At 37.9% G+C, this 217,179-nt stretch overlaps 1 protein-coding gene and 1 long non-coding RNA gene across 2 annotated transcripts; one reads left to right on the top strand and one right to left on the bottom strand.

Moving 5' to 3' along the window:
• Nucleotides 1–2,944: 2,944 nt before the first annotated feature.
• On the bottom strand, nucleotides 2,945–136,816 carry BANK1 (B cell scaffold protein with ankyrin repeats 1). The gene is made up of 16 exons (XM_023924649.2): nucleotides 136,213–136,816; nucleotides 117,138–117,536; nucleotides 109,559–109,624; nucleotides 98,190–98,338; nucleotides 96,854–96,992; nucleotides 94,159–94,301; nucleotides 87,627–87,750; nucleotides 79,578–79,774; nucleotides 27,676–27,772; nucleotides 25,891–26,187; nucleotides 22,796–23,083; nucleotides 13,087–13,155; nucleotides 11,778–11,962; nucleotides 10,113–10,176; nucleotides 5,609–5,658; nucleotides 2,945–4,825 (listed from the first exon to the last, which is right to left on the bottom strand). Exons 1-15 carry the CDS (start codon nucleotides 136,814–136,816, stop codon nucleotides 5,648–5,650), a joined length of 2,832 nt encoding a protein of 943 aa, XP_023780417.2. The 3' UTR covers nucleotides 2,945–4,825; nucleotides 5,609–5,647.
• LOC111927735 (uncharacterized) lies at nucleotides 136,086–179,141 on the top strand. The gene is made up of 12 exons (XR_015286693.1): nucleotides 136,086–137,514; nucleotides 138,739–138,847; nucleotides 147,888–148,038; nucleotides 148,232–148,276; nucleotides 158,897–159,028; nucleotides 165,373–165,430; nucleotides 165,850–165,922; nucleotides 175,161–175,315; nucleotides 175,632–175,692; nucleotides 177,491–177,661; nucleotides 177,922–177,976; nucleotides 178,292–179,141. It is a non-coding gene; the product is annotated as an uncharacterized LOC111927735 (long non-coding RNA).
• The last annotated feature ends 38,038 nt before the right edge of the window (nucleotides 179,142–217,179 follow it).

The following is a 217,179-nucleotide window of genomic DNA, read 5'->3' on the forward strand; positions in this document are numbered from 1 at the left end:
CCCTCCACCTTGCTTGTTGATGGCTTGTCTTGGGGCCTATTTCTGGAATGACTCACTTCAGCGTTACTGAATTATGACTCCCAAGTTTGTCAGGAAGAAAGTTGGTTGCCATAAATGAAGGGGATGAGCAGTCAGTCTACGTGGTTCTGCCTCCTCTTTGTGATTCACACCCCCTCAAGCACTGTCAGGACAACTCTTGTCATTTTGCTCCTGCTCTTATCACAGTAAATGCTTCCTAAGAAGACTGAAATCCATCTTCAGCACCATTTACATTCCTGCACGGATTATAGCTTCTTTAATAAAATTAAGGTAGGACTTTTATTCTCAGTCTGCTGTGTATTACACTGGTGTTGAAATGCCATGAGTATTTTTTCATAGGGTGAACATCCAGCAAGGCCATGACACCCCCTCATGGCTGACAGGTGAGTTACCTCAGCAAAAAGTGGACAATCTTTGAGTGCTGCTGACTCACTGAAACCTCTCCTGTAATGAGGCTCCTGGCAGATCAAACTTGCTGATAATGGCAGTCACCATAAATCTCTCAGCATTGTTTTTCTTTCTCTTGGATGTCACGGTGTTAAAAGTATTTATTTTTCAATGAGTTATTGGTCCAACTTTCATAGGACACGTATTGCCAGCTGGAAGTGTGGAGTGGTGTTATTGCTACTGAATCCCCTAGCTTAGAATGAAACTAATATTTTAGCTAATATTTTAGAGTGCCTACAACCAGGACCTTGCTTCATTTAGGCTCTCAGGCTCCTGTGATTTACTTAATCATTTGTGCACTGCCTAAGAGGCACTTGCTGATGTTCCCTGTTAGCTAGCATGTTAGTTAGCAAAACTTCAGGACTTCATGTTGGAATGCTTTTTTAGGAACATGTCTGAAGTTCAGTGGCACACCTTGAGGAAATGTATGGAAATCCTGCAGCAGAAAACAGACTGTGAATACTGAACATGAGAGGGGTGGGGAACAGATGCTATTTTTTTTTTTTTTTCTGCAGAAGTATGATGATTTTACTTGTAGCTTGAGCATAATTAACTACACTGGGATGAAAAAATTCCCTTTGGAGAAGGAAAAAAAAAAAAGGCATCCATCCCTTCATTTCTCCTCTGGGGCCTTGGCTGGCTGCCTCAAAGTATGGGTGGGTGGGAATTCTGTGTGTGTAAACAAAACCCAAATGAACAAAAGCCCCATTTTCAACTTGTTGCTTAGCCATTGTGGAATTTAATACCATAAAAGTTGCACTGTTATGGATTACACACAGTTTTCCAGGAAGATTTTGTAGATTGGCAAAAATTGATCTGATTTTGTGGGGTGTATTTTGTTTGGTTTTGGATTTTGATGTTCTACATTGTAATATCAAGAGTAAGAGGAGACTAGAGTGATGGACAAAGCAAATCTGTGGTGTAGCAGAAGTAGTTCTTCATTAAAGTGACACTGCATCTCTTCCCTAGTGCTATCTTGCATCCTTTTGAGACTGTTCTGCACTCTGTAATAGAGCTAAAAATACTTTTGCTCTTTGTAAAACAGGGCTGTCCAAACCTGTAACGCTGGTGCTGCTGTACTTGGAATGTCTAGAGCAGCAGAATGATGGAGGATGAAGCAGCAGAAGCAGAGAACAGGAGATGCTTTGTTATGGGTAATCCTAAACTCTCCTGGCTGGAGACTGTGGAGTGTCACATTAGAGATTCAAATACATGCATGCACACAGAGCACACTTCTGTTTCCTGAGGGGAGCTACCCTCAGGCTTCTGCTTTGTGCGCTTTGTGGCAGTGTTGCTGTGTTGTTACACTCTATTTTTCCCTAGGAAAAACCATACTGTTTCCTTGATGTAACTGTCTGTGCTTTATTGTTGCAATTTTCCAGTTTTGTAGTTTGTTACCATTGACCACAACTCTGCATTGCTCTGGAGCTCAGGAGCCACTGGGGCACAGCCTCTCGCTTGGCAGCACCGAGAGCATCCAGATCTCACCTGGAGGTTTGGGAGGACTGACCCCCTCCCAGGAAAGGTCCTTTCAACTCCTCTGCTACAGAAACAAGCAACAAATGGCAGAAAAGACAGCAGGTACCAACATGAAAAACTTTTTAATTTTTTTGTATTCTCTTTCCATCCATATGTCAGCTCCTCAGGAATGCTTGCCAGAGGATACACTGACTAGCTAGGTTTGTAAGAATATAAATATTATTGAGGGGAGAACAAAGGCCCTCTTAAGGGGGAAATAACAGCTTATATTCATTTAGATTTCCATATAATTCTCCCCACTCCCATTTCCATGTAGCCAGGTAAGTTTTAAAACACCCCAGCTTCTCTCCTATAAAACCTGACAGTCTTGTGGCCCTCAGCTCACTGACTGTACTTGCAGCTCTGGAATACATTACACATTTCAGGGCTTTTGCTGTGGTTCAAATAGCTTTATATGGTACACTAAGCTACATTGCCACACTAATACAGCAGCCACTGAATATTTATGACTTAATAGCAATACATCTGCAGTGTTTGTTGAGAGATTCTAACAAAAACGCAGGTTTTCCCCAAAGAACAAATAATTTACTGAAAATATTTAATCAACCCATTTAAAATAGAAAATAGATTTTTAATTAGTCTAAATCTATATGCTTTCAAGATTCTGTCATTTTTATTAAATCCCAACAGTGGCCTTTTGGCTTATTTTTTTATTTCTAATAGTTCACTTGGCAAAAAAATTTATTGCGATTGGAAAAATAATGAACCTTGAGGGCTTGAACTTTAAATCCACTCCCCTCTTCCAAATTTGGGTGTCACTTTAACACTTGGTCAAGGAGAAAGACATATTTACATTAAGGAGATTTTTTTTCCCCCTTGTTTTTGTGTATGAAATAGGGCAAGTCATCTTGCATTCTCTTGTATCATCAAATGCTCACTTAAATTTTGTAGAACAGTACTATAGGAATGCAGACCATTATACCCATTAACCATATTTATTACTTTACTGTGCTGTGTTAATACAGTAGAAAGTAATTTGGTTTAGTTCTGGTTATAATTTACCTTAGTCAACTTACTAAACAAAACACAATTTCCTTGTAAACCAAATTCTCAGAATCACTTTAATGCATTAGTAGATAATTAGTACTGGTTTACACAGTTTGGCTTAAAAAATCAGCTTTAATGTGACTACAATTACTTAAACTGGTGATGAAATACAATTATTCCTCAGACCACTTTTATACAGACGATTTTTTATACAGAGTGAATATAAAAATGTTTCAACAAAAAAGTAAGGGCTAAATTTTATTTACTTTCACTTAATAACCTTCATAATCTTTTACAGTCTTCTTCTTTTGTGCATAAAATCTACTTTTAAACAACTTATCAAGCACAATGGAAAAACTGAAATTACTTCAAAAATTATTAACCAAAGCAGGCAATACATCTTCATATAAATTGTCAGCTGTCATCTTGGAAAAAGGAAAAGTAAAGAAAAAGTGTAAAATTCGGTAATGACTTTACAGGAAACATTATTAATTTACTTTAGTGATACTGGTCTTCTTCCAGAGCTGGTCCTGGTGAGAGAATCCAAGGCACTGGAAGTGCAGCAATAATCCCATGGCAGTGTCACAGCAGGATGGGCTGGAGCCTTAGGCTGCCAAGGCACAGCTGGAACATGTGTGGGATGCCAAGCAGAGGAAACTGATGTGCAGCTGGCTGGAGAGCCACCTTGCAGGTAATGCTGAGAAATGCTACCTGTTATGCAATGGATGGGCCAGGTTTGTTTAGAATAAGATCAAACTGTATTTATTGAAATGAGTATGAGAGAATCAAAATCATTCTGTTTGTTCAGATCCCCCAGCTGAATATCAATTCCCTTATCCTCCTCCCACCTTCTGTAAGCAAAATGGGATTCTGAGCTGAGTTAGCCAAGAACTTTGCACTGGAGTGGAAAACAACTTTTGTGAGAATCAAAACATGAGCAATAGGAAGGCAGGTCTTGAATGTTTATCTGCAATTTGTTGAAACGCTCAAAAATCTCCCTGAAATTAGTCTTTAAAAAAGAAGTGGTTTCTTTGAACCAGTCTGAAGACAGAAAACAGCAGGAAAACTATGGAGAGGCCATACTTTGCAGAGGAGGAGAACCTTGCAGTTTGATGTGGATAATTCACAAACAGAATTTATTGAATATTCTTGATAAATTATGTTTGCAAGTTCTCCCACATCTAATTCATCTCTCTCCCACATCATTACTTTCTTAAAGTGACAGAAATCACCTGTTCTGATCCCAGGGGTAATTCCCCCTCTCCCCTTGCATGATTCATCTCACTTTAGCAATCTGGAATTTATAAGCATCTCTGATATTACCCAGTTTTTTGTAATAGTTTTCTCCAGCCTCAGAGCTTTTAAAATTCAAAGCTTTTTTACTCATTTAGTGTAGGTGACTTCATCTCCACTCAAGGAGACAGTTCTGTTAGGAATGCCCATGTAGGAGGTTAAGCTGCCTCTTGAAGAAGGAGCAATAGCTTTTCATTTTCAGCTCAGGTCATAAGACTATGTTTTTTCTTTTGTTGTTGTTGTTGTTGTTATGAGAACTTTTGAAGAGGGGAGATGTGAACAAGTGATTCAGAGGATAAGCAGCAGCAGAGGAGGTACCTATTATTTTGTGGTGTGGACACTGCACTCCAGTGAGCAGTGGCTCCAGAAATGAGACATGGACACACATTTCTTGCAAGGAGCAACTTCTCTCTCCTTTACATGAGAGTAGGTGGTAGAAGAAACCCTGCTGAAGTTAATCCATTTTCTGGTCCAAAGAAACAACAACAGTACCACACTGCATTCCCCTCACTTGGAAAAGCTGAAGAGGCAAATTGAATCACAGTAACTTAGCTAACAAAGCCTTTAAAATTACAGTTGTCTTCAGGAATAAATTGCATCAATTTGCTACTGTGAACAATACTACTTCATAATATTAATAATATTACATAATAATAACATTAATGCTATAACAATATCTTAATATAATAGTAATATAATGAGATATCAATGGAAACACACAGGTAGCAGATAGTAATAATTAAGCTCCCCAGCTATTACAGAGGTCCTTAGATGCCCCAAACCCAAAAAAACCTCATTAGCACAACCATTGGAAAATCCTGCTGTATATGGAGACAGTATCATCACCACTAAGCTTCCCAGCACTTAAAAGACCATTGGTTTTGTGTTTAATCTGGACTCATCACTTTATCTATGGCTTTGAACTTTATTCAATAAGTTTGATACTGCTTGTGAAATCAGGATGTAGGACTGGACTCTGATACAGCTTTTAGGTGCATACCCTGCCTTAGTGGCAATAACTGGCAGGAACTCTGTTCAGCTGCACCCACAAGTGAGCTCAGTGCCTCATTGCTCACTAATTTGCCCTGCACTACACAAGAATAGGTTGATAGCTGACAAAAAGCTTTAGTACAAACCAGACTGTGTGATGATAATGGTCTATGTTCTGAAATCGAGCCTCTGTCTGAGATGCACCTCCATCCTTCTGTTACACAAATGCACTCTGATGGAAAGTACCTCCACAAGTGTCTGTTTCCATGACAAACGTTTGTGTGTGCGTGTGCATCCATATACCTGGTCTTACCTTGGGTAATTAGGCATCTGTTCCTTGTCTCTTGGGCTCCTAGCTGTAGACTAAAAAGAAAAAGATGCAATCAATAATAATTTAAATCAGTAGGTAAGGCTTGTCCAAAATATCTTTTGAAGTTGAATAATTCAGAGAACACATTCCTACAGTGAGTCACTTTTTTATGTTCTTTACTTCAAATACGAAGACAACACATGTCCCTGGGAGCAGGGGAGCAAGAGACACAGAAATAAGCAGTTGTTGTGTGGGAGAATGACATGAGGTGGATTTTATACAATTCTTACTCCCAACAGCAAGACTGGTCTCTCTTGCTGGCAATTAGGGGAGGTGAGAGATACATGGATATTCATTGTCTTAGTGAACTCCTGTCAGCAGTGGGACTGTGAGCTTGCCTCATGATGACATGACTTGGTGACAAATAGGCAGGAAAGTGATTTTTGTTATTTTCTAGATTTAAACTTTGAGCATCATGAAGCTCAAGAAATCTGAAATAAGTCAAGCTAAAAATGTTCCTTTATAACTCTAGTGCATTACCAACAAGTGAGTATTTTCAAGACTAGAAGTCCTGACTGAAACACTTTTGAAGCCACGAAGGAAAAAAGCAGCTTCTCTATGACTTCCTCACTGTCCAAACATACAAAAGCTTGTATGTACTTCAGGATCCCATGTTATTTCAACTTTGCTAAGTTTACTAAAGAAGCTTCAGTGCCTGTGAATCCAAATGCCAAAATTAGGGTCTGTCTTTGTTCATCTCCCTGTTGACCTACAAGAGACAACAGAAACTGGTGGTTGTGCTCAAAATAAGGGGGTGCTTTTTCAGTTTTCAGGGAACTCTACTTAGACACAACCTGCAAGCTGGAGAGGCATCAACTGATGAATAAGCAATCTGTTAGCAACTTGGACGAAAAAAAAGGCACTGATGAGGGCTGGGGAATGAAGCCAGACATTTTGGATAGCAAATGTAATCAATAACCTGCCAGTTTGTGGAATGTGCATAGTGCTCTTCTGAGTGTTTTTTGGATCAAGATGGGAAAGAGATTTGGTCTTTGGCAGCAAGCTGGGCATGTACAAATTTGGAAATCAAAATGTGGAAGAAGAAATTCTATGGAGGATGCCTTTACTGCAGTGGATTAGCAGACTACTTACAGGAGCAGGTCAGTATTAAAATGTCTACAACAACAGCTAGTAAAGTTGCCCTTCTTCATAGGAAGGCCATTTCCAGTGTCAGTACCTACTGATTTAACAGCTAAGGAAGAAATGCATGTGGTTGAGTAGCCTGTGGAAAAAGCTTTGACCTTTCCACAGCAGGCCACTTGCCAGTCTTGCCAGGGAGGCCAAGACAGAACAGATGTAAAGACTGAATTGTTCATTTCCCATGGGTTTATTTGTCACTGGAGGACTACTAAAACATGTAATATTTTTTTCCCAAGACCTACCTTCAACCATTATAGAAGTTGCTGGCATTGAAATAATAACAGTTGTAGTAACACCACCACCAATAATAATAAATCAAGCTAAACACTTGCTTAATGCAGTATTTGTCTCCTGAAGTCCAGCTGAGTTATAGATTGTCCTCTGGGGCCTCTGTCTTGCTCATTACCTAGCAGTTTCTGCTGGTATGTCAAGCCTGGAGAACAGAGCATCAGTCATTCCCAGTTTTGATGAGGAACCTGGCACTTCCCTCCCTGGCAGGTTGAAGGTCCCACAGATATTGGCTATGGGGGGACAGCTAACTAAAAGCAACTCAAACCATCTTATGTAGTTTCTGCAAGCTTGTGCATATTTTTAGGGGCTGGATGACTAAATCTGTGGGATGTGACACACAAGGTGCCGTAATGTAACTGCAATAGTAGGCAGATTTTGAAATTCCATGTTCAGAAACAGCCAAATAAGTTTCTTATAATTCGAATGCCCAGTGATGTAGGTAGGCATCCCAGAGTTTCTTAAATATTCCCATGTGCTAGGAAGTAAGGACGTGGGATGCACGTGAAAGCTATGTCGTTTTTTAAGACTTTAAAGGAAGCTTGACTAGTAATCCTTGCAAATATTGTTTCAGCTGCTGCCATTTGTTCTATCAGTGGACATGCACAAACCCAAGACTCTCCAGCCTTACCTAAGCTAAAGAGCATTGCTCAAAGATAAAGTTTCCCATGGGCAATAGGCTACTTTAGTTCAGTTGTTTGGTGGTGCATCCTGAAAAATCTGGGCTACTCAGATGTAAGAGTGGAACTTTTGTCCACAAATCTTCTATATAATTCCCTGAAATTTTATTTAAGGTATTTGTTTTTGTTGATTTTGTTCTGTTGGCTAAGAGCTTGAAAAAAAGAAAAGGTTACTATCAATGTCCACATGTCAGACCAGTATTGAGTTAAAGCATTGTCCCTGCCTGTACGTTCTACAAATGAATGCTCTACAGGCATTATTTAGTTGTTCTTAAAACGGGGTTTTGTAGGTATTTAACTCCAAGAGTGGCAGAACCTTTTGCTTTGCAATTGATTTTTTTTAGGGCATTATTCAGTCCTATACTAAACTGTTACAAAATGAGATATGAACTTTGAGATAGCATCAAATGTTATAACGGAAGACTGAAGTGAGTGCCAATCTCATTAATAACATCATTACAGTGGAAGCAAGATCAAACTTATCAAGAAACTAAAAATTATGTTCCATACTAATTTCTAGGAGATATTTTCCTTTCTCATTAAAATAAAATCAAATTCCTTTTCTAACAGACTTCAGATGTGATCTCTTTAAATCCTCAATCAAGACTTCAAAAACTCTACAAAAAAGACTATCCAAATCCTGATTTCAAGCATGGAGTCTAGAGAGGGAGTCCCCATGTTTTTAAAGGTATAGCAGGAAGAGTCTGTACATACATGTAAGAAGTAGATTTATTCTTTGAATAAATCTGAGGACTGCTGAAATTCACACATACCACATTGCTAAATAGAATGTGAAACAAAACGTCTCTCAAATGAATGCTCTCTGGTCTGCTCTCCATAGGAACTTCATAGGAGAAGAGAAAGTAATTGTCATTTTTGTTTCAGGCAATTTATGTTTGGACCTAGAGATCCTCCTTCTGCAATCCTTGCTTACTCTTGCCATTGATATGCCTTCAGTTCTAGAGGAAGTCCTGTTTTTTCAAGCATTGAAGGATTTGATTTCTGTTCTTTGACACAGACCATAATGATTCTTCCCACTGTATTTCTGCAGTGCAAAGCTGCTGATTTATATTCATCGCAGGATATATGACAGTGTACCAGAGGGCAGTGAGGTTAGGATCAGAAGGGAATGTAGCAATCATTATCTGAGTCACTGGATAATCTCACAAAATTAACAATTCTGGTGTTGATACTCAATTTCTGCTGGTATGATTTGATAGTGAACTCTGGAAAAGGAGGACAGCTACAGTAGCAGGACTGCTGCTGCGGCCTTAAAATGAAACCCTACAGACAAATACTTTCCAAGAGTCACTCTCCTGTTCTCATGAGTTGCAGGGATCCCAAGCCCTCAGGCTCTGAGCACCTTGTGAAGGCTTTTGCTCAGGACACTGCCCCCCTACCAGCCACAGAGAATATTAAAGCTGAAAGATCTGGACTGCAACACTGCTACCGGTCCAGCAGGAATTTCCCTTAATTAATTACAGTACCTCACAAGTTCACATGAATACAATGCTGTCAAAGAGAATAATGAAAGCAGTAGTGTGCATTTGCTCTCTTGCAGTAAGGAAATGACACATTTAGGTGGTAATTTTGAATAGAGATATACAAATGGTACAAAATCCAATGTGAAAAAACCCATCAATTTTCCTTTCAGCATTTGTACTGAAGTTCACAGAAATCAAAGGCCTAAAACCAATACCATCTAATAGATTATTTTGTAACAAGAAGAGAAAATCATTTGCAGAAAAAGCAGATGCTTTATATTATTGTAGATGACATTCAATCAGAATGAATCATAGAACATTCTGAGTTGGAAGGCACCTGCAATCATCATAGAGTCCAGCTCCTGGCCCTGCATGGGAAAACCGCAAAACTCCGTTTTTTACCCCCAAAAGGGAAAAAAGCATCTTAAATCACCAATGGTTCAGTTTTAAATAATGACCACAATACTCATAAAAACTGCTGTAGCAGTATAAAGTTCATCAAGAATTTGAAAACTGATGGCTGATTTACAAATAAAATATTGAAGTCATCAAGCAAATTATTCTAAAGAAACCATCTACCCAAATTCTGATGATGCAGTAGGAAACAGGCTACAGAAAAGCTGAGCCACAGAAACTGAGTAAATTTTCTGCCCCATTAACTCGCAGTGAGATCATCTTTGGGATGAAATCTTGACACTGCTGAAGGCTTGATTATGCTAAAATAAATGTGGTCAGATACAAAAAATGTTCATTACAAATTCAGTGCCCACTCCAAAAGGGTTTGGATCAGACCTCTGCACTATACTTACAGTTCAAGGCTTCAGAGTCCTTAAAGGCAGAAAAAGTTCAACTTACCATTCAGGTTTTCATTTTCTTGTCTGTTTCTGACAGTGGTGTCTCTAAGGTGATGTACTTTTTCCTTTAAGTAAAAAAACAATCATAAAACCTGCAGCAGCACTCAGTAATGGATGTTTGCTGTAGAAATAGTAGGACACTATAAAAAGCTGAATTCTTTAGCATTCTGAATACCAAGCATCACTTACCTGGAAAATAATTTTAAAAGACTGAAAAATGTTTATGATGCTAATTCTAGCATTTTTACCTAAGACTTGTGGTGTTATCCCTGCCAGCAGTAACTTAAAATTATTCTGGCATTAGAGTACAGCGGCTTTTGTGTTCTTTTCTGTTTGTTTGGGGTTTTTTATTTTTATTTTTTAAATTTTCTTTTGAAAAGCGATTTCTCCTCAAAAATCCAAGTGAAGGACAAAAAACTGCAGTGACAACATGAAGTCAGTTCATCATATTTATAGAGGAGTAAGAAGAAAAGACTTTTCCATGGAACAAAACCAAAGAAAAGTCACACATGCAATCCAGGGCAAAAACCACCAACTCCAATGTAGCTTTTTTCCTGAAGCATGGAAAACAGGCCAAGTAAATCTCCCTTGAAATAAGGGCATCTTAGAGTTCACAAAAAAATTATAAAATTAGCTATAGCTTGGTGCTGCTATCATGGCATGGATTAGCTATGCTCTCCCTCCACAAGAAATGCCTCTGACTGAGAGCAATACCAGCAATTCATCCACATGCTTGGCTGCAGATGGATTTGGAAGGTCGCATTCTAGTGCTGTGCTGCTGGTGCCCAGCTTGGGAAATGGCCCCCCTAAACTGTTCCAGGCCCTTGCACTTTTGCTTCTAAGTGTTCCACTGTAATGACAAAGCTCAGACTTTCAAGCAGATGCAAATACAAAGACCACTCTCCTTGCTGGCAGCAAGCTCTTCCACTCTTCCAAAGCAGAAGACTAGCTTTGCTTTTCCTCTTTCTACTAATGACCTAAAGGACAACAAGAAATTATTTTTGTTTATGCATGACCTCATATAACATGAGGGCATAACCTCTTCCTCCATGTGTCATCTTAGAAAATTAATAAACCTTAGCACTTAACAAACCTGCTCTCCATGACTTGCAGTTTTAATGCAGTTCTTTCAGCAACTTAGTGTGTGGGCTTCTGTAAATCTTGTTTTTGTGCACCTCAATTTACTCCATACTTTGAATATAAAGGAGCTGTAGAGCATTGCCAATAATTGTGGATTTACTAAGTATATTCGACCCGTTCAGACAGGCATAAAGCCTGATGTAAGTTAATATATTTTAATAGATAGAATACACATATATTTGATATAGAAATGTTTCTCTTAGCTGACACTGCTCAACAGCATAGTTGGTTTGGCAACATAAGGTTTGTGGTTACATGAAAGATGCACAACAGTTTAAAACACAAGACTTAGATGACCGGCATATTTAACTCTGGATTTTAACCAAACTCAGAAAACCTCTCAAACAGCAGTGGAAATGGGTATCTAGAAGATTCAGAACCATAGCCAGCAAGCTCCTTGGGAGCTGATTTGCATACAAATCACAATTATTATTTGTGACCTCATATGCAGGTGCCAAAACACAAGAACTTGCTTTTAGAACATCTGATCAAGATTCGTATCAAGGAACAAATTACAAACTCATACCTGTTGAGTGGATGGTAGTCTCTGCTTTTTGTTCTGCCACTCTTTGAATCTGTCAAGGGCTTCATCCACTGAAATTTCCCCTTTTTTCACCCGTTCCTGCAAGTGGATGAGTTCTTCCTGTTCAGGAGGGATCTTGTGTACAGAAGTGCTGTAAGTTACTGTCTCAGTGTGGTTTCTGTGTGCTTCTACAACAAAATGTACAAAGTGAGAAATGCAGCAAATCAGTGAGGATTCTACCATTACTCTTCGGCAGCAGAGCAGCATCCCAAATATTTTCTTCATTAACTACTTCCCTGGTCCACGGATTTTCCATTAGTGTTGGTTCATAAAAGAATTTTCTTCTAGCACTACAGTTACAGCACCGACATTTTAAAGAAAATGGTTGCTATTCAAAATATCCACAGTGCTTCTTTGTCCCTTTCTTCTTCAATCTCATACGTATCTCAAAAGTTGTGGATGAAATTTGGTCATGAAGCATCTTGAAATTTCACAAGATTGCCTTTCTCCAAGAAAGGAAATACATTATTAAATGCATTGCAGCAACAAGAAAACACTGCAGCCCAGTGTTCCTGGAGATTATGATACAGTGCACAGCTGAAGGGAGATGTTCATTGTCAGATTCACAGCTTGGTCCAGGGAGGAGGTGTAGCTTCTCCCCAGGATACTGGTGCTGGAATGGCTGATCAGAACACATGAGCAGTCATAGAAGAAGGGTTGTGAGCCCTCTATGAGGCTGTTGCACCTGTTTCACTGCAGGGGGAGTGTGGCCAGGATAAAAGTTCAGACTATCAATATGATTTGGGTCAGTTTTTCTGTTACCATGCACCACTATCTTCATTTCAAGCAAGGAAGGATTGTTCAAAGGTGTGACATTGATGGAATTTACAGTAGCAACATTGTTAGGTGCTACAACTCAAATAACAACTAGACTGCCACAGGTAATTAATTTTACATGCATCTTGGGGTGCCCAGGAGAGAACTGTTGCTCCCCCCCGACTTCTGTCTTTCCATTACTGCTGGATTACTGCACAGCTGAGCCCTCCTGTCCTTCCTTTTCTTGCCTTTAGGCACAATCATGAAGGGAAACAAAAGAGTGTGAAATACCTCTGACTCTACAAATCTTTCCTACAAGGCTATAACTTTTAGTCTTCTTTCTTTAATCTGATCTCTCAATGCTGCAATACCATTAAGGATATAAATCATAGGTGGCAAAACAGATGCTAAATCCCAAAATCAAGTCACAGCAAAACTTTACTAGTCCTACTGAAAAAATATCAAGGCAGTTAAAGAGCTAAATTAAACTCTGTACCAGGATTCTTGGCCTCGCAGTATGTCCTGCTGGTGTCACTGGTCACTCGACAGGCCTTTTGCTGAAACACTGCAACAAAATTAAGAATATAAGGAAGTTATAAAATGGCAATAAAAACCATCACATATTCTCAAAGAAGGAAGGAGACTCATAAAAGCAGGCTGGAATACATTTTTTGTTCTAGTCTAGGAGTATTTTTCAACCCACTTGTCAGTCTAATGTTAATTACTTGAAATTACATTCTGTTGCACAGAATGGCAGGATTTCCGATGTTCAAGAAACCATTACAAGAAACTTTGAAGAAAATTAAAAGGATTTATCACACAAGTATATAACTTGTCTAGAAGAAACAGCAGGATCTCAGAGGTTTTCACATGGCACAGACACTGTAACCTGTTCCTTATTTTATGGGGAAAGCTAAGGCAGAAAACCCCCCAATATTACTAGGTGGGAATAGTGACAGTGCTGAAGAAAGTGTGTGTGTATATTTGTGTCTACTTTATTCAAGCAGTAGAAACAGCAAAGCACAACCCCTCTGTTAGAGTAGCCCATCATTCCCACTCCTGTGAAGTGCACAGACTACAGCCAGCCTGGATACATCCTGAAATGCTGCACTCAAACTTTTGCTGGCAGCATATGTAACACCCAGAAGGTGGGAATTGCTCAGTTTCTGACTTAGTCTGTGTGGCAGTAGCTTTCTCTCAAGTCTCAGTTCTGATTTTCGCTAAACAAACTGACAATCTAAAGCCTAGAATAATTCCTGCCAATTAAGTAATTCTCTGTCATCACTGCAATGCAGCAACTGTGCCAGTTCAATAGAGCAAATATTTTCCTGGGGACCAAGGCCCAGGCCAAGGCAGTTCTGCTCGAGCAGCAGAGCAGGCACGCTCTCTGTTAACTCTGCTAATTTTAACTTTTTAAATACTTTTCTCTCTAATTATCAAGGAACCCTACTAAGTATGGTTGCAGTGTTTTCTTCTTTTAAAGTATTCTCCTTTCAAAGATGAAATTAAAGTAATGAGAGCACAGAGGTAATGCAGGCAGCTTGAATTTTACTGCATAAGGAGAAGGGACATATTCAACAATGTGCCTGATTGGAAAGCACTTTAATTGATAGGCTTTGAAATTTCTGCTGAGTTTTGCAGTGTTGGAGTAATCAGAAATGGAATTACTCCTCCAGTGAAAAGTAAAATTGTTAAAACCACTTTATGTGCCGCATCTTGCTGAAATGATTTTAGTTGGCAGCAAGCATTCAGTGTGGGTGAGGTCAGTGAAAACAAACGCCTGTTTCTGGAATGCCTGGAAAGGCAGGAACACTATTCTGTAAAACCACCATAGGTTTAGGGAGAACTCTGGCAATTCACCCTTTCATTCCCACAATACAATTACCTATCAACTACTTGAACACAGCAGTGAAATAAAAGAAACAGGTAATCTTGCACAGGGATATATTCCATTTTTTTTTTTTTTTTTTTTATGGAAGATAAAGTAAATATTCCTTCAGTAAAGCAATATTAATATAGCAAATTTTTAAAGTGTCATAATGTTACAATCCTTCAAGTAAAGATACACATTTTTTAATGTAGGTTTTCATTTAATTACATCTTTTCTGGGCCTCTCTGGCACAGATAATCTGATTGAACTGTTCCAGTACTTCTGTCATACTTACTGTGCACCCTTCAATAACATCTGTGTGATCAGAAAGAAAATCCTTTTGGATTTTAAATCATGTTGTGACTGGCTAAAATATCCATAGGTATTCATAGGTCAAAATCTACATATTAAATGTCTTGACCCTATATATGCCATTTAATTTTTGTCTACAACAAACTTCTTTTGCAGTTTCTCAGAATTCAAGAAGGATGAGAGAACTAATAAGTAATTGCACTTCATTCCCTCTCCTCTCTTCAGCTGCTACAGGATACAGATGAAGTTCTTCACAAGCCCTAAATACATTTTTATGTCTCAGGCACTAAGAACTCTCTGTAGGAATGTAATGTAATCTCAATATTCTTCCAGCAAAACGAACTCTGAGAGAATGAAACTGCTGCAATATTTTCCAATAGGACATGAAACAAGAAAACGACATTTAAAAAGTGGGACAAAACACAAATTTTGTAGCAAATATGCAGAACTCTGGGAAAATCCCTAACATAAGTCTTGGAAAGTGAGTGGGATCCAAGGAACTCTGAATTGGCTGTTTTATCTCAGACTAACTAAAGATGTTGTTTTAGGCTGTCTGCACATGCAGGTAAATAATTCTATGAGGCTTGAAATTTGGTTAATATTTTCATGGTTAGTGTCACAAAAGGGTTAGAAACATTTGAAATCTAAGTCTTTTGTGTACAATTCTGAACTAAGAAGACAATTTTAGAGTAACAAACTGCAAGAAACTGTGGTGAGTATAAAGGGCTTAGAAAAAGAGAACAAAAGTTTTTACAATAGCTGCAGGTTGACAAAAAGAACAGGAATTTGATTTTCAGAATTAAATTCTAACACAAAGCTATAATGTTAAGGAGTCACAGATGCACTATGACATTTCAAAAATTGCTTAGTGACACAATTAAGAAACACAGGAAATCAAAACATGGGAAGAGTTCTTCATGGGAGAGAAGAGCTCATAACAGCTAAGAGGCTATGGTCAACCAAGATATGGTTTCTAATTTATATTTGATTTTACTCATCTAAACTATGAGGACTGTTGCCTGATTTGTTGAATTGGCAACATTACCTCTAAAAATTAAACAACTGTGCACTAGTGATTTGAACAAAGCTAGACTGATGAACCTACCCTCTGAAAGAATATATGAGCTAATCATACCTAATACATACTTGCTTGACACTTTCAGTAGCACAAACACAAAGGAGAAAAGACACAGTGATTTAAAAAAACATCAATAAATACCACAATTTTGAATTCAGCTTGCTTAGGAAACTCAAGATGCATTTATTCATCAGCTTCATTGAGCTGATGTTCCAAACAAAATTATCTATGTCTGTTTTCCTTAGGAAACATTCAAAATTAAAATACAGGAAAACAAAATCTTTATATGAACACATGGCTAAGTGATAATTCAAATTAATTAGTACACTAGGGTTGCACTTAGCAACACAACTCAGTTGCAAATTACAGTGGGTTTGCAAGCTGCCTCCTTGTTCTTAGTAGGTTTTTGCTTCATTCATTTTAGAATCGTCATGTAATTAATTTGTGATTAATGGAAGAATGGAGGAGGAGGGGTGAATTGCTGGTTAGGATATGTTGCAGAAAGACTCCTGCCTTTGCCCATTCAATTTTTTCCACATTATTTAATCATTTCAACATTTAAACTGTGCATTCATAGTACCTAGGCAAATAAAACCTCCAAGTTCTTTCTTCTGGTAGGGATTGGATTGTAAATTAGATGTAGCGCAGCAAGAGATGACAAATACACAGAGAATACTAAAGAAGGAATATAGTAGAATGATGCTTATTATTCAGGAGAGGAGAACTCTGCAGATGTTTGTTCACATCTTTTTAGAGCTCATTTTCCTTTTGTCTGCTTTGTTTGCTAACACACTGAACATCCCTCAGCATGAGGACTGGAGAGAGGTCATCAATGCAATGGTAACCAGTAAGTTTTGTAAGAGATTATTAATGACCACTCCCGAAATTCATACAAAATATTTCACACATTCAAAATGAAAACAAAAAAAACCAGTGACTGATAACATGAAATCAACTAAGGAAATGGGACCTCGTGAACAGACATTTTTCTTTTCATAGGGCAAGGCAGCTGGGCATGGATTAAAAGCATATTGTCATGGCTCATTAATCTGATCTAGGTAGGTCCAGGCATTGTGGAGAAGGGATGGCTGTGTGGTGCAAGGTAACAAAGGCTCAAGTCCCAGAAGCTGTCATGTGAGGGTAGCATTGGTGTCTGGGTATACCTACACCATGACAAGGGAAAGGGAAAAAGACTGAGCAGTTATAAGTACATCAGTGCAGGAAAATGAGTGACCACATCTACACTGGCACAGGAATTCTGATCGGGCTTAAATGGGCAGCCTGACACTCAAGGTGTTTTTGAGAACACACAACAGTCATTTCATCAGAATAAAGACTAGGTGATGCCAAATGCACCTGCAGAAATACCAACCTGCCACGTTGCTCCCTTATGTTGCCAGGGCTTTTCAGTGACAGCATCACAGCCACTCATCCCAACTTACACGGGCTATTGCCAGCCTCTACCTTCCACAGCTATTTAGTTGACTGAGAACGAACCACTCAGTCTTCTCAGACCAAAAGCAAAATTATTTTAAAAGGAATTGTGGAGTAATGACGTGAAAATATTAACCCAAAAATAAACATATGCTCACCAGCAATTCCCTTCACAATTTGCAGCGAGATTCTGAGTCTGACAAATAAAAGCTCAAATCTGCTAGAATCCCAGCAACTTTGGTCACAGAGGGACTTCAGGAGAATCTACAGAGATGGCTCCCCTACACTGAAGCAGGATAATAAAAATAATACCAGAACCCCCTTCTTACAGAAGGGCTAAAGAGTGAGTGAGGAGGGGTGGTACTGGTGGTTAGTTGAAGGTGCTGCTCAGAGGGTGGTGTCAATCTACTGTGTACCACAGTACCACAGACAATGAAAACAACTCTCACACCTCTGCTCTTGTCAGAGTTTTAACTCAGTGGATTGTGAGAGCTGGAAGGACTAGTGACATACTCAAGAATATTTGCTCCAGCATGTAAAACCTGAATATACTTCTTTAGTCCCATTTTTCTTGAGTAGAGAAAAGCAAAAAGAGAAGGACATGTTTTCACTTCAAATATACTATGTGGAACAATTTGGTTTGCAACCAGGCAGCATCCCATAAATATTTTCTCTCTGTGCACCTTATTCAATACTTGCTTCAATCTACCAGAATTCAGATAGCAAAAAATTTGATTGAATGAAGACAGTGGGTGAAGCTGGTATACCACTCCCAACCAGGTCTGTAAAAATGGTCTATCTGCCAGCCAAACAGTGCTTCCTAGTATTTCATTCATGGAAAAACATCCTTAAGTTAGAAATACATAATGAAATTCATCTGCAGTGCAGTACTTTATACTCACTGTAGGAGAGTACTACAAAATCTCTCTGTGGGACATTAATGTTTTGCAATTTGCATGGCCTCTGAGGCTTCACTTTGGAAACCTCTGCTTTAGAGCATTTAAACAATCGGCATAATAAGAATTACTGACTCAGGATGTGATCACTGTATTTCCCAGTAATCAGCCTGATAAGTTTCCAAGACACTAACAGCTCTGTTCTGGAGTTTATTTATTCACTTCAGTGGGTTTATGCTATCTATTCTGTTTGTGAGATATTCTGCTTCCCTAAAAATATCCACTGGATGCTACTTCTTCTGCATACCCTGTGATTTTGATGAGCAATGAGAATGTTATTCTCCACTGGAACAGTAACTGGAAAATATATTTTTCCACTTCTAATTTTTAACCCTAGGATGAGGTCCCACAGACAGCTATCTTTAAATAGCAAAATGTTTTTAATGCACAGAAGGGAAATACATTCCTTCAGGGATTTGTGAGAGGTTTGCAAAGGAATAAAAGCAATAGCATAGGAAATTTATGCTGTTGTGGGGCAGGTATCCTTGCTGCAGAGAAACCCTTTCATACTAGTGGTCTGTGATGAGAGGTAAATGATTAAACCAGGACAGTAATATAATACTTAACCCTGAGGGAGTCCAAGTAGGTCAGGCTTCAGAAATGGCAGGGGCACTGCAGAAACTCATGCATCTGTCCCACAGCTACACTGAGGATTTTGGTTTCCAGTTCAATCAAACTTGCTATCAATAGGGAACATTAAAATAGCACTCTAAACTGAAAACACACCACCTTCAGATGTTTATTTAACAGTTGTTTTGGCAGCAGACAATTTAACAAAACACTGAAATAACCTTCAGAGGAATACTAAGCACCTAAGGAATGGTAAGGGAGCACAGTAAGAGTGCACACCATCTGGACAACGAGTTACTTGGCACCAGTTTGCAGCTCCATTAGTTGATGAGTCTTTCACACACAAGATAAAATTATTGCAGTGGTCTAAATTAAAGAACAAATGTACTCTTTGTCAATAATGCAGTCTGTTTACCAGTGTTCAATACAGCAGTTTGAATGTTCATTAAAATTTGAAAGTATAATAAATGAAACCGAGCAAAAGCGATTAGAACACTTATGTTTTAAATCTTTCAACTCCCCCATGTTTCCCAGAATTTATGTGTCAGCAAATTCAAGGCAGATGCTCAAACTGTAAATTGTGGTAGTTTCAGTTATGACAACTTGCATCACTGAGTGTTTACTGCCTAGGTTTTGAAGTGTAGATCTTGCTCTGAAAGTGACTCTTGTCAAGTCATGTTTGCTTTCCATAGATCAACAGTTTCCCTATCCTGTTCTGCAGAACACCAAGTGGGGTAATCTACAGGGAGCAGGCTTTCTGCCCAGTGTAAACTTCATATTCCATGTATTTGAAAACTGTTTATTACAAAGAAAACTATTTGCTTGCCTTCTTCTTTGTTGCTATTCTCATGGAAGCACCATCACTTTTCTTTAAAGGAGAAGATACTCTTTTGTAATGTCATGGCCTTCATTCACAGTCATGAGTGGTGAAAGCACCCATGGAAATTCAGCCATTTGATTTCTCCAGATGGATATAAAGTCACCTGCATGCAATCCAGGAGGCAAAAGGCATTTCTGTTCTGCAATGGTTACTTCCACCCCTAAATAAATGAGCCCCTCTCTAGGTACATAAAGTGCAAGAAAAAAATCCTCCTCTTGCATCTCTGCATGGCACTATCACACCAGTCTCTGCAATCCTTGGGGCATGAAGCTTCCCATGAACTCCCAAAGTACATGGGGATCCATTTGTGAGCAAATGTGTAGCCTTAAAACATCCCCCCTCTGTGCATCATACTCCATTCTGTTTTTCCACAGGACTTGTGTCTTACTGAATGCCAGAAGGGAGCAGTTCTGAAGATCAACCAGAACTGTGCAGTGAAGACAAACTGTTTCTTACAGGGATATTAAATAATTTGTCTTATAAATTAGAAGGTTTAGCAAATAGAAAGTGAATACAGAGGAGGGAAGGATGGCTCAGTTAAGTAACTAAAAGTTGCTCTGCAGAACAGGATTTATCTTTCCAGCAAAGCCCAGGCCAAAGGTCAAACAAGTCATTTAAGGCAGCAATCCAACTTGCAATGCCTGACATCAGAGTACTGACTAGATACAGTAAGGATTTAATTTGAAGTTCTGAGAGCTCATAGTGGCCACTGAAATCAGTGGTGTCTCTGCTTTGTATGAGCAGTGTTATATAATGCTGCTCACCTCAAGAATCTTAGTTACTACATACTGGGCATCCCAAAACTCAGTGGATGCAGAATCAAAGGGTTTATAGCAGGAGGGTCTGAAACAACACATGGAGTCTAGGAGCAGGCATGAATTATATGTTAAACAAAATGAGAATTAAAAATACTGAAGTATTTTTATGCTCACCCACTTTAAACACTAGATGACATGAAAGAAAATATCTGAGAAAAATAGCTGCATATGGCTACCTACTTAATACTGCATTGTAATGTTCCTGGCAGGGAGAAAGGGTAAAACTACCTCAATTCTAACTTTTTGATTATTTGACTTTGCAATATCTGCAACACTCTTTTTAATATAATAGATGAAAGCAAACCCCCAAACCATCATCTATTTATTTTCTGGATGAAAAATGTGTATATGCATAACTAGAGTTATTTTACTACTATAGAGTTACATTATTTTACACTGCTTAAATTATAAAGGAAGGGCTGCAGGCACATGCAGATTTTAATGATGGATTGGAATGAGGTTTCCTGGTTCATACAGATGAAACAATCTTTTTTTTTATTTTTTTATTTTTATCAAATATAAGGAGTTCTAAAATAATAAATAGGAAATCGGGATGTTGCTGAACTGGAGAGGGAAGTTTTTTAACCAGTGTGGAGGAAACAAATTGTCAATCCAAGTAGCAAGAAAAAAATCTTTCAGATGAAGATATATCCCTTCTGTCTAAAATTTCACTAGTTATCTCAGGAATCCCTGGACAAAAATGAGATATTCTAGGTCTGGAACCAGCAGGATAGGCAGCAAAACAGAGACCTGAGTGGTCAGCTGAAGATTTCTTGAAGTGATTCCATTTTTCCTCATGTATTGTGTAAGCAAAGGAACACAAGCCAAAGGCTGATTTCACAGAACCACTGGAAAATGATTTGTCTACCACAAAATGCTTATGAAAGCAAAGGTAAAAAACTTGTGTGTGTACAAATGGATATGTACACATATGGATATACGAACCACATATGTGGTTCACATGGTGAACCACAGCCCCTTCAGTGCAGTTCCTCTGATAGCATCTGCCTCAGCCAATAAACAAAGCAGAAACACTCCAGTGCAATATAAGACAGTAAAAGCAATCTCCCAAATAAAGCATCTCCACTAAGGGTTTCCAAGTCAATGGCCTGTCTATGATGATGGTGGACCAAGATTTGAGACACTGCTCTAGCAACCTCAGTAAAAGCAGCTGTTTCATGCCTCCTGTAGCTGTAACAGGCCCCCTGTACTCATCCATTCTTGGATTACACTATAATGATTCATACTTACACCTCCTGAATATGTTAAAAAAAGAGCAACTAAATGATGAATGCATTAGGCCATGCATTCTGGCCCTAACCTGGAGTTACACAGCCCAGAGGAAGAGACCTAGCTAGGAAGAATAAAAGAAACCACTGACTGAGACAGACATGAATGAGGAGGTGCTACTCTGTATTTGTTAGGATGTTTTGGGTAGTATTAATTCTGTTTTAGTATAAAACATGCACAGCATGAAGTAAGCAATCCAATGGTGTCCTTTGACAACATATTTTTTACCACCTATTCTTATGAATTGGCATGCTTCTGTAGGAGAAGCTGGAGATGCAGGCAGGATGGATTTTGGGACTTAAAAAGAGATCTCTGCAGTATATTCACTGAATTACTTTTGTTACTTTCAAATTTCGTTTCAGTCTGAATGGGATTACAAAGATACCTGAAATCCCTTCTGGTCTTGTATTTCCATGAAATTGCTCAAAAAGGTTTCCCAGTTTTCATGGAAGTGGTAAAAGGACATAATTTTTCCTTCAAGAAATATAATGATCCTACCTAGAAATGCCCATTCCTAGCATCTCAAATTGGAGAAAAGATATTTGAAAGAGTAATCCTCACATAGGCATTTCTCCCATAAAAGAGAATTATTCTCATCAGAAAAAAAAATAAAATATGAGAGACAGATTTCAGTGTTAAGTAAAACCATTTTGATAAAGAAACTGGAAAGAAAGGCAATGCAAACAGCACATTCTACATTGCATGCTGTAACATATGCACTCACAGTTAGCCCAATGATTCTTCATTTTCTATCATATTGTCATAATTTTTTAAAAGCTAAATAAAAACTGTGATACTATCTCTGATGCAAACTGAAAATTATTCAGAGATGTTCTCAGCTCATTTGAAGGGTGAGAATAGGTTGATTGAAACAAACAACGTGTTGGTTTGAAGGCAGCTGAACAGGGAGTTTAGAAAATGTTACTGCTCAAAGAGAAGAGACCAAGAGAAGAGTCTACAGGCTCCCAGAAAATATTTACATGGCAGCAGCACCAACCTTGAACTATGTAGGGAGTGTTGTCCTCTCTGAGCAGTGAACACACGGGCCGAGGCGCAGGGGCTGGAGGCCTGTTCATGATAAAGGACCTGCAGTGCTTCCTTTTCTCCTCCTCCTGCTCCTCCTGCCCCAGGATGAGGTCGTACACACATTCATCCAGTGCCACACAAGTGTAGGGGTGCTCCTCCTCGCTGTCCTCCTCGCAGGTACCTTGGTCTTCTCTGCAGCATGCAGTTGTGAGTCCATCACCCTGTTCTCTCTTACTCCTGTCCATCACAAAATTCCTCTCTGAAAAAGGAAGGAATTGTGCTGCATGTACAGGGTAAAGAAAGGAGATTATGACTTATCTTATAGCTTTAGAGTTTCCTAAAGTAGCTCAGAGAGCTCATTTCACTTCTAAATTAAAGCACTCTGATTTTCAGAGGCTTCTGATCATCTAACTCAGTAGAGAGGGTGTCCCAAAGGAATAATTCCAACTGCAAGGCCCCCTCATGATTTCACATCAGATCATCAAATGCAGATACTTAGCTATTGGCCACAAAATAAATGGATTTATTTGCAGAAATACTGAGTGACCCAGCTGCTCTTGTGAGAGGTATACCACCATGTAAGTCATGGTAACTAACATGTAACTCATGGTTAAGTAAGTGGTACCTACAGCCCTTGGCATTCTGCAAAGTCAAGATGTTTGTTACCTGTTGCAAAAATGACTTTAGAACTGAAACATAGCTTAGGAAATGTTGGATTTTGTGTTTCCTACCTCTTCAATATCCCATGGGGTTTTGAGGTCTTTACAGATCTACTGCTGGCCAAGGTGAAAAAGAAATTGAAGAACTCCTTTGCAATGCAGGTAAAATATAGGAGCTCCTACAATCTATGCTAAAACTATTTAACCTTCCCCCCTCCAAAACCTTCCACATCTCTCTGTGCTCCCTATACTTCATATATTTCACAGTACAGCTACTCAGAACTTGCTTTTCCATAGTTTTTGCCTTTTATAGCATTAAAAGGCATTGATGTTTTTTCTAATACCCGGGTTTGTTTTGATTTGCCTTAAAACATCCACAAACTGCCAAGATTGAGAAGCTGTCACTGAGGCTGGTCTTCCCATAAATGTTCATAACTTCCTTGGCATGATTACCCATCTTTCCTGCAAAAACAGTATACCTGCCTGGAATTCTTGTACTGACTCACATTCCCCTTGTGCTGTAATTTACTGCCTGTACATATGTGTATCTGCTAAACTTGGCTGTGGTCACTAGTGGTGTTTTCAATGCTTTGGCTGCTATTTAAAGAATTACCTGTTTATGTGTTCAGAGGAGCTAAACAACCTTTGTAAGTGGGATACATTTGTTAATGGGATGTATTAATAATAGTATGTACTATTAACATCCATTCTGGCTAAGATACATGTTTTAAAACCACAAGTGGTGTTAATACACCTGCCATATATAATATGAATAATATTTTGTTTCTAGGTCACTATATACTTTCTCTGTAGGACATTCTTTCTTTCAACTTCCACAGGGGCACTCTCAGGCCACTGCCAAACATGAAGAAGAGGGGACTTGACTTCGAGGTACTCCTCAACAACTCTTAAAGCAAGCAGCTGGCTAAAAATATGTAGCAGTAAGTCATTACAGTTCCTCTTTGAAAGGAGGAATCATCTTCATCTAGAGAAATTCTGATACCTCATTCCTCAGTGATGAAACCACAGCTCAAAACAGAATAATTCAGTTCACATTTTAAATGAACTATCATCACGGGAGCATTTTTAGCTGAACTCTGCTATACCCACACAGGAGTTGGCACAGGACACCAGGAAACTTTCTCTGCTGGTACACACATGCAGACAGAGAGCATTTGGCAGAGAAGGTGACATTATTGTGGTGATGTAGCCATATAAGAACTATTCCAAGACGGGCATTTATAACAAACCTACTCCAACAAATCCTGTGTGCCAAAACTGATCCCTCATTTATAGATACATATAGATGCAGCTGAGTGGTTTGTGGGAAGCAAAACATACCCTTAATGTAAATTTTATTCTGCCCCTTTTTCTCTTAGACTTCACTTATGACTTTCTACCTATAGCCATTGCTTTCCTGCAAAACAGAATACAGGATAAAATCCTACCTACAGCAAGGCATTTCTGCCTAATTATGTGAACGTCAGAGTGCTTGGTGATGGTAATTTAAGATTTTAATAGGTTACACCATGTTTGAAAACAGAGTTAACAGTAATAAGCTGTAGAGATACTGAGAAGCAATTTGTGTGCACAATTATCAGCAGTGTCTATAAGATATAAGAAAGGCTTATTTTCCCCCTATGCAACTATTTAAAACTGGTATTTAAGCTTGAATTATTTTGCATACTTGTTTTTCCCAATAAATAAAATTGGTGATCATCCCTCCTGAAACAGATGCAATAGTACTTTGAGTTTCTTATCACTTTAATGAAACTACAACACAAAATTTATTTTTTTACTCTGGGGAGGATGTATTAAAAAAAGGAAAAAAAGGCAAAGCATTTGTCAGAATTTCTGCCTCTCTTTTCAATCTGGAATATAACTTTTCACTTCTAAGTACCTACAAAATTGACTAAAATGGAGAAAGATACTGTTACTTCTCTCTGCATGGTCAGTTTCTAAAAATTCTATTAATTTTAATGTGAAACTTCAAGCTGTATATTAAATCACCATAGCATTTAATATTTTGAAATGGTAAATAATAATGAAGTCAACTTGACAAAAAATACAGGCTTCATCTTTGTTTCAAGCCTCTCTTGCTAATCCAGTGCACCATGCACTATTTGGCAGCTCTTTGAGATAGATGGAGTGAGAAAAAGCTGAACCCAGCAGCCCATACCACCAGTATTTACCTGATAAACCTGGTCATGAGTATTTTGATGCAGCAAAGGCCACATGCAGATGCTTGTTTTGCAGAGTTAGGGCCTCATATGCACAAGCTTGCTTTGTAGCATCAGGGCTGTCCTGCCCAGCTACTGCCAGAAGTGATCAAACCAATCTCTACAGCAGCACATTGTCTGTCTTGCACATGTTTGTATCTGGGTTTTTTTTCCTCCCAAGATCTTACCTTGTAATGAATTATGCAGATTGTCCTGTCTTTGGATGCCAGGCAGATTTCGAGGGGGAGGAGGGGGTGGCCTCTTGCATAAAAAGCAATCTCTCCTGCTCTCTTTGAGCTCATCCCCTACATTGGCATACAAACTGCCAGGACTGTTGTGAATTCTGTAGGAATCCTCCTCTTCTTCATTTTCATATTCTGTCTCCTCTCTGCTGTCTTTTAGGTCATCCTTCTTTTCCTCATCCACCTCGACTTCTTGTTGGCATTTCGATCCAACTGCATATTGATCTCTTGAGTTCTGCTTGGCTTTTAATATTAAAGAAAGCATTATTTCATTTAAAAATTGTCATCTGGAAGCATTTCTTGTTTCAAGGATTCCTACAGAAGCAACACAATGGCTAATAAAACTTTTATGAATTGATACAGCAGGAAAGCTGTCAAATTCTTACCATCAGTGAAGAGCATTTTAAATATTTACTAAATCAACAGTGGAAGTTTTCACTGTGTCTTGCTACTCTGATACACACCATTTTCGTGTGTGCAATGTTAAACTTTTCTAGAGCAGCTGTCAGAATGAAATCACACACGTTTTCCTTGCCTCCAGAATTTCTATTACGTGACTTTCAAAGCAGCACAGTGCAACACTTGGCAAAATAAAGCCATAGCTCACTCATCTGTGTTACTGCTTTTTGTACAAGGGGATTTAGGTGCTAATTTGAATCTCTCTGAAATGAAATAAACACTGTCCATGGGAGACATGACTATAGACTTGTGGAAACAGAGCTCTTCTGTCTCTAGTGACCCACAGACCTAGAACAAAGTGGAGGGATATGAAAGTGTACATTTTAATCACTACGTACTGCATCAACATTTTAGTAGTCAACCTCAGTGATGTAACAGAGTAAACTACACAATCTGCCAGCAGACTTAACTGAGGCCTTGAAGTAGGTTTCCATTCTGAGTTATAATTTGGGGATGCCTGCCTTTCACCACTGATTCAAATAGGAAGTTAGGGCATTTACCTGGCTAACATGGTACAATTCATACTCTTTTCCCAGGTGTTCACCCTGAGTTGTTCCCATATACAATGTGACAGAGACAGTGAAAATTTTAGCAGAGCAAACCTGTTGTTTCACAGTGTCTATAATCTACCTCTATGTGCTAAAGCAACCAGTTTGAACTTAGCAAGAAATGTCCTTTTCATATGTATGAGAGAAAAATATAAAATTTTCAACAAGATAAAAAGAGGATTAAACTTAGTCTCATAGATCCATGATACTGTAAGGTATATGCCATTGGTAAATGCAAACAAGCAACTTTGCAGTTTTCAAGGAGAATGCATACAACCACACAGATCATCAGCAGGCTTGTCACCAATTTATGCTTGAAAGTAGGAACATCAAGCTGCAAAATGTCAACTATCTATGCCTCCATACAGGACTTGACTGTACCTGTAGGCAGTGCCTCCCCTTTTATGAAGGTTCTTCTCTGAGAGCTTGGGGAATTCAGCAGTTTTCTAGATTCAGAATGGAGATCACAAATTTCCAGAGTTTAAAAGGAGGGGTGATTGCATTGAGGTATCTCATACTGAGCAAGAACTTTATTATCTCAACTGAATCCCTCAATTGCCTTCTCCTTTTAGGACATCTACCCTCCCTGGAAGTTGCAGTACCACATGGAAATGGAGAGTATTAGAGTAACTTACCCTTTCTGCCCATGAACTCATTCATTTGATACAGCACATGGTACATTCATTTGACCCTACCAACAAAGCTGTCTAACAGCATGACTTACCCAGGGCTGGTGGAGTTTCTGAGCCTAACATAAGATCACAAGTGTTGCTGTGTTCCACTTCCTCCTTGCAATTAGTGAAATCACTTGCTGCACAATTCTAGAAAGAAAAACAATGGAGAATACTTGTTTTAGTAGGATTATCTCCTATCTTCACGTTTTGCTATTGATATAATATACAACATTCTGCTAGGAGGAAAGTGAAGACAGGAACATCATGCATTTGCAACTATGTAGTGGTAAACACACTGCAGGCAAAAGGACCGTGCATCTCTGGATACAGTGAAAGGACACAATGTTCTGACACAAAACACCAAGTTTGCACAGGAAGGATTTAAGCTCATTGACCTTTCTCTTTCCCCTAGCACTTTGCTGGGCTGTCTAGACAGTTCCCAGCTCTGCTCCCAACTGTGAAGCACTCAAAGATTAAGAGAAAGTTGAGTAACAGCAAAACATCAAGTCCATAGGGCATGACTGAGGAGCTCAAAGGTGCAAGAAATCTCTGGGGAGTCCATTGCAAACAGTGGCTTGTACCAAAAGTCACGTGTGTGCTGAGAAACCAGTAATGGGCATGAAAAGCATGTTTGGCGTTCTACCTCAGTGACCAAATGTGGCAGAGTGGTGTTTTATTCCTCTAGAATGCTGTTATGTTCACACAGTGCTATGCAAAATTAGCCCAAGGAGGTTCAGAACAATCAGTTCTCTAAAACATTATCAGTGTATTTCCTCAAGCTGAAGAGGTACAAACTTCTGCTCACCAGTGAAAAGCAAGCCTGTAACACAGCTAAATGACAGTTCTGCTGTCTAGAATATAGAACACACATTTATTAATTTCTGATTTTCAGAAACAACTGTAATTTCAAAAAAGTGACAGTTTTTTTAGAGAATCCCATCAGGACTGTGATTCTCATGTAAGAGCAATACAAAACTACCCTCTATAGACAAAATGGAGCCCTCAATAATTAATCAGTACTTTTGAATCACAAAATGTTAACTCCAGGGGCTTGGATATGCCAGCCCCAAAGCAGGTAGGGAAACACCATGGTCCATATATCATCCAGACTGCAAGATTAATTACAAGTAGAATAGTGGACAGAAGTCAAGAGGAAGAACTGATAGGCAATTACACCCTTCTGCATGGTACAGAAAATGATTCTCATCATGCTGGAGCTCATGCTGGACTCTCAAGGAGTTTGTTCCAGGTATCCTTCTGTCTTGGGGCACCCACAGCCACTGCCCAGGGATAGAGTGCTCCCTGCATGAAAGAGGAAAATATTTTGAGAAATAGCAGGAAGAATACCTTCTTCCTTGCTGCTGTTTTACGGAGCCATCTCCTGAACACCAATCTGAAGACACTGCAGCCACCAGACTGTGCAACAGGTGCCTCCCTGGCTCGCTTTGCTGCTTTACAAACACACCTGGATCTCTACACATCTCCAACATCAGAGGATTCATCTCCACCTTCTGTGCCCATATAATGTGCGCATCAGAGAGAGAATCTTGTTTTTCTTGAGCTCCCCTATTATCTATATAGTTCCTTTATGCTTCACAGGAACAGGATACCTCTCTCAAAAGCCCCAAAGTTAGGGCTTTTCAGAATATTTATTTTCAAAAGATTTAGGCCTGCATGTGCTAAATGTAAGTGTACATTGTGTGAGTAAAAAAGTACTTTGATATGTTTCCTGTGAAGAGAAGATGTATGTAGAAGAAACCAAGCAAGGAGAGATCTAGATATAAGTTCTCCTGTTATGACACTGGAGTACACCCAGGAAATTCTTTCAAGGTGAAATCTGAATGTTTCAGAAGACTGAAGGTCAGCTGTCCTGCTAGTTTATAGCTGCTCCACTGATAATGCTGAGTCATAGGGAATTCAGGATGCAATTCAGAAGTTTAGCCCCTGACTACACATTTTAAGTCTCCTGGACCTGTGAGACACAGAAAGGCTGACAGGTGTAAACAGTCTTTAACTAAATATATTTACACTAGAAAAAAATTCTGTATAATGAATAAATTATTGTCAGAAGTCTCCTCTGACTCTGGCCATGTTGACACCGTGCAGCTAAAAATCATGCAATGTCTCCAAAGGCAGTGGAAAGTGTCCCTATTTAAGAATGCAAAGCAAAGTAACTAAACTGGAATAATGCCATGACTCAGCTTGCAAACCTTGCCATGGTGCCCTGAACGAATGACCATTGCTTTTTAAGTGTCTTTTACATGGTTTGGTCATGTAACTTGAGTGTAGTAGCACAGCTGAACTTCCAAGCTGTTTGAGCCTGTTTGGCTGAAAATGGGTCTTTGGCTTATTCTAGAGATCTATTATGGATGTCAAGCCACCTTCCAAAGGAAGAACTAGCTTAACTGGAAACCAGCACCACAAAAAAAAAAAAAAAAAATTATTGCTCTCAGCACGAAACTGCACACAACAGACTATGGGAGAGGGTTTTGAATGTTTGAAACTTGTTTATGAGTTACCAAAATAATTTTCTTACCTCAGGATGCAACAGGAATGCATTGAAAGTTCTCTGAGAGACTGAAATTGTTTCAAGTCCTAAGATTAAATGCCACCTCTCAACATCAAAATGTAGATACCTAATTTTCTTTCATTTATCTATTTTAACTGTCTTGATTAACTGACTTTCAAAAAGGTAAAGTTTTTTAATAGCTTCAAAGCTGTTCCTCTGATACAAAGCCTGAGGTGATTTATCTCAGCACTTTACTCAGGAATTCATTAGGAAAAGTATTATAACCTGTCACATTGTTCATGGAGGTCTCTGGGCCTTCAAGGAGACAAGTGTAGTTGTTGGTTGCTATAAAGATGTTTCTGTATGACTGTATCAGTCTTGAAGGCAAAAAAGTTTAGAGAATTAAAGTCTTTGCTAAAAGCTTTTGGTATAAAGTACTGAATTTATTAATTATTTAATGATATCAGATTCCAACAATAACCATCTCGTCAGCATTTTTTACAATGCTTTTCTGAAGAGCCATTTTTGTAAGGCACATTTTTGAAAGATACTCTCCTTGTTAAACTGAGACAGAGTCATCCACCCTGGCAAGGGCTGACAGCATTGAAATTAGGTAAATTTACCTTATTGTACAGTGGGGAATGAAACATTAAAGAATGCAGAGGAATCTAACCCAACAGTAATGTTGTATCAAGTTACGGCAAGAGCGAGAAGCATCTGGACATCACCACTTCATTTATAAACAGTTATATGTAAATATATCAATCACAGCTCACATTAGCTTTATGTATGAGATATAAATGGATATATCTAAAATATATCCATACCTTGTATTTATAGAAACAAAGTAAGAACTCCTGATTTGTGTAGGGCGATTTGATCTTCTTCTGGATTCTAGGGCATTTCCAGCTGCCTGTTGGACAGAATTCAGGTTTGCAAGTAGACATCCCAAAAATACCCTCCAGTCACACTCAGGCCTGTTCTTCCCAGGCTCAGACAAATCTGGTTGCCTGATTTGTTTATAACATGTCACCACAACATTCCTTCTTATCCCACTCCCAACATTCAAAGTTTGCAGTTCTGCCAAGAGATGCGTTGCTCATTTGTCTGTCTCCCACTACTCTGTAGTTCAGCATTTCAGAGCAGAGGACAACTATGGCATGGCTGTCTTACAGGCACAGTTTTAGGCATCCTCTTCTGACTATCAAGCAACAAAATAACATTGCCTATTGCTGCCAGTCACCCGGAGTTGAACCTGTGTTGATCACCAGGAAACACCAATTTCTACCACGTGACTTCCTTGAGACACACCAATCTGAAAGATTCCAGCAGCTGCCCTCTCCCTCTGCTGACCTGGAGTCCTGATCCTCCTGGGATTTTAAGAAACAAGTGGACAAATGCTGCTTAAGGCTACCACAGTCTATATGGGCTTGCTAGAAAGGCTGCAAGAGCAAAGCAGAGCCCAGATCCAAGTACAGCAGTGCTTTTAAAAGTATCTGATACCAACTAAGCGGGTATGTGGATGTCTATGTCTTTGGAGTCAGGGCATCCTAAAGAAAATAAGTATTTTCTCTAAATGTCATTAGAGAAGAAAACCAAGAGGAGATGGTCTCATTTGCACTTTTTCTTTCAGCACCTTTTGTTTCTTTTTTTCTCTCCAGTGCACATCTCAGGCAGTCCTTTCTGAAAAGTAAAATCAACAGCTTTGAAAACGTAGAAGCTGATGTGAACTGCAAACACTTCAAAATTTCATGTAACTGTATTAAGAGTGTGCCCACTCATAAATCATTACACTGGCTCATGGACTTGGAAGGAATTTGAAAAATTTTTCTATTATTTAAATTGCTAATAAGGTACTGAATAGTACAAAAACCAGGATAACACTAATTAATAAGCCTTTCCATTTTCACAATGAATAGTTGAAAAAGACCCTTATAAAAACATTTCTAATTATCTTATTATCTTGTTAGCTCCATTTCATTTTGTGCCTTGATCCTTCTTGCAGTATTCTTAAGTGTCTATGCTACAATTCTATCTTGACATTAGTAACTTGATACTGCTTCTACTTAGTGTGGACTTCATTCTCCTACTTGGGGTTGTTCTCTTGCTACTCTTTCAACCTTTCCTTCCTACTGAGGTAAGTGTGCACTTGGATATGCTTTTTTTTTTAAAAAAAATGCTGCTATTATGCTGTTATTTTTCATTCCTGTCATAGAAACTAGATACAATAACAGATCACTCTTACCAAGGTTACCCTGTCTGGACAACTTCAATGATTTCCTCTTTGTTTACACAGAAAAGAGCCCTCTAGCAGTTTCCTTCACTTAAAATGTCAAAATCTTATAAATGCATTTAAAAACTTGTTGGATAATGTCTCCTGCTGTATTCCTTTCCAGGCAGATGCTGGTGACCTGGACCTCAGCAAAAGCCTACGTGCTGGTACACAAACACACTGAAAATGTCCTCCCACCAGGAGTGAATTTAAGCACAGAAGAAAACAGGATGTAAATAGGGTAAGTAATTTCTGGACCTCAAGACAGAAGAAATTGTTTTCCTTGGCTGGATGTTTCCTCCATTTCTTTGTCATAGGCATACCAGATTTTCTTTCTAATGTTCTTGCTTTCAGAGAAACTGGACTGAAACACAGCAGTTGGATTTTTTTTTCCCCAGCCCCAGGTGGTTTCTTGTAGCACTCTGACCTGCCAGCGCTGTCTGCTTAGACTCTTGGTGCAGCAACTGAAGCAAAAGGGATATATTTACATTTGGCATTCATCTTCACAGTTTTTGCTCCTTTTCTCTCACCCTCACTGTGGTGTAGCCTACACTGTGCCCATTATCACTGACCTGCCAGAGCTTTCCAGAATGCAAAGGTGAGAACTAGTGTACTGTAGGAAATATTTTCCATTTGCACTCTCAGTTCTTCATGAAATGCAAGCAGGCAATTCATTCAGTTCCAACTGCATCCCTGAGCCTAGTGACCAGCTATTCAGGTTATAAAATTTTTTCTAACTCTCAAGTCTGCATTAATTACTAATATTCACATATTCTACAATGTAAAATATTCATCAAAGTACTGTAAGTGTTTAAGTATTTATGACTCATTTTTCCCAGGGTCCTGTATGAGCACCTGGAGAAATGACTGAAAAAGTGAGCTTCATAAAATTGATGGCATGCATGAGGACAGCTCCAACATTGTTGTTCATTAGCTTTATTAATGTCAATCACCTTTACTACCCTATTAGCTTGCTTGATAACTCAGGCTTGCAAAAACCATGAGAGAACCCTACAGCATAAGGGCAATGAAACATTCAATACAGTGTTATAATCCAAGAAAAAATCCAACCTGGTTGTAAAGGCAGGCAAGTGGGAAGAACAGTGGTGGAAGGAAGCTTTCCTGCACATGTTCTGCAATACAATACTGAAATACACAGTGGTTTAAAGCAGTGTGGGCTGCACAGCCCAGGGGCTGAATCCAGCCCTTGAAACACTTGAACTCGCCCTCCTGGCCTAAGCAAGACTTGTCCTAGAAAAAGCCGAGAACAGCATATATTAGCCTTCCAGCCAAAACTGCTGCTGCTGTCTGCTTGCTGCCCGTGTGTCAGAGCAAGCTGATGTGCAAGGCAGTCTGCTCTCTCAGGAAGCACAGCTGAGCCAGCCCTGTGATTCCACCCCGCTGTCCTGCTGGGCCCTCAGCTTTGCTGTGTTTCACCACAGGTGAGAGAACAGAGCCTCAGCCCCACACCACACCTCGCACTCGTGCACATCTCAGGCTGTGCCCAGGAGCTGCACATGCGGCAGAACTGCTGAGCCAGAGAGACCAGTGCATCCACCTCCCAGAAATGAATTAGAAGACCCTTCCCTGCTCTACTTGTTTACAGGAAAAGTGCAAGGGCATTAGAAGTCCCTGTGACTTTTCTCACTGATGATTTTCAATGTTATGTTTCCCACAATTTCCCTTCAATTTGCTGTGTCTGATTGAGGTCTTGTGTTATCGGTACCAGATGTCAGAACTCACGGTGTCACTAACATCCATTAGCCAGCTGGGCAAGAGGCAACTGACTTAAAACTGTGTGTGCCACACAAGTTAGACCACAAAAAGAACAGGTATTTAACATCAGTAACTGTTTTTGAATAAAGCTGCTCATTCTAGGAACAAAAGGCACTGACTTATCTCTTACTCAGAATGACTTCTCAGAGTAGAAAGAAATCATAATTTATTGCAAAGCCCTCATGCCTTCCTCACACAGCTGCTTACACCATGTGGCTTTTTGTTAGATGTCTGGACATAATAAACACAGCAGTGTTGTTGAGTCTTAAATATATATATGACCCCTATCCCCTTTTGCCTTTGACATACATCCACTAGGTCTTTAACTCTCAACAGTTTTAATTGTTCAAGGTCAGGATGGAGAGGGCTTTAAGCAACATAATCTAGTGGAAAATGTTCCTGCCCATGGCAGATGGGGTGGACTAGATGATTTTTAAAATTCTCTTCTGATTCTACCTGAGCAGGACACAAGATTTTTGAATCCTTCAAAGGCACTTCCCTGCTGTGTAAAACTGCAGCATTATGATTCCCAGATTTATTTTTTGGGGCCATAGGTATATGCATAACTGCTTCAATTATCTGTATGAGTTTCAGTTTAATCCAACACTTTCTACTTTTTTTAATGTTAATTCAAATCAGGAGTATCATATGATCTGGTGGACAAGCATACTTATGTGCTGATTACACTAATCCTAACAAATTAGAACATAAAAACCACAAATAAGGTACAAAACTAAGCAAGAACACAGAATGACAGTAAAAATAATACTATGATATTCACAGTAATTTGTAAGATTATCTCTGCATAAAATTTGTCAGAAGTCTCAACTGCTGCCATGTTTCCTGCAATGCTGAAAGATAACAAAATGCTAGAGTTCCCATTCCAATATGCTAAAGGTACATAAAATGTACATTAACTACCAAAGATAGATTACATAAAAAAATTAGAAATAAAATGCTCCATTGCCAAAATCTAATGATGTTGCCATCAGTCTGGAGCAAATGTATGACTGAAATAAATGATTTGTACTATATTAAGAAATGAAACAAATTAAAACATCAATGAAAACCAACTTTAGGCTGAGAGATTTTAATAACAGCAAAAAGGAATTGTTTAACTTGAAATCATCTATTGTAGTCTTAAATAATTTCCTTCTGGGCTCCCTTATTAAACTATTTTATTTGCATGTCTGCTTTAACTTCATTACAAGCAGATCTACTGCACTGGCATATCAGCCAGCATCCCTAAACTGATCCCCACTTGCAACATTATTTTGTGCAATTTCACACTTACTTTGTATGCTTGTCTATCAAATCATAGCACACTTTCTGCAACTTTTTTGACTCCTGCTTTTCACTGAGTTTCTGGAGAAAAAAAAAAAAAGCCAAAAAGAAAAGCCCTCTCTTTGTAGGAAGACACCCATGGGGAAACAAATATACAAAAAAGACCCAGAATAAGTAAAGGCTTCGTGTGTTGATAACTGTTCACTTACACAGCCTTCATGACTATGGCTGTGAGAGAGAAACATTTACTGCAAGAGAAGCAAAAGGAGACTTCTAATCACAAAACTAAATTTACTAGTATATACAAAAAAAAGTGCTTTTTAAAAATTTTTCAAATTTTTCAAATTCCTGCAGTCTCCATTTGAAGAATTTCCTCTTCTGAGCATTTATGCTGTTCTCTAATCTAGCTACTAAGTATCAAGGGATTTTTCTTCTGAACATTCCAAAATAAAATTTCTCCTCAGACTCATTTTAGCTCATTTCTCCTTTAATGACAATTCTTGTTACTTCACTTTTCACACACCCACACAATTTTTTGAAAGACTTTCAAAGAGTACTGACTCCTCTGAACAAAATATCCACTGCTGTTTGACAGGCAGTGTAATCATTGCAAACTCCACAAAAGCACCCCATCTCTCACACAGGTTAATTTTTCAGTCTAGCAGGGTAAGAATTTTTTCTTGCATTTTTGATTTTTTTTTCCCTGACAAAGAAATAAGCATTCCCTAGAGAGCTTCTCTTTCACTTGATGACTGTGATTACACTGTTTGAACTCCCAGTGTAGTTACTAAATTACCACTCCCTTTGCAGATCCAGGGGTAGCAGAGAGAGAATCACAGAATCATTTAGGTTGGAAAAGACCTCCAAGATCATCAAATCTAACCACAAAGCTAACCCTGGTAAGTCCCACTAGGCCCTGTCCCTAAGAGCTGTGGCAGCTTGTACGACCAAAACCTGAACCAGCTCCACTCCTTTGCCAAGCCAGCACCTGCTGACCTTCTGTCTGTAGAACTTCAGTTATTAATTTTCCCTCCACTTAATTTCTTTAATATTTGGGAGGTTTTGCTTTACATTTGCTGAAATCAGTTCATTAAACCAATAATTTCAAGCAGTAATTTTCTGCTGGTGAGCACTGCCTGTGGAACCAGCAGTAGTACTGATACACTCTCAGCTGCAGGAACGTTCAGAAATGCTCAGGTCCCTGCAATTGGAAGAGAAGGTTGAAGATTAATTAAGTGACTGACTTACAGGTAATACAACAAATTTTTACATCTCATACCTGTTTACTTCTGCTTTTGTGTCTCTTGGATGGCACATACGAAAGCTCTTTTTTTTAAAATCCAAAACAAGAAAAAGTCATTGGCTCTGAAAACCTCTTTGAAACTCTTAGCAAATCATATAAGCAGGTAGGAATTTTGCCTTTGAAAAGCGTAATTATGTTTTAGATGACTTCAGTATCATCCAGGAGTGTGAAATGTTTCAAATACTGCAGAGTAAGGACAGCTAGACAGAAACACACCTGAAAGTGTAATGAGCAAGAAGAAGAGCAACACTTGTGGAAAGCTCAAGATTAGCACAACAGAACAGCTAATGCTTAAGTAAGAAGAGTAAAAAAATGGCATTAGCAAGGTTTTGGGCTCCTGAAAGAATCAGTGACTATCCAGAAGAAAAGGAAGAGGATGCAGAAGGCATTGAGTAAATGCATTGAATGTGGTCACAGCCCAAGCAACTTTCAGCTCCTTTTTATGTAATGATAAAAAACATGATCTGGGTGAGGAAAAGAACATTCAGTACTGTTTGTTTCAAAGCTCTGCGCTCCAGATTACTGACAAGGATGTTATGGGCCAGACATTAAGATAGTTGCATGGATGCTCCTGGCAGAACATTTATGATTTATCACTGGTCTCAGGGTCTCCAGCATCAAGACATCATTCATCATCTTCTACCCTGTGTTCTATGTATACACTGCAGAGTGTATACATAAAAACATAAAAACATAAAAACAGCTACTGTATTTTGCATGAGAACTACATTTTAGATGCTGAGAGTCACAGTATTGTTATTTGAACTCAAGTAACAGAATTTTCTAAGTTCTCTGGCGACTTTGGAGATTCTGCTCTTCTGTCCTGAATCTTGGTTAACACTCAGAATTTTTTCTTCTTTTATAGACACTAGCAGGAGTTTTTCTCTATCTAGGCAACTTTAAAGAACTTATTGAATTAAAGGGGGATAGGATAAAGTGTCTAAATCTGTGAAATACCATGTTATTTCTAGAATATGTTCCACATACATGTGCTAACAATAGTAAGAGTTTTCAGATATGGGTTTTTATATTCAGGTTCTTAAAATCCTTGCATTCCTAAACAATAGCTAAGCTAAAGAATGACAAAATCAGATGAAATAGCAGTTATTACCTGTACTGCATTCAACTGTGTCTATTAAAAACATAGATCATAGAAAAAACCAACAAAAATTATCTAGTGAAGCACTTCTCTGGGAAAACACTGCTACAGCATGTGGTAATATCAGGTATTTTATAATAAACAAAAGCAGGAAAAATGTAAGAGGCAAATGTAAGAAGCATAAAAAAAAGTAAACCTTTTCCCCTCTGAAACAGGTATCATGTAAATTACACCCCTAGTCAATCAGATAAATAAATAGCCTCTGCAGAGTTTAGTCTTCAAATCCAAGTAAGATCCTTCTCTTATTTTTGCTTGACTCTAAATGGATCTAAACACAGTGCATGTATTTGCTTTCAGATTCAACTATTATAAATTTGCCATTAGTACTCTGGCCATTCTGCATTAATAAAACTGCATTAATAAAACTGCATTATTCTTTCAGTTCAGGTACATCTTGCAATTTATGAACTGAAAGACAGTGACACTGTAGTAAAAGAAAGCAAATGAGATGACAGGTTCTGTCTGAGAGTCTATCTCCTTTTTTCTAAAATAGAGATGATAATTTTTTCATTCTGTAAGCAAGTTCCAGGACTTTGCAACAGCTGGCAAACTACTTTGAGAACTCTGGACATCAATTTAAGTGAAAGTTCCTCTCTCTCCCCCAAAAAGAATCTATGTATTTGGTCAGTGACCTCTACACTACTGTGTTCAGACATGAACGATTTGCTGATTTCACATATTTCAGTGACAGCTGCTTTTTTATTAGCTGTATATTTACTACTTTCAAATTTTATCTGTTGTCTCAGAAATACACCCTGCATTTATAGAAAACAGCTAAAAGAGACAGAAATCAAATCTAATTTGGCTCCATTTTGCATACAGCATACAAGCAACATAAGGTTCATCTTCCTGGGTTCCTACAAGCCCTCTGACAATCCAGACCCTGAGTAGAAAAAAATAATGCCAAGTTTCTTTTAAAAAGTCTAACAGAAGTACTTGCAACTGAGCAAAATAAAATTATTTTCAATTATCTTATATAATATAAAGTCATCTTGTGCTTCACCTGAATATTTCCACTGTAGAATCACAGAATAGATGGGGTTGAAAGAGACCTTAAATATCATCCCTCCTTGCTGTGGGCAGGGACTCCTACTAGACCAGGTTACTCAGAGCCCCATCCAACCTGCCCTGAACACTTCGATGGGTAGCACATCCACAGCTTCTCTGGGCAGCCTCTTCCAGTACCTCACCACCCTCACAGTAAAGCGTTTGCTCCTAACATCTGATCTCATCCTATCCTATTTCAGTTTGAAGCATTCCCTCTTGTCCTGTCCCTATATGCTCTTGTGAAAAGGCTCTCTATCTTTCTTGTAGGCTCCCTTCAGGCACTGGAGGGTCACTCCAAGGCCTTCTCTTTTCCAGTCTGAACAATTCCAGTTCCCAAGTTTTTCCTCATAGGAGAGGTGCTCCATTTCTCTAACCATCTTGTTGGCTATGAAGAGAAACTCCTGAAGTTTGAGCGAAAGATTATACAACATGAAACGTGAGTTAACAGAAGATGCTACTGAAATAAATAAAGGTTTATTTGTTTTAATTTTATATGGTATTTCTCTCTGAAATGCTCCCATATCTTAAGGAAAACACCTAGGTATTTTAGCTTTGTTTGCTTACTGAACAGTAACAAACTACAAGTGAGCAGTCACATGTTCTTTCTGAGGGCAGATCTATGGGATTTGTACCTGGGATCACACACACTTGTGAAACCTGCTGTGGTATGGGGTCTCTGCCCCTAGACAAGAACATTCTACTTGACCTATGGGGTTACCTTCCCTCCATCTTCACCACATCCTGATTTCAGCTGCAACTGCTTTCCATGTAATCTCCCAAAGCAGATAGATTAATATATTCAGCATTGTATCCTCTCAGAATTTTACATGAGCAAATATGGGTTGAACAACACAATGCACTGAGTATGTGCTATATATCAAAAAAATCTGTCTCACCTGAAGAAAGGCTAAACAAATTTTGTTTAAAAATTTGTTTTGCATAAATCTGAAAGAAATATATTCCCTGACTGATGACTCAAATACAATTAGTGACTGCTTGAAGAAGGTAAATGAGTACCTGCTAAAAGCTATAAAAATCACTTTTGATGGTATGACATGCATTGAGACCTACTTCTGCTTCAAGAGAGACAAAGACAAATAACTATGTAATTTCTGATCTATGTAATTTCTGTTCAAAAAAGTGAGTAACAGCTTTTCTTCTCAGTTTAGGGTGGGGGGAACCAATCAAACTGGAGTAATCAGCCTGCTTCTATGCTAATAACATCAGTATTGGGAAATGCTTAGCAAGCACAGCTCACTAAAACTGTATTTGACAGTCATTTTAATGGCAGCTGCTACAAGATTATAATGTATACACAAATGCAGATCTCAGATATTAGCTTTTCAGTGAGCACCTCCAGTTCTCAAGACCAGAAAGAAGGAGCAAATGACAAAAAGAGCCAAGGTGGAAAAAGACTAAAGCATGAGAGAAAAAGCACAAAGCAACCTGCATCTGACACTCATTGTGGGGTTTCCTGCTGCAATTACCTACTCAGTCCACTACAAGTTTCTAATCCACAGACAGGATACAGAAGCATAGTTACTGAGGTTTATCATTTACAGCAGTGGGCCAAGCTTTGCTTTATGCAGACACACCTGCTGAATTAGAGTAAAATGAAATGCTGATGAACCTGAGATGTAATACATGAGTGGACTGGGGTTTTTTTCCTGCTCCCATTTCTCTTTCAGACACCCTGGAGCCATACTATCAATAATACCCCATGACATAACAGAGAAGCAATTTAAGCAATCTGAGGTATTAGAGTTACTATTAAGCAATTGGATTCTACCTTTTCACTTTCATTTTTAAAGAAAATTTCTGTATTTTTCCTAATAGGACATAGAGCAAATTTTAACTAACTCATTCCCCTTCCTCTTCTCTGCCCCCAGCACCACACAGAAAGTAGCTATCGAGTGTAAAGACTGGGTAACTTTACAAGAACTCAGGAGCTGAAAGGACCTAAGCACAAGATAGAAGAAGAGTAGCAGCCAGTTACAGAAGGAGTCTCATTTTATTCTTTCCCTGAGGCCTCTGCCAGTCATGCTGTGCACACTTTGCTGCATGTGCATGCTGGGCAACACTTTTGGGGCAGATCCTCATATGTATTAAGTGTGTGTCATCCTCAAAGCAATTGTGACCTTTTACATGAAGCTCTACCACCGATTCTTTTTTTCTAAATATGTGTAACAGTGCAGGAAGAATATCTAAATCTAAATATCTATACAATTCACCTGTAAATATGAGTCTGTGGAGGGAAAAAAGCTACAAATGGACTACTGCTATCAACTATCACTTGAAGGTCACTTGTCACAAATGAGCACCTCTTAAATGTGGTTACACTGGCAAGCGGGAATAAAAAAAATAAAAAATATAGAGATGGCACTGTATTTATTACCTGTTGCCCATAGCAATCTGGTATTGTTTTTCAATGTCTTGCCTTATCTTTTTGTTTCTCTGTTAGAGTGTAAATTCCCTTTTGTGGAAATTTAATAAGGCATCTAAACTCTGTTATGCAATTCCTGTGATGGGTAAATATTGGATATTCACGTTTCACTGAACAGACTCACAGTATGTGTAACTTTGTGCAGCAGCGTGTGATGCTGAGGATGTTTAAAAAATGGATTTATTGTGGATTTATTTTAAAATAATCTCTAATGCTGAAGAGATGTTATTGCCACAGCAGGCAATTGTGGAACATTGAGAGGACTTTGCTGATTAAGGAGGAAGGAGTGAACAGTGTGAATAGGAAACCTTAAAATTCAATATGTTTTGAAATTCATAAGCTTTAGTGAAACTATAAAGAAGAGACAATACTACTGCAGGGGAATTACTGTTTAAAGAATATGAAAACCAGCAAGATCCAAGTGTATTTCATATTGGGATTTCTATTCCTGCTTAAAATGCTTGAAAGATTTGTATTCTGAGTGCTGGTTGAATTGTTGCATTGATGAGCGCTGAGGAACCCAAGAATAAAAAAAAAAAGTAATTTTGTTTGCTTTGTTTTGAGACCCAAGAGGCAAGAGAGATACAAAAGACCAATTGTCTTGTTTTAAGAAACTGGTTAAAAATACCCAAACATTTCTGAAAAAAAAAAGGAAGTCACATCAGAGATTAATATGAAACTTGCAATTTCCAGGCCGACTCTACTTCAGCAGCAAGGCAGACCAGACAGACTGACAGAACAGAGGGGTACAGACTGAGAGATAAACAAGGACCTTGGGGCCTGAGCCATGAATTCATTGACTTGCTGCACTGTGGAGCACGAGGTCCTGGCTAACTCGTGCTGAACTAGTGAGCAGCAAACCCCACCCAGGAAGAGAGATTATCAGTGCAGAAGGTTTGGGGCTTTGACCCGTGGTCATGCCTGCAGTTCAGTTCCATGTGCAGTTTGTTGACACTTCTTACGCTGGGGTTGTTGAGACTGTTGCGCTTGTGTTTCTTGTACTTTAGGAGAGTTTAGGTTAATAAAGGAAAACAAGCTCACAAGATCTGAGCACTCCCCAGCTGATTTAATAATTTCTTCACTATCAATTCAAATGGGATGCCTTCCCTTCAGCACAGCAGGTTCTGCAGTCATACAAGTGCTTTGTTTGACTGATGCAATGGAAATACCAAAAGAATAAGTTAAATTTTGACACTTCACTAAAAGCCATTTCACAAATGATGACAGTGATTTGGCACACCTGGAAGAAAGGAGAAAAGCACTGACATACAAGCACATTCTCTTGCTTGGGAAGTTCTTCCTGAGATCCATACATGACTCATAACCTGCCAGCATGCTGCAAAAAGCAAATCATAGAAAGGGACTCTACAGCCCAAGGGACGCACAATTCACATCATTTTCTCTTCCCATTAGGGAAGGCAAAGTTGGAAAAAATAATAAAATAATACCTCTCTCTCCTGCACAGTTTTGGAAACAATGGAGTCCTCTGTGACCCAGGTTTGTCTGTGATGTGAGTGAACAGAAGAGGCAATAAAATGTTTAAGAGAAGGATGAGGGAACAGATGAACACACGCTACCAAATTCTGTCTACCAACGAATGATTCAACATAAGAGACTGAACCGAGGCTTTTATACTTCAGGAGTCTTCCATTATAGAAACTCAGGATGGTTGTTTACTGACTCAAAATCCTAATAGATGAATGACAGCCTTGTTTCTGTGACAAAGCATTGATGTTTCTAGGGAGAGGAAGTTTTACTACTTAATACTGCTTTTACATAGTAGTATACCAAGGAAAATGCCAAAGTTAACACAAAAGTCTCATCTGAGATGGAAAAGCAAGTTACCTGAAGAGATTATTTAAGGAATATGATGGTGTTCTTCATCACAACCCATGTCTTCACATTGAAATAGCAACTATGACTCTTAAGCCTGATTCAGTGAAATACATGATCAATATAGAACATCCTTTACCAGCCCAGCAGATTTTAAGGCAATGTCCTATCTAGCCAGAACAGAGAAAGTGGCCAGAGAAATTCTTCATGTAAATCTTTTGTTTCAGAAAGCATCTAGCAAGGATGCCAGTCTCTCAAAGACATTATGTTTTTCATTGTAGTTTTCTGTCAAATAAATCTGTGTGACTATAGATATCACAATCTGAAATACTGTGCATACTCCAAAATAACATACAGAACATAGTAATACACTGTAATTACAGAAGTTCATCTGCATCATCACATCTTGTGGAATGCCTGAATCACAAAAAAGTCTTTGTGGGGTGTATATGAACAAGCTTTCACTGAATTAAAAGGTTAAAATATTTCAATAAACCTAATTCTGTTCTATATTCAGTAGTAAAGCTGTCACTGCTATCACCTGTGGCAATGTTTTAAGCACAAGAGTCAATATGCAACAGGCATTTTCAAAAAAGGAAGAAAAAGGAAAGAAGAAAAGGAAAAACCAGAAAATGTAAAAATAGGAAAAAAGAAAATGAAGAAAAAAAAAGAAAATAAATAAAAAATCCCAAACCAGTGGAATATGTACCAGAAAAATAGCCACCAAAACCAGAGAAAATGAAACAGAGTGACAAAAAGGAGAGCCACTAAAAAGAGAAAGCAATTTATAAAGCACGAAAAAGTAACATTCAAACCAAGCTATGTTGCTTTTCAACATAATAGTCAGAATATTATGCCTCCTCTTCAGGCAGTCTTAAGAGAAGATAACCCTCAAACCTGGCAAGTTAGATTGTTCATGTTCTTCATATGAAAAGAGAGCTTTTTTTGTACACATATGGGATATTTATGACACCACTTGTGGCATCTGTGGCTGAAGGTAAATGGTTCCTGTGTTACAAGCAGCACTTTGAAAATACAGTAATTCCTTAAACATCAGTGGAACAGCACAGCCATCTCCAGTCCTTTGCACGTAGCAGACCAAGCTGAAGACAAGCTTTTTATTTCTTTTGTGGGGCTTAAAAAGAAAAAAGACATCAAGAGTATCTGGAGATAGCTGCTGTGACCCTTGGGAAAGAATTGGAAACACCAGAAATGAGAAAATCCTGTGGGAGCTCTAGTGAGTAGTAGAGGAGCCACCCTGATGGACTGAGTTTGATGCAGAAGAACAATCATGTGCACACAAAATAAAAGGTAGCAGCATCCTCAACCAGCAAAAAGAGCAGTGATATAAACACAGGGAAGCAACTTCCTACAAATAAAGAAAAGTACACAAGCCATTCCTCAACACCCACTGAAGAAAACAAGTTTTGCACAGAGAACTGATGCCATTTTTATCTCCTGTTAACCACAAACATCACCACACTTAAACTTCCTCTTCCTTAACCAAGAATTAGCACTGGAAAATTGCTTCAGTGCTGAAGAAAAGCATGCTATCACCTACTCAGACTCACAATATAGACACCATCTCCCTGCATTGTTATTATTGCAGATATATAAAAACCAATTCTGGTAAATACATAGAAAACTTTTAGATTTTTGGATTTTTTATCCTATCATATTTTAAGATGATTTAAAAAACGGCTGAAGCTGAAAGGTGTGGTATTGAAAAGCTCCACAGCTTAATAACCAAAAGAAGAATCAATTCTCTTCCTTTTCTAAAAACTGGAGTTCTTCTTAGCTGTCTATACAAGGTGCTATATGGTCTCAGTTATATCCTATGCCAGATACCTCTTTGCTTTGGTGTTCCCCAATGTTTAGGCTGCGAGGGCTGTAGGAGCAAGACAGGCTCCTGAGACCCTGTAATTCCTTAGGCATTAATTTGTCATGAGCTCCAACCTTGTGCATAATGGACAATTTAAAGTTCATACAATCTCTAATTTTTTTGAGGTGTCTAAGCTCTTTACCTAATGAAGTAACATAAAAAAAAATACAAATATCTGTGAAACAACAGATGCTCGCATGCCCTACTGCACTCCAAATTCTTTGCCATATTTCAGCATTCCTTGGGGCTAGGTCAGAGGTTCAACACACAGCTTTTCTAGACAAAAGGGCACCAGTTTTCCCCTTTTTAAGGCAATCTGTTCCCTTCTCTTCTCCAACCCTCGCTACTTCAACCACTTATGTTTTATAACCCCCTCCTCCTCACCTGGGGACTCTTCCATCAGCCTCCTTAGGTCAGCCATGTCCCACCAGCTGATCTGTTGCTAAGTTACTACTCCTCTGTGTTTCAGACTCAAAAAATGATCTGTCTGGGGCAACAGCCAACTTTTTGTAAAATATCACTCTAAATACGTGTTTGCTGCAGTTAAAATGACCTGTTATTTTTGCTCTTTGGCATTGCAGATACTTTCCCTCTTCTCCACAGTAGATTTTATAACAATACAGGAACAAAAGACCACCAAGAAAGAAACCAAGCTCCATGTATACAGACCTGCTGTAGACTCTGCTCCCAGCACTGAAGAGAAGTCCCATGCTGCACAACAAATGAACCCAGAGCCCATCCTCTCCCTCCTATTTGTCTCCAGACAAACCTGGAGAACATGCTCAGAGGAGGTGCTTTTGCTCTACAAGAAGCTAATCGTGCCAGTCGTATTTTGCTTTAGCAAATGGATGGACTTGTGTGTATGGACTTGTTCTGCTGTTTCCATCAGAATTCAAATCCATTACAATTTGACCTTCTTACACAGCATCTTCCAAAGTTCCAAGATCTTATTATTTTTTTTCCCCCAAAATCTGAAGCTACCGCCTGATTCTTATTTCCCAGTGATTAGTTGTAAGCCCCACTAATTCCTCTATCTCCCCATAATTATTCTTGAGTCCCTGAGCATCCACAAGTGGAGAATCAAGAAATTAACAGAAAATGAGACAATATTTTTCTCTTCCTTGATTCCTTCAGGCAAAACCTGTCTACAACAGATTTGATGAGCACTAGACTCCTGTCTCAGTCTTTGTTAGAGAGGCTGTTAGTGTTTCCAGACTGTGACAAAACGTTTCTCAAACTCTTCCCTATGTCCAGCCGTAAATTTTACAACTGCAATAACAAATGCTGTGCTGCTTTTGTTTTGGATTCCTCCCTTTTTTTCTTGCTTTGGATGGCAAGAAGACTGGCTACCAGTTTACCTTGCAGATACACACCCAACACGCATTCCTCACAAACCTGTTGCATTCTTTTCTCTAACTAACCACATGGAAATTTCTACCCTTTTTTTTCCAACTAAGCACATGGAATATCTTACAAAACAAAGACAGAAGGCTGATAGTTAAAGATCTGTAGAAAAATCTTACTTCTGCCCTGTCTAACAAATAATTTAATAGGGGTTTTTCAAATGTCTTCAGCAGGAACTTGATGTTATTCCACAACATCAGGAGATGAATTTAGTAGACACTTTAGGAGAAAATATTATCAGGCCCTTTAAAAAAAAATGACAATTTAAAAGGAATAGAAAATTAATTTAGCAGTAAGCTGAATGATACTAAGTGCAAGGTTCAAAAATGAGTATCTTTACTGTAGAAACTATTTCCAACAGCCTCAATTGCAACAGACAGTATTATATTCTTGTATTTTACAATGCAAGTATTTGCAAGATAAAAGACTACTGACAATGAACAAAGGTCTCAGCAGGGTTAAAAGTGTTAACAGTGTTAAAAATAATCTAGCTGATAGAGATACACAAAAGCAATCTAAAATAGCTAAAATTGATGGAAGGCCACAGAATGAACTTGCATGTGAAATTGTTTCAAGATTGCTGTTGCAGAGGCCATTTTTTTTCTGGAAAGCAGTTTTTGTCATCTGTCTAAACCAACTTCCAGTGACCAGAGAGGGGACTGACCAGCAAGCATGATTGCTCCCTTCCCACATGTACATCTGCATTTCCCACCAAGAGGATTTACAGAGAGCCTGCCTGGGAATCCAGACTGAGACACACCCTGCAGGGTATCTGCCCTGTAATGTAAATTCAGCCTTTATGTATTTTTCAGATGCTGTCTCACAAGGAACTCTTATTCTGGAAGCCATGCATTTGTCACTAATGTCTCCACAGTCACAGAAGGGAATGAGGTCTGCAGGTTGATTGGAAAACCATTTATTACCCAGAGGCAGAGGTCCATGAGGCTTGGATGCACTATGTGCATCCAAGCTCACCACCACTGCCATCAGCAGGAGCTGTGTGCCAGGTGGGAATTTAGGTCAAGGCCAGGATATTTTCCTTATTATTGGTGTTAGGATTCTTCAAGATTACCAACAAGGTGATGACATTAAAAAGGATAGTAGAGTGCAGCAAAGTGTGTGTGATTTATGAGCTTATACCGAGTGCAAAGTTTGCTCTCCTTCTGAAAACAAATTCCTTTTTGTATTTATATTGCAGCATTCAATACATTGCATTGTCTCTGTTCTCCCTGTGCTTCCACCTCTCAAAATTCTACCTCAGTTTGCACTGAGAAACAATAATGAAATTGCAATAAAGCATTAAAAAAAAAGAGAAAGAATAATAATTTTAAAAAAGCTATCAGGGTTTTCACTGAGAAGAGATAAAAATTCCACAAGGAACCTTATTATTGTTATCAATTCTTATGCTGAAAGCTGGAAGTTAACACTGTAAGGAGTGATACTATACAAACCTAAAATAGAAAGCTCTCTCTAAGCAACAATTATAGCTTAAATGTTGAATGTTTGTGACTGTGCACACAACCCTTGACTGTGTTATATTCTGTGGGGCAGATCCTTGGAGTCCTGAAATCAATTTATGTCATCAGAGGAGCTGCCTTATGAGAGTCTGACACTTTTTATTAAACTGAGAATACCAGTGCACTTAGTTCTGTACCTCTTGACTAAAAGTCCAATTATTATTCAGGGGATTTAATGGACTATATTCATAGCTACTAGTATTGTTCAGAGTGTTATTATAACTGTTTTGAGACTGAGATACATAATACAACTTTTACAAGTGGTTGCATGACCCACTGTCCCAATGCATCCCTATTTTCTTGTCTGATTATATTAACTGCTTAATGCACACACACACACATTGCTAATTCTGACCCCAGTGGAATGATATTCACATTGCCAGTAAGATTTTTTTGGTTCCCTGTGAAAAATGCATTTTTATCTCAAATTACTCTATATTAGGGGAAAACACATAAGGAGAAACAAATGCAATGACTCTATGAAAGATTGGTGTGTGCATCTTCTTGGGGCAGCTAGTCTCAAAGCTGCAGTCAAACACATGCCTTGTGTTTAGTTTCATAGGTTTTGATCAATTGAAGTTGCTTCAAAGCTCTGTTCACATTCTCTTCTGATATCAGATTATCTTTGCATTCAGCCTTCATTTTGAGCTATCACACACTCAGAGTCCCCTTGTACCAAAATATCAATTCAGTGTACTGGGAAGAAAAGTTCAAGCAAGAGAATAGCAAGTCTCTCTTTTTCTCAATATCCAAAGAAACTGCAAATATTTTCTGATGTAAAGCTGTCTCTACCAAGCTCTTGCTTTGTCTGCAATCAAGACCATTTAAAACTTCAAAATCAATGCGAAGTAGCCACAGACATGCATGAAGTGTCACTCCTGCACAGAAACATCTAAACCAGCTCACTGAAAGCTCATACAGCACCGTCAAAACCACAGTCAACATGCTCTCCTGTCCAGCAGGTGACTGGATATGGGAGATTAACACAGCATTCCCAAAGCCTGCAAACAGAGCATGAGGTTTACCTCAATTGCTCAAAATGAAACTTCCTCATTTTCCTAAAAACACTAAAGAGCAGTGAACCTTCTCTCCCCCCAACTCCAGCCTGAAGAGTAGTAAGATCCAGGCAAGGGTAGATAGACATGAGACATTGAATCCTACAGGGAACAGTTTGGGAACTGTTAGAGGAAGAAGTGGGAATTAAAAGCCACTCTCCCATTTTGAGGTTGAGATGAAACTGTAGCTCCCAGGGTGACTTTCTGTAGAATAACCTGGCTACCTCTGTGCCTACTTTAATGTGCAAGGGAACCCATATTTTCCACTTCTCTCATGGACTGGAGCATTTTCTATTCAGCACAGCTCAATCCAATTCAGCTTTGCCAAAGCAAACAGCTGAAGAAAAATGTAAAGCTTAAGAGGTGCATGTATGTGTGAAGCACACATATAACTTCACATCCTATTTTGCAGCAAGAAAGTGTAGACCTGTCCTGCACTATTTCACCACCAGCTCTTTACAGCAAAACACTCAGGCTCTGAACAAAGCCCCTTTGTTAAATAACAATCCAACAGGTAGAGGACCCTCATTTCATGCTTTCTCCATTAAAATGCAAATCTCTGCCTTGACACAATGACACTCAAAATGGGGTCCTGTACAAGTAATGCTGCACTGCAGAGCTTGTGTCGTCTACTGATAATGACTACTTTTGCAACCCTTTAATTGCTTTCATTGTTTACAACTTTGTGGACACATTTTCTTCAGGAGTGAATAATTTTTAATATAGTCTTAACAAGAAAGACATACTATAAGATGTGATTAAGTTTTCTGATCTAAAACAATAAATTCCATGATAAATTAACAGAAACAATAAAACAAGTAGCAAAAAAATATTAATAGGATTCTATCCAATAGGCTCTTCTAATCTGGGGATCTGATAATTCCATAAAAATAGCAGACAAGGAGAAATAATAGCAAAGTTAAAACCACAACATTGGTAATATCTAATAAACCATGTATTTCAGAAGAGTGTGTTGCAAGTGAAACTTTACACCAAAATTTATTGACTAAAAAAATGACTCTATAAAGTTATCTTTCACTTCTTCTTTTACATATGGAAATCAGAGAAGCCTCAGATCTTAAAGCACACAGCAAACTGGCCCAGCTAGAGAATTCACACAGTCATCTGAATAAAAAGAAACTTTAACTACAGGAGACCAGTGGTTAAAGATACAGTACTTAATGAAAATCCACAGCTAGCACTCATTTCTGGATGCCTATCAAAGAATATTGCTGCAACTACTGAACTGATAACTCACAAGAAGCATAATTCTGCTCTGCTCTTTGGAATTTTAGTGCTTTAAGTGTATGCTTCCTTTTATGAAGGTAAAAACATACAGGAAAATTCTGCTGTTAGAGCAGCAGAAACAAAGAATGTTAATGAGTCTGAACCCACTTTCCTTTTCTATCCAGCAAGTCAGTGAAGGGTCGGTATCAGAAGAGGTTTGATATAAGCTCCAGTTGCAAGTCCTTTTTGTGACAGCCTGTTGTGCTGCCTTGTTAGACCCCTGTATACTAACCACCTTTACACTATTACTACTCACCAAATCATCTGGCAAACAAGGGCAAACAAACTGTATTAGAACATTTAATTCCATTAGAAAACCAAAATGAACAGACTGGTTCAAACCAGTTCCAACAGGACATTAGCACCTCTGATACCCTCTGTATCAACTATTTTTTAGCTCAAGAGATCTCCTTTTTCCCTCTACTTATTAACCCACCATGACTTTCTCTTCCAAGTACTAACCCAACTTCCCACTGACCTAAGGGACACACTTTTGAACTCTGAGCATTCACAACACCCTGTGGGAATAATTTTCAGAAGTACAAAACCTGCTCTGTGCAAAAAAATGTTTCTAACTCCGCTCTTGCTGGTTTCACCCAGTGCTCCCTAGCTCCTCCAGCAGGGAGATGCTGATGGAGGGATGTCTACCTGCCCACTCCCTGCCCCTCAACACACCTCTATCCCACTCCTACAGATGCATTGCTGAAAACCACTACTTATGTAAAGCAAATTCTTCCAAAAGGATGCATTCTGACAAAATTGCACCAGCATTGCCCCAAGACTGATAAAGAAATCCTAGTTTTACCTACACTCATTGTTTTTACTGTGATTAAAAATTAATTAAAATACCTGGCTCAGTCCTCATGTAATAATATCTCCTTTTCCAAAATAAACTATACACTCTTGAGCTGACACAAATATCCTGCCCTGAGAGATGTGACTTTCCTAAGTAAATTGCACCAATCAGTAAAAAGATCCATAGCAATACCACTATATGCTAAAACCTCTTCTCGACAGTATTGTCAAGCTCTTGACAGAACTGTATTTTATTCATGTGAACTTCAAAAATAGCAATAAAAATCCTTCTGGCTGTTTCTGAATTATAAAATATAAAAATGCAAACAACATTCTTCAGTTCTAGTCACATTAAAAATTCCTGCTCAAGAGATGTAATAAATTATTTTCCTGAGACCTGGATTATAAAGCAACTTTTTCTAAGTCATAAAATCATGGAATAACTTTTATCAACATGACAGTCTTTCATCAATAAAATTCACCTAACTGAAAACTTTCTCATCATACAGTGCAGCAAATCTACCACCATGTTATGCTACACACTCCTTAGAAAACTCTACTTTTTATTTCAATAGGGTAATGCAGGGCAATATAAACAAAGCACAAAATTATCTTGGTTGTTTTTCCCCCTTAAGTCATACTTGGAATCTATATCTTAGTATTTCCATTGTAGTAGTGAATAGGGCAAATAATAATTTCAGTGTTTCTCTACAAATAGTGTGTTAGTCTGCCCTCACTTTTATTGTCAAGAAAAACTTGTGTCTTGAACTCGCCTACGTTGTTTCAGCCTAACTCTCAGCTGATTCACAGAGCAGCAATTTCACTGCAGACCAAAGAGTTGTAATGAAGTCAAAACCAGTCCTTAATGATTCACATCACTGAGCTGTCATTCAGGATCAGTTTCTGCTTCTTCACCCTCGAACACCCAGAAAATGCAGCAAACTCTCTAAATGCAATTTTCCCCACAAATTTGAATAAAATAAGCCAGGAATATTGTCACCACAATTTCCATCATTGTGTGTAAGGGTCAATGGACTTCTATAAATTCCACTCTGAAAAGTCAGGAGTTCCTTTTAAGGTAAAACATCTAATTGATTCTGATTTCACTTTTATTGGCAGCCTAACAGTTAAAAAGAATACAAAGGTTACAGTTCAGCTATAGGGATGAAATTGGGGTAAGTTTTTAAAAATCACTCTCATTCAAAGAACTAAAATATTCAAGTCCCATCAAAAACACTTATAATTTTTAGAGTCATAGATGCTTTTGCAAGTCCACACCACGCAGCTAGACAGGAGCCTATGAATTTTGCATGCTTTGCTTTCAATTTCAGCAATGAACTGCAATGAATCTGGGACAGAGACTTTTGCTGAATCAGGTCTCCTCATTTTGCAGGAACAAATACTTCTGGAGCTGCCATTAAGCAAGGTATCATAACTTCATTTAAAGGGACACAATTTCTTTTGTTCCAGATACCATAGAAAGCTATGAAACATTAGCATGCCCAACTGCTTCCTGCATCAAATCCAGGTTTTGAGAGTGAGACATCAAAACATGACTGCCAGTCAAAAGGTTGCAAATGAACCCAGTGGAAGCTGGCAATCCTGTTTTCATTTTCTCACAGCACTGTCCAGACTTAGTGATATCAGCCCCAGCAAATACCTGCCACAGTGAGACCTGCTGTTACCCTGAGACAATGCCAGTGAGCTCCATTATTAAAAAACACTGTGAGCAATGCAGCTGTGTTTTGGTGTATGTCCCCAGCTCATTTTTCTGCTGAAGTACACTAAACACTATTAAATATCATTCCACTAGAATAGAGCACTGCATTAGTTTAGCATTTTGTTGGGAAATCACACCCAGTGAGAATACATTTACTGCAGTTTGGTCCTGGAGGGCAGAAAAATCAGCAAATGGATTTTACAGCTAGGAGCTCCCTGAATCAAGAAAATCAAAATCCCAGGTCTTTGTCATGCTTCAATGAAGTGAAGCACTGGGATATACAGTGAACTCAGAAATCATCATAAGAGAGGCAAGAATGAGCACTGTGAGGAGAGAAATGAATAAACTGGCTTTCAGAGCCAGTCCCCATTCAGAGCAGACATGTTGCTGTTAATCTGACAACTACTTTTGTCCTTGCAACTGAAAAAATGAATGTATGGCTTTCCATTAATTAGGTTGGAGTGTTTTTTCAGGAAAAGGGTGTAACAAAAAAAATCTTTTAATTGCATGGCTCGAAAGTGGTGATGATCTGAATGTTAATTCCAAATTATTACACATTATAGTCTCTTAGCCTTTCCCACTGTATTATTTCCCAATACAGCAAATCTATAAAGTAACTGTGTAAGAATTTGGAGCAAATTATTCTAAACTTTCCAGTTGTTTCACAATTTTCTCATAGGCTTAGCAATCTAAGGAAAGAAATACCATTTCAGGCTGACAACATACACAGCCACTGTGATCACAACACCTGACAGATCTGACCATCTGAATTAATCTTTGGCCTGGAAATGTCAATATTTGACTCTTCTCTAGTTTTTCTTTTGGTCACATGGGTCACATGGGAGATCACTTCAGAAGCATTACAATTGCAAAGCTGTTCTGACATCAACTTAGCCTTTAATCACGGTAACTTAAGACTTAGATTTTGAAGCTGCACCTATTTTGAGCCACTTTGCTGGAAGCATAGGACCCCAGTGGTACAATCTTCTGTGAAAATAATTGGGCAAAATAAGTATTGTTGTAAATATGGACAGGAACTGAATGGAAAATGGGTGTGAGATAAGCAGTCTTGAGCTGATGTAACGTTCAGAGGGCAAGGAAGTAGAAGAGGAAATGAGCTGCACCTGTGCATTTTTTTTGCCCTTATTTTGTGTATGTGTTTTCTGTGTTTATGAATACTTCGTTTTCATCACCCATTTACAGGCAACACTGCTTACTTCAGAGCTTGAAGAAGCAGAAGGGCTTGATCCCCACCTAAGATACTTATTTTACAGACACCCTAAGTGCAAAATCAGTTCTAGTCACACCATCCTTCTACTGCATTTTGTTTTGACCACTCAGATCAAATAAACAGCTCAAAATACTATTTTGAATCACTACTGAAGAGGCTCAACATTTGAGCCTAAATTTTGCTTCACTGAAAACTTTCAAGGTTCATACTGCTGGAGTTATCCTAGGGAGACACTGTATAGACCTATTTCCCATTTTATGAGATATCTGAACATCAAACTCCCTTTGAAAGAAACTTAGATAAGGAACACATAGAAGTAAGTGTCTTATTACTTAGTAAATAACAGTAGCAATGAGCATGAACTAGAATGTACTTTTCCCCATGGGTCACAAAAGAGAAAAAAAAGATACCTTAGAAAAAGGTGATATTTCAGTATAGATCCTTTAAAGGTATTCTATATTCTATTTTGTCTGCTACATTGTACATTAACTACATTTGATTTGAGCTTTCCTTAATGCGATTATATTGACTAGGGGGTGAGGGAAGCAGTAAGAATTGCCCTGTTTTGTGTGTGTGCATCTTGGCCCCAGGAAAGGCATGTGACCTGTTTATTGTACATGACTACATGATTCATACTAAATTGAAATAGATTTAGTTGTGGTGTCTGCTCCTAAAGGTAAGATTAATTACTCCAGTACTAAGTCTGTAACATAACTTCCCCCAGAACTGGCCTCAAATAACAGGAAACAGAGACAGCTGGAATGAGGCGTGAACTTTCTGCTGTCTGGTATAGTCAAACTCCAAGCAAAGCTTTTTCCTCATTCACATGGAGCAACTTGTGTGCTCAGTAAAAGGGCATGAGCTCACATGGGCAGTCATCCCTGGAGCACAATCCCAAAGGTCTCTGCTCCACACTTAGCATTTCTTCCTACAAAGCCTGCAGGAACCAAACACCTTTGCAAGGCAATGGTAGTTAAATTCCTTTCCACCAAATGCTAAACCTTTCATCATAGTCAGTTGCAAATGGACTGCTAAACCTAAGACCAGGTTTTTACTTTTATAGCATTGGTGAAACTTGCATGAAAAAGATTATGCTCATGCATTTTTTCTGGATTACCAAACCATCTACGTAAACTATTGCAAATGATCAGAAAAAACCCTTTGTACTGACATCCTGAAGACATTTTGGAAATATACATAATACAACAATAAAAGTGGCTACCATTTGTTATGTATTTCCAGCTGAAAACAATAAAATTCCAGAAATACATATTCAGTGGTAGTACATTACAATAACATGACTAAAACAAATTTCTTACACTATATTCTTGCTATGCTACCTTTGCATATACCTGAGCTATTGTATAGCTCAGCTGTTCAAATTTCTTTTTCTAAACTCATGTCTTAAATGTGGTGGCATTAAGCAATAAGAATGTGAGACGCAAGTCATCTCTGCATGTAAAAGTGCTAATAGTGGTAGGTGTTTTTCCCTGTTTCTTCATCTCTGCATTTTATAAAATGAGAAAACACTTCTCACACCATCAAGGCAAGCAAGGCATGCCACATGAACTTTCCTGTCACAGCTGCTTAGAAGTGCTGCAGCACTCCTCCAAGCAGCCAAGCACAAAGAGGCTTGTCAAAACAGCGACGACATCTTCAGACCTGGCTTCTAGGATTTACTTTGATGTAGAAAACTATCACTCTGCATGCCTTGAACAAATTAATTCACAACACTGACACTTCATGTGTATTAAAAAGGTAGGTGCAATTATAATTTTTGGATAGGTCAGCATTGTTCCGCTAATTTATACCTTCTTTGCACAAGATCTAAAGATGATTTTTATTTTTTAATCTGTTTTTCTGGTGTCAATCCAAAATGGACTTGCTTTTCTTCTAAATATTGTACAGTAGAATTGCTTGTCAAGTATGTGTAAAGCATGTAAGCTGTATTTTTTAAAAAAGTATTCTCTTTTTTTTCAGATTGTAACACCACAAAGCATTTACCATTCTACACAATAATAACAAGAAACAATTCTGAGAAAATCCACTATACAATCTTTGGAACATGTCATTAAGACATTTGTTTGAACTTCTCAAGGCTTTATTCTTCTGTCTTTCAGATTCCAAGTAAGCCACAAAGCTGCAGTTTGCAAGCATCTGACAGGGGAAATCAGCTCCACTGAAAACTAAGCAAGTATTTGGTGCTTATGTGGAAGGAGGATGTTGAATACCTCAGTCTTGAATATTTAAATCTTAAGTATCACCTAAAATATTTTGGTAGCCTAAGGGCTTGTAACAATTCAAATAAACCAACACCAGAAAAGATACTACTAGCTCACACTGAGCAGAACAAATGCAGGGTTGTGCTCATAACACACTCAGGGGTATCAAAACAGGTTGGTTGTTTTCCACACAGCCTTCAATAAGATTCTACAAACTTTCAGCTTAGAAGATATGTCACTCCTCAATAACATGCAAAGGTAAAAACCTAAATAAAGAAGCTCCCTCAAATTGATCACTACTTGTCCTATCTATCAGAGAGCTGTAGAACAGTCAGTGTTTATCAAGTATGTTCACATCAACACTGAGAGCTTTCAAAAGACTACAAAGACAAGTAACAGCCACAATATTCAAAATATATAACTATCAAGAAGCATTGCATTCACAGATCACTCACTGCTACCTAATGTATACAGGCCAAATCTATAAACATTAGGAAATCTAGCCAAATGGATGTGTGGTATCTGCAATGTTCTTGAATCAGTCCTTGACATAGACTATGGGAAAAGACCCAAAGTGTTCTGTGAATGATTAAATTCTAAAGTTATGGTCAATCTGTTGAATTATGCCTAGAAGCTCTCCATTTTGTATTTTTGAAGAGAGCTCACAGAAGAAATATACAAAAGAACAATGCAGACAAATGCCAAGCGGTGAACTTATATTATGCATATTCATACTTTTTTTCTATATTTTTACAACATATACCTTGTTCTTAGCTAGTATATTAGTAATTGTCATCCAAGACAAGAAACAGAATATAGGGCAGCAAAGGTCCAAGCTTAAAAGCTAAATCTCTACTCTTCTGATATGAATGTATTCTTCTACAAACCAGTGATCTACTCTTTCAACTTTTTCTTCTTTTCATATCTTACCTTTAAGAAAACAGTAAAGTTCCAGTATTTGGGGTCCACTGGGCTTGCCAAAGTTGTTAACAGTCAACTTCATATTTTTACTGTTAGCAGTTTGCCAGTTCAGCTGATGTAAAAAAGAAAAAAGGGGACTAAAGACAGAATGGGAAACTTAAAAAATTAAATTAACGTAACCAAGCCCTAATTTGTATATAGAACTATGACATATTGAGATTTCAGTGGTCAGTGAACATGAACTGGAGGCATTATCATTTTCTGGCAGCCAGCTTATTGTTCCATGTTTCTGCATAAAAATCAGTGTCCAAAAACCTTCCAAACATATGGAAGAGAAAATTAAACTCAAGCCTGATATTTAATTCCCAATGGTATCTAAGTGAAATGTATCACCCTGAAATCTAACTCATGCCCTTCTGATTTGGAGAATATTACTTTCAGTATGTTAAAGCACACTAGTGTAACTGATATAAGGTTTGCCAGATGCAATAAAATTCTGCAATCATCATATCATCATTTTGTGAAGCAGAAAGTAGTTTTGGGTTATTCTGAAAGACAAAAGATAACACTAGCAAGCTGCATTCACTCCCTTGGACAAATGCAAAAGTTTTTAAACATGCTTAAAATGTTCTCTTACCCAATTTATCAACTGATGCTTTAAATTCTCTTAAATCTACTACTCTTTGATAGATGACAGTTCAGTGCTGTTTTTTCTTTATGTTCTAGCTTGAGGTAATGTGAGACTGTTTATTCAATTGCTTTATAACACCAAGTTAACTTTGAACAGCAACTACATCGGTGTCTTAATCTAATCACATCCATCCAGACATGAATGGGAACAGACAAGCACACAAGTGCCTTTCAGGTGAAGAGTTTCACTTGGAGTTCTTCAGTGAAGAACCCTTGTAATGAAATTTAACCAAGTCATTATTGGAATAATTAATGAGCATCATCTGTCCAAACAACTCTCTAGCTAAGTCATCTGAGTATGGTCTCAGAGGAGAAGCACGTTCCTCTGAGCATGCTAGTCCATCCACATTTTGACACCATTGATTTTTTTCTTTTATATCATTGTATAATTAGCAATAATGCTGTACTTGGATGAATCACACTCTTCTGGTATGTGTATAAGACACTGCATGTATCAAAACTGCTTCCCAGTTACTTCTCCCCATCCATAAACTGCATTAAACCTTTCACTTTCTCTTTTTGTTTAGTAAACAAAACCATAGAGGCTAAGTTCCATGTATTTGTATTTATCCCTACTTCTTTAATAATCCTCCCCAATCACTTTTAGGCAGAAGCGAGTGTGCAATTGAGGACCATCTCTAAGTAAATAAAGACTCCAAAGCCTCTTCGAGTACAGAAATTTAAGAAAGGTACAGAGATTCACTGTCAAGCAAATCGAAACAGGAGAAAAGTCCTTTTCAGGCTGAACAGTAAGAATCTCAATGAAATGAGTAGAAAATAAACCATAATGTTAACATATATTACTGCAAATCCCTCATCATGGACAAGAACTCTAGAGCCTTACATGCCGTCACACACTAGGAACATTTTTCTGCTCTTGAATCCATGAGTCCATACAGGGTGATTTCTTCAGTTCAGTGCTGCCTCCTGTCTTTCCCTACAATTCTTCTATATGACTGCATTTTCCCTCTCAGTCAAGTTATTAGGCAAACAATGTTCTGAAAAGCTGCTCTACATATACAGTCTTATATTAATAAAAATTAATGACAGCACCCCAATATAGTATTTCTTCTAATCTCTTTAAGTGTTTTCATGGTTCCGTGATGAAAGAGTTGCAGACTTTTTTTTTAACATTTTAAAAACATCCAGTGCATGTCTCATAGAGACAGTAAATGATCAGTTGAGGCTGTTTTGTTTGTTTAGCTGTGAGAAACTGTATGGATTTTTCTCTCTATTCTGCCTGTAAACTGGAGATCAGAAGTCTATCACCAAAAAGATCATGCTTTGGCCCTTCCATTGAGATGTTCAACAAAGACATCAAGTAACTGAACTGGTGACAGCATTCTGTAGAAGTAATACAAAGAACAAAAGCTAAATTAAATTCTAGCTGCCACCTTTCTGCTGACCTGAATAGCTAATCTAGACATATGGCACTGCAGGTAGAAACCATTTAGCTTCATACCACAAACACAAATTTCTACATAAATCTACTTAACATGAAGTAAATCACTGAGGAATTTATTCTTTGTACAAAAGCACTCCTTTTCCTTCTAGTTTAATTAGGCAGGGAAATTAAATACTGTGCAAAGCAGGCAATTACTCCCCTACAGTAGTGTAAAAGGATGTCATGAACACAGAACAGCTTAAGCCCTTGGGTAATGGACAGCCAACCTCTATTAAAAGTAAGGAATTGGTTAGCATCTCAAAAAGCAGAAATAGCTCCCACATTTGCTGGACTACATCCTCCTGGTGATATACATGTTATTCTAGTATCATTTGTCCACCCCCATCTCTGCTGCTGTCAGCACCCATGATGAGTGCCCAGCACTGTGCTGTACTGCTTAGCTAGAACAGAGATTTGAGCTGCTGCTGTCCATCATCTTTTCCCTCTCCACCTACAAACTCAAAAGGAAAGAAACTCCCTGCCAGCATCCATTTTCAGACTTCAGAGGAATGAAATCTGAAAATAGCCAAAGCAGCTATGGTGATTCTTTCTGCCCTGCCTTTTGTCTTCTGTATCTTCCAACTTCAGAGGATTTTCTTTCTGCCACAGCTGGGAGTTACTCAGTCCTCTATGGGACTCAGAAGGTGAGAAAGGGAATAAATACACTATGTCATAAAACCCCATGTGACAGATGCACTTGAAACCTTAACCAAGCCGGCAACATTTTGGTAAAGGCCTGAGCTGTAGCCAGGCCAAGAACTCCTCTAGTTTCAATCTCTTCTCTGAGAACACATAAAAGAGTGACACTGTGACCATCAATACACAGGAGCTTGGAACACTGACCATGCATGTAACACAAGAATAGGAGGTGACTTTTCCAAGAACCATTCATCAAGGAGCACAGGAAGCTGTGTGTTACAAGGAGTCTCATGCACACCTTTCCCATTGCATGCAATCCTGACTGCAAGGCAATGAGTTTATCCCAAATGAGCTGTCCTTGAGCTCTCCCTGCTAGGCAGCCATGGCTTCATGGTGATGATGTCCTCTTGAACTGGGACACCTCTCTAATTTGTTCCTATGGACAGAGACCTTTTACCTGTAGCAGATTAGTGCTAAGTGACCAATATCATACATAACCTTGTAGTACAGTAACTTTTGTTGCCTTGGTAGTTTTGAATCACTGTTCAAATGATTGTGCTGTGCAGTAAAAGTCAACCTTGCCATTGAGCTTCACTCCTACGACATTATATTAAAACCACTTTTGCTAATAACTCTGACTGTGATGCTTTCAGCAATTTAAATCACCTCTATGCAACACCTCAATCCTCTCATTCTACCTGCAGGCCTTATGGAAAGTACTGTTCTAGCACATGTATTCCTGTAAGACACAATTGAAACTAGAGGAAGTAGATTGCCTTAATCCTGGGGGCCATATGAGTTCCAGAGCTGAAAGGTCAGCACATCAGCATTAGTACAAGATGAATAAACAATGGAGGGTACTTATATCATGAACTCTGTCTATTCTGAACTTCAAATATCTACTCAGGTTTTACAGTCCTACCAAAAAAATGCCTCCACAGCATAACCATTAAGTTACTGCCTTATGTGAACGTTGTCTGTGATTTATATCCACTGGCTGAGGTCTTCTCCTCCACATTGGGGTACATTGCATTTATTTCCCAGAAAATCGCATCGTCTGTAAACTGGAAGATTGCCTGCACACTCCTCAAGATCCTCAATGCATTGTCCAAACTGAGTAGCCCACAAACCCATGGCCAGAGGACTCACGTGAAATCCTCTGCCTTAATGTTTCCTCCAAAGTTCAGGAGAACCATGCTGTAGCCTAAAGGTTGTGTGGCTTTGAATGACATTGTATCTGATTCCAAACACTGGAGAATATCTAACTTCTCATCCCTACACTCCTGAGTCTAATGCCATTAAAGCAGGCTTTTTGCAGGAAACAGATTCTCTCGTCTTATCTTTTGGTATTCTTGTAGCAAAGGGGAGTAAAGTGGGGTGCAACTCATCTCCCTCCAGCTCCATGCATGGCTACTTACACTACTGTAACCATTAGAGAGCAAACATGACACAAGCTGCTCCACTCAGCCATGTATACAGAGTATTTGTGATAAAACCCTAGATATATCTGTATGAGCAGGTCCAGTTTAATGAGATGAGACATGAATAAAGAGGATAAGATTCTGGCTGCACCCCAATACTCTGTTATATAAGCATTAGAATTATGAAAGTTTTCTTTTCATACTGTGACTTCTGCAGAGGTTAGAGGAAGCTGTGTCACTATTCAGATAACTTCTGACTCAGGTCAGGAAATTCCCCATCTCCAAATGAGAAATAACTCCAGCTAGTGTTGAAAGATTCTGCAAAATCCTTTTTCTTCTAAAAACTGGAGAAATATGATAATTCCTCTTCTTTACTAAAACAAGAAAAAGAAGAATTCAGAAAATGGCAACCTTTTAGCCTGTCAGATGGAATGAAAAGCACTGTATTACTGGCATTGGTTCTACAATTAGGATCAAATTAATCAATACTTGAGTCACAAAAAGCAGACAATTATTTTCAGTAAGTGATAACAAAATAAAAATTAAAATAATTACAAGTGGCTTGAACAAAGTTCTGTGAAATCATCACTAAGGCAAAAAGGTAAAATAACAATACCTTCTGCTCTGAAAAGTTTTAATATTCATTTTCCCCTATTTTCCTATTATTTAAAAAATATAGGGGTAGGGGAAGGCAAATCCTTGTCGGTAAAAAACAACAGATGTCTTCTGCCACCTATCAAATCAAATTAAATCCATGCTCTAAAGTGTAATTCAGCCATGAGTACTGAGTTTCTGTCATACACATCTCTCAAACAAGCATGCTTTAGACTTTCTGACAAAACCATTTCTCACATACATAAGCCATCTGAACATGTTTGGATCAGTTCAGACGGTGCTGCTAGAACTGAAATCACCAGTATTGTAAAATCTGGAAACACCTGCTTAGAAAGCACCATCAAATCCTGTGAAATCAGATTCTTCCTCAGCAGTATTTTAACAGTCAGCATCAGATATTTTTTAGCTGAAGCTATCTTCAAAATCACAGCTAATACAGCAATTTAAGAATGTATAAGCACATGGAGAATCTTAAATAAGGAAATCAGGCCCTAATCAGTAAAAGTATTTTTAAAAAAATGTCAAATAACTTAAAAATTAGAACACCCTCATGTTCTCTGAGAGCTCTCTTATTCCTTACAAGTTCACCATCATCTTTGCATTTGCTTTGCTGAAGCCCTGCATTATTTTGCTCACAGTTTATGACAAATAAATAAATCAGGAAAAAGCCCCAATGAATAAATATGCAACACCTGGGAGTGAAGTTGCTCAACTAGCAATTATTAAAGCATCTAGAGAACAATGTTTTGTTAAATATTGTTACACAGCAGAGAGAAGCAATAGGGCTTTATAGAGAAGACACTCCTTACCAGCTTGTTTGGCTTGGATGTAATCTCTTATATGGGTGTAAATGACAGTCACCACTAAAATCTCCCACGAAAGTGCCATAACAATTAATTCTAGTGACTCCGTAATGGGATATTTCACTCTCTGAAAGCCTTAATCTGCTTGCATCAAGTCCTAGCTATTTCTGGTGTTCCAGCATTTTCTGAAAATTTTCTCAGGAAAGAAAAAAGGAAAAAACACACAACACTTCATGAACAGTAAAATTTTTTATACCTAAATACTGATTTTCTATTTTCAGAAATATAGCTGTAGCAGGTTTGTATGTCTAACATTTCAGCTCCCTTAAAAAGTACTTTATGAAGAGGAAGTTCGCTACTAGTACGTAGGCCCTTCTGGAAAAGCTAAAGCTAATTCTTCATAACTGAGAAATCAGTAAAATTTTCTAATGGTAGGCAGATCTCCTGCATACAATAAGCTAAAGACAGACTAACTCCAGGAGTAAGGGAAATGAAATTAAAAGAAATATCCAAGGGATTAATTTGATGAATAATAAAGCATAAGGATAATACATTATCACCATCACTAATGTTGGAGCATATTACCAATGATTTGGCATAATATGGTGCTATATTAATTAAAATTATTGTGGGTTCAGAACTAAAACCCAGTAATTCTGACTGTTCGGCTAAAACCCAATAATTTGAATTTAAATTCACATCTGCCACGCTTCTTTTTCTCTCAGCCTCCTCAATTCTGAACCATTAAGTGATGTAGCTATTTCCCCAAGCAATTGAATCAGCGACAGCTAGTATGTATTCTTCTTATCATCAGATTCTGCAGAACCTCCTGTGTGATTTAGTTCCATTTCTAGTGCCAAGAGTCTTAATAATCTCACACGAAAAGTATGACTCATCTCTGTTCATGAAATGAGTAACCCAGAACAGACTGAGGAATCCCAACCCCCAAATATGGATTAGCAAGCATCAGATTAGCAAATTCAGACAGGCACTGGTCTCTAGTCTGGATTAAAAATACACATATTAGCATGCAAAAATGGAGCCAGAAGGAATCTTCTGCATGAGCCCCAGCAGTTATGATACTAACAAATTCCATGATATTACTCTGAAATCTTCAGTAAATGTGTAGTAGTCTAAATTTCTAAACTGCTGCAGTATAAAAAAATCACAAATTCAGTTCTACAGTTTATCAGCATCAAAAGAGGGTGGTGAAAGTTCTGCTGGCCTACCCACAGGCAGTCTTAAATTTCTCTCAATTTTTGAATGCTGGCCCTTTCCTGTGATCCCAGACAAGAAAGGTCTTCTGAGTGTACAATACAACATAATGGAACCTGGTCTGGACAGCTGGGCCCAGATCTATAGCAAACCGTTCCTCCCTCACACTGAAGCAGGAAAAGAACAGGGAGACTCCTCTCTCGATTGCTCCATTGGTAGGAGACATGGCAGGTCCACTATATCAGAAATTAAAACCATAATGCTCCTTGAAGTCAAAACCCCTTTCTCATCCTGCAGTTTCACTAGAGAGGGGCTCCTGCATCAGTTACAAATCTTGAGCTCCTACTGCAAGAATCCTTGCCAAACTTAATTTGTCTGTTTAGTATGAAATGTATAAATGATACAGCAACAGTTACTGAAACAGCTGTGACTGAATCATCAGCTACAGTAAACACCATTTAGAAAGCCCCTGTCAAAACATCTTGATAATACTGCAAGATTTGGGAACTGCAAACACAGAAATAGACTTGCACAATCTGCTGCTCTCTGGATCCTTCAAAACCATCCTGAGAAAGAGGAGAGGTGGGGCAAAGGAGAAAAAGTGGCAGGGAAAGCAATTCCTTTCCTTTGCCTTACTTTTCCCTGCATAGACAACTAGTTGTAGAATGGAGATTGGAGAGTGATAACCTCTTCTCAAATTCCTCATATGCAATCTGACCTCTCAAAAACCCCTGCCTTCTCACTGCTTACTTGACAACACACCAGCCACTTCTTCTCCAGTTTTGAGAAAAATAGCCTACAGTTTCTTATGAAAACAAGTGGCGAGGTAACATGTGCAAATCAATTCTGGACATGACTCAGAAGCCAAAAAAAGTGCAAACCTTTCTCTACTGACTATGTTTTATTGGTCATGGCGGTACAAAAACAAAGGAGGAGCCCTGTCATACTGTTTCCACCAGATGCAAAATATAGCTTCCAGGACTAATTTTGTTCAGCAGTGCTTCCTTCTGATATTTTCATATAGATTGCCACTGTTTTTCATCACTTAGATCTAGCTATTCTTTGCTTTTAGATAAATACATAGCAAATTACAGAATATATAATGCATCATCTAATTGTAAGCAGATAACACAGCTCAGTTGTCACTGAAGTTGCTCAGTTCACATAATAAAGTTGTGAATTTTGTGACTGTACACTTAACATAATTAATCTAAAAAAATGTTTTCAAACTATCACTGTAATACACAGTGAAATTCACAGAATGAGAATTCTGTAGGTCCTTAAACCACTTACACGTCCACAGACTTTGTGGCAGGGAATAGCACAAAGAGAAACTGCGCCAGGCAAAACACACCAAAACAAACACAAAGTCTATCTAGACTTCTTAAGCTTCAAAATAAATTTTACTTCTGCAAAAACAGCTTTTACTTCCTCAGTCCTTCACACTTAGAAGTTTGAAACATTTCATTTATCTGAGCCCACCTGCATTGGTATCCTTTGTTAATATATTTGATCTGCAAACAGAGACTTACATAAGTAATTTTAGCTATATTCATTTTTAGCTGTCCATCTCCAGTCTACTACTAGATTTACAGCAGGACTAAGATTTGGAAACACCTAAGAAATACTGGTTGTTAAACAATGTCTTCCTGTCTGCCCACCTTTAATACTGCATATTTGCCTAAAGTGCATAGAATTAATTTTATATGTTGTCATGTAAGTGCTCAGGTTTTTTTAAAGGACATGTACAGGATATACACATACAGACAAAGGAACACTTTGCACTGCCAGCTACAACATGCCAGAGATAATTTCTTGAGGATATTATGTTTATTTAGCTAAGTGAGGATATGAAGATACAGAAGTTTAATCACAAGATCTGTATGTAGAACAGCTGCTGTTTGCTGTTTAGAGAATAAGGTATTTTACTCAGAACATCAGTGTGATCAAAAAAGTGCATCTACAACAGGAAACAAAAATTTCTAGTAAAAAGGCTACTTTTCCCATGAACTCACAAGAAAGACACACTTGAATTTTAATTCTGAATTTAGCAGTCATGTCTCCTTTGCTATGAAGCTGATTAATCTTTCCAGTAATTTTCTTGAAAAATACATTGATTCGCTCGGAGAATGTGTTCAGTTGCAAAATTTTTGACAACATCCACACTAGCATACAAAAACCAGAACAAAATGCTCTTATCCCTCTTTGTCCATCACTATTAACTGCAGAACCCCTCCTTTTTTTTCTCTCTCTCCCCTTTTCTAGGCTAGTTTCATTGTTTTCCCAGAGCATTGTCTGCTTTTCTTTCCATAGACAGACAGACACATTATGTGTCATACAAACAGATTCCTTCTCTTCAGAAATCATGCCCTAACTTGCATTGCCCTCCAATTAGGTAATTGCCTAGGTCAAATACCCTGTGTTCAAAAAACTATCAGGGTCTCTGTGACATGAACATCAAATCCCTGGCTGCCTAGAAACTCCTCAAAGTGTGGCAAACAGGCAGAAATATATTTCTTGGAGCAGATCACAGAAAATGTCAGGTGAAGCTATGCTCCAACCTATGCTCAAGCCATTTCTTCTTTTCCTCTTTTTGTGTGCTAATAAACAATATATGCAGTATCAGACAGGGTAACTCATCATTTCAAAAGAGCAGATTTCCTGCCTTTTTTCCAGACCTAGAAGCTATTTCAGGGGTACTTTCTAAGGTTATTGTCATTTAGATGTACTGTGAACCCCACTGAGGGCATTAAGTGGAGTTACAAAGGGGAAGAGAGAGAGAAGCTGGGACCCGTATCTCAAGCTAAAAGAGACTCTTCTGCTGTAAAGGTGTAAAACATTTCTCTGTGTGGAATAAGAACATATAAGGTTGAACAACAGCTCTGTCGTGTTCCAATTCCACCAGTCAGCACTACTAAGTCAGAGAAAATTAACAGTAGAATAAAATAGCTTTACATGTTAACATATCTACAGGTCATGCATAATCAATACAGCAGCATCTTATACAAACACCATCATTTTATTAGGACACATAACTTAGTTAGCAATAATCAAAAAGACTCATATGCACAGAAGATCTATGCATACATACAACAAAAGTTCCAGACTTCTACTCCCTTTATTTTTCTCAAATCCTAGCAAACACCATCCCATTACTTCTGTGTAGAAAGTAAAATCTAACAGCCCCAAAGGTGCTCATCCTTTTCTTAATAATACTTTTAATAATAATTTAATAAATTTTAATAAAACTTTTAATAAAAATAATAATTTCTTAATAATACTTTTAATTCTTAACCCTAATACCCCAATCAAGAGAAAAATGAACATAATTGTGACTGAGGCAAGAAGTGACAAAGAAGAAATGACAGTGAAAGCACCACAGATTTATTGAGGGCTTGGAACTATGGAACAAAGTCATAGTAAAATGCAGCAGTTGCAAATAAATTGATAAACTGAATAGATATTTCAAATAATTTTTAAAAATTTACAATGAAAATAGCGACTAGGTCTAACAAAAAAATTACTCAGTTACTTTGATAACTTTGTATTCAGCTGGGGGTTTGATTCTTTATCTACTAAGTCTCCTTGGACAGAATCAGCTACTTGCTCAGCCCAAAGAACATAAGCTCACAGGCAAACTGTAGCACTGTCACTTGCCAAAATGATAAAGGAATTGAGTTGATGCTCACAAATCCATCACTATCCCATTAACAGATAAAGTATCAGCAATCTTAGTGGGAAAGATAAAACAAACAAAATGATCTATTACTAACCTAAATTTTATATACAAAACTTCTGTGAAATAGAATCGGTTGATTGTATAGAAATCAGTGATTATTGGATTTCTGCAATGATTCCTCCTCCCGTGGGTCCTGGCACAGCCCATGGATTAGTGTCACATCTACATTTTGCCTTATGCTCAGCACTGTACTATATACTTTGCAAATAATCTTAGGACTCTGAACTAATCATTCCCTCCCTTTGTTTGTTTGTTTTTACTTACTCCAGCCCTTGTCATATAAAAGGGTTAGAGAAAGAAGTTTTTTCTGAAGATGGCTAGAAGAACTTTCCTGAAGATTTTCTCCATTTCAAAGTTTTAGTGGCATACATTGAACCTGTGATAGTTCAGAGGTCTAATACTCCATTTGCTGAGTAGTCTCACAGACTGAATAGGTCTCCCACACTGCAAAGCACAGTGCAAAACTAAGCTGAAACAGAGGCTGATTTAAAGATGCCTGACACATTAACAATTTTTTTTTACCAACTTCCAATGCACGAGGTTCAAGTAATTGTAAAAAGACAGAAGGGGACTGATAAAAACCAAAATGTTCTTCAAGAGTCACTCTAAGGAAAAATTTTCACATAATTGGGCTCTCAACAAAATATCACGTTACCCAGAATTATATCTATTAAAGACTTCTCCCAGAACATAAAGACTTTTCCTAGACAATATTTAGGTCCCTTCCATTTCAAATTAACCAACCTCACTCAGCCATAATGTCCAGTCATCGTGTACAGACTGAAAAATGGTAAGAGGATCCACCAACACAAAAGAGACACAGAATTTTGTGTTCCTGAAAATGCTATTCAAAAGCTCCATATCACTATTATTATTTTGAGTATTGTTGGTATTGGGTTTTTTTCTGTAGAATAAGGTTCTTATGGATGATGTATGGATAAAATAAATACTATCCTTGTGTTAGTGGGAAAAACCTACAATGAAACTGCATCTCACTCCTAATCCACAGTGTATCAAAAAAGGTGATTATAATGAGAAACAGATATAGAGAATATGACTTTTTATTGAGGCAGGTATGTTACATCCTCATGGCTCTGCTCTGTTTCAGAGACTGGCTGAGATGGTAGTAACAGAAAGCCAGATCCAGACTCAGAGACTTAAAAATACACAGGAAGACACTTCTCTGACATTCGCTCCTCTCAGTAGATATAGACAGCAAATTGTGGAATAACACATGTTAAATTTATGATTCAAATAATTTGTCTGTATCTTTCTTCTGTGCCCAGACATAATATACGATTTTAATGGGTCAGGGGCAACAATTTTGTTTGATTTCTGAACTTAGATTTCCAGTCATTTCTGCAGACCATTAAAGGTGTCAGGAACAGAGAGTGTCTAATCTGTCTAATTTGTATATTTACCAAATAAACTTTAATCTTAAAATATTAGTATGCTCTGAGAGCATGCAATGCTTAAAAGAGATGGGAGCTGGGGTAAAAATTAAGTGTACAGTTCATCAATTAACCATTAATGTACAGGTTGACAAACACCAGCAGATTTTTGTAATGTGAGATAATTCTAGTTGCAATTCATAATATCACATTTTAATGCACAAAGTTTCATGTATCTGAGCTCTAGGAAAGATCACCATGTACTTTTACATATAAACTACACTGATACGTGAATATTATATCCAAAGCAGCACTCAAAGGATAACACAAAGAACATCTTTAGAATTACAATGTTTTTCTAAAAACAGAATTGCAAATGTTATGAGCCAAACACTAGAATAACTTTGTTAAATCACACTATTGACGCCAATTTAGATATAGGAATGTTCATATCTATTTCCTCTCAATGTTGAGATCAAAAATTGAAGACATCAATAACCATGGAAATATTTACTCTCCAGCTCACTCAGGGGCCATTCTAAATCACATTTCTATCCTCTATACTGTCATGTTATGAGCTTGGTATAGTACCAATAGAATCAATAACGTTGATAAGACTGTTACAACAATCTGTGTACCAATCTAACACAAAGCTTCCTCCAATCAGAAAAATCTGTGGATTTATCTACAGTTACTATCTAAACAAATAAGCAGTATTCAATTAACATTTCAATGTTAACTGAACTGTAATGAACACAATGCAGTTCCAATGTACTCTATATGCAAACTTGCTTCTTTGTTGTTTTATTTGCTAAAAACCTAGTAGGAAATACAATCTTCCTCTCTGCATTACCATGCAAAATTAATTTTATTTAATATGCAAAAAAAGAAAGAGAAAAGAAAAAGAAAGAGAAGTTAAAAATAAAAGCCCTAGCCTTTAATTAAAAAACTAAATAAATGATATGAACTGTTGTCACTAATTATGACTGCTTTCAAAATTCTGAAATTATGTGTTCTGGATTTTCCAGAATAATGTTTTTATCTTGTTCTGTATGTGCATGATTAACTCAGCCTTGCACCTGGGTCTATCTTGTTTAACTGTTATGAAGAGAAGAAAGAATTCTATAAAATTCACCAGCTTTTACAGTTAAAACTTCATTGATTGTGTCGTCAGCGATGACAGGTGTCCCTGGGACACAGTGACCAGAATTGACTGCAGATCTATATACCTGTACTAGATTTTGTCACCTTTAAACCTCTTTTCCTTGCAACACAAGACTATAATTAATTTGGAAGGCACCTTGCAGTAATATAAAGTCTCCATGGAAACTTTTGTTCAATCCTTTGACCCATTTATGTAAGACAGTAAAGGCTATTAACTGGCAGCATTTTTAAAAAATGCATCTAATTAAAAAGGATCTTTGAAGGTTTGATTGAGTGATCCAATTAGGAGTCAAACTTACTCTGTTACTTCCATGGTGGCACAGATCCTCATTTCTGTTTTCCTCAGTAGCCCAGGGGGGACTTGCTAGTGTCTTCCATATGGCAGGAGCCATCTCTGCCTACTTTTATTCTGGAGATTCTTAGAAAATTGTATTTATTAACAGCAGATGAACTCAGTTGGAAGGAATTCAGAAGGCCCCAGGTGGCCAACTCCAGGTCCTAAGCAGTTCTCTAATATTTCAAGTATGGCTCCCAGGTCATGTCCCAAGGCTATACAGGAACAGCAAAATAATCTGAAATTTTAGGAGCAAGTAAAATCATGCCAACATGGCTCTGAAGTCTGGCAACATCAGAGAGTGCTAAGATCCAGTTATGTGCCTCACATTCACAGTGAGAGCTGTGGGGAGCCTTCAACAACTGCCCAAGAACAGCTCCCAAATCTCTGATGTGTGAAGATGAAGATTGTGGCATGTGGCTTGTGGGGTTGAGGAGGTCTGCCTTTTTCTGCTACATACTCAGCATAAATTTCAACTACAGTGATTGTGATGGTTATTTAACGCATATTATAAAGCAATCTATTAGCAGTTATGTTGGCTTTCTCCCCATAAAAGCAGACATCTTTACGTCAACTTCTGCATGTTCTCTTGAGTTTGGTATAGTGTGAGAACTCAGAAAATATTTTTAAGTTCTCATCAAATGAAGAAATGAAAATAATTATTACTACACACCCTATAGTTCTGGCAATGAAATACTAAATGATTTATTGTAAAACATATGAGGACAGGAAGAACTGAAAGCAAAATAAAGAGTGTACCTTCTGTTCAGGGTCCTCAGGCAGAGTTAAAAATTGAGACTTTGGAGGGCTGTGTTACATGGAACTAACACTATGCAGGGCAGAAATGGATTTTCTTAAGTAGTTTCCACATAATGGACTTGGTAGTTTGAGAAATGCCTTTCCCTAATGGTCATCCTATTGATGTAGTGCCCAAAGACAATTCTTCTAATTAAGCAATAAATTAGAGCTGTAGCAAAGCCTGGTAACTCACTATTAGATCTGTGCAGAGCACTGAAACTTCAGATTTCTAAGGACTCAGCAAACCTCTTACCTAACTTTACTCATTAATTCTTGCTTCTCCACCTGGTTTTTCTTAGGGCTCTTAGACCAAAACACTTCCCTCAGACCTCACAATATCACTCAAAATAGAAGTAGTTTTGGCTCGCAGATTATAATTGCAACAATAGTTTTAACAGCTCCTTACCTCTCCTACTCTTCCTTCATTTTCCCCCATGAAGTTGAAAGAGCTTTATTACTGGTTTTTTTTTCTCTGTGGTGGTCTTTTTTTTATTTGTATTTTTTTTAAATTCTGGGTTTTTTACCTTCTGAGGGGCTGGAGAAAAGCACTGCTGATGCGCTATCTTTTGCTGTGCTCAGTAACTTTTAAGATATGACAATGTTTGATTCCTCACAGATCACTGGGAGGCAACCAAAGGGCATGTTCCAGGTAATCAGGCTGGCAGCACATGCTACGTGAAGGTAAACCAGCTTCTTGACAGCCATGTACATAACCTTCAAATTCAACTGACAGAGGCAAGACCTAAAACTTGCTTTCAGACTTTCCACTGAAATGCCCCAGTAATCCTTCCTTCTGCAGTAAACTGGCTAGCAGATAATTTTACAAAACTTCACTTTTTTCTTTGCATTGTAAGGGCTTCTGAGATGTCTGTATTTAAGGAAGAAGACCCCTACACTTAATAATACACTTAGTGATAACATCAGTATAGGAAAGTTGACTGAAAGGTGAAAGGAACATTTGTTAAAATGGGAAACTGTGGGGTATTCTGTCCTTGGGAATACTTCTTTCTCTACTTCCTGCAACTGGTTTGTAATTTGGGTAGAAGATTTATGCCCTCACAAGGAAAACACACTACATAGTGACTAGAAGTTCTCAACTTCCACAAAAATATCTAGCCTTTTACAAGCTTCCTATGCTTCTAGCTTCAGCAGTTTCTAAACAAGCTGAATAGAAAAACTACACCTTATACTCAACAGTATTTCATGTCCAGTTTGGTCACTTGCCATGACAGAGGCTAGGCAGAAGCAGCTCATTTTCTAACATATCCAAGCTGGTGCAGAGTCTTTATCTACTTCAACTTATTCATATCCACATGTATTTGTAGACAGAGAGGCCAGATTTGATGTAGGCATGCCATTGATTTCTACAACAGCTTAATGTGGTCACTAATTTCCTCTCTCTTACAAATTATTGCATTTGCATTTTTCATTAACATAAACAGCTTAGCCAAATGTTTCTTTAAATGTTCAAACAAATTCAGAGCTTAATAATGCAGCTAAATTATAAGAATGGTTCTTTTCAGCCTACAGAGTACTTCTAAGAAATGGGACACTCCCCCATCCACCTTCCCAAGTGGTCCCTTAGCCATGTATATTTGCTGTGTCACACCAACAAACAACCAGAAAAACCTGTATTTTAGCTTTCACAATCCTAAATACATTTAAGAACTGAGGTATCATTATGTAATCCTTTTGCATTTTCCTTCCTTCTAATTCACAAGCATTTTGCTTGAAATTCCATTAGTATTAAGGTTTCCATTAAAAATTGTAAAAGCTTTTACAAGTAGTGAATTGCAAAAAACTGTCTTCCACTGTGTCACCGCTATAGTTACAGAATATCAAAAGATGAGATAAAATACCCATCAATTCTTTGGAAGAAACATTCTCATTCATTCTAAATTACACAGAAAATGCAATAGGCATCTTGTACAAAAGTAAGGTTTCCAAATCTGCAATTCCACTTATCATTCTTTTTGCAAGAAGGTTGCACTCAATTGCATAGTTATTGACAGGTGATGTAATCACAGTTAAGGTGTGAGGTTCTAGCCTGAATAAAAGTCAATACAGAAACTTAAAAAATGTGTGTAGTAGTGTAACAGTTGGTTTTTCAAAATGAAAAATCTAGCCTTTCCTCCTTGAAGCCAAAATTTTCTGTGCTCAGTCTGTACCTTATCTCTCCAATAAAGCATAAATTGCCTGACCTCAAAAGGCAGTATATGCCAGCAAGTTTTTATTACAGGGAGCACGTCCCTCTGAGAACACCTGAAAAAGAAAAGAGAGAAATCTTGTCACCTAGTAAAATAGATTCCCCAAACCAAATATTAAACATAAAACACCAAGACCTGATCATAGGAAGCCTCTTTTGAAGAATTTGATTTGTGAATATCCACTCACTAAAGAGTATCAAAGATTACAGTCAGTCACTTATTCATTTCAGCTAGGTAACTTCCAGTGTACCCAAAATGCATCTAATTGACACTTCTGGGCACTTAAATATTGTGGCAAGAATCAAATCTCAGCAGACTTCACCAAGGACTCACTGGTGGATTAGAAGGAATGTAAGAAACCAGATTAATCCTCTCTCTGTCACATAGTCTACCAGATATTTGAATGCAATGAGTTATGGGCTAGTGCAATACTGCAATAGCATTTCAAGTAATAAAAGAAATATTGACAACAATCAGATTAATTTAAGATTCGTCATCTTTCTACACGTGATCCTTCCCCAGCAGAGAATTAATAGCTAGGGGAGATGTTGCAAACAGATGTAAAAATCTGTTTCTTTCTGAGGAACTCTGCCACATTATATAGCTTTTTACAGAGACACATAGCTAAAAACAAATGGAAGAATGATACTTCTGGGTTCAGAAAGCACTGATCCCTGATAAGCTTCTAGAACTCCCTAGCAAATTATAAGAATCCTTGCTGAAGGGATTCCTGCAGTCTAAAGATTTCCTGACATTTGGCAATAGTAGCTACAAAGCCAAGTAAGATTCTTTTCATATAAAGCAACTGAGACAAAAAGTACCCTCAATATCCACAATACCCTGGTTTTGTAAACTATTTTCATCAAGCTGAAGATGCTTCAAGAGATCCTGCATTCTGGTTCAACATGCACTTCAAAGTAAGAGATGAAAGGGGAGAGGTATACAATGATGAATTACTTCTCAACCTACATTTCTGCCCTTCCTTTAAGTTTGCTATGATTTATAGAAATACAGTTTGGCATTTCAGGAAGAAAAATTTCTTTACTCCCTCCCTTGCTATCTAAAACATATATCATCCATAAAACAGGCTCTGAGTGAAAATTACGACCAGCTGTAAGAGTGTGTTTCTCTCTGCTACTGAGGGAATTTCTAACAGCAGTGAGCTCAGTAACTGAGGATCTAGACTTTACAGGATGCACCTCAGAAGAGTTAGAGCTGCTGTAACTCTCCCTTCTGGAAAGAAAACAAGCTGCTTCTGAACAGCCATGCAGGGCAATCTCAACCTACACCATTCTAAAGGAATTTCCAGTAGTATGTACAGAATTAAATACCTATTATATTTTCAATAGTTGCCTAAGGGATGCCTCAAGCAGGCAGACAGAAAATTAATTTAAACAAAAAATCCAGACAGAGCTTTGCTAGTGACAGAGGAAGAAGATTATTCTATAAGCCTCTTGTTTTGCTGCAGATTGTTACAGACCTGGTGACAGGGCAGGTTAAAAAAAGGTCAGTTAACCTGCCTTTTCTGCCTTAGAATTCTGGTAACCAATTCTGAAATATCAGAAGGTATTTTAAAAACAAAAAATAATTTGTGCTGTCTCAAATGTGCAGTGACAACATGAAATGATATTTAAATTTTTATATTTAAATAACATTTATGCCACCCCTAGGAGTCTGCTTTAAAGGCTGAAGCCAGCAATCAGAAAGTATTTGCATTAACCAACCAATAAAACACTTTCTGAATTGTGGTTTTTTAGAACCTGTGATGTATACCACAGTGGTACACAGTAATCTTCCTGGCTATGACACATTCAGCTACACAGCTCTTATTAAAAGAAAGGAGAAATTAGAAACCCAAAGTGCTGGAACAAAGAATTACACCTATGCCAAAGCACAAATGGCTAAACAGGCTACCAGTGTGACCTCCAATTTTAAATGGTCAGGTCACAAATAGAACATATTCCCCTCCTTACTCACCTAGATGAGAGATTTCTAAGTGTTATTTGTAAAGTCTTCCTTTGTGTGCTAGAACATAAGATAAGAACATAATTTCAGTGATTTCTTTATAATATGGAGGTAGAATTATTACGCAGACTTAGGAAGCCTCAGCTGGTGGCAGGAAGAACAAGCTTGTGTCAAAGCAGCTTTCAGAGACAGAGCATACGCAGAGGGCAAACATCTGAAATAGAGCTCTGATATCCCAGAAAACTACTGCCACTTAACAAGGTCCTACCTCTCTCAGTGCTGGAACACCTGATTGCAGATATGTTTTGACCTGTGGCTAATGTGGCTAATTCCTACTGGCATTTGAGCCATCAGCTGGGTCAACTAAGCTTCAAAGGCTTAAACACAAGGACTGCTGCCTGTATTCCTACTGAATGTCTCTTACTAGTTTGAAATAAATGCAATTTGGCCTATAAGCAATTGTGGAAAACATTCAAATACTTGAAGGTATAGAGGAATAAAAATCAAAAGACTAACAATTCAGGATATTATTGCAGAATGTTAAGTGATGTCCCTCTTTTATGCTACAGAAGAGGGATTACTTTATCTAAGCTATAATGAAACATGCAGAAATTAGAAATGAATGCCCATTGAGTTGGCTTTGTGCTAAAACACAAAAAAATACAATCTGCTTAAAAAACTGCTGGGACATTTGAAACGAGTTTCATTTTAATCCCCACTGAAGACTATTTTAGACACAGTTTCACCAGTTTAGTACCTTTAATACAAGTCATTCAAGTATTGTAGTGTTCCCTCACCAGAGCAGACATTTTCAAGGAGGGTTTGAAATGCAGGAATTCTGACAGACAAGGCAGACACTACCATGGTGGAAGCACAGACATATACAGGATCCTAATGGGTGAGAGGTTTTAGCATTTAACAACTCCGCTCTGCACTTAACATTAGTACTAAGAGCAGAAAAATCTCTTCTGCCTGTGTTCATACAGCTGAGGAGCATGCCTCATTATGTGGGATCCTTCCCTTGTGCTTTGCTTTGACACATCAGGAGATCAGCTCCCAGCACAGCCACCTGGCACTCCAGATCTATCTTCTGTGGCTGTAACACTCCCCACATCAACACTGCCAGTGTCCAGCTGCAGAAAGTTTTCCCTTTAAACAAAGACAGGGTACTTGTGCCATTCAGATGACTCTGCCTGCCAACTCCCATGGCTCACCTTTGCCAACAGAGCCCTGAGCACCTTTCCATTAAGCCTGTTGGAGAGGGAAGCTGGAGGGCCTCACCAACAAAGCAGCAGCAACTGAAAGCCCTGAGCTCTGATCTGCTCAGCAGAGACCAAAAAGAGCTGTGCAGCCCTGCACAGCCCACAGGGCTCAAAGGTAGAAATAGTAGCTGAGCTGTTGCCACTTCATCTTTTGATAATCTCTCTCTCTAATCATCTCAGGGAATTCTTACTCCCCTAAGAATTCTCCAGCTCAAAACGACACTTTTGTGTTTATTTTGGTTTTTCTGCAGCAAGTGAAAGACATTTTGCAGGATTTTGGAAAAATCAAATGTATGTTTTAATGCATATATTTTTCTGGAACCCTACTGCTCTTTAAGATAGAAGCAATGATTTACTATGTGTATTTTGGGGCCATTCCTTAAAGGAACAACCAAATACAATAAACACTTTTAAAACAGTGAGAGGTATGCCAAATGCAAAAGTACTTCTATTGTAATAATAAGAAATGTCAACACTACAGCTGTAATGGGAAGTTCCAGGAACATGGTTAAACTAAATTCTTCTTGGCTCAGAGCCGTACAAATATTTCTTTTCCACATTCCCATCAATTACAGAGGTACAGTAAGTGTTTTTGTGCTTAAGTGCACTATTACAGGGGACACAAATAAGTCATTTTTCCTGCAGTGGTTGAAGCTAACATTTCTATAAGATCATATTACACGTTTGGCAGACTTGAGGCAAGCTAGATTTTTACTTGTGTTGCATTAGTAAGCCACACCATTTGAATCACCTGAAAACAGGTAGTACAACTGCATGTCCTATCCAAACTACACACATTTACAGTGTCCATGAGTAGTTTTCACTTCAATACTGGTACAAGTATTCATGCTTGGGAAAGCAGAGAACAATTATTGTTAATTGTTTACATGCAATAACAATAGCAGGTGTGTACCATGAGATAATTTTTAATCAAAAATTACATTGTAGAGCTCAGTTGCCATTTTAAATGCATGCTTTAGACTGACAAATTTATACTTAAACTTTATTAGGACAATTAATAATGTTATTAATAAAGAAAAGCCAACCAGAGGTAAGCACATACTTCTTAGAATGAAATAAATCACCCTCACAAGCACTGCCTCCCATCACTGACAAAGTCTATTAAAGTGTGAAAAGACTGTAGAATTGCAATGTCCTCTCTGTGTGTCAGCTTAGTCTGACTGTACCATTAATGCTTGTCTTCCCTTGAAGAAGCCCCAAACCAGATAAAAACAAGATTACCCATTTTCTGAAGCTTCCAGTTCCACATGGAGTACATGCCAAAGACACGACAGAAATTGAGTGTCTACAACGCTAGTGTAAAAAATAAATGTCTTATGGAATTAATCATTATCATTAAACATGAAAAATTATCAATGGAAACCATGTTTCCAAATTGGTTTTTCATCCACGTTTCAACCCTTCAGCTCGTATGACCATCTTAGAAAACAAATCAAGGTACTTCACCAAGAGTTAAGTATCACCTTATTCATATTTTGCCTGTTCTTACCAATCCTTTACATACAACTTTACTGGGAATATCTGACCATACAAAGGCAGCACCTAGCCAGATACATAGATGAGGGAGGTTAGGAAATACAGTTTCATTCTCTTCAAGCCAAACTGGTTAAAAAAGAACAGAAAAGTCTGACCTTACACATCAGACTGCAACTGGCAGGAGATTTCTGACCAGTGCAAGGATGACTGTGGGGCAGCTACAGCAGTTAAAAATTCTTAAATGTTCCATTACTAACACGGTGATCCAGGAAGAGAGCATAGTTTTATGGACAGCTTCATGCTGGATGGTAAAAACGAACATATTTTCTCAAGTTAAATTTGATCTCAATTGCAGTATCAAAAACTGTAGAATTATCATAACTGTATGTATTACTGTACATGTATTTTTGTAAGCACAAAAAGAGTTGAAATAGGTTAAAGCTCTCAAATGTCACTGTAGTACATTGCTTTTTTACTAGAATTCTGTTAGGTTTTATTTGCAATAATTTGCATGGTAGAACTATGCAGACACCCTTATTTTACTATTACATTTAACGTGGAAAGGCAACTATTGCACCAAACCCCTCCTGCATAGCCATCTGAAGAAATATTTACTCAATCTAAAGGTGATAAAATTTACCCTTCCTTCAGAGTGGCTTGAACAACCAAGGCATAAAAACAACTCTTCTTTGAATGGTGAAGAACGGCAGTGCTGAGAGAGTTCATAGTCCCTTTTAAAGTGACCTTTAAAGAAGTCTTTACTTCTTACTCTAGACAGCTGGTCTAGACTACCTACGATATAACCATTGTTTGGGTGCTGAAAGCACCAATCTAACAAGGCCACATTAGGTACTTCTGGCTCACTGTTCCCCTTTCCATTACATGCCTAAAATTTGAGCAGTGCAAAACCTCTGATCTTCACCATCAGTGCACAAAGAAAGTGGCTGTACCCCATTTTGACTCCTCTTTCTGAGACAGGAATACAAAAGTGTTTTCAGACATAAGGACTGCGGCATATTAGTCACTACAAGAAGTGACACCATGGGATCTCAGCAGTACATCTTAGCTCCCTAGTTGTAGATGACATAAGGAAAGCACATGGACTTACTGACAATTCTTTGATTAATTTTCTTAATTCCTTGTGCCCATGCTTCTTCGCAATACTTTCTGGATCATCTCCATATTTATTGGTTATTTTGCAAGCCTGTGTGGCCTCAGGGCAGCAGAGTAGACATGTTGCAAGTTTCTTCAAACCAAATCTGGCTGCACAGTGAAGCAGGGTAGGAAATTCTTCCAAATGCCTATCTGTATAATGGAAACAAAGTCTTAAGAAAAGAAGTTCTGCTTTTATAGAACACCTCCTATAAATGTCTTTTGAATATTAGTGCTGTGGAATCACAGTTATCAACCCCTAATATTAAACTAACACCCGAATAATAATTTTTTGAATTAACAGTTTTACAGTGCCGATATGTATATGAATAAAGGAGCCTTTGCTGTAACTGAGAAATCTCATTTTTATCCTGACAGAGGGATTTTAAAGCACTTCAGTTCTATTGAGAAATAAACTTTCTTGCGAAGGACAGAAAATTCTACATCCAAGACATGCTTTTGCTTAGATAGAATATTTTCTAGTGGGGCATTTTTACAGGTTTATGATGCTATATTTTGATATTAAAAATAATTTCTGAAAATTCACAGGACTACCAGGCACTTGGAAAAATTTGATTACCCCTGTAATGACAAATCAGAGAATTTAAAGATGAAAAGTTTTTAGGGTTTATCTGAAATAACATTATATTAATTTCTATCCAAAACCATTTTTACATTGGAGAACTGGGACATTCAGTTTATCATTTCAGTATCTTCCTGTATTTAAACTCTATGACTGACCACAAGTTACATACAACAACAACCAAACAGGCAACAATAAAGAAAAACAGTTCAAGCATAAAAAATACTTCTCTGTGCATTCATACTCTACTTTCTGATTACTTGTGGCTTGCTGTGCATAATGGTCTATAAATTAGCATGCAGTGTATCTCTTCTCCAAGCATGCATCCAGCTTGCCCCAGGTACCATCAATGTTTTGCACCCTGAGGGTCTTTCCTACTCAGAGCATGAAGGAATCTCCTCCCTAGTTTGCTTTGAGCCCGGCTTCTGCTAGGGTTTAACTCAGAGTCCCTAATTCATCTTATTCTCCATCACTGCCTGCCCTCTATGCAATTCCAGTCATTTACTCATTCCCATAATTTCTTTCTTGAAGAGCTCCAGACTTTGGGCCTATAGAGAACCAACTCCAACATACACACTGCTCTCTCCTCAACCTTTTCCAGCTTTACTGTAACTATTTTGAGACGACAGGAGAAGAGCAGCATAAGATACTCAACTTTGGGGTGAGCCATGTAATTCATGCATTGCTACGATTATGTCCTGTTTTGTTCTCAATTCCTTTGCTAATAATTCCTAGTGTTTCATTAGCTTTTTGATCTGCTGCCTAGCAACAAGTTGATGTTATCATGGAACTGCATGGTCTTATTACTCAGCACTAATAGCCTGCTCAAATCCTCTCATTTTGGATGACACCATAGGACTGATTTCTTTCACTTACACCACTTTGGTTTTATCTGTAATGAATATCATCTTATATTTCACTGCATAATCCATAAACCTCTCATTCCCCACCCCCCATTAGCATTTTTCCTTACTACCCCAAACTCTTCATATCACTAGAAAAAGAAGATTTTTCCCAATTACCTGCCTCGTGGTTTTGGTCAGTTATTCATCCATACCTAGTCAGTTATTGACTTAACTAGGTTCATTGACTCTTTAATAAAACCTACAAGAAACTCGAAGTCAGATTTCACATTGCAGAAGACTTATTTTATTAACACTTTTATTAGTTTGTCCTGCAGAGATAACATCTTAACCTGCTTCTGGGTCACATGGTTGCCTGAGAAACTGGGTTTTGACATCAACTCCTGATTTGGCCACACCTCCTAGTACTAAAAAATGAAATATTGCATTGTTAGAAATCCAGATATTTTACTTTAAAATTTCCTCAGAGCCCTTAAAGAATGCTAGCTAGTCCAGGTAATTTTTTTGTGTTCAATCTGCCTGTTTTTGCAATAACTTCACGATCCCTTCAACACCAGTCTATTTTCACATGTCTCCCATCCAGGACTACAGCTTAGGAATTTACACAGTTTCTTATATCTTTCTTGAGTTTTATTTTATGTACCTGTCATCAGTTGTCCTACAGGTCAGCCAGCACATTTTCAACCCATAGTGTGCTGGAAGAAATTATGACTCCTTTTGGAAAGCTCTTAGCTGCCAGTCTTTAACAAACTTTCTAATTTTCACATTCTTCTGAATAGTGAAATTTGGCTCAGCATTGGTGAATTTGTGTACCCTGCCTGCCCACCCTTTTTGCTCCAGCAGAATCATAATATGGGAAAGAGAAAAATCTCATCTCACCATTAAATATAAGGAACAAGCAGTTCTTGGAATAAGCATAGCTAAGTACTAACTGAGAAAACATGTTAAGACAGTTTTGAGTGTATTTTGGACAAAAAATATTCCAGCATTATCCCACTCCAATATTATTTTGACAGGAGGTATTTGAGTGGGCTACAATTTGATCAAAAGTCCCATTAACAACCCTAAACTGATTTTTAAACAAATTTTGTGTTGCCTAACTTTTCTTTCCACCAGGCAAATAAAAATCTCATCAAGAAACCATAAATATGCGTACTGCACCTGTGTAAATCAAGACACTTGTTTTAGAAGCCTTGGCAGGTTGAACTTCCATCAACAAGAGCATGGGTTGTAGTTTATATTCCCTTGTATTTTCAGTGTGCTTTAAAATCTTTTGGGCTACTATAAGAAATCTTAAAACTGCATAGCACCTAAAATTTTTGAGACAAGTAGATGCTACACAACTGTCATTTGAAGAACTATAATTTTTAGCCCAGAGTATATGCATTCAACTTCTTATTTCTGTCTTGTTTTTCCTAAATGTAGGAAAAACCAGGATTCTCTTAAAGTGTTCAAACCTGAGCTAATATTTAAAAAAGCTTCCACAAATCCTCCAACTGCTTTTCTTAATACTTGTGGATTTTGCTATTTTTTTAGATGTTCAGCAATGCAGTAGGTGTTGAGCGGTAATCGTAAAGAAGAGTAAACTTTATGAACTTCACTCAATAGTTTGCACCATTAGGGGACACCAGAAGATCAAATAAATAGAGTCACTAAAAAGAGCCTTAACACGGTATTAATAACATACTCCAAATTAATTTTCACTCATACTAATGAAACTCAAAAAAAAAAGGTTTTCTGAAAGGCAATCAAGTCTATATTACCAATGGACTGGATGCTATGATTTCTTCACCAACAGAAAAAGAGTAGGTGGTATTCATAAGCCTGCTCTAGGTAAGCCTATACCTGCCTAGAATGCATTTCTACACTCTTAAAGTAACACAAAACAGAGGTATTCCAAAACCACTTCAGCTGTTTTTTCTGGTCACCACTCAACTCCTCCCTAGCTGAGTTTGATATTCAGGCAGAACTCCTACACTTTCATACTTCAAACATTACAGGGAACTACATCATTAACAAATGAAATATCTCAGCCAGCCATAGAGGATGGTAAAAATAAATAAATTAATAAATCAATTTCCTAAAGCAAACATTTTTCTCTATTGCTGCTTGTTGTAAGCAGAAAAAAAAAAGTTTGTTGTCAGGCAGGAAACTTCAAAAGCAGCATTGATGGTATAGTGAGATCTTCTACATAAAACTCAAAGAGGAAATGAGTGGTTCAAACCGACACTTTTAGTCTCTTCTGCTCATGAACCTGAAGCCTGGTGGCATCAAGTTGTGACACAAAGCAAAAAGTCATGATGAGGACCCACAGATGACTGAGCTTCACTGACTTAAGACAGTTTTCAATACTCTGATTTTCAGGCAGTCAACCAGCAGCACCCTGCACTCACACAAAGGAGGACACAATCTTTAAGGGCCAAACTTTTCCAGACTTGCTGATAAATCCTCCCCCAAAGCACTGAACTACTTGAGGCCATCTCAGTACAGCTGTTGTCTTGGTAAATGCTATACTGACAGTGGAGATGGCTGCTGTTTTTTCAACAACCTCAGCAACATTTCAGTGACCTTTTCTGTATGCAGCTGTGGTACCAGTAGCCACTCTCTGCTAATAATAATTAGCTAGTAACATAAGCTAATAGCTTTACCTCCCATGCAGTGAAGGGGAAAAGAAGTTCTTAGGCTTGGCTTCTCAGAAATTTCTCCCCAAAATCCATAGGTAATTATGAAATACAGTAAGGTTAACAACCTCAAAAGAGATTATTGACATCTCCTGGTCTTTGTTTTTTGCCCTCATTCTGAAAAGAGACACCACTAACTGTTTGAATCTCTCCCAAGTCACTAGGAAAAGGTGAAGAACTTCTCTCTTTCCACTAGGTTCTACAGCAGAAATTGATGATGACTATGGGTACCACTGTCAAAATAACAGGTAAGAAAAGTCCACTACAAGATTCATGTTTGTTTTTTAAATTATAACTGTTCTTTAATTGCCAATTCTCAAAACTGAGTTGAGCTCTTAAGACAAACTAGATGTTCTGCTGTAAAGAAAATTCCTCATACCATGTTTAACCACTTTAAATAGTTTTGTATTATACAGAGTGAAAAGAGGCTGTAATTATTTGAAAGCCCACATGCTTCAGGAAGAAAATACCGTTCTTGAACTTGCAAGTTTGTCACACTGAACTGGTGAAAATTGCTGGAAATTTTGCCTGCTGTTAAACTGGAACAACTGGTACATTTCAGCTAACTATACAGAACTGAGCAAAAGTAGTAGTTATAAGGGTAAAGCAGCGAGCAGCTTTTACTCAACATCAGCCCTTTAATGGAGAATGTTAACAGAGTAAAGCTGTGGCTGTTTGGCTAAGAGCACTAAGAACTGGTTAGCTGATGCTCACAAGCTGGAAGGAAAGGTTAAAGGGAAAGTTCTCAAGTGGCACATTTTTAAGTGCTTTAAGGTGGCTTCTTCAACTTTCAGCTTACATTGAGGCCAGTGCTTGCTTTTAATTAAAGTTCTATTTGACATACACAAGGTTAAGAGGGAATTGCTGGGGGGTTTTTTGTATGTTTTGCCCTGTCATAAACCTTTCTCTTCTCCACAGAGAATTCTGAAAAACCTCAGCTATAAAACAGAGCATAAAATCTAATATTACTGTATCGTAGCATTGTCTTAGCCTGCGGGAATTTTCATAAAATTGCACTAAGGAAACAGAGCAGCCTACAGTGCTATTCCTGCACATCTTGTAAGACATCCTTCTTTTATTTCCCAAATTATTGAAACAGGACATGGCTGTTTTCCTTAGCAATTTAAAGAGCACCTAAGATGGCATCTACAGTGTTAATACCAGTACATTCTCCCTCCCCCCATTATCCTGCTAAAAGCTAAAATCCCAGACTGTATTTCTTCTTTTGGGATAGGTGTTTCTTGGAAAAAAGAATTACAGAAATCAGAATAGGATTTGCCATGTTGCTAGCAGTTTTAGGTGACAAAAAGCACTGTTTTCTACAAAGCAAGTTCAGGACTTTTCATAAGCATCAGTAGTTGAGTTTAATTAGAGATATAGTAATAGATAACTCGTAAAAAATGAAAATTAATTAATAGTGGAAAATGAAACTGGTTTTCTTCAAGTAAATTGCTATTTCTTGGACAGAAAACAATGCAACAAAAAATCCCAAATCTGAGGATTCTGAGAATCAGGGCTTTCCAAGAAGAATCATATTTCTTAAGAAATATTTTGAAATAGGAGTTTGGATTTGTTAGTATGCTTTGAACTGAATTCTATTACAATAATATAAAGAAATAATTTACATACAATATACCCTGAAATAAATTCAGTATGGAATGTACAATATTTAGACAGCATTTCCACCTTTAGTTACATTCTTCCACAAGGGATTACACCACCCCTAAAAATCCCAGACAAGTCTTGGCTCTGTCTCCAGTTAATGCTGTTTATTAAACATAGTATTTTCCAGTGGTTTCTATTCAGCCTGCATTTAGCTTGCTCATCTGTATCAGAATTAATCTTCTGCACCCTTGCCACCTGTCTTGACTATACCAGCCTAGACACTGAGTACTCACAAGTACTGCATTATCATACTAAAATCACATTGAACAGTCATTTTGGGGATAGGAATGGCTCCTTAAAAGTTATGTAAGCAAACATGCATCTCATGATGGTTTTGATCTAAACCACTGTCTATATAGGAAAGCATCATACTGCATTTTTATTTCATTATATTACATGTCTTTTGTATTTACTTTTACATGCCCAAATTTTTAATTACACAGCTTCACGCTTTTTGAGAAGTCAAACCATGCAATTCATTAGTTATCCAATCAATTAATTAATCATAAGTTCTTCATTCTTGGTTCATTTTGAGGTCATATTGAGATCTTTCAAGCGCAGCAATTTATTAGCTGTCCCTGATGTGCAAGGATGTTCAAATAAAGCATCCATGTAGAACAACAGAGAGAAAGGTTTCTCTTCCCCATGCCTCCTGCTGAAAGCTTGTGCCCCTCTCATTCACTACTGGACATGTCTAGTGCCAGTTTGGGATGCTTCTGTGGGAGTCAAAGACACAGGTTTATATACCTTTCAGGCAGAAGAGGGATAAGAGTCTAAGACTCCCACATTCTGAGTGCTTCCAGCACTACAAACACATCCTTCTTTCATGAAGAATCTGGGCATCTAACTTTGCATCTTTGTTTTGGGCTATACATCAAACCAGTCCACTTTAAAGTCACTATTGGCTCAAGCAGTCAACTTGCTCTTGAAACACATAGGCTTTTTTTGGGGCCATAGCAGGTTGGTTAGCATTGTTCTCAATATTCAAAAACATCACCAGATCTAATAGTTATTAGAGAAGTGAAACATCTTTTTCTCATCAACTAGCATTTCACACTGGGAAAGACCCTTGAATCTGTGTTACCCTGCAGTCTTGCACAGGAAAATTGCAAGGACAGGTGCCACTAACTTTGACATTTAAGCTCATTTTTACATTACAAGTTAAATCATGTTTATATAATACAGAGGAGTTAATTGCTTCAACAAAGAAAAAGAGAGGAAACATGATGACAATTCCAGTAGTGCTGCATTCAAAACTTGTTTGTATTTGGTTATGAGCAGTGGGTTTACTGATTGTAGAGAGCTTATTTCTCTCTCAAAACCATAGTCCAGCTACACAAAACAGAAGTCAAATGGCATCCTGAACACATCTTTCTCAAATATTTTATAAGGAGAACACATTATCTTGAGTATTGCTTTTCCCCAAAAGTTTCTTAAACTGAGGTTTAATCCACATTTGAAATAACATCATAATGATGTTTTCAAAACACAAGCTAAATAACCACACTCTTGGTTTATTGCAAACAAGTCTGAATCCCAAATAAGTGGTTAATGAATTCAACCAGGGCCCTCCATTTTGTACTAACAGCAGCTTCTCTTGATGCACGACTGAGTTGTGCATGCAATGGATCTAGCTTATAGAGAAATCCTATTTTAACTCACTGGGATGCCTTCTTTTAAAAATTAAAAATAACAAAATTATATTTTGGCCAGAAGTAATGAAAACCATGAAGTGCGTAGGTAGTAAAAGTGACTGGAGAAGTTTAGTGCTCTTCTAAGATCAAAAGCCATCCATTCTCTTCAGATACAGAAAAGTTTCAGATTTTCCCCATACTTGGAAAAAGTGAAATTTAAACTGAATTGCAGAGGAGAAAACAGTAAAAAGCATATAATGTACAGGCATCTCCACATCTTATTGCCCATTTTCTCTGTAAATATAAATTTTCTCAGCTGTAAAACTGCCAATTTGCAGTTAATCCAAAGCTGATCAAAAATCCAGAGAAGTATAAATACAAAGTATTGAAACACAAAGTGATGATTTACAGAATTCTTTCTCCCATTTTTTCTGCTTATGTTGTCTTTATTTGTGGATTTGTGGATTCTTACATTTCACTAGAGGCTTTCAGTACTTAAGGATTGTCTTTTTAACATTTATATGTAATAATCATAGCATCAGTAATAAAAATCAATACATAGAACAACAAGTGACTCACTAGCTTGGTGATGGTGCTCTTCTCCACTTTGGAATGGGCTGAATTCATGAGCAGATATTTTGCTTTTCAGTAATGAAGTCAGAACATTGTCTACCTTCTCTACAGAAGAAAATTTCAATGCCTGCTTAAAAGAAAGACAAAAGAGAAAAAATATTAGTGTATTTGTTGCATATATATTTTTAACTTTATCCTCAGAGTGCTGGTGAATCAAATTACTCAAAACAGTATTATGGCAAACTCTCAGTAAGAGCAGCACAGTTTTTGAAAACTATAGAGGAGATATTTTAATACTAAGAATTGTGACAACATGATCCAACTGTACATAAACATGCATTATAACATATGAAGTTCATCCATAACTTAAAAACTTCTGGATGAAGTGTAAGGACAGGAAGAGCTATGTTTTACTACAGCAGTAATTCAGGGTGAGTTTAAAGATTATAGTAGCTCTCTGTTACCCAAAACTTTTACATTAAGATTGTGGACTTTTCCAGGTAGGAAACAGCTTCAGTTTCATCAGCCAAGACATGACATTGTTGACAGAACAAGTAACTGATATCAAGCAGATAGATCAGCTTCCTACTAAACACAGAGTCTTTAGACAAGGGAAATCTGCACTGACTGCCAGGAGATTTTTGAGTGTCTCTTTCTGGACAGAAGGTTGAGATCTACACCTAACAACTTCCAAGGTAGCCATAATTAAATATCTCTTTGCCTGGCCTAACAAGAGCAACCTGACTACAGAGATTTGAAGAGTAAGGGTATTTTACAACAAATACTACAGCTCTAGTCTAGTCTGTGCTACACTGGGCACCAAAAGGAGCTCAGCCACAGCAGAGAAGAACTCAGGGACAGTTGTTTTACTCTGCTCAGGGTAGCCCTGTGTTAAAGTTTGCCTTCCCACAGCTGGGCTGTGGCTGGTCAAGACATCTCTGGGATAACTAAAATGGAACATCTTCAGACATGCTTAGCATATGAATTTAGAAAGTCTATGACTGACATGCTGAGGAGAAAATGACAGGGGGATGTACTACCAAAACATGAAGTTTAATTCCCAAGATTGCTAAAATGGAATTAGAAAAGTAAGTATGACGTGATCAGAAAACATTGAATGCAGAGGCATGATATCATTTTCATCCAACTCCTACCAATACAAGAGACATTTATGCAGGTAGGAAGCTAACAATATGATTACTTTTTTTCCCAATAATTAACCCTGAACCTTCCAATATTAAGATATGTAAAATCCATTGCATTTCGTTTCATAATTCACTCCCTTTCTGTGCTGTCACACTACATTCTCAGTGTTTTTTATTCAATAATTATGAATATATGTCATAATCTTCAAAATCCAAACCATTAAGCATGAAGAAAATACTCCACCTAGGAGAAAATATCTTTCAGGCTTGTTCTAGAATAAGAATCTAACCTGAGTACAAGACTACTATGTAAATTCAGAAAGCATATGCAAAACCTCCCAAAATATCTATAAAACCTCCAAACTATTAACATGTATAACAACACTACATTTATCCTAAGTTATTAGGAGGAATAATATCAAAATTCAGTTAGGAAACCATACTATTCTCTCTCATTCCAAGTACATCTTCTTAGATATGTTATCATTACACTGTATTAACAGAGTTCAATCTAGAGCAGGAAAAAAAAACAAGTCACAACACAGGAACTAGCTCAGTTAAGTGTATATGGCAGATCCTGTGTCACGAGGAAAGAGGCTCAAAATCATTGGTACTCACTGAAGCAACTGTGTAGTAGATACAAATTTAAATGGAATAAAACAGTCCTTCACAACCTAAGATGGAACAAGTTCTTGAACAGAAAAAAGCTTCAGGAACTTGTAGCAAAATTTCTCATACATCAACAGGCCTTCCCTCCAATGACCAGCCTATCCATTTCTATGAATTACAAGTCAAGAACAATGCACTTCCTATACAAAGTTTTCAGTGCAATCTGCTTCATGTTTTCCACCTCAACTTTTTGCTTTTTCTCTTACTCTTGGGATGTAAAATCTGAAGGCTTAAGCAATGATTTAATAAGCTATGCTGTTAACTAAACCATAATGGGGAGCTTTGTTGTACTACTCTACAGCAAAGATACAAAAGGAAAAAAAGATTAGTTAATTTAAAAGAAAAAATTTAATTTTAAAATAAAAGGGCATCATGTCTTTTATCTCACATACAGGAGGGCCTGTTTCAGCACTTATGTGAAGATAACAGCTAAAACAACAGCAAAACAGAACTAGGAATAGGGCCACTCTGCACTATCTAGTTCTATACCACCTCCCCAAGAAACAATTTGGTTTAGAGACTTCCATTTTACTGCCCATTCTTGCCCCAGAGCACTCACAGACTCAAAGTCTGCTGTGTATATGTATTTTAACATACCCTACACACATGTCTATAGGCCCAAGAAATCTCACCAACATTACAAACCTGAAGTTCCTAGGGAAGCTTCACAAAAGCAAACAGAAGCAGAACTGTATTTAAAGTTGAACTTAAACTTAAGCACCCTGCAAGAGAACTCTGAGCCACTTAGGAAATTGAGAAAGCCACCTAAGCAATAATGCTAGTTTCCCCTGATGTCCTTGCAGCCCCTCAGAACTAAGCTAGTGACTTTGTAGACATTTTTTCCCCATACTCTGTGAAGCACAGTCAACTATTCTCTACTCCCATGCTGGAAGTCCTTCCACAAGTCTTACTGCTAGTCCTAGTACCACCTCCTTAGCTGTAGGCACTATCTCTATTCCCTCGCCCCTTTCCAGAGCAACAGGACACAGCTGTGAACAGAAAAGCCCCAAGTGCTGACCATCACACTGGGCTTCCGAAAACATCTTTGAGAAAGGAGAACACCAAGCACAAATTTTGCTACTTTTGTCAATGAGATTACCTAAGTTCTTTAATCACTGCTAACCAAGCCCTGAAAATGTGTGCCACTGAAACACAGCATCCACAGCCAGTAAATTAACATATTCCACACTGGCTTTGGCAGTACTAACAAGGTTACATTTACATAAAGATGAACTTTTCCATTAGTTCTTACATATCAGACACTACTTTATATGCACTTCCATATCAGGATTGCTTCTGCCAAAGAGAACGGGCCAGGTTTAAAACCAGTCAGGCATTTCTAACAGTTTTAGCCAGTGATAGAATATGGACAGCTTTCATACTTAGAGGAAAAGAAAGAAGCATTTTAAAATAACAGCTGTTGATGTTGCTGAGAAGACTGAAATATTAAATACAGTTTCAAATGAAGTATCTCTGGGGATCAGGCAGAGATGCATACAAAATATTACAACGTAAGTCATATAGCTATTTTACAAGTTTTCATAGAGAAGGCAGCAGTTTATTTTCATGATTTTTTTTCCAATATCAACTGTAACTGGAATCCTGTTTAATGATTATGATAAAAACATCATTGAAGATATCAAGTATCTCAGAATCATAGGAGTATTATTCAGCTGAAGTTTGTCATAAAGACTTCCTCAATCACTTTAGATATTCTAAGTCACTCAAGCTAACATGAACTTGACAGTTTCAGTAATAAGGATATGACCTTAGCTTCATTTTTTTTTTCTCCTTTATTTTGAAGCCTAATAAATCTATGCCAGGAAAGCCCAACACTAAATAATTGAATCAATATTTCCATTTGGTAGAAAAACTCTGAGAGAAAAATCAATACAGCATGTAAATCCAGCAGAATGCTGAAATGATTAGTTGGTGAAAAGTAAAACATGAAATATGAAAAAGTTTAATTATGAATTATAAAAACCTTAAAATCAGTCTATACATTAGGTTACTGTAAGAACAAAAACTCCCTAAGAGAATTTCTTGAATGCAGAATTACGTGAGAGAGCCAGAAATCATGACCTTTATCCAACTTTCACCTTCCTTTATCCTCATACCAAATCCATTCAGCATAATGGTTCAGTTATTATGACCACAACTCTTCCTACTTTAATATTTCAGGCTTTTTTCTTCCAAAACTCATGCAAAGAAACTTATTAAATTTTATTTATTTATTCAATAATTTTTAAATACTTTTTTAGTTGTTTAAATTGTCTTGCTGATATTGGTAAATGCTTTTTAAATGCAGAAAAATTTGGAACAGAAAATTACAATCTATCAGATATAGCAAAGAATTTCATCCAAACCTATTACTTGTAAAATCTTAGATTATGCTTAATTTAAACCTTAGCTAATGCAAACCTTCAGTTGCTCTCAAAAAACAGATCCATAAATGCAGTGATACCATATTTTGATAGTCTCCCACTAAGACTCACTAATTCATCTGACCATCACTAAAAGGAATGGATAGCTGCAATCCTATTTGTTGGGTTTTGTCTATCTCTTTGGCTTTATTGGGGGACAAAGTGGAACATATCAAAGGAGCTGGAAGGGTTGGCAAGACAATACAGAATATAATGTAAGCATTTTACCAAAGCACTGTGTCTTTGGTATGAACTAATGCAGCCATTTGCTTTCATCAAAGAATTTTAATAAGGAGATACTTCTCAGATTGTAAGTATTTGTGAAAATCTTGAACTTTCTCTTGAATCACAGTGATATTGCTTTGATAATAATTGCTGTAAGATTTTTCTATTTTCTATCAGTTTTGTTTTCCATTGTGTTTGATTGTTACTTTGCACAGATAAATGACTGTTGCCCCAGGACACTTTTGCAAACAAGTTGATAGTCTCAAAGGTTTTAATTATCCTGGTTAAATAGAAGTTACTACTACTGCTGCTACTTGATGGGAATTCTAATTAGTATCAAGTCTGTTTTGCTTCTCCTTTTGTGAACATATTTTAAAGATAAAGTCAAATTATGTTCTGTAAATTGCATCTTTATGATGTAGCTTGTTAACATTAAATCAGGAGCTCATTTAAAAAGTTTTCAGAAAAATTTTAGCTACCCAGGTAGTTAGTGTACCTCACTCTGAGGCCCAGCAGGTACCATTAAATGAGACAAATCTTCCAACACCTAGGTAAACTTACGGAAGAATTACCATTGGTATAAGTTACCACAGAATAACCATGACATTGTGCGGACTGTAGAGCTTACCCAATTAAAAACATTTTTTTGACATTATTTTTCAGTTACCAAAACAACAAAAAAAATAGCATATAGCATTTTCGCCTCATTTAAACCCTTGCTTATTATTCAGAGGAGTAAAGGTGAGGAAATGTTAAACATACTTCATAGCCATAACACTACAGCTGTATTTCCTGGTGTGCACTACTGCTCTGCACAGAATTATTTTTGCATTTGAATATGATTTGAATTGCATGTGCTTTAATAAATATTAGTCATGCTGGTTAAATGAAGGGTCAAACTCCTGAATAATACAAATAACTCTCCAGTGGAAATATCTTGTGTGTTGTAGGTATCTAGATTACCATGTTAATGATAAATTTTTAAACCATTATGGTAAACTTCTTATGCATAGAGGTTTTAATGAAACTTGTTAGAGGCTTACTTAGACATACTTCAAAATACAGACTAAAAAATTATGGATACCATAAAGAATTTAAGAACACATTTGCTCTTTGAGTTGCACAATTTTTTTTGTGCAACAGTCTGTTTTCCTTCATAGAACAGAAGTAACGTGTACTTGGAAGGAATCTAGCCTCATCCTTAATAGAAAGCTAATAATGCAATAAATCATATTTTATTAATCCTTTTGTTATGAGTGTAATGCCTTAGGTGGTGGATAAGGTATATTTGTCACAGGTAAATGAGATTGTCTGCACTGGAAACACAATCTATTATTTTTGTTCTGGTTTTGCAATTGCAATATAGACATTGTGGAAGGTCTTCTTGGGCTACCCACCATTCAACAAATGATACTTGAGATTCTGTCCTACCTTAATATGTACTTATTTTCCTGATATTTCTTATGTGCCACTGGAAAAGAACAGGCTGCAGAGCACTGCAGTCTGCTGTGCTGATCTGAAACAAAGTTCAAAACCTGATTTTTTCTAAATATATGCAAAGAATCTGCATGGCAACCAGCAAATCACATGAATGATAATTCAGTAGCTGTAAATGGACTCTACATGAGCAGCAACTTACAGCTTCCCGTACAAGCTATGCCAGGAACATTTGGTTTGATGGTGAAGGAATAACAACCCTCCAAATACAATGTGGTTTAAGATTAATGCTTCTATTGGTTTCAGAAATAAAAAAAATAATACTTTAAATGGAGAGAGACTTCAGTAATATTTGTTCTTATTTTCAGCCTCTGGAGTGCAGCATGTTGCTCACTGGGCATATACAGCACAAAGAATGTTTACACCATTCCCTGAACAAAACAAGAAAATGGAAAATTTGTTTTCTCTTGCCTGACTTGCTTACAACTAGACATCTCAGAGGCAGGCCTCTTAATCCTGAGCTTACTACTGAGCCATTACAAAATTACTGTGCAATCAAAAGATTGCATACCATCTCTTAGTTCATTTAGGCACTTACATTCTATTTTTCTTTAATTAAAATTTGAGAAGTCAACTTACCTGACAAGTGAAAGCTATTGGGTCGGCCACTTTCTTTAAAATGGGTTCAATTTCCTCTAGTGCAGTATAGTATTCAATCTGTGCTGTCGTCTTAATGACTCCCCCAGAGTAGACATTTACATATACAGGGCCAGCAGGAAAATCTTATAAAACACAAATCAAAACACCAGCTGAAGATATTTTACAGTCCCAAAACAGAGATCTTGGGGAATGAGTAAAAGAACAGAGAATATCACAGAAAAAACATAGAGTTGATGAACTGACTGGATTTGCATTTCACAGATGATTCAGTGTAGTCAATTTTTTTATTCAGGTCTTTCAGTCTTTCACAAAGCTGACAAAAGAAAATATGTATCTTTAAATCTGTATAAAGCAAACCTATTGTATTGCTTCACATTAGAAAGGAGATGAAAACAGAATGCTTAAAATTTTCAAATGCCCTTTGATAGACTGATGACCTCCAATCAGCACCCTTATGCCTACATGTTAAGGAAAAGTTCATTTATCGCAAATAGTGCAATCGCTATTAATCTGAAAAACTTTTTTCTTTATTGTAGTCAAGGTTCTCAAAATTGTATTTGGGCTAGGCTGCAGAAATTGCAGTATAATTAATTCATTCTGGTTGTTTACCTCATAAAAGCCAAGGAGAGAGGCACTTGTAAGTCTGTTACTTAAGTATGACTCCCTCTGTGCATGCAGCACAAGCCTGCTTTATGAGCACATTTCCCAACCCATTAGTGTTTGTTGTGCCAGGCATTCTGCTGGACCATACTAGCAGAGTCTTCTTGAAACACTAACTCTGCCCAAAAAACAGTGAAAAAGGGACAATTCTGAAAATGGAGAACAGGAATAGGGACAGGGAAACTAGACTAAGAGTACATCACATTAAATCACTTAAATAGAAACTTCCCAAATGTGGGTTAAAAAAAAAGCAAAAAACAAAACAACGAAACGCAGCATTTCTCCTATAACATCAGATCAGCTGGACCTAAAACAGGATACTTCCAAATTTCCACTTTTCCAGATTTTAAAATAGGGTAAACATCAAACACAAATGATATAAGAAACAGAATTAAACTTGCCTACAGCTCTCTGCCAATTATTTTGTATTTAATTTACCTTTCACATTTTATTTCTTCATCTACTACAGAAACCTTTTTGTGATCAACAGTGTTCTGACAAAAAAAAATTTTTGGAAGAATCTTTTGAGATCTATGCATGAAGAGTGCAGCTTTTGTTCTCTGAAATCCAGTTACAAATGTAACTTCCTTGTTTGTTATGTATTTTCTAGTCAGGTTTCTAAAAGCAAGCTTTCTGCACCATCACAATGATAAAGAACTCTCAGCCCATACATGGCCATCATCTTAGGACAGTGTTCAGGATGAAAATCACAGAATAAATTAGGTTGGAAAAGACTACCAATGTCATTGAGTTCAACTTCTGAATGACCACAAACCTGCCAAAAAGACCATGTCACATGTGCCACATGCAGTCATTTCTCGAACACCTCCAGGGATGTGACTCCTCTACCTCCCTGGGCAACCTGTTTCAATGTTTAACAAACGTTTCTGTGCAGAAATTCCTTCTGATGTCCAACTGAACCTCTTCTGGCACAGCTTGAGGCCATGTCCTCTTGCCCTGTCACTGGTTGCCTGGGAGAAGAGATCAAATCCCACCTGGCACAGCCTACATTCAGGTAGGTTATAGAGAGTGATTATGCTTTTCTCCAGGCTGAACAATGTCAGCTCCCTCAGCCACTCCTCATGTGAGTTACTCTCTAGGCCCTTCCCCAGTTCCATTGTCCTTCTCTCACATAATCCAGCACTTCAATGTCTTTCTTAAATTATGGGGCCCAGAACTGGACACAGAACTTGACTGGTGCAGTCTCACCAGTGCCGAGTCATAGAAATCATCAGGTCAAAAAAATCACCAAAACATAGCTCCAAGAAGTCACAGTGGAAAATTGTAAACTATGTGTATGTACTTCCTCCTATCTAGGGAGGAATTATTGCAATTATTGCAATTATTTTATAATAAAATATTATGGAAGTTCTTCTGGGAATTCTCAGCATGCAGCCCAATAGCAAACTATACTCTGAACACATAGGTGAGGAATGTTATAATTCTTAACCCACATCAAGAATGGGTATAGGTGCGCCCTTTAAATCTGCACAGATATTCTAAGAGAAACTGTTAAATAGTTTAAACTGTTATCAACGAGTTATGGATGGAGCAATAGAAAAAATCATTAGGAACTAGGAAAGATGAGTGATACAGAGAAATGGCATGAATGTGAACAGAGAAAATAAATTATTACCTGCATCAGAAAGAATTATGGAGAGAAGAATAACTAGATTTACTGCATTAAATATGAGACATTTAGTAACAGAGTAATAAGAAAAGAATATTAGGTTTGCATTTTACAGCAGTAATTTTGAAGAATGTTAATCTGTAACTAATCAATGACATTTTTAAGAGTGCCACCTGCCATTTAACCACAGAAAACCAATCTAATAGAACCTAGGTTCCCATAAAACACAAGGCCTTCCTTCTCTGCATTATTAAAAGTGATGTGTGCAAAACTCATGTATAGGAAACATCCACAAAATAGCAGAAAGGGAAACTACTTATCAGAAAAAGTGAAGGGAGGTGAAACTTTTTAGTTTTTCTTAAAGATAAAGAATATTTTTCTTACTTAGGGCTTTCACATATTTGACATTCTGGTTCCAAGAGGCTGTCTGTGTTCTAATTCGTTGATTATCTGTTATGAATTCAATTTCTAGAGTTTCTTCATCTATTTCCTCTTTCAACAGAATGAATATTTCACCAGGGTTCTACAAAATTAAAATGTGTTCCCATTAGTCCTTCAGAAAATTATATTGGAAGTGTAACACTATATTGAAAGTGTATTGAAAGAACTTTTCTTTATCAACAGCTTCATGCAAAAAAATTGTACTAACAAAATATTACAATATCTCACTGCTTCCTTTAGTATTTTACTTACATGAAAGATACAAGTACTGTAGGATTTTAAATTTCACTTACATAGGGATATTTTAAAAGAGTATTTTAAATGCATATGTAGGTGAATTGTTACATTTTCTAAGGCCCTTCTACTTTATAGCCTAGAAGAACAACATCCATCCTAATAAGAATAACCTAAAATACTTTAGAGTCAGCCTCTTACAGTAAGGTGACAGTGGACAGAAGCAGCATATGATGTGAGACAATAGCCCTTTACTACCTCCTGAACCAGAGGCAAAATCACTCCCTTAGAACTGTACAGATCTCAACAATGAAATAATGTTATTATTAATATTACTTAATGTTATTACTAATATTACTTATATTAAGTCATCTTTGAGAGACAGAAAACAAACAAAATCTGTGACATTGTGTGTGCACTGCAACCTCCGTACTTGACCATGGCCACTCACCTATAAAATGAAATGCAGTGCTAAATTGTGAAATAAACTTATGTTTTGCATAAACTTCCTCTGTTTATGCTGTCACATATTTCTCACAGCCACTCTGATTAAAAGCACATATGAACATTTACGTTCACTGCATATGCATGCAGATATGCACACATAAATACTTCTGATTTAATTTAAACTCAAACTAGGTCTGTGCTCACTCAAGCCGTGTGTAATTCATGGTATGGGCACATATGCATCTATACATACACCCATCCTGGATTCTTGCCAAGACAAATTCCACATCTCTCAAGAAGTGCCTGATTGCTTGCTCCCTCTGAAGTCTAAGGCCCACAGGACCATAATACTTCAACTCGAGATGCTAAATAACTCTAAAAGAGCTGGCTCCAAACTACTTTACTTGCAAATCTTTGACTGTAGTGTGGATGCAACACAAAGGCAAAATGAATCCCACTGCAGTCTTGACACACTCTCATTTTGGTCCCTTGGCAATTTTGGAAACAAATAACAGATATAGTATGAATGAGACTGCAGCAGGAGGAGGAGAAGAAAAATGACTGTTATCCTAAAGATTTTATCATCTAGAAGTCTTACCTCACATGATACTCTTCTCGGAAGCACCAATATTGACTGCTTGTTACTTTCTAATCTTTCAGAAGGTGCCTCTCTTTTAAAAGTGAAGTTTGTTTCTTCTGATGCTCCTGTGATACCTGACAAGTTAACATCAGAGGTAGTCTGGTGATCTGAAATAAATAATGTGAAATAAGAACACTGTTAATAATCCTAAACCAACAAGACATGGCAATGATGTGGTTTCCAATGTATTACTCGTGTGGCATTTGGAGTCACATTAAGGACAGTACATAAAAGCCTGGCAAAATTCCTTTAATGAAAATGTGATGAGATGTCCTCCTTTGATAAAGAGTTTCCTTCTGAAGTTTTGATATTGCAGCCTTGATTTACATGAACAGACTCTCCACATATGCTTTGTCTTCCTAAAACAAAAAGGGGCAGAGCCTTTGGACTGAAATCATTGTGAACAGCACAATCAGGGAGATCAGGCAGTTTTGTCATCTCAGAATTTTCATACACTAGGATAAAACACAATTTTACCACTCTTCCCTTCTTTATAAACAAGCAGATGCTATGTGGTTACAACATCAACCCACCTGTCTACAGGAAGGGTTTACACGAGGGCAGTGATACCTGTAACATGGTACTATGACAGTAGGCACAGATTTCTTTGACACAGATTCCATGGTCTTTGCCTGCCTTAATGGACAAAAGGATGGATGGAAGCCATACATTTTTAAAAAAGGATAATCTGAGTTTGGAAATGCTATGCCATTTACATAGGTAGCTTGCAATCAGTTTCTTTTCTGTTTTGCTGCACCAGAAAAGGCCCAAGAGCCTCCAGCAAATATAGTGAATCCTTCACCACATTGCAGAATTTTAATCATGAAAAAGAACTGAGAACTGCATCTGCAGGGCTCTGACTATGCCTGTGTTTTAGCAAAGGTATTCTTTACCTGCGGTGTCTCAGTTGCATCATTACTCCTTCTTTCCAGACACTCTATTACCCTGTGTGAAACACTCCCGCCACCCATCTCAAAGGACTGCAGCAGCTCTTCATCATGGAGGATTAGTCAGTACACTGCAGTCACCTAGTTACATTATTGATATCATTTCACACTGTTCAGAGTTAAAAAATCTTGACTGGCTGATGAGACAATATCCTGAGAGACACCCATGCTATCTTGCATTACTGTAAATGATGAAAGTCAATTACATTCAAGGATACAAAGAACTTCTGAGGTACATCTTTTCCTCTTAAATGGATATAGAATATTAAAATAAATTAGTGATGGGCAGAATACAGAACAGCAGCAATTTGGCATTGCTCAAAGAAATACCACAGCCATTTTGCATTTCTTTGAAAAGGTGCCCAAGTGACTGAGGTACACAAACCATAACAGTGCTCCTAAGTGGCACGGAAACCTTTCCAGTCAGTGTCAGTACTGGCAATCTACAATTCTTTTTCTCACTTCTTGCTTGCCTCTACTTCTTCCATATGCACCAGTTCATCTGATACATGTTTCCTTGCTTTACTAATCTTGCCTTTCTTAAGGCATAGATTTAATAAAGTACCACTATAACAAATGTGTCTGCTAAATGAAGTTATGCCATGGCATCTACTGTAGAATCTTTTTGATTCAGGGATATGCTTTTATTTTTGGGGAGGGGCGGGGAGGGGAGGGGAGGGAAGGGAAATATCCATGGTTCCTTCAGAAGCTGAAGTTTCCTTGAACACCTCATCTAAGTTAAGAAGGTTCAATGACCATCACTAGCTAGTAAAATCTGCCCATCCTACTCCTGTTTATACCCTCATGCCTTTAAGGCAAAATAATTCTGAATTAAAGCTGTGAATTCAGGGTAGATTGTTAGAATTACTGAACCTACATATAGATGTACTTTACTAAAGTAGCATGAATTCCATTTGCTTTAATTTACTTTAAAAATTAAATAGGCTGCACTGAAAAAGGCTATTCTGTTTCTGAATGAGAACCCCCACTGTCCAATGCACTTTAACTAATCCAGCTCAGAATATAAGCACAATAATTTCTTTGATTATCCCTGTGAAGACTACACTTTATTTAGCACTGCTCTTCAGAAAAATGATGACCTTAACTCTTGCTGAGGAAAACAGTTATGATCCTTTTACAGAAGGCGTTAAAGTACCTAAACAGGACCTACAAGAAACATGGAGAGGGAATTCTTACAAGGGCATGTAGGGATGGGACAAGGAGGAATGTCTTCAAATGCAAAGAGGGTAGATTTAGATTAGATATACTAGGAAGAAAGGCCTTACAGTGAGAGTGGTGAGACACCAGAATAGGTTGCCCAGAGCAGTTGTAGATGTCGCATAATGACTACCGTAAGTTGGCCAGGTTGGATGAGCTTTGGTCCACCTGGTCTGGTGAAAGGAGTCAATGCTTATGGCCAGGGGATTGGAACTAGATGATCTTGAAGGTCCTGTCCAACCCAAACCTTCCTATGATTCTGTGATTATGTATGCCCAGAGCACATATTTTGGGATTGTATTCACATTTTAAGTTACTCATAAATCTTACACTTAAACACAGAATTCACTTCAGAAGATAACTCATATGAGGTACGTGCTACTTCTGAATTTTTTTCCTGCCACTTTAGGCAAAGGAGTCTCACAGAGACAAGAAACATTCTGTTATCAGATTGACAAAATGAAAGAAACGAATAACAAATCTGGAAGGCACTGGATTCTCAGATGTCAGCCATCTGTCAGTGATTGTTCTTCAAGGATCATGTAGATGCACTCTAATCTATGTAAAGTTCATGACAACTTTATTTCTACAGTGTGCACTCTACTTATCAAAGATCATTTTCTTCACCTTTTAATGCCAATAATTCATCTACTGAGAACATTAATCCTATTGCTAAAAAGTTGGTTTAAATTAGGATAATATTTTCTTCCCATTAATAATTGCATTTTAATATTTTTATTGTGCCTAGTGACATCTAAATGTACTATCAGAACTTCAGCCCAGTCACTACTGTGATAGCACAGCTATCGCAATAGTAGACAATTAAGGAATGTGGCTCTTACATCAAAGACTAGGATATTTAAGAGGACTAGGGTTACCCTGCTGACTTGAAAGTGGCTATCAATTTATTAGCTAAAAACCATCAAGCAAGACTACTTCACTAAATTTAAAGTCTACCTGACAATCAATGAACCAAGTACAACAGCCCAAGAACCACAGGGTTCATATTATCATTACAGTGCAGTCACCAAATTTTGGAGCCATCATCTCCAGCACTCAAATTCTAACAAGCAACTGTACATGATCTGTCCTAAAATGTGGAACATGAAACAACCACATGAAATGTTGTTTGTCAGTGCTGAACGCTGAACAAGCAATACACCAGAGATTAAGCAAGCCTTGGCTTGTTGATATTAACTGAAACAAAGTAGATCATAAAGGTATTAATATTACAATAATGAGACTGTAGTAACACAAATGGAGCAATGATAGACAATATTTGTTTTATGTAGGCAGAAGATGTTGCCAGATGTTCAAGTCTTTTGAACATTTAAATTTTGGACATCTTCATTGTTTGTCCTCTTTAGACTCTTGGTTTTAAACTGAAATGGCTAAGGAGCTCCACCAATTCCTGAGGCTTTCAGAAAAATTCAGAATTTACAACTGCGGGTGAAGATTATCTTAAAAGAAACATAAAAGGAATATCATTATTATGCTGGACTATGTAAGAGATAGGATTTATTAAAGGATATTTGTTGCTTGGTGAATGTGTTCTTTTAATGCTTTATATAATGGTGACCTGTTCCTGAGGTTTTTAAAATGTAACAGTAACAATTAAAATAATTAATGAATAAAACTGGACCCTTTCTTGTAGGATCAAAGTACAAGAAATTATTAACTATATCAAATGATGCATAGACAACATTATGAGCCAGAAGCTAAAAAGAAAGGAAAAGTCTATGATAATCTTCCCTAGGGTAATCAGGGCAGTACTACTGGGAATTATCATCTATTATAGAGGGTAATGTTTAATTTCCATCAGATTACTTTTGTTGGCTTACTTTTGACAAATATCTGCTGCTGATGGCCACATTGAAAGGACTGATCTTAAATTTACGTTCATTTTAAATACTAAAATATAACACACATTTAATGTAATTTCATTGGGGACAGAGCTGATGTTTTCAATTTCACTTCAGTGTTCTCTCCTAATTCATGTAAATTCAATACATCAACTTGGTATATTTTACATAAGACCCTTTGGAACACATTATTGCTTTCAATTTAACATTTTGAACTAAATTCATGACATGACTTTGAAATTGTATTCCTTTACATAAACTGAGAAATCTTCATACCCCGTCCCAAATCTCTTGTGTATTCAACAACTAATGCTTCACCACAGCTTCTAAGCAACTCCCCTGCCATATTCAACTTTCCCCTCACCCCAAATTCTAACCTTTCAAATACACTCTTTAGTTATCCTTACTGCAGCCTACATGAGAATTAGAAGTGTTCTCTATCTTTGATTACTTGGTAGTTGCTACATGTTCTGAGTCAACAAAGTATGTGACAGATTTAGGGCATTAAAAATAGAAGAAAACAAACTTATGAAAGATTTATGTGTTTTCTAAGGCTACCCATGAAATGAATCTCTCAGTCAAAAATTAGGCTGGTTTTACAAAAGCAAAATGCCTGCTAGCTTTACAAATTTCAGGTCTTCCTCAAGTTTTGTTAATGCAATGCCAGCTGAAGAACTGAAACTGTGGTAAAAAGAGGTCCTCAATTAGCCCTAGAGCACACATCATACAAGAGGATGACAAACATGGGTAAATCAAGCTAGGCTGATAATGAGGAATGGGAGGGTAATTTAGCACATGTGGCCACCTTGCCACCTGAAAGAAAAGTCAGGGTGTTCCAGTGTCAAAGATTAAAATAAAGAGAATTACAGCAGATCCTTTAAGTGCAGAAGGCATCCTGTGTAGTATGGGAGGCCCAGTCTCCAACACAATGTGACAAAAAGGCAGAGGTGGTGCCACTGGGTTCTGTGAGGTATAACTGAACAGGTTCCAATGTATTAGTGACTTCCTTGCAACTCAGAAGCCTGAAGTCAAACAGCTCTGTGAGTGCCCAGCAGAAATAAGGATTTAAAAAGAACCATGCAGAAAAAAATGAAATAACCTCTTGTGGGAAAAAAAAAAAACAGGAAAAAACATATGCACATCGTGTTCTTCTTGCAATCTACCATAAGTTTATCATAGACACTTATAATCTTGTTAAAGTGTTGGTATCTGCAAATGCTGTATGAGCTCAGCAGAGAGTGCAGCAGAGTGGGATTGAAAGGGAGCTTCTAATTGCACAAATTGCTCTATAAATTACCTGAGCAAAGCTGTGAGAAAGAGAGAAGCAGAAAACATCCACCACACTGGGCTTCCTTCAATGGGACTGTGTTCCTTGCATGAATGTGGGATTTACTAATTTTTACCATAAGCACTCTGTAAGATATTATTTCAAAGCAAATCCCCTCTTCTGCTCTGCTGAAGTTTTCTTTTACAAGGGTGAGAGAAGGCTTAGAAATGAAAAGGTTTCCAAAAATCACTGAAAATTATTAATACATACTCAAACACAAAAACATCTGACTTCAGTCTTAATTTCTTTCATTTGTTTTCTATGATGAATAAATTCCAAACCAAGAAGAAACATATTTATTAGTGAACAGGCTTTAAATCATACTCCTCTGTATGTTGAACCAACCATCTTTTGCAGATACACTGACAGTTATTTTTGTTTTTCTCAAAAGCATTCTCAGCCCCTGTTTCTCCTGCATGGTTGAGTACTTCTGTCAAAAACAGTAGCTTTCTGTAAGTTGGCCTATTTTGCCCACATCTCCAAAATATTTCTATTACTTTATTTGTGGTGTACAGCTTTTCTTGCAAATAAGCATCAAACTGACAGTTCCTTTAAAAGCTATCAAGAACAGTTTTTCCTTTTCTGAATATTATTATAAGTTGCTGTTTATGTCATCTTTACAACTAATGATGTAATTTTCATAAATGTCTATTTCTGTCCCATAACAGCAATCCCTGAAACCCCCCCACATCTATTATTTTCTGAGTTACTATACACATGCAAGCAAAGATTGATTTGCTGTGAAGATACATGTTCACCTGTTCTTTTATTATCAGGTATGTTTTTGTACACAACAATTTATCACCCTGATATAACTGTAGCCTTATGGAGTCATCATGAATGCATCTAAAGAGAATATGAAAGTCTTATTGTATGTAGCCTTTTGGATCTGATAGTAAAAACAAAAGATCCTGCCTTCAAATAATTCCCCAAACTGCAAAGACTACTTACCATTAGTTTGTCAATAATCTTTAAAAAATAACTTGCATGAAAATGTAGGCATTTTTTTTCATATTTACTTTCATATGATTGTAACTCTATATTCAGAGGCAATAATTTAATATAACAAAGTTATAACAATGAACTAGTTCTAACTGGTCTGTGATTTGGAAGAAATGTCTGATTTTGTCAGTCCTTTAGCTAGGGTGGATATATTTAGATGCTTTTTGGGACTGATTTTATCTTCTACTGCATATCAATTCATGCTTTTATTTTTTTCTGCAATGAAATCTGTGACTTTCAGCTTTACCAGCAGCACTAGGAACATTACTACTCTGATGAGCTTGGCACATAGCAAGACTGTCCCAGAAAGTTTCTATTAGGCATACTGATCAGTTTGGAAATAACAACTACCTGCCTGAGGTCATTTAGGTGCTGAGCAGAGCAGCTGTTGGAGACCAAGCCTGTTATTTCCAGTTTCTGGATTCTGTATACTTCTCCAGGGAGAAGCAAACTAAAGTCTGCCCCTCTGTGTGTACCAGAAGTTCTCAGTTATTGAAGCCTAATGTTTTATTAAAGAGTCCTTCCATCCACTTCAGAGTTACTGGAGTTCTACCACAGTAAGAACACTTGGGTGATTTTGTTCCATTTCTCTGTGCTATCAGCATACACACCTCTCACCTCTGTTTCAGTGAAGGATTTCAGTGAAGGATTATAGAGCACTAAACATTGCCCAGAATGAGATGCGCTGCTGCAACTGAGAGAGGCTATCCTCCTGCTACAGACTCAAAGTACTACTGAGGGCAAAAGGACTGATAGCAGAGGCATCCAGGGTTGTAAAACCTCCAAAATTTGTTAATCTGATAAAATGCTCCTGCAAATTCCTTACTATTGCAAAGGGGCCAGCTGCAGCTGCCTAGGGGCTCCTTTATCTCTAAACTCCAATTCAAGCCTCTCATAGCTGGCCTGGCTCAAACTGCACACTGTACTTGGACACAAAAGTGGAACACTGCTACATTTAGAAACACACATATATTAAAGGACACAGATAGAGAGGAGTCTGAGAATCAAAACATACTTCAGGGAGGCACAACATTTAAGCTGAAAAGGGGTTTAAGTTTTTACAGGAATCACCCTCAAGGAATGAGGAAATTCCTCAAGGACTGAGTAGCCAAATTTTCCCCTCTTAGCCATGTTTGAAGCTATTCTGTTTATGAAGACTATTCTTTAGAGCCATCAAAAAAGGACATGGATAGAAGGTCATGAAGTTTAACATAACTGAAGGCCTATAACAACTGCATTGGGAGAGGCTGGGGGTAGAGACACTGGTAGCAGGCATCCTCAGCCTTCACTCTGCTCAGACATATCATTAATAATATCAAAATGTGTACTGACACAAGACAATATACTCCATGTTAGAGCATCTCATAAATCAATCTGATAACAGAAACTAGCTTGGACTGCAGCAGGTCATTTACCAAAGAGGGTGTCTTAGTCTCAGGATGACAGCAGAGCTTCAGTAACTGCACAGAGCTCTTATCAATGTCTGGATTAAATTTATGATGCTGTTCTTGATCTGTACAGCTCTAAATTACATGGGATTTGTCTATCTAAGAGACCACATGTCTCCTGTGCCATGCTGCCACAGCTGCTGTCAGCAGAAAGACTCATGCCAGACATGTTTGGTATTAAAGAAGGGGGGAAAAAAGTGAGTTGTCAGCAGGACTGACTCACTGGGGACAGGCTGCTTTGTAATTTACTCCCACCTTTAGTTTGAAATATCTAAAATCTATTGACCCTTAAAGCGGGCTAAAAGGTACACTGCTTTCTTGGGAACACACCCATGAGTGATATTTTTAGACAAACCATGCTTGTTTTCTAACTCCTGATTAACCCTTTTGTTAGAGATATAAATCAGATGGTAATCTGAGGTCTTCATCTTTTATGACAATGTCCTTTAATCCAACAGAATAGACACATCTTCTTAAAGTGGGACTTTAGATAGCATTATAGGAAAAGAATAGCATAGCAGAGGTACTTTTAGAGCTCTTTATCTACAGAGTGGATGACATTTATTTTGTTAAAAGATGCTGGCCTTTCTTCAGTTTAGCTTGCTAAAGGATACAAATATACATGTATGCACATACATCTTGCCTTGATGAGACCTCTGAGCAAGACCAAAATATGTCTGCTGTTAAACTTAATAGACAGACAACTATTACCCTTAAAAATCATCTTTTGTGCTGCACTTGCTCACCCCTAATTACTTCAGTTAATTAATGCTAGGATTCAAGCTTTAGTGGCAAATGTTAAAAAAGACAAAGCTGTTTCACAGAAGGGGAGGAGCCATTTCAGAAACTGAGTATCACCTAATGGGTACCTAAATATGAGTTTAGCTGTATTTTGCAGTTTCACAATAATGCATTCATATTTTATTGTAGTGACAAGGCTGTATACCCAGATCCTAGTACAATTGCTTCATTTTTCTACCTTAGTACAAATTAGAAATAATGATTCTTTGGGGAAAGAGAAATTCTTCTGAGGAACCACAAGGGATATTCTCAAATTGCAGCTCTGTAGTAATTATAACAAGTCTTTTCTTCTTACACAGAAACCAAAAATAAAGAAAACACATAACAACATTTGTGAGCGTCTGAAGAATTGATTTATTATGTTATCACCTATAGGACCTAGTCCTCATATATTCATATTATGGTCATTAGCATTCCACAACTAGATCTTTTCCCTCACTCAGCAGCAAATCAATTGTTTTCACATCTGCTTGTAGCTCATATTTCCCCAAAGGATTTCAGTGATCATATTGTTTTTCCATTTTCCAATGTACTGCCTGACCTTTTCCCTCAAGGTCTTGCACAATTCACTTTAGTCAATCACTTCTTATTGATTGTTAGCGCTTGCTCATTCCCTGTCTATTTTTGCTTTAATGAATATAGGGGTATTTTTTTAGTGATCTTATTTTTAATATATTCTGTCATCCATTCACTGTTCTTTCCACCCTTTTTGCTTTAGATTTCTCATTTAGATATATACTTCAGTTCAAATTTCATTCCAGTTAAATTCCAAGCTAAAATTCCATCTTCTTTCAGCTTATCCTTTCTTTTGTACAATGCTTGTATATACAAAACAAACTTCAGCTTTCAGCAAGCCACTATCCACTTTAGACCTCAGCTAAATGCCATTCTTTTGGGAATTTATAGGACTCTGACAAAAACTCTTTCTTGGTTTATAACTTCTCTTGACACTTCTGTTCTGTGTCTTTCAGACAATTTAGCACTGCATACACTTGCTTCTTATTAGAAAGAAGCAGAGAGAAGAGACAGTCCCTGGAAACACTTTTTCACAATTCTTCCAAAGTCAGACCCTGTCTGTTTACCTGAAGATTCACCTACATTCTGGAGGGCATAAATACGGGCTATTTTGCAGCTACCATCCTATATTTCTTGGCTTTGTAAAGACTGAGGCACTGAATCTAGGAAATTCCTATCGTTCCACTTCTTGGGCTACTTTCCCCTCTAAAGCTCTGCAGTGGTATCAGGTAACTGTTCCCTGTTGCATCAGTATAGAAGGAATGTTGGCCATGCATTTCCTTACACTTGTTTGGGCGTCAGCCATAACCTCAAATACAGGATACCATTACTGACAGTGCCTCATTTCTAACTGGCTCTTTCATTCATCACAACAATGGATGATCTCTTTGGTCCTCTTAGCAATAACTAGACATCATTAACCAGCAAAGGCCACAGACAATCAGTGCTTTCAGGATGACTGCCAAAAGCTGACTGAGAAGGTCTATTCAGGAAACTGCTGCAAAGATTTCAAGTGAAACTCCTGCTTTTAATGCAAGTCTTTCTTTGCTGCAAAATCCCCTAATCACTTTATTTCAATATCAACCATTTAGTTGACAGTAAATTTGGACTTAAAGCTGCTCTTCAAGCAGCCATAAGAAAACAGAAGTAGCTTAGAGGACCTTCTCCCCAGTCCTTTCTTTTCTTGGGATCTGTTTTTTCTAACCATTCCTTATTTTATTGTCTCAGGTTTTGGAAGTAGCAGTGATGAACGAGAGAAATGGTGGTGTCAACTTATTTGGCACCCGGATGATGAGACAGAAAGCCTTCTTTATACCAACACACTTCTTCAGTGCACTGACCCATGGCACATTCAACACAGGACCAAAAGAGACATCCATAGAAACCTTGACAAGAGGTCTCTAGGGATAAACTAGTGCAGCTTTACAGCAGCTTTCTGCTTGAGATCACACCATTACATCCAAGATGCCAAGAGGCTCACAGAGAGACCCTTATCAGAATATGGATGGGGGTTGAATAGGAAAGAGAGCCACTAACCTCAAGAGTCCTATGCCAGGAATTCTGAAGGAACTTACTCATCCCGTTCCACTGGTAAGCATGCTGGTGCTATTAAGCCAATTTGCAACAGTGTCAACCCAGAAATAAATTTCTCTAAGTAAGAACTGAGGACAGGAGACATGCTATGTAGCTCTTTACTAAAAGCAGGTTAAGAATTTGTAAATCTGTAATTTCTGCTAGAACTCTTTATAAACTTTCAAAGCTACAGGTAAACCAAAATGGCAAATGTCAACAGGACCTGAAGCTATGATGCAGATCTTCTCCCAGACTCTGGCTGTCAGTGAATGATGCTGTAAATGTGATGTGAGTAGGACTGATGTAAATGAAATTTTAAATCAGCTCTTTCTTACAAGTGAAACTCATGCTGGGAACAGGAAGGGAAAGGTCTTCATGTCTTCCTTTTTCTCTACACTGAAATCACAGTAAAAACCCTGTTGTATCTCCTCCCCTTTTCACACTCCTCACAAGATTGTGTGGGTATTGATGTGGGGGTGGATGTCTGAGAACAAGGCATGTTCCTCTACACAATTATATGCTGTGGTAGGGATGGTTTATTGCCTTTCGTGTCTAATGAGATGTAAGAGAACAAATCTAATTTTCTGAAAAGTACTGATTTTATTCTGTGAAATGTAAGGAGAATTCAACTCACCATCTACAAGAACTGGTTCATAGATGTAAGACACAGAGTCTCCAGGATTTTCATCCCCTGGTTTATCTGGGAAAAAAGAAGAAAGAAGATAATATCATCACATTGATTTCCACTTCTTTTTTTGGATGAAAATCTATATATATTTTGAATGTAAGATAAAGTTAATTAAAGCTATTATTCTGCAGATAGAAAAAAATAAATCATAGAACAAATCCAAGGGCTAATACAGAGGAACAAGCCTAGAGAGATCTTTAGATTCAACTGCATTTATCCCTTTTCAGTAAATGTCCCTTAGACTGATTTTTTTTTTTTCAGTTTACCAGAGCTGGTGAGAAATGTGCACTTGAGGAAGAAATTTCCTTGAAAGTCAATACAGCAAACAATGGGAGAGGAGCTGGGAATAAGGAAAGAGAATAGAATCATGTGCAGTGAAGTGATTATCTGAAATGGATGCAGACATTGCAGTTTGGAACACAAGACAAATGTTCAGTGCCCTGTTTGATAATACAATATATCTGGTTATGGACAGTATCATAGCATCATAGAGTGGTTTGAGTTGGAAAGGACCCTGAAGACATTTGCTCCAACTCCTTAGCCATGGGCAGAGACACCTTCCACTAGACCAGATTGCTCAAACCCCATCCAACCTGGCCTTGAACACTTCCAGGGATGAGGCATCCACAGCTTCTTGGAGCAATCCATTCCAGTGCCTCACCACCCTCATTTTAAGGAATTTCTTCTTTACATCAAACTTAAAACTACCCTCCTCCAGTTCAAAGCCATTCCACCTTATCCTATTCCTGGAACCTTCTATACTCTGGGCTGAACAAAATCATCTCTTTCAGCCTGCCTGCAGGAGAGGTGCTCCAGTACTCTTAGCATCTTCATGGACTCCTCTGGACTTGCTCAAACAGGTACATGGGTTTCAAATGTTGGGAGTTAGCAGAGTTGGATGCAGCACTGCAGGTGGGGTTTCACCAGGGCAGAACAGAGGGGCAGAATCCTCTCCCTGGCCCTGCTGCCCACGCTGTTCTGGATGCAGCCCAGGATGTGCCTGTCTTTCTGTGCTGTAAGAACATGTGTTTATCTTCTCATTACCCAATACCTCTGTCCTTAGGGCTGAGTTCAATCCATTCTCCACCCAGACTGTATTTGTGTTTGGGATTGCCCCTATATGTGCAGGACCTTTCACTTGGCCTTACTGGCCTTCATGAGGTTTGTGTGGGCTTACTTCTCAAGCCTGTCAAGGTCCCTCCAAATGGCATCCTTTCCCTCCAGCACATCAACTGCACCACACAGCCTGGTGTCAGCAACAAATTTGCTAAGAGTGCACTCAATGCCACCAAAAATGATGTTAAACAGCATCCAACACACAATCACTGAATGGGTCTGGTCGGAAGGGACAACTATGGCTCACCTGGTCCAAACCTCCCTGCTCAAGCAGGGCCATCCAGAAACACACGGCACAGGATTGCATCCAGACAGCTCCAGTGAGGGAGACTCCACAACCCCTCTGGAAATCTGTTCCAATATTCAGTTACCCATATAGCGAGGAAGTTCTTCCTCATATTTAGGTGGAACATCAGTTTCTGCTCATTGCCTCTTGTCCTGTTCTTGGCATCGCTGAGCCTGCCTCCATCCCCTTGACACACTCCCTTCAGATATTGATAGACACTGGTGTTGTCCCTTCTCAGTCATCTCCTCTCAAGGCCCAACTTCCTCAGCCTGTGCCACGTAAGACACTGTATTAACATTTTCAAGACCAAGTTTCGGGCTCACAGCCTTTTAAGTAAGTACACAGGGGTGCTACCAAGAGAAAATCTGATTCTATTTTTTTAATATGAACTTAAAAAGGCGCTATACTTCATTTTTTCAGGCATAAGTGACAATTTCTTTAGTCTGGACTGCAAAACAACACTTATTTTATTCCATTTCCGAGAAGATGGCACTAATCTAACAGAAGTAATGTTATGGTGAAATTACAAAGCAATTTTGCTATAACAACAGTTGTGTGCAAAAGAGTATACAAGGGGTACCTTTACAGAGATCTTCTCTAGATGCCTTCCCATGATAACTTTTCAGTAATTGTGACTGGTAACCACAGTGCAAGACTCAGTCAGACTCAGTAATACATTACATGAAAGACACATAAGACTACAGATCCGCACAGCCATTTTACAATATTACATGGAAAAATACTTGCTGGGAGTCTTAAATTATTTGTTAGCTTTAGAAACTGTCTCACAACTGCAATTAAATACTGACTGATGACTGAGCCATAAACAGTACATAAATTTGGATGATGTCCATTTCAAACCTTGAAAGAGCAGACTAAAAATGATAAATCCATTAATTTATTTTTAAAATAAAAAATTATGAACTAAATAAACAGAAGTAAAATTGCAGTGTATTAAGTTAGTACATGCTGTTGCACTAACGCTTATGTTCTAGTCATCTGACTTTTATTATTAACTAAACTTTTAATAAGTGTCATAAATACTGCTAAAAATGCTAAAAGAATTCTAAAAAAATGCTAAAAAACTTTAAGATGCCAGTGCACTCACTTTTCTGGGTGCAATAATTTTTCATCCATTTACTGTCAAAAATAAGAGGAAAAAACATCACATACATGACACACACTTCAGAATCTAAGGGTACAGGTTATAATGACTAGCTACACATATTAGAATATGAGCTGTTAAGAACCTAAAAAAACTCACAAATAAACACTAACAAGTAAAGTCTTTCCTGAATTTTGCAGAAAAAAAGGAGAACAAATAGCAGAGAAGTCAAACAGCTTAAGTGACAGGGGATGGCAGTCTCAGCATCTCAACTGGGGTTGCCACCTCCAGACAATAACTTCAGTTTCTCTTCTGCTTTGAAATAGCCAGGATCTCATGTCAGATGAAAGAAGTTAGTGACACAAACCAGTATTTTGTCGGCAGTCATTACCAACCCCCGTCACTGCACTGGCATCCCTTCTGTGTGGAATGGAGAAACACAGCATCTCAGGAAGATGTAATACCCTGGTAATTTTAGCAGTCCCTGCAGAGCAGTTCAAAGACTCATTGGCAGGGCAAAATGGAAATGAGAGCTATACTGCAGCACACACCAACTAACAAAATGTCCCTTCTGTTCTTGTGCTTATGATAGAGTCTCACAGATTATTTTGTTTTAATAAAAAAAAACATAATTGGAATTCGAGGTACTCTGGAATAAGCAGATAACATCACTACCTGAAAACACCAACAGTGGTATGCACTGTTTGAATGTAAATACTTTGGGGAAGGAGCAAACAGAAGCACAACCATGTGGTCTCTTTTATTGAAAACTCTCCTGGCAGTGATTGAGGCCAGAACCACCCACCTACTTTCCTCTATTTACTCAGTCTTGCATGTTCAGGGGAGAAATATTCACAACCAAGACTTAGGTCACAGTCACACACACACACACACTAGTATTCACAAACAAAAAGACAAAAATTCTAGTCATTTTCTTTCTTCTTCATCTTTGTTTTTTTAGCACTCCAGCTCAATTTTCACATAGACTCCAAGTCAGTGTCAAAATTTAGGTGAATCACTTGGTCACTGAAGCCAACGATAAAGTTCCCACTTAAATTAGCTCATCCACACAAGTCCTGCTCACAGACTAAGGAAATCCATTGGCATTTATTACTTGTATTTTAGTGCCAATGTGAAGAGGATTTTACAGGAGAACAAGCAATGCAGTGGAGTCAAAATGTGAAATGTATTCAATGTTATACCAAATTACAATAAAAGGGAGGAAATAGAAAAATCATGAAAATTATGGCAAAAGTATAATTATTTCTTTCTCTTTCCTGTGGTGTGCACAATGGAAATTACCCCCTCAGTATTTGAACTGGTCTGAAGATCTGCATGAGTTAAGCCTTATTTTAGCTCACAGCCTGCTTTTTCCACGTTTACTTATTAGAGAAAAACACCCTATGCTAGTATCTCATTTGTCCATATCTATATCCTACTACTAGCTGCAAAAGTAGTTTTCTTAACATTACTCTTCTTGGTCATTAAAATTGAGTGCAGATACATGGAATACCTTTCAGTTTAGTAAACAATCAAAAATTAATGGCACATTCCTGTCTCAGGTAAAAGTTACAAATTTGTTCTGAAAATCTTTCCTGGGCTGTCAAAGACTCTGGGTAACATTTTCTACTTGGGTTATGTTATTTCATGTATCTCTCACTTTTTAATACAATAGCAGGTAATGAATGGATACATTTGATGAGAGGTACTCACCTATAAAAGTTTGTACAAGTAAATTCTCTTCATACTTTGGATGAAGTAAGAAAAAAAAGGGATATCACTGCTTGGGGAAAAGGCTGCAAGTGGAAGTGACAAGAGTTGCTTTTGTTGAGCTTTAAGAAATGAAACCTAATAAAACTGCAAGCAGACTAATAGATACTTATGACTCCTGTGCTGTACCAAGAATTCCCACCAAAAGTCTAATAAAAGTGTCAGTGCACTTCAGAAACAGTGTCACAGAAAATTATTTGTATTAGATAAGACCTGTTCTCTTTTTGTGCCATTAATATGGAGGACAACTACAGTAGAAATTGAGGACATTTAAGAATCTAAGCTAACTACCTACAGATGCAAATATCTATCCACAAATCCTTTACATAAACACATGCTTTCCTGAATTTGAAGCCTTTCAGGATTAAACAGAAAAACCCCAGCTATGTTTAGTACCCCAGGGTACTGAATTAATACATTGAAAATATGCCAATTTAATATAAAAAAAAATGTACAAAGTTCAGCAGACCAAGAAACAAGTTGTAGAAAGAAACAGGAGAAGGGAAAGACAGATGCAAGCAAAACATATCTCCTGATTCTACTTTCAACAGTGTTGGGAAAGGCTGATAAAGAAAAGTCAGAATTCTAGAGTCTCACTGGGCCATCTTAGATGTTAACATAGAATAATAAAATTTCTGAGTGTTCTCCTCCTTCTCTAGGGGTTATCTTTTTCATGGCAATACGCACAGGACCTACAAAATTCAAAACCGACTTGGAATCTGAATGTGGCATTTTCAAACAGTGACATACTTTACAAACAAATCCTGCAAAAGGAATCTTTTGACAGCAATAAAAATACTTGTGTTCCTCTTCATGCAGAAGATGAATATTATAAAGTCTGTCAGGATTATGGAAATATATGTTAGAAAGGTCACTCTCCATGTCTTAGTTCTCCCTTTACTCCTCCTAGAACATGTTCAAACAGGTATGACAAACCATTCAGATTTTGTGTTTGAACCACATTGCAGACAAACAAGCTCTCTGCTGAGTACAAACCCCCCTGCATCTTCTATTTTATTGAGTTTTACTCAATATTTTAATTAGTTTTGCTTTTTGGCTAGAATTTTAGGCATATATACTACTTCAGAGCCAGAAGGAAGTTTTAACTGTCTGTTCCAAGAATATGAGACCAGCACCATAGGTGAAATAGTTGTGGAGGTATATAAAACAAGACTTATTTTGCACTTTTTCCATTGCAGGTTGTAGGGATAGAGCAAAGAGAATAGCACCTAGGAGAGAAGAGCCTGCTAAGAACTTACCTTGCCTATGAGTTTTCCTGAGTATGGGGAAATCTGTAGTGGAAGGCACCTATGCTATGCCACTGTTAACTTTCTCCAAGAGAATGTTAAACTGTGAGATAACAACCTGATTAAGCATCCATCTTTAGCTGTTTTAACTGCCTGCAGGCCACTCCTGAGCCCAGGCATCCATTAATCCTGGGATTTCGATGGCCCATTGTCCTAAGGGTTAACAGAATTTAGCTGGAGTGGAAGGCATGTGGTGGGGCCATTATAATTAACACACATTATTAAGTTTTTAGACTAGTAGAGTGACAGTTCTTGTCAATACTGAGGAGACAAGAAGATACAATGGTTGAAAGAATAAGTTAAGAGTATTGAACAATTTAGCAAGAAAAAAAAGGAAGTGAAAGCCACGAAGACGGTACACAAAAGTGTTTTCATCACTCTCTCTAAAAGGGTCAAGAATATATGGGTCTAGGGATGAGCACTGAAAACAAAAGGGATTGAAAACAATGATCCATATGAAGAGAAATAGGAAATGTGTGTTTGGTCCTGATGAAAGGCAAAAAATTGTCCTCCAAGGGAAAAATAATCCTTGTATATATTAAACAATCTCTTAGAAAATAATTTTAAATACAAGGCGAAAATCTTCTTTCCCAGATGCGCAATCTGTCAAAATCCCTGTTACAGGTATTACAAAGGCTAAGAGCTTAACAGACTTAAAAGACTGTCATATATACAGACACCATTATGTTTAAGCAAAGGTAAATAATGACAAACAATGCACATCTTCATTCCTCAGAGTTTAAATCAGCAGTCAGATGAAAGAAAATCTCTTAGTTGGAACACTGTCACTGTGCAACAGAGAGCAGATCAGAGGTCTCCTATCAAGCACTGATCTAAGCAGGCCTGGCTGATGGCCAGGGCACACCACAAAAAAGGGCCAGAGCAGTTCTAAGATGCAAGTGTGGAGGAGGGCTTAGCCCTGAAGCACCAGGCATCATCACCACTTCCAGTCGTGGATCTAACTCAGTCCACTGAACTTGTCTGATCCTGGCCACAGTCTACGCATCCCAAGTAAAGATGTACATAGTGAGACTGAGGCCTTCAACAACTGTTGATTAATTCAGCTTTCTCCTCATCTCTGAAGTTGCTGATATTGGTCACTGTCAAAGCAGAGATCATAAGAACCCCTACTAAACATCTGGCACTACACGTAAGTCCCAAGGGCACAGGCAATTAAGTATCCTTGTGAATGCATTGACATAAGCAAACAACTTTCCTGTGTCTTCTAGGAAACTTTAATGTTGCAGAAAGTTTTACAATTTCCTGTGCATGCATCAACTGATAGTATCTAAGCACAGTTACTTCCTATATACACACACACAGAGAACACAGACCCACTGTTTTCATCCCATTAAAAAACTGCCAAGAAGCTTCAGTCTGAAGCTACATATTGGATACAGACAGAAATGGCAAACATTACCTTCTGAAACCAAAACAGACAACTGTAATGAGCCCAAATGATCAAGTCTGAGATATGTACTGAGGAAAAGGTTATTCACTACTGAAGAGAAGATGGCTGGGGAGGAAGAGTCTAAAATGTTCTTTTGAAAACGCTGATCTCATAGATTAGCAGACTGTGTGTATACATTTTCTGGGCAGGTTTTAAAGCCCTATAGCATACTTAAGCTTACCTGCTTAAGCACAAGGCAGCAGGGACATCCAGCTAGGTCACTCATTCAGATGGGGTCTCTCTACCCCAGTGTTTAAAAGAATATTCTTGGTTACTCATGTGCATCCAGCACTAGGTTAAGCTCTGAGTAAAAATCCTGAACTGCAGGATGTCTTCCTCAAGCACAAGCTCCCATTCCAATAAAATGGCACCTTGCATGTAACAAAGACAGAAGCACAATATTCTGCTTGGTAGACAAAATCTTGCCTAAATAGCAAGTGCTGAGAAGAGGTAAGAGACCTAAGGAGTACAAACAAGCAGTAGTATATTACCTGGTTGAATAATTTCTTTAACAACAGAAATATATTCCTCAGGTTTCTGATCAGTAGAAATCTCTTTGCTGCCTCCAGCTAAGGTCAGTATCTCATAAAGAATCTCTGAATTCTCCACTCCACAAAGCAGAATTACCACATTATCCGGAGGTTTTAGAACTTGTTCCAGAAAATAACTTCTCTTTTGATTCAGGCAGTTAAGAAGTCCACATGAGAGTATCAGGAGTTTACACTTATAAGCTGGTAAACAGAGTAGCTCCTGCTGCTTGAAAGATGAATTCTCTAGATCGCAGAGTAAGATTCCTTCTTTGTTCACTATGAGTCCAAAAAGAGATTTTAAATATAGAGCCCACTCTTCTGCTTCTTGTTCATATATCACAAGGATATCCTTTGTAGTTTCTAAAGAAAACATAAAAAAAAAAAAATCAAATGTGTTTTAAATCCATTACAAATATCAGAAGACAGATTGTTGGTTTCCCACCCCTAATAAAAACTTGAGTTGCTGAGGAAATCACCTTCAGCAGAAATCAGCTCATCACCTTGAAATGACATCTCCTTATTTCTAAGACCAAGATAAAAAGATTGTCCACAGAAATACTGGAAAAATAGCTCAGGATATTATGTTTAGAATAACTAATATTTCAAAATAAATATTGAAACTGCAGTGTAGGAAGCAGAGTGCATTCACACAATTCTGCTCAATCCTAGAGTCTTGACAAATAGGTGATAGTATTAAAAATTGAACACTTAGCTTTTAATGACAGAAGTAAAGACTATATATTTGAACACATGAACATGATCAGACTTGATTAGAAAATGAATTGGTATGTTTAGGATATTTTTTCAGCATGGTGTTAGGATAGTAATTCATGATCTTTCTTTACTGTCCTTACTCTAAGAAAATTGCTTGAGACCTGAAAAAACTGTATTTTTTTAGTTCTTTTTCCCTTTAAGATGCAAAACACGATGCTAGCAAGAAAACTAATACTCTTCCACAGTGTTACTAGGGTGACAGTTCGAGACAGAGGCAACAGGCACAAGCTTAAACACAAGAGGCTGCCTTGTGCATTGGGAAATGCATTTTTTTTTAGTGTGAGCACTGGCACAGGTTGCCTGGAGAGGATGTGGACTCTGTCTCCTTGGAGCTACTCAAAAGGTGTTGGATATGGTCCTGGCTCTAGATGTACAAGAGAGCTCCCAGATATCCCATCTAACCTCAGTCATTTTGTGGTCGTGTGAAACCATTAAAAACTGTGATTTGATGAGCAACACAGTAACAATATACATCAAACCAGGGTACCTTAATAGTCCCAGAGTAGTTCACAATCACAGCCCTGTGGAACAACAATGCGAGGCTGAGGAACAGCCACAGCTTCTGCACATCACCTCTACCTGTAGTTCACGGTGTCTGCCTGCTGGTCAGGGTCAGGCACCCTGACTGACACTTGCCTGTAGCTCACCACAGCTCCTTAGTGACTAAGCTGCACTGTGAAGATCAGGAGACATGGAAACAGGGAGTGTACACAGAGTTAGAATGTTTTCGGGGCACACAAAGGATGTAGGCAGTGGGATGCATTGTACAGTTGTAGCTAAGGAGAATAAAAAACTTGTCAAGGATCCCACATAAGTCCGCGTATAAAAGAAGAAATGGAACCTATATCTCTAGCCCAGGATTAATGCTTAAAATATTTGTTTTCCCTTCCTTTTAGAAGAATTTCTTTCTACACTTTGTTCATCCATTCTTTACTCTGGAGATACTTGAAACAAAGTTTACCCAGGAAAAGCTGATTCATTGTAGAATAGGGACACTATCGTTTAGTGAACTTGAGTTCACTATATGTTCACAAACTGCTTGGAGAACAGGTGCCATCTTTTCAAGATTTGTGAACGCTTACCCTCTCACAAAGTTTTCTGTCACAGGAAAACATAAAAGGTCATGCTCAACATGGTAGCAGGTGACAATATTTCCAGTTAACTAACTCTTACCAGTACCTTAGAGCATGGAATTATTTGTCAAAATGTATTTGGAGAAATGATTACTGTACTTCCCATGGTAAAAACAATCTGAAAAATACCCATTTCTGATGAAATTCTGAAGGTTAATAGTAAAAAAATAGCAGTGTATTTCTCATTTAACTCAGAGCAAAATTGTTTCATTTATGATGCTGGGATAAAAAAAATTCAGTTGCAGTAATGTCATTTTCAGAATCTCATCTGATCTTCCATAACATTCAGACAGACATGCACGAAGTCGAAAGAAAAAGCTATTAATTGCTGCACAGTTTCAAAAGAAGAAACTGTATTAACAGCGCTGTAAAGCCAGAAGCTCTTTCAGTCTGACCACACAGTTTCATATCACAGAAAATGGAACAAGCACGTACCTTCTATTTTCAGTCCTTACTTGTGGGGACTGACAGTGGTCAAATAAGAAATTTTTAGGCTTCAGGCACTAGCTTCAGCTTGTGGGAAAGTCAAATACACAACTCTCTCACTCTGGTCTGAGAAATCACAAGGAGGAATCCAAACAGTCCGTAGAGAAGGAAAACAACCTTTGCAGGTGTTGTTTGCCGCCTTGCTGTTTACCTGTAAGAAATGGTCAAGGGTGTTGTTCCTAACTGTCCAGTGATGGTGATGTGTTGGTTTCATGGCCAATGAGAGTTTTACCTTTTTGGACCTTCTCAGATTTGTCTTTAAAAGAAGATCTGGAAGAATAAAACTTGTTCTCTTTTGCAACTAAGGCTAGAGAGTCTGAGTCATCGCTTCACAGTTCCTAATACAGTGCGACACCTATTAACTAAAAGTACTGTAGTGGTTCTTTAAAAATATGGATATAAAGACAATACTTACACCATAAGGAAAATTTAAGAATTAATTCTTTACATTTTGTTGGAATTTACTTAGTTCTAACTTCTAGCTGTAATATTATTTCATATATTTCTGCAATCCTAAAGGAGCATCTATTCTTCTGGTCTCAGAAATCTGTTCCCTAAGGTCTTAAAGATGGGAATCTAAAAAGATTCCCATGAAGTGACTCTTTGCATTGCCTTCATTACAGTTTGTAAACTGGGATTAATAATCTTCCCACTACAATGAAGACATTGTGGAACTCCTCCTAATTTTTTTTCTGCACTTTTGTGAACCCTTCTGCCTTTTCAAAATACTTTCTGAGAAAACCAGAACTGCACCCAGGGTAAGGGTTCCTTATACAGTGCATGGGAAGAGAAAAATAACCTTGGGTATGTATATGGGCTCATGAAAAAAGAATTTCACATTCATCCACCCCTGTGCAAATGGAAAGCCCAAGGCTTGAGTACTCAAGAAACACTAAAGATAAAAGTGAGAAACATGCATTGAAAGGATAAAAGAAGACATAAAGTAATTCCACTTCCATATGGAATATCTGCACCAGTCTGAAGCTTTGATCTTAGCTAAGCAGGAATGAGAAAGGGGTTTTATGATGTTTATTGAAGGCTCAACTGCATTTCTTCTTAACTCTATTGATTTTAATATATGAGAAAGAAAGCTTTATTTGTGTAAGAAAGGGGAGTGAAATATATCTAACACCACACTTGATGAAATAAAGGCTTTGCAACACTGTCTCATAAAGCTCTAATGCAATATGGTTCCCCTATTTAATTTGTCTTTTCTATGTACAGAGGGAAGAGTCATGCTGTTGAGCAAGGGTTTTCATACTGCAGTTTGGTGCAATGTTTATTGAAGGAAGCAGCAAGTGCTATCCAGTTACCTATGGGGAACCAAATGTGGGTATGTTATGAATTATAAGCTTGCATTTTTTTTTTCTGACATTGATCTGCCTTCTATACCAAGAGATAACTTCAGTTATAAGCAGGAATGTAAGGCTCACATTTTACGTCCCCCAAATTGTATTAAAAGGTGAAATATCACTATTTTGAAATGCTTGCCTGAATTGAAATTTGGAGTCAAAGTTTACCCTACAAATAGCTACAATGTCCCCTATCAAAAATCTACTCTATGTACTAGTAGCTTTTTCCTGTCATACAATGTTTTTGCCTTCAGAAATTCTACTAATATGCATATGCAGGCAGCTTACTTGAAAATTAAAGCCCAACAAAACTCTGCCTTCAGAAAAGTATTATTTTAACCTGAAACATTAAAAATATCAAGTCTTGCTCTAATGCAGCACTACCAAGTACTGAATATACAGTAACAACGCTCAACTTTTCAGCCAGAGTTTATACCCTGTCATTATTTTCATCTCCTAGTGAATAATTCTTTGAATTAACTGCACTTGAAATATAATGTAAGTTGAGATTAATTTTGTTCCCTTGAAAGTTAATGTAATAGAAACTATCATATCCTGACAAAATTAAGCTGTGCTTCATCTGCTCCTACTTGGAAACTGACTCAAAGGTAGAAATAAAATGTATTATTAGTTCAGCAACAAGAAACAGTAAGAGAATTTATGCAGGCATCCATAACCTGAAAGGGGCTCTTCTGACAAGCAAAACTCTTCTCTAGCTGCTGGTGCATTGTTGGCCAAGAAAGGATATCTCAGCCCAAGAAAGCACACCTCATGACAACTGAAGGGCTCTTTGAAAAAACCTGCTAGATCCTATGGGACTACTGTGACCAAGGAATCAAGAACATGTGTATACAAGGCAAAAGAACATGTCTTTTATGGCAGGAATTATAAGACATAGTAGGAGAAGAGAGGAAAAAAAGCGCAAGTGTATCAGAGTTAGAGTAAATCTCAAGAACTCTGCAATGCACCAAACACACCAGGATGGCAAAGAAAACAAATTGAAAATTGGGGTCTAGTAGCTGCTCTTTAACAGATTCTCGGTTTAAGAACCTTGCAATCTTGTGAAAGATAATTTCTGTGTGCTTGGAAATAATTAAGAAGCATGTGGTAACACTCATCTTTGAGAATAACACTGCACAGGTGTCAGCTCATCCTCTATCTTTTTTAAGGCCTTTTAGGTTTGTAGGAGTTTGTAAAGGTTTGTAGGTGAAATGCTTTACTTCTAGACATCTTTGGCCTGCATTTTACCACAGTTGTTTCCAAAAATTCAGCACTAACGTACTTCATTTGACTTAAATAAGGCTGATTACAATTAGGATAGGGTTTAAAAATCGGGTCTACAGTCCCACTACCTTAAGATGTTTTGGTGAAAAAAAAGTCAGGCTTGAACATCAACTTTTACCCAAATTTTAATGGAAACATGGATCACCATATTTCTCAGGGTTGTCCAGAGCCTTTTCCAGTTATGGTACTGGAGCCTAACAACGGAATTCCCTGCTGTTCACTCAGCCACCCAGGAACTCGTATAACCACATACCAAGCCTGCCACAGTCAGCCCTAACAAAAATGTAATGCAAGTCTGTTTACAATCCTCAATCCCATCAGCCTTCAATACCTGTGTGAAGAAAACACCCTCTCAAACTGCACTCCACCACTGTGTTGAGAAAGGACAGGATCAACTGCTAGACAAAACACAAAATGTGGCCCTTTTATTTCTTCACAGGCATCCACACTTGAGGAATGGAAGGTTGGTTGATTTTTTAAAAAATTCAAATCTTAAAAGGGAAGACATTTGGGAAAGAAATGTATGAACTCTGTCAGTATGCAATGAACTACTGTCTATCAGCAAAAATTTGTTAAAATAAGTACAATAGTTAAATATCTCAAAGGAGAAGTTTAAAGGCACAGAAGTTCTTGCTTACTTTCTCCCAACATATTGATGAAAAATTTGGGCAACATAAGTGATATGGAATGTCATCCATTGCATCTTTAATTCTTCTGTGAATAGCAGATTACACTCTCCCAGATTACCATACCTTTTCATGCTAAAACCTTACACAAAAAGAAGCAGTATTTTATTTTCCAGGCAAGCAGTGCCAGGATAGAGGTATTTAAGACTTTACAAGTTGACTGCACTCCCCTACTTCACCCTATAGGATGAAACTGTGGATATAATTAAGAGTCATGACACAATAAAAAAAAAAAGACATGAGAAATGGAAGCATAAAATAACTCAGAATCCCCTCTTTGCTCAGAAATTTTCAAAACTTTTCTTCTAATTTCAAAAGGATTCATTTCCATCAGGGCTGTATGTAGGAAAAGAATGACAAGCATATATACTAGTTCAAATGAGACTAGAATCTAAAGATTTTTAGTCTCTTGGCCCCTTGGCAATCTTTTGACAAAGATTCAGCCATTCATCTCTTCTCACTCTTTGCCCTGATCACTAAGAGTGTTATGATAAAAACTGGAAAAAGTTTCACTAACACTTCAACAACCCCTGAAATCTAACATTTGAAACAGAATGAGAACGTTTAATTCAGCACTAATGAATGGCCTTACCATAACAAGCTGCCCCTCACCCATCCAGAAGGAATTGATTTTCCCAGTCAGCACACCTCACACACATCCAGTAAATGTGTCTCAAAATGCAGCTCCAGCTCTTGGTTGCTGGAATTCTGCAAGGCAAATCCCCTAAGCAAGCCAAAATGCATTCAACACGGGAAGGACAGCAGAAAGCACTTTAGAACTACTTGCAGATAATGGAAAATGTTTTCAAGACAGTTCATGTTGCTTCTCTGAGGTGTTCCAGTAAAGGAAGTGGAAAGTATAAAAGCCACTTGTAAACTTTAGAAATCACAAAGTAGCGAAATTGCTCCAGGGCTGTGGTACACCTGTTTCAATTAAAACAATTATCCTAAAACACAGGGCATCCCTGCCCTCACTGTATCAACCAGCAATGGCACTTCTACTCTCAAATGCCTATTTAACTAGCATGGAATAAGAACATTTTCATAATTTATGTACCTTCTGTTGGTAATTGCTAAATTTTATGTGAAAACAGATACTTGCTCTATCTGTGTAAAACAAAGCCTGCTGTCTTCATCCTTCTTACTAAGCTTAGTGAGGTCTGGAGTGGGCAAAATCAGGTTCTACAAAGAGGAACAAGTTTTGTACAAATGGCATCAGTTTACACTTGATCTAGTTGGTTTTCCCTGTAAAAAAATTCCATTGATCTTCCCCTACATTAACAATGGGAACATGGAACCAAATAAATTCCTGGGGTGTCTTTCCACAGCATTGACCTGGCACAGGTAGACCAGAAAGATACCAGACTATCAAACATGACAAAGCTAACATTATTCCCAAAAAGCTGTTTCTGATTAAGAAATATGTCCTCATTTCCTGGTTTAGGCCGTTGTTTCTGGTCTGTTCCACAAATCCTTACAGCTGAATACCTACTGATGGACAGATGCTTTCATTTTTAATGAACAAGGCTAAACACAAACATGGGATATAGAGGTCAAAACTCATTTCTCTTTTAAAGTAGACCTTGTCCTTTATCACAATTGCAGTGAGGCAAAATTTCCTGTCATTATAGCCACTTCCTTGAGAGCAAATCACACCTTCAGTAGATTTTAGTGCAAAACAACCAGGTAATTCAGAAATTATTTAGACATGAACAAATCATGAAGAGAAATATATACTATAATGACAGCATGAAGAGTTGGAGTAATACACTACTTTTTTATGATTGCTGTGGAACAAGTCTTTAAGGTCACATGAAAACCTGAACAAGTCTTTAAAGTCTGTAAAACTAAAATCTGTATCAAGTTTGCATTAACAGATGCTATTGCTACCAGAAACAACCACCACCTGAAGATTTCCCTTACACTAGCATTATAGCTATGGTTTTACAACCATGAAATATAAAAAAATAAATAAATTTCGAAATGTCCTGTTAGGGGAGACCAAAGCATCCTCTTCTTTATTTGATTTTTTTTTAAATTGCCAGTGTTTCCCCTATCAGGATCTCTTTAGATGTTCCCATCCTGACTTAGTGCAGGCAATTTTGGATTTATGATCACATTTAAATCCTACTCACTTCAATTCAAAGTTATTTTGCCATCTCTTGCTTATTTCCTCTGTCCCTTTTGATTCCGTTGTTACTTCAATTTCTCACAAATTCTTAACTGTAATTTCTTCAAAATAAGAAACAAATAATGGATTACATGTTCTCCAGGTATTATTTAGGGGAAACATTCCTATGAAATTCAATACATTTATCTCTATCACAAGAGAAGATATCTCAGAAAGTAGTATTTAGACAACAAAACAAAAACCACTGATCTTGCAAGAAATAACGTTTTGGATAACTTGCTGTGATTCCAACAGCTATGGTCTGGTAAGGTCACACTGTAGCAACTGATGTACAAAACAAGAAGTGTCTTACACATTACATAGTCTAATTTGTGTGCCAGAGACTTGACAGACACTGATAATCAGGCAATGTTTATCAATAAATACCACCATTTATTGCAATTTATGCTCAAAGATTTCTGTTACCTGCATTTGTAGTGTGATCAAATACACTGAATTAACCATAGATGACATCCCAACAATTCCTTAATTACAGATTACTACTGACACTAGAAATCTGTAGAAATCTGACTGAACTCTCTCAGAGCAGTCATAGAATGGTTTGGGTTGGGAGGAACCCTTTAAGACCATCTAATTTCTAGTCCCTGCTGTGGGCAGAGACACCTTCCACTAGACCATGTTGTTCAGAGGCCCATCCAACATGGCTCTGAATGTTTATGAATGTTTTATGGGGCATCAACAGCTTCTCTGGCAAGCTGCTCCAGTGTATCATCCGTACTTCTTGGGTTCTAAATCTACTTCTTTGCCACAAGTCAGCAGAGTACTGAGGGAGGGCTTCTGAGATCCCACAAATTAGGTGGCTTGATCTTCTCCCGCTTTTGCAGTCTGACTTTAAATCAATTTTTTAACGTATCTCATTTACTTGAGCATTCATCCAGAAATTTAAGTAAATGTGAGAAGCTGTTTTTCTTTGATGTATAGCATGTTCAAGTTATGAGACTATAGAAGAAATTGTTCTCCAGTTTCAGCTCATTTCTCTCCTCCCTTTCTGACAAACATGACAGTCACTAAAAACACCCAAACAATAACAGCAGAACAACCCAAATCTCTGATCAGTGTTGGACAACCACTTTATATTTTTGTTTTGACCTTTTAACAGCATTCATGCTAATGCTGGACACAGAAGGAAGTAGATGAAGTAGAAAATCATTACATAAATGTGCAGCTTCATAAAATGAGCAATGACAGAGCTAACAGTGAATTAGAAACCAAACTAAATAAAACACTCAGGAACAACTTCAGTGGAAGGCTGACTTCTCTATATTAAACCCAGCTCTGCTTCCTCCCAACTGCCTTAAGACAAAGATTCTACAGACTAGATATATAAGAACCTATTTTTATTTCTGTCCATCAGATAATGAAAACAGCTTAGTTAAATGAATTCCAACCTGCCTTCACAAATTCAACCACAGGCATGCAAAATCGACTGTGATGCCCAAATACTGCTACAGCTTGCATGAAATTCAAATGACATTTTTCCAATAAGAATTTCACCTCATTATAAGTTTAACACATGTAATTATCATCTCCCCTTGCAAAATAAATTCACAAATTATTACTGGTCCTAAAATAAATACAAATTTGAGTTAGCTGGGTGACAATTTTGGGTCCTCTAGTGGGGAGACCTTGCAGAAAGATTTTGTTTAACTGCTACTGCTTTTGACCACAAGGATGCTTCCTGGAAATAAACCAATTCTGTATGTTGAGGTTCTTGTAAACAGATTTACCATGTGGTATATACATACCTGCCATACATTGCTCTTGTTGCAGTATAGCCTCACTGTGGGATAGAAACAGGAAAAGTATGTCTACACAATTATGTACACTGGAAGAAAAGTATCTCACCAGTTCTTTTGCCTTTTCAAGCACACTATCATTCATTTCTAGCTAGAAAGGTACAGAAAAGAAAATGAAAACAAATCTCTCCTGAACCATTTTTGAGACCAAATTAAACCTTACGTCACTACAATCAGAGCACCTGTGTAGTTCAAACACAGTAAAATTCAGAAGCTTGAGGCAGACAGGCCAGGACCGAAGTATTATGAGGCATCCTGATTTTTACATCAAGTCCCTTGTTGTTTGACCAGATCTGTATAACTAAATTTTTACTTTCCTCTTGAACATTCAGAAAAAGAAAAATCTTAAAATAGAACAGGCTGATGCTGTCATAAGTCTATTACCATCATCTTTGTACTTGTATTTTATCAGTGTCTAATGTAAGACTCCTCAGGATCCCACAGTTTAACATGCTGCTGAGTGCCAGCTGCTAAACAATAACTACTCGCACATTTGGTAAAGGTATGGAACACAATGTGCAGTTTTAATTTTCCTCCTCTGGAGTTTATTCTGCCCATGCTCCCTTTTCCATTTACTGCAGATTAATGTTATAACTGCACAAACATCTCAAATCTTTAGAATCATACCTCATGTACACTGCCTGTGAAAGCCATGGGACCAGACTGGAGCTAGTCTAAAATAAACTCTCTTCAGCATATCCTGCATGTGTCTCAGGCCCTACTGCTGCACTCTGCACATCCTGTTTAGTAGAGAACACTACTTACCAACACGGAAATAACCTTGCAGCATTAGGAAACTGAGTCCTTAGAGTGCTCCCTGACCACATCCACTCACTGCTAGAGTACACTAACATGAGCATGAAGCTGAGCTCCCGCTCTCTCGAGCGCACTTGTGCCAAAGCAGGTGCCTCAAGAGACACTTTTGAACATAGCCACTTTTACTGAATCTATAGCTGGTACAGATTGCAATGCCATATGCTCCTGAAGTGTTCAATGCACTTACAGGTACCTGGCCTAGCTAACCAGGACTACAACAAAGTGAAACATTTCTTAAATTAAATGCTTATTATGATATCAAAATTCAGTGATCCAGATTTTAGCAATATACCAAGAAGAGAAATAACCACAAAAAAAACAACATGTTCAAGAGTCAATCTCAAAAATTGACAGTGCTTATACCTCTTGAGAGACATTTGATTCTGATCTTTCAGTAAGAAATAAAATCCTATAAAAGTAGAGGAACTTAAGTTTGGAAACACTCCTCTGAAGACTTCTACTACTTTAATAAAGACTTAGATGCTGAACTGCCATTTATTCAATACTGGAATTTTTTTTTGTTACAAAAGAGTGAAAACTTTTTCACTTATTAAGCAAAACCTTGTTTAGGGGAGAGCATGTATATTTGGCAATTCAAATGTTGCAATGCTCATCTGTGGCATAATTGTGGTGAGAGAAATAAAATAGTGTAATTGACTTTTATAATATTTTAAGTTAATGTTCAACCCTTGATTTCTGATAAAAAGGACTAGCTTTTCATAAAAGTCTCAAAGTGTTACATCCAATGAATGAGTTGTCACAGTTTGAAAAGATAGTTCTGCCTTTTAACTATGTTATTTAAGGCATGGTTGTGTTCAAAATGAATTATATTCATTATTATACATGCAATTCAAAATGAGCATGGACTTAACATAATGTGGGAGTACAAAAACTATGGTATACATTATATATTTGCAAGCTAAGATATAGAAACATAGCTTGCCATTTTAATTAATTCTATAAGCATCAGTTTTGAAATACAGGCTGTAAGTTTGCCAATGAAACATAGCTGTTTTTAAACTCTCTTAGAAAACCAACTGACAATAGCTTGGCAAGAACACTAGCAGAAAATTAAAATGAAACTGTCCTGAATGTACGCTTTAAGCAGAAAATTATTCTGTTTCCAAACTGCTAAATGTAGGATCCGGCCTAAACTTTCACTGAAAATACATTTTTCCCTATTCAATCATTACAAACTATTTCATTCAAGGCCAAGTTAGATTTGGCCTCCTCTAAAATAGCTAATCTTGAAAAGGGAAAAGAATTGATAAGGGAAAGAAACAAATTTTCAAGTTTTAATGATAAGATTACTGTGTTACAAAACCAGAATGCATATATGAGAACCTTAAAGTTTTGATTAAAAACACTGGCAAAATTTCCTTTTTCTAGTGCACAGCAACAAGACTTCGTTGATTAAATAGAGTTATTCTGAGACACACTAGGCTGGGGAATTAGCTTTCCATGTTTACAGGTAGGAGTCTACAGTAACCAGAGACTCAGTGAAATATCTACAAATAGACATCTCAGGGGGGTGGAGGAAAAAAGGTATATTGAGTTTTGTGCATTTTTATTAAATTTTCCAGATACTACAGAACATCCTTTCCAAGTAAGACCGCTTCTATTATTTGATTAAATCTTTATAAAGTTTTCTCATAATATCTGCCTACCTTTAAAAAACACTGTTTAAAAGACTCAGATGAATTTGAAATACAAATTACCTTTAGATACTTAAAGTAAGATTAAGCTGCTAGAGCTTACTTTTTGGATGGAGCTAGAATCATTTAGACAGTCATAAAGATGTTGGGGTCTACCTGACTTACTTGAAGGCCTTGCTTATGTCAGGAAAATCCACAAGCGCCAGAATTTTATGTCCAAAAAGGTGACAAAGGAGTCCTGCAACTTCATTTGAATAAACAAATAAAGGGAGAGATTCCAGTGGGGCACATGCCCACGAGGTTTTCCCTCTCAAGATTTTAGAGTGCACAGCCTCCTTTTATCCTAAACTCCCAGCCACACCTTGCCCCCTTCCCTTCCCCACTGGCTGAGGCACTGGGAAGGTACAGCCTTCCCAAACCACCTACTGCATATTCCCCCCTCAAACCTACTATTTCATCCCAAAGTTCAGTAGTTCAGGCTTGTGCAGCCCCTCTTCTGTTTCAGGAGCCAAGCTCTCTGGGCTCTGCAACAAACCTGCTGCCCACAGTTGGTAGAGACATTAACACTCATTTCAACACCCACACCTTCACCCATCAAATTGTTTGTAAAGACATGAGCTTCCCTCCCAATCCCTCCTCTTCTTATTTCTCAATTTGTCTTTACAAACCCTTATTATTATTATTATTAACTTAACCTTTTCTTACAACCAGGAGCACTTGAAACAGCCCATCCTGACTTTTCCACATCTGGTCCCTGCACCAGGAGTGGCAAGTAAATACAGGGAATAAAGTAGACAATGACAGTTCATATTAGTCCACTAGAGCTCCTGGGTTAAAAAATCCCCCAAAGTAATGAATACTGTTACACAGAGAAAAAGTATAAAACAACTTGGGGAACACAAGGCAACTTCCTGTTCATTTCTCATTGTCCCTGTCCTCTCCCAACCCTGTAGAATGTGTTTGAAGGGAATGGGCAAAGGCAGCTATTACAATAAAACACACACACATTCATCAATAGTGTTTGAATAAAATGTACCTGCTCATCTTTCCCACTTAACAAAAGAACATTTGAACAATCGTTCCCCCTTTGGCATGAAATTCAAATCAGACAGAGAAGTTCCCATGTCTACTAGGAAGCACGTTTCTCAGTTCAGCAAGGGCTCCAGTGTGGTGAGCCCCCAGCACAACAGCAGATCCTGACACGCTCCACAATCCATTTCTAATCTTCTTTTTTACGAATGACTCATTGATCTCTTCCCAATTGCTGTTCGGGTGGCTGCCCCCTTCCCTTTGGTCCTGGGGCGCTGCCTGCACGTTTTGCCATCGGGGGTTGTCAAACCTGAGCCATTATCCTTGCTTGTACCTTTACTTTTCCTTCATCCCTTCTTTCATATCTTTTATGTACCTGAGATGCTTTTCTAACCAATTCCTGGAAGGGCTCACTAGGCCACCTCTCCAGCCCCTGCTCTTTCAGCATGTGGGCTCTTACCTTCCCTCACTTTGAATGGAGACTATAACTCACACAGATTGTTTATTTCAGTTCCCTCAAACAAAACACAATTGAAAAACAATGATCAAATAGTAATTTTTCAGGGGACTTTTTTTTTTTCCCCTCTTAAAATGCTACTCTAAACTGAATTTACAATGGGAACAAGTTGTTCTAGCGGACACGGTCTGCTTGTACAACATGAGATACACTGGCCACCTTCTTGGGAGTTTTTATACATCATCTCAAGCACACTCCTGGCCAGCACTACACACTGCAGTCACAACTGAATTACAGGAATTGCAAAACAATCTTAGTAACAAAATTCCTTAGGAAAATCACTTTATCTTGAAGTGTTTTATATGAATAGTGCATATTTACTAGTTTCCAACAGTATTTAATATTTTTAAAGGGAACCTAATGAAACTCAGAAGATATCTGTTTTTCCTGCTGTTAATATAGTTCTGTTAATTAAAGAAATTTATTTCTGACCATGCATATAATAATTTAACAAAAAGCAAGTTCCCAAGTCTTTTCAATCACAAATTTTAATAAATCAGAGGAACATGACACTTGTGGCTTCGGATTAAAGCACTGCTTGTTTTCATTTAGTGCTCACTAGATATTAGCATTAAACTGCTTTGAAGCCTGTACTGTATTTAGCCTTTCATTTTTACAGAGAACACAGCACTCTTTGCATGAAGGCTTTTATTTTCAGTCTCCAAATGACTAAAAATTGTCTATGTTCAATTCATTCCAGGCATACAGTAATTTTTACCTTTCAGCTATTTAAACTGTAAATATTTCATAAATAAATTAAAATTATGAAAAACAGAAGGGTACACTATATGAAAATATATTTAGTATATATTACCTTATTTCTTAAAAGTTTAATTCATAAATGTCATTCTATTCATTGTTCCATTTTCCCAAAGCTTCTAGATTTTTTTATATTTTCCACTTGAAAATAAATAAATAATTTTAAAAAATTAAATAATTCTATTTCAATTGTACCTCTAATCTGATATTAAAAACAAACAGAGAGACAAACACCACTTTTTACTGACTAGAGTAAACAAACTTGAAATACTTATTCTTCATGGCTTAACACTCGCCCTGTAGAGACAACAACTGAACAACTCAAAAAAATTAATATTTCTTTTTGGGTTTGGGTTTGTTTTGTTTTTTTTTAATTGGAAGTGAGTATAACAATAAATAGTGAGTGAAAATACCATTACTTCATTATATTTTGACAGGAAAATACCTTGCTTTGTTTGAGAGACACAACACATTCATGCCCCAAATGCTGAGAAATGTAGAGGATAAAGCACATTTAGGTATGAACTGAATGTGACAGGATCTCAATCAATAAGGTTTGGGGAGAGGGGGTTGCTTATCTTTTAGTCTGACATTATTTCTTGTAAGGAAACTCTTTCATGCATGTCTAGAGTAAGGGATCTAGGACCAGGTGTTTGCTCTTAGACCTTGCTGCTCTATTCAGTTGCACTTTAACTTGGTGTCGGGGCAAAACTCTGACAACCAGGAAAGCCTTTCTTCTCATGTTGGTTTCCTCAGAAAGGAAACCCAAGGATGCAGGGCTGGACAGAAGCTGTGGTATACTCCAGCAGGAAGACCAGACACAGCTGTACATTTTTTCAGCTATGAAAACCTGCAAGATTAAGCAACTCACTTGAAGTAAATTTACAGTAGGTACACAGAAAAACTACGAAACTTGACATTGCATTTCAGCTTCATGGTCTTACATGAACTCTCTACTTCTTACACGGAAGCAACAGCAGTGAACCTTAGCCACAGACTGCAGCTATTTATAAACACCTGTGTAAAGTTTCAAGTCCTTTCCATCTGTTAAGCATGTGATCTGAATGCAAATGGGTGCTTTCCAAACTCATCTGTACCTCTACTTGAACTGTCTCAATGTCAACATGTGTAAAATGCTTCTTATCTAACTGTACACTGAAGCTCACAGAAACATTGAGAAACAAAGTAATGGTTGGGATGGTAAGACCAATTTGCTTTAACTGTCAGGCCTGTGATAGCATAAATTATACACTTTGGATCCATACAAAACCTTGCTTTTTTACAATGCAGGGAGCCAATAAACACTAAATGAACATCAATATCATTACATGAAATAGATTCCAGTTTAAAAGTTAAATCTTGGTATTCATGACTCCCTTCCTATCTTCACAGTGGTTTCAAAAATATATTTTCAATACCACTCTGAGATTATTATTTTTGTTCACATTTAATAAGACAGGATTTTTTTAAAATCACAGTCACAATGATGTAGTCAGATTTTGATTTATAAAAAAGGTCAGGACAACTTTATTTTTTTAACGATAGTCAGAAATGACTGGACCTCCCTTGGGGATATAATTATATCACAATCTATTGCTGCTGAATGCATTGGGGCACTTAAGCTTGTTAGAGGAAATAAAACATTCTTTATTGCCTACAAGCAAATAGAGGAGTATATAAACTAATCAAATCCTGAAAGACCAGCTTCAAGAGATACACAGACAGGGAAAGAATCACACTATGGGTTTTGTGTCCCTGGGCACAAATGTTCTTCTTTTAGGAAACTGAGATTGCTGCTTGCTTTCATCTTTTTCACTATATCAGTGATAAAATTTTTCAAATGTGGGTGGCCAATTGCTTCTATGAAAACTTGAGTAACTGTTGCTTGCAAGAGAAGGGAGATGGGAGAGGATCAACATAAGGAACAAAGCTTGTTAGGATCAACTTTTGAATCTGAATGAGTATCCCAACACTTCCTAAGGCAAATGATAGCTTTGAGGTGCTTCAGTTCTGGCTTCTTTGATACTCAAATTACTAATACATTATTAATAATATTAATATTACTTAATGATTAATATTGAATATGAATATTAAGATTTGTATTATGATGTTATTACTGAATCTGCTTCAATACACCACTAGACCTCTTGGATTTTGACTCAAATCATTGTCTGAGAACTCTTCTTTCCCTAAAAGTGAAGGAGCTAAAAAATTATTGACTACTAAAAATTAAGCACTCCCTAATTTTTGAGAAAAACAAAAATCAAGTATTACTTGAGTCTATTCACTATCTAGATTCCCTCCCTGAACACCACTTACATAAACATTGATCAGAAACAGTTGAAGACAGAAATGTACGTTGTGTAAACAAAGGGCACACAAGGAAAGATCTCAAGGAAGATAATTACATTCTCGAGTGTGGAGAGGAGTGATGACACCAACAGGGCATAGCAATGAAGCTATCCTGACAGTGCCTCCTGTCTCAAATGAAGGCAATGCCATCAAAGATCATGCGTTACAGATGTTTTATCTCTGCTAGCTACAGCAGCTTTATTGGAATTTGTGAAAAGTTCATCTAGGTTAGGGTCTTCTACAGAGTCCTGGCAGGTAACAAGCCTGTCTCTCCCACCAAGCAGCCCAAACAGCTTTCAGATTTGAGCTAGACTAGGCCTTGGGTCTGAGGCAAGCTCAGTACCTCACAGATCTGTTCCATCAGGAGAAAACAGTCCTCTATGCACCTCTATACACAACAGACCTCTTTTTATAAAATAAATGCTGTGACAAACCTGCAGGGGAGAGGCTTGTGCGTGGAGGTCACAGGTGGATGAGGCTTAGGCAGAGCAATATGTATGAAAATGACAGAGACAAACAGTGCCAGAGTAGGCCAGTGCTTGCTAAGCCTACTATTACTTGTTCGCCTGCCAATGTGTGGAACCGGCTGGGAGCAGCTGGGAAAGCAGCCATCCCTCTTTGCTGTTCTTACATGTTTGCTCAGCAATTACTCCAGCTATTTCACATGCATACTCAGGATTTGACTGCCTTTATTCACCAAGATCCAGACTCTAAACTATATGCCTCCAGGTCATGCACAGTTGTATCCTGTCATTGATACAGAATGATCACTGAGTGTACTTCTGTGATTAGAAGAGTAGTGCCCTGCCGACTGTTCACATCCACAAATACCAGTTTGCCTAATAATTGGGATAGCATATGCATATTTGGAAATGCTATTAAATGTAGTTTTGCTCATATATGCCATATTCTTCTTTAAAGAAGCTTGCAATACTGAAAGTTTGGTCTAGATAGAAAACAACCAGTAAAATAACTACACCCATTTCACCACCAGCCCTAGGTAGAAAGCAAAGCAGTTCTGAGTTTTGATGTTTTATCTCCACCGAATTTATTATAAGACAGCTGGAAAAGTCACTTTGCCTTTCTTCCCTGGTGTTTTTATCTATATAATGAGAATAGGTAAAGATGGCTTGCAAGCCTGATGTCATTACAAAGCTGCACTTGATAACTAATAATTAATGTGGCTAGTCTGTTATAAAATGATACAAAATATAAAATACTTGGTAAAAAACCTGTCTTGACACCCAAAGCAGTCATTTAAAATGATGAATCAGAACAGAAAAACAAAGCATTGAGTCACTTTTGCAGGCTTAGGCCCTCAAACTTCTCTTTCTTGATTCCTCATTCAGAAAATGAGGATAAAATATTGTCCCACCTAATAAAAGAATCAAAGATAAAGCTGAGCTCCCCACAAGCAAGTCAGTCAAACCTCTGGTATCTGGCTACATGCCTTCATCTCCTTTTAACTGAGTGCCCAGCTTGGCAGTCACTGGCTTGATTTAAGTGTTGCTGAGCCTTGCAATGACACGTGAAGAAAATGGGAGCAGTAAACAGACAGTATTTCTGTGAATAAGGGAACACGACTGGGAAGAATGTGCACAGGGACATGGAATCACAGGATTCTGGTTCAGATTAAGGGCTGCCTCTGATTTACATGAGGCCTTCATAAGTAATTTTAACTTTTCATCAATTTTTTCCACCAGTCAATGGTATAATGTGTTCCAACACTACCAAGGGAGCAACAGAATACACACTAACAGTTTTGAGGCACCCAGATATTGCAATAAACACCAATAAAAGCATAAACAAATAGCTAATATTCCTGTGCAAAATCTAGCACAGCTTTGCTGCGCACTGCAGGCTGGATCCCATATGGAAAGCTGAGAGACCGCAAGAGGATGATCAATTTTTAATTAATGACACAACATATGATTAGCCAATTAAGACTATCCCAGAGAGGATACACATGTAGGGCCGAATTAACACTGCTCGTACAACATTTATTCTTTAATTTCCTAACTTTTTGGTGCTGCATCTCCTCCCCATCAGCAAAGCTACTCTGGCACTGTGAGACGGTAAGAGATGCATCAGACACCGCTTGCACTTGAGGGCTCCTTTCAAGAGCAGGGTCTCCTCTCCCCAGCACCGCACCGGGACACGACACCGTGTGGGACCCCCCGGCCCTCGCAAACCGCCCCACACCGACCTGTCGGGCTCATGGCTCCGCTGCCTGCGCCGTCCCGGCCTCCAAAGTCCCGGCCCGAGGGCTCTGTCCGGCCCGAGGGCTCTGTCCCGTCCCAGGGGCTCTGTCCCGTCCCGAGGGCTCTGTCCCGTCCCAGGGGCTCTGTCCCGTCCCAGGGGCTCTGTCCCGTCCCGAGGGCTCTGTCCCGTCCCGAGGGCTTTGTCCCGTCCCAGGGGCTCGGTCCCGTCCCAGGGGCTCTGTCCCGTCCCAGGGGCTCTGTCGGGCCCGAGGGCGGCGGGGCGGAAGCGCGGGGCCCTCCCCGGCTGCTGAGGCCTCGGGGCTCCGCTGCCCCTGGGCCCCACCCATATCCTCCCCTGAACACACACCCGCGCAGCCGGCATCGCCCCGGCACCAGCGGTAAGAGCCCTCTGCTGTCGAGCTGGTCTGGGGAGAAAACGAGTGGGTAATCCAACCTTTCCAGCTGTCCAAGAGTGTTGGGGTTTGGTTTTCTCTCACGCTCATCCCGTGGAGAAAAGCCCCTCACTGACGGAAGGCACCTGGGAGGTATGCCCCAGCCGTCAAGTGTTCTGGTGTGGTATGATAAGCCACCTCCACGATCTTGTGCCATGTATTTATTTTTTGGAGGGGCGCAGAGTGAAACAAAAACTAAAATAAAATTCAAAACGAGACACTGCAAACGCTTCAGCTCACTGCTGCACTGGCCACCAAATTTAGTCAGGAGACATCAATCAAGGTGGCATTTCCAAGTTCAAAATAAGGGCCAGACCCACCACAAGGAGCTGGAGTTTCCCTATTAAAAAGGATTACTCAAAAACTGAAAGAAATTTCTGAAATAAGTTTTCAAAGAAAGCAAACCTTTGCAATCCACTTTGTGCATAGATGTGTGCTTCTGCCCACCCAAACTCCCGTATTCACCTTTTCTACCTGAACTTTACTGCGCTGGGACTGATTTTAGTGAAACACGGCGAAGGTTTTAAAGACTTCAAAAGTGAATTTTCTAAGTATCTGTTTCAGGAATGCATGTGTCCAAAATAAAGAGACTGCTTGGACTGAAGGAAAGGCTGCAGAATGAATTCAAGCAGTATTAGAGGAGGAAAAAATCACATAGAGGAAGTCTTTATAGACGTTTTAGTGTGACAAATCCTTCACAGTTTGCAATCAACTACAAACCACAAATTGCAGGAGGCTGGACTTCAGTCAGGGAACTACCTCTGTAAAGACTTTGCACACTGTGGGGACCAAATCCAGCTGAATTACCTGGAAAACTGAACCCTCTCAGCTGATCCTGTTTCTATCATTACACAGGTAGATACATTATTTATGTTTCAGGGGTTATTTTCAGTTACTTCTGCTAATGTGTGGGTGGGTTTGGTAAATTTCTGACTTGGTCTGGCCTACCACACAGAGGAAACACAGCTACACAGACCCTGGGGAAAGTGTGGACTAGATCCAGTCATGTCAGGGTACATGTGCATCAGGAAGAGAGCCTGGAATGCCTCCCGTAGTTCCTTGCTGCTCATTTTTTACCTTTGGATTTTATTCAAGTGATGGGTATCTGGGAAATACCTCAGTCTAGTACTGTATTTTTGGGCGCAAGGGATGCAGCACTACAGTGTCAATGGTCTTGAGCTGTGAGCAGGATAAGCACGAATGAGATATCTCATAAGGGAGGATGCAATATGTCAAAGATAAAGCATTTAGAAATACTGCATCTGACTATTTTTCCATGGCAATAATAATTGCTGCTTCCTAAAAGATGGTTAGGTAACGTCATTGGATGCAGTTGGAATGATTGAATGTTCTGAACTGTGGATCTTCACTGTAGAAATAGGAATTCATGAAAAGAAAAACAATCATTAAATACAAATGTACTTAAATATTTAAATAACTAAAATGGAACTTGAAACTCTCATTCCAGTCAAAACAAAAGAAAATTAGGGAATTGTCCTGGGTGTCAGGATGAGGGACAAAATGGGTTGTGACAGCCCAATTGTTTACATTTTGAGAGCCAGCACTGTGGAAATGAGCCCTAAAAGGATGAACACGATTTGCTGTACTCAGATTTTAAACCAAATAACAAGCAGGCTTCTACTAGCCATAGAAAGAAAATCCTTCCGTGGCATCCTAAAGCAAGAGGCCCTGCTCTACATGGAGGCCTTGCTGAGGCCTCTCTCAGTGCGCATGGTGTGCCCAGAGACCTGCAGTGGCCAGGGCAAAACCTGTGTTCTCTGCTGGTGGCCAAGGTGCTACATGTGGGGTGATCCATGTAAGGCTGTAAGGAGACCATCTGGAACAGATTACTGAGGAGATGGAGACAGAAGGTAGTGCAGGAGTTGTTTTGTCAGATCCCAGTTTAAGGGAGGAAAGGACTTGGATCGTGGCAGTCTTAAAGGACTGCTTGGTGTGGTGCAAGTCGTTCCTCTTGGTGGGTGCACTTTCACCTCTCCCTGAGTCTGCTGGGTCTGTGCTTTTAGTTGTACCCAACTGAGCCTTTGCTACTGAGCTTAACTAGTTTACTCTTGAACACAGATTTTTCCTGAGCTGTGGTGCTGCCATCACAACTTTTGAGACAGTGAGAACAGCCACAGGAATGGTGAGCACTCTGCTGTTCTCTGACTGTTTGCAGCTCAAGACAGTGGTAGGTATACCAAAGCCTAAAACCAGCAGAATTATTTCTACAAGCAAACATCTCAATTCTCTAACTGCAGGGTTATTTCCATCAATTTATACTGCTTTTACCAGCCCAGTCATGAACATTTTCTCTGCTGTAATGTCTGCATATACTAGATATTACTGCCAGTGTCAGCAGACTCCTACTCACAAATTAAGTTTGCTGTGGGGTCTGTCAGAGGTCTTCTCTACAAGTCCAGAAGAAAAATTAGGTTTCCCCAGTTCTTCAGCTTCCTAATGATTGCACTTTATATATATCATAAAGCCACAGAATTTATAATTCATGCTGGAGGTGTAAGAACACTCACTGTTTCTAGGCGAGGAAAAACTGCTTAAATTATTAAGCAACCTTGGCGCGTGTCATGAAGTGCTGTGTTAGAGGGAAAAGAAACAAAAAGTCCATGTTAAATCATGGAAAACTTGTCTTGGGAATGACATCAGTGTTGTGTTTGTCTGTCTGTCCTTGGTATGAATTTCAAGCTTCAATTTTAATAAATTTATTTGAAATATAAGCTTACTTCCAAATGTCCTAGATTTGGGGACACTAATTTGGGGACAACTGTGCTTCTTCAATGCTTTTTAGCTTTGGATTTTCGCTGATCTTGTCAAAACTTTCTAATACTGCTTTTGTTTTTCCCTTTGTGAACATTTTTCTATTGTTGGAATACTGACTTTTCCTTATACAATTAATATCCAATACATTTTCAATATAATTTCCTACACATCTTACATATTTGTTTTCCACAGATCTGCTAAAATTTGAAAAGCCTTCTTCCTGTTAAAGAGCTTGAAATTGTTTTGAAAGCTTTATTCACGTTCATTACTAACTTAATTTTAATTTAGGTTTCATTGTAAAATCCATTGACAATACTGCTAGGTTATACTACAATACAGATAATATTGCTATAATCGCTAACACAATCAGTTGGAAATATTGCATGTCAGATAATACTGTTAGTTTCTGTATTTTAGCAGGAGTTTGCATGTATTTTAGATTTCATGCTGTGTAGTCATTTTAGTTTTTCTGCACATGCACACAGATACTGCATTTTGATGTTTGATGTTACTGCAAGAATTAACATGAAGTTAGCTGAAGTGGAAAAAAGGAAAAATTAAGTACATGATATATATCTAAACACTGGTTAAATCTTACGAAGATATAGAAAAGAATAGAGTGTAACTCAGCTTGTATGATAGCTTTCAAGAAAGCAAGAAATTTGTGTTTGAGACCTTAATTTTGTTATTTAAGTTCACGTGCACTAAAATAAAAACAAAGCAGATCTAGAACAGAACATGATTCTTAGAGAAAATGTCACTGTACACAGTTACAATCTCAGTTAAGAAAAAAATGGATCAAATGAGACAAATCTAATAGCTTCTTTCTTATGATTAAATTTCATTATGATTAAATTGGTTAATGACACAGATGAAACATAAGAGAATATAAAATAGGTGGCCTGGAATATAAAAACACTGCCAGTATGTCTTGAAAATTATTTATGTCATTCTTTAATTTCATTCTTGTATGTATGAAAAAAAGCTGTTTCTTTCCCTAGAATCTTCAGTGGTCACAACAGTGTTAGGTAGTTTTGAAAGAACTTTAGATACATTATATATGTGTGGGGGTTTTTAAAAGCTCTTTACAGGTATAACAGAGAGCAGAAATAAATTCTTCTCCCCATCTATGGAATATAATTTCATGTCCAATTACCTGTTACTGTGATTTAAGCTTTGGAATGCATGTACAGGTCACATTAATCTGCAAGATTTTGCTTAATAAAAATCTATGTATTGAGGTTGCCACATTTAAGCCTTCAGTGGTAATAAACTGAATTAATTATGTTGTGGTTAGAAACCAGTTCAAATGCTGTTTACAACATAAGAAAGTCAATGCTCCAATATAATGCTATATAGCAAGATGCTTTTACACGATTAGAAAGGTAATACCTGATGTGTCTTGTACGTCTTACAGTAATTGTTGGCAAATATGAATTTTAAATGTCTGCCATCAGGGTTGTTTTATACCTCTATTTGAAAATGTGTATTGAAGAACTACACCACTAATAAATAACTTGATGCAGTACCCAGCAGGATGTTAGAAAAATGTAGATTGAATTGATTAAGTAGACAGCAGAGTGGTTTATGGATTATAAGTAGAGCTTGGTTGTAAATTAACCGATGGCCTGTCTTGCCACATGCAACCAGCAAACAAAGGAATGACCAGGAAGACAATAAATATTTCTTGAGGCCAGTTCAGACCCCAATAGTAGTGTGTTTTTCCACTCCACTGGAAGCATCACTGGATTCATAAGTACTGGATTTGTTAGATCTAGATTATTCACTGTTTTAGGGATGTATTCTTGGCTAGTCAGGCTTATTGCTCTTCACTCTCATTGAGGTCCATGGACATACCTTCCTATGCATTACTCTTTCTTCTTCTTTTCTCACATTGTAATTTTTTTTCAAGTTAGTAAAAGATTTGCCAGGATTTCTAGCAAAGTAGTGACTGCTTGAGCCACAACAGAGTAATGCTTGTCTCATCTCTAAAATTAATTGCTGAGAGTCGTCTGGAAGATAGAGGAAGGCAAGGCTTGAATTGCATTCTTGAAAAATAGCAAGTGGCAAACAGCGAAGGACTAATTTAAGACGACTTAATGGGATGGTAGCAACACGTGGAGATCTAAAACCAATGAGGTATTGACTTTGATGTCTGGGAATGCAAAGAGAAATATCCAATAATGAAACCAAAGCAAAGGTGATATATAGTTCCTGACCAGTAGTCAGCACTCGCCTCTTATTGATCATCTGTGCCTGAGAGACTAAGGTGACCTATTTTTCTTCCCAGTAGCGATACAACATTATGCAGCCCTGACAGTCTATTTGTGGAGAACTATTTGTTACTTTTCAAAGTGTAATTATTGTAATGTAATAGTTTGTTAAAACAATGCTGATTTACAGCCTCTGACTGTTAGTTCAGTAATGCTCATACCTTTAACAACTGACTATAGAATTCATTTAGTCCAGATTATAGTCATTATTCTTCAAGTAAGAAATTTATTTTCAGAGGCAACTGAAACAGTATGGAAAAAAAAATAACATGTCTATCAAGAAATATTTTCTAATAGCACAGAGTTTAAGTACTTTTTGGTAGTTTTCAAAGACAACTTGTCATGTGGCAAATGAATGATAAGGAACCTTTCACTGAAAGGATCTTACTCACTTTTTAATTGGAGTTACTCAAAAACAGGTTGTAGAAAACACTTTAAAATGAACAGCTCAGTCTTGATAGAAGAGACAAAATAGACCATGTGACCTAGGAGAACTTTGCTGAAATTACAATCTAATTTTCCAATATTTCTCTTTTCAATTAATGAGAAAATCCAAAAGTTCCTATTGCAAAAGCAGTTTCAGCATATATTGCATTGCCATTTGCAATGCAAAAAAAAAGCAGTTAACTACTTGCTAAAATATAGTTCTTTTTCATATTTGCCATATTTCCTAGAGAACTTGAGGTTTCCCAGGCCTTTTTAAAAGATACTTTTTAGAATGGCTGATAAATGTAATAAAGTAGATTTTTGTTTTCTCTGCTTCTTTTTTCCTTCTCCTGACTTTAAAAATCTGAAGAAACTGGAGCCAGTCCTTAAAAAAAGAAATGGAAGAAAGTCATGAGAAAATTCAAACAGGAAACTGAGGTTACCGAGCCAGACTTAAAAGATCAGATTTTCTTGTAAGAAAATCTGAAACTGGGGAAGGATTTGAGAGGAGGAATGATGCTAATGAACATATGCAGAATGGTTCTTTAAAACATTACAGCAGAAACACTTGCGAAGAGAAAATTGGGGCATAGCTGACATCTATCCCCAAAATTCACTCAGTCCAGACTCTGCAGAGAACTTTGCTGGTGATGCTGTTGATAGAAGCATCAGAATTCATTCAGAGTCACTGAATCATATGGACAGAGGCTGAGTTTAGGAGCTTTTAGATAGGTTTGTTCTTGAAATGTGGTCACTGGCCCAGATTTTGCTGGAAAATCTGGCTGGCAGTATTGATTCCCTACTCCCTTCTCTTAAAGAAATCACTTCTGTGGGTGATTTCTCACGCTTTTCCCCAAATGTCAATCGATGTGAAACCACCACATTCTGCCTGTACTGCTGCAGTACATGTGTGTGTGTCCTGTACAAATGGCCAACTAAGAAATGCCAGTATCAGGGACTAAATGGGAGCTTCACACAAAATTTTTGGCTAAAGGATTGTAGAGTTGTAATTTATTATTTATTAGTTTTCTTTATTTATTATAATTATTTATTTATTTGCTTGTTTGTTTATTATTATTTTTTTATTATTAAGGCCTTTATATGGCTTATATATATATATATATGGCTTATATTATCCATCAGGATTAATGATGGCAAATCAGGTATTCAATGTGAATAAATCGAGTGCTTTATTTTGATTGTTAAAGATAATGATTTCATACAAATGAAGAGAATAAAGGTAAAATTGCAAAATAGTGAAAAGCAAAAGGACAGAAGGTCAAAAGAACAAAAGGCTGTAATCAGAATTATTAACTGCACAATAAAACTAATATAGTTCATTTTTTACTTAATCAATATTGTCAGAGCTAGCTTATTAAGTAGAGATTTTGATGTTACTGACCCATACTAATGACTGTGGACAAATCTCTTTGCTCAGCCTCAAAAGTTAGCCTTGAGGGGTGTCCCCATCCAAGAGAAGGATCATCACACACCTTAGGGAGGAATGCAAGAAACCCCCACTGTGTAAAAGTGTGACTGGTCTTTTACAGTATAAACTGATTGACTGTCAGTCATACACATCTTTAGATTATGTGTTGCCATGCCTGCTCAGCAAAAGATGCTTTGTTGCTCTAAGAGCTGTTACCAGGTCTTTGGTTTCTTCTGCTCAACACCTGTGACTCTTACTTCCATCTCAGTGCCTGCACATCCCTGCTGTTTGCCTCAATCAGGAAGTACCTTTCTTGGAATTGTGATGTTTGTGATTTGAGATAGTTTATTTTCAAGCTGGTATCAGGACTCTTCAACACGAAACCAGCAGGCCCTCCTTGCTCAATCCATTATTGTTAAATTGTAATTAATAATCATTATCTACAAAGTTCCTGCACAATTCAGCAGCCAAACTACATGTAGCTAAATAGGCTACATGTATTTTAAAATTGAGCTGTACTGTCTTCAATCCAAATTGTGTATTCTGGATGTTTAATGGTGCTCTGCAGCCATTCAGACTTGCTTTTTCACATTTCCTGCTGCCAAAATGACTTACACTGCCTGTAGCTGTGGAGTAGTGAAAAAAAGTGTGTGTTCCCATACCAGTGGAGGCCATTATACCCACCTTAAATCCATCAATAGCTCTGGCAGTTTATGTGGCACAAGTGACTGGAAAAGGACTGTCCCTTCTGGCATGTTTTTACTTTAAGAAAGAAGCCATGTCATCTCACGGTTACATTGTCTTACAGATGGTGACATTTTGAGTCACAGTGGGATTTTTCCTGTCCGGTTGTAATTTCTTCCTTCTCATCTTCAAAGTGTTCTTTTAGGTGTTGGGATTTCCCTGGCCTGGTTGGACAGGGCTTTGAACAATCTGGTCTAGAGGAAGGTGTCCCTGCCCCCAGCATGGAACAATATGATCTTTAAGGGCTCTTTCAACCCAAACCATTCTATGACTTCATAAAGGAAAGTGAAGTGTATGAATCTCAAGGATTTGTGTTTCTCTTCTAGATTGTTTGCTTGTAGGTCACGCTGAACTATTTTGTTTTGTTTTGTCCAAAATAATATTGGTCTAAGGAAATATAAAGTTCAGATTGTAACTTTAAATCCACATTTTAAAAAATTTTATACCTCCTTTCTGTGTGGGTTGATACTCTTTTTCTCACTTAGCTGAAAGCTGTCTTTTGAATTCTGATCTCCTACCTCACAGTCTCACTACATACAAATCATTACATGTCCAGACATATCACAAATATTAATTGGTTTATCATCAAATTGCCTTTATGATATTGGAAAATATTTCTTATTTCAGTCTCTCTGATTCTCTATTGAGGCTGGATTGTTTTCAGTACTTCTGAGTGGAAAAAAGCAAACAGTTTTTAGGAGTTTAGAACATGGAAGAGGGGCAAGTCTGAAAAACATAGTTGTACTTTTGTTGGTGCTACATCCACTCTGGTGGAACTGCAGCAAAGCAATTGTAAATATGAGTCATTTCCCTCTGTCAAGGAAAGAAAAAGTCCAGATGGTCTGTCAGACTGCTGGAACTTCCAGCCTCCCAGAAATGACTTCTCCAGCACCTGAAGCAGGAGGGAGGGCTCACTGGATCCTTCTGGCATCTTGCCTACATTGCTTTGCACATTAAAGTGCAAAGACTGAGGTGTCTGAGACTGACTTTCTTTGCACCATGTACCCTGATATCACTATTTTAGGCTTTGTGGCTTGATAGAGAGAGGGAGAAAATGCAGGATTTTTTAGCTTTGCAGCTTGCTAGAGATAGGGGGAAAAAAAAAGCATTGAAAGCAACTTTTAAGACTTGCACGTTTGGCATATACAGTATGCATTTTTTATTTTTCCTTTTTGAAGTGCCCGTAAGTAGGTGGGTACTTGGAAAATAGGACAGCATGTTGAGAATGACTGTTAATATTCAACATGCTTTATATCCAATAGCTTTGCATATATTTGTATATTAAAAATTACTTTTTTGGCCATCTATTTTATAGAACTCTTGTGGTATATTAACATAATCAGTTTTTCTTAACTTCAGCTTGGAAACCCTTTATTGTAAAATAATATCCTTCCATTTTGATAAACTTATTTTTCTTACATTTTCTGTCCCTCTATGTACTCTATGGATAAATTACCACTTAGCCAAGAAGTGGCCTGATCATTTCTAAAAGCCCAATAGAAGAGAGGGAGAGATGTTCAGTGAGTAATGCTTTTGCACATTTCGCCTCTTGTAGCAAAAAGAACCCAGTGGAACCTGGCATTTTTGAGAGCTAAAAAGCTCTGTGTAGCACTGTTCCATTTTGGAGGGTACATAGTAACATCTTACACTTTTTTATTGGAAAATAAAAGCGAGATAATTTTCTGTCTGAATATATAATGTATGAATGACTGCTTTTGAGACACTGATACATAAATTATAGATAGCCTTTCAGATTCTGCACTATGTATTATTAATTAAAAACTGAAGATCTTCATCTACACCCTGATATCTAGGCCACTGGAGAACATATTTTGGTGTCGGGGACTATATAACCCAGGCAGAATGCAATAAAATGCTGCCATTTTGTTGTTTATGCATTTAGTAGCATTTTGGTACACAAAATGGCCAGAACCTTCTCTTATTAGAGTGGACAGCAGGTGCTGTGCCTTATGAAGAGGAGGTGCAAACAAGCCTGAAGGTGATGTTTTATTTTCCTTTGCACACACAAAAAATTATATGAAGAAATATTTGTTTCATGCTTAGCCTAAATTATGTGATTTCCCACATGACACAGCTTGCACTAGGAAATCTGTCTTTCTGTCCTTTATTATGTTTTCCCAAATCTCTCTTTGCAATAGATTGCAATGTTATTTGATGCATGTTCTAGTTGCCTGTTAGAGTAATTCTGAATTACAGATTTAGAGGGCAGCTGATGAAAATGCTCAAAATTGCGTGATATTCTTAATAGCTAAGCTTCTAAAATAAAATCGAAGAGATACATAACAAAGCACATCATCTCAGCAGGCTATAGTTAGCATCAATTCCTTTTAAGTTAAAGTGGAAACAGCCTATCTTACCCTGTTGATATGTTGACTAGTGATGGTAGACTCACACTGAAGAGTGAACATGGAGAATGTTCATTGCTTGTTTCTGTAATCTGAGGATGTGCTAAAGACTTGAATTTGAGCAAATAGCCTCTGTTGTGTAAGGAAAACTTGAATAAAAGCTAGTATCTGGCATATGCCTATAATCACAAATTTAACAGCAATCAGAATATGTCTGCCCAATTCCGTACTTTATTTTTTAACCAGTTCTACATGGAGAACTACAGATGGTTTTGTGTTTGTTTACATTCTGTGAATCAGTTGTAACTGCTACTGTAATACATGTTCATATAGCTTTTCATTTTTACTGACAGAACACTTCATGCTGGGACTGTTGCACAGCTGGGCTATAAATCTCATACAAAAGTCAGGCAATACAAATGAAGATAAATGCAAGACACAAACTCCTGACTAGAATGAGAGCTTTATTCATCCTATAGCTTATGCACTGGGAACAGAGAAATCATTCTCTGATGAACAGACCAGCTTTAGAACATGTACAGATCTGAGATGTTTATTGTCTCACACACCAGATCTTGTACATCTTCCTTAAGCAAAATTTCCAAAGATCCAGGGAAATTATCACATCAAGATTCAACTTCCTGATGTGCATACATGATAAGTTAGAATAAAAATTGATGTCTAATTATTACTTACCTCAGGCAGCAAGAATAACAACCATTTATTTTCTTTTAGTGATAAGAAGGTAAAATAGGTGCCATCTGGTGATGAGCCAAATTATTTTCCCCACACTGAATATTCCTGTGCTTGGAAGTAGCTGCCTTATTAACGCCTTCCTTAAATGCAGACAGCTTGTTTATGAATCAGAGCTCAGCTACCAAACAGCCCTCATGTTAATATTTGAATGAGCTCTTTTCTGATGAATAATCTCCCTGCATTTCATTGCTGACTAAATGAAAATGGAAGGAAGGAGCTGGGGGTGAAAACTTGTGCGATTCTCTTGGACTGTAGTGGGGTAGCTGCTGTAATTTATAGGTTTCTTAGCTTCATTTTCCTCAGAGAAGGAGCTGATTCAGCACTGTGTGTTGTGGTTTATGCTGATGGCAGGCTGCCCTTGCAGTCAGCACAATCAGAACAATGTGATCACCCTGTAATGCTGCTCGGATGGACTTTTAACTTTGACCCACAACAGACCCACATTTGATTGTTTTTCAGGAGGACCCCAACCAGGCAAAGCCTGAGGGATTTCCAAAGCTTCCAAAGATGAAGCACCACAGTTGTCTCCATCCCACGCTACTCTTCTCCCCTCTGCCTTCTTTACTCCTTCTTAACTGCTGCCTCCTTCTGATGTCTTTTAGAGAAACTGGTAAGTCATGGCTGCCAGGGTTGACATACCCCGATCATGGCAGGGCATTGCTGTGTGCGGGTCAGAGCAAGCTGTGGCGCACCAGGGCATAAATGTATGACCAGCTCAGGGAAGAGGGCAGGGGCTGTGTTCGAGTGAAAAAAGATGTGGCACTGTAGGGCAAAGGAAACATCTGAGCTTTTTCTGTTTCTAGATTCTGGGAAGCCCATGTTGCCAGAAGATGTCCTTGTCATACCCTGTGAGTAACCCTCAGAGGCACAGTGATTCACAGCTACCCCTCTGAGTCATAGGTCAGCAAAGTGACTTTCATTACATACTTCTCATGCAGCTTCTAACTAGAGTGGCATCAAGGTCAAAAATTATGCAGATCTGAAAACTAATGGAAACACATCTGAAGTTACAGTACTTAGAAATAAAAACTTTAGAAATGACATTGAATCCAGGATACTGAACTTAGGACAAGACTTTAGATCTAGACAATGGATGGTATTGGTCAATCCTATTTCAAAATTCTGATGTTAACTACTGTCAGAGACAATATTCTGGACTGGATATACAAAAGCCAAATACAGGCTTATGGTACCTTTCCCTCTTGCTTTTCTGTGCTTCAGGAGACAATAGATGTTCATTTTCCTCCATCAGTAACACATCTCACCTTCTGTTGGGATTTTAAGAGAGATGGGACCACTGAGAGACATCTTAAAGCATGATTTATTATTCTTCTACAGTCTCATGAAGGTGTGAGAACATCTTCACTGTATTCACCAGGTGTTCGTGGTCAGTGGTCACAAGACCACAGGTTACAAAGTCTTTTAAAAGTTAATTAACCATAAACTACTGCCACAAAACAATGTTTCTACTTTCACACCAATAGTTAATTATTTTTGCTTATATGTTTTTACCGCAAGGCGGACTTTCTTAACCAATCATATAATGACACACAAAACTATTTGCTACATTTTAAAACTTCTTATTACCTTTATTACTACTTCTATATCTTAACTTTAAAACCTTAAAACTTTCCACTACCTAGCTTAATGTTTTTCTGTCTAAACAACAAACTGTCATTCATGCCCATGGTTTCTAAATCCTTATGGATTTAAAGGCAGAAGCCTTTTCCAAGGTCTCAGGTCAAACCCTGTATTCATTTCTGTGTTTGGAATTCCCACACCTTCTTTTATCAGCTCCTACATACACAAGCGTATACATGTACGTATAATCTTTTAGTGAAGCCATATTTCTCACCCACCTATCCTATAAGTAATTTATGCTATTTTCTGTCACATGTGCAGTTTTATGGCGCATGTGCAGATACAAAATCAAAGGACTCAGGCAACGCTGACTTTCCTGTCATATTCCCTTGCTCCAGAATAAATTGTGCTGGTCTTTCTTTTAGCATGGAGCAGTTCTGTTAGCCTTGCCTTTTAAATATACTGTTTTAAAACAGGTTTTTTTGGAAGTAACTATTATGGCAGCAGGATGCTGAGTGGTGTGTGGGCTGTGTGAAAGTGGCTCAGGGATGTGAAACTCCTGCATCATGGCTCGTAGGGATTATTGGACACCAAGTAAGTAATGCAATAAAAGCTACACAATGAAAACAGTCAGTTGCTGACATTTATGATAGAGAAAAATAACAATTGTTCCTCTGAGCCCTTTCACCCATTATGCTTGTGCAGAATGTGGAAGATGAGACACAGTGCTCGGCAACTGTATGCAATATTGTGTATTGGAAATCCTCAAAGCCAGGATTTTATCACCAGAATTAGAATTATGGTGCATACTGAGGAGCCATTTAGTCATATGTTTTTTGGCTGTGGTTGTGGCCAGTGCTGTTTTAAGAGAGAGAATAGTAATTATTGTTGAGATAGACAGTGTAGGTGGAAGCTATGGTGCAATGTCTTTTTCCTGGTGTTTGACTGAAGCAACTAGAAATTAAAGATTTAGCTTAAAAAGCTAGGCAACAGTGAGCTTAAAAACAATAGCATGCTTGTATTCCAGACAGCTGTTCTTTCTGGAATTTTGCTTTATTAATCATTCATTTCTCTACTTTTTCTTTTCTGTACTTTCTCTTTTCTCTACTTTTGAAACCTATGTGGTTAACCTAGTCCACTGAAATACGTATTCAGAAGGATGAAAAATTAAATTTCAGAATATAAAAATATATGTTTATGTATGTATGTATTAAAAAAAATGATTACCCACATGCATGTATACATATACATATATTTATTTATATACACTTTTAAAAAATATTTTTGAAACAATCGTGTAGGATAAATGGTGTTTATAGAATAATAGTTTCAGTGGCAGACAATTATTATGCTTTAATTGCTATGCTGTTAGTGAATATCTTAGTGTATTTCTTGCAATCTAAACTCACATCACACCACATGTCTTATCTATTTTGTATCTGAACCACTCATGTTTGGACAATACCTGGAAAGTGTTGTAGACCCTTGTAACAGATTATTTTTCTCCTATATCTTTGATTAAATAGAATCAGGGCTCAAAACTGAAATACGTTAGAGTTGTTTTGGTGTTTGAACTGAGCCCTTCTAAGTAGCTTTATGTATTTATTTTGTTTCTCATATATTGTCAACACCATATACAAAGATTTTATGTATATCTATGGATACTACATAGATGTGCTGTATATATATATGCACACAGGATGTTTTGTTACACAAAACGATTTTGTGGACCACTTCTGTTTATCCTCTAAAAATTGAAGAGGAAAATAATTTTGGGTTAGGCAGTTAGAATTATGCATATGGTAGACAATTATGTTTAAGTAGAGATCTAAAAATTAGAAAATATGAATGCTATAAATATTTGCCGTATTTTTAAATCAATAGGCGTAGCTCTCCTTCCTACATCCAAAGCTGTTACTTTGTACTTGGAAAGAAAAGTGATACCTTTATGAAGCACACACATGTATCTCCTTTGCTGAGTTAGCTCCTTACTCAGTGAAGATCATATTCTGCCCCCTTTCCATTTCAGTTAAGCTGTAGGGGAAAATCCTTTATTTTTTAAGTACAGCAGGTAGTTCTCATTTTTAGTATGTGGTAATAGGTCCCAGCAAGCATTTCTATCAACAAAGCATTTCATCATTTCATCTAAGTCAGACATTCTTGTATCAATATTAAAAATACATGCAAATACAATTTGATATCAAAACATACCAGTACACTGAAATACTTAGGTCACAAGTGGTGTGAAAGTTTAAACTTGAAAACTCCCTCAGACTCAGAGTTCCAAACTCCAACTTGAGTCCTGAGTGATCAGTACAATTTGTAATATGCAACTAGTGCAAGTCTTGGGAGATAAGCTGATCATTTAAACATGGTAGGAAACAAAAATTTTAAATTTAAGCTCAAAGCTGTTATTGCCATTTTTTCCTGTTTGTATTTTTCTGCTCTTTATTTTAATTTTTTTTTTAAATATTTAAATATTATTTTTTACAATATTTTAAATTAATATAATTTTTATTTTTTATTTTCTTTTATTTAAATAGGTTGATGGCTGTAGCAAGGCAGGCAGGCACAGAGCATCACTTATGTTGTATGTTAGGTGGGACACAGTGACACAACATTTCCGTGTTTTAGTGCAAGGGAGAGAACAGAAGGACCCTGTAAAATACACTAAATGTGTAAAGAAGCAACACCTGGGTGAAGAGATATGAACATCTCACTGTAAAGTGGACATGATGTTAGATCTCAAACAGACAGGCTTGTGTTCACATGGCTTGGGGCCCTTAAAATACCTCCTTTACTGCCTTCAAAGTTCTTTTATTACTTGGGTTAGGGAAGTAAGAACTGAAGGTGTCACTGACTTGTCTGAGTCAAGTCTTTTGAGCTGAGCCATATAAGGTCTTTCAATGCAGCAACTTAAATGCTCAGCAAAAAGCATTCTTTGTTTTCTACAAAGTGTTTTAGTAAAGTGACCTATTGAAATGTCCAACAGAAGAATCAGAAAAAATATAATAAATCCTCTGTGTGGTGTTTGCTACCCCTCAGAGTCTCTGAGCCATGAATTGCTTTGGGTAAAACACGTCAGTACAGCACTATCACCTCCAATAACGAAAAATGGAAATCATCAGAAAATCAGAGTGGAGAGGAAGCCCACAGCTTGTGCCTGGACCAGAAGAATCACACAAAACTCAAAGTATACAAGACCTGTTTGAGTCTTTCTAGTTCCTTTTTTCTCCAATCCTGGATGCTCTTAGTGATAAGTCAGAACTGCACCATACAAAAGCTTCCGTTTCTTGAGAAGTGAGAACTACGATTCTCCTGGATTTTACAGACTGCAATATTTGACCCATAAAAAAGATTATTGAATACTGTGAATATTTTCCAGCAATTAAACTGAGGTTGTTCTAGTCATGACACAAGGGATGTTCTGTGGTCAAGATGGGACATTATTGGACCATTTTTTTTAAATTGAAGCTTCTTAGCTCTCATTCTGTCAGTCTTTGATGTTGTAGCTGGTGGGAAATGGAAGAATTATGTTTGAAATTATAGTTTCCCAACAGATTGAAACTTTTAATTTGAAAACTGGCCCAATCATAATGATTATTTCTTCAGAGGGGGGAGGCCTTTTAACTTTTTACAGCCTGTAGCAATTTTTCCAATTATCTGGGGCATTTATAGCATAGGATGACATTGGGAAAGATGCATAAAGGTCTTGAGGAATTACAGAGTAAGCAAACACATTTTATGGCAGCCTAGGAGTAGCTGGAGTCAAGGGTGAGTGAGGATACTTGACTGTAGGATAGCTCTTTTGTTCCCACTAATTGTCAGACTCAAGGCATTCATCTTTTGACTTTTTCCATACATCCAACAGTTACTGGGATGAGAAGCACTCATAGCCTGGATGCAGGCCCCTAATGAGCTTAGCTGCCCTCTGGCATGCAAGGAGGGAATACATGGCCATCTATTCATCCTGCTCTGTCACAGTCAGTAAGAATGGTTGTGTGGGCTGTCTAGTCACAACTCAAGAAGGCTACAGGCCTCTCTCTCATCAGGTGTTAGAGGCCACCAGTAGTTTTACTGGTGGGTGTTGTGTCATGTCAATTCAATCATGAATTGTTGAATTCAATTTTCTTGAATTCAAGATGCCGACATCTCACATCCACATTGTCCTCTCTGTTTCCTCTTTTCCCATTGCACATAGTTTCCAGTCAGTGGCCTTCTGCCGTCATTTCCCTTCCATCCTTCATCTCTTGCCCCCTTTTGTCACTTCCCTTTTGATGTTTCTTCATTCCTGTGTTCTGCAGGAAAATACACAGTTACCATCATAACAACCATCAATACTATTAGAGAGATGTTTCTTTGATCTTTTTCCAATAAAGTCATCACAGGAAATTTCTAATTTGTTGTGAAAGAGCGCTTCATAAATCTTACCGCTTTCATAAACATCAATCTGGCATTTCACAAGGCTGCTTGAAAAGAAATTACTTAATGCTACGCTTATTCTTAAATTACTAATTTAGAATGCTATGACTGTAAATGCAAGGTATTCAAAGGACAAATCTTCTTCAAAAAAGAAGATCCACTCATCAGTGAATGGTGGAAGTTGAGAATGTATTATTAAGCTGTGTTCAGTTTTCATATTTTTAAAATAATTAAAAGTACTTTTTTCTTTCATAAAGACATTTTTGAAGCAATATCAATTATTTGGAGAATTACAAGTATAGAATCTCTTTGCTTTTTATTCATTCTACCCATATTGTGCCTATAAAAAGTGAGAGAATTTATTTTCTGAATTCTCTGCAAGTGAAAGCAAATTAGGCCCTATACAGATAGAATAGAAAGAGAAATGTGATGGAATTAGAACTATAAATGATTATTTTCCTGTTTTACATTTCATATAATATATATATGTATGTTTATATATATTTTATATATACAAATTTTATATAAAGTTGAAATAGTTACTTGTTTATTATTTCCTTTTCTATGTGATTGCTGCAACTATTTTCACTGCCTTCATTCACTTTGAACAGCTTCCTATCTTTTCCACATGGAAGCATAAAAATAATGCTCCACGAAGCCTGGGTTCTATGTGAAAGGTTTCAGTGGAACCTGGGAAGACTTCAGCTGTCCCCTTCAGGATCTGCTGGAACAACTCAGCCTGTTCTCCTTTTGTCGCTCTCCCTGTGCCTGTGCAGTCTGTGAAGTCGTGCAGGCTCCCTCTGGTGGCCCACGGCCACTGGCCAGGCGAGAAATCGCGTCGGCAATAGGGAGGTAGAACACAGGAATTTGATAGAGCAGGTGGTTCCTAGATTTGGCTTTTTTTTTATTTGTGGGGGCTGTCGTTAACAAGCAAAATTTATATAAGCATATAAATACAAAAAATATTACATATAATTGAACATAAATATAATAAATATAAATTTGTTGTGATAGTCTAACAGTCTCTAAGTGAAGACTCTTATTTTGTTTAAAAATATTTTGATATCTTAGTTGTAACCCAGCAAACCAAGCATGGTTACTTCCTTCCAAAGTTTTCAAGACCAATAAAGTTCATTTTAGCTGTTTTTATCATCAGGCACTTACATGAGGGCTGAAAAGGAAACAACCATCTTCCTACTGATTTACATTTACATTGCTGGTGCTGTCCACATTTCTTTTACATCTGCCTTTATGCTTTGCAGAGCTGGAAAGTTTAGTGAGTTTAGTCGTTTAGATTCCATATCAGCATATTTGAGAGTTTGTCCTTTGCTTTGAATGGTGGCTGTGTGGACCACACACAACCCTTTTTCTTCTTTCCTGTTTGGGGTAGACTGTGAGTGGGATCCAGGATGAGCCCTCATTTGTCCAGTTTGCAGTACAGATAAGATATGATTAATAAAGCATGGCATGGTAATATTGACCAGAATAAAGCTCTCAGAGCATCTTGAATGCTTTCATTTCTACAGGACATTGTTCTAACATTTTGTTCTTTGTACATTTTTTCTTGTGTTATGTAAGCAGAGTTCAAAGTCTGAATCTAAATTATGAACCACTTCTTTGTGTTTTTAGGCTAATTCAGTGTCTATTAACATCAGTGGTCTTCATCAAAAGTAAACCATTCTCTTATGTAACATATTCAAAACAGAAAATAACACCTCTATTCATGTTTTTAGAACTACAAAATATGTTATTATTTTTCCTACAGTGATTTACTTTTACTCTTTGTATCTGGTAGTGTAAAAGTCAATGTTTCAGACCCTCTACCATACTAGAGTGTATCAGCAGACATTTTGTTAATAACTATAAATGCTATATTGGCAATCATAGAAGAAAGAAAATTCAGTCTTAAGATCAAGAAGTACATGTCATTCCAAAAAAATATGTCAGGAGTCCAAGGTACAAGAAAAGCAATTTAACCTAGTGAAAGGTATTTTGTAGTGGGTTTTTTATTGCTAGTTTTTTAATTTCCCTAAAAATGATGATGTTAGTCCATGTCCTACTAAGCACAGACTGGTGCTGCATTTCCTGTAGCTGGCACAGCCCGTGGAACAAGTCTGTAGCAGAGCGCTTCTGGGAGAGGATGCTCAGCCTGCCCAGGGTGGGAGATGAGGGGAGCAGACTCAAGGGCATGACAGAACTGTCAGGAGACACCTGCACTCAGGCACTGCAAACCACACTTGAGCACTGCTCTGGCTACAGCTCTTTCAGAGCAGCACAAAATGCATGACTTTTGCCCATATTCAGTGGAATTCACCCCAGTGGTTGCCTGCCAACCAGGATCAGCAACCCGGAGCCTACAAGTTGGCACAGCACTTCATGGAGTGACTGTGCTTTTGTGAGTGTGAGGACAACTCATCTACCTTTGCCATTATAACCATCCTTTCCTCCTGTCACTGTCATCTAGAAAAGCAAAAGCAAACGAACAAACAAATACAAAACCCCCTCACCATAGCAAACAGCAATTGCCTCTTTTCACAATTATGTTGTATAGGGCATCCACTGTAAATTGGTTATTTTGTATCACAAGTGATCTGAAAGCACATTTTACTTTGGTGTACACTGGCACGACTTCAGAGAGCTCATCGGTGAAATGACAGCAAAATTCTGATTGTGGTGAATCCACCAGCTATGAATAGACTATAAACCAGACTGAACAGTCCTGAGGTTTTCGTGAAACATTCTTTAGAAGAAATTCTAGGGGGGAAATAACAAAACTGAAAGAGTATACATGACAGTCTATGTACTGCAGTGTTTCTGTAATGTGTCTAGGTTTGTTTTATGAGAATTTTGCTTTGCTCCTAAACTCTATTTTTAATGAAGCACAAAGAATCATAAAAGTAAACTTAGAACTATAGTGCTTTTTAAATTCTTGATTAATACTTAAGCATGGGCAATAATTCTGATGTACAAGGATGAATTCTGAACATTGCCAAAGCTTTTACTGTATGTTACAAGAAAAATTTTGTTTTCCAAGCATGGTAGATATCTGGTTGGTTCCTGGACTATTTTGGGAAAATGACTGTATGAAGCCATTAAGTCCCAATGAGTTTAAAATAAAGGTAAATATTTAATCTCCTCCTTTCATTAAAACAAAGGAGACAGCAGCTTTGTGTGGCAAAGGATCATCTTCCATGGTGTCCATCAACATGTTTCTATAATCACATGAAATCTGATCCGCATATCTAAATAATTCAGATGATTTCCACCAATTTCAGCAGCTTCAGGACAGGCCCCAAACCTCCTGGTTAAAACTTACTTTTTCACAATAATGGAGTTCTCCTGGCACTTAAAAGTCTGCTGGGATTAGTAAAATATAACATATTTACTTCTATATTCAAAATGTTTAAAGAAACAGAGTGAACTCCAGAAAACCATCAGCCAGGGCCCACCTGAGCTTTTGTTTTTAACTCCTAGGTCCACAAAAATCTCATAAAGTAATGAGCTGGCTTGCCATAACCTGTAAGAATCTGAATATGGTCTACAGATCTTAATCAATTAAAAAAGAAACATTTCCAATACATCTTATAGTCTCTTCCACATGCTGGCAGAGGAAGAGAAATCTCTTTGAAGGACTATATCTAATTCATACTTTTGTGAGGGTTTATGAGACTGAATGCTATCAGTTCCAGCTCTGCTAGGTGCAGTAACTTAATTTACTACTTTTGTAACACAAATCAAATTCAAATCAGAGTCCTGGTAGAGTGGGCATATCTTCTTTGATAATCTAATATGAAAGTAATTTTCAGTGGAGATTAAAAAAAACCAAAACTGTATGTGATTTATACAGAAGGAAAACTCTTATCTATACTACGTTGAAACCTTTCTTAAGAAAACCCTGTGTGTGGCTGTAGTTCTTCATTCTTTGAACAGTGATGTATAAAGAAGAAAGCAGGGGAAGTCACATCAAAACTGCCAGGAACAGCAGGAGCACTGAGACAATTTTGAAGCTAGTTCCATACACTCACTTCTTTTTTAATTGCTTTGATCTTTTGAAAAGTCCATGTTATGCACTGAAAATCTGGAAGACAAAGCACCCTTAGCATGAATTTATCAGCTGTAGGAGAGCTGATCAGCACTGATGTGTGTGTGTATATACTTTATTAATGGAAGACCATAAAAAGGTGAAAGTAAATATACTTCTATTAGAAAGTTAGACTTTTTGTTTAATGCTGAATTATGAAAAATTATTTTCCTGACTGTAATGTTGTGATTGGCTAGGAATGTGTTTTTTTATGAGATAGAAGAACAGGGACAAGAAGGGGATATAAATGCTAGTGTGTGCTTCTCCAATAGTATTTTCCCAGCAGCATAGCAGCACCAGTTGGTTGCTGTAACTGGCACAGGGAGAAGCACTTCTGATTCCTGCATGGCCTCTGGAGTGGCATGGGAAAGAGAACGCTTGGTTAAGCAGCAGGCTGAGAGTATTTCTGAGACTTGCTGTGTGGCAGCTCCAGACTTACATGATGTACCAAAAATAATTGCTGTCAGAGTGTTTTACTGCTTGTTTGCTTTGCCCTCTACTATATCCTTGACTGAATTAACATTGTATGACAGGAAGGAAAAGGTGCTGCCTAACAGGTAGAGCACTGTTTATTAAAGGGAAAGGAGAGGCAGACGTGGGTTCTTGTCCTTCTACCCAGAATTCTGTATTGTGTCATGAAGGTTTAATAGGAAACTGTAGAATGGGCCATTTGAGTGGGGTCTGGGCCTGTAACTGCTGCAGGATTGTGTTTGCTCTGTAGTCTCTTTCTCTTGCTTTATTTTGAAGATGAGAGGCCATGCAGAAAGCAGTCAGCTATCAGTAGTGTAGTGATCAGCTCATTCTTAGGAGAGGGGAGCATCTGACAAGCTTTCCAGGTGTTCAAGAATGTAGGAGACCACCACCAAATTTCCAACACACAATGGGACCAAGGTGTGAGGGAAGGCTGAAAAAGTATATACCATGTATTTTATGAATGATGTGCCCTAGGAGTGTATTCTTTTAAGCAATGTACCTGCAGTAATGCTCATTAAAGACAGAAGTTTGAGCAGAAATATCAGGCAGATAATAATTTGCCATGATTTGTGGTGGTAGCCTTACAGTGCACAACTTACAGAAATGCATAATTACAATCAAAAACCTTTTTCTGCACTGCACAGGTCTGAAGGCATTCTTGCATCACCTGAAAAAGCATTGCTTTCAAATGCCAAGCACTGACTGAAAGAATATAACCATTCAACATATTTTTAGGTCATTGTAGGGACCTATAAATCACAGTAGATAGGTCATGTGGAATTCTTGCTGGAATCACAACCTTTCCACTTCATATAAATCCTCCAACCACATGGTTCCTGGCCAAAATCAGAGAACACATGAGCCAGGCTTAACAAGCAAAAGTTATGAGGGATCCTATTTCTTTCTTTAGGGAATAAATGAATAAGCCAAGAAAACAACTCAGCAGGTCGCAGGAGAGCAGAACCTGGAGGAGTTACCACCTGTCAGCAGATATCTTGGCTCACAGTTAGAAGTTGTAGTGTATGTGCAAGATCAGCATTTGGTAAGTTAGCCAGAAGACCACCTCATTCTCTGTCAGCAGCTGGATCACTGATTTAGCACAAGTAATTTATCAAGAGTACTTTAAGAAAACACTTAGAGGAGCATTAGATCAGGAGAGAAAAAAGAAAAAAAACAAGGTAAAATGGAGGTGTTGTGTAGCTTTTAGGCAAGATGCTAAGAGGGTGTTATCCTGCAAGGGGTGGTCTATGGAGCATGCTCACCTTGCAGGCCAAAAAAATTGCACAGAAAATTATCCCACAGGGAGCAGATGGTTTCCTCCAGAGAACAAATGAGAAGATAAGGACAAAACAGAGTTTCTAAAGAGATACAAAAGAATTCTCTAATGAAGAAATAAAACCAAAGATCTGACATTTCATGTGGGTGTATAAATCTTTAGGACTGCTCACAGCTTAAGCAATAGACAGCAACATGAGCTAGCAAGAAAAATAAGCCTTTTTCTAAAAAGGATGCCTTCCTGGATGCGCTCAACCACCTCATGAATGTGGGAGCACTAAGAGGAAATATTGCCAGCTAGTATTGCTGAGGCCTCCCATGTGCAAGGAAGGGGTTTGTAAGCCTGAGTATCTAAGTGTTGTCTTGCAGTGGCAGCTTTTTCTTATCTCTTCTCCATGGGCTCATGCTGGGAATGTTTTAGAGAAAGGAATGAGGTGTTTTATTGGCTCGAGTTTTTGGAATGCTTTAGAGGTTTTTGCTGTGGAATCCAAGCCCTGGCAAAGAGTTCTGTGTCAAGCTATGCTGAAGAGGTGATGATGCAAAGTGGAATGTGGACTGTACAGAAGGTTGGGGAGAAGTGCCATTTTCCTGCAAGATGAAGTATGGGAGAGTACCACCCCTGCCTCAGTGAGACACGAAATGAAAGTCTAGCCCCCATGGCTGTCACGAAGGTGTTCCTACAAGTCTCCCAAGCACATAAATGAAGAACAGCCCCTAAGTAAGGCACAACTTTGTGAAAGGTTGTGACAGGTTATAACAGAATAATCACATTCACTACAGTTAGACATTCAGTATAATTCTTTGGTCAGAGTTAGTGATTACAATTCCAGGTTTGTGAAGATAATTAAAACTGCAGCCTAGCTAGGTCTTGGTTGCTTTGTCTTCTTGCTCTGTTTGGCAAAATGAAATTTGCAAGATTAATTTGCCTCAAACATGCTAAATGTGCTTTGTTTTTTTGCACAGCTGGGCAGTTCCCGAATGGCTGAAGGCACTGAGCCCTCACTGCAGCACACACAAAATGTAAAGAGACAGCTGGGTAACAGGAAGCCCATTAGGCCTTGTTGCTATGTTCTCTCCATGCACTGCAGTCATCCTAAGTACAAACCTTTGATAATGTTAGAGGGGCCAACATACAATGCCAAATTTCATTTCAGAAGGAACAGAAAGGAATCGTTCCTGATATATAATTTGAAATATCTTGGTTAATTTTTCAAAAAAAGGAATAAGACTAATAAGTAAGGCTAAATTGAACTAGAACGGACTTTTTTTTCTTTGTTCCTTTATTAAAGAAGAACAATTAAAAAGCATCCTTTCTGCAAATGAGTAAAATTATATTGTAATTTACATTCATTATTAAGCTCATGCCAACTGGTATAATAACAAACTTCATAAAGTAGTCCTTTTGGAATTGTGTCACTGTTTTAATTACCAAACTCATCATGCATTTTGGTCATTTGTGTCTGTATTATATATCAGGAAAAATGGGCTTCATCTGAAATTGCATAACTGGTGATTGTTATCTATAATTATTTGTAGTGAAAACAACTAGTGGGCAGTTCCATTCTGTTATTACTGTAAATCAAATTATTTCAGCTTGCACTCCTCTTGTTCTTGATCTCTGTATTTGGGATGAATTTGTTGTGCTTTTTTTCCAGAATAATTTCCAAAATATATGTTTGGGGCAGGGCATGAAGTGATAATCCAACTATTTATAATAACAAAGAAGTAATGGTGTTAAACCTAACAGAGAAATTCATGAGAATAAATTGCAGTTTGAAAAAATCAGGACAACAATTCTTAAGCATGTTTTTAGAAGTCTTCATTCACTTCTACATGATTATAAATACACTGTATTCTGATGTTGTAATGTTTTTTGACAGAAGGTCTTAAAATCTGCAATATTAGGAAGATTTAGGAAGATCTGTGGGCTTCAACAACTTAATAACAGCAGCTGTTGTAAATAAACACAGTAGTGCTTATGTAGTGTAAAAGAGTAAGAATTAAGTTGAAATATATACCTCAATTCTATTATAATACAAAGATACAATTTAAATTTATGGGAAGATACAGTTAAGTTCATGAAGTAAGGAGCACAAAACAGACCTGCGATCCTGCAGTGGATTCACTCAAGCCAAACAATGTTGCAGACATAAGCATTTGGAACTTTCCAGAGGTATGATAGCTTCTTGAAAGCTTGAACCTGACCTGTTTTGTTCACTGCAATTTAAAACACTTGAGACTGCAGAGGCTAGATGAAAGGTTAGTGTTTTTTAAATTATAACATTCCAGAGCTGCTGAGACCAGCAGTAAAAGGTAGACCTTTAAGATAGGGCCTGTCAGGCTGCAAGAAGTTTCTTAGGAAGATCATTTCCATTTTCATCTGTCAAATTGCTTCTGCTGCTTCTGCTTCCCTTACTCATCTCACCAGCTCCTGCAGGTACACAGACCTTTCTGGTGTAACAGCTAAAACAAACTCCACACCTTGCCCCTCCTGAAGCAAACCTGTATGAATGTAGGAACACATGGCATTAATCCGTGTGTGTTTGCTTTATGTCTGTGTTTCAAAGTAAGTGTAGAGATGAAATGGCAGACAGAAAATAGGCATTTTAACCAGTACAACCTGTAAGGAAAAAGCAGGTTCCTTGGAGGTGCAAGACAAGGAAACTAACATTAATGCTATGAATGCTCCCAGGCAAAGTGACCATGGTTTGTTTGTTTGTTTGCTTGCTTCTTTTATCGGACCTATAGGGTTATTGAGGTGCTGGATACAGAGAGAAGATGTTTTCCTCAGCAGTTATGCCTCCAGAGAAAGGTCTGGGCTTATTCTCTTGCATGTTTTACAGCATATAATCAAATTATATCCCTGGTAGAAAACAGATACCAAGCCTAGTTATCTCCAGTGGGGATCCTGTTGGCTTTAGCAGATGTGGTTGTTCTGGAGGCATAAAGCAAAATTCTTATTGGAGGCTTAGCTCAGGTTGGTGCAAGCTGATAGTCTGAGCCAAAGAGTGTGACCTGGGAGGCAAAATTTTCTATTTCTTTAAACTTCAGAGAGCACAAACTTTGGTGCTCAAAACAGCCCAGTGCTGCCTACCAAGAACCATGCTCAGGGTTTCAGGGGAAGGAAATACCAAGGCCTAATGCATTACTTTTTGTATAGCAGTATAAGTCAGTATTTTGTTGTAATTAAGAAAAATGTCTGACAGGAGTACTGTGATACAATCTGGGAGATAGTAATCCTAAAGCATTTGCATTTCAAGTTATATATTTGGGTAAACTGAAATATCGAATATTCATCCAAAAAAAGAGAGAATTTGGAATTATTTAAATAAGGGATTTATTACCTACACTTAGTTTTTATTCATCTCAGCTACTGATTTAATAGCTCAGTCAGAATTCTCTAACTTTAAAGATTTAGTGAACTTATGGATTAAAATACTAAACTAGAATGAAATAATCTACACACTTCGTAATTGCAAAGTGTCCGAGGGCAGGCTATTGCAAAAAGATTGGAGGTTTCTTTTGCTGCTTCACTCCTCAGGTGAGAAGTTGTGTTTTCAAAGTTTGTGATTTCGGATACACGGGATTGGTAGGGAGCTATTAGTAATAGTGAATAAAACTATCTTCTATCTGCTAAGCTAGCTCTTTCAAACACAGTGCCGATCAATATACTTTTAATTCCTAGTCTGGGGCATTGATTATATGATTATACTATCACAGCATTAAACTATGAAACCTCAGTAACTCATGCCACATCCAGAAGATGGATTATGTATCATTAAGCAGATTCCCTGGCATGTTGATCTGGCTTTCTGGTTTCCAGTGTGCTCAAACAAAATGAAAACTAAAACCTTAGTACTGATCTTTTAAACAAATCACCATCAGACTCAACAACAACAACAAAAAACAAACGCCCCAAAACCCCCCAAAACTGCTCAGGGTGTCCCAAGTTGCCGCGAGATGAAAAGAGAAGAAACCCATTGATGGAGTGAAGTGGGAGTGTGTGTTTCAGGGTGTTTTCTGAAAAAGATATGTCAGCCTTCTGTAATGCCCTCTGGGCAAATATTTGGCCTCTGTAAGAACCTTTGGTTGTTGTGAGAATCCGTTGTAAAGAAAACAGAGGAAAAAGAATTCTTCTGAAAAACATTCTAGTTCAGCCACGTTTTCATCACTGAAAAAGGAAAGACCACCTATATGGTCCACCTAATTTCCTTTGAATTCAAAAAATCCAGTTTGCCATCACAGATAACCAGTTCAAATACCTCAAGTTTAGGTAATTCATCTGTGTGCAGGTATGAAACCAAGGCATCTTGTGCATTTTATATGCTTGGATGGATGCTCACTATGTCACAAACCCAGCAAGGTTCTATGCCTTTCTGGACTGATTGCTAGAAGCTGTAGGAGAAGAATGGATATCCAGATACATCTAATGAGGATCTTTATACCGATCCTTAAACTTCGCTCTAGTGTTTGAGAAACTTGACTAAATCAACCAAATAGATGAACACAGAAGCTCTTTCCTTCTAGTGCATACAAACCAAAAGCGCCTGGGAAATACTGGATCTCTGTGGGAAATGCACTCTGCTCCTCTTCCTTTGGAAAACATTTTCTGCTCTGCATAATCAAGAAGACATTAGGGCAGAAAGAAATAGTGGGATTATGTTCACTGGTATCCAGGGGTATCAGCTGTCTTCCATCAGTCAATGAAGTCAGAATTATCCTCTTTAAAATATCAAGGTACAGTTAACCCTTGTCATAGTCTCCCTTGTGTCAAAGCAAATCAAAGGCTTTTGACAGGACAGAGATTTAATTCAAAAATGTAAGTCTGAACCAAGGAGTAAAATACCTGGTAAAATTGACATCTATGAATTTGTGTTTAATTGCTGCTTAATTGTTTTCTTTTTTTTTTTTTTTTTTTTTAATAGACAGCTCTATCTCTTGTAAACCTTTACAGTATAGGCTAAATTATATTAAAGAAAGGGTATTTTATATTTTCTCTTCCACCCCCACCTTTCCATTAATTACACATTAAGTGTCATCCTTTGCACTTGCTGTTTCTGTTTGTCATAGACTGAATGTGATTATTGACATTTTAGGGCTCTGAATCTCAACCCATGGGTTTTGTTACTTATGTAGTGCAGTTAATATCTAGATGGGAGATTTTCAGTTCTGTTGTTGATGTTTTAACAGGGTTAGTCATGTATGCATGACTGAATCCATCTCCTTTCAGGTTAAATGCAACTAATATCACATCAAGGAACAGATTAACATCCCTAGTAGGGGGAAAAATGTAGAATTCAGCTCTTTAATAAAATTACACTGGAAATTCAAGATAATCCCTTTCATCAAGTTACATTTGAACAGATCTTTTTCTCCAGATCAGTGGATGAGTTCTTTATAAGAGCTGCATATTTACTTGTCCCATTTAAAAAGACTAATTTTAACAATGTGTGTATTTATGCTTCACTGGCCTACTAAACATGATTATCTTGCAGTTCAGTGACTTTTAGATGTGCATTACTCTAAGACACTTAATGGTAGAATTTGTTCAGTGAACTCTCAGTCCTTTATAAAACTTGGATACATGTCCTAATAACTTCCCCAAAATCAGCCTTACATCACACAAATCAAGGAAAGGTCGAGCAGTGGATACCTGGAATGGGTATTATGTGCATCCATGGTGTTCTGCAAGAATAACTGAGAGAAATTTATCCATCTATAGGTAATATCTGTGGCCCAGTATATGATGGAATAGCCATTTTTGGTTTGTGATGATGCCCTAGTGTTTCTACATGCTTTGCTAGCTGCTAGTTTCTGTAGTCTAAAAAGAGCTATAAGGTGCATACTGCTGTGTATGCCTTATATAGACCATATCTATATTTGACATTGTCTAAATTGCTTCTGGAAGCATCTCTGGCACCGTGTTAACACCTTCAACATCCCTCAAAATGCTTAGGAGAGCACAAGTTACTAAAATTAAAATCCATGCTGGGTTAATTTTAGTTAATCATCTGTAGAGATGAGAAAGATCCAGGCTTAAAAACATCCTTTGTCACTTCTTATTGTTTTTAGTATAGACTTAATATTTTAATGTTCTCATTGACCTGACAGGAAGATTGTGAAAATGTTCTGCCTCAAAAGAAGTCCAGTCTTCCCCATCAGCTTATGGGTGAGTTCAGAGAGTAGGGGGAAGACAGTCCCTGTATTTTTCTCATTCTTCTTTATGTTTTTTTCATTATCTCATTTGATGGACCTATTTACTAAACTGCTTTAATCTGTGTAACATATACAGACTAATGTGAAATGTCAAGATTCAACTGCAGTTGCAAGAGTTAGCAATATCTTTTAGTATTCAAGACACAAAACAGGGTTTATTTTTTTATGACTTTCCCAAGCCATGCTGATGGCAGAAGTTAGTATATTTACAATTAAGTAGATACTGAGAAGAATTGAAAGACTAAATAGCCACAGTTTTGAATAGTCCCTTGGAATTTCTGCAAAGAGGTAAAGACTCCTTCTTTCTTGTAGAATATTAATGTTTGAGCCTAACCTATTCTTCCTCTTAAATTTTCTAATGCTGCTGTGCAGAGCTGACATGTCAAGCCCTAGGAGTTTACCCTTGTTGTTCCGCATCTTTATCAACAACTCAGTCTCTATCCAGGTACGTTTACTTGTGTTATACTGTCTTTTCTATTTTCTTCCCCATCTTGAGGAAGAAGATAAAGATATGGTAGTGCGTTCCTTCCTTTATATTCTGAATTTATTTTTGCAGTCATCTTACGGGATAGACAGTCTTACTTGGAAACCAAAAAGAAAAGGAAGGCAAAGTTTCTTTGAACTATTTATCAAAGTTAGTAATAATCATAATAAAGTAAAGCAGGTGTTTAAACTTAACTGAAAGTCTGTGAGTTTATAAAATCATGAAATAGTAAATATATTTAAGCATCAAAACCTTAAACAACAAGCACAATTACCTGTCTACTCCTTATTCACAAAGTGCATACCAGATAAATCCCCTTACAATTTTAGGGGAAAAAAATCTATGAAAATGTCATTATTTTCTTTTAATAAATTTACAACATGAGAAAGGCTCTAATATTAATAATTTAACTATTTTCCTACTGTAGAACTGTTCAAAATTCTGCTTGGTTTCTCTCCTGAACTTAAAATATTTTTCATGTCTTTTAGCTCACGCACTATCTCCATTCCTACTGATCCCTAAACCATACTCTTTGTTTTTTCAAATTTATAAAAAGAACTGTAGTTTTATGGATATATAGATATATTTACCTGGCTATCAATCCTGGGTGTCATTTTTATTCCTTGCTCATTGGCTCTTTTGTCTTTAATTTGTCACAGTTTCTTCCACGATTTCTCCTAAAACTGGATGTTTGACATGATCACCAGGACCTTGGGAGTTCTCTCCCTTCTTGTTTCTGAAAGATTAAGAGGGAGGAATAATCAATCAAATATAGGGCTTAGAGTTCATAAGCAAAGCTGTTCAGTAGCATAAGCCTTATCCCTTGTACCAGCTAGCAGCCTTGAAGAGTGGTGGAGCAGTCAGGTACACGCCAGGTGGAGGGTGCCAGGCTCTTTGCAGAGCTATGTGGCTCTGCAGAGTAGTAAGTGAAGACTGTTGTTCCTGTCTCTCTTCTGTGCCCTTTACAGTAGTTAATTACCCACTGCTTTTAGATCTGGCACTGAAAGCTGAAGCAGTGCTTCAGTATCAGGTTTAAGTCTTGTTTGGTTTTCACAGGGGTGTGATAACCTGTACAGAGGTTGTTTCCTGGGTGTTTGGATTTTTTTCTCTGACAATCAATAGAGGTCTGAAGGAATGTGTTGTTGAATCTAGCATTACTTCTGCACATCAGGAAGCGAAATACAGTTGGAGACCTCATGATTGTGCTGCATGAAGCATGCAGGTGACACCCTTGCAGGTTTCAAAACAATTGTAAAAAATACAGTCACAAGCTCCTCATTCATTTTCTTATCCACAGACCAACTCAGAAAACAGTCTCCTTCAGAGAGCACCAACTGGTCTAGTCAAATCAAGAGATCACCTCTTGGGAATTTAGGCTAAGAGATTCTCTCTGTTCATATTCTTTGGCAACACAAACATAAACTTCCCCAATAGACAAATTAAGAATTATTGGAATAAATGGCTTATAGTTGAGGTAACATTTCTTAAGATGTTTAGAAGGGAAATGAAAGCATAAATTAGTCATATTGCCAGTAAAGTTATTCCCTGTCACAGCCTTTCCATTTCTCCTCTAAACCACTAATGAACACTCTAGCTGTAGAAGAAGCACAAACATTGTGCTCCCTAGTTTGTGCTTTTGGCAGTTCATAATATGTCAGTGTCTGCACTGTCAAATTCTGCTTCAGATCAGTTGGCCGCAGATCTGGCACTAAGACAAATATGTTTAAATTGCACACAGTCCAAAGAAGTGGGGAAGTCTCTGCAGGTTTAGGTATGAATACAGCCCTTTCTTCTGTCAGGTGTTTTGAAATTAGAAGTTTTCACTAAAATTACTGGTATAATCCCTGCTACAAATAGTCTCTGTTTCCTCTCTGTACTGGTAAGGTGCTGCTCCCAGAGTATAAACAAACAGTGATTCATTAGCACAATGACACAGAACAACAGATGACCTTGCATATGAATAGGTTATTCTTCTACTTCAGTTACCACAATGAATCATTTCCCTCTTGTGCTCCTCCTTCCCTTCTACTTGAGTACATTTCTTATTATTCAGAATTCTCATCTTGAAAGATCAGTTGTCCCTGGAGGTCAAGAGGGGAAGGATCCTCACTCACACAGAGCGCAGAGGAACACAACTCTGCTGAGCCATCAGGAAGCCTCCTGGTTTTGCAGGCAGTTCTCTGGTTATCAGTGCTATATTTACTGTTTTACATTGGACCATACTTTCAACACTTTGTGTCCTCCTGACACAAGGTATGTTTCACGAGTGAAAGCATAAATTGTCCACCAAAATTCTATTTTCTTCTGTGGAGGTCTCATTGACTACTGGAGACTGAGTGAATGTAAATTTAACATCAAGATTGTCCACTGGAAAATCCATTAGAATGAGTGTCTTTTGTCAGTATTTAGAAAGCAGTTAGCACGTTTCAGTTTTCTTATTCTCCACCCCACCTGAACACAGGGAAGCCTTGTTCTGAACTTGCTATCCCCACAAGCCCTTATGTTTCTTAAAATACCTCTATATGAAGATTTCCTGAAGGGCTTCCAGAAACTGGTACTTAGTAGTATCTGGTTATTTTTTTTTGAAACTTTTTTGCTTAGGTAAATGTTAAAAACAATCTCACATCTATATAGTGATTTGGCATCTGGCCATTTGTCCCTGCTGCATATCAGTGGTAGTCAGCTGAGTTGGCTGACTTTTACATACAAAAACATCCTGTTCTAGCTGAAGCTGCTGGTGAAAAGACTTCTGAAAAGTCTGTTGGTGAAAGCTGGCAATTGCAACAATCCTGTTCCTAGAAGTACAATGGCTGATATTAATAATGGCTTTGTAGGGCCAAACAGTCCCTTTGGCAAGGGGATATAGGCATTGTGCCACCCAGATGGATGAAGCATGAGTTTACATACCTGGACTGTTTAAATAATGCTGAGGTTTGAGGTGAGAAGAGTGGAGAATCACTGTCATTCTTCAAATGCTTAGTGACTTGCTGCAAAAGAAGGACAATATTTCAGAATCCATGCTGGATAAGACAAAAGTAACAGGCTTAAGTTATAGTAAGTAAGGCTTAGACACTAGGAGAAAAAGTGTTTTCCTAAAAATTTTCCAAAAGATAAGGATGAATTAATCACAGGAATCCAAGGGTACATCAAGCCTACGGGACCTGAAGAAATGCTAAGCCACTATTCAACATACTAGAGAAGTTGTGTCAGTCTGGTGAAGTTCCCACCAGCTGGAAAAGGGGAAACATAACCCCCATTTTGAATGAGGGAAAAAAGAAAGGTCTGGGGAACTACAGGCCAGTCAATCTCACCTGGTGCCTAGAAAGATAAGGGAGAAAATCCTTCTGGAATCTGTGCTATGACACATAGAAAATAAGGAGGTGATTGGTGACAGCCAACATGGTTTCATTAAAGGCAAATCAAAATAGTACCTCAGAGGCAAAGATCTTTCCTTACTTTCCATATACAAGTTACAAGCTGCAATAGTAATGGGCAAAGAGCAAGCTGTCATCTCTGCTTCTGCCAAGGACTTCCTTCAAGTGCTCCACTCATCCTCATTAATATTTTTTCATTAATGTTTATTTAATATTGATTATTCTGATACTGCAATTACAAGTCTGTAGACCCTGAGAAGAGTGAAGTGCATCTGAAATGAAATACACGACTATCATATTTTAATTTCTGGTAATTAGAATTATAATGATTTGTTGTAACTGTGGCTATCTAGCTATTAAAAATGTATTTACTGTCTATAATGCAAAAATTAGAAGGAAAAAAGTAGTTCTTGTCTATGTATCATAAATGAGGTAAAGAATATAGATTTATGTTGTACATATTGAAAACATTTTTCCAGAGTACCAGGATATCGTTCTAAGCAGTTTAAACATATGGCTACATAAATCAATTACATTCTTCTGAGAAACAGTTAGATGAAGCAATTTTTTATTTTTGAATCTCATGTGCAGCCATTCCAAGAAAAAGGAGTGTATTTAAATCAATTACAGGATTAATCTGAAGAGAAGCACATTAATAATCTGAGAAGAACTGACTAAACAAATACTACTTTGATTGCCAGCATCAAGTTCAAATTCACTTTTCAATTACTTTGTCATCATTTAAAGGTTTTTATGGTCATTATGGCAGCTGCAGAACCTGACATGTGTGGCAGAGTTAGACCAGTGGGTGGACTCAGTCACAGTAATTATTTTTTCTGGTGATATATATAGTGTCCTAAAGCATCACAGCTTAAAGTCAACAGATCCTTAAGAGACAAATTCTAATGGGTTCAGGTAAACAGACAAGAAAGCAGACACTGTGTCCAAACAACATCTCAAAATGATCAATAGAAGTCAACCTTTGACCCTGCTATTCATTTGTCTCTTTTTCTTATGAGAGAGATTAATGGAAGAAGTTACAGACTGGACTGCAAGTATTGACACCCCTCTGTTTTTTTCTTTAAGGTCATATGCACAGGTATCTGAAGGAAGAACAAATTAATTTAAAATTGGGTATGAGAGAAGTCCTGAAGATGAAGCTAGGAAAATAATTAAGGAATATAATGTGAAATTATGAAAAGAGCACAGAAATATCCCAAATTCTGCTTTGACTTGCACCCCAGAAAAGCCAAATTGTTTAGTGAAACAGGCTTGGCAGGTTTGTCCCCAGAAGTAAAGTTTATTTCAGTTCAGTAAAACATGTTTAAAGTATTATTTAAGTATTCAAGAAAAAATAGGAAATTGTTCTGGGTTTTTTTCCTTTTTTCTTAAGCAGTCATTTTGTTCTGTGTAGAAACGGAGTACCTTCAAAAGAGAAACATGCTGTAACAAGCAGAGAGTCAATTTAAAAATCAACTTGAGTCATACCTTCAGTTTTAGTAGGGTCCTGATTGAAAGTAATTTGACACTTGCCATGTTTTTAGATCAAATATTTATATTAAATGGTATGCAAAAGAAGATTGTCCGAATATGTGTCAACCAGATCTGCTAAATTTTGGAGGTTTTGCAGTGCTCACCCAACTCTGTTTACAGATAAGGAACATTTGCCATGTGTACTCCTTAAAGTCAACTTGTCCAATATTGAGACTCTCCCTCTGGTTTTCAAATATTCTGCATTTCCTTCAACTTCTGTGACCCACTCAATCAAACAGATGTTTTTATCCCTTTTGTACTTCCACTTGCATTGGTCTTGTTTTTGTGGATTAAATATTCACCAAGGAACCTGACTCCCGTCAGATGAGGAGTTCATTACTTGCAGGCTGAGCAGAGTAGGCAAACTCCAAATGCTGATCATGGTACAGGTAAATTGAAAAACTTCAGGAGACGTGCATGATTAGGTAGGTGACAAGTGGAGAGGTTGCTGGGATAGAAAAAGGGCATGGTTAAGCAATGGGCATCAGATCCATCCTGTTTCTCCCATGGTGGAATGCAAGACACTACAACTCAGAAGAGGTTAATGTAGAATATTTGGCCACAGAGAGTGTTTCTGGCTCTACCAAAACTCTAGGAAGTTAATTCCTGAAGATTATTCTGCATACCAAATGTTAATGTAAGAACATGAAATGCATGGGGGGGGTTGGTGGTGGGGGGAAGAGAAGCACATTATTGTGACAAAAGTATTGGGAAAATCAGAAGTAGGTAAATATAGAATCAGTGATGCAGTGGAATTATAGGTGCCATTCTAGGATGATAAACAGTTACCTGGGCTGCTGCTTAAGCTCAGAAAAGCTAGAAGAAACTTCCACTGTGTTTGCCACATCCAAAAGATCAAAGTGTATGCTTGGATATAATCCAATCAGCAATAAAATCATTACAATTCTTTTTCTAGCAAATCCAGTCAATATGTCGATCATACAGATTAACACTCCTACGACAGCAGATGACAAAGATGCAGTTGATGAATTCTATCAACAGCTTGAAGAGACATTAATTAAAATTGAAGTAAAGCTATCACCCTTGCAAGTGGGGACATAACTGTGGAAGTCTGGCTGTCAGATGTTTGGCTCGCCAAAAGAAATGGGAAATGACTACTTATTGTTGTTTTTAGAATGAAGGGGCATCTGGTTGAACTTTTTTGCCTTCATGTTCATTCCCTCTTCATTTAACACCTAAGCTGAATGTCCAAGATATTTGTATAGATGGCTATGGCACAATGAGTAAGAGCCAGGCAATGCTGAAGGATGAATATGCAACAAGCAAAGAACACCCTGAGTCCAAAGATAAGTTTTTGGCTTCTAGGATGTCAAAATATGGATATTCAGCAGCCCATTGCTTCTTGTCCAGACACAGAAAAATCTATGTGATGTCTGTCCAAAAGAGGTTGGCTGCATTGGCATGAAGGAGCAGCCAGTTAACCCAAATGGGCTATGAAATAAAACTGCCAAGTACAAGCTACCAGTAGACACATCCTGGTAAATCAGGACTGTGCTCTGAACATCTGTGAACAGCAGCAAGCAACCATTTCATAAGGCAACATGTGAATAGTAACATATGCTGCCCAGACTTTTTCAAAATGTATAGAGGATTTTCTTTGAGACAAGCTCTGAAAGAATTTGCGAACTGAAAAGGAAAGTCATGTCCCACTCCTATCCCACCCCAGGAAACAAGTCAGATGGGTCAATGAGATGACAAGGCAAGCTGCAGTCCTAGATAATCAGCAGCATATGCTGGAGTTAGTGGAAACCCATGAGTGGAAACCAGATTACGGATATTAATGTGGGAGGGAATGAAATATCTCTATACTGACCAAAGGAGCAGATGCAAGCAAACTTTGCCTAGTGATCAACTGCAGAAGAAATAGATAAGGCTCAGTTATTTGGAAACTTTTATATCCAACCACAAAGGTGTTCAAAAGGAAATTGAGGCAGAATTCCAATTCAGCTGTATCTTCTCACAGAAAAAAAGCATAAGAAATCTTAGAAACATTTATTAAAGTACAAGGTTCAACTGGTGCAAATAGGAATGGTTGAGGGAGCTGGGATTGTTTAGCCTGGAGAAAAGGGGGCTCAGGGGGGATCTCATTGCTCTGTACACAACCCAAAAGGAGGTTGCAGCCAGGTGGGGTCAGTCTCTTCTGCTGTATCTCAAGTGAAAGGATGAGAGGAAATAGTCTTATTGCGTCAGAGGAGGTTCAGATTAGATACTAGAAATTTTTTTTCACTGAAAGAGTGGTTAGGGATTGGAATAAGTTTCCCAGGTGGGTGGTGGAGTCACAATCTTAGGAAGTTTGAAGAGATGTGTAGACGTGGCACTTGGGGATATGGGTTAGAGGAAATTATGTGGGTGCTGGGTTGATGGCTGGGCAAATGATCTTGAAGCTCTCTTCCAAAAAAACTTATTTTTAAGTCCAAGAGAGTGAAGGGAAAAAAGCAGAAAAATGCTTATTCTTCACCTAATTTTCTTCCCATTGTACATAGATCAATACCTTGATAGCTTAGCCTGTGTTCCAGGTCTATCTTCTAAAACATCAGCAAAAGCACTGCCACAAGCACTGACTTCACATAATTTATATAGATCTTACTCCAAATTACTTAAGCTGGCACTAGAAGGAAGTATTAATGTCATCAGGTGCAATATCCACCTTTTGGCAAATGTCTTCCCTGAGAATATCAGGTTAGTTATGTGCTACATGACTCTAATGGAGTAGTACTGGGAGGCAAACAGTAGTTAGGCTTAACATGGATAAATCTCTTGTACTTTTAGATCTCTGAAATCCAGTTATTATTTTCTTTTTACCTCACTGCTTTTGCAACCTTTTTATATTGCCCAGTTGTATTTTTCTGAGTCACACCTACAGTAATTTTTTAAAAAGCCAACCAAACAAAACAACTAGTTAAAAAAAAACTAGTTTTGCTTTTGATGGAAAATCTAAATAGATTGAAATACAGCACATCTCTGAGCTCTGCTGCTTTTATATCCAAACTTTGAGCTACAGTCACTGAGTTTATCAAGCTCATTACATTTTTTGTCTACTGCCATGCATTTCATTTCCTACAGGCTTAAATACTACACATAAGTTCAAGAAACCATAAAGATATCTGAACTCACAGATTCAATAGAATAAACTGGCTCTTGTAGTACTTTTTTCCCTGCTCACCCTCCCCATCGAAGTAAAACCCCCAAACCACCTATTCTATTTCCGAGTTCTACAGTATCTTCATCCACCATTTCTTTTATGCATTTAATGTGTGCATTTAATTGTGCTCTTTCCCTTCTTTTGATGCACAGAGAGAGATCAAATTAAACCAAGCAGTATGTAGTCAAGGCAGCGTTGGTCTTTGTTCTATTTGTTTCAGTTGAAGATGATCCCATATTCACAGAATCACAGAAAATTTACTCAGAATATTTGGCAGTGACACACAAAGATCATCAAATACAATCCTCAAGTGAATGGCCAATATAGGGATAGCACCCATCACCTTGGCTCTATTAGCACCCTTTTCTAACCAACTGAGCCCATCTCAGGGCTGATGCTCATTGCTTATGGTTCAATTTAGATAATTAATTTTTTTTAAATATCAAACTATTTTCATGCTGTGAGAAAGGAATCTGTAGATTGGAATTCTCCCTCCCAGTCCTTGTTTTCAACATCCTAAATTGCAGGTTTCATGCTGAATTACAGAAATAGCTGAAGAAGGCTTCATGGTCTCCAGAATGTAATTCAGGATATTAATTCTCTGCACCTTCCTCTTCCATTTATGATTTTTCAGTCTTTGAAATACAATGCAGTAGTCATTTTGATGCTATTCAGACTTCTATCTTGTGTGTTTTATAGGTGAGAAAACCACCACCAACTGCTTTTTCTGGATTTATTCTTGAAAAATTAAAACAGTATAATACCACAAAAGGGAAAAAAAGACCATGTTTGATGAGCAGATCAAATGCACAAAATGATAACTTGGGGTTTTTCCAAAGGACATTTTCCTTTACCCAGACATGCTTTTTCTCCTTGTTGCTGTCATGATTGATTAGTGAAGCACCAAACAATCCATGTAATTATTCACCAACTGCAGACCATCTGGAGCTAGGAATTTGCAGTCTCTTTCTAGAAATGTATCTGCACTGGGTTTGCTGCACGCTTTTGAGCCTAGTACTTAATCACTACATGTGGGAGGTGTTAACTAGGGAATTGCCTTTCCAGTCTAACTACATTATCATTTATATTGTGCTGTAAATGTCTGTAATATTTAAAATCCTTTTCAAAGGGTTAGAAGTGCAACACACATAACAGCTTATACCCCAAAGAGCATCGAGTTGAAGTGCACAAGTGGATCCCACAAAATAAAAGGCAAATGATGGGGGAAGAGTGGCTGCAAGAGAGGTAAAGGAACAGATGTCAGAAATTTTTTTGGAGGAGGAGGTGAGTGAGGAGGAGGGAAGTTGTTCCCATGTGAAAGATGATCTAAAATGGGGAGTGGGCGAAGGAAATGATTTGGAGTTTCTTACAAGTATGTCTACTGTCCTATCAAGAAGTGTTTGCGCTTTTGAAAGGATGGCTAAATTTGACAGGAAAAATAAACCTTTTAAACATGCTAACGTAAAAAGAAATGTAAAACTGTTGCCCATTGCACGGTTTAGACATCCTATGGACTACGAAATAGCTGTTATCAAAATAATGCATGTCTAACAACCAGAAACTTGTAAACTCAACCTGAATTGTATCTCTCATCCTTCAGAGACCAGGAAAAACAGCACAGCCTTAAGAAAGACCTGAAGGTCAACAATTTGAACAGCAAGGTAAATATTCTGGCTTTGTGGAGATTAGGCAGGAAGGAGGGAGGCTTGTTCCTCTGGGAATACCACTGGGAATACCATTGTGAGCACCAGACTCTGTCCGTTTACAGTTAAACCAGCAACTGCCCACGTTTTTCACTGTGGTGCTTCACATATGCCCAGTCATGACTGGGAATGCCACACCTTAGCAATATGGTCTTTTTGGCTGAGACTTTAGAAACAGCTCTGTCATTATTGTTGAAGCTATAAATATCTGTTCAGAAGGAAACATTAAATGTGAAAGGACATCTATGTCTAGGATAATGTCTGTTTTCCAGGGGGAAACATCCACCCTGCTTCATGCACTATTACGCTTCTTCAGAGCTGGTTTCTGCAGCTCTTATAACATATATAGTGGGGCTATTGTCTATATGGTCTAAGTATTTTGTTAGTATCTCAGTACAATATCTGTTCCTCCTTCCAAGACCCAACAACAACTTTATTTTACAAAGAGGGGGGTATGGGGGAGGTTTGTTGCATATGCAGTTTGCCTCCAAATGCATGCCACAATGCAAACATATGGGCTGCATCTCTTTATGCTAATCAACATCATAAAGCCGTGGCCTGGGTTCTGGCAGAGTTTTAACTATATAACTAAGGTCTCTTCCTATAATCTGTCCTTGCTACTCAAGAAAAATGGACCTTGTCCTAGTGCTGAGCCATGCTGTGTCATTGTCTGGGGGAGCACCAATTCCTCCGGACCAAATTCAAACCAGACCGTGCTACCAATCCAACAAGATAAATGGTAATGTGCTGAATTCATTCCCTGTTTAGACTGGAATAGGCATAACAATAGCATATATCCAATTCATAACCATTTTTAGGCAGCAGATAATGATCAGGAAGCCTCCCTAACACCCCTTTTTCCTGGTTTCTTACAAACTGTACCTAAGGAATAGTAGCCACCAAGCAGGCTGGAATAATCTGTCTCCTATTGGGATGTCAACTACTCCCCATATTTTGCCCCACTCATTGTGTCTGGTTCTGTCATTCATTCACCGTGATGCACTTTAATCTTATCCTTAAATAATTTTCCATCCCTTCCCAGCTTGGAGCTTCTTGAGTTTTTTCTCAACAATTTCCATCCCATATAAAAATAATTAAAAACAGACATTAATATTAGTCTCAGATCCCCGTGGAATCAGTCTTGATGCTGGGCCACAGTTAATGAGCAGATTTTTGTAACTAGTTGCATATGGCAAATGAAGGGGCAGGCAAATTAGGTGAGGAATGATTCTTTCTACTAATCCTGTAATTAAGAAAAGGTGAGAACCAGTAAATATCACCAAAGTTGTCATATAAGTCTTAGCAATATTTTACATTCTATCACACTTATTCTGTCTCTCTGAGCAGGCAGCTGCTAGACTTAACTACAGTAAGATAATGTCAGAAAACAGAAGCAAAATATTTTGATCTGGGGACTGCAGAGCTGTGGGTGGTGTTAACTGTGGCCTCCTTGTAGATCAGAGACAAACCAGGAAGAACTTACAGAAGAGTGAGAAGCTAAACTATACTGTTACCAAATTAATGTGCTTTTCTTGCTTAAGTCACTGCAAGGTTCATCATAGTCTCCAGTGGAGTCAGAATTTCCTCTCCAGTACTTAAAATTCTACCAGGTTAACAGAAAAAGACACAAAAAATTACTTGCTGTTCATTTTTGGAGACTAGATATATTTATATGTGTAGTTGGTGTACTCCACTTAGCCACATCCCAGCTCTATGTTGTAGAATACTCAACATTCTCTAAGTTTTCCACTCCTAGGTGCCTTGATTTCTACTAGCTGGGAATCTTGGCATATGTAACAGATAGAAATCCTGGTCTGTGCTGAGCTTGTCTCTAGTCTGGATGACCACAGGATACCTGAGAACATCATGGCACGTATCCACGCATCACTTCAGATGCAAGAAAATCTCTGTCTTCAGAATGAAAGAGGTTGGTACCAACAGATGGACAAGTCTATTTACTTCCAGTCAAAGTTCAGTCTTTTTACCTGGAGATACTGCTGTTTCATTAAATAATGCTCATTGTGTAATGCTACTTAGCACAGTATGAAAGTGCTTTAACCGGGCTGGAGGGTGAACAGTAGAATGATCTACATTAACAGGACAGTGGAAATCATTTGGTATTACCTTGTCTGATTCAGTCCATTCTTCCTATGTAAATTTTATTACTTTTTTGTTAAACTAACACAGGTCCAACATGAAAAGGAAAGAGGGGAAAGAGAAGGAGAAACAATTGGCCTGTCAGGTAAGAGGAATCCCACCTCTATTACCCCTCCAGGATTCTTCCTGGATACATTTAGAAGTCCCATATGCCAAGGAAACAGATGACTGTTGGGGCTATATCTGGGCTGTGTATTTGCCAAGTTGGAAAAAAAAAAAAGGGATTTTATAATCAGGTCTACCAAAATCCATGTTTTAGGGGAAAACTTCATCACAAGCAAATTAGGTGGTAAGGCAAAAATGCCTTCATGTTTTCCAGAAGCACCCTACATAGCCCTTAAAGCAAGTAAGTCTTGTAGTTTGGTGTTACTCATTCCTAAAGGAGAATTTTTCTTCCTAGCATCCAGGAGTGCCCTCAGGAAGAAGGGAGAGTTTGTAATCTGACCCTTGGCAAGCTGTGATGAGGCTGTATGGCCACTGACATTTTGTCTGTCCAGTCTCTTGAAGGACTCTGTATCTGTGCCATGCTGATCCATACACATGAGAGATGATTTCATGAGTAAGGGACAAGGAAGACAGGCAAAGATTTTTAAAATTGGGATGTTTTCCTGCTTCCATCTAAACTAAGACTAGTTATCAGATTAATTCATAAACACCATCAGCCACTGACAGTTATTTGCTGCTTCCAGATTAAACAGAATTCAGATCAATCATCAAGAGGCAAAGGGTCTCTCACTCACTAGCAACCCTGGGAGCCATCAGTTTCCCAAGAGCATCAGGTTTTATAGGAATGTCAGGAAGTATGCAGTAGTCATGGTGTATGGTATGCTTGAAATATTAATGAATTTTCTAGCTAAAATGTACTTGACTTACTGTAATTAAACAGCAGAAGACTTCTTTAAGATGCATTCCTAGAGAAAGTTAAATACTGTTTCTGTTACATGTCATTCTTCAAAGACAGCATCTGAAATAGGTATCTGAAGTGTAGCATTTGAATAGTGTTTCATTTACCCCAGACTTCAGTGTAGCAGCCTTCCCTGAATTTAATAAGTCTGCATTAGAATGAGCACTGTCCAGAGTCACCTGAGTCAATGAAAAGCAATTTAATTCACTGTATGGAGAGGCACAAGGTGTCTCTCTCCTCCTGCCCCCAAAGTAGATTAAATGAAAAGCTTTCTTAGGCATTGAATGAATACTTTCAGGATTGTGTATCATACTCTGATCTCTATAAAATCTTGTGTAAATGTGTATATTTGGGTCACTGTGTATTTGTTCAACAATGGAAAGGTGAGCTGAACATAAATTAATACACTGCTCTTACCATACAGAAAGACAGCTATTTAATTCACTGAAATGGAATAAAAATAAAAGGAGCAAAATAGCTGAAACACAAGTAGTATAAATACGACGGCTGTGATAATCTATGCGTATGTGGTTTTATTCTTTGCAGCTCAGTAACACCTTCAATGTCGCTTATACAGGGCATGCACTAGGAAATCATGTCACTATTGGGCTCTTTGGTGACATGGCAAAGTGAAATATTCTGGGCTGGTGTAAATACATGATACATGTTATTTAACATGGCAGTAATACTATTTCTGATGACTGTACATCAATGAAGACCATGAAGAGTGGGCCTGTAGCTCACCATCCAGCCACAGCACAAGTTGGTGTTCTTAGCAGAGGTCACCAACAGACACCATCCTTCGCTGCAGGTACAGAAGCTGTGTGTTTGTAACAGTGTTTTCATCTTCTTTGAGCTACAGAAATTGTAGTAGGTTGTAAGTTGCGATTTTTTTTCATGTTGGTATTTGATGTCATCTCTTATGTCTATTTCATATATTCTGGTTTTCATGTTAAGGTTTCTGATAGCAGTTTGCATCCTCTTGAAGGGTAGATGTTACAATCATATGTCCAAGTGTAGAGGTCAGCATTTGTTATTGTCTGATTTGGCCTGTACATGTTAACATTTAACAACAAAACTGAAATACATAGGATGGAGCACTAAGTGGTTTAGTTCTTCTGGCCTAGAGGGCAACTCTACTTCATTTTTTTGTTACCAAGGCAACAGTTTAGCTTCAGGCAACATTTCATGAAGTTACTGTACATCCTCATAGGAGATTAAGCTTCTTCAGAAAATCAAACTATGGCACCATGTGATTAGTTTTAAGAATGAATTAATGTAAGAATTGCAAAGCTAAACATAATCTCTGTAACACTAAGTTTACTTCTGTCTCTAATAAACTAAGTTCACATTTGAGAGACAAATTAAAAATCAACAAGCTTAACTTCTCTGGCAGTAGAAAAAAGGTCAGGAGGAAAGTGAGATTTATTCAAACAGATGTCCATACTTTTCTTATAAGTAGGTTTATAGGGACAATATACCAGTATTTGTTCATCAGAAACTATCTCACAATTCAGAGTACATAATTCCAGGTATTGTTAACATCTGTACATGCTATAAACAACTAATGTATAGTTAAATGATACCTTCTGCTGTTAGAAATTGCTATGGATCAAGTTTGATTAGCTATTTTGGAAGATATACAAGGTTTATGCGTCAGATATGGCTGCTCTGCTCCAATCTGCTGTGAAATCCATGGCTAGAAAATGGAAAAAATATTTGCCATGTGCTGGGAATAGGTGAATTATTTAAATAAGAAATAATGGGCTGGAATATTGCACTGTGCATGTGCATGAAAAAGATAGCAGTACTTATCTGTGGAAAGAACTCCCAGCAGCTATTTACTGATTAAATTGGTTTGTGAGTCAGTCAGAACTCTTATTGCTAGCGTGCCATACAGCTACAGTGCTTGGGAATCTCTATAACCTTTTGTTTGTTTGTTTTATTTGTGAAGACGAGCTTCCAAACCAGTCCTGTGTGTGCTGTGCAGGACTTGAGCAATGTTTGGGCAATGTGTGGGCAGCCCTTAGGGGAGGCTGAGGATGGGGCAGGGCACAAGAGGGTTGGTGTTCTGTAGTGCAGTTGTGTGGGGCTGGTTGCTGTGAAATGTGGAAGGAGCCACATCCTCTTGCAGCAACAAAACTCCAGGCAGTGTGCTGGTGGGGACCTTGAGCTCCTGCTTTCTTTTGCATACTTCTGCCTGCATATTCCATGGGAAAAGGATCTTTGTGACTTATGTTTTTCATATGTTATTTCAGGTAGAGCTAAAGCAAAGTTAGCAGGAAGAACCTTGCAATATATATGTGCATATATACACACAAACATACATATAATATTTTCTTTTAGACATTCTGTATTGAGCTACTGTTCCCTAGAACTAGAATTCAGTTTAATGGCTCACATCCTCTCTTACTTAGCCCCATGTCTTCTGTGATGAAAGAGCAAATTCTTTCAGAGACAAGCATTCCCATCAATAAAACAATTGGGACAACTTTCAGCAGACAGAATTTTTACCATGGCTTTCTAGCCACCAGAAAAAAAAAAAAAAAAACCAGAAAGACAACTCTGTGTCATCCCCATCATCACCTTTGCACCTTTTTTCCCATCCAGTTTTATTTAAGAGACCTAAGTGGGACTTTGTAGGAGTGGGTAGACAAATATAATAAAACATAATAGCACAGACACAACAGGGACAGATGATGGAGAGTGTGGGATGACTGTTCATTCTCCCTTTTGTCTTTGTGAGAAAATCTTTAACAGTATCCGAATAGCAGGAAAGTATTAAGAAAGTTCAACAGCAAAAGAGAGGCAGTCAACATTTGAAAAAAAACTTGAAATTTATAATTATGTTGAACCAGCTTAATATGTCTCAATGTACATATGTATCCTGGGAGAACTACCAGATTACATTTGGAATTATCATCCCTCTCAGCCTGGCCTCTACCAAAGGATTTAAACCTTGAATAATTCACCCCTCCTCCACCTCAGAGTCTGTAGTAATATTTTCATTATAATATTTATATGAGAACATACGTGAGCAGATCCACTGCTCTTGTCACCTGGGATTTCCCATGCAGGACCTTCTTCAGTCAATTCAGCTTCCAAATATATTTTGTGACTCAAAATATTTCAGTATGAGAAGCCTATCCTTATCTGATTTGTTCTCCCTTCTGGTCAAAGAACAGCTCCAGGAGAGATATTCATTGAAGATTCTTTGCACCAAATACTCTCTCCATTCCATCACACACAACTCTGTGGACCACACTAGGCAAAAATGTTTTTTCAGATGCTTTTGGCTGTCCTTCCAGCCTTTCCTTCTTGGAATAGAGTTTAAGCCTCACCTTTCATAAGTATTCCATGAAGTCTCAGACACTCTTAGTGTGCTGTGATAAACAGAAAATTTATTTCTGAAATTAATTCAAGATTCTTAGGTTTGATTCTACTAAAAATTCTCATAGTCACTGAATCCTACAGAATTTTAACAGGAAGCATAATTTATTATGCCCCTTTTTCCTCTAAAAAACATGACTACAGCAGAGATCATCACACATTTGCCTGTGATTTCTTCTGGTTTTACCCCACATTAACTAGATTAGAAGAATTTGTTTCCCTTGTTAGATCCATATCTGTGGCAAAATCTCTTGTTGCAGATAAAACCTCTCTGAGGATATTAATCAATGATTCAATTAACCTTCCTCTGAAAAGTTTGTTGGTAGCATATGCAATTAACCTATCACATCTAAATTAGGATTTCTCTTCATCCTATTCTACTTTTGACTTCTAACTTTTGACTTCTTATCTCTTAAGATAACGTTATGGATTCTATGGTTCTAATAAAATATTAGAATATCTATCTGGCCTCTTTCGAGTAAACATATATTTCACCTGCCTCTTATGACAAATCCTTTGCTCAAGAAGATAATGCTTTAAATCCAGTAGAAGAAAAGAGGATGGCTTCAAAGAGGAGTTTTTGGCTGCTTAGTCTCTCTTGATTCCTAGACCATGGACAATATGTGTATGTCATATAGAATGTACTTGTACCTCATTTTTAAAATCAAGGGGAATGATCTTCCTTGTTTAATTCTTTATATTCTTCTTTATATCTGATAATATATCTGGTAGGTTTTTTTGTGGCAATTGTTGGAGTTTCTTTCCTCCAAGAATCAAAATTCCTCATGATATTAAGCAAGATCTTGTTTTTATCATCATTGTCTGGTTCAGAATTGAATCAGGTCTGAGAAGTCCTGCTTAATGATGAAAAGAATGTTGAATTTTGGACATGAAGATTTTAGTAATTTCAGTTGCTACTGATTTGTATGCAGAGACAAAACTACTAAAGAAATGAAAATTTGACATTTATCTCCTCATATAAATTGAATGACTTATTTTTTAAATCAAAGTAACCTACTTTGGTTACTTTGAAAGCCTTTCTTCATTCTTTTCCAGCATCTGATTAAGGTACATTTTTCTTTAGCAAAGAATTTTATGTTCAGTGAGTTCAAGTTTGCTCAGTCCTGACCTTAGAAACTCATTTCTGCCTAGAAAGTTATATTTCTGAAAATAAAGGTTGACTGCCAGTAGAAACCATGGATAAATCTTAACAGATGGCAGTACATGCTGGAATTATATGAAATTCCTGCACAGGAGTGTACATACAACTTATTATGCATAGTTGTTGGGATCTGTGCAACTGAGTATGAATATACAGTGTGTGGGATTAGTTCTGCATAGAAAGAAGAGCTTGTGTGGAGTGACATGGTGACACAATTGCATGTGGTTTTCACATGTGCCTGAACCTTGGAAAAAATTCCACTGAGCTTGCAAGGCAATCCAAGGAGTGTACAGTGTTTCCTGCCATGGCCCTGTGATATGTTTCTGAGATGGTTCATGTGATCATATCCATGAGCTGAGCCTGTTTCAAAGGTATTTTATACTGAGATGTGTGTACAGATGGACAGAAGCATCTGTGGAGAATTCGGTCAACAAAAGAGCAAGAGCTATAGGTTCTTGATAAGGTATCTGTCCTTTTTAAGGAATTTGATTTGTTCTGTTCTGCTAGGGTTCTATTATGTTCTGTGTCCCCAAGACAAGGTTCAGGTAGTATAAAATTACCTTATGTTCCCTCTGAAAATATTCTTTTACAAGAACTCTGCTACCTGATTCATCGCCAAGAACCTACTCTACCAGATATTGTGGCAGCTGGACCAGAAGGACAGTGTCTCACTCACTTTATTTCCTTGGAAATTATTTCTGTCTGGCTAGGGAAAGAGCTGGATGTGACTTGCTGTGGTAAAATATAATCAATCTTGAACTCCAGAGGAAGCTTGAGTAGATTTTCAGAAGCTTAGGTGGGTCAAATCAGCACATCCAAGCGTGTAAAACTTTTCTGTTTTGTGAAATATGAGGGAACACTCAATACAGAAAAACAGATATTAGCTGAAAATACCTAAGAGGAAAAAAAGGTTTAAAGTGTTTAAACAACCTCTCTGCAAACTAAATAGTTGCTGGCTAGCATAAAAGAGTTAATTACAGCTCACTTTTCAGTAAGTAAGGACTTACTAATACCTGCAGGTGTCCAGTAGATTCTTTTATATCAGCTAGCCATAAGGGGTAACGTGATCCTCCACTGTATCCTTTTGAGTGGAAGTAGATGCATTTTGTAAGGTAATAGAGAAGATTAATAACTACATCTTTATTGAAAAGAAAATGAACACCACACAGAAAAGCCTTTCAACTCTTTGCAAGTTCAAACTGGGCTCCAGCAGGGCTCTAATCTGCCTTTTAACTCAAACTGAAACACTCAAATTGGAGCTGCTTTGTATGTTTGGATCATTGCTATACAGCTGAGCTTCAGCCCCGTCCTGTTGGAAATCTCCATGCCCTGTTGGTCTCTGCCTGCTGTATCCTCACTGTCGGATATGGCAATCAGCCTTGGCAGCTCTCAGTAAAAGCCAGCTACCAGCTGTTTCCTGTGACAGAATGAAGCCAGTGCTCACTGCTGATGCTTTCTTTAGGGCTTTAATGCCTTTTGTCAAGAGTTTTCTTTTTATTAAGAAGACTACTACAGCAGTGCACATACAAAATTCAAATAGCTTTAAGTAAGGAAGAGAGTTCAAATGTTTGGTATCTTGGTGTCAAAATGAGGACAGCAATGACAAGTGCATTCAAAAGCTATTCTGAGGTAATGCTTTTGCTGTTCTAATTGTGAGCCCATTAAATCATTTGCAGAGGACTGCATTCCCTCTGCTATATCCTGACACTTTTGGAGAAAGAAGGAGTTGAATGAAAAAACCTTTCTCCCCCACCAGAGAGGAAAAACCTATCTTTTGCTGAGATACTTCTTTCTCTTGTAGATGTTCCTGACCACAAGGAACACTTCTTGACTCTCAGATGTCCAATGTCCTTAGAAAACAGGCTAATAGCACTAACCAAAATACTGCCAGTACATTTTGATTTGAAGATATATTCAGATACAGCATTGCTAAATTGGACTATAAACTCACTTTGAGAACCTTCTATCAGCAAATGGCCTGATACAATAATCATGGAACTAAAAGCTATAAAAAGTAATTTTATCAGTCATTAAGCAGTTCTAGGGAGGCAGCACATAGCAAAAACCTCAGTAATGCTAGGATAGCCATCCTACATAACAGTGTAGAAATTACTAAATTTCCTCTTTATGAAAAGCACAAACTGAAACACAAAAAGAGAGGTGCTCTTCTACATCAGGAGTCTGTTTTCCTTTTGCACTGTCTTTTTGGCCTGTGTTCACACATCATACTGTTAATTATCTTGTCTTATATGTAAAGTATCTATGATGTGCAGATGCTTACAGAAGCACTTCTTAAAATTCAGGATTTTATTTAATTCATGAGATAGACTTACACATGCTAATGCTGTGTGCATACCCACAGCCACTGGGAAACACTTCAATTAAAGTGGGACGTATGATCAATACCCCAGATATGTTGTCATTATTGACCTAAATGAATAAAATCAAAAATCTTCAGACAACTCTACAGCAATTCTCCCTTTTCTTGAATGTTGCAACACCATCTAAAGGCAGGAAACCTATGAGGTACCAGGACCTGATTCACAGAAGGCATCTAAACAAAGAGTCATACAGAGGTCTAGTTGACTCTTCAGAGTATGTAATGTTCTGTAGATTACAACATTATAAGCTGTCACAGAGATTCCAGCTCATCTTCTCTCCAAAACACTTCTCTCCAGCTCCTTCAAAAACTACCAGCCATGGAGAATTCACTACAGCCATTGAAAATTTGTTCCAGTGCTTAGTTATCATCACCTGCAGAAATACAACTTTATTCCCCATCTAGACCAGTCCATCTGCCCCTTTTCTCCTGTTACACTCATGCCTACTAATCCAAATGGCCTTTTACTTCTCATGTTATTACTCACAGAGAGGGGTTAAATTGCTTCTTAACCTTTTCCACTGTAAGCTAAATAGACCAAGCTTTTAGTTCTTCACTGATGCAGGATATTTTGTAATCCTTTAAAAATTCTCATGGCTCTTCTCTAAATTTTTTTGCATCATTTGCATTATCCTCCTTAAATTGTCAGTATCACAACTGGAGACAGTCAGCCTGTAACTGCAGCAGGAATGCCAAATGAAGGGGTTATACAAGCTTTTTGCTCCTACTAGTTTCTCCTCATTATCTACCCATTCTTTTTCATATATTGATATTTTTTGGCAAAGGGAAGTTAGAAATCTTCTATCTATCCTGAAAGTTCTCTATGAGCCTGAACCATTTCTACTCAGTGCTGTGCGCTTTGCTCATAAAATGAGTGAGGGAGTCACAGGCTTTTGCAAATGCAAGCCAGCCACCAACACAGAAGATCCCACTTTGGGCATGTTTTAAAGAAACAGTTGTTTTAGGGTCTGATGATTCACCTTTTCCTTTACCTATTAAAAAGCCTGATGACAAATGTGTGTTAGATTCCCAAGGATATGGTCTCAACATCAAGCAATGAATTGCAATAATATGAAAGGTCCATCTTGAAAGCACACAGTGAAGAACACATCCCATCATGCAGGGGACAGCTGGCCAGGTGTGCCAGAGATGAACATTCCTTGTGCCTCCTGTGTAGGGATCATGCTTCTGGATGCATCATGTGGCTGTGTGAGGTGGCCTTTCAGTCCCAGCTGTGTCCATCCTTCAAGATACTGAGTCGCACATCCATTCCTGCACGTGCATCTCGTATGCACAAGCCAGTATGCAGGCCAGTAATGCTAATGCAAAGTCGATGGCTGTTAACAGGTAAACCTGGCACATCTAGAGCCAGTTAGGATAACAAACCCATACTATGCACCACTGCATTCTGATAATTAATCTTGGAGATGGGCTGTGTGATTACCCCCATGTACCAGTCTGTTTCAAATCGTGCTGATACTTTGAGAATTCTGAGTTTTGGAGACATTCTCAGGGCTGGAGTACAGCCTGTGGTTTGAAAGGAGGCAGTGGGAAAGCAAACAAAGATGGAATAAAGTAGATTTTTGGTTCAGTTGGCGGGTTTATTTTCGTTTGTTGGTTGATTCACCCTTTTTTTTTTTTTGGAGCCCTTTGCCTTAGTTACTTTTTTACACCTCCTACAATGTGGCATCTTCACAAACATAAGACAAATTGTGAAGTAAAACACAGCAAAATTATGAAGCATGTGACATCAGACAAGATATACAAATGAAAAACACTGAAATTACTCATTTTGTAGCTCATACACACTTATGTCAGCAAGGGATATATGAGTCTATGTTTGTGTGTGTGGTTTTAAACAAGTTCCAGAGTCTTACTCTTAACTTTGCTTCTATTGTTTTCTGTAGAGGCATTCTAGCTTTGGTAATAATACTTGGGAAATGTTAACCTTGTGTTATTTGGGAAATAGTCACAAAATTAATCTGGTGCATCTAGAGTATAAATAGGAAGTCCAGTACTCCACTGCACTTAAACTAGGCTGAGGTGGTGGTCTAAGAAAAAGAGTTCAAAAATACCATGGAGATGTAATAGGACATCTAATCTCTACAACAAAGTGTTTAACACTAGGTTTGGAGCATGAGGCTGAAATGAATACCAAGAGGACAGGTTGAGTTTCCTAAGTGGATAATATTCAGAAGTTTAAATTAATTCAAATAAACTGATCAGGTGAGAAATAATTAAAAAAAAGAAAGATAATAATAATTAAAAAGAGAAAGATATATATATCATAATTATGGAGGGTTATGGCTGTATACACAATTTAGAAGTTTCCATTTCTCTTTCTAATAGGGAGGGAGGCAATGGGTAAAACTGGTAAAAGAATTTCTAGAATGAAAACCTTTGGAGAGGAAGAGAGATGCAAAAAACAGTTATTTAGCCTTTATCACAGAAACTGGAAAAAAATCTGGGAAAATGTTGTTGTAAATCACCTGAAAGCTCCAGAGTAAATTGTATTTCCCATGGACTTAGGGATTTTAGAATTTCATTTCATCCTTTCATTGGTCACCCCATAAGCATTATAGTTTCTACTTTCCATATGATAACATTCTCACCACATCCAAGAGATTTAAATGATGAGTTTATTCTTGACTTTTGCAAAGATGGTCTTTGAGAAAATATTTTAAAAAGCCAATGTAGCTGTCATTTTTCAATTAATGAGAGAAATGATTATATGATAGAGGCACATGCAGAGGAAGTATGAGTAGCAACCATCCTCCTTTTATATTTCCAATTTGTCATTCTGATGCCAGATGTCTTTTAAGAAAGATGTTCATTAACACTGAATCTCATTCTCCTTTTCCACATCCACAGCAAAACCAGTGTGCTTACATTTTTTCTTCTTGCATATGTGAGCTGAATGTGCCTTTGAATGAGCATTACTGAGCTAGTGCATAATCTTTGTGAACTCCTGCTGTAAATACAGACAGGCTTTTAACTTCTGCATTGTAAAGGAAACCTGAGTGTAATTTTAGGAGAAGTTTCATCAGGTGACTTCTGCCCGCACAGAGCAGAAGGCAGCTCTGCATAGGTCAATGTGGGCAAAAGCCAAAGCAGGTACTGCTGCTGCTGCAGCTGCAGAAATCTTGAGGTGATTCACAAGCATTGGATTCAATCTGTCATGGAAGCTCACCCCATTCCCTGTCTGTGGAGGAGGGTCTTCTAACCTTCTTACCATGAAGAAGTCATGCTGGGTTTACCATAGAGAACTCTACTGTCAGCCTTTTAAAGAAGTCTGAGAAAAATGCAGACAGTGGGAGTAAGGATAAGGAGACTGAGAACAGAATTCCAGAAGCATACTCCACATATAATTGGTTTTGGCTTTTTAGAAAGTGTTAGAAAATGAATGAACTTGCACAGAAACTGTTAGAAAATGAGTGAATTTCCACAGAAAACTGTCAGCATAAATAAAACCCATTAGCACAGCTAATGTAGATGCCTTATTGTCAGCCTCAGCAAGAGGGACTGATGGCAAACTTTCAGTCTTAGTCTGACCATGGTTCTTCCACAGATGTCTGTGCAGCTGGTGTTGTACCCACCAGACGAACGTCATTCTCCAGTATTTTCAAACCAACCTCTCCTAAAAACTCCATGTTTAGCTCTAAAAACTACATGGAGTTAAATACAACCAAATTCCAGCACTGTACAAAGTATATGCTCTTAGAGATATAACCCAAACTTTTATATATGTATATAAAGTTTGGTTTTAATTTGCTATAAGTTTAAGGAAGTTGATCTGGTCTGGTTTGTTACGTTATTTTAGTAAACAAATGCAAAATGTTTATTTAACTTAGAGCAGCTCTAAAACTTGCCTACTGTAACCCATAATCCTCTGATATTTATAGATAAATGCTTGTAGCCCAGACACCATGAATGCAACAGATTCTACATAGCCTTCTGTGGTTTCGTAGCATAAAAATAATCCAGGACTAAACAAACAGTAAGGGAAAAAAAAATAAAAAATAAAACCCAAAACCACAGAACAGAACTATTTCTACAACTAGAAGAATTGTGTCATGTTGTTAAAAAAAGTTCATGATTTCATTTTTGTCATATGGAACTTTTCTTAGCAAGGATCATCTAACACTACTACTAGAACTAACATGCCATCTTGCCTGTATGGTATCAAAGTACTCCTGTGCAGCTAAGTACAGCTGCTTCTCACAGAGATTCACAAAAAAATACCAAGTGAGTCCTTTATCCAGCTTACATTTTATAAAGGCTGGACTTGCTCACTTGAATAACAAGAACAATATCTACAAAAATAGGATAAAAATTTAGGAAAACATCTCTCTGCCAAGAGTGCCAAAAATCTGGAGGTGACATCAATAACTCTGTCATCACTGAAATGTATCAACAACTCAGAATATGAAAACACACATCTTACACATTTCTATTCATTAGTCTTCAATGCCCCGTTATGTATTTTCCCTTTCTTATTTCCTCTTCCCCCATCACCCCTCCTTGCCTCTCCCCTTCCCCTGCTTTGCAGCTCTCAGAAACAGTCCAGTCATCATAACACACACTTTTTTTTTATTTCCTTTTCCCAAAACCTGCATTTCACCTACAAGTCTTTTGCATCTGTGTAGCTGTATAATTAACTGGCAGTCTCAATTTTTATTTATGAAAATGAAGTCATGTTTCTGCTCATTATGGTTGTAAAAATATATAAACCTCAAAGGTTTTAGGTCCAAAACAAATATTAAGAAAACCCTCCAAAGTTCAAGAATTGTCATTTTTTAAAGCCAACTTTTGTATGTCAGGCACCTTTTACTCATGTTTTCAATGTTCATATTTAGAAGTACTACAATCAGGAAAATTAAAGGTTATCAGAGGAGCAACTTCTAAAAAAAATTGAGTGCATGGCTGTATCAATGCTGAGACCTTCCCAGGTTTCCCTTATAGGTTTCCCCTATAAGTTTCTGTTTGGAAATCTCCAACCTCCAGAAAACACAGAAACAAAACCCACAGATTAGGAAACAGAAGGCACTCTATGCAGAAAAAAAAATTGTCTTCTAATCTAATAAAACTATTTTTGTGCATTTAAAAGCAACTGAAAATGTAGATTAGCACATACTAATACAAATGAAAATACAGTAAAGACATGCTCCAAAGAGGGAGTGGAAGGTTTTCCATTGAAAATAGGGAGTGTGAGCAACTTTATCAAATTGAGGATTTGTGCTATTACTGTCTCATCATGGCCTATCAGCATAGCACAATATCCAACTATAAAAAACCTCATTTATACTGCTATTGTGTGTTGCCCTGAGAATCAGACCTTTCGATATTGTTTTCATAGTTTCTAGCCACTTTCCCAGGAAAGTAACTGTAAACATAGGTGTTTATACATTCCATTAAAGATATGCCTTTTGGTGGATGTCTCTCATGACCAGTGTGGTTGGGAAGGTGGTAACCTGACTATCCAATCCCTGGCTGTTGTTGAAAACCTATAAATACTGAAAGAACAAATAAACCGTCTTCTCCTTTCATCTCACTTCGAGCTGCATCTGTGTGAATCGTTTCGTGTCCGACAGTGACAATTGTGTATTGCCTATTTATGTTGAAATTTCCCTAGAATAGTCACACAGTTTTTCTGCTTCACTGTTCAAACCATGCATGGTTTAATCTTTCAGTAACATTCAGAGGAAACACACATTTTCAGCATAAAATTGGCCTAATGCACCTCTTACAAGCATGGAAGAAAAATCTACTTAGAGACTTCAGGCCTATCATATAAAATACAGTGAAACATTTTTATTTCTATGAAAATACATGGGAATGCAAGGTTTATATAAGGTGTATATAAGACATAAAGGTGTATATAAGAAATATCCTGCAAAGTGTGATCCAGTGTTTTTATGGACACATAGTCATGATAGACTTAGCAAAGTCCTGCAACATGACTGCTGATTAAGCTGCCACTTCTTTACTAGTCTCAGGCATCTCAAAGAACTGTAAGGTACTTCACAAGCTGCTGAATTTCAAAAACCTAATGAAATGTACTTGCTCCATCAATACAAGAGGCAGTAAGTGCTCATTCACAGGCACACCCTTATTCCAAGACTTACAATGTTGTGCACAATGTCAAAAGGCTTTAATTTTGATTCCCCTGGCACAATTATTTTTTCCTCATAATTAACCAACTGGGTATTTAGACATTTACTCTGATTTTTTCTGGCACAGAACCAGATTCAGCACAGATTTGATTGGAAAATTACTCCCCTAGTTACCCATCTGGACTACAACACTGTAAACTACCAGAAAAATATGGATCAATATTAAACTCAAGTCCATTCTTATGTCCAGCCTGATGACACAATGCATTGATTGAGCAGAAAACATTGACAAAATAAAGCAATTAGTTTAAATCTTGAAATAAAATTTCCAGTGTTTTTCTTCTCATCACTCTCAACAACTCACTTGTGTGTGTCTTCTGTGGAAAAGTGTCACATTCTTCTAAGTATTTAGGTGCTAAACTTATTGTGAAAAAATGCAGTGGGGCTCTTTCCCTGGGGTTCTTTGCTGAGCTCTTTCTATCTGTAACCAAGCATTTACACATAAAACATTAGAAACCCAGGTAAAACAACTTCTAGTACCCATATTTCAAGAATGTCTGACTGAAAATGTACTGCTGTAAGTCTGATCTGCAGAACCAATTTTCCACTCTTGTCAGGTCAACATTTGCTTTACTAATTACTGTTTTCAACAAAAATGTTCACATCAAGATCTTAGAATGGTTTTAGGAAGTAGAACAGGAATTCCAGTGTGCTCTGAAATACTGGCAAGGCGGGAAAATGCCATTAGAAGTGCTCCTATGTTTATGCAATGTATTAAAGTTAAATTCAAAAGAATATACAAATAAATTGTAGTTTGTTTCTTATGAAATTACTTGTTAACAAAGTACAGAATCATGTCATTTTTTATGTACCTTTTTTTCAGCTGATCATGAAATCTGAGTCTATAGCATTGCAAGAAATTGCCCCAAAGGATTTAACATTTTTTATAAAACAATGGAAAAAACAAAAAAACCCCAAGAAGATGCCTTATGTTACACTGTTATTCAGCACTTGTTTATAGTACCACCTCAGTATCTCTTAAGATTTGACCACATACTTTCAATTCTGCTAGCACTGGCTGTCTCTGGCTGTGTTGGAGCAGGGCAGCTTCCATGACACACCTTGCAGCCCTGCCTCTGTCACCAAGCTCCTTTCGGCTCCTGGCTGCCAACTGCTTGTAGGTTTGCTCTGCAGGGAGTCAGAGTGCAAAGGGCTGGGAAGAGGGTGTGAGTCTGAACACACACTCTTTGCCCTTGTGCGCCTGGAGGCCAGGAAGTACTCTGGTTCCAATAGGAGAGCAGGAGATTTTAGTCTATTTATACAAAGGCTGACATTTCTGGGACAAAGTAGCATCAAATTAGGAAGAACAAGGAGGCAGAGATGCTAAGAATTAGGGACTGAGCGAAGTTCCAAAACTTAGTTAAGAAATGACAATTATTATCTCCTATTACTGAGAGATTATAATGGCCTAAAGACAAAGATTTAAAAAGTGTCCATGTACAACTTTCCTTGCTGTGATGATGATTTTGCTGCATAGATCTTGCTGGCTGTAGTAGGAGTTAGGCAACTCTGGGACGTGGTGCTTTTTGCAGCAGTATTTTACAATCTCTCTTGAAATATGTATAGAAACATAAACTACTGTTGCTTTAGTTATATAAATTTGGTGTTAAAATTTAGCAGTCATCCTTCTCCTAAATGAAATGGCTGACTGCTCTTTGAGGCCTGCAGACCATGAGACAGGCCAGTGCGCTCAGATGCTTGGCAAGAAGAATTCCTTGACCACAGATTCTTCTGTAATTACTGCCCTGCTGTAAAATGAGATCGTGCACACCTGGCTCACACATGAATCGCACAATCTTTTTTGACTTCTCTAAGCCTTGATGGAAAGATAGACATATTGCTACAGTTCCCATATCTAAAGGACTAATGAAGTTATTTAGGGAGTGTTATGCAAGTTATGATTTATCTGGAAGATAGCACAGAAGTATCAGCTTATTTTGAAAGGAGCAGGGTAGGGCAGGAGCCTGGCTTACATTTACAAACATTATCTCTATTCTGTTGGAAATTTTCTTTCAGTTGGAAATATATTGATGTGACATGGGAAAAAAGGGGAAAACCAACCTCATTAACAGTTGTGGCATGGTTGCCTTTATTATGAAAAAGAGGTGACTAAGGGAGGTATGACACAGGCCTATAAAATGATAGATGGTTCAGAGAAAGAATGTAGGCAGTGATTACTCACTATTTCTTACAGTATAAGGCTTCTTCAACACTCATGCTATGATGTGGCTTCAAAATAAACAAAAAGGAAAGAGTTGTGCAGGCAACACAGTGTTAGTTCATGCAGCCTGCTAATCCATGGCATTATGAAGACAAGGAACTAAGAATGCCAAAGTAAGGACTGGAATTTCTGTGGGAGACAGGTCAGTCAGTGGCTATTAAAAGGTATTTCCAGGTGCAGTTTTCAGCTTGGGAAGGTGGTTAGGCATTTGGTTAGGAAGGTGGTTGAATATTGAAAGGAATTTCTGTTCATCTCATATTTCTTCTGTAGATAAATGCTAATGGCCACTGGCAGAGTGAATAGTGGAGCAGCCTTTATGTACCTTTTCCCCAAACTTTGTTGTTTTCCATAATGTAAGCTGTTCACAACAGTAAAAAACCCTTTAATTTTTCATGGCATTTTCTTGGCTTTTACCATCTGATAGGACTCTTATTCATGCCAGCACCTGGATTCTCATTTTGCCTATGCACTGGCATTTGTGATAAGCTTGAGGGACTGTCCTGTCAAAGTCACTCTTTCTGTAAGCAACAGTCAGATACCTGTAGTTCTAAAGGAAGCCTTCTCATAAATTGAGACCTGTGTGAGGAAACCTGATTCATATTTCAAATGCTCCTGTAAACTGGGATTAAATACCAGATTTTCTGTGGACATCATGAGAAAGTTGTGCTATAAACTGGAGTAGTTTTGTCATCAATCTTCTAATCCAGAAAGGACTTCAGAATTCCTTCCTGTGATGGTGAACCACACATGGATGGAATGGATACATTTTCTAGTTCTACAACAATGTTGTTAGAGTGAATAGTATATTTTTTCACCACTTCTAAGGTCAAGTTCATTTGCTGCTTAGCGAACTCTTTAAAAATGAACCGAAGTAGTTTAAATTTAAGGTATTTAATTACTTGGCAGTAGGTAGTAGTAGGTGGGCTTTAGAATGAGCAATGGTAGAAAAACTGAAGAGAAATATGTTTTTCATTTGTAGGGCTTCTGCTTCCTGCTCCTTAATTTACGTACAGAAAATAAAATGTTAACCGACTATGAAAACGTATGCTAGAAGCTAAATATTGGGTGCAGGTTGTACAGAAGATATTTAAGTAATTACTTCCTGGAAGGCCAGTTTTTTAGTAAGTATACATGCTTAAATGTGAAAGTTAATTCCTCAGCATTGTACATTTTAATGCATGGTGACCTTCCTTGAAACTCCCAAAGCAGCTCTAGATAACTTTTTTAGGTACACATTTCCCCAGCTTCAAGATTCAACATGGACCCAGAAAATGATAAATATATGTACTTACATCAATTTTTCACAGCCATTAAGCATTAAATAATACAAGTGACTATTAACTCCTTTGTTGCCCAATTTATATACCCTGTATATAAGAGATTTTGTGCATACAAAGTTTTTAATGTATTTCTGTCACCACTGTATTTCTTCAAGTTTAGGCTTATATTTCCAGATTTCAACAACATGCCCATGAACAGACCAGTGTGGAATTCTGTCTGATACTGTGCCTGAGAGTCTGAAGATACATTATATTAGAAATCCATGGGAGAAAATCAATGCTATGATTGGGAACTATACACTATAGATTAATTAAGGCCAGAGGCAAGGGATTAAACCCAGCACAATTGTTAATTCGGTTTGATTGCAAACACAGTTGTGAGCAAACTTCTTTGGGACTGTTCAAACTTGAAAGTCCTGTTGGACAGCATTGACAAGGCTTTTCGTCCACCAGAATTTCAGAGCATCTCTCAGTCTCTCTATGTAACAAGATACTGTGATGCTGCAGTCATGTGAAAAACTGCCAGTGCTCCCTGTGCTGCTCTGATGTGGAATGGCATGCCATTTGTGTGGTAATTTTCTCCAGATTGGCAATTACATTTTGGATTTATAAATCCCTGGATTTATATCATGGTAAATAATTGTTATCAGTGCACAGATCCCCTATGAGGGAACCTTTCCCTGCTGGACTGAGAATTCTACATTATTATTTGTCTGTATGACTTCTTATGGTAGCTAGATGAACAGTTCTAAGTAGTACAAAAAGTGAAGAGGGATGGATTTGGTTCTTCATTGGACAGTTACCAACACAATCCCTCCTGCATCCTGCACAGAATGCCCTGCTGTCATCCTGCCTCATTGCTCAGATGTGGCAAAACTACTTGCAGCATTTAACCCAATGACCAGTAACATCTTTAATTAATGCAGCAAAATGTTGAGGTTAGAAGCTTGGTTTTTTTAAAAAAAAATTAAAACAAAAAAAGAGTTGAAGACTTTTTCCAACTTCAGTCCATTTGAAGCAGTGCTCAGCTGGCAGGGTGGCCAGACCCACTAGAGTAAGGGAAAACACATATGGTGTGAGCATGAATGTTCTGATAAAGCAAATAAAATCCCAGCTGCAAACACATGGCAAACCCTTCATTACCGATCTGATCATCTTCATTTCATGGAAAACACCAACTGCTACAAATCTAGTTAATGATTGTTATGGCCAATTAAAGTGCACAAAGTCATCTATTGTTATAATCCAACGCAACTAGGAGCAACTCTGTATATGTAATGTTTCCAATGTCTCACTGAAAATGAAGCATCTCAAAGCAAGTGCTGTTCCTCTGATGCTTGAAATGCAGCTTTCCAGAACTATGTTCTCTGCTGAATGTTTTTGATAATGGTGGAAAAACGATCTTTGATTTTAAGAACTTTATCAGCACATCCCTGTGCAATTTTAGTGCATTGCTCATACTCCATATAAAGTAGAAGCATTTCTATCTTTACACATCTCACACCTACTGTAATTCCAAAATATCTTCCAATTTACAGAGCTTCTGTAAAAATTACTCTCTGCATAGTGTTTTCCGGGTCAAGCAGTTCTTTTGAAATAATTAATTAGCTCTGTTTTGGCTAGACAATTATTCATGACGAAGTCTCAGTTTTCCTTTGCTTTTTTCATTAATTGTAATGCTTACCCAGATAGTCCCACTAAAAACTATGGTTTGCTTGGGAATCACTCACCTTCATTGTGCTTTTATATTTGTTACCAGTGCTAGTCACTTCAATTATCATGGGACGTTTTTTATTTTCTGATTATGTAGTTGACATTTTTTATGCAAGGCTTTCACAAATGAGTTCTGCTGTGGGAGATGGGGATATAATCATGTTGCTGAAACTATGGGGAGGCTAATGGGGACAAGCATTTAATTAGCAACTAGAAGTAGTTTGAATACTTCAAAATAAGAAAGTTTTACATTGCTTACTTCAAACAAAATATATTGTTTTGTTAAAAATGCATTATCAAATTGAGGATTAGACCTGTGCTTTTATGAGGAGGTTGAGATTGTCAGTCACACATGTGACACATGCAGGCACATCATCACAGCATTACTGTGTTGCTCAGTGATGTCTGAGGACAGCACAGAGTACTGAACAAGTTTTACCTGCAGTGCAGAAGGGGCCAGAAACCACTGTCAGCTTAATTGAGTGCATAAAACCAGGAATTCTTGAATACATGGGAAAGGAACAGCATAAATAAAATGTAATTTCCTAGGAGAGAAAGTAGAATGTATCAAACAAACTTTGAGTGAGAATGAAACAATCATACTGTGGAATCTCCCAGGAAAAGAAAAGAAATTTAGCTTCCCAAGATTGTTCCAGTTGGTGTTAAACTCTTATTACAGTGCATCATTTTACCCAGCTGTCTTCATAAATAAATCAGCACTGTAGCTTCTTGGGATCCAGTCTGATTGGTCTAGAAATACCTTTCTCTTGTGCTCTGCTTTTTTTTTTTTTAATTGGACAATGTGCTTGGCTCTCATCATCTTTGTTTACAATAGCTCACTGGGGACCAAGCACCATTAACATCCCTCTGTGGTTTGATTCCCAGAGCTTGTGTCTGTCAGTTTAGTTCCAGAGACTTTGTAGTCACTTTTGCTGTTTTGTCAGATGTGGCTCCAGAAATCTCTTCACCTCTCTGCCCCTTTGCTTTTCCAGTCTCCAGCTACAAAGGAGCCTCTGGACTTCAGAATTAACTTTGCCATGCCCCATTAAACACAGTCAGTTTATCTGTCTTGTAATGTTTCTACTGAGTCTGTTTAAGCTGATGCATAAGGATCTCTTCAGACACCTACTGATTGTGTCCCAGTAGGTTTTGCTGGTTTGTTTAAGCCTTAATAGTGAAGTCCTAATCTTGGGCCATGCAGATAGTGCAGGGCAGTTCTGGACTGCATCAGGACTGTGGGGCTGCAGAGTGTGTGCCCAGCTGGGGTAGGAAGCACAGCTTTCTCCTGGGCCTGTCCCCTGCCACAGGAACCCTGGCAGGTGCACCCCCAGCTACCTCTGGGTAAGGCATAAAGGGCATATGCTATTCATAATAGAGTGAGGAACGTTTTTATGCTATGGAAAACACAGATTTTGCAACAGTAGGGACTTGTCGAAAGTGTAAGGAAGAAACATAATTTGCACATTCATCAACATAAATGTGCAAGCATTTTTTACCTGCATGTGCAATAATGGATACAGTAAAATTAAAGCTATTTAATGGCTTCTTTTGTAAGGTACCATCTGCTTCAGTGCAGTATTTAGCATTCAGGACTCTATTTATAAACAGGAAGAGGTGTAGACTTCAAAGCTGGATTTGCACATCCCAGCACTATGACCACCTCACAAGCTATATATATATTTAACATGATACAGCTCTACAGGCCAAGACTTGTATGTTTAGCTGAAGGAACAGAATGTGAAAGTGAAGGCTTATACACCCTCCTCCCCAAGCTTAAACTAGAAGCAATCAGTGGGCGATAATTCTTCTTATCATTCTATTTCCATTAAATAGTCACCAGCATGTGAAAGTATATTGGAGAAATAGAAATTACATAACTGCTTTGCTATGATATGGATGTATTTATAAATAGACACCACAAAAGAATTGCTATTATATTGATCTAACAGTTTGGTTTTAGTCTTGCCACCAGAAATTGTTCTTTACTGGTCAAAATATAAAACTGGTTGTCCAGGACACGTTTTCACGTAAGGTATTTGGATTTTATCCAGTTTCTGCCTAAACCAAGTAGCTGAAAGAGTGAAGGAACAGTCCAGAGAGATTTGTGGCTATCTTTCTGAGCTAAGCTATGAAGCAAAGCAAGCCAAGGTTTGCCTGTTTTCTACATGAAGGCAAGAGAGGAGGCTAATACTTATCAGCAAAGTAGATTTGGGGTTGTGTTATGTCTTTGTATGATAAAGATAAAGTTTTCTGTTAAGAAAGGACCTTTAAAGAACATGGTCATGGTTTTTGCATCCCTGCTTTGTGAAACAGCCTGCCAGGCATGTCAAAATATTCACTGAAATAATTAGCAATTTCTTTAAATTTTTTTGCAAAAATGATTTCTCAGAATCTCCTTCTGTTTTTTTCTGGAATAGCTTTGAATTGGGAAACACGGCTATAAATTTTTGTTTCAGATATGACCATATTGCATATGACTTTGCAATATCGTTTAGCAGTCATGCTAGTACTCAGTCAAAGGTTGGATTTGATAATCTTGATGGTCTTTTCCAACCTTAATGATTCTGTGATCCATGTAAAAAATTTAAGCTTTTATTACAAATTCAAATGGGTTGCAGATGTGAAAAACCCCACCTTTTTGATACACCCACAAATAAACTTAAGACGAAATCTAAGTGCAAACAAATGCAATACTTTTTTTGATAGAGAATATGAGAGCAAAACTGCCTGAATTGTAAATGGATTTATTTTCAGAACTTATGTTTGACATTCTTGGCTGAAAATGAAAAGTAATTTTGACACTCACGTTGAAAAGGTACATTTGCTTCCTGCCATGGTTGGCTTACACTGCCATCAATGTGAACTACATTTTCCCTCAGGAAGCAACGGACAGTGCAGACTTTCTGCTTCAAACCTCCCTCTCAGTAGAACCATGAATCTGGGCCTTTATGTAGATTTGGAACAGGAAATGATGTAGAACTGCTTTGCTAAAGCGTTATATTTTAACGTGTCTTTCATAAAAAAAATTACATGGACATTTAATCAAAAGTTTGAAGAGGAAGGAGGAGGTGGCTATAAACTTACTCATGCATATATTTACTTTGAATCTCATTGGATTGTAAACCAGACAAGAACAAATCTGTGTTCCAAGGAGTTAAAACATTAAGTAATGATGAGTTTAATCGTTACGATGACACAATCTCTCCACACTGTGTATATTCTGTCTGTCCTAACTGAATCATGATATTTGTCCACAAAAACATTGAGGTATAAAAGTGATTTCCTTAGAAATAAGGATTTTGTCTTCAGACAATTGTGACATGATTAAAGACTATAAAATTGTTGCTAAATGCAAAGAAAATTGCCACCAAGCTAGGAAAATAGAAATACCTAAACACTTCAGACTAACTTCCCATACATTTGACAGCACAGGTTATTTATCTCCTATTTTATATGCCAGAATTGTTAATGTGCATGTTTATGGGTATGTACTAATCCATTTATGAAGAATGAAAGCTATTTATTGCCACTAAGATGAACATAAAGATAAGATCCCTGCTCAGTGACTCAAAGGTCTTATGTGCGAGGTTTCGAATGCACAGAAGAGATGGGGAGTGTCTCCAAGTCCCTCCCATTGAATCAATGGGAGGGAGAATCTTCTTTAATTGCCTTGGAATCTGCTCAGGTTGTTGCAGATCCTAATAGGAAAGACATTAACGTATATTCAATTCCACAGGTGTACTAAGTCTATAGACACATTGGCTGAGGAATAAACCTTTTCACAGGTTTGGGGGTTTTATACATCTGGTGACAGACATCAGTGAGCCAAGGTTGATTGGATTATTACAAATAATTCCTGAAGGAAATTTGAGTCTGGTGAGTAAGACCTGGGTACAGATGCTTTTTCTGGAAAACTTTCTGCATACTACACATAATTTGGGGGGAGGGTTAGAAATTCCCTTATATTGAAAAAATTTCTAAAAAAACCACAAAGAAATGTTAATTTCATTCAGATAAGACATTTAGCCAAGTGGTGAGCAAGATTCATTGCAACTGAACAAATGTAAATGCAGAACTGATGGAAAGATTGCTCTTTCTGTGCAAATATGTAGATCACTGGTTTCAACAGTGGAAGCTATATTCAGGGTCAGTCTCTTTATCTGGGTACAAAAGAGAATATTTTAAAATTCTTCAAAAACCCCAAATATATTCAGAGCTATAATATTAAAAGCACAAGAAATACATAAACAACTCAAGTTTCAGAGAACCAATAACTTTCAAATTGCTAAATTTTGGGAGGAATTTTTTTCTGGAGACATGTCACAGAAATTGACCGTGGTGTAATTTTTTTGCCTGTATTAATATAAAAATTCTATATTAGATGAACAACAGTATGTCTTGATTACTCAAATAGCCCAAAGCTTTAGAGTAGATAGCATGCCTTAATTTTTTTAAGTACTTGAGAGTCTAAGACTGGTGAAATCTTCTAAACTGCTGGAACATCCAATAAATAAAAAAATGGTAAAAAATTAAAGGGATTGTTTTCTGCAATGTTCTGCTTCTGGGATATCTAAAACAATATTGAAAGCTGATGTAAATTACAAAAATACTACAAATTGTCCACAATTCCTGCTAAAGCCTATGAATTACTATTGTTTGGTCATGGTCCTGTTGTACTTAGATCTAAGCCTAAGATATCCACACACATACATGTATCATGAATCATTTTTCTTGATTCAGCTCTTTTCAAATGCTGCATGAAATCCTTTCCCCTTTCAGGAAAAACCTCTGACATCAGTAGACTAGGAATTCCCCCACCTCATTAGTGCAGAATTACTACTGAATGTCTAAATTCTAATTAAAAAAAAAAAAAAGTAACTGAGTTAATTTTACCATGAAGAGCACTTGCATATACATGCATATACATATACATGCAGGCACAAGTATCACACACAGGTACATGAGATACACGAGAAAGGTTTTGTTCAATTGTTTGTACACCCAGTCTTTTCAAATTGGTACTTGATCATGAGGTAGATACCACAAAAGTTCTACGGCTGTAAATAATGACCAACTCAGTTTCACAATGATGTCACTTCAAGCATCTATATATAGAAAACATGTATAATTTATCTCCATCATCACTTTTCCTTGCATCCATAGCTATCCTTTTTTCAAGTTTTGGCACCTGGATAGCTGGTAGTAATTTATAATGAAGAAAGACTAAGAAAGGCTCCCATGTACAAAGAGAACTTGAGTAATGATTTAAATGTGAAACACAAGTGGGACAATGATAATTCTGGCCATCTAAAATTTCTTGTTTTAAAATTAAATCACCTGCTAATTCAGTCTGACATAATAGGCCAAATTTTACCTTCCTTATTTATCCTATACATGTGGAATGTGAAGTTTGATTAGCAATGAATGGAGAAAGGATAAATCTTAGGTGAGATATTGTGCAGTCTTTACCTGAAAGAGATATTATGGGCCTTCTATGGAATAACACAGACTTATGAACACCCAGTAGTTGTATTTCTACACTTCATCATATATTTAGAGGCCATATTCTTAGAAATCAAATTAGAATATTTAAGAACCATATTAATTGATAAAAATGTGTCCTTGGACCATTATTATTTGCTTTACCACATAATACATCCAGCTCTTGCTCATGGTTTGTTTCATCACTTGACAGTCGCTGTCCTGGGAGTGCAGTTATCTTATCAGGCTCACATTTTCTCTCTACCACTCCCTGACAGGAGGCTGTGCCCAGTGGGGGTCAGCATCTCCTCCCTGGCCACTGGTGACAGGATAAGGAGTGACCTAAAGCTGCACCAGGGAAGTTTCAGGTTGGACATCAGGATTATTTTTTTCCACTGAAAGGGTGGTCAGGCATTGGAACAGGCTGCCCGGGGAAGTGGTGGAGTCATCATCCCTGGAATTGCTGGAGATGATTGGATATGGAACTTAGTTCTGTGGCTTAGTTGGGATGGTGGTGTTCAGTCAGAGGTTGGACTCCACGATTTTGGATGTATTTTCCAACCTTAATAGTTCTATGATTAGTTTAGTTTTATAGCAGCACACTTTTTGATTTACAAGTGGTGAATCTCCATTGAAACCTCCTGATTGCTAAATTTATAATACCATCTGATCCTGACAATTATTTTTGCTAATACTGGCCCTCAAAGCCAGTCAGCCTCCTCTGTCCTATCCTTTCTGGCTGCCAAATCCCCATTTTTTACTAAATGTTGACAAAACACTGGTGCTACTGAGTGTCTATTTAATTTTGACTGATTTTCCTGCTGTATGAGATCACTGGCAACCGCTAGAACACATTCTTGCTTTCCCAAACTTTGTGTTTATTTCCCTGAAGATCTTGCCATCTGCTGTGCTCAGCTGCCCAAATAAGTAAAATTTTCCATGTCTTATATTTTTTTCCTTAAAATATTGCCTGTTATCTCAATATTTCCAGTTTCCCTCAGGTTCTTTATGATCAGGTTGCCTCTAAATACCATGTATCATAACAGGCCATGTTACCAAAACCAGGAATATTGATTTTGTCAGCAAGACAGAGGTTATTGAAACAACATTCAGTAAGTGGCATTCCAGATATTATCTAGAGGTCAGCCAACAGAACTGCGGACAAGAGGTTCATATATGATGCTGTTCATGCAGTGTATATTTCTTTGGCCTCACGTAGCATTCACACCTCATTTATTTTGACTAGCTTACTGTTGCCAGCCCTGAGTGCTCAAAATCATGAAATTGGCTTGAAAGTGATAATACTTTAAGCAATAACACGTTTAGAAGTTCTTAACCCAGAGTGCTTGCACTTTAAGCATTCTTCTATAGCTAGCAGGAAATGTGCTTTCTTGGGGGGAGGGCAGAAGTGACAGGAGGTATTCACACAAAATATTGTGAACCCCTCTGATCTGAGAAAACACAAAATATCTCACTTTTGAGAACTCCTTCATGCTGGCTGAGTGGCTGAGTTACACTTGATTTATACTATCATAAGTAAGTCAGAATACAGCATAAATAAGTAATAAAATGTATGCAACAAAAATAATGCATTTTTTCACCTGTTAGAACTTACATGATCACTGCCCCTTCCTACTGGCTCCATATTATTTTTTTACTTCAAGAATCAAGAAAAGCTCTTGGAGACAGAAATGCACACAGTGCAATTACATAGAGAACTGAGGCAGTAAAGACATCCGTGCTGCCAGACTGGTTAGTTCTCATGTTAATCTGTTTATGCCCATCATCTCTACTGCTCAATGACATCACAAGAATAGTCTGAGCGTACCTTGGGTCAACCTCACACTTGAAACCTTTGCACTATCATAATGGGAATTGGCTTTGATTGAATGAAAGTAGTCTGTGCCTTTGCCTTGACATGTGTTCAGAAATAGAAATATGGCATTGCAAGGCAGGAGAAACAAACAAACAAACAAACAAACACCCCAAATTTTGAATACGTTACAGTCAACTCTTTGAAAACTAGAACTGGGACACAGAGCAGAGATTTCTTGTGGATTTAAACTCTATTTTGTGAGTAGCTTCACCAAGCAAGATTTTCACATTCTTATACCCGGGTCCTGATGTATTTTTCTCTCTTTGGTGATTTCTAGTGGGATGAGAGTGGGTGGTTAAGGGAAAGAGCAGTACAAAGAATGAATGAGTATTGCTCCATGAGGATCCTGGGGACTCCCATAAAATCTAAAAAAGAAACAGTGGAGGAGGAAGTTGCTGGCTGCTGAAATGCACTGTGGGCTACATCCTGTCTGTGTGGCTATGGCAGAACTTGCACACCCTTTTGTTTGTGTGTGTGCGCTGGGTGCTGAAATGATGCTGTCCACAGCAGCATGTGCAGCTCGTACAGAGGCTGTGCCTTGGCACTGCACCCTCCTGCCCATGTGCACACACAGAGCATGCCTGGTTTGGGAATCATCTGCATTATACAAATGGAAAGCTCACGTGAACCAGCACCTTGTTACAAAGATGAACTTTCCCAGGTGAAGGCTTTTCCTCCAAGACAATCTTGAATTTTTTGTCCTACAGTGCAGCATTTTCCTCTAGCTCTGTAAAACTTTTCTGAAATGACTTTATATCATTTTGTGTAGTTCAGCAGAGTGCAAAATAACCTCTTGGTGTTTGCTTTAGTTCTGTCATATTCTGTTTACAAATTCAAAAGGACCTAACATAAATAGCTGTCAACACTTAGATATTACTGTGATTCACTGACTTCACTACAAGAATTTTCGTATAGCGGCAGAAAGAGCATCAGTATAAAAATCTTATCTTGAAAGCCACTGCAGTTGTTCATCTGTCTTTCAGTGAGTGTGTGCACAGTGAATCTAATTATGCTACTTGAGATATAATTACACAGCTGCCAGAACAGGACATCAAAATGGTACCTCAGCAGTAGTGTGTGGGCCTGAACAACTGAGAGTGAAGGGCTTTCTTTTCCCTGTACGGCTACAATACATACTGCTTTGATCGTCTAGATTTAAAAACTCATATAAATGGGGGACAAGAGAGAGAGAAAAAAAGAAATCTGTAAAATTAAAGGATGTATGTCTCTTTTTCTGTAACTTTCTTTTATTAATAGGTTAATATTTCCTAAATTTCTGCTGAATTTTTTTGATGGGAGATCAAAACTTAATCCTACACTGCAGATTTCAGGATGGAGGAGTTACACTTTAAGGAAAGATGGTTTGGAGTCTGTTGTTTGTTATAGCTATTTCATATCTAGCCATAGACTAGGAAATCTTGCAACACTGATCTCTAGCTGCCTATCTGTGGTCCTGTGGCCTATGACATCTCAAACCTTTCATGTGGAAAGACATCAGCACACAGCAAACCTCGCAGACTGGGTTTTAGATCATGTCTGCTGCCACGGGAAAGGAGAAGCAGAGAGACTTGTTGAGTCGCCCTTACATAACCATGAGGTGGACAAATACGCATCTGGCATGTATTACGTTTTGAAAAAGCACTGAGCTCCAGGCTTCTCAATTCTCAAAATCAAAAATGTAGAAACACTAGAGCAGAGTCTGTATTGCAAAACAATGAACAGCTATCTCACTGCTAGAGAAAGACTGTGCAGCCAGGACTGTGATGTCCCCAGCTAGTTCCGTTTAGTATTACTGTCTGGAAATGCAATTCTGGGGACCTCAGTTTGACATCTGTTGAGGGTTAGGTGTCCTTCCTTTTGTTCCTTCTCACCTACAAAATTCTCCCCGTTAGTTTCGGCAGGGAGGGGGAGGGAGCGGGGAAACATGACTGCAGGTAATTATTGGGTGCTTGAGAAGACCAAGAGTTTGGATGGGCCCAGGGGAAGGGGGGCAGATAAAAGAGAGGGTGGGACAGCTGCGTGCTGGCTCTTCTTCTTCTTCTTCTTCTTCTTCTTCTTCTTCTTCTTCTGCTTCTTCTTCTGCTTCTTCTGCTTCTTCTGCTTCTTCTGCTTCTTCTGCTTCTTCTGCTTCTGCTTCTTCTTCTGCTTCTGCTTCTTCTTCTGCTTCTGCTTCTGCTTCTTCTGCTTCTTCTGCTTCTTCTGCTTCTTCTGCTTCTGCTTCTTCTTCTGCTTCTGCTTCTTCTTCTGCTTCTGCTTCTGCTTCTGCTTCTGCTTCTTCTGCTTCTTCTGCTTCTTCTGCTTCTGCTTCTTCTGCTTCTGCTTCTGCTTCTTCTGCTGCTGCTTCTGCTTCTTCTTCTGCTTTTTCTTCTTCTGCTTCTTCTTCTTCTAATGCTTCTGCTGCTTCTACTTCTGCTTCCGCTTCCCCTTCCCCTTCCCCTTCCCCTTCCCCTTCCCTTTCCCCTTCCCCTTCCCATCTCCTCTTACTCCTTCTCCTTCTTCTGTGGGTCCTGCACCCCCTGTCCTGCCAGGACATCCTGCAGTGCCAGCCACCACCACGGAGCTTCTGGATACATCTCGTCTACTGGCCCGGGATCTCTGCTCATTCCTGCCGTTCCAGCTGAGTATTCAGCAGTCCTGCTGGATTCAGCCCTCAGGGGGTTTGTGAAGCAAAGCCTCACCTCCATCCTTTCCAGCAGAGAAAGCTGTCACAGGGTCCCTGGTTCTGTTTTGTTATTGATGCCAGTTATTGTTGTTTGCTTGCCTCGTTGTACACACTAGTAGAGAACTGTTATTCCTATCCCCAGATCTTTGCCTGAGAGCCCCTTGATTTCAAAATTATAGAAATTCAGAGTTGAGGGGGTTTACATCTTTCATTTCAAGGGAGGCTCCTGGCTTCCCTAGCAGACACCTGTCTTCCAAACCAAGACAACAACTAACCTAAGAGATTTGGTTTCTCAGAGATCACCACGGTACTTTCTTTCAGTGGCAGCCCAGGGCACTCTGAATTGCACAAGGACTATTCCCAGCAGTAAAAATATACTGGGAGACATATTTAGCTCTTGTGGAAGATTGTGGAGCTTCACTGAAATAAATGGACTAATTGAGAAGTAAGGTAAAACCACTGACTTTTAATGGCTTGAATATGGCTTGAATGTTTCCTTCCTTTTTTTTTTTTTTTTTTTTTTTCCTGATAAAATTGTAAACAAGGTGCAATTTAGGGCAAAGTTCTGGCTAAAATATTCCATCTAGCTAGTCTAATCGGTGAAATTAATTTGATAAATGAATGACAATATTCAAATGAATAGCTGGATAAAGTTAAGCAACGTCATGATGGACTATGACCAATAACTTGTATTAGTATCACTAGAAATATGTCCTAAGTGTCAGTACCATGAAGCAGCCAATAAAGAGACTTTGTCACTGAACTGCTAAGAAAAAGTGCTGTGCTTTCATGCACAGCATCTTTTACTTGCCTACAGATATTCAGTGTGGAGTATTTAGAAGAAAAGACTCGCATAGTCAGCAGGCTGAATTGATAAATTTGCTGGCATAAAATGTCATAAAGAACTTTCTGAATTAATTGGAGGTGGCAGGGCATTCAGCTTTCAAATATATGATTCCTTGGAATGAGAAGCTGCCATGGATTCTAGCTCTTTGGATAAAAGCCAAACTTATGCAAACCAACAAGGCATGAGCTGTGCAAACTGCTTCACTGCATTCCTGCTGCCTGGTCTTGGTGTCCAGTGCTCCAAGGGAAAGCTCCATCAGTGGGGGCTGAAGTTTCTTTCTGGCAATGGCTGATGAGAGCAAAGTGGAGTTTTTCTCTTTACGCTGGGGGACAAGGATTTTGCTTTGCAGGGCACTAAGACTGACAGAACTGTAATTATACTCAGGTTTACTGTGGATTATACAAATTAAATGATGAAGAAACATAGGTGTCTCAGAAAGAATTGCAGACTGTGCTGCTTGGGAGTCTCAACAGCTTGGTGTTGGTGAATGCAGAGTTAAGAAGTGCTTTCTTGAGCTGATACCCTTTCATTCTCTAGCTGTAGCTAGTCACTGTGTTATTTTTACTGGAATACAGTTCTTCATTTCCGGGCTATTAAAAGAAGTGATTTGAAAAAATGAATGCATAAACAAAAATGTGCAAACACAGGGTTCACATTTAATTGGAATTTCGGTTTGGTTGCACTTGAAGCCACACTTTCTTCCTCTTGCATACATTCTGTCCTACAGCATGACTAGTGTAACCACAGTGGGCTAACTCTAAATTTGAGTGCTCTATGTTCTCAGAACACATGAATTTGTAAATTGTGTGCATTACCAATATTTGTGCAAATTGGGTTTTACACTTGGATGTGTTCCTGAGTGTGTTTCCTAATCACTAAAGCCCTTGGGACCATCTAGTCCAACCTTCTTCATAGCAGGGCCAATTTCTACACTGAGTTCAGTATCTCACAAGTGAAGCAGACAACATCTTTTTATAGACATCCTGATGTGATTTAAAAGCTCCAAGTGTCCTAGTATATTCCAGGGCAAGCAATCTGGTTTTTTACACTGGTTAATTACTCACAGTGTAAAAAATGGTGTGTCTTGTTTCCAGTGTGAATTTTGCTGAGTTCAGCTTCCAAGATCTTCATCTTTGAATGTGAAATGTGAAACTTCTTGTTGTTTATTTCCTATATAGCTTGGCTGCAGAAGGAAAGGAAATGATTCTCTGCAATTGGCAAGCAAGATGGACAGAAGGGTATTAGTATTCTTTCCTCTTCTTCCTCCATTTGGGAAACCAGCATACTCTTAGTTGAAATTCAGTGTAATGTTTTTAACACTACTTCATACAAGTTTTCCTATATGCTCTTCATAGAATGAGAATATTTATATATGAATGATATGCAGAATATGAAGAACTTTGAGGTGAAAGGCCAGTGTCTACTCCTAGTATGTCAGCAGTTTCTTCTTCCTCAGTTGTGTGCTAGTATTTATTTCATTGGCCTCCCTGATTAACTTCATTGTTATTCTGGATTGTCTCGCCACCACCAATCTTCTGATTATTGCCAAGGCTTAGTAGTTTCTGGAGTGATATTATACAGCTTGTCTGGGAAATCTCAATGCAGATGGAAGCTGGCTGCTATGTGTGTTACTGTTGGCAGTGACTACATATTTAGTGCAGTATTAGCAATTTTTCTAAATAGGAAAAATCCAGATTTACTAAGCTCATCTCTGTTTGTGAGTGACATAGTCAGAGTTTACCCTAATTTATTTTGGTAGATAGTTCAAAGACCGTGGCCAGAGAAACCTTGAGGACTTTCAAAGTACAGACTCTGATTGGGAGAAATTGGTGACCACTTAAAATAATGGAGTTTAAAATTAAAAATCAACATAATACTTTGGAAAATGCTTCTGGACACTATGAGAGTATTTCCTGGGAGTCTGTGAAATGGTTCATTCCTGGGAAAGAATCACTGCAGACTGTCTTAATCATCCCTCCCCATCACTGCCCACCATGGGCTACAACAGAGCTAAGAAGATGAGGGGAAAAAGAAGAGGGAGGAGGGGAGGGAAGGCATGAAAGGCAGCTTTAATGCAAAGGTTCTTCTAGAAGAAGAATGTGTATGGTTACTGCAAGGTGCAATCTACATCCTTAAAGGGAAGCTTGCTGTTATGAAACTTTTCTGAAATACTGTTCCAGGCACTTCCAAAATGAGGGAGGAGGGGGAATAAAAAATCCAAACAAAAAAGAAGAGAAAAGAAGGGAGAAGAAGAAAATTTTGAGGACACAGAAATAGAAGGAGGAGAACCAATCATTCCCCACTGCATATTCTCCATCTGAGCCCATGTATACGCAAGCGAATATCTGAACAAACATTATCACCGACAAAGATTCCCTTCCACAGCATATTTGTGTTGCCATGCATATGAATAATTGCATTAGTAAGGCAGAAGGTCTGGTTCTCATATTTTACATGCATCTGTATTTTATCTGTGACTATGCTTTGCACTCTAATTATATGGTGCTGGAAGCATCCATTTATCTTGTTTCTTTCCAGTGAACAACACTTTTTCCCCCCCAGCTGACCCAATGACTGAAAAAAATTGGAGCAAGAATAAAAAGTGACAGCTCAAGCTAAGTCTGGACAGGAAGGAGGCAAAAGGAAAGCATTTTAGTGAAGAGATGGAGTTCAGGTCATCTGCCATCTGCTAGACCTCATTTAATTGTATGTCTGCACAACAGTAATCACTATCCTCTGTCTCATCTCCCTTCCTTTTCTCTTCCTGTAAGCTCCATTACTAAAATAGGTAGATTCAGACATGAAATGGCATGACACTCTTTCCCAACTGGGGGGAACACGGCACAAGCACATGGTTCTATCACTCTTTGTGTTTGGCACAAGTCATGGTGCCAGGGCTGCTCCCAGCCTTCAAGTATCCAGGGCCCAGTGTATTGTAACAGCATCCAGATCCTTCACTGGTACAGTTGTCATCAGTACTCTCCTTAAGTGGAAAACTCCCGAGAATCCAGCAGAGCATTCATGTCCTGAGCTACTCAATTTTGCAAGTCTCACCAATCCCACTCTGAGGTCAGCATAAGCACTTGTCAATTTTTTAATTCAGAGCAAATCCATTTTTGCAGATATTAGATTAATTCACTACTGAGTAGAAGGCCGGCACTGTAGTACTTAAATGTCATTTATGCCTTATCTGAAGATTTTAATGGGACTTATTTGGTATATGATCTTGGCCTGGCCTTGGCACAAGGGCTATTTTCACCCGAAATGAACTACTGAAGGGCTGACAACACCCTTGGAAGACAACCAGCAAGAAGTCATTACTCTTGGGATAGCTGTGAACTCCAGGAGAGTTAGAGAAATATTTCCTTCTTAGGCAGAAAGCAGTGTCATATAAAGGAACAAACGCAAGTGCTGGGTCTATTGGCAAAGCTAAGATAGCAGGAATAACTGAAAAGTGTTTGCTTCCACTCAATATGAAACATCCTAGTAGTTTTGAATAGTGTTAATGTCTGCTCCTTGCCTTAAGTTTAAATTATTTTCACAAACCATTAAAGTCAAGATGATTAAATTTTCCCATTCTATAGAGCACATCTATTTACAGGATGGATGTCTTCTGTACCAGTAAGAATCATAGAATCGTTTAGGTTGTAAAAGACCTTTAAGGTCATGAGGTCCAACTGGCAACCCAGCACCACCAAGTCCATCACTAAACCACATCCCTAATGCCCCATTTACAAGTCTTCTAAATTCCTCCAGGGATGGTGATTCCACCACTTTTTTGGGCAGCTTGTTCCAGTATTTGACAACCCCAGCTCTTCACCTGGTTGACCCTCATACAATTGGCCTCAGCCATGGATCCAGCCTGTCCAGATCCCTTGCAGAGGGTTCCTACCTCCAGCAGATCAACACTCCCACTGTCATTAAGCTCCAGACAATCCAACCACTGTCTAACATACAGGGTTACCTCACCACCTCTCTGTCTTGCCTACCCCTACACACACTGTAGTATCCATTACAACACTCCAGCTGTGCGACTCAGCCCACACTGTTGCCATGATGGCAACTTACGTCATACTTTTCCTGCTCACCTTGGTTTCCAGCTCCTCCTTTATGTGTGTACACATACACTGATGTAGATGCACTTCACCTGAATTATTGATCCTGCCACCTTTCCAGGAGTGAAACCTGAATTCCTACACGATCATTCCAAGGCACTTCTGTTGTTTCTAACACATCAGTGACCCTCACATCTCTGCTGCTAAAGATACTTCAAAAGGAAAATTTATTATCTGAGTATTTTAAACTGTGTTCTCCAGTCCTGCGGATTCGGTTGTGATCATCTAGAGCCAAAACAGCCTCTGGTTACCACTTCTTTAGCAATTCAGAAGATTTATGCATCTCTTGCTATGCTGAATGCCATTATTTGAGTAAGCACAGAGCACTGAAACTTTCTTTTAAGAAATAAGAGAGGAGGAAGAAAGATTAAAGGGGATCATATGCTTCTTACATAAAATTTGCGGTGCAGATGAAAAGCAATTTGATTAAAATATGATTGAAAGGATGTTCTGTGGCATGGCTGAGGCTAATGTTTTTAAATGACATAGGTGCATGGGGGAGAAGGGGAAGAGATTGGTTGTCAATATTTATTGGGCTTTTTTAATGAGATTAATACTTAATCTTGCAAGCTGCCCTGCAGGAAAGCTTCATGGGACTAGTAGGGTGCTACTACAGTGACAGAATCCCTTTGCTGCAGTTGGTTAAGACAGCAGCACTGAATTTGCATCCCTGGTTGAGAATGTTTGTAGCCAATTAGAAACCAGGTTTCCCTTACATTAGGGCTGCTCTACATCACCCTGGGAACATAAAATGTATTTAAAATGAGTGTAAGTGTAACTTATAACCATTAAGAAGCAACTTTGCATTGTACAGCAGTTTAAAGCCTTGGGGTAAGTGAGAATCTGGATTTCCGATGCATAAATTATGGTCAGTCTGAAAATTAATTGAAGACTTTATTTTTGTAGTGCTACCACTAAGCCATTATTTACATCTAATTCAATACTGCAGTTACATTAATTAGAGCTCCTTAAACTGCATGGTAATCTCTAGTTTTCATTATATTGCTTTGAAAACATTTGGGAAATTTACAAACACACATTCAGAGGTTACGTTTTTCTGTCCTTTTTTATCCATTCTCAAGTTCCTCAGAAAAGACACAGAACAAGAGGTCAGTTTGGAAAACACTTTCTAGTCCAATTCTCCTTTTCATATTCACTATGCTTCTTTAAATAATACATCACAAGACACTTTACATTCTGAGACTTTTGGCAACTAAATCAAAGTTTTCAGTCTTTGGTCCTTGAGTATCGACTTATTGTGATTAATTATCTTACTCTTAGCACCAGTTATGGTCTGTTACCACTGAGCCCTCAGCTGGCACTGATGGTACTTGAATAAATCATTTACTCCAGGATGTGTTCCATGCATGTTACCTTTAAAGTGGCAGTGATTTAATCTATACTGTTTTCAGGCCTTAAATGCAGCAAAACTAAATTATAAATCATGGCATCTCCATGAAAACAAATAAGGCTTACTCTTGCAAAAGTAATTACACACATTCTTCTTTGTTCTTGTGTCTCTGTCATCAGCGTTACTTCTGAAAAAGGAGGCAGAAAGGCATCCTGGGTATTAAACATCCTGGGCATCATGTCTTACTTCACAATCTGTTCATCTGCTTCTGTCACTAGTAGTTTTCAATAAAACACCAGAGGTAAATCAGTTATATATAGATACTTATAATATAAAATTAATATAGATCTTGTTATTTTGCTGTTCCCATTTCCTTCAAATATTGCTCCTTTCTCTCAACAGGCATTGGTCTGTCATGATGTTTGCTACTGCAAGAACATCTTTAAAAAGCAGTGAGCTTTCCTTCTATTCCTTTCTTAATTTATATTTTCTGGAAGATTTTAATATTCACTGGGATAACATTCTAAAGCCCCTTGCAAAATCTGTATTCTGTAGACTCCCATTAAAAGCGATGTCTAATTAACAACCAAAGTCTGCAGGATGAACTCCCTGGGAGCAAATGACTAATTCTTGATAGCAGGACTGTGTTTTTAAGCTGTTGCCAACATCTTGAGAACAGTTCCATGCTGGAAGCTGCTCCCAAGGGTCCTTTCTTTCAGTTTCACAACGTACTGGCATAGGCAGAGGCTTGGGGACGGGCACACCAGTAGGGGGAGATGAGGGGATGTCTTTCCACTTCTGGGAACCTTGGCACTGTTGCCTGCCTTCAGACACAGCTTTTTGTTTTTTTCTACAGTAACAAATTTTCACTGCACAAACTTGCAGTGCTTAATTAAAGCAATAATTTTAAACACATTTAGGCAAATCAGTGCAGTGTTCTACTGGATACATAAATTGAGTTAAATCTGCTGCTTGCACCAAATTTATAGGGACAAGCTACTCCTGCAGATCAAGTTTTAAGTCAGTGAATGTTTAACCACACTGTTGGGCTTTGCCTGGGCTACTGGCCCTGCAGCTGGATGCAATAGGGCAACTGGGACTGTGGCCCAGCTGTGCAGGAGCTAAAGCTTGGCTAATTTCCTCTAATAGCAGATGTGTCAGGCAACTCCACCAGTTGTTCTTGGCAGTCTGCAGTGCCATTTGGCTGTAGTTTTGCTTCTGACTCTTTTGCCTTTCATTCTTGTTTGCTTAGTCTTGATTCCTGGTTCCTGCTTCCTCTGTGCTATGCTCCTATACCTCACCTTGTCCCAGTCCTGACTTGACTTAGAATAGGGACTCTGGTTTTCAAACACCTGGCTCTGTGACTTTCTGACTATGCTTCTCAGTTTGAGATTATTCTTTCCATCTCTGGTACTTTGATTTATTCTTACGTTGGCTTCACTTCTACCCAAATTAATTTCTTATCTGGTCTTCACCTTTGGGCTTACTGGAGTAGTCTGATGAAAGTACATGCCTCTTAGGAAATCTGAAGCTGCAGTGGAAGAAACTTGTGTCAGGCTGCTTCTCAGCAGTATTGGAATGGGGACAGATATGGAAGTCCTTTGCATGATTTCTCTTGAGTCTGCATGCTGTGAGGGATTACTTGTGGATCAGTTTTGCATCAGAGGCTTAATCTGAATACAAATATTCATTTGCAGCCTTAGATGACCACATTTATGCTTCTTTCATATTGAAACCTGTTGTAGGCAGACCAGTTTTGGCATGGGGTAAGCAATTTCCAGGGCTCAAGGTTATTTTCTCTCACTTGTGTTCTTCTCTTTTACTATTTGTTGACTTTTCAAATGTCAGTCAAGCTCTGTGTAACTGCTCATGGCACCAGTTGTTACTGTTTTCCATGTTGATTCAGCATCTTGGAATTTGTAGCTAACCTTTCTCTCTTCTTTATTCCAGATGCCATTGCTTGCATTTTATTGCAACACAATTAATTTTGGTATCACCCATTCCATGACTCTCTATAGAATTATCTGTTTAGCTTTGCTTTCTAAACCAGGCACAGTATCATTAACACTGCATATAAATTCTGCTAAAAGCTTCAGGACCAAACCCAGAACCTCCATAATTAGCCAAGCCAAAAGCCCAACACATGTATGCTGGAAAAAATGTGCAAAGTTCCAGAGAGACTGATGATCAATAGCTTAAGTGCCCACAGGGGATGCATGAAGACCATGTGTGAAGAAAGAAGAGGATACACTTAGTGATGGGTTATGTGTCTGTGTTTTGCCATCTGAACTTTCCATCTCCTTGCAAATGTAACCAGAAAGCATTTTGATGACACAAAGAATTTAATTGCTACAGGCCCTTTATCTATCTTCCTCTTGTGTACTCAGGTAGAAAAAGAGGGGGAAAAACTATTGTCAAAAGATCCTCAGACAGTGCCCCTTGATGGTGATCTAAATTGCTATGTAGTCTTCTGTATAGGCTCTCTACACTGGGGTGAATTTCTTCTCTTGGATATGATGGAGTACTGATAAATTATATTGCCTATCCAAGGCTAGTACACAACCCTTGGTATCAAATTTATTTTACTTAAATGTAGGTGAATTTAGTTCTTTTGAAAGTTTTAGGTGGTTATTGTCACTGTTGTGACTGTGTGCTGTAACAGAACATTGAGTTCACTACGGAGCATCTCCTCAAGACACACTGTCAATATATACTAGTATGGAGTGGTTTTAATCTTGTACACAATGATGCTACAAAGAGGCTGTAGCCTAGGCAATAGACATAGATTCACAGATCTTGAGACTCCCCAGTAATTTTTACATTATATACTTATATTGAAGTATACCAAAACAATTGCACATCTACCTTGAAAGAAAAATCAAGAAAATCATTAGTTAAGGCAGCTCCAATATCCAGACTAACCTTATTGCACATATTTTCCGTTCAGCCATCATAGTACTTAAGGGCCCTTGCTTATTCCCCTTTACTTCCCGAGATACTGTCAAACTTATATTTATCACAAGTGAAGCCAGAACTTCCAGAGGCTAACAGTAATACAGGAAGGACACCCCTGTAGCTAGAATAGTCTTTCTCTAATGATTAAAATTTGAAACACTATCTCTTGCAAACAATACTTTAAAACAGTGTCTTAATTAGTTGAGTCAGTGCGCAAAAGTATTGCTACATGTCTGTAAAATAGTCCTCACCTTGCTGCTGAAATAGAGTCAAGACAACTTGATTGCTAATTTTTCATGGGATCTATGATACAGTTTGAAATCCCTCACTCTGTGTGTCTTTATGGAAGTCTGGCTTAAAATTGCTGGCTTCTCTTTGTATGGACATTTATTCCTCCTTCCACTTCAGCTGGATGCTGCTACTTTCCAGAGCTGCTGTGTGCTTAAATGAATTATCATATCTCAGCTAAAATGGAAAAGAATTGTTCATCTGACGCAAAGAGGTGGGTACTAACTTATTCTGGACTTGAAAAAAGATCTCTCCCCCAGCTCTTACAGAGCTTGTCCTCAAAAATCAGTAATCAGGAGTGACTGCTCTTTGGAAGATCAGAGCTTCCAATGTATCGTGCTGGGCTTCTGTTCTACTAGGGGATGAAATGACTAACAGTGCTACGAGGGATTAGTGATGCAAGAGGTCAAATTAGTGTTAGAATTTTTCCAGAATTCACTGACTTGTGCTCTTTTCATTCAAATATGTGATCTTCATATTGTCCTCCTGC

Source organism: Cyanistes caeruleus, chromosome 5, assembly GCF_971803275.1.
Source record: "Cyanistes caeruleus chromosome 5, bCyaCae1.hap1.1, whole genome shotgun sequence".
NCBI lineage: Eukaryota > Metazoa > Chordata > Aves > Passeriformes > Paridae > Cyanistes > Cyanistes caeruleus.

Excerpts from the sequence above, each read along its gene's own strand:
- BANK1 (XM_023924649.2), bottom strand. The coding sequence starts at position 136,816 with ATGGCACAAGATCGTGGAGGTGGCTTATCATACCACACCAGAACACTT. Across the intron at positions 109,625-117,137 it reads TAAAGAAATTATTCAACCAG|ATAAACCAGGGGATGAAAAT; the intron begins GTAATATACTAC and ends CTTTTTTCCCAG. Across the intron at positions 98,339-109,558 it reads TGAACCAGTTCTTGTAGATG|ATCACCAGACTACCTCTGAT; the intron begins GTGAGTTGAATT and ends TATTTATTTCAG.